The 276,186-nt window shown below is 38.0% G+C and overlaps 6 protein-coding genes across 12 annotated transcripts; 3 read left to right on the top strand and 3 right to left on the bottom strand.

Annotated features, from left to right (window-relative positions):
- Nucleotides 1-31,523: 31,523 nt before the first annotated feature.
- On the top strand, nt 31,524-34,541 carry RGS2 (regulator of G protein signaling 2; the record flags this gene model as incomplete). The annotated part of the gene is made up of 5 exons (XM_080349212.1): nt 31,524-32,253; nt 32,601-32,702; nt 32,801-32,862; nt 33,738-33,904; nt 34,347-34,541. The coding sequence occupies exons 1-5, from the start codon at nt 32,141-32,143 to the stop codon at nt 34,539-34,541; spliced, it is 639 nt and encodes a 212-aa protein (XP_080205338.1). The 5' UTR covers nt 31,524-32,140.
- A 47,451-nt stretch (nt 34,542-81,992) lies between these two features.
- On the bottom strand, nt 81,993-101,475 carry UCHL5 (ubiquitin C-terminal hydrolase L5). 3 transcript variants are annotated; one of them, XM_080348623.1, is made up of 11 exons: nt 101,316-101,475; nt 99,497-99,560; nt 97,639-97,744; nt 89,923-90,048; nt 89,775-89,836; nt 89,564-89,694; nt 87,960-88,023; nt 86,749-86,851; nt 86,215-86,328; nt 84,392-84,490; nt 81,993-82,586 (listed from the first exon to the last, which is right to left on the bottom strand). In XM_080348623.1, the coding sequence occupies exons 1-11, from the start codon at nt 101,395-101,397 to the stop codon at nt 82,542-82,544; spliced, it is 996 nt and encodes a 331-aa protein (XP_080204749.1). In that variant the 5' UTR covers nt 101,398-101,475; the 3' UTR covers nt 81,993-82,541. The 3 variants fall into 3 exon arrangements, 2 of the variants coding, with proteins under 2 accessions (XP_080204749.1, XP_080204750.1); XR_013922429.1 differs by lacking the exon at nt 81,993-82,586 and adding an exon at nt 85,849-85,947 and having other exon boundaries at nt 84,391-84,490; XM_080348624.1 differs by lacking the exon at nt 89,923-90,048.
- Nucleotides 101,476-101,925: 450 nt separating this feature from the next.
- RO60 (Ro60, Y RNA binding protein) lies at nt 101,926-114,648 on the top strand. Of its 2 annotated transcripts, none has more exons than XR_013922428.1 (9): nt 101,926-102,012; nt 106,807-107,406; nt 107,888-108,108; nt 108,362-108,508; nt 109,585-109,722; nt 110,048-110,164; nt 110,849-110,955; nt 111,380-111,526; nt 112,790-112,898. XR_013922428.1 is itself a non-coding variant. In XM_080348622.1 (9 exons), the coding sequence occupies exons 2-9, from the start codon at nt 106,827-106,829 to the stop codon at nt 112,940-112,942; spliced, it is 1,617 nt and encodes a 538-aa protein (XP_080204748.1). In that variant the 5' UTR covers nt 101,926-102,012; nt 106,807-106,826; the 3' UTR covers nt 112,943-114,648. The 2 variants fall into 2 exon arrangements, 1 of the variants encoding a protein (XP_080204748.1); XM_080348622.1 differs by having other exon boundaries at nt 110,849-110,962; nt 112,790-114,648.
- A 225-nt stretch (nt 114,649-114,873) lies between these two features.
- Nucleotides 114,874-122,896, bottom strand: GLRX2 (glutaredoxin 2; the record flags this gene model as incomplete). The annotated part of the gene is made up of 4 exons (XM_080349070.1): nt 114,874-120,630; nt 120,970-121,146; nt 121,820-121,886; nt 122,247-122,896. Coding segments are annotated over 4 exons (1,026 nt in total), but the record flags the coding sequence as incomplete, so codon positions are not given.
- Nucleotides 122,571-229,929, top strand: CDC73 (cell division cycle 73). Of its 4 annotated transcripts, none has more exons than XM_080349280.1 (20): nt 122,571-122,712; nt 122,931-123,081; nt 123,682-123,731; nt 125,395-126,504; nt 132,067-132,172; nt 133,133-133,202; nt 134,224-134,286; nt 134,369-134,421; nt 136,165-136,253; nt 138,459-138,675; nt 149,808-149,906; nt 151,181-151,259; nt 157,812-157,876; nt 210,450-210,507; nt 212,768-212,803; nt 213,190-213,277; nt 220,484-220,645; nt 222,544-222,644; nt 225,737-225,878; nt 227,107-229,929. In XM_080349280.1, exons 4-20 carry the CDS (start codon nt 126,374-126,376, stop codon nt 227,141-227,143), a joined length of 1,596 nt encoding a protein of 531 aa, XP_080205406.1. In that variant the 5' UTR covers nt 122,571-122,712; nt 122,931-123,081; nt 123,682-123,731; nt 125,395-126,373; the 3' UTR covers nt 227,144-229,929. The 4 variants fall into 4 exon arrangements, with proteins under 4 accessions (XP_080205406.1, XP_080205409.1, XP_080205408.1 ...); XM_080349283.1 differs by having other exon boundaries at nt 122,615-122,741; XM_080349282.1 differs by having other exon boundaries at nt 122,631-122,770.
- On the bottom strand, nt 182,134-183,402 carry B3GALT2 (beta-1,3-galactosyltransferase 2; the record flags this gene model as incomplete). The annotated part of the gene is made up of 1 exon (XM_080349211.1): nt 182,134-183,402. One exon carries the CDS (start codon nt 183,400-183,402, stop codon nt 182,134-182,136), a length of 1,269 nt encoding a protein of 422 aa, XP_080205337.1.
- Nucleotides 229,930-276,186: the final 46,257 nt, after the last annotated feature.

Below are 276,186 nucleotides of genomic sequence, written 5' to 3'. Positions count from 1 at the left end.
GCAGCTCCTCTTCTGCAGCCTCATACCCCGTAAGTGATTTTTAGAGGACCCCACAGATCCATAGCCTGTACCTCTCAGAGGGAAACAAATCAGTCAGTAAGCAAAAAGTTAAAAAAAATTTTAAAAAAAAAAATCACAGCAAAGGATCTATATAAGCTTTGCCTTTCTGGCCAGCTGCAAAGAGCAGAAGCTTTGTGATGGTGGTAAGAATGACCTCTGCTACACTGTGAAAACACAGCTGAAAGATTGCATTTTGTAAGCATCAGAAGCACCAATAATCAGAAGTGAAAAATCGTCACTGTATTTGCCAAGTCCCAAAGGAACATGGCATTCATCTGGTAACAGATTTGTTGCCTCTGCTGTGTGTCCTGGCCTGCCTATGTCACCAGTCTCAGATTGAGAAGTCAAGTTTCTCAGAATACCCATCACTAGGGCTGTTGCTATATACAGCACCATCCAAGGCAAATAGTTTTTCCTCCCACACTCCTTGTCTGCAAACAGTGATTACAGTAATCACCTCAGTAACAACAGGTGAGTAAATAAGAATAAGATTCTCTTCCACGCCCGAAAAAATGGTTACATACACAATTATTTCATGGAGTTATTTCCTTTCTACCATATGCCATGATCTGCTTTGCCTTTGCTTAGAGAAAAAAAGTACAGGACTGTAACTTTATTTGCACAAATACACAGGGAAATAACTTTCCAGTCAAAGCTCTATAATCAGTTTTTAGACATTTGCAATTATAAAGATTTACCATTCCCAGCACATGAGCCGGTCAGTTATTAGTGAGTCATTCGGTACCATGGCAGACAACATGACTTCCCAACAGTGGGAAACATCAATATTTTGTATTAATTACTCCCTAAGAACAAATATATTGTTAGTTTTTAGTCTTATAATTCAAGAAGTCCACAATTAAAAATTCAAAAGGAAGAAATATCTAGAAACTTCTAGCCTATGAATCATTGCCTGTGTTGTTACTTTGCTCAGAAGTTCATCTGCTGCTGAAGTCTTCTCATGATAATGAAAGAGGACTTTATAACTAATATTTATGTTCTTATTTCAGTTCAGGTATCAACAGAAAAATGACTTGCTTATTGTCCTCTTCACACACTCACTACTTTTCATTTTAGCTGTATTTTTGCAATGGTTTCTGTCCATGTCCATCCTAGTCTTGTTTTCTAGAAGATGCATTTATTTGCATATTTATCTCAGTAGCTCTCAAATTCCTTTGCTATCTACCCTCCATTTCTCTTTACATCCAATACTGATTTTTTTTTAAAGCATATTGAATAATCTTATATTTTAGGATATTTTATTTGTTTTAAATAACTCAAGACTTAGATCCTGGAAACTGTATTGGTTCTAGATTAACACCTATCAAATTACAGCCCTTTTGGACAATTTCACACTTTAAGGACCTCTCTCTACTCTATACATACATACTGAGCCTTAGAGCATGGTATCCAGCACCACCATGGTCTATCTTCATGGTCAGACCAGAGAACATGCCCCAAAGCACCAATGTCAGCAAATGCCACAGCCTTCCCAGAAATGCTGTTCACAGACAGAGTTCCTACAAGTGCCATTCAAAAACCACGGCAAGGTAAAACTTCGTTTGCTTATGGCAGCTCTCTTTGCTTCTCTCAAGGGGTGCCATCCATCTAGCACACATGTTGAGTGGGCCTGTTGATTGAATGAAAGGTCTAGTTCACATGGATTAATTAGAAGACTGAGATGATGAATACCACATTATCAAATGCAATTCCAGAATACAAACACAGCAACAGTTTCACAAAACAAATTACAGTAGGGTGACTCTAGTTAAGCTTTTATTGCTGCTGCATCAGCACAGCAGTTACTACCTAGCAACATGATTAGTGCTAAAACAGTAAAATTGCTCAGAGGATGATAAACCCACATTGTCTTTGCAACTGTAGTACAGCGGATGAACAGTTCACTGACATTTAGAACCAGATAGTTTTACATTGCTAAGTATTGAAGAGTGGACAAAATCGACGAATACAAGTTACTGTAAAAATCAGGACAGTTGCCAAGATAATTATTTTCTGTCTACTTCTGCTTCTCTAATAAATTTTTTAAGGTATAGTACTACAAAAACTTCAGGGAGCTTTTTTCACCATTATCAGAAATGAGATCAAACAGTAAAGATGAATTCTAGCAAACAAATTACCTGTTCTAACAGGTCAAAGATTAAAAGAACATGATAATTTTGCCTCTAGCATCTTAGTCTGGATTTACTAATTATTGTATAGTGGTACATGAAGCTAATAGTTAAATAATCCAGCTAGGTATTTTTCTACAGCTTTTGAAACAATTATTCTGATTTATGTATCTGCATGGTGTCTGCCAGCCATTTGGGCTATTAAAAAGCCCAGCTTTTCTACCCAGTTTCTAACAGTTTGCAAGTGAAGTCAGCTAACTGGAATACACCTATAGCATTTGTAGAAAGGCGTTAATGTACTTTGCCTGCACTCCACATCAGCAGAAGAAAGATCAGTTCCATGGCCAAGAACTATCTGACCCCACTAGCACAAGTTTATAACCATTGCTGAGAAACTGGTTTGACAAAAGCACATCTCATGACTCTGAGGCAGTTAGGTTTTAGCAATGATGTAATTTGGAAGGATTTCTGGACAGAGAGGACTAGACTGTCATGTATTTACATTACGTTAATGCTGGTAGTCCTCATGGAAAGCCTCAGGGCATGAGCGCATGCTGCTTCAGAAATCTCATGCAGGAGCAACAGAGACCTGAAAAGCCAGCAGGTAACAAACTTAGTGAAACAAAGGGGCACACCGGGTTTTCTGGAGAAATATTGCCCACAATAAAGCAAGCACAGGCCTTGCTTCACAAGGCACATGGATTTTCATGACTCTGGGAATGGAAAACCACAACACTCTGGAGCATCTTTTTCACCCTCTATAACAGCCAGCTATATGTTCCCCTGTATAAAAAGCAACCTAACAACAACGTTGTGCTTCATGTAATCAGTTACAGGAATGCTCTAGGTACTATTGCCATGCTCTTAATGGTTAAGTGTTCAAAAGAATAGGGTTAAAATTAAGAGAATATAAATACAACTCAGCTATTTATTACAATAAATTCTTCTAAAATTTCAAACCAAAACAAGAATATCCATATTACCACATCAAGCCATCTTAAATTACACCTTCTATTTCAGTAAGAGTGTATAATTATTTTTTTATATAAGAAAAATATTTTTAATATGTACAGTTTAGAAAACCCACAAAATCAGTCTAAACCACTTCGGGATACAGATGCATTTAGAGAAGAAGACCGCTTTAAATATCTAAACATAAATCAGAAAATTAAAGTTTCCAACAGACTTCCCTCATTCCATTTTATTTGATTTTTTTTTTTTCATTTAAAAACACAATTAACATGTGAAACATGCTTCAGACAGCAGAATGTTTTAATTAGGACACCACTCCTGCAATACCAGAAATAATAAGAACTAAGAAAGAAGAGAAACAAAACTATAAAAAGACTTTGTCTTCCCATTTAGTCTAAGAGAAAACTTTCTAAAACTCTCACAAACAATTTAAAGTCTACCACATGTGGAGAAGATTGGAAGCTTTCTTCTCCCTCTCAACATGTGCACAGACCATTCCTGCAAATGCACCAGCATACACTGGAATAGCAAGATCTAAGACTGACCATATTTAGTCCAGATGTGTAATAATATTACTGAAACAATGAAAGAAGTATTTATAACCAGTTTTGCAAAGGGGCAATTTGGATCTCATGGGAAATACCAGTATAGAAACTCAACATTCCTTTGGTTCTCAGTAAATTAAAAGGCTTTTGGTCCATTTTTCCCTGTTGCTGTTTTTCTTTTGTTTGGATCTCCACTCTTCTCTTTTTATCTTGGACAAACACCTCTTTTGATATATGTGCAAAGCAGACTTGCCTGGACAGGCATAGCAGAGCCTTGTCTTATGTGATAAAGAAAATATGCCCCTCAGAAGCATTCAGGAAGGTAAAATTTTTACTGCTTCTTGTCTACAGAGCTTTATCATGAAACAACCGCATTGTTAAGTTTTCCATTTAAATTCAGCTGCTTACCATTAACCTTAGCTTTAATGTCAAGAAAAATATTTTAAAAGATTTTACATCAACAAATGATGAAAGTCTGTGACAATTAATGAGTGATAAAGCTCACTGGAGCTAAAAGCACAAAACGTACTCTGCTTTTCTGCAACATGACAAATGAAATGTCAGATGCAACCACACTATCCAATGTAGAATTAATCCCAGAGCAGATTCTCAGATAAGTGAAGAAACAAGAAGTACGGTGTCACAGGAGAGGATGTGCCTATACTTACAGCAATCAAAAAAAAAAAGAGAAACAAACAAAACCCACTAATTTAAAAGAAAAAGCACAAGGTGAACAACTTTCATATAAAGTAAAGTACATTGTATTTTATACCTGTCACAGTCCTGCACTGGTCCTGGCCCATACTGATCAGGAAAGGGGATGAACAAGCTGCACCTGGACATGTATGAGGATAGTAAAAGAAGAATTTATTTGTGGTACAGAAGTGAAATTTTAAAAACAACATCACAAACAGAACGATGTTTAGGGAAATAAGCATTTTATGCCCTTTTACACATTCACTTTCCAGCATCCTCCAAACCGCATTGATTTCAACATGCAAAAAGACCAGTTATATCACTCAGTCACTCTAATATTAAAGTTCAGTTGTAACCATGCCTTCCAGTTCGCATTGCTGCTCAGCCAAAACTGCCCAGAGAGGAGAGAGAGACAGCAATTGGACACAGCCCTTGATTTCTGTCATGTAGCCATAGGTCTCATGCTTCCCTCTCTTTCCTAGTTCATGCTTTTAAAAGCAACATGACTGACAAGCATCAGTTTGAAAGCCCCCAAAGACATCTGAAAGACCTCATCAACTCCCAGCAAAAAAATGAATTTCCCAACTCTGCTGAAAGCAGTTCTACATTTGTCACAACAGCTTCCAGGGAACACATGGATAATCTCACATGTGCTAAAAACCCAACTGGGCTCCTTAAATGAGAAAGCTCACCAATAGCATTTAACAAAAATCCTAGACATTTTTATGTATAAAAATATGTAGCTAGCTTAGATGAATAGTTGTTTCTTGAATTGTTGTTTGTTCTCTAGTTGTTTCTACTCAATTTTCCTGTTTCTCTTTCATTCATTGTTAGAAATCACATTTAAAAACATACAGGTCTGATTTCCTTATTTAATTACAACTCCCTAATTTAGTTCTTAGCTACGTAACTGGCATCTTCCATGGGGTAAATTTTACTTTGAGTACAATGGTAACTTTACAACTATACCACATATGCACAACCTGTTGCTGTAACCCTTTTTTTTCTATTCAAAGCAGATTATATTAGCCAGCTAGTAATACAACATACTAAAGCAACAAACCAATTCGATCTAACAATAGGTGATGTCAAAGCACTCCTAGAACTGCAGATTAAAATGTCCAGAATGTGAACGAATAATAACTATTGTCTGGAAAAAACAAACTAACAACAACAAAACCCAAACACCGTGTTCACAACCCTACAAGCCCACAGGCTTCCTTTACCTTTCAGGTTCTCACTTTATCAGCTTCTCCCCCACTAGCACATTCTCAAGGACCTAGAGGCAGGTGTTTGTTTTCTCTTTGGGCTTTTCTCCTCCCCACCATTAGAAACATCTGGCTTCATAAGAAGTCCTGAATAGCCCAGTTAATTCAAGTATACTTTATATTGTTTAATCACTTTTTTCCCCATTTAGAGACAAATTTGATATTTTATATAGTGGCTGTGCTTTAACTTCAAGAGAAATCACTTATTCCTGCCATTTGGTTTTGAAGAACAATGCAGCTTTATTTGCTATTACAAGTATGTAGTACATAAGAAGGCTTCAACATGCTAAAATGGTGCTACTTCTGATTAGATAATAGAGTATTAACTGTCAGTCTTCAAAGAGTTAATCAGAGCTGTTAGGCATTGTTAGAAAGACTGATTTATAATATGCCAAATATATATGTGCACACATACATTATATAGTGACCACAAATATTTATGTTAAGCAAAAGAAACATGGGGAATTATCTGCCTTTTGTTAGAGCTACATAATATTTTGCCCCACACACAACTCTGGCAGAATTTGAAGGTGAAGGAAATAAATATGCAGCTAAGCTGACAAGTAAGAGACAAGGCAGTCTCGTTCTACAACCCTATGGCAGAAGCAGGCCTAATTTGGCACTACCACTTATCCTTCTCACCTAAGGAGAAGATAAACCACACCCAGCCTTTTCTAGCTCTTCTAAGAAGTAACTCCAAAAAGCAGAGTTGATATTCTGATGCTAGAGAAACAAGCTCCAGGTCTTTGACAGTTTGTGCACCCCTGCACTCCGCTGTTGAGCCAGCTGCAGGGCTCAGGAGCAACAGCTGGAATTTGGAGTGATCTGACATAGGTCCATTCTGGGAGGACTGAGCTCCAACACAAAACAGCAACAAGGAGCTTCTGTCACTGTTACTCACCTTAACCATGTTCAGTGTAGAAACAGATTTTCATTTTCCTAAAGGTTACCTCAGCAGAGGCCACAAACACTGAGGCAGAACACTAAATATAGGTGTATTTGATGTCTCCACTTTTAACTGAGGTGTCAGGATTGTGCAGGGCTTAGTTAATGAACCAAGCCCAAAAGTCTGGAGATACTCTTCAAACAATCATCTAAGTCTAATTCTTAGACTTTCCTGTTTTCCATTCATAGGCTCAAAGTAAAAGACCTAAAATTTGTTAAGCCTCAAAAACCTCCTTGTGGGAATTCTTTCCTATTATTGATAAGGGACTCCTAAAAATCACTTAAAATCTGTGGGGTTTTTTTTCCTCATTCCAAGTTTTACTGAAAGACTACCAAAAGCTACACTTGTCCTTGCTGTTGTCACAGTTTAGCCCATATAAAGCAGTCTGACTGACCTGTTTACAGTTAAATTAATATTTATCTTCACTTTGTGAAGGTTGCAGTTTGCTTTACAAGGGGAAGATGATGTAGCTAACAGCTGACATTACTGAAACTGTAGTGGGTATGTGCACAGTGCAGAATGCACAGTAGCCAATCAAAAAGCTCATGTTGTTCTAGCACACTAATAAATATTCATTAAGATGTGTCACTTGTGTTCCCTTTTAGTAATTCCCTAAAAAGCTGCTGCTATCAGAAATACAGCTTATTTCTACCTTCCCACTACTGTAAACAACATGGCTATGTATAAGGTTTCTTCAGAGACTTCCAAATTATGGAAACTTGCCAGCTATTACTCATAAATTAATACTATGTAAAATGAGGGAAAAACCTTCTTAAGTTCAAACATGAACTAAAAATATTCCAAATAAGTGTTTGAGTAGTGTTGGGATTAAATAGCATACTGATGGAATTTTATACAAACACAAATTGGAATTTAAATGGTCTGCAAATTAGCCTTCAAATTTTGCTGCTTGCTGATTATATACTGCGTACAGAGGTTCAGCAACTTTTACAACTCCATTTACTGTTTAAAACTTATATACAAGTGTGTGATGCCTCAGTATTTTGGAATGTTAACTACTCACTGAGCCCTTAATGTAATATTTATAGATATTAGATCTGTACAGGCAAACAAACAAAAAAAAAAAGGAAGAAAAATCCAATTAACTATCCTTCAAAAGGTCACTTCTCTTACTCCAGTTAGAAGAGACATCACTTAAAACAGCACGCAGCCACCTCAGCATTAACAAAGCACACTCTGAAAGGATTCAGGTAACCCTGAGGCTTGAATAGGAGCCAGGAAGCACTTTTCTTTACCAATAGCAGTCTTGGGGGATTTTCAGACATCATCCTTCCCTTTCCATAGGTTATATGTCTTTTGTAAATCACAAAATTCTAGAACTAGCCAATCGCGAAACAACAGCCTTCCACCACCTCGATTATCTGGTTCTGATTCAAAGAGGGGTATTTAAACATCTCTTTCAAGGGTATATAAAACACAGGGGTTTGTTTTGGCAACACTTGTTGCCACCAAACAATTCTCACCCGAGAAATTTCTGCTCCATAACTTTCTGCACAATCAGTCACTCTCACCTTGTCCACATGAGGCAGGGACAGAATACAAAATAATATGAGCTTTGTAAAATTAAGAGCAGTTGTTATGAATCTCTCCACCCGTTGCTGGGATTTGTGCCAGTAAAGATACTGGACTTTGTTTTAAATGTTCAAAATGTAAAGTGTTTCTTCTAATGTACTAAGCCACAATCAGGTAAATTAACTTCCATTTGTATCCTTCTCGCCTCTATATGTGTGCATAAACACTGCAGTTTTAGGGGAAGAAGCTAAAACTTCGCTGAACTATCAAAGCTCTTTCCTCAGGGAGATGTCTACAGAGAGCAACTTTTCCACATAGAGCTATCCAAGGGTGCTTGACAGCATATGTCAAGAGATGTTCTGATACCACAGGTTTTGGAAATGACATGCTTGTCAAAAATTTACCAGAAACAAAAAGCAGCAAAACGTGTGCTGCCTCTGGTGTCAACTGGAATAAGTTTTAATGAGTAAGAAGAATAGATGTGCTGAGTAAGAACAGGTCAGTGTTAGTTTGCAACTTGTCAGAATAAACTGTTTTATACAGTGTTCCAGGAATATTACCAAATAACTTTATTGTATCAGGTGACTCAGTGTCCTGGTGACAGGGGATAATAAGTTAAAAGGAGGAGGGGAAAAAACAAGCACCAGAGATTTCCATGTGCTAATGCTGCTGAAAAACTCAGCCACCTAATACTTGGCAAATTAACAAAGCACTAAATGGTAATAGATCCTCACAATAAATTAAAATTGCATAGTGCTGGCTCAGCAACATAAGAAAGAAAAGGTGACTGCTACAAAGCAGATGTTTCAGTTAATTTGTTATAATACATTAGCTCCAAACCTATGCTCTATCAGGAAAAAAAATCCAAGACCCAGATCTAGCCCAACACAGATCCAGGGGTATTAGAAACAGGCAAATAAGCAAGCATTTAGCAAGCAGCGTTGGTCTCCAAACTCAGCTTTTTCATAATCATATGAAACACACATTGCTCAGGATACCGGCAGTGGCTGAGGCTCTTACTGTGCTTAATTATAGCTGCTTGGTTTCCAGGGCTCGCCCACGGGCTGATGGGAACATCCCCCATTTCACCCAGCGTGCTGACAGACATGAGCTCTGCAATCACAATGTCAGTGTCAGAAAGATTTCTCCTGTAGAGTACAAATTGTCCAGGTGATCTCACAATGTGCAATTACAAATAACCAAAAGCTTCATTAAGAAAGTGCTAATAAAGATTTAGCTAGTGTTAATCGAGGTTGAGTGCAGGCTAGGAATGATACCCATCAGGTTTGAGTGCCCATTTGTGTTTTCAGGAGCCATATCAAGTGAGATAACTAGCTACCAGTCCTTGCTCTGCCTCATTCAAAACCAGAAGTAAGTGTCCAAAATCCCAGTAAATAGGCAGCTTTAGCTTATGCTGCAGTGAGTTCACATGTCCTGCCAAAACCTGGTTGAAATAACGATTTGATCAGCACCCTCAGCTACTGCATGGAAGAAAGTGCTCCTGCTAAATTCAGCTACACAAAGTTGAGCAGAAGAGAATTTACAGCCAGCCATGGCCAGGCTGCTGCGTCAGGCAGAAAACACATGGAGGACATTGGGGTTTTGAGCCAAGTCTCCCATATCCCACTTGAATGTCCAGGGATTACGTTTTAAAGGTGTTTTTTTCTCAGCTTTGGAAAACAATTTCACTGTAGAGCTGAGAAATCATTGCCAGCAGAAAGTCAGATACCATTGATTTTTATCAAAACTGCAAAGAGTAGTGAAATTGTCATTTTCTTCTTCCACAGAAAGCTAGTCACAAGTTCTGATAAGGAAAAAAACATTAGTGCACAGTGTGCTTGTAGCCAGGGCAACAGAAGTGTTCAGCTGAGCAAAAACTTTCATTTCTGTAAAGCATGCCAGTATGTAAGACAGACATCCATGCGGATTCTGCCTTTAGTTTGTGGTTGTGTTTATGCAAGAGATTTAGAATAAGACAGGAAAGCAAACTTACTGTGCTTGTTTTTATAAGCTTATTACCAGGGTTATAGACCAAAAAGGGAAGACAAGAAAGCTGAAGTTCATCAGCTACATCTCTGACTGCCACATATCTCCAAGTGATATTTACTATATGTTCCATTATTTATCATATGGATCTGCTGAAAGATTGTAGGTGAAGCTTCAACTCCTTTATGTCATTACATCTTTTCAGAAAAATAAAGGGAAAGTGATGCCATAAACGAGGGAAAGAAATAGCACCATTACTACATAGATTTATGATGTTCATTTAGAAAGTGACCCAACAGCACAGATCAGATTAGAGTGTAATGGAAAAAACTCCATCCTGGTGCTCAAGTGCGCAAGTTTAAAGAAACAGATGGGCATGCTGAAGTACAAGAATTCTCTACCAGATACTTAGATAAGATGTAAAGATTGCTCTAGTTATTTCCTCATCATGCACAGCACAGCGCTGTTCTTTCTCCTTCATCAGATATGGGCCAAAACCCTACTCAAAAACAACTGATGGCATTGAATTTACATCAAGACCAAACTCAACATTTCCAAGCAATCCTACATGGACTACAATACTTGGAACAGAAAACCCAACAACAAAAGCGAAATATGCAACATGTACTTGCCACTATAATTGGAACCAGAGAGATTAAAATGACTACCTACTGTGCAAATAAAGGATCAAAGCAAACAGCATTGCTTCTGGTACCCAGGAGATGATTTCTTTTTTCTTTCTGTTTGTTTAAATAAAGATGGAAGAACAAATAAACAGAACATTTTCAATAGAACCATGAATGTCCACAGTCAATGAGGCATGCTTCCTCCTGGTATACTTGGAAAGAACACACCACATTTAGAGAACCACCTCTACCACAAACACTTATTCGGTGGTGTCTTCACAAGACCATCCATGTGATCTCTCTCAGGTTTTCTGTTTGGCATTTGTTTGTCTCACCTGGACTACAGGAGAAAGTGTTTGCTACCTGGTGAGATACAAAAGCGTTGCTGACAGACAACCCGCCTTCCCCTCCCCTGCCTAGGAACACCCTCAGGAAGAAGAAGTGATGCTCAAGATACAGCGTGTCTCCTAAGAGTACACGAAACCCATAGTAAAACAGAAGTAGGGCAAGGCTGATTGTTTGATAAATTGATTTGTTACATTTTAAATCTTTCTAGCTTTTTTGGGAAAAAAAAAAAGAAGTCTGTAAAAAGAGTATTTTTGAAGATATTTTAGAAAAGGAAGATTTGTTTTAAAAGGTGAACAATCCCATCTCTCAAAAAGACAGAAATTCAGAAAGATATAATTTAGAGATGGATAGGGTTTGACCCAGGACATGGTACTAACAGTCACTAGTGTTCTAAATCCTTCCGGAGTCTTTCTAGTTAAGTATATTTTGGTTTTATCTTGTAAACAAAGATGAAAGGCGATTCACAAGACAAGCTTCACACAAATTCACACATAGAAGACATGATCGGGATATCAAGCCTGATCCCCATTATAACATTAAAGCCAACAATTAGCTCCACATTAGCAAAGCTGTACTGACTTCAGACCAGAGAGATCTGGCAAGATTTAAAACACACAAACCTCCCCCCAACATATACACAAACTTTCTGCAGCTTACCAACATAGCTTTTCTGTCTTTCTATGCCAAAAGTACAAAATTTTTTAGAACAGACTGTTCGAATTTGCTTGCAGATTTATAACTGGAACATTAATTCTCTGTAGCACTTATTTTTGGCCCTCTTTTTCTTTTCAGATACCATCACCTATGACATAGTGGCAATATATCAACAACTATAATTATGCAAAACCTTAACTAATAAAGCAAGTACCTAATTACTTCAAGGAAGGTTAGCAAGAACAGGTAATTCATTAAGCCCAGGTAGGTTTCAGTGATGTGAAATGAATATATAGGATTCTTTTGTATACATTTGCAATATCAAAAACATTTATTCTACAGTGGCTTTCTATAACTGTTTTCAAGAGAATATATCAGGTGGAAGTAAGGAAACATGCTCTGACATTTGTTTTCTTCAAGAAGAGATGCACAGTGACAATTTCAGCATTTTCATTACTGACAGTCCTTATACTTCTAAATGATATATCACTTTTTTAACCCTTTAATTTGTAAAAGGATTGTGAAACCCACTCACAGCCTAATTTTATGTAAGAAAGCCTGTGGTGTATCCTGCTCTCTCTTTCTCCCCTTTCCCTCTTTATGGGTACAATATGCCAACATTAAACAAGAAAGAGCAAAGAAACTCTAGTGGTTTGCAAAGACATAACGTCACTCATAGAAATTTGCATGTAGTGCATTTTTCATATGAAAGTGACTTATTTTAGTAGAAAAAAAATCATACTTGTTCTGATGCCCAAATTTGAAGTTAATCAAGTCTGGAAAATTGAGCTGCGTTTAATGTTGTCAGTAGCAAAACCATCCCTAATTCACTCCAAATCATGTGCTATATTTTGCAGTTCGGATACCACTTCATATAGACTATGATGCAAGCAAAATACTACAGATCTTAAATGAGATGCTTTCAGGCTCCGTATTGGATTTCAAAAGAAAATTAAACCAACAAAAAAGTAAAGCACCAATATCTGCCATTTTTTTTTCCTATTATTATGACTTCTGACAGGGTCATGTACCTGTTCGAGGAAATAGCTGCAGTAATAAAAGGTATTTCATAAATAAGCAGCCAGTGCAGCTCCTTAAATGCCAAGGAGCAAAGGAAAAGCTTATGGGAGCTACCAGAGCAGGTCTGGCTGGGCTCAGTAGTAGCACTGCTCTCTGTTGAATATCCCTGGATACGGGGCACACAGCAGAAGGCAACAAATATAGGACTTGGCTAAAAACTCTTTTCCCAGAAAAAGCACAAAGATGAGCTTAAAGCAAAGAGGAACAGAGGAGTACACACACACATCTCTGTGTACTGCTGGGAAATGCTGCTAGTCAGACTCCAAGCACCAGCTCTGTGAGCCCTGCTAACATCAATAAGTTATTGAGCAGTGACATTCTGTCTACCTGATAGCAGTTCAAATCTATATCCCTGCTCCTCAGGCCTATTTCTCAGCAGTTATGGGAAGTATTACAGTCAAATTTTAAAAATAGAATATACAAAGAGGAAACAGAACTGATAAGAGACACACTGTCTTTTGCATACTCTGGCCAGACATACCTTAGCCTTGTATTGAATCTACAGGTTATCCTTCAAGTACTTTGCAAGCAGAATCAAGCTTGACCAGCTCATTACCAAACCAGACAAACTCTTGCCCGTGCAACAAGGTGCTTAGAAGTTATACAGCAAACACCTCCAAGAAAGACCCCTGGCCTTGTAGGCAGGTCTACGCACCACTGAGCCCAAGGCAGCTACAGTAATGACCCTTCCCAGCAGCTCAACATATAGGCAGATCAAGGTGATTTCTGTCTGCAAGCAACAGTACAAGCTTCTGAGAAGCAGTCCTTCTAGGCACTATAATATCCTAGAACAACATCAGCATAGCATGCAGTAAGACTTTGCTGCTCTGAACCATGTCCCTTTAACTGGCTGAAGAGAGTTCACAATCTTTGTTTTAAAATGCTGCTACGATCAGTGGAAAAGGAGTTGACATTCACCCAGGATGTAGGAAACTCAGCTTCTGGTCTTTCCTCTCCCTGAAGTGGTTCAAGCCCACATTGCAGGGAACCTCTGTTAAAATACAAGTGATTATTCAATGGATTAAATATATTTACTTAAAATTGCAGTACTAGTGTCCCACTGAACTCACCTGCGGGTTATATACACAGCCATCTGTACTGGAGGAGCTTGGTACCAGAATGTTCTAACCTCAGCTGCTCAGATGATTTGGATGAAGTATCCTTTTAGTGAATTGGAAAGATAATTCAGCATAGCTTTCACTTCTTAAAACACTCAGCTATATGTTTTACATAAATACCTTAAACAAACCCATTACATTAAAATTTACAAAACACCTCCATTCATTTTTTCCTTTCCCTTCAAACATACGATCAACCTTCACTCAAAACCTCCTAAAACTTTAGCATCTCTATATAGCAGCTGATAATTGCTCCATTAGCAGTAACCACATTACCTGTTCAGCATTTAGGACAACCCCAAACCAACAGGAATTCAATATTTTAATCAGCAGCAGCTGCTAAATGAGCTGTTAAGCCCTGTCTACAGTGGGGAAGAAACCACTACCTGTTTCAAGTTAGGCTGCCCTTACTGAGATTACCTATATGGCTAATTTTAGATATGAATATCTCCCTCCAAATGTATAGTATATTTTTCCTGGAATTTCTTTTCTCTAGTGTTCTCTAAAACATCATTATGTCTAGTTTGAAGCACTGTGTTTTATTTCCAAGTACATATGCAAATCCCCTTGACATAACATCATGATTAGAGAAGCAGAGAAACTTGAAACAGCAATTCCATTAAGGAACATTAACAAAAAGAGAACTTTCTGCTTGCAGTCCATATCCTCAGGAGGACAACTATCTGTTATTTTTAAGCAACTGAGTAGTTGTCAGCTCTAAGTCGCTATTGCACTGGTTTGTAATCACTATTGGCAAAAGTAAAAAAGCATTACAGAGTCTGCCAATTAATTCAGAACAAATTTCCAGTAAAGATGGACCAATGGAGTGGCCTGGCCAAATTCCTTCTGAGTTCTGAGGAAATACAGAAGAGGAGATTAAAATGTGATGATACAAGTCTGTCCTTGTTTTCTTAAGATTAATAAAAGGTATATCATAAAAACAGCTATCACAGTTACTCTCTGGAGAAGCTGTCAAGTAGCAATGGCTTATCTGCTACGCTCAGGAAATCTGCACCAAACTTCCCCAAAAATCAGGTGCCAGAAGTTAGGTTATTGTCTGTGTTTATGCACATAGTTGTATGACCTGCATTTGATTAGCTCCATGAACTTTGGTTTAGAAGCCTGAATCACAACTACGCAAGGTTTTAATTAGATATTCGGTCATTCTGCCCTTTCTTAAATTCCTGCCATTTACTTGCATGCTTATATACAAAGCTGGAAGCTTAGGTCTGGAAAGTGAAAAACATAAACCTTCTCAAGCTAGTAACAGTTAAATAACCTCACAAGGTAGCATAGGAAATCATTTCACCAGGAGCAGCCTATTGCTGTAAGACTGGATTTAAGCAGTTAACTAACCACAATGCTATATTAGTACTGACTGGTGACTTTAAAGAGCTACTGTGACTTTCTCATTAAATGTGACTGCTACAGTATGTCTCACCAAAAACCAGAGTTGTTTTGCCCAAAAATGGTGTATTAACTTTCAGTAATAGTGGTACACCCTCAGTATCAGTTTAAGAAAGAGGATGGAACAAAAAGCACATCTGACACCTATGCAAACATTTTATTTCCAAATCCTATTAGTTCTTAAAAACAAACAAACAAACCTCTGTTGACTTAATTCTGGCATCAGGCTCAGAAACAGTCTGAACCTACAGCAGAACATGAGATAAGACTATTTTTCATAAATTTTGTGGTTCAGTACATTCAGTTCATACTGCAGCTTTTTCAGATTCATTGCAATTTCAGCTCAATGTATTGTACACAAAGGATCTCACATTCAGTGTGAGTTGTCCAAGCCATAAAAGATGGGCAAGCAGAAGTGTGTACAGCTTTTCCTACTTATCTTTTATATAAGTCAATATTAATTCAATCTTTGGTAGTATTTGGTGCAACTCACAAATACTGTACCTATTCCTTAAGTTTCCTTTTCACTACCAACAAGAAGGAAAAATGTTCTTGTCAAGAGAAAAAAAGAAATCACTTTGCAAGAGTGCACACTAATCCCTACAGCCCTCCTTTTATGATGTACATTTCAGGACTATGTAGCAAATCCCAGCAACAAGCGTAGGGACTATAGAACTAACCAGTTCATCCTCAAAGGAACTACTTGCCAAACCTAACAGCCTAAAACTTGCCTCCTGTTTCCTGTTCCTCTCTAAACGTACACAGACTTGAAAAGAAGAAGTCATGGCACCCTGCAAGCTGTGCAATACTCAGTGTCTTTTCTGACCTCCTCAATGTCACTTTTCCTTTTTCGCCTTCCCACATTTCTCTATTACTATTCTTATGTTTTGCAGTTATGTCCTCAAATTGAATGATCTCAAATTTTTATCTTTCCCATACTGGAGGAAGGGACAGTTTGTATCCGGTTATCTAACCTATTCTTTGAGATTTCCTTTCCTAGTGCAGGAATGATTCAGCTGATAATGAAACAACTGCTGAAACTCACAGCATAAAACAGCAAACTGAGTTTATCTGGATATGATACACTGCAAATCTTGACAAGGGCTCAGGTGCTGACAGCTGAGCTCTGCTCCCTGCAGCAGGAACTGCTGCAGCCACCCAGAGAATCAAGTTCCTGTTCCCCAGCAAGATTTCATGGACTCTCACAGAACTGCAGTAGTTCGTTCCATGGTTTTGTCATGAGTTTGGTAGTAAAGCTAGTCATAACTTAACACACATGGCAGAGGAAGTCACAAGTCACTCAAACCCTGCATCTTTCTATGAAAGGCTTTCAGTGTCATTACTATGAATTGAGGATTAAATAAATATTTTGGTCAATATTGTTTCCCTGGAAATATGTCAAATGTTTACACTGTGATTGGTAAGGTAAAGCCAGGAAACTACGAAGGGGAAAAAAAATGTTATATTGTATAGGTTAAACAAGCCCTCTGACTCAGCCTGGAAGTTAAGAGTAAGCACATTTCCAGCTAAATAATATAACTGCAATTAGACAAGCAGATGGTTGGTTTTTTTTAAAATGTGTTTTCCTTGGTGGCCAGTTCCTTGAATCTGGCTTATTGCTGGGTTTTTTTTGAATGCATCTCAGGGATGTCTCCTCCTTCCTTTGCCCACATGATGCTTCTGAATTTCTAAGCTTACACATAAAATCAAATATTTTTTTTCCCCCCCCCTCTCAAAACAGCCACCATCATGCACTTCATGTCCAAAAAGCCTTTCCTGGGTTTTGGGTAAGAAGACCTCTATGGCACTGAGCCTAGAGTTGCATGAAGAAAATAAACCAGAGCCTCCTAGTAATTCTTCATTTGCTTCCCCGTTTACAGTTAAAATATACAGATGTTAAGTGGGATAATCTAATTATTCTGGTGAACATGATTTTGCACAAAAGTGTATTAACTTATCATCTTAAATAATTATAAAAAAAATAAACTAAACTAAACAATGCATTTAGTCTTCAAAATTGTTCCAGTATTAGAGAGCTGTTATTTAAAAAATTTCCCACTGAAAGAGACTTTTATAAAGCCTCTTCCATCTAGTTATGAGAAGAGATGAGGTTCAGGACACGGAAAGTCTCCTAGAAGTGCTACGCAATGATGAGGGAAATGGAAGACAAGCATTTTGGAAATGAGACAATATATATCCTTTTTTGAGAATGAGGAGCCATTGCACCCTACAGACACAATTTTTTTCAGGTGATTCTTCGAATATATTTGGGGAAAAGGAAGGTAGGTCAACATTCCTGTTATGATACCTTGCCTCTTTCCCAGCAAACTTGCAAGAACCTTTACTGGTAAATGAGCTCTGGCAGCTTTTTAAAATTTGTCTCTAGTCCCAAGAAGGCTGATTATTTTGATATTGTCCTACAAGAGGCAGGATCATTTAATACAAGCGAGGCTTTAAATAGCATACTGGGAAGTTAATTTTCCACTTTTTCACTATGAGATCAGATTATTTTAACATCTTCCTATAGTAAAACTGCTTTTAATTTTCAACGCATGGAACCAAAATCATGTGAACACATTCTCCAAAGTACCTTCTAAAAGTGTAAGATGTCCTTGCCTCCTGGAGCTCATGCCTCTCCTGTCCCTTCCCAGGGATTAAAGTAATGTGACAACTTCAGAACTGGAATCTTCACCACATATGTGGATTGCTTATATTTTTAACAAAGAACCCCAAAACAAACTGGCTGTGTCCTGTGTATAACACCACATAACAGTACTAAAACTAACCTATTGTCACTGAAACTTGATCACAGCAGCCTCATTGCAACCACAAACCCTGCGCCAGTGACAAGATGTGATGGCAAAGCACCTCTTTGAAACCTACTCCAAACCTTCTTGTAGCATTCAGCCCATTGAGACAGCCAATATAATATGTTGTCGTGGTTTAGCCCAAGCTAGCAATATAACCACAATAGCTGCTCTCTCACTCTTCCACACCCCCAAATAGAGGAGAGAATCAAAAGGGAAGGGGGGAAACTTTGATTGGGACAAACAGTTTAATAAAATAACAAAATACTAATACACTACTAGTAAACATATATATAATAGAAATAGAATAATAATAATAACTTGCTTCTCCACTGTCCCTTAGTTCAGGGTTAAAAGGCAATGTTTCACAGGAGGAAACAAAAAAACCCAAACAAAAACCAACCAACCAAACAAAGAGGATTTTATAAAATGTCTTCATCTAGCTATGTGCTGGAGTTGGTTTTGGTTTTGGAAGGGGGGCAGTGTTTGGTTGGATGTTGGTTTGTTTGATAACTACAGAGTCCCACAGAAAACAAAGGGAAAAGGCATGATTCCAGATGCAGATTAGACATTTTGCCATGAGGCCATCTCCAATCTTTCAACCCAACCCTGTTTTTTTCTTATTGTTATAATACACACTTCTAAAAACTGGCTTTATTCTTATTTAACGAATTATCACTAAACAGGGGAAGTAATTTGGGTATTTTGTGGATCCAAAACCTATTTTTTTCTTCCTGAACTTCTGTCCCTCAGAGGATTCTTTTGTAGGTGTGCCAAACCCCAGGCATGGGATTTGCTCCTGAACAAAGGAGTAATCTACATGTTCCTTAGGGTACAATGCTATGCAGCCAAGCCAGTGTAACACATAGAGAAGCACCAGCAGGAGCTTTACCCTGCACTGTTCCCATTATTTCTCTCATATCAGATATAGCAACTGGGCAAGTGAAAAAACAAAAACAAAAAAAAATCCAAAAAACAAAAAACACACCAACAAAAACAAACCCCACCAAAAACCACAATCACCAACATTATTTCTGCACCAAACAGCCAGCTTAATTGTACCCAGAGATCATCTGAGGGCTAGACCAGCACATGGAGAAACAGCCAGAGCACTCCATGCAGCAGCACATCACCATTTGGTCTGTTCAGCTGTGAGGTGGAACCCCATGCCTCCATCTCTCTTTTAAGGATGCACAAGTGGTGGGGCTGAGGGACAGCCAGCCCCTGCCAGCAGAAACATCTGGGAGTTATGGGAACTGAAATGGCTCATGTTTAAAGTCACTAATGGTTGTTCCATCCCATTACATAAACATTGTTCTGTAAACATACTTTTTCTCTTTTGCAAAAATTAATTGTCTAGCAATTGCCCAATTTTTCTTCTTCCTTCTTTCCTTATTAGTACGGTAGATTTGGTACAGAAAAGACAAAGATGGATACATACTTCCTACCATCAGGGTTAGTCCTTGTGCTGTGAGAAACAAACGTAACTGACTTTCTCCTTGAGATAATATTTTATCTTCCTTTCCAGGAAGGACAAGTTCATGGCTGAGATTTCTTACAGGACATGGCTTGCTGAGCTCAACATTTTTATTGCCTTGTATGGCGCAAAGTCTTGACATCCATGACACAAAGATATAAACTACCAAGCACAAAATAAATCTCTCTGATGGAGAACCTGTACACCTCAGAGCCAAAAAAAGATACAAATATAGTAACTGAAATGTTTGCTGATGCAGAGGAACACACAGTTGTTTGTTTTTGCTCTGTCGTTCCAGCTATACTCATGGTTGCAAAAACAGTAAAATAATTAAAGTTACACTTTTGATTGAGGAACTATAAACCATTACAAAATCATCCAAACTCATGAAGGGCCTTCACACAGGCACAATCCTGTGAATTTTAAATGAGTGCTTGATAACAAATGAGGTATTAAAAGAGATGAACAGACCCTGCAACTACTTGGAGAGAGAAAATGTCTCAACCTGTTGCAGGGTACCTCACCCTTTGTAATGCTGGGGGCCCCCATTTGCAATGCTGTGGCCTACTTCTCATTGCAGCTCTGAAACCTCTCACCTCGGATGCTGCGGCAGAGCTTTTTCCTCTTCTCAGACAGCTACTGAGACCTTTTCTTTTCTCTTTTCTGCTTCTGTCTCCCCAAAAGTAACATGCATCATTAGATTTGATGTATGCCATCAGGTATGAAACCCACTAATAAATGTTTGTGCAAATGAACCTGTCTCAGCATCCTTTATGCCACTAGTCCCATTTCATAAACAAATTAAGGATGAAGCTTAGCATATGCCATTAGATATTATCCGCTGCTAAGAGAAGGAATAGCCCATGTCAGCTGGAAATAATTCAGAAAAACACTGCAGATTCCTCCTAAAAATCAACAATCAGGAAACCCAGTGAAGTTTTTCCTGAAGAAGGGAAAATACAACAGATGCATTTTTTTTTCTAAGGGCTCCTCTTGTCTCCAGGGTCTTTCTGTATTAATGGAGCTGCCTGGAAGAATTTCTATCCAATGTGTAAATATTTCAAACAAAATAAAAAATATCATCTGGAATGGTAGACTTTGGCAGCCAACACAGTCAGCTGGGGGGCTGTGGGAACAGATCTGGTCACTGGCTGCACAGCCGCAGGGTGAAGAGTTCAGCCAGCCCAGCCCAGCCAGGGCACCCTGCACACCCAGTGGAGGAAGAACCAAAGAGCTTCACCTCTACATCATCTGCCTGGCAGACCACCAAAGAGCCTGGCAAAGTGGGACAACAATCTGGGTGGAGCACAAATGACAGTCTCATTGAGACTACATATTCTAACAAAATGTTTTTATTTGTAAGAATCAGCGTTTTCTACCAGAAAACCAGTCAGCTGGAACATATCCAAACAGCTCCAGTACTCAGTTCCTCACTCATGTTTTCCTATCCATCTTCCAGCTAATTAGGTACAGCTAAGACAACACACAGATTTGCTACCTCTGCAGGTAGCATCCCTTTGTGAAGTGTGCACAAACCACAAAACCAGGATGTCTGTCACCAGCCACTGTGGACTGTTTGTAATCATGTCTTGTTGCTTATTAAACACAGGCTCCTAATCCAGCCATTAGATATGGTTTCGTTTCCCATAAGACATTAACTTATTTTTCTCACCTCTTATTTTTAACTGATAAACATTTTACAAGTGACAGAATACTAAATAATTTTGCTTATCTGATTTTATCTATACCTCATCTACTAAACATACTTTGAGCCAGGGTAAAATTAGAAAGAGATGTTCTAAGCCCTTGGCACTTAAAATCTCTACTTTGGCTCAGCTGACAGCATGAACTGGATGTGATTATTTATGTAGCTGAGTAAATGTTCATGGCACTATTTAACCAAATAAAGTATAGGGCCTGAGTCTAGCAAAATCTTGTGCACATACAAGGTACTTACTTGCAGGCTCTTCAGGGGTAAATGCTTTAAATCTTGGTTGTCTGGTGGCCTGGGCAATGAATTAAACATATAAGGACATAAGAAATGCCACAGTAGCCTGTCTCCAGTGGTGACAGAAGTAGCTAAATAGGGGAAGCACAAGAAACAAACTGCTTTCTTGTTCTGTTACCCTCACAGTTGCTGAGCATTCACACCTGTTACGTTAGGAATGTTGGAGGATTCTCACCCATTTCAGCTTCTATTTGTGGATCTGTTGTCCATGAATTTAATGCCTTTCTGAATCCAATGACTACCTCATCTCCTCAGCTTCCTGTGGAAGCAAGTTCTAGATATACCTGCTGGCTGAAGACATAGCAACTTCTATTCTAACGGGTCTCTCACTAATTTTTATCAGGTGTTTCCCTAGTTATAGTTTCATCCCTTAGATCACTGTAATTTCCTCTCTTTGCACTGTGCCTTTGCTCCTGCTAGACAAGCCCAAAGCAGCTGCACTTTGGTATCCATTTACAGAACCATTGCCCATGAACATCCCAGGCTGCTCCCAGCAAGAACTAACATCTTGTGCCATAGGGTCCCATGCATCAAGAAACAACATACCATGGAAGCCTTATCTCTGCTACATTTTTCAAATGGCTCTGAACATGGTATTCCAAAAAGGGCAACAATGAAGCACCAAACAGTAATTGCTTAGTAAAGTTTCCCTGCTTATTGCAGGGGTGTTGGACTAGATGACCTTTGAAGGTTTCTTCCAAGTCAAACTATTCTATGATTTTATGAAAATTCTTGTCTTACATCCTGAGTACTTGAAACATCTCTTGAGGGCCTCCATATTTAACAATTGGTCAAAATCTAGTTAGAAAAAAATGGATAAAAACAGGAGAAAAAGTAATGTTTCAGTATTTCACAAAATGTGTGCCTAGAAAATGGAGAATGTATTGTGAGGCCATGATAGATGGTATTGTACTAATTAAGGAACTAGCAGAAAAGAAGCTCAATTTGTGGAGGAGATAATGAAAAACTAACCTGGTAACGACTGAGCAAAGGTTGACTGTGGCAAAGTAAGCAACACAAACGGATGTCTCTATCCAGGGATGATCTCGCCTCTAGATGGTTTCAGAAAAAGAATTGTTGGAGCTCTCAGTGTCTCCCTCTAAAATTATCCTAAATTCCAAAGAGCACAAAACACTTTTATCACACTCTGAGAACATTCCAGTCCAAATTGAGCTCTGCTGTATATGAGGATAATTTCATACTCATTTGAGTCCGCTTCAGGAAAAGTTTGTTTAAAAAAAATGTAACTATTTAAAACCAGCAACTGGATTAAGCAGGAAGCTTAAGGTATTATGTCCATGATTGAAAATATTCAAAGGTTACATGTATCTTAAGGAAAAGAAGTCCCTGAGCACATAAACTCTCTCTAATTAAAGACAAAGAGGCGTGAGACAAACCACAGAGAGTAAACACTACTCCACTAAAAGATGATAGCCTGTTTGTGCAAAAGACAACACAGCTGCATGATTTGATGCCCAGCTGCTTACGATTTAAAAATCTTGTGTTACTAGCTAAAGTGATCTAAAAATCTCGTCATATCCTGCTCACAATTTTTGGCAGGAAACCACCTTCTTGATTCAGTGGCATCTCAATAGGTTTTGGGGACTATTTGGTCACATCTGAGTTCATTCAAAAGCATTTAAGGACCAGCAAGACATGCAAGGTTACATTACATATCCTGCAAGAGATATAAGCTTAAAAAACAAAACCAGGATAAGAACTACAATCATTACAAGAAATTTAACAGCTTGCAATCTGTCAACAGTCTGGATTGTTACAGTCCTGCCACTTAAACATGATAAAACATCTTTCCATAAATGAATAAACACATCTCCCAACAATAGAAATTATACTGACCACAAAATGGGAGAACTGATGAGTAAAACCTGAGTAGTTAAAAACAGAAGAAAGAGAGGTTAAAGCCAGGAGCAACAGCAGAACTTGGGCAAACTGCAACAATTTTTTTTCTGATGATTGGTCATAGATAGTTACTTAGATATTCAGTAGATGAGAATTGATCTCTGCACTTCTGAGCCTGTCATCAGCTTCTGCAAGGTGCTGTAGGATATAATGAATGCAAAGGAAAATAGATGTCTGCCTTCAGACTGCTAGATGGGTTTTTGGTGTTTGTTTTTCTTTCCATTCCAAGAATAGCACTGTGTTCTCAAGGGACAAAAAAGTGGGGTTTCATAAAGTTTTAGTTTCATAAAAAGCTGTTGGTTTCTCAGCTGTAATTATAACTGAAAACAAAGTCCCTCAGAAGAGAAAATGAGCTGGCCAGGAATGCCATTATAAATGTAAACACAAACTGGCAAAGAAAACAAAAGTAGTTTGCTTGTAACAAAGTAACTTTTTGTTTCTGTTCCCCAGTTGCTAGGTTTAACGAATGCAAATTAAATAATATGAGGCAGACAGAAGATTTAGTAAAAAATATTCAAGTCAACTAGGCGAAGTCATAGTAGTGACAAACCATGTTCTTACCACTTATCAGCAACACCAAAAGTATGGTACTAAGAAACTGGTGCTAAACACTATGTAAACATCAGTCATTAATGATAGTAACATAGAAAAGCTACTTGTTAAACACAATTATAAGTTCCATTTACACAATATTTTCTGCAGATCTACATTTTTTTCCCCCCATATTTTGAAAAACACACTTAAAAATAGTCGAGAGGCTACAGCTCTCATTACAAATATGTCTTAGTTCAACCCCAAGAGCTGGCACTTAAACAACAGCACTTTATGAACCAGAGAGATTAAGCATGTTCCTCTTTGTTCCACTTGCTATTTTCCCATACAATCTCTGAATTTCTCAGTAAATATATTGCATTTTCCCTACACATATCAAGACATCACCCTCATATTCACTGCACATGTTCCCCCTTGAGCTGACACTCACAAGGTGCGTGAATTCTCTAAACACATCACTAATTTGCTGATCTGCAGCAGAAGAGGATAAGACAGGTGCTGAGAAAAAAATTCCTTTGTGCACTACAATATGCACATTTTATCCTTGACAGGAGCTCTCTCCTGTTAAAGCAGCTTCTGCAAAACCAGGTAACACACAGTCACCCACAGCACCGGGCTCTCTGCTGCCGCATCCCACCAGCGCTCCAGTTTTGGAACAGTTACAAAAGTTCTGGCATTTCAAGTTCTGGCATCTCTTGTAATTTTTTCATTGCCTAAACTTCTTTCCCATCAGAGTAAACACAGTGCCTTGAATAAACCTGGGGTTATTTCTGAATTACTTATGGAAAGAATGCAAAAATAATGGTCATTTGATCTGTCTTCAAATAGATGCTTAATTGAATAATGCAGGCAAATCCACCTCAGTCTGATTTAGACACTGAGATCCTGGAAGGTTTTACTGGCTATTCTTTCTTTCATGACTTAACAAGTTTGTACAATTGTTCTAATTTGGCTTTTAGGCATATATGATTTTTAAACTAAATCTCCCGTTAGAACTAACAGCTCCTGTTATTCTTACAGTGCACTGTATTCTTCTGAGGCTTGTCCACAGGTGTGAAATTAACATCTCAACTGCTTGCTGCACATGGATTGGATTATTTGCCTAAAATCCAGTATACAAGGGAGGAATAATTGCATAATTTATGGAAGAAATTGTTCTCTCTTCTCCTGTAGCCCAAGCAAGCAAATAATAATCAATACAGTGGCATTAGTTATCCAGCGGATATTGGTACAGGACACAGCAGAGAGTCATTTCATCAGGATAATTTTTGCTCTTTTTTCCATTTGTCCTTGTAATTTACCCATGCCTTCTATGATTCCTGCTGTATTCAAGTATATCCCAGAGAACTGATCTAAGCCGTTTGTCCCCTGATTTCTTTCTAAGTTCCAGACTTGCCAGGAATGTTGCCTCAATCTTGAAATAAGAGTTTTTGTTGTAAAGATACCAAAATCCAAAACTTATTTAAAACAAAGAGATTAATTAAACAACTTGATAAAAAAAAATCCACATTAACTAAACACTATTTTTATGTCAGGTGTAAAATAAATCCACCATTCTAGACCTTGAACTGTAGCTCACACATCACAGCTCAGAGCAACACATATCACAGAAAGTACTGAATGGGTTTCTGTTTCAAGGTGTGATTAGAAACTGCCACAGAGTTTCATTTTTAAAAGAGTTTGGTGTTAAGAAAAGCTTACTGAAAGGACCAGGTGAAATCACAGCCAACATCACAGAGCATATACCTGCTGTGCAATTGCTGTTCAACTCTGAAATGGAGCCACCAGCCTGGAGAGAAACACTGATCAGCAAGGTGGCATCTGGGCAAAGCCCACGAAGCATCCACAGGTGGAGTCTGGCAACATCTGGTCACTCATTCTGGTTCTGCCTCCCTTTTCCTCTAGATGCGTGCTGAAGATCACTCTTTTCCCAGAATTGTGTCCTCTGACTTTACTAAGTGGATTTGCTAAGACAATGCTTTCGCTCCTCTCCATTACCACACATCCTTTATCACATCTGAAAGACATTGATTACCCTTCCAGTTTTCACAGAAAAGGCTATACTGCAACACTGAAAATGATAAAATAAAACACCCTAAAATAGGTCTAAAAATTAAAACATTTCCACCTACAAATTTGATATTTTGCTAGTGTTTTTATTTTCCACTAAGAAAGTCTAATTAAACCTTTGCCAGTTCCACCCAGCATGGAGATCCGGTTGTTCCAAGAAATGGTTTTGTTTAAACTTTGAAATGAAATGACTGACATTTTATTTCAATTTCAAAGGAAATGCTTATTTTCAAATATTTGAACTTTTTAAGTGGTGCAAACTATTTTATACTCCTCTGTAATATTCAGTTTTCTCTCTGCTATCCTCCTGATAATATTCACCTGTAGGAGTTGTAAAACTGATTGATTTTGTAAGCCAGGAAGACTTTCTATATCAATATCTGACTAATACCATTTAGGCATTTACAGAGAGTTTCATTAACATGGATTAAACAATCATCAAAAGGGCTGTGTTGATTGTGTTACACACAGATAATATTGATAAGGATGGTGCCCATGTCCAGATTTAACAAACATTTTGATTGTTTAACATCCCTCAGCACACCCGGTTTAACAAATATGGCCTTCAGTGGGGGAAAAAACAAAACAGAATGCAATTTGAACAGAACAGGGAGCCAGTGTTCTGCATCACCTAGTTAACCTCAAACAAGATTAATCAGATCTCTTTACCTGAGACTGTGTAACCCAGCTAGTATCTGCTAAGAAAATTTCATTGTTCAAAGTACACTGCTTCTTGCTAAGCTGTTTGCTTTCTATATTGACAAAAGACATAAGGAATATGAGAATGTCTTGTCCTTTAAAATGCAGACTAAATCCAGGTCTCTTTTCAGCTTGTCTTTGCAGAAGGGATAAAGCAGATCCCACATGGGCAGACAAGCCACCCCATGGCCCTCAGAGAACCCACTGCTTGGATTCTCACCCACCAATACGGAGTATTTCCCCTTTAAATACTAACATTTCTGTAAGTCCGCAAGTAGAGGTGGAATCACAATCAGCTGCTTAAATTCACCTTCTTTTTACAATGTCACTATAACAGAGACATATGCATCTACGTAACAGCAACACTGCAAGTAGACATATAGTCCCAGTTTATCCACTTTTTGATACATTTCAGCTCTATTTTTAGAACTTTTATAAACTAATTTGGATGTTTATGTAAAACAAGGTGGCTGAGGTCTGGGAATGATGAGTTCTCGGAGAGCTCCATCTAGTTTATACATTACTCAGAGGATTTTGCTGTTAAGTGAAATGAGATTTATTTGTAACAAGAGATATTCTTTTTTTCTATTTAGGAAAGACTGAACATTTAATTAGTCGAGTCTTCGTGTTAATTCACAATAGTGCTAAATTTAGATCTAGAAATAATGTCTTATGATTTATATGTTTTGAGCTTTATGACTGGAAGAAGTATGGGGGAAGGACAACAGCTAGTCAGGCACTCTGCAGGGACAAAGAGAATGCAACAACTTGACCTCAGCAAGCTTTCAAACAATTAAAAACAACAAAACAAAACAAACCACCAACCCAAAACCCCAAAAAGCACACCCCCTCCACACTACATGCCATTGAAATTCTAAAAGGGACTAAAAAGCCAGAATGTGATGAAGATAATTAGAATCATACTAAGGCTTTGAGTAAACATCTTCACTTCTACAACAATATCAGAAAGAGTGACAATTATAATATTCATCTATAAAATAGTGCCCTACCATATGTACCATGCATGGCTGCTATTATTTAACAATGCACAGCACAGAAGCGCATCACCTCTCCCAGCAGTGGGGCGCTGCTGTGACCTTTTGTATGAATACCTATTGGTTCCCTATTCCCCAGAGGAGACACAGCCTAAAAGAGGTCAGAACAGAGGCTCGGTTTACACTATTAAAAGCAGCACAGTGGCGTTCTTCACTGATCTTCTATTCTGATGCTTACGTGAACTATCTCACAGACACAGCACCAGGACTCTACTGCTGTAAATTTTAAAATAACACTGTAAAAATACAGGAAAGTACACCTGTGTAATTTGCAATATGTGTTACAGAACAAAAAGTTATAGCTCAAGATCTTATTCCTTCTTTGGAATATGATTTTTCAGCTAGCCAAAGACAACAAGGGTTCAACAAGACACCCCTCAAATAACTCTAATGCATGGTTTGAAGTACCATGCAAAAGCACATTCTCCCCACTCAGCTTTACGAAACTCAGCTATAAAGTCTCTGGACCATTTTTTTACTATGTTCTTTCCTACCATCTAAGTCTCTTCTCTATAAAAGAAGAAACAAGGACTGGCATTTCAGAAAATACAGGCACAGAATTAAGTATTATAAAGTGAGAACGACTGCCCACTGGGGACTTGGAAAAGATCAGCACAGCTATTGCAACATATAATGTAACTGAGATGGAAAAAACTTCATCTTTCATCCTGGATGTTTATTGCATATGTTACAGTTCTCTGTACATCCAGCCATCAGTGATGCTCATAGGAATCATATAAGCAGAAAAAGAACAGAACATTCTCAAGAAAGCCTCTGCAAAGATAAGTGTGATCTCCAGGGTGAGAGCTTGTGTCATTAAATGTCTGACATCAGATTTCATTGCAGGCAATATCAAAATTCTCACTGACTTAAACAGCAAAGTTTGGGCTATAGGCTCCCCCCCATCAATCTCCATTGGCCTTGCTCCTTGAAAATAGGCTCAGTGTTACAGAAACAGACCAAGGCCTCAAGAAGCACATACAGGAGAAGATTTGGCACTGTGTTTGCGTGTCTCTTCAGCTACCAAGAGCTTCAATGTTTTGAAGGCACTGAGGTCAGTGTACACCCAGAACAATTTGGAGCGTTGCTCTGGAGGCTGGTTGGAGCTGTGCAGACAGGGTCACACACCCCACAGCCTCATTCCTGATGAGGGCATCATGAAATAGAATCACTTATTTTTCAGCATCATTATGCCCTGTGCCATGCCAGCACACCTGAACCTGTGCTGCAGCTGCAATCTAGGCTTTTTCAGAAAGCAGTAATACGTAATTCTCCTGAAATTTTCAAAATAACATCAGCAAGAGATGGTGAAGAACACAGTTGAGATGCCAAATCTCATTTTGCCAAGTCAGCATATGGCACCATCGGTGCAAAACAAGAACCACCTTCTGAAAAGCCGGCTAATGAACTGAGCCATCACTACTTTGAAAAACTAGAAATTCATAATACTTCAGTTTGGTGTATCTAAAACCACTTGGTGAGCGCTAAAGCTCTTCTAGGCAGTACCCAGTGATGCAGTCAGCCAGGGCTGCACTTGTACAGCTCCTGGGGAGCAGGCAGCCCCCCCCACCAGAAGTATCCCCCTGTCCCAGGCCTGACTGCGTCATTTTGCAGTACACCGATGCCATTATCTGATATCAGATACTTTTTTGATGTTTTTTTAAACATAAACAGAAAATATCTTTTATCATGCAGATGTCTCATTGACCTCCTGGCAAAGGTTAGCATCATAGCCAGAAAACACACTTTCTTGCTTCGTCATGCTGTGCAATATTTTGTAAAGTTTCTCTTTTACTGCAAAACCAGTGATTTCCAGGCTTTAAAAGCATAATAAGAATGTAAACTAAAAATATACCTCAATGCAGCCTATAAAATTCAACTTTAATCTAAATAGTTTTTAAACCAAATGTTACAGTAAGTATGTTTTATAAGGTCATCTAACCACACAATTCCATAAGCAGCTTTGTTTTTTTTACTTGGAACACTATTTCTTTTTTCCAGTATTTAAAGACATTAGAAATATTATAACTGCCTTCCTTAACTGGCACTGCCATTTTATGGGTATCTGAAAGAAGCAATTTAAAAGTTTAAAATAAAAAGTATCAGACAAATACATGATTCATGCTGCAATTTTCCATATGCTGACTACTGCCAGCTTTACAACTTGGCAGATGCTGGGAATATTCCAGCTCTACCCTTGCAAGTCTCCTCCAAGAGCATCAAGAAAACATTTCATCAAGCTTTAAATATCAACAGGATCTCTGGTGTGCTATGGGTAAGCCCCCCAAATAGATTTGCTTAACCAAACCTTACTGTAAATTACTAGACTTTGAAGTTTTCCCATTCCCACTATTCTTTGACACATTTCCCCCCCAATCAACTTTGAGAGTCAGGTGAAAGAAACATGAAACTAGCATCAAAAACGGGGAAATCTCCTACAAGCCAGGTGGAAGGTGAGGATGTACTGTTCTCCTTGCAGAGTATTTGATCCTTTACAGAGGCTCAGCTCTGGGTAAGGCCCAGGGCTGAGTTCTGACTTGTTGTTCTAAGCAAGGCAGCCTGCCCCCCCCAGCCCAGCGGCTGCGGGTTTCACACGTGCAGTGTGTGTTCCCATCCTTGGGTGCGTTACAGGCTGTTCAGCAGCTCCTGCCCAGATCTCTCACAGCTGCACAGCCCGGCTGACCCTGGCACTCAAAGCGAGTGACGGTGGAAGGACCTAGAAGCGAGTCAGCACAGCTTCATCCATCACACCAGCACTGTCTGCCTGTAAAGTTTCTGGAACTGATGCTTTAACAGCACTTAGAGCCTTACCTCTGTTAGTGTTTCCACATTTCCTCCCTCCCATGGCAACACCCTCGTAATAATTTCTCTATAAAACTGTATGTACTATATCCAAGACTAAGAGCTACCTGTAGCAAAAAAAAAAAAAAGTGAAACCAATTTGGTAGAATTTAGAAGATGGAACTGTATTTTCCTACTAGTCCATCATTATATACTGCAAAGGACTTAAAACAGGCAGCACTGAAAAGCGTCCTTATTTAAATGCTTTCACAAATAAAATGGAATTCATTTTCCCTGTGCATCTCATTTAAAGCAAAATGCCTTTGCACAGCTTCGTGCATATGCAACAAGCAGAGGTTGTAGGACTATGGTGATTACCCAAAAGGATCAGACATTTGATGTTGCATGATTGCACCAAAGTCAACCAGTGTTTGGGGAATCAAACGGTCTTTCAGAACACTGCTTTTTATAGCAGAAAAATACATGCTGTAGAGTACTGTGGAAAGAAAGACATATTCAGAGAAAGGAGGAAAAAAAAGCAATGTAGATTAAAGAGAAACTCACATGATTCCTAAATTCACATTCTTTGGACATGATACCCTTCAGCTGGACACTGCTGAGAAAGACCACATGGCCTTTTCAACAAACTGGCGGCTGGAGTAAATAATTGCAATTTCAGCTTCGTGTACTGGGAGCAATTTACACAATTCACTGATAGGTGGCAACACTATACAGAGATAGAACACATGTGCAGACAGCTTATTCAAGTGATAAACAGCTTGGGCTAGCAGAGAGGTAGACATCGAAAGTACAATATGCTCAAATTTATGGTTACTTAATTTTTTGAAGAAAGGTGGCTAAGTCCTTCCTTATCCTTTTTTTTTGTGCCCTGGCCACATTTAAAAGTCTGTATTTCCTTTAAAAAAAATCTACAGGTAAAATGCAAGGTACATTCTGATTGACAGAAAAGACAGCCATCCCTCTGCCAGGGGCAGATAAAAGCTTTCCAGGGAGGCACTAGCAAAGGTGAGTTGAGGGAAGGTGGGGGGGAGGAAGGGAAGGGAATGGAAAGAAAAAAAAACCACCAACAAAAAAGTAAAGAAGGAAAAAAGAAAAGGAAAAAGCGGGGGGGGAAAGGAGGGAAAAAAACGGGAAAAAAGGAAAAGAATATAATAAAGAAAAAACGGGGGGGGGGAGAAGGAAAAGAAAGGCAAAACAAAATGGATGGGAAAAGAGATGTAAACTTAGAGGAAAGGTAAAACTTTCCGTACTGGCTTACTAGCACAAACCGAAAGCTCTCCCGAGCGCAGCGCCGCCCACACGCCCAGCGCGGCGGCACCGCCCGGGGGCCGGGCCGGGGCTATAAGAGCGGGCGGCTGCGGCGGGGCGCAGCTCGGGGCGCGATGCAGAGCGCACTGTTCTTGGCGCTGGAGCATAACAGCGGGCGCATGGAGCGGGGCGGCCGGCGCCGCAGCGAGGCGGAGGAGGCGGAGAAGGGCAGGATGAAGAGGACGATGTGAGTGTCGCCCCCAAAACGAGTGTAGAGCGGGGGGGTCCGAGGCTGCAGCCCGCCGGGTTGCTCCAGGCTTACGGCGGCAGAGGGCTGGGCTGTCAGGGGGAGCAGGGCTCCTGCAACTGTGCCTTGGCTAACAGTAGCCACTGGCTAGCAGGCAGATCTCTTGATTTAAGCGGGCAGAAAATAGTTTTCTTCCTCTCAGACAGATGCTCTGGGTGACTCTCTAGGCACAGAATTGGCAAAGCAATGTTAAGAAAGCTTTTGCAGCTTTTGCCAGGAAAGGGGCTGGTGTCTGAAGCTCTTGAAACTGTCATTTTAAACATGCTGCTGCTTCTTTGTTCCTCCAGCATTAAAGATTGGAAGACAAGACTGAGCTACTTTCTGCAGAACTCTTCCAATTCTACTAAACTGAAATCTAAGAAAGTGGGAAAACACCGCACCTACTTTAGGTAAGTTATGAGAGAGAGATTTTGTTTAAATAACTCAAGTGTTCTACAAAAACAAAGCTTGAGCAATGGAGTCTAATGTTCTCCACCTCTTTATGCAGACCTTCCCCTGAAGAAGCCCAGCTGTGGTCAGAAGCCTTTGATGAACTTCTTGCTAATAAATGTAAGTTTGTCTTCAAAAAGTAACATTCAATAGCAAAGGGATGGTGAAGCTTATATGTCTGTAAGATTGGTTCCTTGCATGTCAGCATTTTACCTTTCCAATGTAAATAACTCTGATTCTGGTCTTGAAAGCTGAGTGCTTTGAACTGTTTAAAGCCAAAATTCAGAGACGTATTCTTAAAAAAAAAAAAAAGTAAATTAAAACATCAAGAATAGTTCATTTTAGTGGATTTTTTTTTTTATAAACCTTGTGGCTAAAATCATACCTATTAGCTTGGCTTTGCTAATGTAAAAAGAGCATTTGTTCACTGAGCTCACTGATTAACCAAAACAAATGCATTCAAATAACTTGGGAAGGGTTCTGCAACACAGTAGTTCAAAGATCTCAGGGTTTTACTGTAGCTCTACAAGAAAAAGCACTCAACAGCAGAGCAAAAAGACCAAGACATAATATTACCATTTGCTCTTTGAACTTGAGTCATCCTTTCCATTGCAAAAAAATATTCCAGAAGTTTGCAGCACAGTCATAAATATTTACTCTAGTGTAAAGGTTAACACAGGAGATCCCATCTAGAGAGAAGGTTGGGTGGTTTTTTTTTTCCAATATATATTCAGGCCTCACAAAATAAAAAATGAAAGCCATTTCTAGTTGGTATGTTTCTTGTTTGCCTAAAAATGAAGAACATCAAGCTGTTAGAGTTAATTTGTTTGCATACATAAATATGGAAAATTTTTTAATTGCTATGATATCCCTGAAAGAACCGGACCAGAGCTACAGTAAAACATTTTGGTAGAAACAAATGCGACAAGTGGGTAAATTCAAAATTCCCCAAATAGTTAATTCATGTGTATTTTTTTTTTCTTCTCTCTCCCTAGATGGTCTTGCTGCTTTCCGAGCTTTTCTCAAGTCTGAGTTCTGCGAAGAGAACATCGAGTTCTGGTTGGCCTGTGAGGACTTCAAGAAAACCAAGTCACCCCAGAAGCTGACATCAAAAGCAAAAAAAATCTACAATGACTTCATTGAAAAAGAGGCTCCCAAAGAGGTAAAGGAAACTTATTGAAACATAAGTGCCCTGTTCTATGAGTTCTTACAGTGTTTATTTATTTCTCTGAATTCACTTTAAGGTACAGATGCCAAACTGCATTGTAGAGATCTCGCTATCTGTGTCTGAACCTCTCCCTTATGGACTCTTCACCAAACTGGAAACCAGCTCAAGCAGCATTTCAGAGTTTCCATCTTAACTGGTGAAAGTCAACACCTGCATTTAACACTTGTAACATGAGTTTGTCACAGAAAGGTCATATCTGAATTACTTCAGGTTTTGTATAGAAGAATTTTCTGAAAGGAAAGTTCATTAATTTGACCCTATAGTAATAAGGTCTTATCTTTTTTTACCTCTTCAGAAATTTTAAGGTGTGTTATACTTGCTTGAATTCAGTTCTCAGAAGTAATTAAATGCCCTTTTTTTTTTTTTTGTATTTCAGATAAACATAGACTTCCAAACCAAGAACATGATCGCACAGAACATTCAAGAAGCCACACATACGTGCTTCAGTGCAGCCCAGAAGAGAGTTTACAGCTTAATGGAGAATAACTCATACCCACGGTTTTTGGAATCTGAGTTCTATCAGGAGCTGTGCAAGAAGACACCCATCACCAGAGCAGCCCAGGGGACATGAGCAATGGAGAAGAGCAAGGAGAAGCCTCTCAGCTAGTGAGAAAGCAAGCCATGGCAGCATCCTGACCTGAAGGACTGAGATACCAAGTGCTTGGTCTGTTTGCCACAGTGCAAGGACAAAAACTGACTCTGGTGCAAAGCTGATGGCAAGAGCGGTGCTGCTGGAGGGCACTCAGAGGGGTCAGCAGTGTTCTGCCAGCCAGCCGCTGGCAACACACTTCCCTGGAGTGCTGCAGTGAAAGGTGACTCCATGCTTTAGACCAAACCATATGGTATAGGCATCCTTCTGTTGTGGCTGAGGTGGGATGCAGCAGGTCAGAACAGAGCTGCCTTGCCCACAGAAGCTGCTCTGTGCAGTTGTGCAGTGCCGACAACTTGAGTGGCTGGTTGCGTATTTATTTTTCCTAAACATCAGGGTTGCCCTTGTCAGTCACTTGGTGCATTCACACTGGTTTCTGGCTGCAAAGAGATGTGTTGGTTTTCAGTGCAACTTGCAGACAGTAACAGCACTATGCAGCACAAAGGGAGGAAGAGGCAGAACTCAGTTCCCAGAGGAACAGGTTCTGCAACTGAAGTGTGCAGGGCTGGGTTGTGTCAGCAGGGCTGCGCAAGGCCAGACCGAGGGCGAAACTTGGCCAAGGCAAACAGGAGTTGTATAGTATTATATTTATATAAGGATTATGATTGTGTTGAATGCTGCAATAATGTCATAATTCTGTCTTGAGGACAGCAAGCTTCAGTGAAGTCTCTCATTGTTTTTAATAAACTATTTTGATACAAAGCTGCCGTTGTTTAACTGGATTTGCACACACAGACATATACCATCTGGCATTGAACTCCAGAGTTCCGGGATTGCATGTCCTGGGTGTGATCTTAACAGGGCTAATTTTAAAGCAGGTACATCTTAATCTACCAGACAAGTGCTTTTTTTATTTAAAAAAATCAAACAACAACAGAATAAAAGTCCTCAGAACTTGAAAACTTAACAGACAAGACATATTCCATCACATCCTCTGTCATAACCATGTCCCCATGAAACCACACGTGTAAGTGCAAGGCGCATATATGGCTACACATGGTGACAGCTCAACTAGAAAAGCAGCAGCACTGCTGCAGGAGGTCATACAGGCACCAGCAGTGGCATGGTTTCTACTGCTCAAGATTTCTGTTTCAAATAGGGCTCAGGAGGTCTTTAGTATGACATCAGGCTGTAAAACCTGTGCGGAGACAGTAGAGGTAATACTACAAAGAGAATATTTGACTCCCTGTTAGGTGAGTGCTTCTTGGAGGGGAAGTCACTGGCCATCATTACCACGTCTTTTTTTTTTTAACTGACAACATCCAAACCCAGAACTTCCAAAAACAAACCCTAATTTGTTAGTTTTGTGACTTGTCTGAATTCTAGTTCTTTTCAGGTGCTGGCTCCACCTATTTTAGCTCCATTCCTCAGGTCAGCTTTAATTGTTTAGTTCACATATAGCCACAGCAGTCAATTCTGTAATGGTTCACTCCTCCAAGCATAAAGAAAATTCCAACTATAGTCTTTGCCACTTCAATTACTAATCCAAAACTGTTCAAAAGCAACTACTTAGTGCATTATATACCTATTGCAGGATACACAGCAGTGTGTATGTACAAACAGATATGTATATCTATTATAATGCCTCTATATATGGAAAGAAAGAAATTTGGTACAGTCCCTGCTTTGATATAGCCCCACTTCTGGGGCTGTGAGAGCTCACACTCATACAGCTAAATTTGCTGATCAGTTAAGTCCATATTAAAACAAGTGCAAAAGACACCTCAGTCCAACAGTTTACTACCACAGAAAAAGCTTGGTTTTGTTTGTTTTCTGTGTGTGTGTTTTTTTTTTTTCTAACCAGGAAAACTCTATTTGGGTCAATAATTGCTTTTATAATCTAAATAAACAAAATAATTTGAAGAGCATAAAAACAGCCAGAACTATACCTACTAATGACTTGGAGCCAAGGCAGGAATGATTCCATGAAGCTTCACTAGCTTCAGTTAAGATGCATCAATCTGTGCCAATTCAGGATGTGGTAATTAATGACTGCTGGTGTCTCGTTTCAGGGAAAGAAACATTTCTACTTTCAGCAGGTGCCAGAACTACTTACAGCACAGTGTGTAGTTCAGAGGGGAAATTAGGTGGGGCTGTTAGGCAGAGCATCACTGCTTGAGGGCTGTTCTTGTATACTTTTAAGGTTTGAATCATGAACATTGGTCTTGAGGAAGGCTGTGGAGGCAGCTCCATAGCTTCCACGGAGCATGCCAAGGTGGTAACAAACAACCCAAGCCATGCTGAATCTCCAGCATGGTCTGTTTGCAGAATCTGAGAGCCCCAGGTTCAAGGCTAAGCTTTGCAGCAAAACAGCTCAGTGTATCAACAGCAAAAAAAAAGACCTTTAGTAAAATGCAACACATCTGTGTACACAACATTCCTTCCAATTACTTTTCCAGTTTTTGATAAGAACCCTGTTTGCTGAACTCCAGGGATGTCACCACAAAAAAAGGGGCACTACAGGCACATCAGGAGTGCTGCAAACCCTGAAAGATTGCTGTGAACATTTCCTGAAGGAACAGAAACCCACCAATTGCTTTAAGAGATAATGGTTTGATACTCTGGGCAGCCTTGCTTCTGCAGATAAAATTGGTACTCTGGTGTCAGTATCCAGTGGCAACAAATAACAAACAGTTTATTCCTCCACAGCCCAGCTGAAGAGCTCAAGTCATGGAGAAAAACCTGGAGTATCCCTAGTATTTTCCCAAACCAGAACTTAATGGAAAGACTATGCAGTCATTTAAAAAAATAAGATATCTGACTTTTTAAGTCACACTCACAATTTTGAGATACGAAGTCATGAGTTTCAACTGTGTTGATCCTGCCACAGCTTTTTTTATTTTTTAATGGCTTGCACTGACACTGCAGCATAGGGCAATCCAAAGGAGAGTCCTCCATGCTATCAAGAAGGCAACATCTAAACCAATCCCCTAAAATACAATACAAAAGCAGCTGACTCTTGACAAGTGCCCTCTGGCCCAAAGGCTAGAGAGGATCTCTGAGAACAGGGTGAGCTCAACAGCAATGCTGACTCACCACTCCAGTCCAATGGGAAAGCAACTCCACTCAGTAAACAAATGGCAATACAGTGCTCTTGCTCCATGTATTAACGTATTGCAACTGAAAAATGTACCAAGACTATAAATAAAAATCTACATTTCCACTTGAAATCCCAGACCTCTGTTAGGAGAAGGGGACGCTAATTAAGGGCTTTATAGGCACACATATATGTGTGTAGAAGGGCTACTTGGATGAGACTATGACTTGGCAACTTGCATGGAGCAGAAAAGTGACCTTTAGAAGAGGTTTTGGGATCTTAATGTATTCTCTTTTTTTTATTACCAAATTTGGCTTAGTGTGATTCAAGACAGAAAAATCGTTCGGAACCTGGGACAGCATCCTAAATTCATCTTCCTTCAGATGGCAAAACATTAACCATGACTTCTCTTCATCCCACCAGCACAGCAATACCTCACATCCCTCCTGGTTCACACACACTGGAAACAAGCCTCCAGGCAAGGCCACTACATCAACCCAAAGTCCATTCCAGAGACAAGCCAGAAACAGGGCTGGTGACAAACATACCTGCTACGTAGACACCTGATCCATCCAGGAAAGAGAACTAGATGTGAGGCTGCACCTACAGCTCTGGAAAAATAGATAGCTATCAAGGCTGAGCTTAAATAGAGCCCTGGGTGATGGGCAGCATGTGTGAGTGGGGACTCAGGTGGGGCTGGTCAGGGCAATTAAAACATGAAGGAGCCCTTTTCTGAGGATCACTGTGTTAACCATATGAGCGTGTCAGCTCATGACCCCAAAGCAGCTTGAATTTTTGAAGAGGATCTGCTGTTGGGTTTGAAGTGAACACGCTCAGCAATTAGCCTTGGACAGTTCTGTAGATGTGCTAATTGGCATTTCCCTATGCACTATCACTGGGAAGTGATGGCTGGCCTGCACAGAAATCCAGGGAAAATAGTCTCATGTTTATCCTACTGTGGTGTTTAAAGTGAGTCCTTTGGCAATCTTTCATAAAAATAATGATTTAGATCACAGTTTCCGACAGCTACAATGTACCCATAACCAGCAATTAAATTATGTTCTATTAAAATATTAAATATTCCATTCAAGATAATCTAATTGACAGAAATTAGTGTTTTTGTTCCCCAGACAGTTTTCCCACTTGGGATCTCATGGAATAAGTTGTGTTTCTGCATTACAGCTTTAGACCAGGGAGCAGCTCCATGGCTTCTTGGATGGGAGCCTAACTTCGGGTTTTCAGGTGATGTGGTACTAATCTAGTAGTATTTATAGGGCTCAGAAAGTCAGCTGTTGGATATGGAAAAGGCATTCAGGAGCTGTTTATTGAGGTGGTGTGTTCCTTTGTCTTCATGGATGTCCAAGGGAAACTGAAACACCAGGAGCAGTGCAGGGTACATGCACTGCAGAGGGGCAGCGAGGAGCTGCACTAGCACCCTGCTGTTCCAGCTATTGCTTTTAAAGGCTGACAGAATTAACCCTTTCACTGGGACAAGCTGGAGCTGACGGGGCTGAGCTCGGTGGAGCGTGGGTCCGCTGTCCCGTGGCCATCGCAGCTGTAGCGTGTGCAGATGTCGGAGGCTTCCCCTGCTCTCAGCAGGCTCCGTACTGTGTCAGAGACATGATCTGTCGTGTGTGGCTGCCCTCCCTGGCGTCCGCCCAGCCTGAATACGTGTTTGCAAAGCTGAGCTGTCTCCTGACTTGGCTGAGGTTGGTTCCTGCTGTTTACTTTGCCTGATACCCACTGTGGGCTGGGACCAGGCATCCGAGCAAAGGGAGGTAGGAGGGCCAGGTGGGCTAGGACTCTTCCAGCTGCCTTCAGTGCTGTCAGCATATTGAAAACTCACTTTTGCCTTTTGTCCTGCCTGCAGGCTGCTGGGTTTTGGAGCAGAGTCCTTCTGTTTTCAAAAGAAGAGGTCAGCTCACTTGTCAGCAGCAGCAGCCGCCCTTCCAGATGAAAATGCCAGATAAATATGCAGTGTAAATGGATCCAAGTTGAAAGCTGAGGAAAAGATCACCCATGACCTTAGCATCATATAGTCACAGGTCTTTATGGAGGGCAGGATGGAGTGACATAGTTGCATGATAACACTGGCTGCATTTTTATGACGCTATGGAAATCATACTTTTTTCAAGAGGCTAATGCCTGTATGAACACATAGGTAGCTATTGAAAATGTACAGAATTTTCCCAATAAAGCCTCTTGGTGTCATCTTTTTAGAGGAAAAAAGAAGGTGCTCTACAGAGCTGACTGTGGGAAGATGTTGGGTTATCCTGACACAAAGGAACAAAATTCATTTTCAGCTGAAATTCTGACAACTAGGGCCAAATCTGTCATTTTGAGGAACTCAATAAGCTGAGTGTCAGCTCAGCATCCATACAGCTCTTTCCATAATCCAGTGAGGAAGGAACAGTGGATGTATCTTTTGCAAGCACTAATGTTACAATATACCACCTTGCCCTCTCCATTTACCTGCAACTAAGATTTGCTACCTGTTCATTTGGCTCAGCTATCATACTGCTTTATCAATGCCAAGAAGCTCAAATCCTTGGCAGTTACTTGCCATAGTCTGGAAAATGAAGTGTTCCCAACACGTGGAAGAGTCCATATGGCAGAGCTTTTTTTCAGAGCAATTTCCCAAAGATTCAGAGGCCTCTGCGGGTCTCTTGCTAGGTTAAGCATGCTCCATGCCTTGGAGCTGCCTGGAGGGGGTCTGTTGATGCTGTAAACCAACATCATGGCTTGTGATAATTAAGCTCTGGAGCAACACAGTCTGTCAACGGGCAGATTTGGAAAGAGGTAGATACAAGTGTGAGAACAGTGCTTGGCACTGGCCTTCATATCTCCTTTGAAAATTGGATGGTAGGACAGTCCCCTGCTAAACTGAGCTTCCCTCAGCCACAGAGACCCTCCTGTGACTGGCGGGGATCACTGAGCACAGGTGTTCACACTGTGCCTTAGGAAGTTCACATCCAGACCAGAGCAGTGGACTTTGGATATTGAATACTTAGGAGACAAACAGTCTCCTAAGAACCAGCTCAGTGAGACGTTGGTACCACACAGGTAACCACCAGACCTGCAGCCGGGGGTACTTGCAGACCTTCTCTAATGTCTTCCAAGCAAGGGGCTTTACATTCATCAGCAGGTTAATCACCACCGTCTCGCTCTGTGATAGAGAAGGGGAAACCAAATTGCTGGTTAGTTTAGTGACATATTAAGAAACAGAATGGTATATTAGGAAATATTAAATAGAGATCTCCATCTTTGTGCAAAGCAATTATACCAATTAGAGATTACAGAAGATCTCAGCTAATGTGGTATAACAGAAACAGCAAAGCAGGGAGTGTGCCTATAATTGGGTTGTAATAGCCAGCTCCCAAAAGTAACACCTAGAAACTTAGAAACCTCAGAGTAAGGTGAGTCTCTCTGAAACACCAGTATGCTTTCAGAACAGCAGTATGACTCCAGCCCAGCAGTCTGGCATGATTAAAGGGGCACTGGGATTGAAGAGTAGTGCCCTTGGCATTGGAAGTGGCTTTCCTAGAGAAGACAGGGCATTTATGTCAAGGCAGACATGTGGCAGGCAGTACGGTCGAAGCAGGATGTTGTACAGGGACTGGATGGCCACTGGAGAAGGGAACAAACCTGTCAAGCATTTGCTTCAGCCCCACGAATCACCACTGAGTGAAGGTTTCAGCGGCAGCCTCAGAATGGGACAGTCATCCCCTGTTTGGACACGAGCAGGTTCAATCAGTACGAACTTGGAGGGGACTCCCTATTGAACATATTTTCCATGAGGAAGTAGTAGGTGATGACGTTAGTAAGACCCATGATGATGGCAGTCACTAACACAGTGACAAATTAGGAAATAACATACAAACACAGCAGCAGCTCCTCTGGGTTAGCACAGGCTGGTGGAGCAGCTGCCCCTGAGGTTTGGCTGGGCTCGGGCAGGTGCTGCTAGTGACAATGGGAGGACTGGGAACCAATGCCACCAGAAACAAACAAATATGAGGGAAACAAAGTACTATTTACATGCAAAGAATGTGTCATCTGCAGGGTTTGCATGAGGTTGTAGTGCCACAAACAATACAGGAGCATGGATGAAATGTCACTAAGGAAGAGTGGGTGTAGTTGGTAGCAGATTGCCAACAGATAGGAAATATTGCCCCCCTGCCCTGACCAAGAGGAGCTGGCAGAAGCATCACTGCTTGCACTCCTTAAGGACATAAAAAATGCAGCTGCTTTGCTGATTTACTGATAGCAGAACACAGCTTGTGCCTGTGGGAGTTAATACAGCCCAAATTACTTTTTCCTGGAACAAGCCATTTGTAGAACTGATATAACCACAAATGAATACACAGGGTTATTTTAATAGCAGTTCACCAAATCCAGCCACATTTGGCTAGCTTTTTAAAAATCTCAACATGCTGTTAACATGCCTATTGAAGGACCTGGAGTAATATTGCCAGCTGGGTGACAGATGTTTGGTCACATCCTTCCAAACCCTGCCACATTTGGTGACTGACAGGACACAGGATATGCCTTCGCTGGGAGAGGATCAGCATTCCTCCATGAGCTTTCCACCGGCTCTTGCTAGCAGCACAGATTCAGGGAATTTTGCTCAGACAAACGAAGGATATGGTTTCCGTGTTACGCTTTGGTATGACGTACTGGTGGCAGCTGCTTTACTGGGAAGCAGGACAGTCATGCTCCCCGGCTCCCTCCCCTTCCCTGGTCCCTGCACGTCCCTCACTGCCCTTGCATCTGATTTAGCAGCTGTGCAGCTGTTGTGGAAATGGATGAGCAAGCTGATTGGGCAGGAAATTTTTCTTTTTTTGGTGGATTTATTTTCCATTACATCAGATCCCTGATCCAACTTACTCTGCAGCCACCCAGATGATAGATAAGGGTGATGGGGAAGAGAGGAGCATAGTGGGGGGAGCCCATGGCCTGAGATGCCAGGGAGGTGGGACTGAGGTTCAAGTATCTCATCGTTGTTTTGTCATACTTTCCCCTTTGCACTCCTGTACCACTTTCCTCTTGTGCATCACCAGCCTCTTTGCAAGGAATGCCATTCTTCTGTGAATAGCACTGCTGATTTTCTGCCCCTCCTTCCTTGATAACCCAGCCAGACCAGTTGGGCACACAGCAGCACATCAGGAGACATTCAGAAACCATGGGAACAATGTTCACAGTGATGCCCAAATAGGGAAGGGGCACCTTGGGTTGGTCATCAGGAAGGAGAAGGGCTCGTTGGCTGGTTTAACATCCAATAAATGGTTTCACATTACAGATCACCTGGATACCTACTGACGCTAATCAGCCTTGTTGGGAGGTTCAAGGTTCAATTATGACCTGAAAATAATTCTAGTACATTGGCAATGTGACCTGATCTGAGTCATTGGCATAATGCAAATGGGCAAAAGTGTAAATGGATAAAACTGCTCAGCACCGGCATTTTTCAAAAGCAGCTTAGCTGATTGCCAAACAGAACTAGAAAAGCAGTCATGCAAATTCATACCTTCCAGCAGTACATCTTCATGGATTTAGTGGCTTTCCAGTGATGAGTGCAGTTTCCAGGGTAAGTAAAACAAATGCTGTTATGGAATATCAAACACTGTCTATGGTGAATGGGTTTTTATAAGGCAGATAGCAGATTGAATAACTCCTTGTTACAAATCCACTGCCAGGAGTCAACTTTACCAATGACTAAGGTAGCCATCTGAATTTGCTGCTTTCTGCAGTATTTCAGTTCTATTAAGTGATATCTTCCCAAACTAGTTAGGATCAGACTGGCTTAGCCAAGAATCCAGTATATTTGAGATGAGGGTTAGTTTTAACCTAGTTTGTTGCTGCATCTTTCTTACTGTGTAGTTCATCTCATGCACTACCCTTATGAGATAAAATGATATACTGGAAACAGACACAGCTCAGCAGCAGCAGCTGAAGCTGTTATTATTGAGTGCATGGCCTCTTCTGCTGTTACCAGACTTACATTTGACTAAGGGCAAACAAACTAATTCTGAATAAAGCAAGGACTTCAACACTTCTTGCTTGAACAGCTTCAGGTTTCACCTAAAATTTGCTAAAGTTTAATTGAAAATTTATTTAGAGTACATATGCATTTCTAAATAGCCCATACCTCCTAATTTAATCTCCCCAAAGATGCAGGGGACGTGTTACTCACTATTAGAGACCAAGTGAGGAAGCGCTGTGATTGACCTCTGCTGCAGTGTCAGAAATGCCAACAGACTTGGATAAGTTGACATAGCAGGTTATTTCCTTTTCCCAGACACTGCTATCTGATGATAATTATTTCTATTCTTGCTGTCTTCTCTGATTCCCAGACTACCATTGCAAAACTCAGGGAATCCTTTTCACCCACATTTCCTTCTTGGCAGGAGTAAGTCAGCTACGTCAGATGTCTTTTTTTCTCCGTCATCTTTTTACAAAGAAAGAAACAGATACGCCCTCGTACACTGAAAGCTGGATCCGAGGGACAGAAAATAACGGTGAGGTGACCTTAGAGCCAGGTTTCTGGGTTGAAATGCCTCTGAAACATAGCTTTTCAATGTCACTGAATGATCACCAGTTAATGACATGCACATCTTGAGCTGCACACTGCCAGCACAACTTGCCTTCCATTAACCTCCACAGCAGCCGCTCTGCTCCCCAGGGGAGCATCTTCTGGTGTGTGTTTTCCAAAAAGGCTCCTCACACAGACAGCATTTACATTTCCAATTAGCTTTCAAATGAAGCTGGGTTTGTCTGAAACCAAGCCGGTGTTGGAAGCCCAGGCAACATTGGTTCTGTCAAGTCATACCAGCAGTGACACCGTCTCACTTGCTTTCAGGGTGAGGATCAAGCCCTCCAAGACCTTCAGCTCTGCTTAAAGATCTCAGCTTCAAAAACTGCTCTTGTTTTTGCTGGTGCAAAAAGCTAAATGGCACATTTAAAGGAACTAGAAAATACACCCTGGTTTAGACATGCCATCTGTCATACAACAAGGCTGGCATACTTTTGTTACAAAAAGGGAAATTATTGCTAGATCTTTCTTGCTTCTCAAACTGGAAACAAGCCTGTATCTCCAAAGACTATTCCGATCTAAACAGAATACAAGTTATTGCAAAAAAAAAAAGAGAAAGTATAAAGACTGGCACTTAGAAATACCAGCACAACAGAAATTTTGACTTTCTGTTCCAGAATATCCTTCCCAGTTCTTTAGTCTGGGAAAATAAGAAGTGATTCAATGAGGTGACAGGGATGCTTTGGTTTACTAGGGAAAAAAAAAAAAAGGTTTTAGTTTTTTCCACAATTCCATTAAACATTTTCTACACAGGAGAATTTGCTGGCGTAGTTAGTGTGGAATAAAATATTCCACAGTACCCAGTCCAGGATAGAAATATTCAGATGATGGTACCCAGTTGTCTTTATCTTACTTAGTTTAGCTCATTTGGGTAATTACATTAAACTAAAATGAACTTCCATTTGGAAAGAGGTTCCAGGAACAAACATTCAGGAATCACTTTAAACCAACCTGAGGTAACTCCAGAGCAGCTTCCTAACAGTAGGTCTTATTTTATTGCAGCACATTACTGGGAAGAGACGGAAAATAGACATACAAAATCCCTAGACAACATCAGGGCAGCCTTCAGAAGCAATTTTGGCTCCCTGGGCTCCTGCTGCCTTCAGTAGTGAGTGCCTAAGAGAAATCCCATGACTGCATTGGATGACTTTCCCTTTCAGAGGTTTGCTTCCCACAGAAAAGCCCATGGGAACAAGCTGGTAAACAGAAAGTGAAATCGGATCCATGCTCATGTCCCTGCTGGGCTGGGAGCTGAGGAGGGTCAGTCCTTGGGAAGGAGTTCACACCTTGTTCCTCCACAGCCAGTTTTGAAGGAGTTTAATACTTTAACCTGAGAAAAAAAGGTGGCAGAGGGGCCTGTTTATATTTCTGAAAATAGTGCAGAGACGTTAAAAAAAAGCCTTGAACAAACTCTACTTGCTTCACACAATACGGGGAGCGTCTGGCACCCAACTGCAACTGCTAGGAGGCAGATCTAAAACAAACAAGTGGGAGCACGTCCTCGTACACTCTGTAATTACACTCTGTATCATCTGGAGGCTGAAAGTATCAACAGCCTTAATGTATGCCTGGCTAGATTTGAAAAAAATCCCCCAAACAAACAACCAAAACCCACAAACAAACAAACAAACAAACAACAACAAAATTGGGCTGAGTGATTATTAGAAGTGATGGTCTGCTCACAAGACATCTCCAAATGGTGATTTGCAGCCAGGGTGCCAAAAGAAAGGGATTGCCTTGTATTTGCCCCCTTCAACATGCTGAGTAAGGCAATGAGCAGTGACCCATGCTGCTGTGCAGAGCACCCTTAAAATTTAGGAGGTTTAGCCAATGTAAAGACCTAGGAATTGAATGAGTTAAAGCACAGCTGGAAATCTTCTCAAGGCTTTTGCTGAGGTTGTAATTAGGATTTAGGATCTGCATATTTTACCTGTCCTTCCTGTACACCCTTATACACATACACTGTCAGTGCTGCAAGTTGCTGAATTGTGCAGCTAAGAAAGAGACAAAAATGCACCAATTCACAAATGGTGAAAATCCGTGGGATTACAAGTTCTCTTCCTGTACACCCACTCCAAAAGTCGCAAACCAGGACAAACTTATTTAACAGCACGAACAAGCCCATACACCCCAACATGAAAGTACCTGCCTAGCCTTCTGTCAGGGATGTGTTTCTACATGATGCCAAAGTTGCTAGCACGCATAGGACTTGAACAGCATAGCACAAGACACTTGAGAATGAGGTAAGACCAGCATTATGCTGCAAAAATGTGGTATGAAAATCGTGCTGTTGTCAGAGTCTGGAATGCAGTCCCACAGCAGTGTAGCTGGGGACTTCTCGTCTATATTTAGGGTGTTGCAATCCTGCCCTCTCACCCACACATCCTCACTCTCAGCAGGATGCCAGCTCTGACATTTCGGGAGCAGAAAGCAAGCCAGCTCCCTACACCCCCTTCCATGGCAGTGTCGCAAGTATCAGCTCTCGGGTTGGGATGGGATCATGTGGCAAGGCAGGGTTTGATGGCAGAACTGGTCATCACTTCCAGCTACTTAGGTGGTTGAGCGAAAGGTTAAGAACTGACTCAGTGCTCTCAAATACTTGGTAGCACATGGCATTAGCCTACATGCACAGGTCTCATCGGAAAGTGCACTGCACCCAGAGTCTGACCCGCAGAGTGGGCTTTGATAACTTTTCATGCTGTGAGCCACGGCAGGGTAATTAACAATCCTGCTGCCGATTACGTTTTACATGCATGTCCCAGCGTGCGCGAAGGTGGTATTTGCACTGCAGTGTCTGTGTGCATTCCCACGCTTGCAGCCAACAGCACTGGGGACTCACATGGATTCCCCATCATCCCACCCCTAGTGTAGAAGGGGACACCCTTCTGCTCACACATCGTTCTGCACCAAACTGAACAAGATATTCAGTTTAAGAATAGAAACCTGATGTTCCCTGCTTGTTTGATTTACTGTTCATATAAGACAGCCCCGAAAGCTCAGGTGCAGTCTTTTTGTTCTTGCTTTGTAGATTTAAGACTTACTCAAACAATTGTCAGGCGGCGTGAGGCTTATTTTAGTGGAGTTCCATGTACACCCAGCACTCCCACCTGCACTACTCATTATGCTGCTGCTTAATATTTTCCATATCAGTCACTGCAGCACATCAGGATACACACATTGAAATTGGCCCTTCCCCCTTGATTCATGCGGAGGTGTCACCAGGCACAGCTACGGATGTCAGCGCAGTGGCACTTACACATCCTTGTGACACAGCTTCCTGAGGGAGCAGTAAAAGTGGGGCAGTGAGGAAATAGCTCCTTGCTGCTACCAGAGCAGCAGTAGAAAACAATCATGGTGTGTTAATTAAATGGGTATTTAGTAACACACTGTAGTGAGATTATTTGACAAGGTTTGGGCAAGGGAAAATGGAAAGCGAAAGTTTAGACTTAGAACCAGATGTAGATTAAAAGCATGTTGTACTTAGGCAGCATTTCTAGCTTTTGGGATGTTTTTATGAGAGTCCTCAGTTCTTGGAATTGTGGTTTAATGTGACATATTCGATTTTCTTTTTAAAACAAGTTTATAGCATTTGCGGTTGCAGAGCAAAGGCTGAAATACAACTTCCAAAAGCACAAACAGCTACAAGACTAATAAGCACCCACGCTCCCTTAACCCAAATCCCCTTTTTCTTATTTAAAAGTCTTTACTTTAAAATTCGTATTGTTTTGAGTGTTTAGGACTAACATAAAATGGTGCAATGTCATTGCCTTTGCTTGGAGCCCCTGTTGCTGCATTGCAGGGGTCTGCTGGAAGGTGACAGACTGTCACCGTGGTGAACATTTAAAAATTATTATTTAGACCCAGTTGTGGAGGGTCAGAGCCACGCTTGCAGCAGCAGCTTCTTAAAATAGCAGCTGTTTTGCTCAGTTTATAAATCTAAATACCATTTATGGACACAACCCCACAGAGGGGGGTGGGTTCCCCTTTTGATGTATGAACCTCATGTTTCAGACTGAGAGAATAAAACGTAACTGCCAAAATAAAGGCACATCATGGAAAAAGCTGCAAACAGCCAGCAGCGGTGATATATGTGCATGGAGCTGCGTGCAAATCCAGAAACAGGCAGTGTATCGTTCTTCATTTAACACCTACCAGCATGTGAGCACAAGGGGTGAAACAGCCCCTGGTCTTTGCTATTGTCCCTGGGGGACAGGCACATCCAGCCTCTGCCATCAGCAGCAGGGACAGCAGATCCCAGGGCAGCCTGCGGTCACAGCAAGGCCACGCGCAAAGTGCAAGAGGATTAGCGCTGATGCCTGCAAGAGTGGGTAAGAATTGCCTCGATGAGGACAAAGAAGTGATTGCACAACTAGTGCGGAAAGAAAATGAGCTGCTGCCTTCGTCACATCTCCAGGGACTGTCATAACGCCCATGCATCCCATGCTGAGCAGCAGCCTCTCTTACTTCTCAGTGCACCACCTTGTATTTAATGCAAGGTCTGATGAACAAGGGCACTTTTTTTTTTTTTTTTTTTTTTTTGGCATAAATTTAGTGTCATTAGTGGTGCTATGAAAGGGCCTGATAATGGAAGGGCTTTTTAGTTTGTGTTGTTGTCTGGTTTTTTTTGTTTGGTTTGGGCTTTTTTTGTTACTGCAATCTGGATACAAATAGCATTAATCACATGTAGCAGCACATTATTTTGGCTTCCAGGGACAACCTGTGGAGTCAGGCAAGGAGCCGTTCCAGATGCCAAGTCAATCCCAGGGTAAAGGCAGATTTTTCCTGAAGTGTACAGTCCAGACCTCACACCTGCATCTATGTGGATTTAGGAACTGAGCACATGGATGCAACTGGCCTATATCTGTTGGGTTTTCATCACTTTTTAACCACACAAAAGCTCTCCTTATGGATGACATTGAGAAGAAAAATTTAGAGAAAGAAAAAATCCAGTGCAATCAGAGCCCCGAACTCAAACATTCTGCGCAAGAGTCTCTGAAACTGCATATTTTTAAACAAGCACTGTAGTTTAACTCTAAACTTTGTTGCATCTTTGTAAACGCAAAAGGCCGAAAATAAGTAAGCATAAGGAGATATATTTGTATTTTCTATCTAAACATTTCAAGAGCCAGAAAGAAGATGGGATACAACTGGGTGAACAAGATATTAGCGTAAGACCACGTTATTTATAAATAAATCCTCTGAGGAATGATACAAACAACTTTTCTAATACAAGACTTAAATTTTTGCCATATTTTCCTTAAACACTTTGAGGACTTTTGATTACTCTTTCAGAGAAACTGCTTGTGTCACCTACAAATCTCTGAGACAGTTTATCAAAGCTCTATGAAGTGAGGTCCCCAGTGCCAGTTTGTTCTTTGCTGCTGCCAGTGGGCTCTGCAGAGGAACTGGCTCATGGATAAATTTCAAAGTGAGACAAGAGTTTGAGTTTGTGCCTGTGAGCCCCACGGATAGAGAGCAGCGCTGCAAGGCACTGTATGGGGGGGGAAGGTAGGAAGGTGTTTCCATCACCAGCCATCTTCTACTGCAGGGTTCTGCAGCCATCTTCTACCCAGGTTCTGTTTTGCATACTCTGGCTCTGACACCTCCCTGCAGCCACGGAACATTTCTGCATGTGTTAGGTGAATAACTGAGTCCCCTTGTTCTGTGCAAAGTTTTGCATATTTGCCTTCAAATATAAGGTGAAGCCCCGTACCTCCTCCTGCCAGCAAGCTCGGATCACTGACAGAGGTTGCGACTCCTTTTCTGCATCAGTGGAGATAGATTGCTTGTACATTGGAGATTACTGCAAAGTCCAGATCAGACCATGCTTGTTTAGGGAGAAAATTAGAAAGTACAAAAGGTGACTGTGGGTTATGTTTATAGACATACTGTGCAATGGCAAAGTAGTACAGAAACTAGAGAATGCAGAAGGGCACAAAAAAATACCAGTTCCATGCAGATTTCGTATGTCATCTACCCGTGAACGATCTGCACAGAGATGAGGGTACGAGCTGGCTGCAGCTGTGTCAAACTAGGACAACTGCATGCATTTAAAGTGTCTTTGGAAATCAAAGCAGTTATTGTATTCTAAATTTAACGACTATATCTTGATGCATATACCCAGGGAGGACTAAGAAAAATTTTACAAGCAACTATAATTCAAGCATTTCTTTTGCATGCCCAATTTCACACCCATGATCATGTTCTTTTGACACAGACATACACATACAATTTATACACTGATGCAATATCTACTTGTGTGACACACACTGTTCTGTGACATTCACCAGCAATTTGGGGGAAGGAAATCCTGACTGCTTGGTACTGCTTTCACGCAGCCTCCCCTTCCTTCCTCCTCTTGTACTGTGCAGACAGTACAGAGAATGTCGTCTACCATCAGCTGTATATCTAGCAGCACAGATCCCTTCATATTTACTTCTTCATGGTTCATTTACACTATTCACAAATAGATACACCGTGTTGTCAGATGCAATTTCATGGTGTAAAATAGAAGTTACCTTATCTCTCTCGTTGCTCTCTCCTGGTGTGCTGTACACCCTTCTTTTTCTGCTTAGTACACAAGCAATAAATATGTGCATTTAATGTGGTGTTTGTCTTGGTTTTGAGATAGCCCGCTCCTTCTAGCTAAGTAGCTCTGAATGTTTGTGCTGCTCTCTTGAAATAGCTCATCTTGCAGTAGGGTCAATAGGCTCTCACTATTGACTTCAAAAGAGTTTAAGCCTAGCCAATAATTTTGAACCAAATACTTCTTATTTTTCCGATAGAAATAGTGTATCCTAATGTTCTTGCTAATGCTTTTTTCACCCATTGTGACACTTGATACAGTCTGTGATTAGGAGTACAAAGGCTTGGAAAATGCAGAGGAAGGAACAAGAAAACCCTAGAGCTCCTGGTTTGGGATCTATCTGCAATGCACTGATGGATGCTGACAGCATGTAGGCACTCGGTTACAATGAACACCCACTGCCACCGAGATGTCTGTAAGTAAAAGAGTAATGAACTTTGCTCTTCCACATCCAGCTCATTTCAAAGGCGCAAATTAGTCTCATATTTTATACTGGGGTTTCTACACTGAGTGTTACTCTCAAGTAGTTTTTATGATGAAAAGACAATTTTTTCTGTAGATGGAAATGCCAATAACTTTGAAAGCAAGTTTCATTATCTACCTATAATCATTTTTTCATGTATTACACATATTTGTCTGGGAAATTTGTTCACCTTTGCCAGCGTAAGCTAAGAGAGCCATTTGTAATCAATAACATCCAACTCTGAGCTGTAACACATATGTCGCGCAGCATTTGCTGTCCACTCACTTCTCCTGTGTTTTGTAAATGGCTACTGGCCTCTGCAGCTGTTCTTGGTAGCTGGAAGATAACCTCATCAATACATATTCTGCATCAATTTACACCTTTCCACATCTCTCCTGTTTTTTCCAACTTGTGCCGCACATCTCCCAAGTACTGGTGCAACTTGCTTCTTACCAAAGGCAAGCATTTCTGACAAAATATATAGAATCTCTTCCTGACTAGAGGTCACATTGTTGCACAGCAAGAGCCTTGCTAATGCCAGGAGTGATTTATTGTTGGCTGGAGATTTTGATCTGATAACGTTATTTGTGTTGGTAGATTGCTCACGTGTCAGGATTAGTGCAAGACACCAACCAAGGAACACAGTGTTCTGCTCCTATTTATGTTTCTTACTGTAGCTCCCTCAAAGACTAACATTATTAACTTCCCCTGTCAGACAAACAACACTCATTTTCAGGTCATTTATACCTGCCTTTTACACCTGCACCATGTGTAACACATGTATTTATGTCAAATTAGACATTTGTGGGTGGCTCCTGTCACAATTTAGGACCCCAAGCTATCAGTAAAACACTAAGAGAAACTATATTGACTTTAGTGGCATTATGGGCCTCAGTGCTTCCTTTCTGGGAAGTTTTGGAGTGACATTCAACAAAGACAAACCTGATCCTTCTCTATCAGACCCTGGCAAAAGGACAGCTACATTTCACAGGGCAGGGTGGCCTCTGCCACACTTCTCAGCTCTGTACTGCAGAGCCCCAGCTTTCTGCAGGTGCCTCCAACAGGGACACTGCTGGGATTGGTGGCACTGCACACACAGGGACACTGCTGGCACCGGTGGCATTGCAAACACCTGGAAGAATGAAGCACGAGGAGATCTGCAGAGAAAAGCCTGCAAAGAAAATGCCTATCCGTGCCTAAATTTCTGGGTTGTGTTTGTGCCATCTCCATCTAGGTGTTCTTTGAACTGAGGAACTGCAGCCTTCCCCTCACTGCAGAGCAACTCACTTGTGGCCAGGGCTGGGACAGCATGAAGTGCTAAGGAACTAAAACACCAACACCTATACAGTGACTGCAGTGATCGTAGCAACCCACATGCGGGACATGAAACAGGGAAGAAGCTGAAGCTGATCACACACGTAGGACATGGACCTATTTAGTAAGAAGCTGACATTTGTACATCGCTGCTTTCCAGCGCACAAGCATGTTCCAAACACAGAATAGTTTCCACTGTTTCCCTTTTCACACATGCTCAGAGTTTTCCAAACCATTCACCTTTGGCAAAAAGCTTCACGCCTGGCCCCTATGAGAAGGTCAGATTGTTTTGAAACACGAGCAAAACTCTTTCAGTTGTTAAAGATGCGGAGCAGCAAACTAATTCACTTTCAGATCTGATAGTTTCGTTTTTTACTTCATCCTTGTCACAAAATTTGTGCACCCTGACCTTCCTTAAAATTCATAGTTCATTTTTTGAATGTGACTTTAGCAGACTGGTAAATAGAATTATCCCTTAATAACTGAAATATGTAACAGGGAAATGAGGTCTCCCATTGCTACATAGAATGATCCTTTTTTTTTTATTTTTTAGCAAGACCTATTTTAGTCCTGTACTTTTTGTGCCATTGTCAGATTTTTTTTTTGTGCGCACACTGACATTTGCATAATTTCCATGAGGGAAGGCTAAAATGGTTCAGGGAAAAACAATACAAAGTCCAGGAAGAGAAAACTTTTCATACAAGGAGAAAGGAAATGACAGTGCCAAGGTTAACCAGGCAAGTATTTCCCATTGTGCCACGTTGGGCTTGCGCCACAGTTCTGGCTGCATTGCATTTCTTCTGACATGTACTCTCTAAACCCGACATTTTTGCCAGACTGGTGTGTTTAGGCCAAGTGTACAGACCTACAGCTCCTCTATAGCCTGTCAGCAGAACAAGTACAAACAGATGTGATGCCGTAAGACTTGACTCTTGTGGCATTCCGGAAAAATCCCTCCTGCACAGACTGTGATTTTCCAGCCATCCCCTGCTTTCAGCCAGCTTGCCCAGGATCTGCTCGGGCACTTGTCAGGCCCTTCTCTTTTACCTTATTGAACTGGCAGAAAATGATTCAGGAAAAAAAAAGTGTAATATGGTTTATCTTATGTCAGAAAGATAAATTAGCCCAGGTATGGTTCAAATCTGGTTCAGAGAGGGGGCAGGATTGCATAGCAAAAAGCAAGCAAAGGGCGAAGGAAGGAAGAGGTAGGGCAGGGAAGAAGAAAAATCAGCAAAACAAGCTGCTGCATTGGCCAGGCTGCCATGGTAAACAACGCCGAATACCTCAAAAATTTCATCCTGGCCATCAAGATATATCTTGGCTGGAGCATGAAGAATAACAAGGGAATATAAGAAGTAATGAGACTTGGTGGAATAACAACAGTAACCTTAAAAACCTGCAAATGTCTAATGATGTGATATATAAGTTAGCACATTAACAGATAGGAAAAAAAATCTTCTAAGAGACAGTACTGGTTTTAAATGGCACAGGAGCTATCTTCTACTTTCAACTTTCTTCTGTTTCTGTGACGATACTTTGCTAACTCTGATAATTTATTGCACAGCCTCTACAAATGTTATGTATGTTAGATAATTTTGTCATTCAGCTTCCATTTCCCACAGAGACCTCATTTGCTATTTCTTACCAAATCTCCTTTTCTAGGAGAAGACCATTTGAATAATGACTGCAATGTCAATGACATTTCATTGAGAGGCACCACCACAGTTCACACCATTATGGTATTCCCAGTTGTCCCAGTTACACACAAATTCAAAGACAGGAGAGAAGAAAATAAGAAGGTTGGACATTCTAAATACAGTATCTTCATGTGTGCAACTTGCACCTCAGATAACCTCCACACAACTAAAGACAAACTTTCTTTACTCACATTATCAAGTTACCCACCATATCCAATAGCTCAGAAATCTGGAGTTGGAGAAAGATCAGAGGCAGGGAAGTTGCCAGGGAAGATGCTTAGGATGACACTTGCTCTTGTATTACCAGTACAGGTGATAACCTGCAGTTTGTTTTACAGTTATCTTGCAGTTAAAAGACACATGGAAATGTAGTACACAACAGTCTTTTCAGTCTCAGGACTGAAAAGAAAAAAAAGCATTTCTTGAAATAAATAATTCTGACAATATAACAATATATGTAAGAGAAAGAATTATATTCATTACACACTGGAGAAAAACAACTAAGAAAATATATGCTAATGACGCAAGAAGACAAGGTCAGAGTTAAGAGCTGAATCTTTAACTACTGGTGCATACCTCCTTATCGCTGCTGTCCTTTCTCCACACTTATAGTGCAGAACACCAGAATTATTCAATATTAATGTTTTGACCACTCCTTCCTTACAGCTGTTCACCACAACTCAGTGTTTCTATGTCTTTTTGTTTCCTCATTACTGATTTTTTTTTAACCTTTCTAGCCTGTTTTCTTAATTTCAGTTATAACCTCTCTATGGCAGGTGGGAGCCCAAATCAATATCAGATGCAACAAAGCATTCAGTTTCACTGCATTACAATAGAAGTCCTTATGAGCATATTCACTTCACATCTATTACACCACTCTACAGTCTTCATTTATTTTTCAGAGTTATTAAAGCTTTCTTGCACATCCTGCAGATGAAAACCTCATTTATTTTATGTTTTAGAATGAATTGTGCTTTTTCACTATGAATTCCCCATATGTAAATCCATCCTTTCATATTTTGGCACAGGCCAAAGACTCTTTTAATCTTCTTAGGAACCTGGACTTATTAAAAATAAAAAACAATAGTGAAAAAAGAGAGAACAAAAAACCGTACAAAACCACAGCTGGTCTAAAACTTTTATATTCACAAGAGAATATTGACTGCACTTACACCACCAACTAAAATTAATGGGTATTGCACATTTCAGCCACCAAGCTCAGACACCGGCAAGACACAGTTTTACTTTTCCAGAAAAACTAACCCTAAGCAAAATGCTGAAATGTTTGTCTTGTTGCTTACAACAATGTTATTTCCTTTAAAAGAACATCCCTCACACTGTAAACAAGGAACTCAAGCGTTTATAAAAATAGAATTTAAATAGAACATGAATAGTTTAAAATTGGGTTAAAAAAGTCTGGTTTGTAGCGCTTAATGGAAGATGGAAAATAATGCAGTCAACAGAGACACATTATACTTCACAAGGGAAATGTTCTAATCTATTCTTAACTCACTTTTATCAATAATTCCCATAGCTGGCTTCTGGCCACTCCAGATGAATAATTTAGAGCCAGGAAAAAAGCAATTTGGACAGACATTACCTACATCTGTAATTCATCGTCTTGCTATATTAAGTCATACACCTGTTAAAAACTAATTTACTAGTATATAGATGAATACGCTTAAAGGTTACACAGCTAAAAATAACGCTGCCTCCAGGATTTTCTATACTGTGAAATACATAAGTTATCCTTGTCAGTATGGTGCTATAAAAAGGTTTTGGCTTATATTTCTAGAAACAGACATTTCAAAGTTCAGTCAGGGGTTACATTTTGTAAATACAGTTTAAATAGCTTTGCAGCACACATAAAGATGTGCATTTGCTTTTAAAGATACTTTATTATTGCCATTATTCAGCGAAAAAGCTATCAGGTTCACCATATGTGAATAGTAACACATGCCTAAAACTAAAAAAAATTATTACTCCTTTTTCCTGATTTTTAATTTTTCTTGGTAAATGCTCTATGCCTGATCTGACTTAAACCTGCAAATTTTCTTTTTAGAAAAGCCATTGCACAAACATGCTTCTTTTTCAAGAAGGGTGACTGAGCAGCTGCAACTCTTTCTTCCCTCCCACTGCCCTGGGCCCCACAGCCAGAGCCTGCACCCCCACCCTCCGTAACCCCTTGCTCCTGACCAGGCTCCCCATCGCTTGTAACACCAGGGGCCATTGTGATGGTCAGCCCTGTCTGTCCCTCACTGAGTTTCCACTCCAGACTCTCTTGAGCTAAAGGGAATGTGGCTTTATTCCATTTTGAGCATCGTTAATAAAACAATTTGCAAAGCTGCACACGTGCATCACAGCCTCTGTGTTGCTGTTGCTACAGCCCTGATAGGGCCTAATAAAATATTTATTGCTTTTCATTATATAGAAGATGGAAAAAATGCTTTTTGACTCTTGGGAGCATTAAATGGCTTTCACTGACCTGAAAAAGACAAAAGAAAGTTTTCATCTCTAATGTGGATCTGGAAATCACCAAGAGGTAGTTAACTCTACAGTTGATGTTTCCAGTGCCAAGGTTATCACCCTTCAGTGCCACTCAGCACGGCCATACTAGAAAGGAGTGAAGTTGTCTGCATGCAGCCACTGTCTCATAGTTTCCTTCTGCTAATGAAAAGGCAGCAGAAAAGCCAACGTGGCAGAATGCCAGTTACATTAAATAGAAGATGTGCAGCTAGTAACCTTTTGTCCATAAAAGAAGTTATCTGAGGGTCAAAACAACAATGGAAAATTGTAGTTCTCACGTCAACACTATGCCAAGTATTGTCAGAAATTGAGAGGGTTTCTGCTCCAACTAAGCAGATGGAAATTATTCTATTGCATCAAGATAAAGCAGGGCTCCCAACCGGGAGCTGACTGCACAGGCTGAGCCTTTCAACCACCCCCCATGCAAAGCAGCTTTCAGGAAGAAGGTTTGGTACCGCAGCTATTTTTACTATTACTCCCTATTTCTTCTGTCCAGAGGGGCAAACACAAAGGTGACTCTTTCCATGAAAAAAAAATGAGACTTCCCCTGATAAACAGGATGTTGGGTATTCTTCAGAGTCACACTCACACCTGTTCTCTTTATGGCTGCGTAAACATCCTTAACTCCCTTGCAGATCCTTTTACATACTGAACACATAACGCATCTTCCTCTTGCTATATTCATCACTGGGCTCCGGTGGGAGCAGTTGGTGTGTCACTCAGAGTGCTCTTGTTGTTCGCAGGGTACATTAATCACTCATTATCTCACTTATGGCCCTGCAGCAGAAAAGCACAAAGACAAATACATGAATCCACTCACAAACATTACAAAGAAATACACAAGTTTTCCTTTTAGCAGAACAAATATTGAGAAGCGACCTGTCAAATCACAAGATCAGCTGACATCCTGGTCTGCAATATTACTTACATTTACTTTCTCTCATCTTATCTAACTTGATTAACTTGCATTCAGGATATAGGCATACACTCATGTTTATCTTTCCAAATATAGTACCATGACTGGAATAAACCTCTGCTGAAGTGAAATTCCACTCAAGTCAATGGTATCCAGCCATGTTCCAACACATGGGCTGGGTTATCTTTTGTTTTCACTCTTTAGATCCGTCCTCAGTCAGTGCCATAGCTGCACTGAAGCCCAGCACTGCCCATGCTGCCTGTAGGACACAGGGTCCTGGTGCTCCAGCCCTTGCCCGCAGCAGGATGCTCAGGGATTCCGCCCTCCCGATCCCTCTGAGAAAACGAGCAGGGAGCAGCATCTCTCTCCATTTCCACCTTTCCCCATGTCTCTGTGGGTCTGTGCCCTTCATCCAGTTTGCTTTTTCACAGCTCCTTTTCTCTGTCTCCTCAGAGAAAACATCCACTTTTAAATCAAAGCATTTAACAGTTTACCAGATCAAAGAAACCTGCGCTGGCTTTGAGTTCTAGGTAGGAAAAGAAAACTTAGGTTTCCTATGTTTATGGCTTTTAAACTCAAAGAAGCAGCAGCTCATGAGCTGCAGCCGACTTTTTTTTTTCTGTAGGTCACTTCATTCTGAAGTTTGAATGGTTAAGAAATAGCATATTTATGGGCCTGAAAATTTTAGGCTTTCCATCTATCCAGTTTATAAGCCAGAGAAAATTAAAGAAGATGAATATATTTATTTCTTTAGTTACAGCATCTTTTTAGAAGCAGTTTGTCTGACAGACACTTAGTGGCACTTAGAGATGTAAATGCAAACTGTCATATCACTGTTCCTGGAAAACAAACAGTCCTTCCTTACCAGCAACCTGGAAATGAAGTAATGAAACAAAGAACACAGAAGTGTTTGACGGCTCTGCTAGAGTTATTACACTTGTGATTCAGCTCTTAAACTTGGGGTAGCAATTTTATTACAAGATCAAAGGGAGATCCAATATATGTAACAAATGATAGACTTTATATTAAAACATTTATCATCTTAATAAACAAAAGACAGGGAGAGAGAGGAAATCAACACATTCTCTTTCAAAATAACATCAAGAACAATGATCTAAGGAAGAATAATAAGAGGAAACACAGAAGATAAAGCAGACTAGAGTAATTTTAGACAGAAAGAAGGCAATATCATTCTTTTAAACTAGCAGGGGAGCTACAGTGAGGGCAACCTGGGTAGCTAGAGGTTATAAATAGTATGGAGCAATAGAGAACAAGAAATACCAGAACTTTATAAGCTGAGGGAAAGGAAAGAAATGAAACTTTACAGTCCCCAAAAGTTTTTTGTGCAGTAACTAATGCTCATGTAAGCAAGACATTTTTCCCTCATCAGTGTTTATGAGGGTCCCGCTCACTGCATGTCAGAGGCCATAAGACCAGGGCTGAAGAAGAACTTTACTTAATATTGTCACAAAACCACAGGGTAAGATCAGAACTTGTAACTGAGCATTTCTAGTGAGACTGACAAGATGCTGAAGAACTTAGTTAAGACAGTTTTCAAAATGTTTGTACAATAGAGGGATATCTGAAATACAACAATATTTGAAGAGAAAAAAAAAAACAAAAAGGAAAAAAGAGTTTAACTTCAATCCCAAGCAAAAAAAAAAAAAAGAAGAAAAATCTATAGCAGTTACTTTCCACAACTCTGTTTGCCTTGATGTTGTCAGAAATGACTGATGAGCTCCATGACTAGCTTGTCTTTGAGAAGAACAAGTCCAGAGTCTAATAAGCTGTTGACCATTTATGAACAGAGATATTTCCATAGGGATTACTTTTATTTTCTTGGGAATATTTTACCAGATTAAAAAAGCATGATTGCACAGATTTCTCCCCCTCCACCCCTACCATTCTCATTTACTTTATCAAGCATCAAGTTACAATAGTTTCAGAATTGTCTATTACCCTGCAATGCACAAGGAAAAGTTATAAACAAGGTAACCTGAGAAAGAAGAGAGATTCAAGAGGGGCAATGGTAACTAAAATAAGGACCACACCATACTGCTTGTTGTGACTTAAGAATTCTTAATTATTCCACTAGATCAAACTCCAGCAACCCCACCTCCCTCCCAACACAGTTAATGACTTGCCCAAATCAACACCTGGATATTTCACCAAAATCCCCTATTTAACTTATGGAAATCTATTTCTAGTAGTTCCTGTAATCATCTAGTTTTCAGACCTTTCATGGATGTTTCATTACATATTTGTTTTCCAAAATGAGTAATTCTTGCTTCAGAGTCATTTTTGAAGATGACAATACAATATGTAGAAATAATGCAATATTTTCCTCCCTCCAGAATTTTTATCAATTTTCTTGTTCCATTTCAGAGTGCATTATAAACAGGTATAATGACATTTCTACTGTTCTTGGATCATCAGCTGCTTCAGATTAGCATAGTTCCAGTTCAGTTACCAGTTCCAGTTGTAATGAGCTCTTTCTCACTGAAATTAGTAGAATGATACAGATACACATTCAATTAAGATTTGGATCAATTACATAAATAAGCTAATACTTGTAGCAAGAAATTATTTATTTTTAGACAGTTGGAGAAACAACAGTTCATTTAATTTTAAAAAGAAGTTTAAGGAGAGTATAAATAAGAAGACCACTGAAATATGTGAATATAGTAATTTAAAGGGGTAGGCAGAATTCTTTCGGATCAACTAGCAACTTCTTACAATGCTTGTGAATCACTAGGTAGTTTTCTTCCCCAAATCCCTCTTTTCCCACAGAGCAGTGGAAGACAGGACACATACCTTTTAGACCTGCATGCTCTAAATTAGTGTGGTAAATATCAGAGTGAAATATTTTACTAAAACAAGGTGGATATATTGTGGTATTCCCCCTTATATTAGACATGAGGGGAGAGAGGAGGTACAGGGAGCAAGGTGTAGGTTTGCACTCTGGCCGCCTGCCCCCACTGAGTGTGGGACCCACAAGAAGCACTTGGGGTGGGAGAATTTGATTTACCCACTGCTACAGCAGCTCCTCCAGCAAGTCCCCAGAGGACATAAGGGCCTGTTTTGGATCTGAAGTAAGTGCTGCAAAATTAACATCCCTACCTGGGCCCTGATGAATAGAATAAGTAGAAAAGAGGCTCTGTTACAGTCTCTCTTGTATGGGAGTAGGTTTTTACCAAACTTCACATACCTAAACAACAACAACAACAAAAATCTACATTTGGACTCACTGCCTAGCTTTCTTTTAAAATTAGCAAAGGGAAACAGACATTTCAAAGTTGTTTACTCTGCTTTAAATAGAAAGATGTTTAAAATACAGCAGGCAAATTATAGACCAGATGAAGGTATTTCTCTGCACTGTTAGTGTAGTGCTAGGTAAGTGGCTCACTAAGAGCATCTGAAGAGCTAAAAGTGGGCGAAATAAATCCCATTTCTTTTTTCTTCCACTGGAGGTAGTTGTCCGAAGGCAAACGCCATGGCCCAACTCTAAGTTTTGTCACTACCACAACTGGCATTCATCTATATGCCACGAAGAAAGGCGGCCCCCAGCTGTCCGGGAGACATCCAGGAGAACTCATAAATCTGTCCCCGCTGGGACCACCCAGGGAGCACAGACCCGCAGGATGCTCAACACAGTCCCTGCCAGGTCGTTGTTCGCAAGTCTTCATTAAAGAGAGCTCATAGCTATTTTTAAGTCCTGGAAAACAGGCCTAACAAGGAAAGACAATTAAACTATTCTATATTTGGAAACATAGTTGCTGACAATGGACTTGACTTCCCTCGCCTTTGCTTTTTTCTGACCTCAATGATTCAATATTTTATCCTGATCTTCAAGCTAAAAGTCCAGGACCAGATGCATTTGATAAATGTGTGATTTGTAGGACTGATCTATTTAAATATACCAACAAATTCTTGTCTTAGTTGTCCTTTGCTTCTCCTTCTCTCTCTGCTCTCTTCCAGGCAAGAAATAAAAACACCTCAACCAACTGAAAGGTCTATTTGATCTCATCATACAAAGTCCTTGTCACAAGCAAGGTTTTGTCTGAGTAGAGATTTTTGTAATACAATCTTCCGGCTGTTCTACGGGATTAACTTTCGCTCTAATTTAATGTAAATAAGATCTGAAGAGAAGATGACACTTCAAAATGACAATTTCTTGGATTTTTGGTCAGCTCCTGAGGCACCCACTTCTTGAGATTTTTTCACCTTTCCAATTCGTTTCAACTGCCAAATGACCATAGAATGGTTGACACTGAGTCCTTTGGTGACTTCTCGTTTAGTTGTAAGAGGATCAGCTTTGATGATTACTTTTAATTGGTTGTTGTCAACTTCTGATGGCCGACCACTATGCTCCTCATCTTCAAGGCTCTCATCTCCTTTGCGAAACTTCTGGTACCACCACTGCACTGTATGTTTGTTAGCAGTTCCTGGGCCAAATGCATTGTTGATATTGCGAGTTGTCTCCGACAACACTATGACTCATTTCGAACTTGAATAAGAAAATATCTTGTATTTGCTTTTTGTCTAACATAATTTCCATAGTCTAAAATAAATACAAAATTAACAGTAGCAAAAAAAAAAAATCCAGAAAAGAGCATTAAAATGATGTATAACATAATCACATTTAAGAATGTATTCCAATATCAAACAAAAAATTTCATCAATGCAAAAAATGCAATGCCTTCTGCACCAACCTGATAGTACTTTCACCCCATCCTGTAAAAATCTGATTAAAAAAGGAATTTGAAAAAAAAATGCTCTATATAGGATCTCTCTCTCTAGCCTTCAAATTGAAAGCAATATCACATTAGCAAAGCAGAACATGGAAGTATAGTGGGGAGAAGAGACTTCTGCTTCAAAGTAGGGGCAAAATCAACAAATGCAAGCTTCTCAAGAGAACCTCATTCTTGAAAGGATGAATAACAGTTAAACTGAGTTTCATTTTAGTCTTCTGTGTTTAGGCAAAATGTTTGAGGCAATCTGAATGCAATCTTTACAGACGCAAAGTTCATAGACGTGACTGTCTGCAGAAATGTGTAACAAGGTCAGTTACATTTGCTTTTGCACACAGATGGAAATTATTCCCATATGTACTTACTGGGCTCCTTGACAATGTTATGGAACAGATTTGGTCAGTCAGAAGATCATTCAGTGTGGTTCGTTGTATCATATGCTTTCCTCATATCCATTGCAAAATAGATTGATGTTTCTGGATTAAATATTTGAAGACAGTGAATTCCTTCAAAGAACCTTGCTCAATCACTTCCAGCAGTCCTCAGTGATCGTGTTCTCACTGCAGCTCTCATTACTTCTATTTTCTGTCAGATAGGAATGGAAGATAAAACTGTATCAAATGATGGAATGTGGTTTATTATTTCAGCTGTCGTTCAGACAAAATGAACAATGCTGACATTGACCTTCAAGCTAAGCAAGACTTGGTTAAACATCTAGACGCATCCGCTGAACTTCACATCTTTTGATAGAGGACAGCAAAACACCTGAAGCACTGGAGTTTCTGCACTCAGTAATTATCATAGAAGAGAAATATTAAAATATTTGACCAAAATGGTATAGAGATAGTTTACCTTGCAATTTGGCTGAAAACTTTACATTCTAATAATGAGGGTCAAATCTTTCTGTGTGTTGCCATGGACTTACAGGATTTAGAGGTGTAACAGAACAGGATTTGTGCCACTTGCAATAAATTATGACTAAGAGTCACTTCTAAAGCAGGCTTCATTTTAAGCAGAAAATTTTAAAATAAATAGACAAAACCACCACCAAAACCAATCTTGGCAGCTACACACTAAAGCATTCACTAAACACTTTACCTCCAACACACTGACTGGTGACACCAAGCAAACCCAAGAAATTTCTGGACAAAGATTTTTTCTTCACGTGACCAGTAATGAGGTACATAGCTCCTCTTCTCTGCTTGGATCTGATAGCAACTTAGTTCGCAAGGTGTTTCTTGAAGTGGGTTCAGCTATTCACATCAAAGTATTTTAAGTATCTGTCTTTGATTTATTGTTGCAAGAAGCAAGACTGCCAAACCTTAAGGCTTTTGCACATTGTGGGAACACATCAGGCCCTGAAAGCTTTGTCCACAGACCCCACAATAACTATGATTCATGAAATGCTATTCTTTTCTCAGTATGCAATAAAAAAGTATTATTTATAGCATCATACAAACTATTAAGAAACTTTTTTCTTTGAAGGGAATAATAATTTGGACAAATCATAGTATTTACAGTTTGAATTGGGGCCACACCTCATGTCTTGGCAAAATACATGGTTATGATGAAGGATCCCAAGTCCCCAGAATAATTCTGACAGTCATAAGTTTGCTGAGGTCTAATATCTGATTGGTTTTGGATCAGAAGTGACTTGAGCACCAAAGTAATTTTAAGAACATGAACAGTGGAACAGTTTCCTTGCCTTAGGGCTCTCACTCCTGTGCCTCATGCTGGGTCTTTACATATATCCTCAAAAACGTCTTAGAGCTCTCAAAAAATGCTTTGGGTAGGATTTGTCAAAAGTTCTCAGCAGAGGCTCATCTGTTCCCGCTCAATTTTGTGGCAAGAGCCCAGTAAAACCCTCTGCAGCAGAGAGTTACAACAAGTTGTACATTACATGGCCATTACTGCTGTTATCAGTTGTGCTCCGAGAATGTCAGTCACAGAAGAAATAGCTCATCAGTGTTCATTTTGGCCCAGACTGAAGATATAAAAAAAATCTTCCCAAAGATGACATTTGAGGCACAATCAGTTGTAACAAAATGTTCTAGAATGGCACTAGGTTTATGATAGAGTTTTTCTCTGTACAAAATACTCTTTTTCTGAAGTTGATTACAAAGAGGACCAGGAAGCATCGCCTTACTGAAAATCAGAGGGAAACAGTTGGTTTGCATGTAGCAATCAGAGAAGATATGTATGCACAGTTCCAAATACTGTGGCACCTTGTAAATTAGGCTATAATATGCAGCCAAAAATTCACGAATGTTTAAAGCCAGGCTCAAATACTTTCATTTCAAACTCTATTTAGGTTAAAATCTGTTTCTTATGCCTTCAGCCCTGTACCAGTTTCAAGTCTAGTAATAGTTATGTGAGACTCAAATAAGAAAAAATCCTCAGTACATGCAAAAAAACCCACTCCATGTGAACTGGAATATGGTGAAGATCTATTCAGAAGCAGACACCAGAAAATGGATGAGACACATGACAGAACACACGTGAAGAATCTTGCACACACTCTTCAGCACCTTTATTCATCTCCCATGATCTTGTAGTCTGCATAAGAGAGGAGCCCTCAACAATAGCCCTGCTATGGAAATAACACTAGTTTTATTCATGGTGCAAAAGGTATTCTCCTGCAGCTTTTCATTCTGCAACACAACTTTAAAAAATGAAAAAGGAGTAAAAGTGTTTAGATAAAAGATTTAAAAATATGAGTAATTTCACTTTTGTTTTCCCTCCTTCCTGGGACAGTGTGAATTCATACGACATTCATAGACCCTGGCAACAGGTTGCTTTTCCCTTTATAAACAGAATATTGCTATAACATTTTGTATTTCTTGTGTTTTCATTCAAAGCGATGATACAGGAATCAAGTGCAATAAAAAGCTGTTGCTAAATCATACACTGAAACACAACCCGGGCTGAAGGAACAACTGTCACACTTTGCGCACAATTCAGAAGGGCATCTGAGTTCCTGCTGTCACCAGAAGTTGTATTTTAATCGCTACAGAACATGATATGCCAGAGATAAGTATGCAAAAGCTGCAAAACAGCCAGTATTTTTCCTCAGGTCATGTCAGGGAAAAAGTACTATAGTTTCTTTTCTGTCTATCTGATTTTACGCCAACGTACTCAGAAAGCTGTCGTCTGGCCTTTCTGTGCCTGTGATATATTGCATCAATCTCCCAGTTCTCACAAGTTCATTTTTAAAGAGCTTCTGTTCATTTATGTCTGCCTCGTAAAGGATCTCTTGTGTTGTTTTTCTCCCCACCCCCTTCAAGATTAATAAACACTCTGCTAAGAAAAGGCTTTAGCATCAATCAGATTTCATAACTGATTAGACGTGAGATACTCTGGCTGCATTTGCAATGGGCCTCTTTCAACTGTTTTTGCTTCTAAAATTAGCTTAGCTATTTCCTGAGAGAAGTCTCAGGATAGAAGTAGACACCCACAACGCAGTACATCTGAGCTGTGTCAGACAGCACACTGAAAAGCTCATCAGACTGCCCAAGAAAACCGAGAAACTCCTCACCTCCCCCCCCATCAGGAGGGGCCATGGAAGCCCCAGGCTGCAGAACCCAACCTGGAGGTCTGTATTTGGGAGACTGAATGCCTGATGCAACAAGGGAAAGCCAGAAATAGATGCTGAGGACGAAACACTGCTCGTTAACTTATAAAATCAGAGGTCCCATTATTGTTGACATCAGGACTTGTTCTCACTTTGCTGCTGAGCAGCCAACACACCACATCTGCCACCAGCAAGATCTACATTTCTCCAAATGCCCTGGGTGCATTGCTGCAGCCACCTCAAAAGCGAAGGCAGTAGTTCATCGAAATGTTTCCTGCCTCATGCATAAAAAGACGTCCTACTCAGTTTTTCAGGAGTTGTTGAGTTCAGCCAATTTACTGAGTTCCGTGAAATTCAGTAGAGTAAATTTTAGAGCAAAGGACAAAAGTCCTGATAACCGCATTGTAAGTAACGTATACATGTCAGAATCTGTGCAGGCCCTATTTATACAAGTTTACACCCTTCTGACAGTAGGAAAAAGATTGGACCCTGACAAAAATAGGTTACAGTTACTTTTGCAAGGCACATATCTTCTCCTTAGCTCAAGTTTGCTTTGTCCAACTGGCCAGCCCATATTATGAAATAAGAGACAAGCATTTGCTTGAGGTCATGGTGCAGTGAGTCTCAAGCAAGAGATTTAACATGAGACCTTTTTTTTTTAAATGAAGAACTGACAAAACCATGTCCTGTTAAGAGCAGCTCTGAAATGGCAGGCTGAGGATGGATATTTTTTAGTTAGATGCAGTTTCTAACAATGACTTATTAGAAGAACAAGAATCAGACACTGACTGCTTTTAAAGTTCTGCTCTACCAGTACTTAAAAAAAATAAAGTTGTAACAGATTGGAGGTATGTCTAATATGAGCATGTGGTTTCTTATCTAACATGGACTGTATAAATAGAAAAGATCCACAGTAACTGAATGAAACCAGCATTAAAAAAGCACCAGACACAGCCCAAGTTTCTAGGGAACTAATACTATAAATCCTGAGCATCCCCTTCAAGTAAGATAACTTGGCAAGAATGTGAGTAGTAGCTACAGGTTTTTAGACAAGGTTTGGTATGAAAGGAAGAGGCACAATGAGATCTCATGTTCTTTTGTTTGTTTCTTCTCCCTGACATCTTTATACCATAATCAAAAGACTGAGTTTCAGCTTCCAGGATTTTTTTTTTTTTGAGTTCAAAACTAAGAAGAGTAAAGAAGAGAGCATTTATTTGTAGTTGTCATTGTCTCTATGCACCTGAGGTTCAATTTATGCAAAACTAATATTGACATGCAAGCACATGTAACAGCCAAAACTGGTTAAAAAACCCCAACCAACCAACCAACCAACCACCTACCCCAAAACAAAAGAAAACAAAAAACCCAAACCAACCAAACAAACGAAAAAAACCAAACCAAAATGAAAAAAAACCACTCACACCTACATATCCATGTAGGAATATGCAATACTAGTTTCTGATCTGCCTGCATTTGTTAGCCCAAAATGGCAGAGGAGGAAACAAAACGAAGCAGCAAATGCAAAAACATTTTGCCTTCAGGAGCTTTGTTAGATTACATAAATATGTGATAAACAGTGCTGCTGCAAACTTATTTTGTGTCACTGATAGCAGAAGTGATAAGCCAGCTAATGCCATTTGAGACTCTTGCACTCTATTGTTAACTTTTCTTTTATCCTGTATCTTTTTCACCATACCTATTATGGCATAACTGGAGCCTTTCAGAGGCTCCACTGAACAATCACCTACATTGGAAGGATTCCTTTTAGATGCACTTATTCAAATTTAACTTTAGAAAGTAGTTTCTTCTAGAATCTTCTTTTCAGAAAGGGGCTAAGTATTAATAATACTTCCAATTCAAAATGTTGTATATGTTCATAACTCAGATCAAATTTTCCTGCTGAAACAAAACACAACAGTCAGTTCCCACAACAAGTTTTTGACAGATGCACTAAGGATAACGTGAACAAGAACCTCCATTTCAGCAACAACGTGTACTTCAGGCCCTCATGGCTGAACTTTGTTCCCCACCAGTCAGCAGCTCTAAGGTTCATGTTAGTGTGAAGTCCATGAATGGCGTTTGAAACCTTTGCAGCTCTCCATCTCCACAGCCAAACTTCACAAAAGGAATGTTATTTTGCACAAAAACTACAACAAAATGCCCTGTGTGCTGTGTATACCAATCCAAATAGGATATTGCAGTTGAAATTGCACCAAAAGACATTATTCTCTTCAAAAGAACTATGAAATAATGAAGTTTCCTCACATTTGTGGGGCATACAAGTGGTCAAAACCAGGATGGATGTGGAGAAACCTAGTACAGTGACTGACCAGCTAGAATGTTTTTCAGGGGAGATCTTACCTTGCTAGGAGACTATACACTTTTTTTTTTTAATGGACAGAAGAACCTTTGATAAGTGATAACATTAAAATCATATTATTCACATAGGATTTTGAACTCAAATAAAAAGTTGTTAAACCCAATTTCATCAAAATGCTTACTGAGATACTGATATTGAAAATTTTACGCCAGCTTTCTCCTTTTCATGCGAAGACACTAATATGATGACTTAAGAACATAAAATGCAACCTGCCTGCTCATGAGGGTCATATACAATCCTGCCCCCCCCCCCCCAAAAAAAAAAAAAAAGCCCAAACACAAAAGACATACAGAGAAAATAGCATTAAATGACCCAAATAAAACCAAAAAGTCATTAGTTGCCAGCCTTGAGGCAAAATGGGGTGCTGCTGCAGTTTTTTTTAGTCCTGCTAACAATTTAGACAGTGTTTTAACTACACACATGACCGCTCACTTTAATAATTAGTAACTGCCAAGGATTTGAAGATGCAAACAAAATGGGTCATAAGAGAACTGACACAACTGAACATAAGCTCGAACTTCCTTATTTAATGGATTTCCAAAATATACTATAATGTTGATTTCAGTCTAATTGAGTTATCATTAACTTCTAGGAGTTTGTGATTAATTTAATGTACACTCTTAGTCAGTCAAGATAAGACGAAAGGCTTCTCTACATGAGGACTGTTGCCAGCAACTCTCTTATTATGATTTGCTTGAACTGTATTAAAAAGCTAATTTTTCTCTGCATACTTAAGTCCAAATCATATTAGACTCTGCTAATTATAATCCCATTATAAACACTGTTCAGCCTCATCTAGCCTACTCAGACATCCTGCTAAAGGAGTTGGCACAGAATAGACAAATCCAGCATGCTACAGGAGTGCTTTAGCGCGACTGTGTATAAAAATACCAAGCCAAGAAGCCAGCAGAGACTGGGCAGTAACTGAGCATAGTCCCTGCATTACGCACATGCAGTTGTTGACATGCTGTGCACATTGATTCTCCTCACTGCTGTTTGTACAGAGATACAGTTCCAAAAGTAGCGTATCACGTAAAATATACATTGCCAAAGAAGATATGCTAAATGGCTAAGAGCAAGGATTTTCACAACTCTTCGGATCCAACTCCATTAAAGAACTTGAAGATTTAACTCTGTATCTTTTAGTCAGATAGTCTCTGAAGTCCAGTGAAGTGCTGTTCACTGCCACAACACATAGAGGGAACTCGGGTCAGGACAGCCAGGATGATGGAGACTCCCACAAGTGGCCTGTAGCAAACACCCAACACCACGTCCTTGTAAATTACTCCACTCCCTCCTCTGCCATCACAGGACACTAACCTTGGAGAACGTGAGGGTGACATTGTGTGCAGAGAGTCCAGCACACACCTGATGAACATAATGTTCCTTTCCAAGGATTCACACTTTTAAAGATGCATGGAGGAAAAGAGCAGCGATAGTGCTTACCTGCTCCACAACACCCTCATGGCTAAGGAAGAAAGGAGAAATCCTCTCAGATGTACATCAATCTAGATAAAGTCAGAAAATAAGGATGCAATAAACTCCCAGAACTCCGGCTGCTAGCAAAGGGCTTTCTACATCAATCTCTGCTGGCTGCATTTTCCACATTTTCACTCCAATTAACCATAATAAATTACAGTCATACTGTAACAAATTTATGCTATGTAGATACAGCCTGAAAACATCAGCTAGAAAGGATCTCATGCAATCAGTTCTGCTTTTCCAGAGTTTAGGACAAAATACCCATTGAGGGCAGGGTATTCTGAAGGTACTTGTGCACCAGAAGTGGCTCCGCTGCAGGAAGATATCCAGACCTGGTGCTCCCCCTGTCTGTCTCATACAGAAAGAGGAGCCTCGTCTCTGCAGTAAGCTCATCTCCCAAGTTTCTGACATGCGTTATCTTTGGGAAATAACACATCCCAACTCATTAAGCCTCTGATGTGGTCTAAAAGATAAAAAGAATCAGTAAAACTAGCTGGTATCTATCAACACTAATTGTAGCTCCAAAAGAAAGGCATGTCCAATCTTGACTTCGTCTTACACATTGTACCACTAGAGATAAGAGAAGAGCTGGACTATTTGGTAAATCCTGAAGTAGTTCTAACAGCAAAGCAAATACAAACTTAATTAGTTCTTATGCTTTATTAGCTCTGTATGTACTAACCATGTATGTGGTACATTACACACTTAAAAGTAAAAATATGTCTTAATCATTCCAACATTTCCCAAGCCATTGAGGCAGCTGAACAAAGAGATCAAACTATCACTGAAAAAACAAGCCTAGTCTTTCACTTCCACATAGTAGTCGAAGAAACGGGGCTTTCAATTTTAAAAATCAATTACTGTATGTTTATTCTCAGAGATACAAATACAAAAGCATACATTAGGACTGGATGATTGATTAATTAATTAGTACTTAATGCAAAGCAGACTAGTTTAATATTTTGTAATTCTGAAGTAGCCTTTGCATCTGTAAATTTTACTTAACCTTCTGTTTTTCTTCAACTTCCTTCTATCATGAACCTGTGAAAGTGATATATTTTGCTTGACCATGTTGCAAAAGAAAAAAAAAAAGGTCAGGGAAAGAATTACAAGAATAACAAAGAAAAATAAGTTCAGGTAAAAATGAAGAGCAGGAACAGTATGTAAATCTTTTTCTTTGATTGTTCAATACATGGTTTAGCAGAGAAATGGTGACCTCAAACACTAAGAGATTACCAAGTCTGTAAATACACAAGAGAACAGTAAAGTGTAACATTTCTTACAAATAATGGACTAAGAACAATGTGGACTAAAGCCCAGTTTAAATTAAACATTTTATTTTTAATTCATCACTCACAGCTGTTCTGAACTTAGTTTTACTTACAGAGCGAAAGAAAACACTGGAGGTATTTCTTATCTGCTGCGGTTAGACACTAGGATCTCATAACTGAAAACTGTTTAAAAATACAGCAAGTAGTTACTCAAAAACAGCGAGCTAATCAAGTGCATAAATTATATACACAGGCATGAGCCTTCCTGCATGTCTACATGAATTATTTATGTGAGAAAACTGACTTTAGTAGGACTCTTCATATGCATATAAATATTTGCAGAACTGGAAATCAGTCAAATGCTGGGAAAAAAGTCCTCTTACACTAGAAAAAAATAAGTTTCAAATACATTGTGACAACATCTAAAAAAGTGATGAAGCTTTTAAGTTCCATTGTTGATCGTGACATCATCACAAGAAAGAAGTACAATGAAAAAGTTCCTTACACGTGTATGAGACCTAAGTCCTAAACCAATTGAAACATGCAAATCACAACCAATTCACGTGTCTCATCTTTAACAAACCATTAGTCCACTTCAGTTTTTCTCACCAGTGGAATGGCTGATGCATCTGACATACTGTTTGATTTTTCTAGTAAGCATCTTCTTGGGGGCAAGGCAGGATGAAGTATCTGAATGCAGGGTTTCAAATTAAGGATTTTATAGAGACAAAGCAAGCATGTGTACCAGGACAAGGATCTGGACTTTGACTCCATCGCAGTGAAGATTACTATTTTTAGACCTAGCCTTTTCTCATATAGTAAGGGATTATATTTACCAAGATACAAGGACTGTAAATTCAGGCTATCTAGAAAAGAACCCAAAGCATGCAATGTACCCATGGTGTCTGCTGTGAGCACAGCCATTAAGATTTTACAGCAGTTGAGAACCATAAACCTTATTTCCTGTACATTGTGTTTGTGTACGCAATAAACCATAGATAGAAGTCACTGAATTTAGCTCTGCAGTGAAAGAGACACTGTCATCAACAGAAAGGATGCACGAATGGTTTTGCATCCCTGTGTATATCTTCAGTGGCCACCTATGGTAATGTATGAATACAGATAGGAGAGAAAAATTGATAACTCTGTGCTGAACAGAAAAGCAACCACCCAAATCTGCTCAATGAAAAATAATAATTTCTGGGACAGTAATGTTAATGAAAGTTGGTGTGAGAGTTGTAAGAATAATGAACAATTCTTATTTCCTTACAAGACAAAGAAATGAGGTTCTTCACTTCTCTTGCTCTCCCATCACACAACCAAAGCATATTTTTGAGTGTTTCTTTCACCTTCATTACAGACTTTCCCAGGTTTCTGAGAACAAAAGTCCCAAGCCATTTTCTTTGATGGTACTATCTAACTTGCTTCTCTCTTGTATATCTTGTATTCATTTATTTTGGAAGGAACTATAGCAGAACATATGATGCAATTATCCTGATGCAAAGACTGGATGAATATTGCTACAATACAGCTCCATCTAACGCAAAAAACAAGTAGCTCTAGCATTAGATAAATTCTTGTCTTTCTCATTAATTCTTTTTAAGTCCCTTCCACTTCTGCAGAAGCTGCCAAACAGTTGTCTGTGTGATACAAAACCCACTTTTCTTGTTTTTCCACTCTGAGTACTCCCTGTTGGTGTTGAGCTCCATTTTTCAGCTCTTTGTTTTCAGTTTTCCATAAACTCTCCAAGTAGTTTCAATCCCAGCGTCATCTTGTATACAAGCATCGCTAAATTTTCCTCAAGACAAGAAAGTGTCCGATTTCTGCAGTGCACTAAACCCTTCGGTTACACCTGGCTTCCTCGTGGGCGGTCACAACTTCCATCATTTTTGGTATCCTGAATCTATGTCTAGGCACACTTAGTCAGACTTCCTTTAAGTAACCCAGACAATACCGTTAATGGGGTTTTGGTGGCTTCAAACTGTTAGCAGATGGCGCAGCATGCAGCTTGGAGTGATTCATGAAATACACAAAGGATAACAATCTACTGGAAGTGTTTCATCCCACTTCACAGTATTGAACCAAAATTCCAGCTGCACAGCATTTGGATCCTGTTGCATCATTTACAAGGAAAACAACCTTTCCCTCTCTCCCCCCCTCTCCTTTCCCCCACACAAACACTGTTAGGGGCCAGGCCTTCAAAACCAACCATAGATGATAGTGTCCTATATTGAATAAATCAAAAAGTATTTCTGAAACTGTCAAACATTCTCTTCTGGCTTTGACTTTTGTATTTCTATCTTACTGTAAAATTACATGTTTACAAAATATTTTATAAACATAACACAAATCATCATTGGCAGTTCACATCCCATTTGGTAACTGGCAAAGAAAAACGTGGAATTAGACCTTCCCACATATTGAAGGGCTTTGAGCATGTAAAGGAGATACAAAAAGATCAGACATCTATGTAACATACTACTAGCACTAAATTATTAGAAATTTGACTTGAATGTTCTGTTGTTGGGACTTCCTTTATAAAACTGACTGAGGATTGCTTTCACATTAAGGATATGCTACTACATCTTGGGATTGCTAGCTAAGAAGAAGGCAGAAGCCAGAAAAAGCAACATCTGCAGTTCAGCATGAGCACTGAGCAGTCCCTCTAGAGTCACTGAATTTGACTGAGTTGAAACAAGACAGGTACAGCACCAAGTGAAGAACAGAAAAATTGAAATCCAGAAACACATTAAGCTCCAGAGAGCCAGAATGACTGTGACTGATACAAAAAACAGCAAACCAGCAACACAGAACTAGGAATCAAATATTCTGTGAGTTAGGCTGACAGGCACAGCAGCAGGGCAGTGCCCTCCACAGCAGCAGCATGGTCCCACCATACCTGGCAAAGGGGAGCAGAGCAGGTCCAGGGACAGGGGCCAGACTCGGGCACAGTCCAGGTCTCCAGGCAGTGTACGAGGAGGGTCCGAGGTCAAGCCAAGAAGCTGAACCATCAGGTCATGATCAGATCTGCAGGTGGTAACCATGGTGGTCACCAGGGAAGTCCACAGCAATACAGCAGGTCTGAAGTCAAGCCAGAAGGTCGAGTCTGTGGGTCAGAGCCAGAATCTGGATTAATGGGGTAGTGAGCCAGGGATGGGCTTGGCTGCAATGCAGGGGCCTTATAGGTAGCAATGGAAGGGGGGAGGAAGAGGGAGGATGCACTTAGGGATTGCTGCAAGGTGTTTTTTCAAGCCTAAACAGCCAGAAGCTTTATTCTGGATAATGCATTAAGTGCAAGAGTTCAGAAATCTTCAAAACTTCAAGCCTACCCTTAAAGCAGAAATTGAGGGACAGCACGGAAGGAATGGGGGCATATTTCCTTTGGGCATGGAACACAGACACAGCATTTTCCCTCTTTTCTCATATTATTTTCCACATTTGATGTGCAACAAAGGCAAGTCAAATGTGTTACTTTGAAGGTATGTACTGAAATGATTTCAAAGTGAAAATATATCCTTAAGTTAAAGCACAAAGCAATGTCTAAAATTCTACACTCAAACTTAGTTCCTTTGACTTGTAAGATTAAATTTTTAAATAACTGTGGTTATAAAATTTGCGTGCCCATAAGCCATTTCTTAACCAGAATACTTCCTATAATCATAACAATTTTGAGAGAGAAAAGCAAAAATTTGTCACACCGCAAGTAAATTGAAATTCAGTTGCACTCATTACATCTGTCTTTTAAACTGGTCTCAAATATTTGTTTCAGTACTTCTCCTTGCTTTGATTGAACAAACTTGTGGATGACATTTCTGGTATCTCAAGTATTTAACATACATTCTGACCAGGAATCTATAATTAAATTCTTATGGGAACTTTCAGGAAGGACTGAAATACTTTCAGTTAAGCAACTACTGAACAGATTCCCCCGGCAGAACCCAATCTCCTTGTTATTTTTATTGGACAACACTATGTTTTTTGCAATGCGAGGAAGATCATTTTATGTTTAATCAATTATTTATTATGAGTCACAAGACGTGAATCAGGTTTAGTGTAACATGAATCACATACCACGGCATTATCTTTTCCTACCTCCTCAGACTAAATTTCTCGCTGCTTATGAATTCACTGGTTTTATTGTCATGTCTGAGTCTCACATGTTTCAAACATACTAAGAGGTTTAGGTTCTTCATTACGTAACATCATGAACTTAACAGAAACAATTACAGCAAATACCAACAGAATTAACTTCCTCAAACAAACCGGAAGTCATTCACGTAACAGCACACTTCAGATAGGGAACTGTTTGACGTAAAATTAAAGAATGATTTTTTAAGCGTCAAAGCTAAAGGCCAGGTTCAACATTGTCTAAACTTGAACCTACGTTATAAGATTGCAGAAAAATGCAAAATAAAGTACTAAGAAGTAGCTGTATATATTGAAGAGCTACTAATAGAAAAAGCATAGTGAAATATTAATAGGTCTATCTACGTCCAAAAGACACACTCAGGATTCCTGTACTCTATAAGAAAAATGACTGAGTATCACAGGGAATAGCATTTTAAAATATTATTACAAATCAGTCCAATTTTTTTTGCATAGATCTTTATTTACTACAAACAAAATGATTGTCTAAGCCAAATATTTGCCTCAAAAGTATTTCAGGAAATTCAGGCACAAGTTCTCATATAAATGTATACACACACATGTGAAAAGCTTACATAGTTATTTCAAAGTGCCACGTATTGAACTGAAGGTTTACCCTAGCCACTTCATGCTTAGATTGTCACATATTTATTAATCATCTCCTGGTCACCAAAGGAAGTACATTTCATCCAACTTTCCCCGCTTCTTTCAGGGAAACAAAACAGAACAAACGACAAATGATTTCTGTATCTGTTCTTTCTTCAGCTTTCCTATTATTATTCCCAGTTTGGTTTTACCACTTTATTCCAAATAACTCTCGCTCTCCTTTGCCAGAGCCAAGAATGCTGTACAACTTTTTGATGCTTCTTCCTTTTTTTCCAAGGCAAACTCTGAGGCAAAAAGAATGAGACGATTCTCAAGATTCTTTGGCCAAGATACCAAGTTAGGAAGCTGGAGATGATGAGCTCTAGCAGGACTGCTCCACAGCCAAAGTACGTGCTGAAGTCTGCCATATCGGCATTTGGTGTTCCAGCCCTTTCCACAAAGGGGAGATAATTTCAGTAAGGATAACTCAGCTTCCCAGAAACTGGAATTTCTCTGTTTTCATATGGGGGCATCTAAGTTCCCATACTTATCACTGCATGCACATGCATCCTCATTTATTTTTTCTTAGAACTAGTAAGAAGCTTCGTGCTTCAAGATATGACTGTTGAAGTTCAAAAAGCCTTAATCACTGGACAGAATGCAATTTGTCTTAAAGAGGACAAAGGCAGTCCTGTAGCTATTTCACAAATATGTTCTTCACAAGTATGTTCTTACAAAGTATGGCTTATAAGTGCATAGACAGATTCAAGGTCTCAGTAATAAATACTTGATGCTTCAAGGTGTGCAGGTAGTGGGAGAGAAAAGTAATGAAATTTTTCAAGTGTCTCACAAAACCCCTAGGTAACCATTACCTGCCATCAGAAAAATAGTGCTACAGAGGACTAACCCTGGTCAGTACGGCCACATCTTTCTTCTGATGTGTGCATACACAGAGAAGTACCTGGACAAGTTAAGTCAATGCATTCATTTGCTGGATTTGTTTGCTTTTACAGGCTTACTAAACTGGATGGCACATCAGGGAAGAAGATCCACAGACCTCCTTTCCCCCAGTGTTTTTTCCATGGCACATGTAATACTATACAGAGACATAAAGATGAGTTCTGGATAATGAGTCTCAGATATCTGGGACAGCATAATCCTACTGTACTTATCTCTCCATTTCTCAGCATAGTGTGAAACCTTCCCTAAGACAAGCTCTCTCTTTATCACCTGTCAGGCAAGAACAACTTTTCTCAGTAGTACGTAGACAATATTAAGTAATAGTCTCTACTATTCCAGTCAAGTGGGACAGCAACATCTGTCTCATTTCTATGTATCAACATTCAATTCTGATTAATTTTTTCCTTCGTGTAACCAAGCAGGTAAGGCAGCGAGACAGATACAGAAAACTCAGTACACCCCTCACTCTCCTTCTGCTTTTTACCAGACAGTTGGAAATGAATTTGTATGAGGGGAAAAAAAAAGTACAATGGAACAGTGATACATCATCTTATGCTGGTAACTTTTGACAGTATAAATATTCTCTGAACTGAGAGAACAATGGTTTGGAGGAAGACAGGAGTCACTGTGAAGATACTACTTCCCACAACACAGCTTCAAGTTAAGAGATATATGAGCATAAATACTTTTGTCATCCCCAGAGCTATCCTAACAACCTGCATTACTTTTTGCCTCTCCATCACCAGAGCATTTCCAGGATTATAATCACAGTCTCTTTAGCTAGTTATGCCTTTCTGATAAAATCTGCTATAATAAATACCACTCACACACATATACAGCTCCTAAAAACACATACCTGATGATGCTTCATCACTTTAGACAGCAAACCCCTGTTCTCATATTATGTGGGTGGAGATACAGGGCTGGATGTCAGAGTGCCTTTTAAAAGATGAAACGGGAAAAAACAAATGAAAGCAGCTGAAGAAGCTTAACTTCAAAATATATCTTTTTTCCCCCCCTTAAAACAAAACTGCATTTTCAAAAGTAATCTAGGAATCTGGAGTCATGTTTAGATCACCTAAACGTGCTACCACATTTAGACTTCAAAGTAAATATTGAGCACAAAACTTCCTGAAATGCTCTGCAGATTTCTAAGTGATTGGGAAATGACTACAGTATTACTGGAAAAATAAAAAGTGGAATGAGAAAGATGTGGTTAAAGAAAAAGCTCATAATATTATCTTCTGCTCTTGGAAAACAAATTTTCTATTAAGAAACAAAACTGGTAAGGCATGATGCTGTTTTATTTTTTGAAGCGTACCACATGGTAACCATGATGAGTCAAATCAAATGTGTCCAAACTGTGCAGAAGGTTGCTTTAAACACTATCAGCAGAATTATGCATGTGTTTTATTTCCTCAAGACTTACTCCTTGCTTTTCCATCAACTGCAAAAGCAAAAATAGCTTAACAATATCTTAGTAGACTTGATAGGGAACAGTAAACCACAAACCATTTGGTCTTATGTGGTACAATATTGTCCATTAAGGAGAAGGAAATCTGACTTGTTACTATAAAAACATTTTTTCACTACTTGCTGTGAAGAAATTGTAATTCACGCACACACTTGTGCACACATTTCTGGAAAGTGTTTCAAATAAGAGGTCCTACTGGATATTCAAGTCAGAAATTATTTTTATGAGAAATATCCTACAGTTACATCATGTTTTCTTGTTTATATTGGGATACAGCAATTATGTTGGTACCAGACTGCCATCAATAACATTAGCAGAAATTAATAAAAATATTTGCTTAAAAGCGCATTTTATTTTTCATTCACTGAACTGTAAATATTGGATACTGATAAAGCCGCAGATGATTGCTTAGTTATTGTCAGAGATGTAGCCCTAGCAATTAGCAATGTGTACAGTTTAAAAAAAGAAGTCAAATATTAACATAATCTCCAATTGATGTAACTAAAGCATCAACAAACTGAACGAAATATGGAAAATACTTGCTTGTCATGGCAAAACATTTAACTAGACTTGCAAAGTGCCTTCAATATAACAAACTCGTTAGATCTTATTAACAGAAGGAAGTGAGATTATCCAGATCAGACAAAAAGGCTCCATGGCTAAACTGTTTTTAGCAAGATTTGCAGCCATTACACATAGAAAAACCTAGCACAATCTCAACCTTGCAGTTGTAACTCTGTTGGAACAACTCTGCATTATCACTACTTCTGCTAAAATAAAGACTTCTTGAAGATGAAAGATTGAAAATGCTAGCACAACTTACTATGAGTTATGTTGCTATTTTTGATTTCAAGGAATAAAAATACATTAAATTAAAAAAAAAAAACCCACTACATACAGATGACTGATTTAAATATCCCTATCAGGTGTTCACAAAAAAAATTAACATCTAAACATAACTATTTCCTCTATAGGTGTTTCCCTAAGGATGCGCTTCTGTTTATATTTTATTTCACAAGAATGCTCAGGGACCTCAGAGGAAAATTTGTAGTTTATAATCCTGCATAGCTCCCATCTCAGAAACGCATAAACTTTAAAAGAAGGAAGTTTCACTAGGAAGGCACAAAATGATCAAGTCAGAAGCCAGAATGATCCATATAGCTGCCTTACAAATCAAATATTGTTGGATGCTACCACTGACATACAAAAACATGCTTTAATTTACAAAGACGTTGACCAGTCACTTACTTACCAAGAGAAATATACAAGATGACTGAGTTTAAGATGAAACATGAGGGATTTAGTACCTACCTGGTTAGGCAGGTACCACACAAGGCTTTGGAAAGGCCTAGCGTGTAGAATTGTTTCCCTTCAAATCCTGCAGTAAGCCAACTTTTAAGAAAGCTGCAGCATAATCAAATGATTTTCAGCCATCAGGAGTCTGAGGGATGTGTACAAATTCTTTCATTTCCTTACATTCACCAGGTCTAATCACAGAAACCACTTAAGAGTTAACACAAAACTTTAATCTACTGATACACTGTTGGGATAATGGACTGAAAGAGCTCAGCCCACAATGTAAGATCACATCTGAAGGCTGATAAGCATGACATGCACAATAACACATGCTCCATCTTGGACAGGTAAATATTGTTATTCATCACACCAGTAAGTCCTGTATCACTGCCTAAAAAGAAAGGATTTTTTTTTTTTTTTTTTTTTTTCCCCTGGCAAGTGAATATAACCTGAAAGCAACAGCTGATTTGGTATTTTGAAGGTTTTGTGCTAATTCTGTTACTTGGTCAAGGAACAAGAGAGAATATCTCAAAGTTCACAACCAGCGCTGCCAGGAGAACCGCTGCTTCTCAGCCAGTCATCTAGAAATAAATAGATGTCTGCAGTTTCTCTAGATGCGTTACACAAACCGCTGTTAATGCTCTTACAGCTCAGGTTCACGGTCTAACTATTACGAATAATGTGTATTTTCCTTAGCTTGTACCAAATGCAAGGTAACACACTTTTACAATTTTCCTTTACAATGACAAATGCAACTATGCTTACAGACTTCATTACTGGCTGCATGTAAAACACTGACTTCAATTTATCGTTATGTTGTCAGTCGTACAAAACTTCTTACAAGATAAGAATGTTTCAAACAGCTCCTTCACTTGCTGATAATCACCCATTTCATGTACTGCTATGACAAGACCGCCAAATCCAACAGAAAATGTTAAGCCAAAAATACTTTTACAAATCTTAGGAATAAAAATTAAATAATCTAGCTTAGTCACACATGGTTGAAATAAATGCACACTACCTTGTCACCGTTTCCTTAGTATTTTTCTACTTTTAGTCTCACTTATGTAGCATCCATAACCTCACTGCCCAAAGGTCAGATCCTTGGAATATACACACCACTATTGCAACTAAAATAAATTTAAAATGTCTTATTTTATCTGTTGCTCATTCACTCTTAGCTAAATCTGCAGTGTTGGTATACTCCTAAGTCACCAGGACAAAAAGTCTTGCAAAGATAAGGATGTCTAGCACTTTTATCTTGGAAACTCAAGAATAACTCATTGTTAACTAAACAACGGCCTTCAATATTACCCTGTAAGGTATTAAGGTAACACACAGCATAAGTAGTGGGAGGGAAAGAATAGCTTCTTACAGGAACAGTTGTGGGAAGCACAGAAAGGATTTATGAACATTATCTTAACGCGTAGCTTAAAAATAAGACTTTGGCTGTGAAACTGACAAATTTCGCATTTCAAATACCATTAAAGATTTGTTGAAATTTTCATAATTAGTGCAAATTTCAGAAAACACTCCAGAAAACACATTCAAAAGGAGAATTCTGTACAAATAAGTGAATACAATAAGACATTTTCAATCTCTGAGGTTGTGGTCTTCTGGTGGTGTTTTTGTGTGTGTGTGTGTGTGTGTGTTTTTCCCCCTCCTTTTGCACTGTTCTCTTTTTGTGTGTCCTGAGGACAATTCAGTGAAGTATGCCTACAGGCAAAGTAAGCAAAACAAACATCTTTTACTAGTTTTAAATGTCTTTCAAACAATTAAAGTTCCTTTCCTTCTTTTTTTCCTCTTTCTAGTCTGAGTCTTTTAAGAAGAAACTGGAATTTTTCTAAACAAATTTATACACACTAATAGTGTTTCAGTAATTCAAATATTATGTATTGTTACAATGGCCCACTACTATCCTTACCTAAACAATTTGCCAATTCATACTTCATGTAGGAGGACACCTAAGGCAGCAGGACACCACGTCAGCTCCATTCCCCAGACATTCTCCTTGATCCACAGAAGGCAAGTCAAGCATCTTCCATTACAATATTTTTATCAACAAGAATCTTTCATGCATGTTTTTTTCTTACCTCTCAAGTCTTTAGGACAATGCTGTTTAATTGACCTTAAATTTAACATACTCTAGAACAGTACTACCTTATATCCAGAAATATTAACGCCCTGAAACAGTATGCCTTCTTTCTAACCCAAATTTATAGCATATATACTTAAAGTCACAAGGGTGATGATATCCAATACATATCATAATCATCTTATCCAATAATAAAATACCACAGAAGAAAGTTTGCCAAAATAAAAATGGGAATATTTATTATATTTTCTACTAAAGCAATGCAGATCTTTTGAGATTATACATCCGTCTTTGCAAATGTTTCTACAGCTAAATTCATACTTTTCGATTTTGTAAAAAAATTAGACACATACTTCATAAAAACAAAGACACAGGGTATGTCATTGAACAATTGAATAATAATATAATTGTTAGTAAAGACGAGCAAAGAAAGCTCATGCTTATACTTAAACTCTGGCATCTGTATCATTATCATATATTCAAGTGGGACAAAATGGGTACATTTCCCTTGTACATTTTTAGGTCCACTTCCAAAACTTTCAGAAATCAGACAGACTGTTAAATACTGAATGTGACCAGGAGAACCTAAACATTATTTAGCAGTACTACATGCACAAGATGCAGGGGAAGGAAGAAAATTAGACCCGTGCATACAGTACAAGACAAACTGTTACAATTGTCAAACGTGCGCTGGACAAAATTTAAAGTTTATGAAAAGTTTTATTTGTTGTCATGAAAATAGTTTCAGAAGCACATAATTGTATGTATTTTTCAAACTCATCTTCACTTGGCCTCCTGAACTTTCTTGGCATTCTGTTTTTCTTTTGCCTAAAAAACAAAAGGGAGACGATGTTAAGCTCTGATAAGACAAAGGTCTTCTTTTTGGAGCTCTGAATGCCTACTTACTATGACTTTGAACATTCAATAAAAAATATTGTAGAATGAGACCAAAAAAAAAAAGTAGACCCTTCAGAAGTATCTACTACTATTTTACTAGGTTCCTATATAAAGCCTTTCAAGAATACCAATAGGTTTAAATATATAATACAAAAAACCCAATAAGATTAGGTAACTTCCATAGGGAAAAGGAGAGGGGAAAAAAACCACTATTTTTAAAACACAGTTTAACCTTGACTTTTCATACCTCCATAATAATTTCATTTAATATAGAAATAACTCTTCCTAGTGAAAACATTTCATGACACAAGAAAACATGGCGTTCAGATATACTGATTATCACAAATTAAAAACTCTGAAGCAATCAAGATCTTAGTTTTTTTTATATCTTTCAAAAGAGCAGAGTGGAAAAAACTCACAAGAGTTCCCACCAAGATATTTACGAACAGATCCTCATATAACTTACAGCAATTTCTAGATAGCCTGAATTGGCAGAAAATAGCATTTTCTTCCTTACGAATGCAGTAAAAAAAGGTTAGGCAAGAAGAGGGGACAATTCAGATGCAGTACTAGCCATATTTCTGCCAAAACATTTGCTCATACTGAATCAGATTGCTGTTTGTTACCATTTATTATTGGACAGGACGGGATCTAATTCAGTGGTTTAGAATTAAGATCTGTTACCACCAGCTGCTCAGGTCCACTGGGAATTTACTTGTAAAAGAAGCTTGACGGTGTTATAAATAACTCCTACTAACACGAAGCTGAATTAAAACTCCACAAGTTACCCAAAGAAGGAAAAGATTAAAAACTGAATGCAAAAGTTACAGTCTTATAAACTCCTGGCCTGCAAACATACTTTCATAAATAAATTCAGCTAAAGAATATGCTCATTAAATAATATTTAGCTCTTTTTTCATTATAATAATATAGAGATTCTTTTTTCCGTGTGAGTTCAAAATCAGGGATACTGTCTATGGCAACCTGAGCAGATCTGTAAGTGAGCACTGATCTGATTACAATTCAAGTACTTGACTAGCCATACAGTTTAATAACCTTGCCAAAGTGACAGATCCACAATAATAAACAATCCTTAATACAAACTTTAATATTAAATCAACGTTAATAGCTAGACAACTTAAAAAGGGGAGCACAATTAGCCAGTAAATCAGTACAAGAACAGAGAAATTGAAGAGAACAAATTTCAAGCTACCTAAATTATCGGAACCTCTGTACAAAGGTTGCCATCTAGTGTCGACAACTAGATAAGTCAAAACGCTGACTAATCAAGAGTCCAGGTTGGCAAAAGGGATCAATCTTGTACATATTTATCTGTGTATGTAAATGATTAATTTAAATGATCTTCAGTTCAAAAAGGGATATTAACATAGCATAGAGAACACTACCACAAAGCAACTGGAGCTAGACATCACAATTTTAATAGGACTTTTAATTTCCCATGTAGCATTTTATGCCCTGTAATGTGATTGTTTAGCTGATACCGAATTGCTTCTTCCAATATCACCATTAGAACTTTTTTTAGGTTATTTGCACAACAATGCAAAGTTAGTTGGTCCCAAAATCTCCAGTCCAGCAATACACCTGAATGTAGCAGTTTAAATAAATCCATGCCATTTATACTTCCAAGACATTTGACTGCATTTTGAAATTCAACTAGAGGTATGAAGAATCATAGTAATACACTGTTTCCTAAAAATCACCTTGGAAATACTCACTTTTTCTACTAATGGTATTAACTGTTGGTGCTCTGCTAGAGTCTTTAATAATTCCATGATGAAAGGCAGGTAGTTATGTTTTCTTCTAATGTTTTCAATCTAAAAATAAATTAAATGCATTAAAAGAATTATTATATGTCTAAAGGGGTTTTTTTCCCCTCCCTGTCATGGTTGTCCCCCCACTAAGAGCTGTAGTTATTTTTTACAATTCAGGGAGCTAAAAATAAAGTTGAAGCAACAGAATTCTGAGCACACTGTGAGAAAGTGCATATCATATGAATTTACTGCTTAAGGTACAAATTCTCTTAACGGTGTTTTGTCATACTAGCCAAAAAAACCCTCAATGCTTTAACACTGACAAAGAATACTATCGAAACTACCCACTTTTTTTTTTTCCCCTCAAATTAAATTACAGTTCAACCTACATATTTTTACAGTCCCTTGTGTAGTTGTGGCCTCAGCCAATACTGAAGACTTAAACCTTTCTGTAATGCAACAGAATAACTACTTTTGTTGTACTAAACACTTTGCAGCTTCTACAATGGTTCAGTCCTTCAGAAAGGGAGGTCATTGGTTTTTCAACTGAGAGGAATGACCTCCACAGACCCCAAGCAGATACCCCAACATAAATAAAAGTGTGGACTTTTAACTGGTTTCCACAAATTTGCCCACGTACAATGAGGAACTTTAAGGTTTTTTGCCCCACATTTCATTTGTTTGCTCACTCTCACGCTTGGTAAAGCACATGTTTGTTGTTTTTTTTTTTTTTTTTAATAGTTTCTTAAACTGCATCCTGATGCGGTGAAGCTTTAGAGACAGTAACACTTCACAACTTAAAACATTTACTGTAGAGATATATCTGAAATTATCATTATAATTATTGAAGTCTTGGTCTGTACCTTCTAGAAACTAGTGAAAACATTTATTTTACTTTTTTCCTTTGGTATGTACATTTATTTCAAAATTTATTTTTAATTTAACCACCTTCTGTACCCAAAGAAAAACAGGTTAAGGGATGATAAAAAAAAAGTTACCCAGCTTTTTTTCCTCCCTCAAAATATCCCTTTAAAAATATTAGGCAATTATAAAAAAAAGTTGCAAGTGATGACCTCAGAGAAACTTTCCCATCTCTCATTTTCACTAACAGTACGAGCAGGTAAACTATAACAGAAGAATAATTCAAATACCCTATGAGAGCTCCTGCACTAAAAGCTATGTAAGTAGCTGTATGTCAGATTAGGAGATAAATGTGCAGAATGGATCTATACACAAAGTTCACAGAATCTGCCAGTTAGCCTTCATTATCAACTAATGCATCAGCATTCTTCACTACTAACAACCAAAGCTGGGAGAGCTTATGTGAATATTCTGTAGAGAAAAAGAATTATGACTAACACATCTAAATCCTTCTAGTAAAAACAAACAAAAAATCCTACTTAGTAACAGACCACTTTTACATGTAGTAGTGTAATGAGCAACTCCGGCAAGAAAAGGCTGATCAGTCTTCCGGGGCACATGGAGCGAGTTCTTTGTTCAAATTCTAGAACTCACTGTGCCTAAAGAAAATATTTTATGAGAAACAAAGAAGTAGTAAAACAAAGGGAACTACAGAGACAAACTGACTTGTAAGTCTTATCCTAAAAGGAAGCAACCTGATAACTAACCTGCACATTCAGGAATGCAACATATATTTACATAACATTGTCTTCCAAGTACCCATCCAATTCCTTCAGATGAATTGCAACAGCCTCCCATAGATATAAAAGCTGGCTTTTTCTTACAACTTTTCCAACAGTTTCATTAAAAAAGCAAAGGCTACGTACCTTATATCTTTTTAATTTTTGGTTCTCTTCTTCAATTAACATCTGGTACTTTGCAACTTCTGATTGTATAGAACTTAACATATTACTACTTTGATCTGTATCCATAGGCTCCTCCTTCCACACAAAAGAAAAAGTTAAATGGATGACATTACTGCATTTTTATTTTTATTTTCTTTAATTGAAGTAAGCCTTGTCTTAAGAGTATTTCTATCACAGAAAGATTCAGTTTTACTTATAGTTACAGGAACATTCAAGAAATTTGTGCAGTTAATCATAAGCAGATTAGCTCAGGTAGCAAGAAAAGTTCCGCTACTGCAGCAAATGAGTCAAGACAGAGCCATGATGACATGGTCATGCTGTACCAAGCGCTCAAACTAGCTCACTCAGAACTAACCAGACAGATACATCGTAATCCTTCCCTGCTTTTTGTTTAGTGATGCTCCATTTAGAGCAAGGAAAGAAGGTGAATAATAAAGCAAAGAAACAGAACTATTATCAGAGAAATACCCCAGCAATTTAAATACCGTGGCCTACCTCTGCAAGTTGCTGCTGTAATTCCGCAATCCTCTGCTCATATATCATCTTTCTGTCAGATACAATAGCCATCAAGTTAAACCTTATCTCACCTTCACTGTATCTAAATGAGAAACAAAAAAAATCACTTTCAAAATTAATCATTGACATGACAACTCAAAAAACCTCCTCCACAATTTCAACGCAAGGGAAGTAATTTTGTGGAAAAAGCCCCACCTACACGGATCTATTAATTTAAAGTTGTGCTCCAGATTCAGTCTTGCCGCAAAATAAAAACCAGACCTCAGATGAGCACTACCCAATATATAACTCGTAATAAGTTTCTATCCCAAAATATTACTATTCCTGTCTATGGTCACAATAAATAAACAAAAAATAAATATTGAAACTGTCTAAAAACCAAACCAAAACATAATATAGTTGACAAGAAAACTTGCACAAGACCGCTGCACACAATAGCTTTTACTTTCTCATTACTGTTGCTTTTTAGAAAAAGTTGGAGACTTCATACAATGTGAAAAGTACATTCACCAATTAGACTAGCAGGCATTTCAGAGTTTAAATTCTCCAAATGCAATTTGGTAGCAATTTTTTGCTTACCAAAAGAAAAAAAAAAGGTCTTAAAGTAAAGGACTTTGAAAATTATTTTCTAGAAATGGCATAAAATCAACTTGTAGCACATTTGGGGCTGCAGTTTGGGGTCAGAGCTACAAAGTAGGAAAACTTTTATAGCATGTTTTTCTAGCTTAAATTTCTAAACTAAGCCACATACCTAAGAAAAACCTGCTGTCTCTAAATACCAGCTGTATAAATATAGTTATTGTCTGGTATTTGTAATTATACGCATATACCCAAACTTTATCCATGCTAACAGCACTCTTAGTTTTCACTCGCAAAGATCCACAGTTGTCTACCAGAATTCATCATCTCGCTCTACCTTTTTCAGAGCATTAGTAGGATCTCTCTTCACTACACAAATACCTACTTTGATTAATCATACGGGAACACAGCACATTTGAGACTTATCTATCATCACGTTTGGCTCATCTTGGGCAATGGGTTCTTAAGCCACTCAGTGTTGTGCACATAAAAAATGATGTGTAAGAGTAATTTCTTAGAAATTCAGTTGAAAGCCTTTAATTGAAGGAACTTAAGGAATTTTAAAACATATATATGTGCTATGTTTTAAAAGCATCATCATGACCATTTACTTTTGTATACGTTTCTCTATGACAGGCCGTACTGCACTTATCCAATCATCTTGATTGCATGCACCTAGAAAATAAACACAAAGAAAAAAAATATTTTTTGCAAAATTTATTGCAAATTCAAGACTTGTATAATTCAGGCTTACGCACCAACTTCAGAGTATGTAACAAGTTTTTCCTTGGCAACTTCAGTCTCAAATTACTCAGGTGATTTTATTAAAAAAAGTGTCTTGCACTTAAAAACAATATTCTGATAATGTACTGGGCCAAAGCAATGGAGGAAAACTCATTTTTAAGGGCATAAGCATCTAATTTTTTTATAGCAAGGAACAAGAGGAGTGAAAAGCATGCTATGTAAGACTTCTATGACAAAAGAAACTAGGTGGTATGACAACATAAAAGTAGACAGCAAAAGAAAAACTTGGGATAATTACAGCCGTTCCTTAAAAAATATGAAAGGATACATGATAGAAAACTTTAAGATAAATGACAGAATAACTAGAGGTGATTTCACAAGTTGGTAATGTCATCTTAACAATTTCAAGACCTTAAAGCAAATGGAGAGACTCATGATCTTGTGACCATAAAAGTAATGTTACTGGTAGGTCTGCTGACTGTACAGTCTCTCTAACCAGACTAAAGGTGCGATTTAGCAGCAAGTCATTACTCAGCCTAAAAATAAATACGACTGTCAAGAAAACTGGGAAAACACTCTGGAAATAGAGTTTGGAGCATATTGAGATGATACCAGACTCCAAAGAGAGCGCAGACACATGAAAGGCACTGTAGAGCTTTTCCAGACATAAGATGGCACACATACCGCCAGTTAAGTAATATTACAAGACACAAATCAGGAACAAGAGAAGAAAACTATGCTGAAAGTAGATATCTTTTAAGCCATTAGAAGAATATTTGCTATCTAAGAAGAAAGAGGCTAGTGTGTAAACACCAGACACATAATGTATGAAAAGTGTATGAAGTCAGCTGTATACATGCTCCCACAGAAGAAAGAAATGATAAAATAAATTGATAGTTTGTAATCAACCTGGGAAACAAAATAGCTTTGAAAACATGACACAGGAATTGTCTTGGGTGAAAATACCACATAAAGGAAGACATGGGGACAAATATTATCAAAAGGAATTGCACACAAAGAAGTGTAAGGAAAGCCTAAAAGATTACATAGTTTTACCAGGTTTTACCAGTTTTTACCAGGTTTTGTTAGAGACAGCTCAGAACAACAACATATTTCCTCAGGTAAGGAGAGCACATATCCACAAGAAGTGGGTTATGTGAACTTCTCTTGCAACAAAACTATTAAGGTATTAGAAGCCCACTGGACTGCACAACCTGTTCATTTGATTACTGAATGGAGAAATAATCAGAAACACAGAGAAGCAGGAAGAAAACTTCCTTTTCAGACCAACAAAACTAAAATAATATAAATAACTGCAAAGAAGCACGAGCTTGCGTAGCACAGAAAGAGAATGTTAAAGATATGCTTTATTTTCATAAATGACTTGGTTTGATCATATAGTATACAACTGATTTGTTGTAACAAGCTACTGTTAAAATGAAGGATGTTCAGAAAAAATATAAAATATTACCTAAATCAATTGGCCCTTCCCTTAAGCCATCTAGTTCATATAGTCGTCCATTAACAGGAACATAGCTTACAAAGTGAAATGCATCTTCTTCTTTTGCTGAAGACTTTGCATCAAATTCAAACATCTGTTGTCTGCAATTAAAAAAAAAAAAAAAAATCTGAGATGAAAAAGAATTTGCTCAAATTTTGCCCAGATTTAAAGCACGCGTTACCTGGCAAAACTGTTGTGAACTTGCCGAATCACTTCTGAATTGCTTAGTGCCAAACCTTTCATCTGAAAGCAATTAACAAAATCAAATTGTAAGCCAACATAGATATAATACTATGGTACTTAAAATACAGAAAATAGTAGGCACTTACCGCAGCATCAAAACTTTGTGAAAATTCTTTAAATTCTGACAAAGTCTCTCCCAGATGGATATCTTGATGAGAGCAATTTAATAGCACACTTACTATGGCTTGAGTAGCACAAGCATTATTAATTACCTAGAAAAAAGTTTTGAGAATTTGTTCAGTACTGGTGATAAGAATTCAATTTAAGCTGGACAACATTTTTCATTACAAGCACATGCTTTCTGTGCCAATTCACATTGGAGCTTCACCCTAAACCAGGCAGCAACTCTAGTCTGAGTAGCCACAAAAAAGCCTTTGCTGTAGGAGACTTAATAAAATGAGCTCTGCATGGTTGTCATATACAATTCATTGATAAAACTGTTATTTCACAATTCTACTTCGAAACTGTCACTCTGTCTAAAATTATTAATAAAGGACATAGAAGAAATACAGCAACCCTCTGATCTCAGTGAAAAAACAAATAAAGCACTACTCAAAGCAAGCTGCCAAATTACATTATTAAATCTATGATCTTAGGGGAAAAAAAAAAAAAAAAAAAAAAAAAGTCAACTCCCCCAAAGAGAATGTCCTTTAAATAATCAGAATTCAATAAAGTACATTATGGAACCTGAAATTTTTATAGAAAGGTTGCATTGGACAAAAAAAATTAAGATACCCTAGGGATAAACTAATAAAATTTAGAAGTGTTCCAAGGCAAAGATTTTTTAAAAGATGGTTTGCTGAATAATAAGCCATATAAAACTTTAGATTTTTCAATTTTTTCTTAATTTACAATCTACCTATCCTTTCCAACCTAACATTGAATTTACTACTCTGCATTACACCGCTCCTAAGTGTTAAATATGCCATTTTTAGAACATATAAACAAATCCCTTCATATTACATCCATGTCTCTAATGTTGCTTAGTAATACCTAAACTAAATTTCAGTATTTAAAGAAAGAGAGACACTACAAGGATTATTAAATATAATCTGAGATTTAATTAAAAGCACAGCAATCAAACGGTGTAAGACTAAAACACAAGGAAGACTTTGCCTCGGCAGTTTTTTCTCAGTGAGCTATAGAGAAGGAAAAATAATGTATTTTCAGTCTATGAGACTATTTTTCAACTGAAAACGCTACTTAAACCTTAGGACTGGGAGAGAGGGTGTTGATTTTGTATTAAAAATGAAAATTAGCTCAGGGCTCTGAATGCAAAACCACTTCCAACAAGAAAGGAGAAAATAATTTAAAAAAAAAAAAAGAAAAAGAACAACCAATTACAATTACAATTAAAGCTAGTCCTTAACAAAGGAAAGCCTACTATGTTAGTACTATAAACTACAGCATATATTAATTTTCTATACTTCAGGGTATTCTCAGTTCAGATTATGTCTGTATATTGCAGATGATAAAAACTAATAAAGCACATATTAATTTAAGAAAAATACAATCTAGTTGACTTAAATGGTAATCAATGGTAGTCAACTACACATGCAGAACATATTAGCAACTGAAACTCAAATTAAACAAACTGCAGGTACACAAGGCTAGAGTTTACACAACTACAAAATAAAGGACATAGAAGGGAAATCCATCAAAAAAACCCACAAACCACAGACTACTAGAATGACATAATTTGAGAGAATTAATACTATAATATAGGAAAGGAAGAAGAACTAAAGATTCTTTGAGCTATGACAAAAGAATGGTATCAGAGACAGTCATGACAGCAGTGCTAGGATGAAAGCAGAAGATCCCAAGTGGGTCAGAGTGGGCTAACATGAAGCAATTGTTACAAATATCGTAATTAAGCTGACAGACAAAGTACATGGTGAGATCTGTGGTGACAAACTATTAGAACTGTGCTATTACAGTGAATGGAAGGTCACTACAGCAAACTGCTCTTGTTAAATGATAACTAATACAGGACATTAGAGAGAGAGACAGCACCAACTGGTAACTACTTTTACTGAAAAATCAAGATGGAACAATCAGTTCTGCAGACCACTAACCCAATAATGGCTTTAAAAAAGGAGAGGGAAATTAAGAGACATTTTGTGCCTAAAGGCAAGATCAACACAGAAACAGTGTTGGACCAGCCAGATACAGGAGCTTTAAACAACAGCAAAAATAGCAGGAAAAATTAAACTTGGCAGGGAATTTGTGGTCTCAAATATAATATTTGCCTTTCTGCATAAACATATTTTTGTATTCTAACTACAGTGTGAGTCTGTTTAAATATATAAGAACCAAGCTAAACAATCTTGTCTTATTGCTAGAACACAATACAGAGCAGATGCAGGTCTTACACCAGTCGTGCCCAGCTGTTGAAATAAAAATACATTACAGAATGACAAATACTCTTCAGAAAGTGAGAGGCAGGAGGTGAGGAAAAGGCAGCAGGAACAGTCCTGTAGCAGGGGAATAGAAGCAAGTGCAGGTGATATGTGTAAGAATACAGTGTTCCTGGACCTAGATGACAGAACTCCCAAATGGATGAAGGTCCCCAGCTAGTGGTAGTTCATGGGGAAGAGCGAAGAGTGAGGAGTGGGTAACAGCAGTATCAAATGCAGATGACTGCAAGGTTCATTTGTCACACAGCCACAGCACCCTATCAATGCACCCAGCCAGTCCAGCACTGCTATACACACAGGGCAGTGAGTCCTTCAAGAGAGAAATCGGTCAGGATACACTGGAAATGAAGGTAGATGGGTATCTCTTACTTAAGATGCCTCAATGTTGGCAGAAAACATTTTCTGCATTTAGACAGTATGACATTATATGCAGGTTGTCTCAAAAAGATTTTTTTTATTTTGACTTGAGTAAACCTAAGAGGATTTTCTGTATTTGTCCAGAAATCCCAACATTTGTCTGTATATTTTTGTCCAGGAAGTCCTGATGAGATATTTGATTGATCAGTATTCAGGACTCAACTTAAAGCAGATACCATATTTGAAAGATTTTGCTAGCAAAGCTACAAGGTGTATTTTGAAATAAAACAATTATATATAGATATATATACACAGATATATATGCACATTATTGAGATGACCTCAAAAAACCTGAGAATATTGCCATAACATCAAGTGAAGCTTAGCTTAAAACAACGGACCCACGTGAACAGGCTGCTCTGGCATGTTCTTCAGTTAAGATGTGTAACTTCAAAACCATGCACCTTTCCCTAAGGACTCAGTGAGTCTGGGTCAACTTAAGGCTGAAGCACTTGCAGTTCTTGATTTGCGTCCTCCATCTCGTAGATTATGTATTTTGTTTGTCAAAAAGCCATGGATAACCCTGTGCTGTAATTGGTAGTATAACCGGCAAATTTCTGAAGTTCACTTACCAAGCATCCCAATGTTACAGAACAGTTGCCTTTAAAAGTTCAATGTGGAAAAATCAGCATTAGGATAAAGTTCTGAAACTTATTCTTGTTTGAAAACCCTATCTAATTTTATTTCTTTGGAATAAAGATACCATCTTCCTACAGGTATTTTCAATTCCCAAAAACTGCTTTCTGACTTTGATTAAATGTGTTGCAAGTTCCTTTCTTACAAGTTATGTGATCTCTCAAGTTTAGCTTTAACACTGATATCTGGTCTATCTTAACATTACCAAAACTGAAAACATCAAAAATTTTGAGTTTGAAATCAACTGAAATATTGGAAATGTTAAAAGGATACATATAATATACTTCCATTAGTGGCACAAAGATAACTAAAGACCAATGTTTTGTTATTAACAGTATTATTTAGATCCTCTTTCTGAAGGTATATGTGTTTTATTTCCAATTAATGAAATTAATGTTATATCACCACAATGCAGCATAAAATAAATACATGGCACAAAACAAAGTCATGATACCAGTACTTCAGTAATAAAACCTGAAGAGATTATTAAAATAATTTAATACATAAGTCTGCAACAATGGCATTCTTTTTTGTCAAGAGACACTTCTGCAGTGATCAGCACAGAATATAGATGTTCCAAACAGTGCTGAAGATAGCTGAATACATTGAGTGGTACAATCCTGTAGCCATTGTGTGTGAAAATAACAGCAAGGGCCTACTTAAGCAACACACAAATCAGGAAATTCAGAGTTAAGGCTGAAATTGTATCCTTAACTCACCTCATTGTGCCTAGGTATCCTAGCTCAAAGGGTATGTAAGATCATCCAGAGTTCTGTGGCCTCAAATAGAGGACCAAATCATACCTAGGCATAACAGGGAGGCCAAATTTAACATAAGTGCACACAGAAGTGACCATTAAAAAAAGAATTCTTTAATATACACGCGTATTAGACAGACTTTAAAATTCAACCCCCCAACATACTCATGATTTAACTTTGAACAAGATCTAGTTGTCATTTGGAATTCAACTACAACATTGCTATGAAAGTGGACACGAGTGAAATGTGAGCTTGTACAAGCTTCTCATCAAAACTGTGCCTCCAAATGCAATATTGAAGATGCTTTGATAGATACAGCTTGAGAGCTACAGCCTTTTATGGCTAACTAAAGCTTCTTATGAAATAATTTTTAAGATGAAACATCTAACTAAAATTGAACAGAAATGAAGCCATGCTGTAACAGCATTATTTACTTTCCATATTAAATTGTTGTTACATACTAACAGTTAATTAGTCTTGCTCACACAAGATTCAGAACAACACTTGAAAACTTATCTGCAGTAAACTGGATTTTACCATATATCTTTAGACAGTAACATTTAAAAGCAGACATTGTATGGGAAAGGACAGAGTCAAAGACTTCTTGAGATTTGTAGGGCTTCAGTGTCATGCTGGTTTTGAAGATACAGATCAAGAGATTGGTAATCTTAAATGTCATTAAAATTTTGCTAACCCAGAAAAGAAACCTATTTGTTCTGGGATTCCAGCCCACAAATGAACATATGGTTATTTGACTCATTACTTTCATAACTAAGATTAACAAAAAAAAAAAGTCTCAACATCTGAAAAAGAGTCCTGAAAGGTAAGGAAACTTCATCCTGAAAGCCACCATAAAATTGGACTTAAAACAAGCATAGAGAAAATAAACAAAAAAGGCATAGTAGCCTAGTTGCGTGATAGCTGGGAGGAACTGCTCTTTTACAATAGCAATGTTTAACATTAATGCTTGTGTTCCCTTGTGCTCCTTGGTGACCCAGAAGTATCCACAGACTACAGTTTCAAGAAATGCAATAACCTCACCACTACGATAAAGAAACTCCTGTTCTCTATCACCTTTTACCAGCTTTGACCTGTACAGACTCACTAAACATACATCTCATAATGGGGCAGGAGACCAGCCAAGAAAACATGCACAGAGAATTTATAGAGAACTGCTGGCTGATGAGCTGCAGTGGCTCATGGAAGTTCAATACATAGCTGAGCCATTGCAAGAAAGGAACAGAACCGAGAAGCCAAAAGGGTTCAGGTCAGGATGACCAAGACATCCTGTTCTCACCATCAGATCAGCCATTTGCTTGAAAAAAAACTACCAGTCCTCAAAACAGAGCTTGTCAAGTTGGATCTCTAGCTAAGGCTACCTTCCTCCAATGTGAAAGTCACAAGAGCTAAACTGGTATTATAAAATCCCCCCAAAATATCAAAACCAGTTTCTCTCATTTATCTGTTGACTTTTTATTTTAATTTCTTTGTGACTATTTATTTCATTAGTTGTCCTGTCACAATACCTCAGTCCAAGCAAAACTGAACCAACATGAAACGCAAGCATATACATGTCTCTAACAAATGCTTTGATTATGCTAAGCCACTGCACTAACAGACAATACTGAAACATGAAAAAAATATTCTAAACTCTTTGCAAACATATATTCCATGCCATCAAGTGGCATAACTAGGTACTACTACTTCAGAATAGTGAACACTTCTAGAAACAGCCTTCCACGCCAAAATTAATGAATTATAAAGAGTCACTCCAGCACACCCTCCTTAAAGGCAGCAGCTGAAGGAGGGGGAAGACTAGAAAGTTCTATACCTCCACAAAGAGGTTTCAGGCTTAAGAAAACACTACAATATGAATGCTTCAAAGAAAGCTATAAAGACTTTGCATTGTCAGCCTTTAATTTTCTGGTGTTATTAGCAAGTCTAACATTATCCAAATATTCTGATGTACATTCTGCAACCCCAACTTAAAGCTCAAAGCTCCTCTGAGTTACTTGCTTTTAAACAGAGTCATGCTTCAAAAAGAGAGAGGTGGGGAGGGGGTGGGGAAAGGCAAAAAAAGTGGAGCAAGCAGACAAATGCTATGAAACTTTTCAGCATCCAGAAGAGCAATTCTGGAAGAACCTCTTCTACTCACAGGAAAGAAACAAGAAATATGTAAATCTGCCTTCATCTTAACAAACAAAGCCTCTCTAGATTCATATAGGAGTAATTTTCTCCTGTCAACTAACTACCCTTTAAGAGTTATGTCAAGGGTTTTTCCTGAGGTTCTTTGCATCAAGGCTGTTCTGTAGCCACAGCCTACTGATCACTAACAGTGTGTTGGATTGATTAGAAATCACAACCTAAATCAGTGCTTATCAGACCTGTAAAGATATCTGGCAATCTACTGCTGATCATGGTATCATAAGAATAGTGGACACTGCTTGGCAGGACTCAAGCGCTGCAGCAAGGGAAGAATGAAGATACCAGTATTAAAAAAAAAAAATCAAATAATAAAATAATCCACAATAGTATGAAAGAGTGATTACAACAGATTAAAGACTATTATCTGCACAACAGAAGCCCATGTACAGAGTAGCCATGAGAGCTATAGACACACCTAATGTTTTCATTGTTTTCAATATTTCTACACTTTCAACTACAAGTGTGTGGAGACTTGTTTATATCTTGAAATTTACATACAAAACACCTGTGTGTTTGTGGGGAAAAAACAAAAACAACATAAAAATAACCAAACCCAACAATCATTCTATGTGTTAGCCTTCATAGAAAACCTAAAAATTTCCCCTTTGATATGAATGCTTTGGAATTAACACACGTAGGGTTACATTTCTTGTTCGGACTGTTACATTTACCACTGTTTGAGAAGCAGGTCCTCAAAAAGAGCTAGAAACCTTAATTAAATACTCCTACTTTCATTCTGGTTACTTTCTCTTGCTTTTCTGGCTTCCAAACAACATATAGAGCAGCCTGTCAAAGCTAACACAAAATTTCAGTACTACTTGCTAGTTAATAAAACACAGTGGATTACATTAACAAAAACAATTTTCCTGTCATGTCTCATTTAAACTCAACTTTCTGATTTAAACACTTAAAACTTCCATGCTAAATGGTCTGCAAACTCTTCAAGGGAAATATTATCCCAGAGTTATACTGCCCTAGCTGCAGAGTACTTGAGAAATGTAAGAAATAAAAACTAGATCAAGATAAACATTTATTCCTAGAATTTGTTGAAAGTGGTTTCAAAAAAAATAATTTTCTCATCGTGCTAAAAACATTTATCAAGTAATTCTTTATTGCACAGAAGAGTTACAAGAGCTTAACAAGAATAAAATATCTGATGATATTTTTGTCTGATTTGACAGATGAATCTGATTTGCTTTGTTAATAATCTTTTAATACCCAGTTCTTAGTCTCACAGAATTCATTAAAGTTATTGCACCTTGTAAAATGTTAACTTTTGAGTACATATTAACAAAAAGCTAGTTTATCTTTTGGTATTAAAAGCTATGTTTCATGACATAACTAAGAAAAAATACTGAACTTGGCTTACCTGTTTAGCAAAAAATATTGTATCCAGTCTGGAATCCTGAACAACAGAACCTGCTGGTTCCTCTCCAGGCTGCCATTTGAAGAGGAAAATCAGCCCATGTACTGGCCTAAAAAATAAAATTGATAGGGGGGAAAAAACAACAACAACAAAAATCACCTGTATTGATTAAAAACATCAAAGTCAGAAACCTTTGCTATAATTTACCTGTATGCTGGTACTGTAATTCTATTAATTATTTCTTTCTAACCATAGGGAACTTCCACTGAAATTCTGAGATGTGGTCTTTTAATTAGACAGAACACAATTCAGGCTTCTTTCCATATATGCTAGACAATCCCAATCTGAATTAGCACTTAGTCACTAATTTTTGTCAGTCAGGACCAGTTCTCCTGGTTACTGTAACTATTACAGCTGCATGACATTCATTTCAATTCGTTAGCAATAAATAGCTATGAAAACATTTGTCAGTCACGTGTAAGGGCTGGAACTAAAGTTTTGGTAGTCCTTTTAGGCATAAAAGAAATATTCAAAAAGGAGCTTTTGTCCAACTTCACGCTTTGAGTTCTCTCTTTGAGAAGTAGGAGAAATCCAGTTCTCTCTTCTCCTAAAATTGCGTCTTGCTTTTCAGACTGCATGTCTTGCATAGTAAACAGCTTTTACTGCATATTGCACTGTATTTAGGATTTCCATGAAACAAAAATTTATTAGTAAAGGAAACAATTCTTACAAAACCTACAGGTACAATTAAGCAAAAACTTATTCATCATATCAGCTTGAATTTAAGGTCATCACCACAAAGATGCATGAAAGGTAAACGAGCTACCGTACTGCATGAGAAACGTCTCCTAAGTTCCGATCAGAAGTCTGAGATGTCTTTTTAAACAGTGGGTCCACTGAAGGAATTTGAAAAATGCTACGTGTTATTACGTTCTCTAACTCTCAGTGTTTAAGTTAAAATATTGTACATGTGTGTGGAAAGGAAGCTGGCCATCACTCCAGCCTAGAGAGTTCTGACAGCACAAGGAAGCAAAGCTGTTACTTCGTGAACAAAACACCTAACCTGATAAAGTGTCGCATGACTACACAGTGCAGGCAGCAAATAAACCAAGTTCTCAAGTAACATTTCTACCATTCAGATCTCTCGTGAAATATCTCCAGTCAGACAAAAAATTCTAAAACTACATCTTCTGTACTAATTGCTGCATCTTCTGAAAGATTAATGATACAAGCATAGGATATCTGCACAGGAACAGCATATGATCTGGTTAGGTGACATCTCTCTTTAAAATTTTGTACGTGAACACTGACAACAACACATCACGGACAAAATTATAAAAGAATTAGTATTGCCTAATGAGGGCAGAATTGTTCCATATGATAACAGCCATTGCAAGTTCTAATGAGTGTTTGACTTGACACACATATGGAAATGGTTCTGCATGAAAAACAAGTTACAAAAATACCCAAGTACAGCATATTAATTTAAGGCAACAGATGTAATATCATGTTACATGAGGAAAAAGGAAGATAAAACAAGGAACACAAGTTTGTCAAATAATTTGCCAAAGGATGTAATACAAGCCAATGACAAAATATTTAAAAATCTATTTTCACATTCTAGCTGCTATTAGCATCTCCTTCAAAAAACAGCAAAGCTAGATTAAGTACCTAGGCATTAATAAAAAGTAATTTAATTGCCAGACATTCAATTAATTCAAGATCCTAATGAACTTTTGTGGAAACTGAAGGAAAAATACAAACAAAAACAAAGCCACAAAAAGCCACCTGAGTCTAGTACCCATTCTTTCAGAGACTTCAAAGGCAAATAAAATCCATGCAGATTAGAAAAGGGCCTTACTTCAATTTTTCAAAGTTATCCGGTTCCAAACTCCATATTTCTTCAACTTGTGCTCCTCTACAACCTGAAATAAGAAAAGATACAGGTCTCTTCAGCTACCCCATTTACATGGGATGCAGCCAGGAAGGACAAACGCACAGAAGAAGTGTGGTTAGCATCTGCAACTTGTATGTTCACATTATGGAAAAGTACACTGACAGGCTTTAATGCATCTTTAAAAAAAACCAAACCAACCAAACCAGACAGTTCAAGAGAAATAATTTCAGGAATTTCTCCTGTGTATGGTGATGTTGTCTTTACAACAAAGCTGCATTTTAAAAAGAAGTGGAGGACATTATGATATCTTGAGTCACCTCATGTGCTTTGCTCAACTGATAATAATACTGTTTTTAAAGACACAGTCAGCTAGTCCAAAGCAGAACTTAAAATAGGTATCTCCAGAGAAAGACCCATAGTAGTAGACTGAAAATGCTTTAAACAATACACTCAAGCAAGACATGTGCATAAGACAGATCTCCAAAAGTTCAAATACTTAGTATATGGAGGATTCATCTCATTAAATACAAATGCAAAAAGAGAAGCATGTCTGGACTTCACTTGTGAAAAAAAGCTGTGATGGAAATTATAAATCAATGTAACCTTGCTTCATATTCCTTCTTTGGGCAAAATCCTGTGTAGGCTTATCTGCTGTTAGACCCTACAAGATATTAAATGCAATTCAACACAAAATTTAATACAAGGCGTTTCAAAAAGATGGACACAATTTCAAAGCACAATATTTCACAATGGCAACATGTTACAATTACATAAAAATTCATGACCAGTTTAATGAGTTATCAAGTTTTAGCAACCTTTTAATAAGTGCTTTTTGTTCCCTCCACCTGCAGTACAGACAACATCGACGTGACAGTTGAATGTCTGAGAACACAGCAATTTCAAATTGCGTCCATTTTTCTGAAACACCCAGTGTCCTAAAACCCAAAGCAGTCCTTTGCAGGCTGCCCACCCTCCTGCCGAGCACCACAGCTCAGATCAGTCACAGCCAGTTCCTTCTCTTCCTCTCCTGGAGTCTCTGTAATTGACTCAGCTGGCACACGATCCAAGCGCGTTCCCAGCCCGCTGCAAATGTGGATGTTCTCCCCTGCCCCGTACGTGCTTATCCCGCTCTCTGGCAGAGGCCGACATGTGTCCTGGGCCACAGGAGGGGTCCCGCTGCACAGCCCGCCGGGCACTCTCGGCGCTGGGAGCGGCAGGCCCGCGCCGCGGCGGGCAGCCCGCGGGGGGCTCGGGCCGTCTCGCTCTCCCCGGCCGGGAGGCGGCCACTGCCGGAGCGGGCTGCGGGGCTGCCCGGCGCTGCACAGCGCGGAGCACCGGGAGCTGAGAGCACGGCCCGAAGCCGGGACAGCCGCACAGAGGTCACGGGAGACACGGTCACTCCCACCCGCGCCCCCAACGGCCGCGCTGCCGCTTCCACGGGAGCTCATTCCGCGCCGCTCCCGCCCGCTGTGGGAGCGCTCCCTTCACCGGCGCGGGCTGGCGGGGCTCGCCGGGCCCCGGCCCAGGTCTCCCATCAGTCGCGCCCCGCTTCCCTTGCTCGGCCGGGCCGCAGCCACGCCGCAGTCACGCTCAACCCTCCGGGGCTCCGCACCGTTCGGCTAGGCTCCGGGCAGCGCCCCACTGGACGCGATGGGAGGGTCGGCCTGGCACCCGCATGGGAGCAACCGCAGTCCCGCCGCAGCCCCCAGCGGGGCCGCGGCCTCAGAGCCACCCCGCCAGCCCAGCGGCGTGACCGCAGCGCCTGCTCCCACGTCCCCCTCACCGAAGCCCTTGATGAGCTCCGTGAAGACGCCCGGGTCGCTCTCCATGAGGCACCACTCGCCGGCGCTGCTCCCCCCCGACATGGCGACGGCCCGCGCGCTCCCTCAGGCTGGGACCGCCGCCGGCCGGCTGAGCTACGAGGCCCACGCACGCCGCTCCCTTCCCGGCAGGCCCCGCGGCCCACGCCGCGCCTGTCATCTCTATGGTGAGGCGGGGCGGGAGCAGGAAGCGGCGGCAGGGACTGGATCCGGGGCAGCCGTTGCTGCCGCCGGCGGCGCCGCCCCGGCCGCGGAGGGGCCGTGCCTTCGCCCCGCGGCTCCGCTCGTGGGGCGGCTGAGGGGCGGCGGGCGGAGGAAACCTCCTGTCCCGCGGCAGGAAGCTGCCTCGGCCCGGCGGCGCCGCTCCATCCGGGCACTTGCGGTGCGGGGGCGGTGGGCGCGGCCCCATCCGGGTCCCGGGGATGCTGTCAGGGCGCCGGCGGGGCGGAGCTGCGGGAGACGCGGAGCCTTCGGCGGCCAGAGGGGCACCTGCCGTGCCTGCCTCCCGCGCCCGGAGCCGGCTCCACCACCGCCCACCGTCCCGGCTGCCCTCCCCTTCCCACCGCAGCTCCCCGGGGCTGCACCACTGCTCGGCGTTGGAGGCCGCGCTGGCCTGGGCAGGCCCTGCCCCGCGGCCCCTCCCAGGCCGCTGCCTCGCAGGCAAGTCGCGCCTCCCGAGGGAGCGCTGAGGGCGGGGGGCGCGAGCTGGTCCCGGGCGGGCAGCCCGCGGTGCGGCGGGTGTGCGGGCTCACCCTCCGGGTCAGCCCCGACCGGGGCGGGCGGCCTCTGCGGCGGGGTTGGTACGGCTGGGGAGGGAATCCCGAGGGGCCGTGTCTGTCCGTGGGTATCTCCTACTGGCACCTGCGCCTGGGAAACCCCGTGAGGGGATTAGCGGGCCTGTCCTTTGGGGTTGCTTCTTAGCTTACCCATCACTTGTATTTATCTTCTTTATCGAGACTCACAGCTACACTCATAGGTTATCAAGTATCAACTTTAGATGCTGTTTTCTCCAGTCAATATATTTTTACTAAGCAAATTCTGCGGTAGAATTTTTTGACCAAGTATGTGGTTCTCATAGTGTTGTACTTCCTGTGCTGTCATCACACTGGTCATCGTGGCATTTGTGAGCTGGGAAATGTTCTGCTACCATTCCTGTTTGGATAGAGATGCTTATTTTCTGAAGCATGAAGACTTACGTTGTTGTGAGAGCTCTGCTTAGTGCAGATATATTGTTACAAGCATATTTCAGTGTGATGGTTATTGTCTCTGTTCAATAAACTAGGAGACGTTATTTATCATCTTCAGTTTGATACATAAAGAAAATCTTGAGAGCAGAATGGGAGAATGCAGGTCCTTATAGAATAAAGCGCATATAGTTTTGAAGTAGTTGAAGACAATTTGAAGTGTTTTTAAGATGTCAGTACACTTTTATCATAAAAGATCTGACTTGCTCAAAGGTTATTTCCATATGTTTTCGCTACAAAGTTTGCTTCATCTTAGTTAAAATAGTAGTTAAATTTAAGAACCTAACTTAAAACTGTGGTTCTATTAAAGCTTTGTGCTTTTTGTATTTTTTTATGTGAATCTGAAACTTGTACTGTCAGACATTTCTTAGGAAAACTAGGAGTGAATTGTAAAAGTCATAGAAAATAACAGAGGTTAACTTGTAAAACTCAGTCATGTTGTGGTACAGCAATATAAAGATATTGACTTACCAATCAAGATGTGAGTGCTGTATAGACTGTTTCAATCCAGTCAAAGCCGTATTTTACTTAAAGATAATTTAACAGGTGCTTGGAATATAAATTCCCATAATGTTTTTTCTCTTTCATTAATAATGATGAGCAACTATGAATTGTAGCTCAGCAATTTTTGTTATGAAGCATCTAGTCTGTGACTATCAAGGCTTTTTCTGTTGTTGTTTGCATTCAGGTAGCTCAGAAACTGAAAATGCTTATGGAGTCAAAATACAATTCATAAATTCTCTATGAGTATTTGAAGTTCAAGTTCACCCCTGCAGTTTAGTAGGTGAAGAGTAGAGTTATGGTAGAGTGTACATTAGGTGCATGTTTGCCTTTATCCATTTGTGAGGGTGAAGGTTTATGTGTTTTACAGATGATAAAGGTGAAAATAATCTTGAAGTCTGGGCAGAGAAGAGGGACTTCTTAGAGGGAGGGAACAGCTTTGCAAATTTGTAAGGTTGAAATGTGAAACAGGAGTTAGAAATGGCTAACATGATTTAAATAGCTCAACACTGACTAAGTGCTTTTCCAATAGATCTTGGTGAAGTTTAAATTTCATACTTCTAGTGTGGCTGTTTTGTGGTGAAATCACTGGTTTGCATCAGCTATTGCAGATTTCAAGGGTAATTTTAAAAATATAAATTTATTTGAATTTACTGTTTGTATTAGAATCCAAAAGATTATATTAGTTTGAAGCTTCTTTTAAGTTTGAGGCAGCAATAAGTACTTTGAGATAAGTCTGTTTTGTATCCTAGATTGCTTATCAGAAGGTATTAATGGCTTTGTTAAATATTTCAGAACACTTGTAGGTATTTTTAATGGGATAAGTACTGCAGATAATTCATTCCATTGTGAAGTGCTGTGTTCCATCTGAGAAGACTTTGAGGGCTGAGTGAAAATGAAGCTTTATAAAAGGTGGAAATTGTACCAGCATGTGTTTTTGTAGCTCATAGTACAGGGTGTTTCAAAAAGATGGACCCAGTTTCAAAAAAACAGTGATTTCAAATTGGGTCCATCTCTTTGAAACACCCTGTATGTTTCTAAAAAGGCAAATTACAGAGCTAAGCTTCAAAAAACCTAGAAGTAGCTTCAGAAAAGCTAGATGTGTACATTTACAACTATCTTTTAAATATGGATGTTTGTGTCAGATGCTTGTGGATGCACATACCCCTTTTCAATGCTAAGAGTCTGTACAAAAGTCTACTCCATGAAAAACAAAACAAAAATTATCCATTAAGTAAATTAGGCTTGTTATATGGTGTAATAGAGAAGTACAGCAGGATAATTTTTTTCTCTGATGATTAGCTCTAAACTTCTTTAATACAATACAGTTAACATGATACTGCATATTCACATGTAACAATGAAGTAGAAGCCATTTGCCTTTGAGGATGTTACCTTTGATGGAAATACTGATCTTGTGTTACAGTATTTTATAAACAAATCTAGCTTTCAGATCAGATAAATGTTATTTATAATTTTGGAAATGTTATAATTACTTCATTTCGGATTTGTTCCCATACTTGGCATAGATAACTTTTATTAGTGACTAAAAAACTAAGCATGTGAGGACAAGTTGCACTCTTCAAGTGAGAATTAAAAACGAAATGGACATATTAGATGAAACCCGTGCAAATGGAAAAATGTAGGAAAAAACTCTAAAATACTGAAAGCAGTGCTGGTATTTCTTAATATAACCAGCAGAGTGTGGTCATAAATACTTTGTTTAATGAAAGGCATGGTCCTTCCAGGTCAGTTTAAGTCTTAAGGTGACTAAAAGGAGTTTTCCCATTAGCCTTATTTTAATGTAGTAATATTTATTTTAGCAAAGTATGAAAGATGCAACAAGAAATTATTCTCAAGATTTCATATATATATGGACATCTGGTTACTCACACATGATCCTTCATGCTTCCCATTCTTATTTATGATTCAAGATAGTGGTGTTTTTCAGTATTTTCCACGTACATTTTTTTTCTAATAAATAAACTAAAGGATAGTGACAGTGATTTCAGGATTTTTTTGTTTAGGCTTTTTATGTTTATTATGAAAAATTACCTACAATTTAGTAAAACCAGCTGATTGTAATAAAATGCATTTAGACATTAAAACATACTTGTATGCTATTAGTGCATTGCAAATGCCACCATTGTTATTTTCAGTGTCTTTGCATGCTTCAGATGACAGTGAAAAAGTCAGCTCAAGCAGGATGTGTATGTAAATTGGTTTGGCAGGAAACATGATTAGAATATTTAAGCACTAAGAAAAATAGCTGAGCACTGGTGCTCTGCATAATACGGGGAAAGAAATTTCTTAGCTATTTTTTGACTGAAACCTGCATTTTTAAACCAGGCATCAGCATATGGCTTCTATTTTTACAATTTTAGCAGTATATAGAATATAATGGGAGCAGTCGTGACTGTTAATTCTGGATGCAGACAGCACAGTTGTTTGTAAATCAGTATGTTACTTAGCTGAACTGGGGAAGAAAAATCTCTGTCTGCATTAGTGACATGTATTTGTTCTAGCTTATCCTGAGAAATGAAGCAAAATGACTTTTATCTTCTGTAACCAAAGAAGCACATCAAACGTGTATATCTGCAATACCTAATAATTGTCAAGTGGATTTCTTGGAAATGTCACTCGTGTGTGCTCAGGCTTTGGTGTGTGCATATTTTAAGATCTGTATACAGTTTCATGGATTAGATTATTGGTGGTGTTTTTGTTTGCTTAAATAGGACCTCTTGGCGCTATTTGATGTCTTTTTATTGTTTCGTGAGAACTGAGAAAACTGAATTTATTGTTGGCATATTAATGTTTTGGAGATAGTGGTGATCATGATGAATTTTCTTTCTCTTACCCTGCTGATTTCTTTTCAACTGCATTTACTTCAGTTTAAATGTTATGGCTTGAATGTTACCATGCTAAATGCTTTACAAGTGCAGTGTTGTTGCCTACAAATATTACTGCTGAACTCTCTTGCAACTTGAGAGTATATAAAGACCTGAAAGCCCGTGCATTTTAGTGTTGTTGGGTTTTTTTTGTTTTTGTTTTTTTTTTTATTTATTTTTATTTTTAACCCCAAATATAAAACAGTACAGAATTTGTTGTTATGTCTGTGTTATTTCTCGGTGTCTCTTAAAGCAGCAGCCTGTTTGAGTCTGCAGTTAAGATAATTTTTTTTCTTGAGCTATTGTCAGTTGTTGTAAAGCTGTTGTCTAAGCCTCACTGAAGCCCCCCATATTTAACCTCTCACACAGTCTTCAGACTTGACAGTTTTTCAGTATTTTAATTGTTTATTTTAACATTGTGTTTCTTCATTTGGTCAGTATTACCAATTCTTCAGCAAAATACAGTAGGGCAAGATCTCAGTTTTGAACAATTTAGTATGCAACCCAAAAACCTACCTAAGAAAGTGGTGTCATGTATTAGTGGCAAATGGGCATAGCATGTTTTGTGTGTGCCACTTACTGAGGTTAAGTAGTTTTTAAGTTGGCTTTAAGGAAATAAATTTGTCACCACTGTAACTCAGAGATTTTCTTGTTTTCTTGTTTCTTTTCCCCTGATATGTGTTGTTGCACACTTATTAAATCTATGAAGTAAAAATTACAACTGTATAGTCAAGATACATTTACTTTGTGAAGAATGATAGAAGAGTACAGTCATCAGGTTTTCACAATAGTTCTTAATAAACTTCATTATTCTTTCAACAGGCCTCTTGGACGTGTAAACAATGGAAGATGAGGAAAATCAAGTGCCAGCCCTGAATGAAAAGCAGGTGCCGAACTCTGAAAGTGCTTATGTGTGGCATGTCACCGACATGAATCGACTGCAACGTTTCTTGTGTTTTGGTTCAGAAGGTGGTACTTATTACATCAAGGAACAGAAGCTGGGCTTTGGAAATGCAGAAGCTTTAATAAGACTGATTGAAGAGGGTAGAGGTTGTGAAGTTGTTCAAGAAATAAAGACATTTAGTCAAGAAGGCAGAGCAGCAAAACAGGAGCCCCTGCTTTTTGCTCTTGCAATTTGCTCACAGTGTTCTGATGCAAAAACCAAACAAGCGGCGTTTAAAGCTGTTCCTGAGGTGTGTTGTGTACCAACCCATCTCTTTACTTTCGTCCAGTTTAAAAAAGATCTGAAGGAGGGCATGAAATGTGGCATGTGGGGCCGTGCACTGAGGAAAGCTGTTGCAGATTGGTACAATGGAAAGAATGGCATGGCTCTTGCTTTAGCAGTTACAAAATATAAACAAAGGAGTGGTTGGTCTCATAAAGATCTTCTGAGGTTGTCCCACCTAAAACCTGCCAGTGAAGGTAATAAGTTTTTATTTACCTGAAAAGACTGTGTTTTAAACCTTTTATATTTACTGTGGAACTATTTTGGAAACGCAGGTACCATTTTAGACCGATGACTTCTTAGTGATAATATGCTGTATTTTATACCTTAAAAATCCCAAGTGCTTGTATCAGAAATTGACCTGTTTATCTTCCAGGTACAGAGTTTGTTCCTTCTTTTTCTTCACTTACGTCAAGAGAAAATAATACAGTTCCCTCAGTTTGTTTCTGTTTCATTATTTGGGAAGGTCTGTTGGTTTCAAATATGTTAAGGTCCTTCCTTCTAAGGAGAATAATATAGTAACTAAAACTACTGCTCTAAATTGTGTATGGCTGACCTTTTTTGTAGCTGGTTCACAGATCTAAGAATGAAACCTGCTACCTCATTTACTTGCTAGAGTGATAAATGCCAGTGTAAACATGGTAATCCTGCTTGGAAAATATTTTTTATTTTCAATAGGAATTGCTGTAGTCACTAAATATATTACCAAAGGGTGGAAAGATGTCCAAGAGGCTTACAAAGACAAAGCAGTTTCTGCTGAGACTGAAAAACTCTTGAAGTATCTGGAGGCTGTGGAGAAGGTGAAACACACAAAAGATGAGTTGGAAGTTACTCATTTAATAGAGGAATATGGTCTAGTTAGAGAGCATCTCCTGACAAACCATCTAAAATCTAAAGAGGTAGGTAAACTTCGTTAGCTTTGTATTCTGTTTAGAGTAACACTTTCCAGAGCCTTAAGTTCAGATTTCCATAAAAAATAGCCCTTATGCTGTTTTCAAAGTTATTTACCCGAGTAGCTAGTTTAAAATAACGAAGTTCTTCATATGACTTGTATATTTATTTTAAAATACACTTAATTAATATACAGATGTCAATTCTTGTAGTTTGGAAATCTCTTTTTTTTTTTTTTTTTTTTTCTTTCTTTGATCATAGGTTTGGAAGGCATTGCTGAAGGAGATGTCCATTTCTGTATTGTTGAGAAATTTAGGAAAGCTGACAGCAAATTCAGTGCTTGAACCACAAGGTTCAGAAGTGGCGATAGTGTGTGAAAGACTGAGAAATGAGAAACTGCTAAAAAAGGCAAGAACCTTTTCATAATCAGTGCCAGCCTTTGTGGTTTTTAGTCTCTCCTAAACTGTATTTCTTCAGGCAACCTCTTTAGAAAATAAAAGGGAAGTTCTTTGGAGGAAACGTGTACTTAATATTTTAAAAACCTGTAGTGCAGAATACTTGCTCCTTTATTTTAAAACTTGTATTATCAGTTCTCATTTGATTCCCCCGCCCTGCCATTTCTGACAGTTTTATACAAATTAGGTATATTGACAGCTAGGATCTTTTCTTAAATTAGGGCTGTGGCAAGCTTTGCCTCTTGGGTTCATCCATCGCTTCCAAGTCTTGTAGTTTAGAATCAGTAATAACAGCTTAATAATTGAGTGGAAGTCACTTGTCTAGGGTCCTAGGAAATGAATGAAGAAACTAGCACAGCAGCTGAGAGGGAAAAGAAGACAGAATAAGGAGACATTCTCCTTTCAGATTGCTTTACTATCCATCTAAGTAGTAAGAAAATAAGATGGGGGAAAAAAAGGTTCCCCAAAGGCAGAACAAAAATCTCAGGAATTTAATGTGAGAAAGAGAAGACAAGTGGCTTTTTCTAGTAGTTTTGTGAGTTGAGGAGATTAAAATCAGGACACTTAACTTCAAGACCATACTTGAGTTGAGAACAACAAAAAATAAATACAAAACTAATTTAAAGTTTGTTCTTATCCTAACTCAACTCCATTCCTCTCATCCAGACAGGGACTTTGTTTCACTGTAAGCCCATGATAGGAAATAGCACCGGACAATCATAGATAGAGATGTGAAATTTCTCCAAAATTCTGGTGATGGCCTGAGATAACATTTGGAATTCATTAGAAGATGCTGGAAAGGGAGCAAAGTCCATTACCAGTAACTGACAAGTATCAGTTCATGCCATCACTGTGTGAAGACTGCATGAACTCTTCAAATTTGATAAACTTAAAGGAACAATATATTAAACCAGGGATTTTTGTAGTAGGATCTTAGATTTAGTTTCCTACTTTTTTTTTTTTCTTTTTTTTTTTTTTGTGAGGAGTTCAGATTTTCAATAACTTACTGTTGATTTCTTTTGCCTGTAGGGTAGAATACATCCATTCCATATTTTGGTTGCATTAGAAACCTACAAAGCTGGACATGGAAGCAGAGGGAAGCTTTGGTGGCGTCCCGATGAAGACATTTTAGAAGCTTTAGATGCCTCGTTTTACAAAACTTTCAAGGTAATATAGTTCTTCAATTTTTTAAGCTTTGTAAGAATTCTTTGTTTTCTGAAAGCTTGTAAAATGATATGGAGAAGTTTGTTGAGTGGATACCAATTTTGAAACTTTATGACAAAAATCTTAGGAATTAGGATTTTATTAAGCAAAGAATCAAAACTCCATGATATTTTCAGCTTTCAGCAACATTATTGTCCTAATGTTACCCCAGAAAGAATTAAAAAAAAAACAAAAACATTTCTGGTGTGGAAAGCAGAAGGAGGAAGAAGAAATTAATATATTGATTACGTGTACTTATTTTCTTTTTTGTTTTCCTTTTTCCTTCTAGACAGTTGAACCAACAGGGAAACGCTTTGTACTTGCAGTTGATGTCAGTGCATCGATGACGCAGAAAGTTTTGGGCAGCGTGCTCAAGGCTAGCACGGTTGCAGCAGTGATGTGTATGGTGAGGCATTCGATTTCTTTTACTTATGACTGTTTGCAGCTTGAGCTGCCCTTTTGATAAGAAAAGCTCTGAAGCTGGTTAGAAGATGTGACTTGTGCCTCACTGATGGACCAGATGTTTAAAGCTACTGGCAACCAAATTCAGAAAGATCAATTTGAAGATGTTGGTTTTCAGTATAAATTGAAGTGGTCAAGGCTGCTTTTTCACTTCTCTTAGCTGAAAATATATTTGAATTTTTTTCAAAAGCATGCGTAGAATAATACAGGTTGGATTGAGAAATTTTGGAATAATTATTGTGTACATTTGAGTTATCAATACAGCCTTTGTATCACAGTTGCTGTTCCCTCAATTTGATATTTTAAAGCTTCTTTTGTATTTATATTATAGAGAAGTCAAACTTTTGTGTGTAAAAATGCTTAGTGTTTATGTCAGAGGGGAGAGCAGAAATATGGAAGTATCTTTACTTAGAGTAATGAGGGCATTTCTTTAGCTCTGATTTTTGTAATGTTTATTCGTAGTAATATTACAGAGTATTTAAAAGTGTAGAGTGAAGCGTTAGTGCATAGGAGGAGCCATGTTGACTTAAATACAAAAGGATATGTCGTCACGGTATGGGTATGCCTTGATTCAGACAATAAAAATTCTGAATACTACAACTAAATTATTTTTTTCTTCCTTTCTCAGGTTGTAGCACGCACTGAGAAGGATTCCCATATTGTTGCCTTTTCACATGAAATGATCCCTTGCCCAGTGACGGCTGATATGACGTTACCTCAAGTATTAGTGAAAATGTATGAAGTATGTAAAAAAAAAAAAAAAGAAAAAAAAAAAGTTGTTGCTAACATCAGGGTTTTGAAGTCTCAGCAGTTGCATTGTCTTTTCTTTGTAAGCAATTCTACTGCTGTCTTTAGTTTGTATCTGTATAGTAAAACACTGGATTTTTTTTCTCCCTTTTATTTAAAGAAAGTCAAACAAATGTCATTATTTCAACTGCTGGATATTGAACAATGCAGTTTAGATTGGCAGTGTTGGGTCACAATGACTTAAGTTTGAAAAGAGTATTTAACAAACAAACAAAACCCTGAACAAAACTGAAATGAAATGAGTAAGTGACCTGTTGTTTAACAAAGAAGCCTCTGTCTGTGATAAGACACAAAGCTTATGTAAAAAGTCATTTTTTCACGGTTCCATGTATATATATTTTTTTCTTCTAAGATTCCAATGGGTACCACCGATTGTTCCCTTCCGATGATATGGGCTCAAAAAACTCAGACAGCTGCTGATGTCTTCATCGTATTTACTGATAATGAGACCTTTGCTGGAAATACTCATCCTGCAACAGCTCTTAGAGAATACAGAGAGGTAAATACTCTTCTGACTGTTTATAATCGATGAATACAGTACAAAAAAATTGCCAGTTCTAAAAATGGTTTAGAGACTGAACTAGTTGTGGCTTTTTTCACTAAACAATTATATATTGTTAAAAACTGATATTCTACAATTAGGCAGAATTAAGGCACATATTGCACTAATTGCGCATATTTAAAACCACTGAATTGCTAAAGGGATTTGTAATTATCCTACGCTGCTTGATGTACTGCAACACCAGTAAAAATTTGTTTGGCATTCAGGGAATATATGAATTTCTGCATTCTGTGTATAATTGATTGAATAAGCTTTTTGTAGGAAGTTCTTACGGACTGAAATTCGGCTCATAGAATTAAACTTAACTTTAATATCTGCAGTAGATACCACAAAATTTAAATGAAGTAATGAACATAAGTCTTTAGGGAAGCTGTCAACAGGATGAGGTGATGAGGTGAGATTATCTTGTGAAGAAAGCTCATTGTGCTTTAAAGGGGCTACTCCAAGCTTTGTAATCTTGAAATGGAATTAGGAAAAATACCTTATCCAAGCACATTGCTATTAGGAACTCCTATTTCATCAGCAACCAATCCTTTATGCTTTGAACTCCAAAAAACGCTTTTTTGCAAGCTTGTATGTGTAGACATTAAACTTCATGCCCACCAAGCTGAAATTAATACCAAAAGTGTTTAACTTGCCCACTGTGTTTTTGTTTTCTTAGTTGAGTTTAGCTCTCATTTCTAAATTTGTGCTTTAAACAAAGAGTTCTGTACTCTGGCCTTCATGCCGCTTGCTTTGCTTTACCTTACAGGTTACTAACCTGCAAATTCAGCTCATTTAGCAGAATTGTTCAGGCCACAGCTGTTGTATTTATTTGGAAGTCCTTGCCTTAGACAAAAACACACTCTTTAACTCCTGTTAGATGATTTGATAATTATTATTATTGAAAGTTTTTTTCTCAGAATGAACTGCAGAATAGCAAATGCGATGTTTACATTTGAAATAATCTCTGAATCTTAGTCTTGCAGGAGAGCTATACTAATATACTTCATTGTAATTATTTCTATTTATTTAAATATATCAACTGCAGTTTAAGTAAAACATTAACAGGTAGTCTGCACTTCTGCTTAAGGCCTGTATATTTTCTATCAGTATGCCTATGCAGCTAGTGGTTTATGCAAGCAAGATAGCAATATCTCTGTCATGTTAAAGTTACTGTATGTGTGCTCTGATTTTTGTTTTTGTTCTTCTTTCCCCTAGAAAATGGGTATTCCTGCTAAATTGATTGTTTGTGGAATGACCTCAAATGGTTTTACGATCGCAGATCCAGATGACAGAGGCATGTTGGATATATGTGGCTTTGATACAGGAGCTTTGGATGTTATTCGAAACTTCACTTTGGATTTGATTTAATTTTCCAGGCATCTTGCTCCTCCCAGTGGGTCCATTGCTGGCAACAGACTTCACCCTGGGAAGTCGCAGCCAAATGTACTGTATTAGAATATGGCACATTATACACATATCAGAATGTTACCTTTTTGTGAAGGGAAAACAAGAAAAGCAGATAAGGAATCTCTTTTCTCTTTTTTCCTGTTGCACACAACTTAAAATAACAGCGGGAAGTTTGCTAAAAGTAGCTACAGGGTTGGCTTTCATTTATAATAGATAATAAATACTGAGAGATTTTTAATTTTTCCCCCCACCATTGCTGTGGAATGCTTGTTTGCAAGAATAAATTGATGAGTTACTCTTAGGATAGGGCAGGGAAAAAAAGTGGGTTTAGTATTTTTAATAATGTTGATTTAACAGCAACTTTGTTGAGAGGAAATTTTCTTTGGACTTCTTGAAGTCTTTGTATTTTTAATTACTAGGGTTCAACGGTTTCCATTGTTACACTTCGGATATACAAAAGTATTTTCTGGCACACGTGAGACCATGTGACTGTGATACAGTATAAAAGTTGGTGAAATTTTATACTGATAAAACTGAAAGTGGAAGAGCTCATGCTGATCTTTTTCTGTCTAGATTATGGTCTAGGTTTTCAGGAGTAAAGTGTAATTAGTGCTCTTTAGATAAATTGAGAGGCAGTTTCAATGCAGTTTCAGAAGCACTATTTTAGAACTAATATGCTTTACTGGCAGTTGTAAAAACTGGTTTTAGTAGAAAAAGATCTTGGAAATGCCTAGGAAGCTGCACTGAGTCCACGTTATAACTTCAGGAAGTGTCAGCACACTTTCAGTGAGAAAAATCAACAAGTGCATGTGTCTTGGCTGGCTCTTGACAGCTGAACGGTAACAACCAGAAACGAATAGCTACATTTTTTTCAAAACAATGTATTCAGTAATACAGAAACAATCTTCCTAACAGGAAAGTATTTCATTTTTTAGAACCTTTTTGTAGATTAACGCTACTTCTGATTTCTTAAATTAATTCAAGCTAACATTTTTTCAAAACTACCTCCGGTTTATAGTGACCAATTCTTAAAAACTTCTATTAAATGTACAGTTGCCTCCTTCATGTTCTCAAAATCTTGTTTAGGAAGTGATTGAAACTGGATTGTTTTTTCAGTCTAATAATAGGAGTATGAATAAATAAGGATAAAGCTAGTGAATATCTTATCACTTTGGAACAGGAATTGATAGCAATTCATGTGTATATGTATTTAATTCTGTGTGTGTGTTTTTTATATATGTGTGTATGGGGGGAAGTTAAAAGATCTCTTTAGTAGATCACAATCTTAGAAGATGAGAAAGGGTTTTTAGTGATGCTTTTACAACTTCCCCTAAGACAAATGTATGTCAGCCTCTTTTATGCTAATTCTGGCTGATGAATTTGATGGCAATGAATTTGATGTTAATTTGAAAATAATCATAATTTATAAAAATAACCCAGTTGTGGTAAATGACGTGTAAGACCATATTTTTCTGCCTAAAACCCAAGCTTTTAAATGTGAAATTCAAGTTCATGTTATACTTTTGATACTTGTAACACTTTTCATTACGCCTCTAACGTATCGATTATCATTTCAAAGCTTGCATTCTGTAGGTTGGATATCTCCTTTGGTGCTAAAACTTGAGGTTACATGTTACTGACAGTATTCTGCTACATACTTTAATGAATACATGAAGACAGTGAGGGAAGCTTTTTCTGACATTGAAATCATGGCTCTAAGAACTGATGGTAGGACTGTTACCTTTCAGTGGACACAAATGTAGTTACTCCTGAGTTATCACTGCTCCTATGATACAGCTCTGATAGGATCCTTGGAGAATATGGGATTGCCACCAGCTTGCTGGGTGACATCTAGAAAAAACAAGTGTTCCTACAACAGCTGAGACATAGCACTTTGAGTTGGAAAAAGAGAATTACCCATTTTATGAAAAAATTCTTACCACTTTTAGTCTCCTTTCTAAACAAACCCCATGAATATGGGGAGTAACCTCATTTACTCAATATATTTCAAGTAAATGCACTGATGTTTTGGGGTTGGTTTTGGTAGTTATGTGTTTTTAATTGCACAGTAGTCAAAACATCTGATTAGGTGTTTCTTCTAAGCTAGCAGTGTTGAAAATGACTGATAGATAAGTATCTTTTACAAGTACTTTTTCTTATTTGGAGTAGTATTTGTGAAGTAATAGGAAATATTTTGGACTAAATATAAAATAAAAACTTAAACAAGTATTTCAAGTAACTTTATGCAGCTAATTGCATAAATTTACTGCAAGTAAAAGATTAGACTAGTTACTAACAGATTGAATGAATGGTTTTAGTAGTGTTGCATCTTTGAAAGCAGGCCAGTTTAAAATCCAGTCCCTCGAATTAGGGTGTAAGTGAAAGGGAACTTTTCAGTAGAACTTAGGGAAAATGTAGCTCCCTGTATCTATTGACACTGGGTGGCTGTGCACCATGTTAAAGGTAGTCATCCGTTCTGGAGGATGTAATATGCTCCTAAATATTTGCCATATCTCTGTGCTAAAAAGATCTTGTTAGAAATAGAATATTCTAAGTGTTTGGTTATCTGCTGTAAAACTTGCACCAGTGAAATCAGCTTCACATCTGCTCCTTTAAGATTTTCACAGAGAGGGGAAACTGAAGTTAATGCAGAGAGCTGAAACTTTGTAGTGTGTTGACCTTTGTTTCTCCTGTTTTCTGTTTGGTTTTGTTATTATCTCACAGTAAGGGCCTTAGAAGAATGATGCTGCATATTCCTTTTCCCTACGCTGGATCTTTTATCTGCCCAGATAGTGGATTTTAGGGGACAGCATAACTAATTTGCCATAGCACAAATTTGTCCTGATTTTAGTCTTTAGTTACTAAGCTGATAATTTCCAATTTGATAACTGGACATACAAAGTGGCAATAATTACTGTAATGTTAAAAAAAAGAAACAGTAAGTGAGCTAAGGCGGAGTTGCTAAGCTTAAGCATTAGTTCAATGTACAATGAATAACCTCCCCTTTCACCAAAGAGGAGACACTAACTTTTTCAAATTAATAGTGTTGTTTGCATTGGAGGAACACTGACTAACAAAATAAAAATGGGGCTATAATTGTGCACTGCAGTGTACCAGTAAAAATGGAACAGGGACAAGTTAGTTAAGTTTATTCACAACATTAATTAAAAGAAAAGTCTAAATGCAGAGTGCAGCTGCAGACTGGGTTAATGCAGGTTTCCTGATGTCTGATAGAATTAACAGGCTTTCAGTTGGGCTGCCATTTCACTGTGACCCCATCGCAATTCTTAAGTAGTAGACTATTAGGCCTAAGACTACAATGTTCAGGCACTTTAGCATCAGAAAGAACAAAAGGACGTAATGGTTGGAAGCACAGCGGAGGTAAAACATTCTTGTGTAATGAAGTACTATAAGGAATGAACATTAAGGTCAACTTTCTTCATGGAAGGGATACAATCAAGAATGTGAAGAGGGCAGAAGGCACTCAAGATTTCTTAAAAATCACGCAATACATACATCAGCACTGTGTAATAAATTGGATAGACAGTAATAATTTTGCTGAGAAATAGAGTTTTATGTCAGGAGTTTAAGACCTGTAGCAAAGAGGAGGAGAATATGGGCTGCTTGTAGAATTAGGTGACAGACAAAATACGGGGGCTTACCTACTTTCCTTTGTGTTTAAAAAAGTGAAGTCTTAAAGTAGGTGTGAATCTGAAGTCCGCAGGGCCGGTCTAAGTGCCCACTATGTGGAGGCCACTAAAAGCTGGCGCTAAAATATCTTGCTGCTTAAAATCCCTCTTAAAACTGTTTGTTAAACATTAGGGGGGTTGTGTTGTTCTTTTTTGTTGTTGTTTAATTGGGGCCCATAAATGGGCATGGCTTTAAAAGGCTGTTCAATGAACAATATATTCTTGGCTTAAAAAGTACACCAGCAGTTTTGGAAATGTGTTTTAATAATGCCTCTGTCTGTAAAAACACTAAGGAAATCTCTGTTGCAAAATGTTCTGCACTCAACCACATACCTAACTGAAAGCCACCGTACCAGAAGTATTAGAATTGCTTCCTTTTATTTTGTTTCTTGTCTTACCGGTTTGCTTTGCCCTTCCCTTTCTCTGTTAATATTAGCTTTTTTTCTCCTTGCTCATCTCCTTGTCACCTTAAACCTGTACTTGAATCTCTTTTCACATATAAACTCTTGTCCATTCCTTTTTTTTTTTCCTCCCTCTGTTCTTCATTGAGCATGCTGGCTTAGCTAAATAACTGATACATGAACTGATATCATAGTATTTATCTTAATTTAAAAAAAAATATGGATAAATTGTTACATTTCTTTGATTATATAAATCTCTCACAAAACATTTAGTTTGCTGTATCTATCAGATCTTCGGTAAAACTTTGTGTAAAGATGAGTGACAGAAGTATACTTTGCTTCTCTAAAAAAATCCAACATCTGCTTGAGAGTGGCTTTATTTTTATAAAATAACCACTTAAAATAGGCTTTTCAAATTTAAAGCTTCTTTCTAGAGTTAGTTCAGGGGGTTGGAGCTTTCCATACTATTGAATATTATCTGACTACTGTAATATGCAGAATTAGGGAAACGTTTAAATTAATATTCTGGATAAACGAGCAGTTTCTTTGAAGTATTGTTTAGAGAAAATGTTCAAAGAATAGGATGTAGAAGTAAGCCAAAGCAAAGAATCATTTGTCTTGCTTGCGCTTTTAATCTTTTTTGTAAGCATTTAATTGGTTTTGAGGTTTATTTTGCTATTTACAATGTTTCATAGTGGACAAATATGCTGTAAGTAAGCTGTTTGTAATGACTATTGCTGCAGTGGTAGAAACTTCATCTTGCCATGATACAGTGTTGTGTACAACATTGCTGAGTAAGCGTTATGGGAAAGGGTAAAACACTAGGACAGTGGATTATGTATGTGTTGCTTTGAGAGCTAAAATTTAAGCTTAGCTAATGTCAGCAGAAGGTATGGTATCTTTCAATATGTGTGCTTATATTTGGATTTATAATTTTGATACTGTAAATTGTGGTTTCTTTAGGTATTTCTGCATTCTGAATTTAAGTTTAAATATATAGATTTGCATATATATGTGGTATGTTGAGAACTTTTATAAATGCTTCATTAACAAATAATGAACATAGAAAGCTGTTTTCCTAATGTTACCAGCTTCTTAGAGTTAAGCACAACTAGTTAAAAATGTCTTTTCTATTACATTCGCCTATAAAAGTGCAGTTCTACTCTTTAAACATAATTCTGTATAAAGCAGCAGCAGATGGGTGTGTTCAGAGCTCTGTCTGCTTAGTTAAATAACTTGATCTCTTATTTCCAGCTTCACCCACTCCTTAGGAGCGTGGTGGTTAAGCTGGATAAGCAGGTACGTCTTAAGTGTAAGTACAGAATCTTTTAGTGGATAATTTTTAACATTCACATCCCAGGGCAAGCATTATTTTAAGATAAACAGCTTTGTCCTGGAGACAACACTAAGTAAAATGTATGGAAAATTTTACTGAATATTTTTGAGTCCCCCTTTATTTTATTTTCCTAGAGTAGAACCACACTTTAACCACCATATCATGTTTAAATAACTTAAACATGACATGGCTTTGTGCCATCCAGTAATGAAGGCACTGTCTTGCTGCTACTTTCTATGAAATGATACGAAACTAATGAGAAACTATTTGGATGGGGAGCCTTAATATGATTAAAAATAAACAATTAACCCTTTGAGTGCCTTAAGACATAACTTCTTTTATAATCGGGCACTCACTTGGACCTGCAGGCATACATCATCTTTTCTCAACTATTGGAATAGAATATTGCCTTAAGTGACAGTGCCCTGGGATTTCTGAAACTTAGAACTCAAAGGGTTATTTTACACTACTGTTTTGGGACTTTTTTTTTTAACAGGGAACAAAATTTAAAAGGTCTTTGAAAAATTTCTTTGCATACTATTATTATTTTTACATGATGGATTTACCAGCTTTCAGGTGTAAGACTATTGTTAATCTGAGAAAACATAACTGGCCTAAGAATTCTACACAGAGAAAAAAATACCTGGTTACCACTGTATCTGCAAAATAAATTGTTTTATTAAGTATAAATTTAGTGAGAGATGCACATTTGTGTGTGTTTACCTTGACGAGCGTGTCCTTGTAAATGAAATTTTAATAAGGCAGTGATGAAACTAGCATAATACAGTAAACCGCAATAATAAAAATATAACAAGGTCAGTGTGTTGAACTCATTACACATGCTAAAGATGCACAGTGCAGGAAACTATACTAAAGACTTTCTACAAATGATGTGGTTTAAACTTATTTCAAACCCACATCACAAAAAAGCAGCTGTCAAATGTAAATGATACTCTTACAGCCCTAGTTATCTGGAATTGAATGGGATGCTTTTTTCCTCAAGGGGAAAAAAGTTGAGGTGCATGCCGTGCTGAAAGCAATGGCAATAACAAAAGTCTTATTCACAAGAAGAGAGTAAAAATTCATTTACTAATGTTTCTGTTCTAAACTGTGCACCTTTAGTAGTGTAATGGTCCCTTTTACTGAAGAATGTGATATAATTTTCTACCTGCATATGAACTTTCATGAAATAACCAAGAGTCTTGGCATTGCCTGTTCTGGCTTTGGGTGTACATTGTACTGAAACTATTGAATTTTAGACATTTCTTTTAGACATTTAACTGCAAGTTAAAATTACTAGTAAACTGCATTCTGACTGTAGGATTTAAGTACTAAATAAACTCTATGCATATTAGACCCATTTTACTTGGTTTTAAGTTTCAAAACAGTGTTGATCATAACGTAGTTTGTAGCTGCACAGTTCAGTGCCAGCGACCTGTCCAGCTTCCCTAGAAGGATATTCCTGAGTGACACAGTACAGACTGACACTTTGTAGTGCAGAGTAAAGACAAAAGCAATCGCCTGCCCCTCTCAAGCGGTGAAAATCTTCATTGCCTTTTCCGTAGCAAACAGACATACAATTTGGTAGCTATGTGATCACAGTGAAATGGAAGAGAGGCAGACAGACATACATACAGCAGTATCACCACAAACTTGTTTTGCTTCATACTTTCTTCAAGATTACTATTTGAGATTCAGATAAAAACTACACTTAAAGGCACCATTTAATTGAACTAACAATTTATTGTAACATTGGAACAAAGCTAGAAAGCAAACTGATTTGCAACAAAAAAAACTTAAGAGGATTTTACTTGTACAGTCAGTACTTCTCCAAAGCATAAGCAACAGGATGTAACAGCAATAAAATGACTTTACTGTCTCATGCTTAGAACCCCCAGAATTACAAGTTTTTTGTGGTAAAGCTGAGGCAAGGACACAAAGTAATTTCCTTAATCCCTGCAGTCTGTGTCCATACATCATCTACAATTCAGAAATCCATGGCTTGAAGTTGTTGAGTCCAACTGACATGGTAAATCTTTGATCTTTTAGCTTGTCTGAAATTCTGTTCATACAAAGGAAGACCAGGCTGAGCTAGATGGCTGTTTGGGACTTTCCTTTCACTTGACATTGATGAACTAAGGGAAGCAGTTTGCCTTCCTCATGGAGCCTTTTAGTATCTGTAGCACCTCCAACAAAAGTCCCATTGACAAAAACTCTTGGGACCTATGAAGATAATGAAGACTGCATTAGTTACTTCTGGGGAAGAAAAAAATGTAAGCAAGCACATATGGACTCTAGTATCCACACAATAGTTATGTTCTTATATATGCATATATGTTCTTATATATGCACACTTTACTTAATAGTACTGTACAACTCCTAAGCCTCCACAATATTTACAAAGATGGGAAACTATCTTTAATTTAGGCACTTGTGTCCCAAGTTTGCTTCATCTCAAAAAAAAAAAAAAAAAATTAAGACCTTGATATGGTCGCAATCCATGAGGAACATGTGTAATGTAAGTTCTTACTTTGCTTGTCACATGTAAGAAAATATACTTACTGTTCTGCCACCAGTCATCTGTTCAAGAATATCTTGGAACTGACTTCCATTTGTATTAATGTCCAGTTCTACAGCTGTATAATTTACATTCATGTCCTCAAAAAGTTTTTTTGCCATGTTGCAGTAGAGGCATGTTGTTTTAGAGAAAATCACCACACAGTTGTCTGAAATAATTTCCTGTATGTTCAAAAGAACACTCAAGTCAGTGAGCCTTGTTTTTAAGTCTGTATTTTAGCAGTATCAAACAGTCACAGAAACAGACACAGAAGTTAAAAATCTGATATTATGGTAACAAATACAGGAAAATCACTCTCTGTAAAAGGCTTTCTGGGGTATTTTTAACAGGGACAACTGAAGGGTTCCCAGCCATGCTACAGCAACAGCTGGTTACTTCTGAAGAATCTTCCAAAACACTGTGCTTTATTCTCAGTTTTTTAAGGTAAAGTGAAGAGCTGGTTTGGCCTCTAAATTCTCCCAACTTCTAATCTAGAGCCACAAGAATCTTAAGGTGAGGGATGAGCTGCCTTTCTTTAAGACAAGGAGAACAGTGACTTCCATCAAGGTATCTGTCAAAAAGATATCATGACCTGTAGGGGGGGTGCCAAACACAGCCACCTCACATTTGCTCTGAAGACCTTTATGGTGGCCCAGCAGCTCTTTCAGGGATGTGTCCCGTACTTTCACAGCAGAATAAACATTGCTTCCCACCTGCCTACCCAGAAAGTCAGGCTCTCGACTGCGACACGCAGAGCTATTTACAGAATTTCTTTTTATAAATCATAGGGGCTTTTAAGTACCTCTGGCTTCTAGAAATAATGAAAATAAGTAAGAATTGCATAAATAATGTTACCTTTATTTGATTTGCAGCAGTGTCATTAGACAATCCTACAGTGGACACACTATCCTCCATTCTAAAACTAAAAAGAAATTAAGGTCAGATATTCTGGTTTTCAAACAAATGACACATTTTATAGTTCACAAATTAAATGTTGGCTTCGTACTGTTTTGTTTACACATTAAATGCAGCACCGCAGGTGCAGCACCTACAGCCGGTTAAAATACCGACTGTAACCAGAAAGGCTGCCTTTGTAAGAGCAATACTTCACTTTTCCCAAGGACAACGCAGTTGCCAGCGCGTACCAGCCTCAGCCCCGGCTCTCGCAGCCGGGACCACGCGCGCTCCCACGACAGCAGCAGCTCCCGCTGCCCCGAGCCCTGCGCCGCCGCCTGCCAGCCGGGCCCCCCCCCCCCCAGCCCCGAGCGGCCCCGGCACCTGCCGTTCCGCTCCCTGTAGGACCGCTGCTCCCAAGAGGTGCGTCCGAAGGGCCCGCAGGCCGCCCGCAAGCCCCAGGCCCTCGGCCACACGTCCCGCCGGAGCGCTCCCAGCCAGCGCCGCAGCCCCACCGCCCCGCGCAGCGCCCCCTGCAGGGCCATGGCCGCCAAGAGGAAGGGGCGGGGCTTCTCCGCAGTCCTCACGGCGGTCCGGCCGCGCTAGCAGGTCCTCCCGTAGCCCCTCCCAAGGGGAGCGCGGGGCTGCCCGCCGCGCTGCCGGTGTCCTGAGGCAGCCCCGCCCCGCCCGGGGAGGTGGGTCCCGCCGGCGGTGGAGTTGCTGGAGGCGGCCGCGGCACGAAGCGGCGGAGAGAGTGGGGCAGCGGCAGCTACGCGGTGCGGCGGTACGGGGCGAGCGGCTCCCGCTCTGCGGAGCAGGCCCTCGAGTTACCTGCAGCCTTGGCTCCGCTACTTGTGAGGACACCGGCGGTGACGGGCTTGTTGTGAGGAAAAGCCGTTCTGGAATCGCCACGTAGGGACAGTGAAGGCGCTCCCAAGCGCCCCTGTCAGCGGGTTGGCGGTCAGGAGAAGGGGCAGAGACGGGGCGGCTTTCCTGGAGGCTCCAGAGCTGCTGCGGGGTGGGAGGTGGCGTTGCGGTTATTCAAACAGTCATAAGCTTCCCTGTGAAACAGGAGCGTTCCCAGACAACAAGCGATGCCCTGGGACCCGGGAAGTTCCGCTCGCGGTGCCACTAATCCTGTAAATGTGGACTGTTGCTAGTGACTCCTGGAAAATTCATTCACTCTTCCTGAAGACTTAACAGATTTGGAGGCTGTACTTCAGGTGGGATGTTGTTTTGTTTCCCAGACTGTCTATTAAGGGCTGTTTGGCAATGTTCTCTTGCTTTGCCTCCACATAACTTGCTATGGAGCCTGGATTGCTGTTCAAATGTGTATGGCCTTGGCACAGCAAACCTACAGAACATCCCCTGAGCCTCTCCACTGGTATCTAGGCAGTATTTCAGTGCTGTAAAAACTTCTCTGCCTTTCTCTTTGTTGAGAGGATGAGTTTTGTGAGGTTCTGCTCTGGATTGCTCTTCAGCAGTCAGTCCCGTGTTTTAAAAAACAGTGCAAGGATATCAACTAACAAGTACCGGTTTTGTTTTGTTCACTTATATGTAAAAATGAATGTTATGTATTCAGATATGGCGTATCTTGCTCCTCATATATTATAAGACTTGAATGATCTTTCTTGATGTTCTTAGTCTTAACGAACTTACCTGTGGTGTAAAATTGCCAAACTTTGTTTTGCAACTTTATTTTCATTTTATGTATAATATCAGCATAACTTGTAAGACTACAGCTCTGTTAAATGCAGCTGAAACATTGTATCTATGTGATATACTTTCATCTTACTAAATAGTAACATGCTTTGTCGTTTCAGGTGATGATTTTCTAGCTTCATCACTTGTGATAAAACTGATAAACGCTCAGGTATCTAATGCTGTGTGAAAGTAGTTTGTCTAATGTCTCTTATAAAATCCTGATTTAGTGATAACCGTTAATAATCTCACTATGATTCCCAAAGCAAATTGTGAGAACCAGTTTGTAAACTGCGATTTAAAACTTTGAATGGAGGCATCCTTAAATGAAAGAGTAAAACAGAACTACATTTTCTTGAAACACGAAAATTAATTTGTAGCTGATTATGTCATGCATCATTCATGATTGCTGAACAACAGACCACAGCATAGCTAAAACAAATGTTTTTTTTAATGTCACTGACTCACTGTAACATAATGATTTTGTCTCTTGCTGAAGTAAGTATTATTTGCAGCCCAGCAGGTGTACGGGATGTATTTCTTAAGAGGCAACTGATTTGGTGGTGCAGGGGGGTCTTTGAATGAGACGTAGAAATGGGACTTGGCCCACTGAAAGGCTTTCAAGTTCCATTCCATTTTTTCATTAGCTGTAGCTCCAGTAATTACTCCAAATCCAGTCTGAGAAATGATATTCTGTTTATTCATTATGGTTTTGCCTCCTAAGTACATGTAATGGACGCACCCCAAAGTTAGTTTTAGGCGGACAACAACAACAAGGACAAAACAAACTTCTATTTTGATCAAAAAAGGTGCAGCAAATTAACCAATAAGAGGCGGGGTTTATAAAATCAGTTAGCACTCCGGTAACATAAATACAGGTTCGAATATCAGTTGAGGAAATTATTGGAGTGCAGCAAATAGGAATATTGGAGATCCACAGTGTGCATACACGTGGCTCAGGAAAAACAATGCCAGAGCTGTCCATGACCCCAGGAAAATACACTTGCCTCTTCGGCAAGGAATCTTTTAATACACTCGCTTATCTGGCGAGGAATTATTATGTTATCACTCACCCACACGCGGAGATGAGGCAGTCCCATTTTTCGGGAGGTTACCTAAGCGTCCTGGTCCAAGGGGATGGTCACTCTTGGATGCATTTTGGCCTGGTGCTCCTAGAGGACACAAAAAGGGCAGCCTCGATGGGATCCCTGTTTTTATAGTCTTGTCAGATCTGGCTGTGGGCATTCCAGAAGCTTCTTGGCTTCTCTGCACCCCCACTCTGGCTGTGGGCACCCTGAAACTTCTCAGCAACCCCCCCACACTCTGGCTGTGGGTGCCCAGAAAGTTCCAGACCCTTTGGCACCTCTTCCCCTCTCCTAGCTAACTTACAGAGGGTTAAACAAAAAGGAACTATTAGCTGCTCCATTGCAGGAGAGGGGGGGGGAGTGTTGGGGAAGAGGGGGAGGTGTACATTCACCTTGCATATCGAAGGAGAGGGGGGAGGGAAAAAGGGGGGTGTGCAACTGCCACAGTACATAAACATTACTCTATACCACTTGAAAAATAAATATTGAAAGTAATTTGTGTAATTTAGCATGTTACTAGGTGTTGCAGTATATTTGTGTACTAGACCAATTCGATACCATATGTGAAATGTTATAATTGTGATATTCAGCATGTTGTCCAGATGTGTCATCACTTCCAACCTAAACTATTCTATGATTCCGTGATCCTGGAACAGGAAATTATATACGCTGTTGACTTTTAGTCTGTTTTGTCAGTTTCGGATCATAGTACTAACAGGAAGAAAAATGATGCAGTTTTGTCTTTTGCAGATTTAAAATGGGATAATGTTCCCTGCCAGTGTTGGAAAGTGTTAAGAAAATTCTGCGCAGCATCACAGATCAGAGAAGTCATCACGAGAGCTTGCTTTCGGGCCCAGAATGCTCCTCAGGGGCCGCAGCCCGGGTTCTGCTGTGAAGGGCCACATGGCCAGTGTTTGTGTGCTGGAGCAGCAGCAATTAACCCGGCGCAGAGGGGCCGCCTGTGCCTGCTGCCGCTGCCGGGCTGCTCCGCTGCGCACGGCTGTTCAGGAGCTCTGCAAGGTAGAGCCGTCCCTCCCCAGTCGTGTTAATTACTTCTGTATTTTTCAGATGCAGAAGCAATAAATATTTTTGTAATTACTTTTTTGGTGATTGAGAAAGCACAGATTTTTTTGTTTCCTCTTTTTTTGTTTTTCTTTTTGCCTTCCATAAGATTTTCTTTCTGCTCCGCGGGGCGCAGAGCTTCTGTGCCGCTGTCTTGAGGCGTTTCTGTGGCGAGCTGTGCGGGGCCGGGAGGGGCGGGGCCATGAGGGGTGTGGCCTCTCCACTTCGCGGCTGTTGCCGTCCCGCCGCCCGCGGAAGTGCCTGTGCCCGGCGGAAACCCCACACCGGCGCGGAACGGTTCGCAGCGGCTTCGGGAGCGTGTCGCTGGCGGGGCTCGTGCCCCCTCCCCACCGCCCGGAGCCATGGCCGTGGCAGCCGGCACTATCCTTGCCTGTCCCTACACGCCGGGGGAGGAGCCTCCGGAACGGCGGGGGCGGGGCTCGCCCCGCCCAGCCGGGTGCCACCCTGAGGGCGGGGCTGCGTCGCTCCATGGCAACGGGTTCTGCGTCGCCCTCTGGAGGCGGTGGCGGCGGCAGCAGCAGCGGCTCTGCTCAGGCGTTCGTGGCGGGCAGCCCGCGGCCTCGCGACTGGCGGAGGGGTCCTCGCGCGGCTGTTAGAGGGGCCGGGCCGGAGCGGAGCGGCGGAGGCCGGCGGCTCCGGAGCGAAGATGGCGGACGTGCTGAGCGTGCTGCGGCAGTACAACACACAGAAGAAGGAGATCGTGGTGAAGGGCGACGAGGTGATCTTCGGGGAGTTCTCCTGGCCCAAGAACGTCAAGACCAACTATGTCATCTGGGGGTGAGCGGCGGGGCCGGGGCGGGCGGCGGGCGGCCGCTCTCCCGGGGAAGGGACGGGCGGGGGGCGGAGGGAGAAGTTGCCCCGAAGTTGCGGGGCAGCGCCCGGGGAGCGGGAAGTGGGGTCCCGCCGCCCTTCGCATCCCGCTGCGCTGTAGGGAGCGAGGCGGGTGGGGGCGGGCGGCCTGGCTGCCGCCTCCCGGCGGGCCCCCATGGGAGCGCCCCGGGGCCGGGCGCCTCCGCTCCGCCCGGGCGCGGGGTCTCGGTGTAGGAGCCGTCCCAGCGGCCCGCGGCCGGTTGGGCGATGCCTGCCCCCCGTGCTTCTGGCAGTCCGGTCAGGTCGGGAGGTCTCGCCAGTCCCTTCGGGAAGGTTTCTAGGACCCCACCCGGCCACCGGTTGGAGCCCCTGCCCTGGACCGGCAGAGCAGCGGGGCCGGGGCGACGCTTTTCCTCGGCCTGTCCGTGTGACTGGCGGGGCTGGAGAGTCGCAGCGGGGCCGGGTCCTGCAGGCTTCTGGGATGAAATGGCAGGAGGCAGCTTCTCAAGCGTTCTGAGGCTTGTGCGAAGAACAGGTGTTAGGTACTGTCTCCGTTTACCTGGGCTGCTTCTCTCTTGCTGGGCTTTGTCCTGGTGCAGGGAGGTCAGAGAGGGCCGCCCGCCAGTCAGCCCTGTGGAGCTGTGCTGATGCTTTGCTGCTCCTCAGCCTGCTCTGGGCTGAGGCCTCTTCCTGGGCTGGACCTAATGCAGGCTGATTCTTAGTTGTTCTTATCGTGAGAGAGGCAGAGATAGTGCTTCTGTGGCTTAAATGGTTATATTGGGTAAAATGCTTATTTTTAGGAAACTTCTAGGAAATGAGGTTTCGTACCTGTTGAATTTTCTAGTATGGTAGGTATTGCTTGCAATGCAAGGCAGTTCTTAATTCTCCTTTCATCTGAATATAGTAGCTGCATGCTTTTCATGTCCTAACTAGAAGGACTTCAGTGAATCTCTTTTAAACCCATGAGAAAATAATGCATATTGTTAAATACCAGATAGTGAATGTTTCAGGTACTGATCAGAAAGCATATAGTATCCTGGGAGGCTTTGTGGAAAAACAGAAGAACCTGCAGATTTCTCGAAAAGCCTTTGTAGTTCAGTGTATGACCAGGGACATTTTTGCTTTAGTTTTCATGATTATGATATTCATATTGATATTGATCCAATATCCTGACTAATAATTTGAGAGAGAAAGGAAATAAATCTATTGGTTTATGTGAACTTCTAGATAGATTTTTTTTTTTTTCAACCCATTTGACTTTGCACTTTTGTGTAAAACTGGAAGTGCTATTTCATTGCCCATTTCAAGCTTTCAGAAACTCATCTGGGATTTAGATACGCTTCCTGGCTGAGTAGGGGATACTGGTAGCTAGACTGAAGGGGAAGAAAAATATTTGCATAAGCAGTTAAGTTTTAAAGTTCTTGAAAAGTCTTGGTTCTGTTTTTGTTTAGCAACTGTGTAGACAATTGTGGTGGTTTCCTTGCTGCAGATTGCTTTTCACAAGCAGTAACAAGTTAACAGGCAAGGTTCATTGCTCTTCTGTAGGCAACAGAGAAACCAATATGACCACCTGCCTCTACTGCTGCTTAGGAGAGCTTGAGGTAGGCCTGGAAATTGTCAAAAAAAGACAAAAAGCTGGAGAGAAAAACTTTATTCTGTATATTCAGGCAGCTTTATCTTCCTGGTCAAGAAGGAACTGTGTGTGCAGAGGATACTTTGAACAGAACAGCAGCAGTAACCTCATCATAGCTGTTTGTGTCCTTACCTCTTGTGATTGATGTATTTTGGGGTTTCTTGTTTTCGTTTTGAAGTTGAAGTAAGTTAATAAATCTTGGTTTAGACCAGTGGCTTCTGAACTTTTGGTAGGATCAGACTGCTATCAGTTCACAACAATTCTGGTGAACCACCATGAAACTATGTATGTTTAATCTTTAAACTGAAGACACTGTAAAAATAAGACCAGTTCTGCAAGCCGTGCTCAGTAGCTTTGACACCACAGTTTAGGAGCTGTTAATTTATGTCATTGCCAGACTTATGCAGGGACTTATGAAGAATGGTCTCAAAAACTTTTACGGTTCAAAACTTTTTAAATGTTTAGGTCACTTGTCAGGATCCAAACTATGCTTGCAGTGAGCAGTTGCTTGTGGCTTAGTTTTTCATGAAGCAAATCTTGATTTCTGTTTTAGGAGTCCACAGCACGGTTGCTGTAATTGCGTCTCTACTGCCAGTCTGGAGAGAGTAATGCAAGTCAGAACGGCAGCGGTGGCATTTTGTCCCTGCTAGAATTAGAATTAGTCTTGCTAGATATTTAACACTGTGGCTCCTTGAGTAGCTCAGCTGGCAGAAGTCGGTGGTGCTGCCTGCACCGCCTTCGTTCTGTGCTGGCACAAGTGTCAGCCCAACGGTGAATTGTGCTGAGGAACTGAGCCAGGTTAATAGTAATTTGGAGCAGAAGAAAAAAAAGGCAGAACAGAAATTAATTTTAATCCAGGTAACTTTCCAGATAATAATTTTATGAATACCCCTGCTGGCACATGAAGAGGCCTAGATGGTCTAAGATTTGGTATTGTGTTTTGAGCTAATGGCTCATCTATGGCCCCAGAAGAGTGATTATAGAATCTGTTTCAAAACTGAAGGAATCAATCAGAGAAGCTGATTTGCTTTGTTTACCCAGCAGAAGGTCTTGTATGCACAGCTGAGAAGTTTGTAAACAGTGAGCAGCTGGTCATGAGTATTGCAATTCTTGTGATACTCCGCATGCCTAGTCTTGTGCTTTTAAAGATTATTGCTTTCTTTTCCTGATGAGACACAAGCCTTTAGAACCTCTATAAAAATTCATGTTTTGAAGCATGAAAGAGGAAATAAAGTACTTAAAGATGAATAAACTCCTGGCACCCACAGGTTGAGGGTGAGTAGATGAGCTAGAAGTAAATTTCTGGTGTTAAAAACAAGCAGGTGAAACTTTGTCTTACATTATGTAAAGATTTTCTACAGTTTTTAAGCTGGAGTTTTATCTTATGAAGAGATACAACTCTTAATAACCATTAAAACAAAAATATAAGGACTGGGATTTTTGAGGTCTGAATCTTAACTTTTTTTTTTTTTTTCCCTTAAGTAATTGATGCCATTACTAAATGTAGAAAATAATTAACTTCTTTTGCTATGTTGGATGTTTGTGAATTGCGTGAACTAAGCTACCTTCGGATCACCTTGCTTTGAGTTTGTTTATTGAGAAGGTTCCTTCTGTCTGGAAAATTTGAAAGGAACACAGTCTGATGATGCTGAAATGTTAGTTTAGACTTACATTTTCTCCTTATGTACAACTGCTTGTTCATCTGATGCTTTTCCTTTAATGTGCAATATCTTGTCCTCCTAATAAAACATATGCTTACAGCTGTGATGAGCAGGGGGATTTCTTGTGTGTATAGTTTAAGTGATGAAGTGCCAGCTGTGCTCTGCTGAGCTTTGGCAGTGCCTGTGGTTCTGTAATACTGTATTTTTCAAGTTAATAGATAACTGTTCAGTTCTTGTTTTCTAAATTATGCCATTAGTTGCTAAATAGTTTAAATAAAAACTTGAATAAATGACCAGCCGGACTTGTAGCGTAATGTTCAGTGGATATGCTTCAAAAAGAGTTATTCTGAAGTGAGATAATCCAAACTGTTCATTTTTAAATGAAGTGACAGCTGTATCAGTTGACATAGACTTCAGAGCCAAGTCTATGTGGAGGAAGCTTTTGTTTCTGCCAGTGCTCTGAGTAAGTTTAGATACCACGTTATCAAAGATAGCAGTGAAACAGTGACATAAGCAAACAATTCCTTGCTGAGGAATTAAGTTCTGCTGGCTGTAATTGTGAAGCCAACTTTTGGCTTCTTGGCAGTTGAAGGATACCGCAGATCTTCCCTTTCCTCTTCAGCAATGAAATGTCCACCCCCCCCCGGCCCCATGCAGACAAGTGTTTGGAAGGAAAGGACAGTGATAGAAAGATCCCTTATTCTACGCTTCTCCCAGTATTTTGAATCACTTTTCTCTGCGTGAGTAAAGGTATATTGGTTTTCTTGGGCATCATTATGAAAGCAGTGGTTTCAACCTTACTGCTAGTAATGAGTTCTGAACAGGGTCATGTGCACTCTTGATCTAGATAATTTCAGAGAAGTAATTGCAAGGAAAGCAGTAGTGGTATTATATCCACAGTATGAAGAAAACACACTTCTGTTGCTTTTAGTAGATGATTATGTAGCTCTTTCAGGTTAAAGAAAGTTGTGGTTGAGTATTTTTTTTTCCTCTTCCTTCCCGCGGTGAGGCCGGCAGTTCCACAGTGGACATGCTGATGGTGAACCATGAGTAAAGCCACTGTACTTGGAGGGAAAACTCCTTATGTCTTTAATGAAGTTATTTCTTCCTGAAATCTCTGCTTTGAGGAAAATTCTATGCCATTCTTAAATTTTACAGTTTTGGCCTTGTTTTCTGGTGGGTCATCTTCCTTAGGCTGTGAGGTGAGCTGGCTGATTGGGGATGGGGACTGGGCAGTGTTGGAAGCCTCATCCTGCTGGAGCTGGAGTCTGGTGGGTCCCAGCTCTGGGCACTGGAGTCCCTGGGCCTGCTGGGAGCTCTGGAGCTGCAGGAAAGGTCTGTTTCTCAGAGCAGCTGAAGTATTTAGGGGGTAGGTTTTGCTTTGGAACTGGGGCAGGCACTACAAAATGTAGTGACAGCATGAAGGGGTGACGGTGTGTATGAGGAGGGAATTATGTTTGGTGCACGTGGAGCCAAGCTGAAGCTGTGGTTTTTGTTGTTTTTGTTTTGTTGCCCTATTTTGAGGGATTGTTATTTTTTCAAATTGTTACACAGAACAGATTCATCTTCAGACTTAAGACATCTCTTTCAAACAAGCTGTTTTAAAGCAGAGATTGAACTTGGTGCTGTCATGTTGCTGTATGGGAATTCATTGTGATTTTGTAGTCTGTTTTGGTTTCGCTAGTTTCACGTGCAATTAGTTTCTAATCATTCCTTACTTTGACCTTTTGGCAGCATTTTGAACCTTTTGCTCTGTAGGCTTCATGGAATTTGTGTATTCAGGGTTTTCTACTGTGCTTTCTCAAGTGGTGAAAATTCTGTCTCATTACGCATATATACTATCTTTTTAATTTGTGGTTCAGATATGTTCCTCTGACTGTCCCAGATAAGAGAGACAGTTCCTTTGATAATCAGAATAAATATATTTGAGATGTGGGAGAACGCATTCTTATGGTTTCCCAAGTCTTGCTTATTTTATATTTTATAACCCATCCAGCTCTTATTTTGGATTATTTTGGGCATTCCGTGAAGAGTCTGCAAGAATATATATCCCTCACTTGTGTTTGTTAACGCAATTGATAGTGCACTAGTTCAGCAATAACCTGATAACAATATTACTGCTTGCTTTTTTTGAACTGCCTTCTGGAAAGAAAAGAGAGCTTTGCACAAAAAGTGTGTGCATGAGACAGAGGTGGAGAAGTTATTTGTTAAAATCTTTGTTTCCTGACTTTACAGGACAGGGAAAGAGGGCCAACCCAGGGAATACTACACTTTGGATTCTATCTTGTTCCTGCTCAATAATGTGCACCTTTCACATCCTGTTTATGTCCGCCGTGCTGCAGTAAGTAGACCATATACGATTTTATTTTGTCTTGTTTGTGATACGTAATATGTGCACAGTTATTTTCAGGGAATGGTAGTAGCATTTAAGTGTATGAATTTGGCTAGTGTAAGGGAAGAAGACATGCAACAAAGTGCGTGTGTTTAAAAAAGAACACCTCTATACAAGGATCAAATGACAATCCCTGTCAAGGTGAAATATTTTTCCTCACAATTCACTTCCTAAGAGATTATCCCTTCAAGCCACCAGCTTGCATGTACCACAAGAGCCTGTCACACAAATATTACCAGTAATGGCAGGATTTCTCTTGACATTCTATGGTCACAGTTGTTTCCAGCACTAACTATTTCAAAAGTACTTTTGTCCATCTGTTCTCTGTTGTGTGATCCCAATCTAGATGATCATTTAGTGCATGAGACTGCAAGAATCTATGAAACAGCAAAGTATGGTGGAATTGCTTTGGAGTGTACACAGAAGTATACAATCGAATTCAAGAAATTGTTGGATAAGCTTTGCAAATAAAGATGGGGAACTCTGAATGAGAAAGTACTTTTGATTTCCATTTGACTGTGTTCTGTGAGCCCACATGTCATCTTCCCCTGCGCTACAAGCTTATCTGATACAGCAGTATTGTGTGTTGTGCATGCTTGGAACAAGAAAATTGAAATACTCTATTTCTGCATACCAATATTCACTCCTGGCAGAGAATTGTGCTAGTTCTTGCTGTTATTTGCATGTTTGAAGTGAAGGAGGAAAAAGGCTGTCTCCACTCTTTCAGTTTTATAGCAGACATGTTTCATTTTGTGTAGTTGAACTGAACATCCTCTAGGAAATAATTTTATTTTTTTAGCTTGATAGTTATGCTTTCTTGGGAGGCAGGACATGTGTTCCTGTCTTTGTGTGAATGAGGAGGCCTTCTGAAGGGATAACAGTTTCACGTCAAGTCTGCTGTCTTTTCAGACTGAGAACATTCCTGTGGTAAGAAGACCCGATAGGAAAGACTTGCTCGCATACCTAAATGGGGAAACATGTGAGTGATGCTTACTTTGAACTTGGACATATAGTGCGCTTTACTGCTGCATGTTTGTGAGACAAGTGAGGAGTAGGAGGGGAAGGATGGCTAATGATGGTCACTTTGCAGAGTAACTGAACATGTTCAAACTTCTCAAAGAAGTTTAGCATTTAAAAAAAAAATTTGTTCAGAACTTAACTATTTTTGTGGCACTTAGATAGGAGCTGCATTCCTACATGCTTGTTTAGAAGTGAGCTACTTTATTATTATCAACATCCTTCAGTTAACAGTTATATGCTGGCATGCCTAACATTAATATTTTTTTCCTTCTTTAGACCGTGGGAAAGTTTCAATAGTGTATTGATCTTGATGCAACAAGTGTGTGGGATAAAATCTTCAGTATAGTAAACTATATCAAATCACTCACTGCTTTGTCAGTCTGGCAGATTTGCCTGGCATTCCATCATCTTAAATTTTTGTTAGCAATAATCAGAGAAAAGGGGTTTCTCTGAGAGAAAGATAAATGTGGCTTACTTTTCTAAGTTGCTCTGTTTTGTAGGTGGTCTTAGAATTTTAAATATGCTGGAATATGAGTTTATTTCTCTAATGTGAGCAGTAAATAATTTTTTAAATTTATATTTCGAAGGGACCAGCAGCTTGTCTTTACTCCAGAAACTAGATAAACTAGTAGATCTTGATTCCGGGTTATAAAGTAATTATCTTTGTGACTATTTTCTTTTATGTGGTATATACAGATCATGGAATCACTGACTAATTTACGTTGGAAGGGACTGCAGGATGTCGTCTGGTTCAATCTCCTTTTCGAATAAGGGCCAAATGACCCTGAGTAACCTGATCTGTAATAACTTCATATTCAGTCAGGTTCTGAATATCTCCAGTTCCAGCGTTTGACCACCTTTGCTACCTAATGTCTAGTTAGAATTTCTGTTGTTGCAGTTTGTGTTGTTCTTCTTCCTTTTATACTGAAATACATTTGCAAATCTTTTGTATTTAAATGAAATGTTGTGTTTGATTACAGCAACCTCATCAAGTATAGACAGAAGTGCTCCACTTGAAATTGGTCTTCAGCGATCCACTCAAGGTACAGTTAAAAATAACTTTGAGGTTTATTGTATGAAAATCTACTACGATCTTGCATTTTTAATGTCCTCTTTTTCTTGTAGTTAAAAGAGCAGCAGATGAAATATTAGCAGAAGCAAAGAAACCAAGAATAGAGGTAATGACAGCAACTGTCATCAGTACCAATTGGGGGTGGTGGTGGTAAATTACAGTATTTATCTGTTTTTGTAGCAATTCAGTTGTGCTACCTATCCTCTGGCTACTCATACTACTTCTATTAGTGTGGACATGAGCTTGGAAGGAGTTGGAATTTAAGCCTCTGATTTAAACTTGGGATTTTAGTTGCTAGATGTATGTTGTATTATGAAAGGGGAAAGCTTCACCACATAAGTGCCTGTTGCGTTATAGCCTGTCTGCTATGAGCTATGGGGTTGTAATAAAAGTGCTGTTGAATGACTGGTCATGTTTATTTGCCATCCATCAGTTGGCATTATAACTTCACTGACAGAGACAAGACTGGCATTTGATACTTGTCTGTTTTGCCTGCTGTTTTAGTCTCTTCATAGCAGTACATGAAACTGTCCCTGTGATTAATTACCTAAAACACAGCATCAGAAAATAGTAATTTAACAGTGTAATTTCCCAAGTACCTCTTGAATAAAAGCAATGTGTCTAGTTATTATGCACATTGTATTGTTTAACTCTGCCTGGTTTTAAAAACTGACTTAGTATTTTTCTTGATTTTTTTTTTTTTTTTTTTAACTGTGTTCATCCAGTTGTTGTCTTCTCTGTGAGTTATAAATCTGGCTGTATACATTTTTGTGGTACTGAGGCTTTAGATTTCCTCTCAGAAGAAGCTGTCTAATTACATGAATTGAACATTGTGCTTAGCTGTAACTGCATAAGAATAATTAAAACTTTATGAATTCTTAACGGTACATAATTGCTGTCAGATGACCTGTTGGTGATCTATAGATTTTTGTTCTACATTACCCGATGTGGTTGTGATGCCACTATATTTTGAAACTGTAGATCTTCACCATCATAATTTGGAGAATCGAGATTACTGTGTGTGAGCCTAATGAGCTTATGGCCATCTTTGTTTCCTTGCTGCTCTGGCAGCTCTGAGTCTATAAAGTCTATTCAAAGTTATTTAGAGATCATCTCAGTGTAGAGATTCCAGGTCTCTCCTGATATATGGGCTTGATTGGTTTTGCTGTGTTTCAGCCATTCCAAACAGCCTTTAGTAATACGACAGGCTTGAGGCTGAGTGAAGTTTTAGGGGAAATAAGACAGATGGAACACAAGTGTAAGAAGCTGAAAAGATGGCATTAAATTACATCTCTCTACTGCTTCCTCAAATTACATGTCTGTCTCATACCTGGCTTGAGCAACTAGAGGCTTCCTTACTCTTGGCTTGTTTTTTGTATTTACTAGGAATACCATTTATAACAGTTCTGTGTCAGGATATAGCAGTTCTGAGCATTTCTTTAAAAATGTCACTGATTACGTTGAATGTCTGAAATTTATCTTAGATATGTGTGTATATGTCTTAATCTACCTGAATGTGTGCATTGTTTGCCAGCTTTAACTTATCTGATTTTTCTATTGTTGTCAATGGTTGTCTGAGTAAGGGTTCTTAAGAGGGAATGGTAGTTTCTTTTCATTATTGTAATTATACTTTGTGACTCTTGAAAGGAAATTTCCAATAGCTATACAGTTAATGCTAGTGTGCAGATCAAAAATACTTGGAAGTGAAGGTTGTCCTTGCAAATGTAAAAAAAAAAAAAAAAAAAAAAAAAAATTCTGAATAGCTTTAGTTCTAGTTGCTTTTTAAATTTCTTTTAAAGAGAATGCACAAAAATGAAACCTTACAATTAAACGTTACTGTTACTGCTAGGATGAAGAGTGTGTGCGCCTTGACAAGGAGCGGTTGGCAGCTCGACTGGAAGGACATAAAGAAGGTATCGTGCAAACGGAGCAGATCAGGTAGGAATACTTATGGATAACAATTAGCAGGCTGATAATGATTCTTGTACTATTGAAGGCAGTTAGTTTTACTTCTGTCCAACAGCTCCCAGTGGAAGTCTCCTTCTCTTAGGTGCTATCATCAGTAATGCCTGAGGAGGCAGAACTTTGTGCCTGGTCAGACTCCTGTTCTTGAGTGGAAGTTCAGATGTCATGGCATGAGATTTGCTTTGTCTTCAGAAGTGAGCAAACAGTTGTTTCTGCACCCCACCAGCTCTGCCACTTCTGCTTTTTTCTGCTATGATGTTTATCTATGCAGTCATATGCAATGAGCAGAACTGCGGGGGGAAACTGATTATCTCTATTTTAGAGAAAAATATCCTGTACTGAGGAGTGTCTTACATGCAGAAGGAGGAAAATATTGTGAGAGCAGATCAGAGGGTAATACAACCTCTGACTCCCTACAGAGCTGAGCTGCTTGGCTCTGAAGAGGCAGTAGGCTACCAGGGGATAGTGCGCTGTCATTGCCATAAGTAGTAATCAGTATTCAAGTGCTAAAACATTTGCCCATCACCTTTCCTCTTCTGTTGTATCCATCCAGAATTTTGTGAAGACTGACAGCTGGTTTTGAGTCTTACAGCGTAGCTGCCCAAAGCCAATCAGAGAGGAAAGGAAGTTCTTGCAAGATCTTGTCGATGCTAAGGATTTATCTTGGGCTTAATAGTAGTTCATTGTCAAATATTTGAGTTCAGAAGTTTTAAAGTAAAGGCAGCTGCTTGATTTCTTTGGTATGTCAGCTCTCGTAATGTAAAATAGACTTATGCTTCCTACAGTTAAGGTGTATGAGTATGAATTAAGGTACTGCTTTGTCTGTGTTGGCTTTTGCAGATAAATAGTTTTACATCATAGGCTGACTGCATTCCTGAGAAATTTATCTCTTGGGCATAAAAAAATACTGTGAATGCTTGTCTGTCTTTTAATGGGAGTAAATTTAAGTTGCAACAATTAATATAGCAGAGTTGAGACATTTATATAATCTGTAATTATACCTATTTTGAATATCATCTTCCTCTCTGTCTCTTGTGTTAGTGTACTTAAAGTGAAAATATAGAGAAAAAGAAAATCTGATTGTCATATCTGACTTGAAATCAGAAAGTTGAAAGACCAAAAAATTAAAAAAGTGCACACTGTTTTGTATAAACTAATAATTCAGATACTAGCTTGAGTGTATCACAACTTTGTTTTGGAGTCGAGAGAGAATGCTGCAGTGAGGATTACTGAGTACTATTCATAATTACTTTGTATTCTGTATTTATAGATTTATTTTTATGCTGAATGTGAAAGACTGCCCTTTTAAACAAAGTGCAAATATAACAACATTTACAGGCAGTGAGTTTGAACGCTATGCTTGTTACTTTAAAAGCAACATTGAAAAGTTCCCTTTCCAATAGTTTAGTTGTAAAAGGAGAATACTTCACAAACGGTACATTGCGAACTTAATACAAGTAATCTCAAAAAAGTCACATACGATTGAATTCCATATATGCAGTTAGGATTGTGCAATTCAGTCGTCTTTTTTTTCTTCAGCTCTTCTGCAAAACAATACAGCTCACTGTTTGGCAATCAAGTTCTATGTTTGCAATTAAAAGCAAACAGATAAAGATGTTGCATTCTTGGACTGAACTGAGCTTCCTCAAACACAGATTAATGTGGACAAAGTTTCTACCATCTGTTGTTTGTGTGGCCTACATGCTCTGAAAAGGTAACACATCTTCCAAGTGGCCAAGTTCATGAAACAGCACCTCAGCCGAAATTTAGATTAATGCTTTGAAAGTCTTGGAGCAGCCAGGGACTGACTGACCAGACACAGAGTTGTAATCCACTAAAAATAATGAGGGTCTGAAATTAAAATGATGATGTAAATGGAGGTATTAGTCCTGATGCTTTACATTTGCAATCTATACTTCGGTTTGTTGGCATTTTTTGATGTTTTCTGTGCTAACGCTGGATTGGAGTTTTTGTTAGAAGTTTGATTCTTGTGCCCAAAACAGCAATGCCAAGCTCTTGTAATCTTCAAGTGTATGCAAGGTGACTGTTTTGATTTATAGCATTGCCATAAACTTTAGGAAGGATGAAGTTACTAATTCACAATTTATTTATTTTTTTTTTTTTCAGAAGAGTTGTTTGTGCAATTATTCAGTCTCTTCTGTTATTTTGCTTATTCAGGTCCTTGTCAGAAGCCATGTCAGTGGAAAAAATTGCTGCCATCAAAGCAAAAATCATGGCAAAGAAAAGATCCACTATCAAAACTGATCTGGATGATGACATAACTGCTCTTAAACAGAGAAGTTTTGTTGATGCTGAAGTGGATGTAACCAGAGATATTGTCAGTCGGGAAAGAGTATGGAGGACAAGAACTACGATCTTACAAAGCACAGGCAAGGTAATGCTCTGGATACCAAGCTATTTTTATGATCCAAATGATAAATAGTATTTTCTTCTGTTCTCTGTATCTCTAGCTTGTTGGCTCTAGGTGACTGAGCGGATTATACTTAGTGTTCTAGCCAAGGATAGGATTGGAGGGCTGTTGGCATAGTGAAAGAAGCGTTGTTCTTACCTCATTACAGTAAGCCTAAAATGTATCTCAAAATACTTGCTTCAGCCATTTAAAAGATACTGAGTAATCACTTAATTCCTCTTAAACAAAGCTGACTTGAGCCCTACAGTTGGGAGGGCTCTATCAAAGTACCTGCAGGTTTGAAATGGAGAAAAGTGAGGAGTAACTGGTAGAAGTAGCAACCTGTGTACATTGAAAGTCCAAAGGCTGCTAAGCTGTGGAAAACACCGAAGTAGTAAGGAGAGAAAAATGCTAAAATGAACACAACAAGGAAGTGTTACCATGAAGAGGCTTTTCTGTATATTTTTGTCCCTTTATGCTCCTTTAATCCACGTCTTTAACTGGATTTGGTTATGTGCCATCCTGAACATGGTTGCAAGCACAGCTGACAGATTGCCCTCTGTGGACAGTTTTGTGTTGTTTATTGTCATGATACCTGCTGCTAAATTTCTTGAGAATGCAGTAAGTCAATTTCTAAAAGACTGCAATTGTCTGTTTTCCTGAGCTTACCATCAAATTGTATCCTTTGCCTTCACTTCTTCAAGTACTGTCACAGGAAGACAACGTTCAGAAAGTCTGTTTTCCTTTGTCTTAACAGTATTTTACGTAGTGCTTGTTTTCACAACCTGTTCTCATGGTGCTAGTGGTAGAATAATTTAATTCATGAATTATGGGGCAATTACTAGACATGTGGCACATACCTGCATGCTGCGCGCAGAGTGAGTGTTGCTGCCTTGAGTCTGTGAGATTTGTAGCAATCTCAGTGCTGAGCAGTTGATAAATTGGTAAAAGCCTTTATTGTTTTAGTCATCAGAAATGTTTATACTGAAGGGATCTGAATAGTTTTTCCCTCTTTAGTGAATCATTCATGGCATTGTTATCTTTGCATGTTTTTCAAGGGAAACTTGCAAAGATACTAGGGAAAGAGTTGAATGTTATATTGTAGCATCCTTGTGATCACAGGGAGATGAGGCAGTAATTTTAAGCAAAACCTACCACCAGCTTTGTTCTTGGACTCCAGCATGCAGTTACTTGGACTAGCCTGATGAATATAACAGTTGTCATAGCAAATCTTTGTTTCTGTGTGTGCAGAATTGCAGGAGCATTCTTGATAGACAGAATTGATGGACATTATTGATGGACAGAAATCATTGAATGTTAATAATTCTATTTTTGTATGAATAACAATGAGACTAGGTAGATGGGGAAATATCACTTGTTACCCAGGACTGTGGTTGATCCCAGAACAACTGAGGGTTTTTTGTTTGAAGGTTGACTGGGAGGATTTCTGGTTTATTTTATTTTAGTTTATTTTTTTAAGAGCTTTTTGAACTTTTGAAAGGTTGTTAGGAAGCTCAGATAAGTTCTCCCAGGCAGATTGTTCCTTGTGTACTTGCCTGTTTGTAGAATTTTGATCAGGGAAGCACCATACTCATCTGCAAATGATGTTTGGACTTTTCTGTATGATACTTTGTAATTGCTAATGTGCCTGATAATTCTTTTTATTGTAAATGTTCACTGTCTGCTTTGTATAGATGTATCTGTGGTCTCTTGAATCCTCCTAGAATGCTTTAAACCCAAAATTTATTTCAACACTAGTTTACATACCATGACTTTTAAAATATCTGAATTCCTTTAGAACTGCTGGGTGAATGATAAGAGAAAACCCCAAAATGTCAACTTCATGGTTTCTTTCCAAACATTGCTTCAGTTGGAGGCAGCTCATCAAATCTCTTGTCCATGGAGAAAAACTCTTGTGTGTGAACTTTCCCAGTGTTCTCTGTGGTAAACAAAGATGCAGAGATAGCCTAAGATGCAAAAGGAAAACACTAGGAAAATCAGGCCACAGCAAAAAGAAAATAATCTGTTGTACTTAACAGCTTTCTGACAGATTTCTCTGGTTTTGATGTGTTTGAAAAAAAAGTACTGATTCCTGCAGCAAGATGCTCCTCAAAATTTTATGTAGATGGCAACAATCTGAACTATATTTATGGAGTATTTACTGTTTCTCCTTTTGGATGCATTTTCTGATGTTTGCTTTTTACTTCAAATAGCCCTTTTTGCTTCATGGAACTGTTCCAAGATTTTTTTTGAAGTCTCTAGTGATGTAGCCACCTTTTTATCATCTTAAGCAGATTTCTGCCCTTTTAGATGCTGCTTTTAATCATCTTTTGATAGCAACTTCATTGTTGCGTAGCTCCCCTACCTGAAACTAAATAGTGGCGGGTTTTTTCCTTGCCGTAGGGGTTGTTTTTACTTACCAGAATGTTGAATTAGAGTGCATTGATACTCCTGTTGTAGAATATTCTTCAGCAACTACCTCTCTAACATAGATACTATGGCCTGAATCAAGAGATGTTTTTCTGTTCGTGGCTGCTTTGGCCAGTTGCTCCGAAAAGCAGTTGCTTATGATAGCTAAAGAATTAATTGCTGCGTCATGTCCCTTCTTGACACTTAGCCAAACTCTAATACAAAGTAACTGCAGTCTCTCCTAATTATTGTTTTCTTCTCGGGAAGTCTCTGTACTATCCCATTCATACTGGGTTATCATTCATTTCCTATGTTGTTCATTGGTTGTCATTCATAGTTTGACTTTGAGCTTTCTGTAATGCCAGATACAATCCTTTATCTGCACAACTCCCCCTGTTACCCTCTTCTGATCAGATGTTGCATTGATCCCTGCCTCTCTTTTTACTTTTTTGTGGGGTTGCTATAGTTTCGAAAAATCAGACATTTCAGTTCACCTGTATGCTTTTTGGTTTTAAGATTTCTAGAATTTACATTTATTTGCTTGCTTACTATTATGTTTTGCTTAGAAATTTTGTTGAGGTCTTTTTCAGTTTTTTGCTTGATTGTTATGCAGTTCTACCTTCTTTTGAAAATACAGTGCTTGATTTAATCGCTAGTGGATGAGTCATGCTGCACTGTCTGTTTTAAACATCTGTTGGCCTTCCCCAAGGCTGTAGTGTAGGCTTCTAGATTTTATGAATAATGTGACATTTTTATGTAATCACTTTTTAGAGCCAAATTGCATCTGTTTAGTCTAAGTTGTTGTTATTTTTTTTTCTCCTCTCATAGTAGCTTAATTTTAGAACTATTTGATAATATATATATATATATTTATATATATATATATATTTAAAGCAATTTAATTTCAGGTTTGATGAAAAGCATGCAACATAAACACTGCTGTTTTGATTACTCAACTGACAGTCTAACCAACTGAAAATTTAGTCACGTTTCAAAAGCAATAAAAGTACTTGATGCTGGAGCTGCTTCTGAATTCACTTAATTCACTTACTGTTTTTAAAACAATCCACAGTTGTTGGGGGCTTTAAGAAATTGATCTCTTCTGTTTATGCTCACTCTTCACGTGGTCCAATTCTCGTTTTTAATCTTCACAAACACACAAAAATCAGGGTAAGGGAGTTGCTACTGTCAGATCCGATACAGCTGGATATGCTGGGGTGGGGTGAGAAGCAGTGCAGGGGTAGGGGGAGAAGTTTACAAAAGAAAAAGGGGAAATATTTAATCTGTAGATTGATATTTGGATGAGATGTCTTGCTGTTGTGCCTCACTGGTGTGTGTGTGTGTGTGTGTTTTGTTTTGTTTTGTTTTTGTTTTGTGTGTGTGTGTGAGTTTGTGGGGTTTTTGTTTGGTTTGGTTTTGGTGGCCCTTTTTGTATAAAGCAGACCTAGTAATCTCAGATGCTTACTGACATGTTAGAAGGGTATGAATGAGTTCTTGATAATGTAGTCATACAATTGACTGTGGGACCTGTTTCTGTAGAACAGGGTAGATTTGTCAGGTTTACATGTATGTTAAATCAATTTGAACTGAAATATTGATCAGAGGTAGGCTCTTTATGCAGGTATCTGTTAATAGTGGAAAAACCATTTAGAGTGTTACAACTTGGTATGGAAACTCTGGCTCTCTATCATACTTGTAACCTTTGAATAATTAAATTTTTTTTTTTTTTTAATATAAGATTGTTTCTTTATGTTCACATGACTTGCTAGTCAAGGTTGCAATATTGAAGCAAAGGTCTAATTTATTACTTTGTGTTGCTTCCCTTCTGCAGACTGACCAATATGATTCTCCCAGTCTGGGTAGTTAGTCTTCCCATGCTTAATATTTACTGTATAAAAAAATTAACGGAACTTATTCTCAATTATGACTTTTTTATATATAATATATATATATGTTCCTGTTTCCTTTCTAACAAACTGGGAAGTAAGCCTGAATCAAATAAAATGTTGTTTTTTCTGCCTTAATCCTGATACTTGTTATTTGAAAACCTTAGATTAGACTGTTCAGCAGATAGTTCTCTTAAGCTTTATATTAAATGCACAGGAATCTTATTTTGCATAACAAGTAATTTGTTTAAATAAGCAACTTTTTTTTTTTTAACCATTATCAGTTTTCTCATGTTTTATCTTTAGTTATAGCAGTCCTATTGTAATATTCTAGTTATCTGTACTTTTCTTTGGAAAATAGGGTTGATGATTGTGTATTATGTATCCATAAAAAGGACACCAATACTGAAGGGACTGAACTCAGCTCAAACTTCATTTAATAGAACATGACTGTGAGTTGTATGTATTAAATTCCATAATCTTGATTTTATTTCCCCACTGCCCCACCCCCAGCTCCTGGGTGTGTTTGTGTGCCTGGTTATGGGAAGTCCAGAACTGAGTAAGATGATGGGGGTTTATAGCTGACCTGGCTACAGGGATTAGTGCTTTCCTGGTATGTGGTGTTTACTGTTGATGTAACCCACAATTGCAAATTTAATACAGTATCTTGCTCTGAATATTTCAGAATATTATTCATCTGCTTTTCTGTATTTCTGTACAAAAGTATTAAATAGCATAACTTTTCACTTTCCCCAAATGAATGTCATCTTTATAGCGGTCGGTATTTTTAATTTTGTGTTATTGCCTGGAAAATACTACCAATATGGTTTGTATTTAGATACTTTATTTTTTTTAATGTATGTCTTTTATTTGTAGGATTGAGCCTTTTAACAGTAACATTTGAATTAAATTTTTCAGTTACTTTCAGTTCATGTTTTTGTTCCGATATCATTTGAGCATTCTTGCCAGTGAAGTCTCCTGTGAGAGGATTACAACTACAGTTCTAATAGTAATTTCAGTAAAATCTTTTAATGGGATCTTGTAACTGGAAAATATTTCAGTCAAAATCATTTTATAGCAACAGTAATATAGTATTTTAATCACTTTTGACAGCTACAAGGTCCGAGAATAAAATTTTGGAAATTTAAGAGAAATTATTTGATTGTAAAAGCAATTTTTTGTGTGGGCTCTAGGTGGCAGGATTGTTCCGTGTTCCAGAAATTGTCAATAGTGGTGAATTTAGTAGAAAAATTGAAAGGATGAAGGTGTGTCAGGTTAATAACTACTAGTATCCTCATTAGTGCTTTCAAATGGAACAAGTGTATGGTTTTTGAGTGGCTGTGCGAGAGTGTAATGGGCACGATACAGCTTCAGTTCCCAAACTCAAATTTAGCCTTTATTAGCTTACCCAGTAAAACTGGGAAGACTGTTATATTGCTACTAGATATTTTGAATACTGCATTTGAAAGATGGGGTAGATAATAAAAATTGTATTTATGTTGAGCACTAGTGAATCTTGTTTTGCAAATAGGTACTTCAGATTTGTCAGAAAACTGTAAAATAAAGGATTATGTTTCCTGAAAGAAAATTTGGGTCAGCTGTGAAGTAACTTCACCATTTTTGAGCATGACAACTATTAAACAAACAAACAAACACAACCAAAACCCAAACCACAAACATTTTCATATGCTGCATTCATAAGAGAAACAAACTCAGATTATGTTTGAAGGGGATTTTTGAGCGGGTTTTGTGCTGTGCTGTGTCTCCGGGATGTTACAGTGTTGCTGCTCTTCCATACTTTGAATCAGCCTTTGTGCTATTTTGAATTAAATGTTTCAGTTGTCTTTCATGTAATACTCATGCTAGAAAAATATAGTGAAGATAGTCCAGAACAAGAGGAGTGGAACTTTTTACCAAAAACACAGTCCGCAAATATACAGGGCTAATAGCTATGTTTTCCATTCAGTGTAGTAAACTATAGTAACACCTAAATGAACTTTTTGACTGATTCCAAGATTAACTTTTTGTGAAAGGAAGTGTCAGATTTTTTTGTTAGTTTGTTTCCCCAGTAGTTAGTATCAAGTTCAGTTTTTTATAGATTCCCTTAAAAATATATATATGTATAAAGTACTCTGCTTCAGTTGGTTAGCTATGTAAATTGCAGTGCTTTATTGTGAATTTCTTAAACAACTATTTTCCTGAGAGCACAGCTAAGATGACCGATTTATTTAGGTGGTTCTTTTAAAAACTGTTTGTGTGGTAGTATGCTTATTGCATGACTTACTGTAGTATGGTCTGTACAGAGAATAGTATGAGAGGTACTGTGAGCTCTCTGCAAACAGTTGAGCATCTTGTGCATTTCATGTGTTATCCAAATGAAAGCAGGTTAGGAAAGTGGGAGAGGTACATGTGTATGTAATTCAAAAAGGAGGATTTACTTAATTACAGCTTTATAATTCAAGATTGTGTTTCTACCTGTGGCCTTTTTCTGAAAGGTCCTTGTGTAAGGAGAGAAAAGATGCTGAGTCAGAAATGATGGAAATTTTTATGGTCTGGATAAGCACAGTGCAGAAAATACCAATAGTTCACATAGCTGTTCTACCAATATGTTTGCATGCTTGCGGTTGCTCGTAACTGTCCCTGAATATTAGTCTTGCATATGTCCAGCCTTTGATTCTGAGGGCAACCTAGTACACAATATAAAATGCAGTACTTTAGGACTATCTTTAAATTAGAAGAGCAAGGAGAAGACAACTTCAATGTTGCTGAACAGTTTACAAGTTGAAAATACAGATTCTTAGGCCTAGGAGAGTGATGCCTTAAATGAACGACTCCAGATTTAAATATTTGTGTTAAATGTAAAGGTGCAAAATATTTTTCTCCTAAATGTCCAGTTCATCAGTTTGTGTTCTGTATGAGCAATTTTGACATTTCTGCTGTACTCTCTACAAGACCATCTGAATACTGTGAATACTATGTCTTGCAGTACATAGGAGCTGCTGAAAATATCTGATGGAAGTATTGCATTTCTGGTACTGCATCATGCCTTTCAGTCTGCCAGTGCCTGCAAAGGACTTAGCAGTGTGTTTGGGCATGTCAAGCAAATGTGTGAAGAAGTGTGGTAAAGGACTTTTCCTTCTCCAGCCCTGCTCTAAGTTTGGCCAATGTTTATAGTGTTCTGCAGCTCTTGATCATCCTGGGATACATGTCCAATAAGAAATCCCTACTGTCAACTCAAATGAGAGTTCAAGTTTAGAGGGTTGTTCCTAGGCTCTTCTCTCTTTGTAATGAAATGCCAGAATGTAAACTCTGATTAAAAATTGGTTACAGTTCAGCTATAGGAAAGTTTTAAAGCCCTGTAAGCCATACTGTATAGCAGTGTGTATCCTTTTCGTATTGTATTTTTGATGTAACTTTTTTTTGTTAGATGATTAAGATGATGTGTGTTTTCTTTATTTTTTTTCCTCAAGAATTGTTTTCTATAATGTTGAAATAGTTTTCTCCTTGATGATCATTATTAGAAAAAAAACACTTATTTTTTTGCTAGCCTGATAAAGATACTGTTCTGACTGGAAGTCTTTGTTAATAAGTGTTAGGGTTATGGCTAGTTACAGAAAATAAATATAGGTTGCAGAATAAAGATTGCAGTTTTTCAGAATAAATTGTGATATATTTACCATTTAGCATATTTATTACAAAAGGATTTTTGATGGTGATGGAACTTGATTGTTTTCCCCAGAAGAGGAGGTTGATCTTACTTGCTCTGGTATTTCTCATCAAACAGCCTGGTGTGAAGTTAGCACCGGTGATAGTAACTTGGCTTTGTGTATGTTAGTCACTGTGTTGGCAAGGGATAGAGCATCTGTGTCAGTAAATTTTGAGAATTTACATACTGTTGCAGGCTTTCCTACAGAACACGTATGGCATGTTCTGTAAGATGACTAAGTTTAGCTGACTGGAGCTGCTGTTCCTGATCATCTGTTGGCTACCATTGTTTTCCCTTCTGATTTACATCTAGTGCAGGAGGCATCTTTTTAGAGGCATGCTTGAGGATGGGCAGAAAATTCTATTATGATAGGGTTTTATTTAAGAAAATATTGAAATCCCAGATCAAGATAATTAAACAGTATTCCCTGAAAATAGATGCTGAAACACTTTGCCTCTCTTTCCATCTCCTTCAATATGGTGAATTATTATTAGGTGTAGACATGGTTGGAATCAACGAAGAGAGTTTTCATGGGAACAGCAGCACTCTAGGGAGCTGACAACAAGAGCTGATTTGAATTGTCCTTTTACATGCCGGGGATTTTCTTAAGCATCAATTTTGAAGCATGTTCAATTTTTTAATTCTTTTTTTGAGACCTAGTGCAGAGAAACAGATTTTTTTTTTTTTCTGCTCTGTTGCCCCCATCAGAAGGTTTTGGTAATAAAAATGCTGCTTGGTCTTAACTAAATCTAGAGCAGAAGCTAGGTGATATTCATATTCTGATCTCTGAAGGGATGAACAATGAAAACTTAGCAGGCTTGCAACTCTGCAGGGCTTTGCAAATCAGTTGGTACCTACAGTGGAGTTCCTGCTCCATCATTTTTCTGTTACAGTAATGTAATCCCACATCCCCAGCCATGCCAATGAACAGCAAGATGATGATGGTAGTTCGAGTACTTGTCAAAATGCTGCTGTTTTTTCCCTTTCCAAACAGATACTGGCTGTGGCCTTGGGGGATCTGCATTGTCATGCTGTGGGAAAAAGACATCAGCAAGAACACTTTGTAATTCCGTGCTTATTAGCTACTATTTTTCAGCAGATGGGAGAAAATCCTGTGGTGGTGTGGTGGTTGTTTTTTTTCATACTTGAAAGGATTTAAAATTTGATCCAGGACACGCAATTTCAGGCTATTAAAGTCTTGAGAGTCTGAAGTGCTAAAATGCTTTTGAAAAATTCGTAGTTTGAAGTTTACACTCACTTCAAGAGTATGTTAACTGTACATTTTATGAATGAAATGTGGATGTGAAAGCTGGTTGTAGCTTCCTTGTGACTGAAAGAAGACTTGGCTTCTACATGGACAGTCAGTCTTAAATGATTCTTCCTCTTGTTATTTAATTAGTTCTTCCTGAATTTCAGAAGACTGAATAGCTTGTCGTTTCCATGAGCCCGTATGAGATAAAGCACAGCAAGGACAGGAATTATGATTGATATGCTGCCCAGTCCACAGTTTGAGAGAAATCTCAATTTCCAGTAAAAGTGTGGAGTTTAGATGTATTTTCTGAAGAACAGAGCTGATTTTGAGTATCCTGGTATAATTGGTGTGCGCACGGCTCACAGCTCTTTAAAGGTTTCTTTTTCCAGGATTTTTCTGACTGAAAAGAACTTCAAAACCAGTTTTGTATGAGTTCATTCAGTCTTTGTGAAAAGAACTAGGTTTGCTCCAGAAATGGCTTTGCCTTTGCAAGTGGTTCCTGGTGGTCTTCCAGTTCCTGCCACTCTGGCTCGGAGCAGATTGACAACATGCTGACTGAGGTCAAGTGAACAAGCTCATAGAAACTTTGTGTTACTGCTCTGTCTACGTGATTTCTACAAAATTCACCCCAGAACTCTTTGTTTTGTAATTCATGCATTTGTTTTGTAATGCCAGTGGTGTTAATTAGCACCACTTCAGTGTTGGTATACAATACTCTGGAAGAGTCTTAAGCATTTTGTGAATACTTTATGCTATTCTGAAACAGTAAAAAAGCAATTTTCCTTAATTGATTAAAGGTTTCTTTTACTGATGAACCATTACCAAAAATTGACAGTAATGACAGACATTGTGTACACATCTCTCTATAGCTTAAAATGCCTATTGAGTGGTAATGTAATAAGCATATGCCTTTCAGAAGCTTAATTAGCGTTTACGTTTTTGTTCAGAATAAAGCAGTCCTGCTAATATTACCAGGAGGAATGTGTTTTAAAAACCTTGATCGATATAATTTGTTGTGCCTTAATGACTTGGTTATCTGACAAAACACTGCATGGAAATTATTAGAATTATCCTGAATCACTCTTGAATCAAGGATTTGTGAATGTGATTTCTGTACTTGCTTTTTCCAATTTAAGACGGAAGGCTCTACTGCTCAAATTAGTTGGTGCCAAATGGAGTGGAGCTGGAATTCATGGCAGATGTTAATAGATCTGCAGCGGAGTGTGAGGGGGCTGTGCCTGTGACCCATTCCCCGCCAGCTGAAGCGTGTTCTGCTCTGCTTGGGCCCCTCGCTGGGCGGGAGGCACCTGCCCAGCTTCTGCTGCTCTGTGGTGTGTTGGGGAAAACCTCCCCAGGCTTTGTGAGGGCTCTTCCCTGAGAGGAGCTGAGCGTCCCGAGTGGAGGAAAGCTGCTTGTAGTGCCAGGGCCTGAGACATCCCCCCAGGAGGCTGAGAGAAAGCAGCCAGGCTCTCCTTAGCACATACATACCTGGGCTTCAGAGATGAGACTTGCCCTGGAAATCTTAACAGTTTTTCATTCTTGCTACAGTATGAAGTTTCAAAGGGCGTGTAAGGGATAAAGAGATTTTAAGCACCTTGTGAAGAGTTTGGGTTACTTTGTGGTATAATGAAGCCAGTTAGATTTCACAAGTTTGGCCTTAATGATGGCTGCAATGATACCTTAAAACTCTGTTTAAGTTTGGATCCTGTCACAGAAGAGTAACCACAAAACATCTATTTAGAAAATTGGTGTAGTAATTTTGTTTTGCTGTGAAGCACAAGTTATCCAAATAGTGTCTTCTACATGTGGTGTTATGCAAAATGCAAAGAGTCAGCAAAATTCATGGGTATCTGGTGTTTTTCAGAACTTTGCCAAGAATATCTTTGCAATTCTTCAGTCAGTAAAAGCTAGAGAAGAAGGCCGAGCACCTGAGCAAAGACCTGCACCAAATACAGCACCAACGGTAAGAGCAGCACTTTGATGAATACACAAAGGCTGTGACATTAAATGTGAGAGTAGTGTCTTGTCATTAAATACAGAATTTCTTTTGGTGTAGTTCCAATGAATGCACAACTTTCAAGTATAACTTCACAGATATTCTTTGACTTGAATTGCAGTTATTGGTATTTAAAGAGTTGAATATATTAGTTTAATTTGTTCAATGTGTTCTTGTTACTTAGAGATTAAGCTGCTAGTGCCAGCTCCTGTGTCTATCAAACACTAACATCCTGCATCTCTTTGCAAAAAATGTATTAGATGAGACTGCTGCCATTTCAAACAAAATGTTTTGCTGTTTTTCTGACAGATAGGGTAGCAAATGTTTAAGAATCTGGAACATGACTCATGAGTGGGAACAGCTTGAACCAGTTTTTTTTTGCCTGTAATAAATCAGGAGGACAGTCTTAGGGCTTTATTGTTTAAGTCTATCTAGGTATTAGACAGGATTTGTTTTGTATTATGGTGTTTACTGTTGCATTCTATTAAACATAATGTATTCTTGAACTTGGTGGGAGTCTGCTATAAAAGCTATTTAATCATACTTGGTTTTGTTTTTGCTGCTACTGCATTTAACAAAACTAAATTTAAATAGCAAGATGAATTCCAACAGTTAAATATTTGCTTTGTGTTGGATTTCATAAATTGTGCATGGGACTATTCAAATGTCTCATTCAGAATAGTTGCGAATACATAACTAAGCCATCCACAAAAAGACTGAATTGGTATTTAGTGTGTCTCTGGATCGGTGCTTTTTCGAACTTTTTTTTCCCGGAATACCTTTTTTCCTCTAAATCTGTTTTTATTCTGTAGATTTAGCAGAATCTGAACTTAATCAGTCTAGCAAGGAACATTTTGTGTGTGTGGCTGAAGGTTTAATCATGAGTTGCCAGTTGACAGTGTTGTTTCCGCACCCCCCCCGCACTAATTCTTGAGATATTACAAAAACTCAGTGATTTCATTAAACTTGCAGATTTTTAGCTAATATAGTTTATTACTGCTAGTTTAGCTTTGTCTCATGTTGTGGTCACTGCTCTCAACATGTACTTCTAAATGTTATTTCTCTAAGATTGTAAGTGGATGTTGAAGGGAAGTGTATCAGAAGTTTTCAAATGCATTGAAACTCCTACGCAAGTGAACTAATTTTATGCTCTTGAGAAGTTCCATGTAATACTTTATGAAGTTCCAAAAAATCAAATATCTTTCAGTATGTTTTACAAATCTTATTTAACCTGTTTTTAGGATCCTACTTTACGAAATAAGCAACCTATTCCAGCTGCCTACAACAGATACGATCAGGAAAGATTCAAAGGCAAAGAGGGTAAGTTGATCGTAATACTTCTTTTAGAAGAAGAAAAAAAAAAAAAAAGAAGCTGTGAAATGATGGTGAGATACAAAGTTCTGGTTAGGGGATTCTCTACTTTCCAAACCCAAGAAAGGACCAAAAAAAGAGAAGTAACTATGCCTAAAGAGAGCTTTTCCTGGTAATAAAGTCTACAAATATTATTTATTAGAAATTATTTCTACCTATTAGGAGGCAAACTGAAAGCTTAAAACCAGAACTTCTTGAGAAAAGAATGAATTATTTGATTGGGGAAGCTCATATGTAATTAATGGAAAAGCAGAACTGCAAATGTCACTGTCAGGTGTGTAAAGTGAAATTGCCTGTCCTCAAACAATCACAATTACTTCGCAAGTTACTTCCAGTAATTATAAGTAAATATTATTAGCTTGTTATGTCTCTTTAAATTACAAAACAAAATTGCAAAATGTTAGCTCCCTTCTGTAGAGGAGATGGAAATAATCTACAATATCTAAGAATTTTCACTTGTTTTAGATCAGAGTAGAAGGTTGAACTTGTGTGATGACTCAAATTTTTTCTCAAAGGTATTGTAACTATAGGAAGGATTCACAGCAGTCTTCGTATAGTCGCATCATGATTGCAGCTTATTGTCTATCTCGGTTTCGTATACTACTACAGTATTCATGAAGATTTAAAGTTTAGGCAGCAAAGAGGTGAACTGTTTTTTCTTGGAATATACATGTGCTTTAATACAGAATTTTTCTTTTAACAGTCTTGTTCTTAGCATAAACAATTCAAAGCTTGTAGAGCTAAAATAGTAAATTTGGGATTTTTAATGTGAGATGCTGCTGAGTTGCAGCCAAATTGCTCCTTGTGATGGATCATTATTTCTGATGCTGTGTGTCAGGATGTCTCTCTGGTTGGCCTACTGAAAATCTTTATGCCAAGTGGGACAGGCTTTGCTGCAAGAATGGCTTAGATTGCTTTAATAGCGAATGTGAGGCAGGTGGCAATGGTAAGGTAGTACTCTTGAACAGCAAAGCATCAGTTACATCTGCAGTCATTGGTCCTGCTTATGCAGCCCAGCGTCAGTACTTGGTGGCTCTCAAATTGGGTGTCTTGTTACTGCAGCTTTGGTTGGGCAGGAGAGTAAAGTCTTTCCTTTGACATCCTGAAAGTTCTGTGTATTAGAAATGTATTAGAAAGTCTCTGCAATTGGACTTGTATGTCCTCGATGTTTCCCCAGTGGAAGAATGTGTTACTTGGCAGTGCACCCATCATGGTGAAGTGTGCAAATGGGTTTGAGGTGAGGAGGTGAACACCCTGTGGTCTCTTTCCCTGACTGCTGATTCTTTCTTGTTGGTTTTGTTTTTGTCAGTCAGTGATGCTGTCCTCTCTTCAACAATGTGGAGCTCCATTTGGATTTTCAAACATAGCTGCTGATTTTCAGAAGTATATCTAGTTTTCAACCAGTCATAAGTACTAAGCCTGGGGCTATAGAGTTTTTAAACTTGAGGTGACTCTAGACCATACATTTTTTTTCTCCCTCCTATACATTGTTAAGAAAGTTTCTTTATGAAGTATTTCTCATAGTAACTATTTTCTTCTAAATTGTGTGATTTCTGTTTACACAAGGGGGGAAAAGAGAACGCTGGTAGCAGGAGATCCAGAGTTCTGAAACTTGATTGCCTTGTTAGACTTTCATTTTAAGGTTATAGGATTCTGCTGCTACTTTTTTTTTTTCCTAGCAGAGTGTATGTGCAAGAGATTCACATTTGAAAAAAGTTGCAGTTTGTCTCTATTTTCTGGCTTAGTGTGACCAAATAATATGATAACTTTCAGTACTGTACATTCACTTCAGTGCTGGGAAAGTTACACAGATTCATACTGTAATTTTTCTTTTATTAGTACTGTGAGAAACTTTTAAGAACTTGGGGTTAATTACTTTAAGATTATTACTGAACTGTTATGTATGAACTTTGCAGAGAATTTTGTAAACTAATTAGTGTAGCTTGGAAATTCAGGCATAAAACTTTTCAATTTTATTTGTTAGGGTATAGTACTGAAAAGGAGTGTTCTGTAAACTCTTATGTAGAATGAAATTTAGTGTCAGTGGTTTAATTACCATGGATGTGAAATGGGGTAGTGAATCGTTTCCAGACAGTCTGCAGAGCTGTTGCTCTCTGGGGTTTGAAGAGTTTACAGCTGAAAAAATAAGTGGTTATTCAATCTTATTCATCCACAATTCAAACAAAGTCTTTGAGTTCTTCAGTATTTCAGAGACATGCTCCTTTCTCTTTGCCTAGACTTCCTTCCAGAAATTCAGGTTAATTTGAGTCTTTCAAAGCTGTTATTCTTTTGGTAGTGTATCAGTGCTCAAGTTTTCACCCGGATTGGATGGCTAAAGCTGCAGCAGGTGCAGAATCAAAATGCAGAGTGACCTAAATTGACATAGAGCAGTAGGCTTTCAACAAATGGAAGGCACTTTGAACGTTAATACATGTATGCAAGGAAGTGGAACAGATGCCCAAATGGTGATTGAGAATATAATCAGTCAAATAAGCTGATGTATTAGAATGCATATTTTCGTTTCCATGTTTAATTCTTTTGAATGAGAGAAGTCACTCAGATTCATGCATGGTGACACTAGAAAAGTGGTGAACCACAGTGGAAAAGTGTATGGTTCTTGTGATGGTCTTTGAGTCACTGAACTGTGAGATTGTGATTATAATATGCAATAACTGGAGAAAAAAAGATAGTCTTAATGTTAACTGATGATAGTTCATGTTTTTGAAGCATTAGAATTGATTTTTCTGTATTAGTTATTGTGTTTAGACTCTCAAGATGTAGGCTTTAAGGCATATGTTGATGCCAGTGTTTTTAACAATACTTTTATGTTTATGAAACTGATTATATTTGGCAAACAGAAAAAGTTGTAATACAGTTTGTCACAATACATTAATGTTGGGCTTTGCTTGCATTCTTAACTCCTTAGTGTTAGACCTGCGTTTAAAGTATTTATTATCGAATACTTTTTGCCTGAACAAAATGTGTATGATAACTTTGTATTGAAGACTCTCAAGTAGGGGTGTGTGGTGTAGTTTGGTTTTTTTTTCTTGTTAAACTTTTTTTGCATCTAACCCCAAGTTTAAAAAAAAAAGGTTCAAATCCTGCCATCCTGATACTTAGAGGACTCTTTTCTTAGATACCCTTTTCTTAGTAGATGACCTAATTTTGACTGCCTTCTCTATTAGCATCGAAGAAACTGTGATTTTGAAGCTGGAGTTGCAGACTAATTCTTGGCTAGGCATTAATATTTCATCTCTGTGCTGGTGCATGACTCAGCAGTGCAGGTTTGAGCTGGTTTGGGAGGGAGGGGAGAAACATTGCTTTAGTGTTCTTAGAGGGGTCTGGCAATTTCTGCTCTGTACGCTGGGGCCTGTCTCCTGGTGCTCCAGCTTGCTCTGTGTTCTGCTCCTCTTTGCCGTGGCCTGTGGCTCCTCCTGTATCCCAGGCCTGCTTTTGAGCAGCTGTGTCAGGGTCAACTGCTGCCTTTGGAGGATGCTCTGGAAGAAGTGTCTCTCTGCTTTGTAGCTTGGCCCCTGATTGTCTTTTACAGGCAGCTGTGTTAACCTCGCAAACACCCTGAGCAGCCTTTGAAGCAGGAATGCAGCTCTGATGGCAGAGCCCCTGGCTGGGAAGCGTTTGTTTTCTGCTTTGCATAGGCTGTGGGCAGTGAGCAGAGCTAGAGGTACCACTGTATGTGACCAAGTTTACAGGCTGTTGAGACCTTATAAAAAGGCACAAAAGTGCATGTGCCAGTGCTGCCACTTGTAGCAGTGTTTGTTTCTGTAAGAAAAGTGAGTGTTTGACTGGTAGAATATCACATAGTGAATGTGAGAGGATCAAGTCAGTAAAACTGTATTGTGAGGAAAGATTGTCCGTGCTGTTACCAGTTACAGGAGGGTTGCATTGCTGTGGGTATCTGAAGCTGACAATGCTGAACTCATTCACCAGTTGCTTGAGAGCTTGAGACAGGAAATTTGAGAGCTGGTGGGCAGCCTGGGAGGTGATTTCTCCTGCTCATGCCACCCTACCTACAGGTAGCAGACCCTGGGATTGCACTGGACCTAGTAGTGGCTGCTGTAGCTGTTTGCTGGAATGTACCTACATTCTACTTTGAGCTCTAGTTAGTGACTCTGCTGGCTTATTAAATGAACCAGGACACATTTCATGAGAGACCTGGGGAGATTTTTGCAAAAGTTGAAACCATTGACTGGGAGGAAACTGTAACAAGCCAGGCACAACAAGGGATGCTGCTTTGCTGGTCTAGTTAAGGAAGCCTGTTGTGTTCTTAGGAACTTGGGAAGAACATATGGTTGAAATAGTTGGAAATTCTCTATGTCACAGGCAAGAGCAACCCATAATAGGTCTGTCTGGAAAAGGGAAAGGTTTCTCTGTTGGTGACCTTTCAAAGTTCACAAACAACTGTCAGCCTGGACTATATGCCTCAGATTTATGTCACTCCAGGTCAGCAAAAGCATCTCTTCAACTTAGAGGAGCTCTATCAAGTATTCTGCCAGGCTCCAGGCACGAACTGAAATATTAATATGCTCCTTGCCCAGAGACGGTGACCTATATAGTCACAGAAAAAACTGCTATCCGTGGAAGTGTTGGTCAGATGCAACTTCACTATCTTTAGCATAAGTTTAGCTGTATGAGTGCTGAGCTAAGACTTAATGCATAATTACATTTTGGGGTTTGGGGGAAAGGCGGTAAAGCAATATCAGTTTATAATGGAAGATGGGCTGCCTTTTTTTTTTTTTTTTTTCCCTGTAGAGAAGACGACATTCATGTCTGTCTGTACCTGCAGAATCAACTCTGTGTCGTTCAGAAATGTTAAATCTGGCAGAAGGGGAGGGGTGGCCTTGAGGTGCCAAGATGAAGAAGAGCTGGAACGAGGGTGACTTTGTGTAAAAACCAAAAAACAACAACACACACACAAAAAAACCAACACCAACAAAAACAACCAACCAACAACAACAACAACAAAACCAAAAACCAACCAAACAACAACAACAAAAAAAACAAACAAAAATCACCACCCTGTGGCCGGTAGCATTAAGCCTTTCCATGTGATAGAATAGGTCTGGTACTGTAATAGAGCAAAGGAGGGGAAGGAAAAAACAAAAACAATGTTCAGAAAACATATACCTATCTCCATGGTGAGAAGAGTATGTTCCGTTTTCAACCCTTGGCTATCTTGTCCTAGGCACTGGAGAGTTATTAAATCTGGGGAACTTTTCGGCCTCATTTCCTGCAAGTGTCTGATAATCTTCCTCATCTAAGGAAGAAAGGATGAGCAACCATAGATGCTTCCCACAGCATCTGCATTGTTTCCAAGGTTGTCTGAGTTTCAATTTAAGTTCATTTACTCATAAGAGCAAGGAGCTTTAACAGTCTTGAAAATCTCATATTTTTCTTGGACTTTCTGTAGGTTCAGATGTGAACATCACTTTGATTCTATGTTAGTTTTGGTCTATTATGTTTTTGTGCTGATGCATTTTATAAAGGTGGTGTAATAAATGGCAGAAATGTTTCAATTCCTTATAGCTATTTCTGTATAGTATCAGTTACCTTTACCCAAGTCCAGTTGAAATAGCCTCAAACTTTCTTAGATATAGACAAATTCTTGCTTCTCACGGTTTGATTGGTGATTATCATGCCATTTTGAGTACAAATTAATTGGGTGTTTGGTTGATGTAGATGCATGGTTGACAGTAGATGCATGAGGCTAGGGAATTTACAAAAGGAAAAAGGTTTTCTTGCAAGTCCTGGTCACAGTATTTAGGAGTTGACAGAGAAGGAGGACTCAAAGGCAAACAGGCCAACGGCAGCAGGTTTAGTCACTGAGCACTTGCAAGATCCTGGCACTTACTCAGCATAAATTCAATCTTATTAAAACAACAACAACAAAAAACCAAAACCAACCCCTTTTATCACCTTTAGTGTGGTAGTGTGAATTTATGCAGATTTTGTCTTCTGTATAATATGACAATGATGTTGTTGCTCTTCTGTGCTCCAAAAGTAAATTTATCATGTTAAGTGGCCATGGTTTTATAGTCAATGTGTAAACTGATTTCTTATGAAGTATATTTTTCCATTAATACAACTCTAAGTTGAATATGTTGCATTATAGTGCATTCTGAGAATGAGTTGCTTCTCCATTTTTGTAGTGAAGAGAAGTTCTTAGATGAAGTGCATATTGTAACGCATTCTCACAAGGATTTAAGTTTTTATCTGTTCTCTGTAGTGGTTTGAATGATTCCATGCAGCAGGAAAGGCTTACTGTGCAGAAAGCAGAGATACCAAATGGACCTCTGTTTAAAGAAAACACAGATTTCCTGATTACTGACCAGGTTTTGTATTGTGAACAGAACCTAAACCACCACCAAGAGCAAGATGTGTTCTTTGCAAAAATAAATTCAAAGATATTTTCAGTGTTGTCTGCGTGGACAGGATGTCCCTCTGTTCATAATGATTTACAAGAGACGTTTTTTTCCTTTGCAGAAACGGAAGGCTTTAAAATTGATACCATGGGCACCTATCACGGAATGACTCTGAAGTCTGTAACGGTAAGCTAAAAGTATTTTCTTAATTTCTTAAGTATATTTTGTGGAAATGATAGCATACCTGTATGTATGTCTTGTCAATCTGGCCTAAGCTCTGTAGTTCACTTTGGCTGACTAACAGGACTAATGAATGTTCTCTGTGAAAAGACAAAACATGTTTTCATTTGGTCTGCACATTTGTGAGATCTTTACTCAAGGGATTTGTCCTCAGCAAAAGGTGTGCTGCGAAGGCTTTGCTCGTGGGTTCTTCTTGTGGAGGTGCAGTGTTTTTGTGCTTAATACTCAGATTTTTTTTGCTGGTCTTACGTGTGTCTATGAAAGGCATCATTCATAATCGTAAGCGGTAGAATTACACTCAGAAAACTTAAGTAATAAAGCTGGGATTTGGAGTATTGTTCTGTTTCTTTCTCTGCATTTAATAACATTAATTTGTTTAGTGGTGGGAGAATTTGACCTCTGCATTACTGTTGGAGCTTTCAAGCTTAGTGAGCTGGACTTCTTTTGTATGACTTTACAATGCTGTCAGTGGGAATTGCTACATATACAGATGAAAGAGACCCTCAAACAGATTTTTTTTTTTTTTTAATTATTTTTTTTGGCCAATATTTGTCTGCTTTTGTGGAAGCGAGTTGAATGCTCTCAAACAAATGCTGTTTTGATCTGCTGGTAAGAAGGACAGATGCTACAAAACCAATGTAGAGCCCTCATTAAGGTTCTTGCCATCTGCATACCTATATAAAACTGATGAATAGACAGCACTAAATACTTTCCTAAATCCATGCACTACTTCTAGATAACACTCCTAATTTGAACATAAAAACGGTACCTTGAATGTAAATTTCTTAAAATAATTTAGAGCTTTTTCTTGTTTGATAAAAGCTCTTGCCCAAGTTTTTTGTTCCCAACCTCCTGGACTTAAAATATCTTAAAAATTGGAAGGAATCTACTTAGCTGTGAACAGTGTCATTTCTAGATGAACACAGAAATCGATTGGATGAAGGAGGGGAATAACCCACTATGTCTGAAGATTTGTTCTCAGATCTTGAACTGATTCTGAGCTGCTTTATGAGGGATCAAGCAGTGTTAATATACCAAACCCAGATTTCTATGGTATTATGTATCTATTTGAAGTGGTAGTCACTTGAAATGACTTAGTAAATCAGTTCTGTTTAAATTGCCCTGCGGGGAGGAAAAAGAAATCAATTTTTTAATAAAGGAGAAGTTTATAGTGAAGTAGAAATGTTTAAATGTTTTAAGCTTGTCATTATAACAACTATAAAAGTGAGGGGATGCACATAGCTCTAAAAATGATACTTCTTAAAGTTCATTAAAAAATAATTAAGGTTTTATATTCTAGGAATCCTAGCTCACATATTCAACATACTACCTAGAGTTTTGAGATGGAGTTACTAAATTGTCCTTGTTGGTTTCTTTCATTAAGAAAGAAAACTGATATTAAATTACTATTAAATCTTTTTTGCAACACAAACTAATTTTTGAAATGACTATTTAAGAGGTGTTACATGACTGCACATGAAAGCATCATCCGGTGTCATGAGAAATATTAAAACTCCATCTGTCATTTAGCATTTTTCTAAGAAAGAACTTGTAAGGCATTTTTGGAGCTTTATTTTCCAGACTCTTAAAAAGGTGTCCTAAATGTTCAGCTCATTCATAAATTACAGTGACATACTGACTTTGTGCTTCAGATGGGAGAGAAATAAATATGTGTATTATGTGGCACAGAAATATTCATCTGTTTTTGTCTAAACTTGGTCACGGTGATGGACCACATAGTTATAACCCATAATCTTCAGATCATTGTTTTATATGGAATGCTTAATCTCTTAGTAGTTAGCAAATTCCACATTATACTTTTACTTGTTTTTGGGTGGCTTGTTCCTATTTCTTATGCTAGGCAAAACTAGGGAGGAAATGGGAAAGTAATTTTTTTTCCCCTAGAGATTTAATGGAAAAGAACATTGTACTCATTGGCTAAATCACAGGAATATGGAGGATGGTGCTGGAATTGCATCCTACCTACATGATGTCATCTGCTCTCCTCATAGCATGGGTATAATCTCGTGTGAACTTGCCAAACATTTAAAGGGAATTGAAGCATTCTGCAGCTCTTTGTTAGAGGCAGTCTTCAAGCTTCAGACCTCTGATTTCCAAATGAGTGGTGAAATTTGAAAGGTTCATTTCTATACCATTTTTCTTCTTGACTTTGGTTGCTCCTCTGTTTTTTTCCATTAGTGTATTTATAGAGAGCAGTCATTTTCTTACAACTTTTTTTTTTGTTTGGCTAAACAAATCTTCTTGTGAAATAAGCTTTCAATTCACATGTGAGTTTTCTTTTGCTAGCTATTTCAGTTAGAATTAACTTTTTTCCAAGTACAGAGAAGTATTTATGTAATCCACGTGCGATCTCACCAATGGCTTGTAGTAGGGTATTTAGAATTTCCTACTGCTTCTGAAAATATAAATATTGCCTTGAGACAGATCAATTACCTATTTTACTTTATATTTGTTCTTTATCACTTTTTTTGTATCTTATTTTTGGTCTGGTTTCCACATTGGTTATGAGTTGCATGTTGGAAGAGGTGGTTTAACCTAGTGTGGTGGTTCATTTGAGTGTTTAATGTGATTTTTGATACCATTTACTCGGACTTTTGTTCTTGCTGTGTTACATTGTCCTTTATTTTCTCTGTCTGAACAAATAACTTTGTTTTGATGGTTAGTGTTCCCTTTAAAAGGTCAATGGAACCATTAGCTTCCAATAGTTTTGATCTTGTTTGCAATTGGAAAAACCTTTGTAGACATGCTTGTGACTTGGAGTGGAAACTGTGCCCCACTGTCTGGAGTTGCGCACCCACTTCTCATGTCAAATTTTAAGAAGCTTTTCTTTTTCTTTTTTTCTGTTTTATTCCCTGCGTATCTTCCACTTGCACTCTGCCTTACCTTAATTATCTGTAGTGATTTTTATTAAATGTGCAAAACTTCTCTTTTATTTTTGTTCCTGCTGCAATGTGAGCTGTCATAGATGCTTGTTCTTTTTAACAGCAAAACAAAAACTTCTGCATCTTGACTGCTTGCTTTTCATCAGTGATGTTGGAAACTTTCTTAGCATTCAAAACTTGTGCCAGAACAGATGGTGAATGGTGGGCTTTTTCTGAAGTAATGTCAGCTAAAATAACTTGTGCTGCTGGCAGTTCTTCCCTATAACAGAGTTTTTGCTTAATTGGCACACTTACTTTCTCTTAGGAAGAACTGACTTATTTAATGACTTTTTTTTTTTTTTCTCCAATTGTGAAGGCATGATTTCATTATTCTGGACCTGGAATTGTTTATAATGGACCATCTTCCTCAGAAAGCCTTTTTTAATACCTGTGGTACCGTCTATTTGCCTGGGCTGGTGATGTTTTGGGAAGCTAATGGTGATACCTCTTGCTATCCAGTTACCCAGCAGTTCATGTTGCAAATTGTGTAGCGTGACTTTCAGAAATGTCCAGGTCTATCTGCAGGTTTCACTTAAAGCATAATCCCTTGGATAGCAGGATAACTTCTGTGCTTTAGGTAGGAAAGGTTACTGTTTGAGATGGATCTAATAAGAGCTATGGAAGATAAATATGTTAGTATTTTTGTACCATGCAGGGTGCGAGGGAATGCTGGGAGAGAATTTTAAGCTGATAGTCTCAACGTGTTCTTTCTTACTTGTGTAAATTTTACATGTTCAGCGCATTAGCCTTCTGCTTTTCTAAAGTGAAATGTGAATTTGGGAGACTAAGCCAGTGTCATCTAGTGGAAGCCTAGAAAGTGGTCTGACCTTTCTTTTATACAGAAACAAAACTCAGTTTTGGACTAATGGTTTCTGTAACTAGAATATGTGAATTATTTAACTGTTACTACAGCTTGAGATGTGAAGATCAGAACAAACTAACTATCTGTACTTAGGTCAGGATACAGGAGAAGCTGCTTGTTCTGTGAGTATCTGATAAAGCTGGCTTTTGTAGATCGGTCCTAAAGTGGAGTCCTCTTCCAAGCTGAGGATGTGCTTTGTATTGACTGTGTGCACGTGCAAGTGACATTTGTTTCTCCATGACAATAGTAGTCACAGTGATGCTGGTTTTACTCATCTTGGTGCTTTTTCTTTCTTAGGTTTTAATGACTTTAATATGAAAGGAAGGAATAGACTGATCTGATCTACCATCCTCATTAGTCTTGAGATGTCATTCAATGTGGTTATAAACTGGGGTGCAAGCAAGATATGCATAGTACTGCAGTAGGCCCTGGTAGAAATTACTTTTTCTTTCCTAACTGCTAGAAATCTCTCCTGTTTTTAATTTCTGTTTTCTTTTAGTATTCATAGCTGCTGAAGCTCAGAGGATTCCTTTGTCTTTTGTTTTTGCTGCTCGTAATGGAATCTGTTGATCATCCACGCCCATAAGCAGCCAGAACTACTGCTGGCATTTCTTTCTCTTACTGTTCAGTAAACAGGTGGATGCAACAGCTCTTTTAGCTATTGAGATGATCTACATATCAGATAGTTGGGCGCCATGCTTGGAAAGTCAGCGTATAGTTATTCAGGGTTTCAGTTGAGGCACTTTGCTTGTAGCAAACTCCAATGCAAATTTCTGCAGAGCATTCAAACATCTTAATTTTTATCTCTAATAAGAAATTCTATGTAGGTTTTCAGTGCTTCTGACTTTAGTGATATTTTTCCTATGAATTAACAAAAGTAACTTCAGTCTTTCTGGTGTAAACTGCCAGGCTTTACAATTATTTGTCAGTTGTAAAATTACTTTGAGTAAACATATGTGACTATTGGTAATTAAAGAAAATACATTACATTTCAGTTGAAACAAATACTTTACATAGTCCAACAGAAAACTACTATTAAAAAAAGAGGGTCTCTATGTAAGCCACACTACAAACAGGCTTAATTTCAGAAGAATTGGAAGACTGGTTCAGCACCACCAAGGTCAGCAGCATTTTTCATCATTTTTTGTCAGTCTCAGATTTTGAAGCTTAACTAATCAAAAGATGTTGCTGTTATTGCCTCCCAAATCTTTCAAGTATGGTGTAGTCCCAGTGATTTTATTATTTTAACTGAGAGCTTATTTAACTGCTGGTATATTTTTTCAAAGTATTAGCATGTAGTAGAATGAAGGGAAATGCCAAAACTTAAAGATTGGGCCGTTGGAAATGAAGCATGTTGGGGTAGGACCAGTCAGCACGGTGTATGCACATATTTTAAATAAGACTTCAATTAATTGATATGCGTCTGTGTAAGTAGGTAAATTCACAAGATTTTTCATTTTTAATTTGTCATGAAGGATTAAGACTGTGATTTAGTGCCAAAACTTGAAATGACTTTTCGAAAGCATGTAGTGGAACTGGACATAGTGTCTCAATATACAGATAAATAGCACTTACCTTTAAAAAATTAACTGAAAATGTAATACATCTTGCATAGGAGAGATATAACTACTTATCCACATGTCACCCGTTTTCTGTGTTATGTTCTAACCTCATTAAAATATTTGAGGGCAGTGGTATTGAGGAGGGAGCCAACAAAACAACAGACTCTTTGAAAGCATTTTAAATGGCTCTGAAGCGGAGCATGATTTTCATGCAGTCTGTGCATAAGCTGGTCATTATTCTCGATGTGAACATAACGCCAGCCTGCCTGCACCCCCGCTCGCCTCCGTGGGCCAAGCAGTGTTCCGTCAGCTCTTTGTGTGCACACTGTTCAGATTTTAACCATCAAAAGGATGTTTGAAATAATTGCCTATTAAAAATGAGTGTTCCGTAGATGCTGCTGCATGTAAAGAGTTTTGTTTTCATTGGATTTGTAATTTTTTTTTTTACATGTTAAATATATTTATCTGCAACTGCAATTCAGGCAACCATGAGGTTCTTGGTCCATGGGGATTAAGGGCTAGGACATGACCAGTAACTCAGAAAATCCTTGACCTGGAGAAATGGATGTTTCCCTGGAACAGTCTGCCATCAACCTTACACTGCTCTGCAGCAACAGCCCCAAGGGCCTTGGGTGTCTCTGTTACTCTATCGAGAGTGGGTGAAATGCAACCAAGTTTTCTAAGAACTATTACTGTATTTTATGTTTAAGGTCTTCACAGCAATTTCAGTGGTTGGCATTTCATTGCCTCAGTCGTGTTTCAAACATTAAATTACTTTCCCCTAAAGAGTTTTAGTGTAAATAGTCACGTGTATGGAGACCAAGAAAAATCACATACAAATGCAGCTTTCAAGAAAATGTGTTAAGTTGAACAGTGCTGCACTTGTTTTTTCAGCAATTGTAAGTAATGCATATCTGTGCCAAGATTTCTTGCTGTTCTGCTGCATTAAACCATAGAACTACCTGTTTCGTTCCTCGTAGTAGGTTTTATTTTATTTTGAGAGTAAGAACTGTAAATTCAAGAAAGTGGATGTTGTGTAAGCAGTCACATCTGGAAGTTAGGCATTACTATGGTGCCCTCTGTGCTACTGAACAAAAGAGGGAGCAAGACCTGGGGCCATGTAGCTTTGTTACTGAATGAGGGTGTCTCAAGTCTCTCTTCTGTGTGAAACTCGACTGTGTCACCATGCTAAGTGTGCTGGTGGCAAGCCTGTCAAGTCCCTGAGTGATTTCAATGGAGGAGTGCCAAGTATGAGAATCCAGAGTGTTTCTGAGTATACATTGAAGTGGAGCGTTAGACATCCAGGGAGCTTTACTTACAGAAGCTTAAGAGTCTTAAAAATTCTTACTGTGAGTTTTATGATGCTTCCTAGACCGGCCTTGACTTAAAGCTGAATGATGTGAGTTTACTTGATAGCCCTATGGGTGTTCCTCGAGACACTCATCTGCCACATACACTCTGCCAGGACTAAGATCCTTTACGAATGGTTCAGGAGTCACTCTCGTTTGGAAACATGACCCCAAACAAAAACGTCTAGGAGACTTCAGTGGTGTTCTTTGAATTAGGTGTTTGCTATCTGCTGTGATCTTATTTAGGTGTTTTGATTCATTGGTGTTTCTCAGGTCTTAAGATTTATGTGTAATATCCATTAATTCAAGTTTTATAGGGCATTGCTCAATGGTAGTAGCTAAACTTGAGCTACAGATTTTTATCCTTTGTCCTAATTTTTTTGAACAAACATACATCATGCATTTCACACAGCTTTATGTTAGTGTTGTTTACATATTTCCCTCTATAAATTATCTCCAAACATTTACTGAATATGTAATAGTTGCATCTTCAACTAACAGTTGATCATCAAATTTCTTCTAATGGGGAGAGAACAATGTAACTATTATGTAGTGCAGTAATTTATTCACAACTATTGAAGGCGGTACAAAGGTCTTACGAACCCAGTAGAAATGAGCATGTGACAGATGGGGAACCAGAAGTTATTTCACTTTAACATCCCTTCTTTCTGCAAGTTTATCCATATTTACCAAAATAATCACATGGGTAGCCATCCCATTGTCTTCCAATGAGTTTGAACAGAGTTTTGAAGGTTTCTAACACTGAAATTTATGATACAGTAACTAAATCAATGTTATAATTGAAGTATTTGAGTCATAGATGTAACTAATCTGAGATAAGAGTCAAGATTTCCCTCTCTATTCAGTTGTTGAGATTGTATCATTGTCATTAGGCCATGTGACACTTTACTACTTGGTTATTTGCTCCTAATGGAGTAAGATACAATTTCTTATTTGGGGAAATAAGCAAGTACTCCAAGCAGAAGACTTATGTAGCTTAGTATCATAGTCATACCTTGTTTTGTTTTGTTTTTTGGAGCCTGGAAAGCGGGATAGTTAGATTGTTACTCCAGCAGCATCCACAGGAACATGCCTCAAAACCCAGCCTCATGTACATCTCAGTGCTACTTAGTATTATTTAGTCATGGCAGAGCAAATTCTCCGTTATGAGTTTTTATTTTTAGAAGTTCTGTACTTTGTCCTAATTGTCAAGGCCCTCTTTGAACATTCTTAAGGACTGTTTTTTTTTTTTTCAATTTGTGGGCACTGTTCTGGAGTTGCTGTTTTAAAGGTCTTCCTCCTTAATTTTTGTTGTTGTGGGTTGGTTGGTTTGTTTGTTTGTTTTTTTCCCCCTTATATGGCACTCTCTTTGAGTATGTGGCTGTTGGTGTTTGAATCCAACCAGAAGGTATTGCTCTGTGGCTGGCTTTTTCACAGGTTTACAGTTATTAATATTACAAGAGTGTATTATAGGCAATTGTTCTTTAGTTCTTGCATCAGAATATGTAAGGGAAAGATAGTATTTCCGAAGCACGTCAAACCTATAGAGCTCAGACTTGAGACAGATCTTTGGAGGCAAATGTTAATGAAATACTAAGGTAAGAACTGTGGTTCAGTCTTTTGGGGGGGTGGAATAGAGGTGATGTCATTCAGCACTGTTTCAACATAGTGCAACATCACTAATGAGAAGATGCAGTTAGAACAGCAAAATACGCAATGTTTTAAAGCCTTTAAGGCAATTCCTTCTTGTACCATTTAAAAGGGTAATTGATTAAGTCTGACTATGTTTTGGTCTTTATGTGATTTTATTGTTCCATCTAAACCAGGTGTTAATCTGCCTGTGTTTTTTATGCAGCCACATGCTGTTGCTGTTGAATCTGCATCCTCGCTTTCAGGATGTTTAAATGTGTTTTATTTATTTTTGCTACGACAAGAACCTATAGGCAAAATCCTGGTTTACTCAGGTTTGCTACTGATGGCCCTGGATATGGTCTGTTTCAGCACAGGCTTTCTCATTAGGCAAATGACTGTAAAGACTGTATAATGAACTCTGCATTAGTTGTGGCTCACTCAACCTGCATTTAGGCAATACTGATCATACCTTCCGGAATATACCTGTGATTGCGATCTGCAGACCTGCCATCTGGAGCTGTATTTATGTTTTCACTGAGCAATATGCTATTGCAGAAACTACTTGCATCAATGCTGCTGGAAGGGTGGTTCTTCACTATTTATTCATTTAAAACTCTCTTAAAGACACTGCTCAGCTTAGCTAAGTGAGTTAAAGGGAGCCTTGAGTATGTTTGAAAGTGCATGTAGGTAAGCATTGAAAGATGTATTGTCTGGTTTAATTTCATTCACTGCTTTCTGTTTTGCCACTCCCAATTCCCAAAAGGATTGCGACTTTTTTTGGAGGCTTTTGGTTTGGGGTTTTTGCAAGTCACAAGAATCTCATATATCTGGGACTCTAGATTTAACACCGAAGGTACTGATGGGGTAAAAAACCCCATCTGGTTTCTGGTCTTTGTGAGCTGATAAATGCCTAGTGTGAATGTGAATTTCTTCAAGATGAATTATTTGGATTTTCTTTTGAAGTGTAAAAGCAATTCTCAGAGTTTTGTTTGCTACCATATGAACATATTAATCTTCAGTGCTTACTATTGCAAATAATGAAGGTTTGTCCAATGTACTTAAAATGTTAAATTTATCTAAAGCAGTTGGTAAATGGAAAGAAATTGATTAATAACTTTGAGAACAACTGTTCTTTTACAAATACATATTTTGATTAGCCAGGGTATAAAACTTTTGTTTAGGCTTCATACAAGATGAACATTAACAAAACATGGTATTATTTCACCTTATATTACCACTATGTTTGGCAGGATAAGTTTTAGGGAGTTGAACTGTTCAATTTTGTTTGCTGCTTTAGGAGACTTTGGATGTATTATTGGATTGAAAACGTCTCTTTTTTCATCTCTTTGAGGCTAAAAGCAGGCAACACTTTTCCTTCCTAAAGGTCTATGACTAGGTTTTGTGCACAAGTAGCAGATATGCTTTAAAAATTCAGTTGAAGTGTGAAGCCAAATTTTTTGTGACTAAGCAAAGCGATGTAGTGATAAGATTGCTTGTAGCTAACTGTTAGGCTAGTTGCTTTAAATTCATAGTAATTTTAATTTATTTGTTTAAAAATTCTGGCTTTCTTTGAAGGGAGTAAAAGCAATGGGTTTCTTCTCTATAATCATCTAAGTCTCTCTTCCAGCTCAGTGGAGCAGGTATCTCCTCACACCCTCCCTTGGCCTGGAAGGAGCTGCAGCTGATGAGTTCCAGATGTTTGCTTTCGGGTGGCTTGGTGCTGCCATTTTCAGGAAATAGAGCACTGCCTTTCCCTCCCTGGGAGCGCTAATTTTAGGGTTTCATTTCCCCAGCCAGCAACTTTCATAAAAGTTGACAAAGGCAATAACTTTCCTACAGGTTTTATTGAAATTGGAAAGTAGGTTCACAACATACTGTGTAAGAAGGGAGGGAATGTCACCGCAGTAGGCTGCTAACAAATCTGTTTGCTGAAGGGGGAAAAAACCTTTTCCTTTGGAACAAGGAGCCGTGCGGGTGCGTCATGCACCAGGATTCATCAGTCCTACTTGCTCGTTATCTTTGGAGCAGTTGATGTAGATCAGGCAAACAGATTGCAATTCTACTGAAATGAAAATGGAACCCAGTCGGCATTAAAAAAGATAACCTGCCTGATTAGTTGTATTTTCCTGTGGCTACTAAGTGAAACAGAAGACTTCCAGATGGAGAGGGCTTTATAAGGCCTGAAGCCAAATATTTTGCATCTAATAATATATACAATAAAATATACACAATACATCAGGTACCTCATATTGGTCTATAAAATCTGTTCCATTTTAGCGCGACATCATATGCTGTAACAAACCACAACTTTTATAGTAGGTTTCATATGTATAGTTAGTTCTTGAAAATAATGTAATGAAAAAGCTTCCAAAAATATCTGGACATGAACAGCAGGTGAAATGCAAATTAAAGTAGTAAAATACATGTTAAAATACTAAATAGATCATAATGCTATCTTAGAAATTAAAATCTAAAGGGACTCTGGACTGCCTAGTGTAATGTTACATCTGGTTTTCAAGCCTAGTTTTATAGTTGGTTTGAACAACTTCCTTGTTCATACAATATCTTGAGAATGGTATTTGCCTGTTACAGTTGTCATTCAGACTAATGAAGGAATAGACTAATCAGACAGTTTGCTCACCTTTATTTGGATCTACTAAATATTTAATAAGGCTAACTTATGTATTCATGTTATTGTGCTGTATGACAAAACCACATATTGAATATGTTTCTTATATTCCTTCCCCTGGCAGTTCTCAGCAACACTCTTAATGCCCTCTAATGTTCTCCTCTGAAAAGCTGCCTATAATTGGCTTAGGTTATCAAACAGTGTGAATTGTCATTCTTTCAAATATGAATGTAGGTATTAGATCCTTTTAAACAATGAGTATCATAACAATAATCCATATGCCGGGAACATTCTGTAGATGGAAATTCACAATGCACAGAAAATGTTTTCAAGCATTATTTTATCACTCATTTATATGAAGCCGAGAGGAAGAGAATATAAAAAGTAATAAGTACTCAATATCCTCAAGGTTAAGATCAAGAATGTATTAAATTAGAACAGTAGTTACTAGTATACTAATATTTGTGAAAGTTCTCAGTTATGAATAAGAATCATACCTTTAAGGAAATAATGTAACTTTTTCTGGTGCCTCACATAAGTGGAATGAACATGATTGATAAACGTGACATTTAATATTGGACAAACTTCAAGGAGTTTCTGCCTTATGCTCAGTAAAGTGATTTTTCTTTAGTGAAGCCGTATTTAAACTATAATAAAATGCACACAGATATATTGATACTTCATAAACGTGGCAAAACTGAAGAATGTTCACAGCTTTGAAAAATGCTGTTTGTTTTTTTTTTTTTTAAACAAAAGATTCACTTTGGCTCAAGTAGGCTTGGCCAGTTTTCTCTCCTGCCATATTCCCCAGAAGGAAGCTAAATTAATTCTGTCCATAAGAAGATTAAAAGCTGATGGGGCAGGCAGATATTTTCATTTCTCAAGGGTGAAGGAAGTAGAATAACATTCTCTGGCAAGTCTGAAGATGATTGGGTAAAAATATTTTGCTGCTAGTTGCAGAAAAGTATTCATGCCTTTTTGTAGTAAATTTGGGGTTGTTTTTTTGTTGGAAAGGGAGGGCTCTCAGGCATATTTAAACTTCTTGTGCTTTGTGACATTGTCTTGGTGGGGGAAAAAATAAGAGGTATTCTGGTTTTATTTATGAATGGTTCATTCACTCTGACACTGATCTGTAGTGGATTTGTTATACTTCAGTGTAAATTTAGGTATTACTGTGAGATTGTATTTTGCTTTTTTATTCTTTGTTTTTCACTGTAGGATATTTAAAACTTAGACCTTCTCTACATATAAAGGTATATACACTTAGGTAAATCTAGTTTCAGTTAGTTTTCAGTAATTTTGATTAATATTTTAATTTTTTTTTTCATTGTTAAAGCCTTGGCTGAAGTCATCTTTACTCCTTTTTGCCAAACTGCTGTAGGAGAGGCTCCTGGTGGACCCTGTGTGCTTTCTTGCAGTATTCACTTTGATACAAACCAATTCTGAACCCCTGTAGCCTGTCACCCGGCCGTTGTAGCCTCCTGCTGGCCTGGGAGCTATTTAATAGTTTAAGTTCACAAGTTATCTGTCTTTTTCAGCATATTTTCCTGGATTTCCATCTTGCTTAGGAATTTTGTGACTAAGAAACAGACTCCTGGAAGTGCCTTTGCACTCACACAAATTTTAATTGAAGACCAATAGCTGTGTGTGGTTTTGGGGGGGTAACTCTTCCCTGTGTCTAAAACAAGACATTTTTATTTTCCTGGTTGCCTTTGGGTCTCAGTCCGTCAGTGCTCTTCAGGGACATGAGGATCCTCTGCAACTTCTTCTCAGCCTTCTCTTATAGCTGCTGAGCTCCCCAGTACATTATTTGTTAGAAAGGGTTAAAGTCTTAAGTTATTTTTCATTTGTAATCAAACACCTTAGGTCTTCCCAAAGTGAAGCTGTTGCCACCTGAGCATGTTTAGGAGGCATTAGGAAGTTAAGAGTCTTTGACAGTCATCTCCATTTTCCTGTTAAAGCAAGTGCTTCATAGTTCTGCCATTCAGAAATAACCTTTTCTCCTTAATACAAAGCATGATGCAATCTAATATGGCAATATGTAAGTATTCCTTAAGGCCATATCTAGATCAAGGCGCTCAAGCAAATTAAAGCAAATTGCCAAAGTATACAACATCAACATTCATCAGTTATAATGCATTAAATTGCCATTGGCTGGTGATGTCTTTAGGAATAAAATTACTTTAGTTAGCTCTAGTTTAATTTCCTTGGTTTACAGTGAGTGGAGGCAAATTTACTCCTGCATTAGAAATTCATGTGGGAATTTAATGCATTTAAATTAATATGCTTTGACTTCTCACCTTTACTTCAACCTATATAAACGTTGCTATCATTGATGAGCCCATTATGTTTGGGAGCAGCTTCCCCAGACTGTCAGATGCGTTTCCCGCTTTTCTTCTTGCTGAGGCCCTGTTTCTTAGTGCTCTGTGTGTGTTCACTACTAGTTCACATAGGATTACAGATTTGATTTGAATCAGATCCACAAATGAAATTAAACTATTGCTCTTCAGTCTGGGTAGTAATGGCTAGATTATAAAGAACTACAATAGTATTTATTAACTAGCCTGTGAAGACAGTGCATTGTCCACCATGCACAGAGCAGTATCTTCTGGATTTCATGTAAACTCACATTTCAGTAGTAATTTCAGTACATTTAAAAATTTTCATAATGCAGTTGTTCTCTGCATATATGAAACAACAAACAAACAAAAATGTTGCAGAGGTCTTTTGAACTTCTGGTTTTATTTTGGTTGGGAAACCCAAGGTTGGTTTTGCTTAGAGTTTAATGTGGCATGTTTGGGATCTTTAAGGTGAGGATGGAACAGGAAATCAAATTGCTGTGGATGTTTATTAGAGTGACTATTTTAGGGCATAGTTACTCCTTTCACACTTTAGTTGTTGCAGAATACTTTCTCGACAATTTCTTCAGTGCTTTTCCTGCCTATGTATTTCCCTGCAAGTCTGGCTTTCCTCAGTTTTGCGTCTTTTGTTTCTCTGTTTAATAGAAAGAGCGATGTACTATGTAACACTTACTGAGGTGTTTCAGTTAAAAGTTTAGGTTAATGGTCAGCAATTATGAAGTATTTCTACTGGTTTTGTTCATATTTTTAATGTAATATAGCTGGCAGCATCACGGTAAATTTGTTGTTAACTTCTGCTACCATATTGCATATATGGAGAATGGTATAGTCTCAGATTAATACATTCCTATAGTTGAATCTGTATAGGGGAATTTCTGGGTTCTGTCCTTTTTTCAGTAAATGTGGAAATTCAGGTAATGTTTCTGTGAATTGCCGGATAAATTTCATCAACTGTTTAGGGAAGGAGTATTGGTAATAACAAATCCTAATCAACATTTATTTATACTTATTGGATTTTTTTGAAACAAGTCAATTTGATCTGGTCTAATATCATCTGATGCCACTGTTATGCAAAGAGTTGGTCTGCAGTCTATGGCAAATTTTCTGATGATATGTAAAAGACTCCAGCTTGTCAGTAAGCTTTGAAAATGTTGTATAGAAAATTCAGAAACTGTAGTTTGTTATTTATCAGAATCAGAAAGGTTTGTGTTGTCTGTTCTGACTGGATCTTTAAAAAGGAATGTTTATGGAGTTAATTTTCACGTGCTTAAAATTTGTTAGAAATTTCTCCGTGAATGTTTCATCATTAGCATATTCTTGAAGGTGTTTAGGTGGGGAAGGAGATTGTTATGGGGTTTGTTTAGAAAAATATTCAGTTTTTCGCATTGCATCTTGCAGAGTTTCTCTTCTAGGCTGCTACCATGTATCTTTTTGATAACTTGAGAAAAAGTTTTAACTGTTAAGAGGTAATTGTCAGAGGGAAGTAGGACAGCAAAAAAACAAGCTTTATTGACTATTTTAAAATGCATTCAATTTTTGTGGATTTCCCAGAAGCCAGAGAAAAACTATGAACATGGATTCTTCTGTCAGTATTGGCCACTAAAACCAATTAAATGCCAAATTTGTTAGTTGGCCTTGGTGGGAGACAGTCTTATTTTTTTTCTCTGGCAATGCATCTCTTTGTGATCATTTTTTACTTCAAGTAACTGACAAAGCCAGTGTAAAATGTGTTCAGCAAATATGTAAAGCTATTTTTGTCCAAGAGTATTTGTGTCACAGAAAAAAAATGGCAATTATCCAGCACCTTGCACTATCCATGTAGAGCTTAGCAACAGTGTGCAGGCCAGCTGCTTGGCTCTGGTGGGGCTGGACCAGTCCAGCCTTTCAGAGCAGGAGCACTGTCCAGCTCAGCAATTTGTCTTAACTTCAAACTGGATCATAGTTGTATGTGCTGAAATGACTGTAGCAGTGAATTGATTTTCAGCACTTTAATCTCATGCAAAAATAGTTTGCTATATCCTGGCATGAATATGGCGTGTAGCATGCAGTGTTCCTTCAATTCAATTGTACGTGAGTGGAGAGAAAAAAACCAGGTACTTCATGCTCATGATGATAGGTTTTGTCATGAATATTCTAGGGTTCACCTGTTCTTTGAATAAGTCCAGGTGTTATGAATCCAAGTATTATATTTGTACTTCAGGTGCTAATACAAGTTCAAGAGAATACTTTGATGAGAAAAGTGGGGACTACGGGCAGAGCTGGGACACGGAATCTTTTATTACATGTAAAATCTTCTACAGTTAAAAATTTTCAATACAAGATTCATAGATGTTGTGTTCTCTTACAGAACTGGAAGAGGTGAAGTATTAATATGATTGTCATGAGGAGTCTTACTGTTCAAATTGGTGTTTCTCAAAAAGGCTCATAGATGGGATGTGTGCAGGTGTTGTCAGAAGTGTGTGTTCATGTGTGTAAAGTTTTTTAATGATTAGGAGGAGGCGTAGGGAAGGAATGTAATTGTGTACTTTATTATAGTTTTTCCATTCTACTCCGCTAGCATGAAATTTGGGCAATAAATCATTTGAACTCCTTAACTTGTACTAGTAGAAAATGAGGAAATGGTGGAAGCAGAAAAAAAATAAATATTTGAGGTACCCAGACAGTGCATTTTTTTTTTAATGAATATGGCAGCATTATATTTTACCCAAGCTTAAAGCCCCCAAGTTATTGGCAGAAGGCTCACATTCCTTTATTAACATTAGTGAAAGCTGAGTGTCTTAAGTTGTTTGCAGCATCCATTTCTCAACTGAATTTTGATTAGAAAGAAAATCATACCTTTGCTGTATGTAGCAAGCAAACTTGCCCACTTTTTGAAAGGAGGTAATTCACAGCTAGATAAGAAGTAGTAACTATATCTTTAAATCTGAATAAATTATAACTTTTATAAAATAAAAATTGTGATTATCTGTCATTGTTTGTCTAATTATTTTTGTTAGCATTTGGAGACTTCAGGAAAAAGATTAGCTTTTTTAAGTAATGTGGTTAACTTCAAAAATAGATAAACTATCTCAAATTTGGTGAAATGATAATAATCTGCTGCATTAACTTTTAAAAATATTTTCAGATTCGAAAGACAGAATTTTCTTATGACATTAGTAGAGGTATTATTGAAAATACTTTTCTGTTGAACATATATATTTGTATAGGAACAGTTTGGTTCTGTGGGTTGTTTGGGTTTTGTTGTCATTTGAGTTTGTGTTTCCTTTGGTATGCCTCAGTGTGCTTAGAGCATAAGCTTTGTAATTTGCTTTTTGAGGAACAGATGTGTTAGTTGTACCCTCAGGTATGCATATGATAGTTACTTGTATTTTAGAGTCTTAAGTAACGTTAAGTGTACATCTGAATTGTAATCTTGTTTTTTTTAAAATTATTGGGACATAAAAATGTTACCCTTTTCTACATTGAAAAACCAATCCATAAAATACAACACTTTAAATTATTCAGAGATGATACAATGGGAAATAGGTTTTCTCTTGATTCAGAGAAGGCTGGATAATTGAGTTGAATTTTTATGTCTACAAAAATCAATGCCTAGGTGGACTTTAGAGGAATGCCTATAAAAAGACTGGCATTTGCATTAAGTGGCATTACTGAATTTTTGACTGAGGCACAGATGGTGTTTTCCAATGTCTCATTTTTGTTTTATCATCTTGCATCACCCTGTATGCTGTGTCCCGACAGGCTCAAATTATGACGTAGATGTGAGGGGTGTTTTGCATGCCAAATTCACGCTTCTTTTAGAAGTGATGACAACAATATAGAAATCCTGGATGAAACTTAGAATCTCTCTCTTATTCTAAAAATATTAGCCCTCGGCTTGTTTAAATGCAGGTTAAGTTAAATATTTAGTAAAGGCATTGAGCAATGTTTTTGTTTTCCTTGGTGGTATTTTATTAACAAAGGGTTTGTTGTGGCAGTTGGTTGTTCTCGTTTTAAACTTTGAGCTACTGAGATGTGGGAATGCTGGGCCCTTCCACAAGAAAAGATGTAGTGTGGTTGTGGTTTTTCAAGAGTGGAGGGATTTAGTGTGTGTGGTTTTTTTGTGGTTTTTTTTGGGTTTTTTTATGATGGCATGGATGTTTTTAATTTTTAATTTAATACAAAACCTTAGAAGTGTTAACGGAGAAAGAACTGGGAATATTTAACTTTTTGAGGACTGCTTATGTTGAAAATATTCATCTTTTACATCCTTGCAAGCACAGCTATTTCCTATGGTCTGCTTTTTGTCGTCTTGGGAAATTTTAAACCTTTAAGGATTTCACACTGGTTTCAGTTTATTCATCTTTTTCAGCTGAATTAATTGCAAGTCAATATCAAAGCTCATATCCTTAAATGTTAGGGTGAGAAATGTGTTTCACACACTTCTCTTTCTAATGAGGTAAAGAAAAAGACAGTTCTCCATTATGCCCAGGCTGAGCATCTGGAAGATCAGAGTGCTTCACTGAATATACGTATTAAACAGTTGAAATGTCAATTAATATTAAAGATAAATGGGCTAAAAGGAAATGGATGTGCTTGTTCTTGAGGGCATACCTGTATATTCTTCAGCTGCAGTGTTTTCTTATTTTAAAAAGTGTGTATTGGTCACAAACTGATAACTATTGTAGGAGAACATGAGTTCTCCTCCTCCTTCTCTCTCAGGCAAAAGACACCTGGAAGTAGCAGCATCAATTCCATTTGCTCTTTAGGAAGCATATTCTGCTCTTGAGCCGACCAAGGCGAATGAAAGCCCTTTGTGAAAAATCTTGTCCAAGTTTTTAGCGGTCTTGACTTCACCCTGTCCAGCACCCGGGCACAACTTAACCATTCAAACAGAAACCTTTAAGAGTACATAAAGCTTTAAGCCATGAGTATTCCTTGTGCTGGAGGGACTTTTTTCTTTTTATTTTTTTTTTAAGTAGTAATTCAAGGTTACTGTCTCAGTCAGAACATTTTGACCACAAGCATAGTCTTGAGAAAAGCAAAGAGAATGGTTTGTACCCTGTGGTTTGAGTTATACAGCAGTTAGCTCATGAACCAAAGTGCATCATTGCTATCATCCAGTTAGTGTTATCAAGAAAACTGTCAGATTTAAATGCTTAAGAGAGCTCTGTAGCTGTTGCCATGGTAATATCAGAATGGCAACGTGGTAGTTTTCATCCATAGCCCATGTTCAGCTAAATTCCTTTGCAGTCATTTTGCTGTGTGAGCAAGGTACCGTATTGTACCAGCCTAGATGTTTATTGAGTTAACCGAGGACAAATGAAAAGTGGAATTAACCCCTTCTTTGAAAATGGAAATGTAAATCCTAGATACAAGTGATTTAGTTTTCTTTACTGTTGATTTGACTGCGGGCTGATGGTCCTATATGTAAAATACTCTCTGTGGAGTTCCTGACAGGCTGTTCATGCCATTGCACCATGTCTTGTAATTACTTGGGTTCAGGCAGCAATAAAAATCATGCACTGCAATCACAAACTAAAGATTTTATTAGAAGAATGGATTTACCTCATAGATTCTTATTTTCTCTGGAAGTGAAGCAAGTGCAAATACTTATCACTTAGACATTCAGATCCTGCTTTGTAGTTTGGCCTCGCTTTTAGTGCTCTGCCTTATCACTGAGCTTGTACTGCGTTTCTGAATCTGTGTGGTGTTGATGAACCGCTGCGTTTTTAGCTTCATTCTTGTTTTCTGACATTCAAGAGGTTTTCTAAGTGACCTGCTGTAAAGAAATTGTTCTGCACAGCCCTCCCCCAACCTCCTGCCCTGGACAGCCTTTGGCTTCTCTCTTGCCATGGGTACAAAAGCAAGACAATGTTCTCTGCTTTGTGACCTACATTTTGGCAGCGCAGCGTTGCATTGCTGATGGCCGCTTCCCCACCTCCCTCCTGCCCCTTGGCTGGGACTTGTGGAGCAGAGCTGGAGGAAGGAGGTGGGTCTAGGTGGGCGGGAGGTGTAATCTGTAGTGATACAGCAAATGCCAGGTCTGTTAGGTGGGATCTGCAGTCTGAATTTATTGTGGCCAGCAAGGGTGAGACTGCAGGGCAGCCAAATTGCATGCTGTTTTGGAACAAAAGCTGACACAAAAAGGAAGATAGTGCTCTTACACTTGATAGGTGCAGTTATCATAGAACAGTTAAGTAATTGTCCAATATTTATTTGTGTTATTTTACAGCACAAGATAAGGATTGAGAAATGAGTTTTTAAAATGGAAAGATATTTGGACAACTACTGATGCTTTTGCAAATTGGTTACGAGCCTGTTCTTGCTAATATCAGAAATGTAGTATCACAGTATGTTCTGGATTGGAAGGGACCTCAAAAGATCATCTAGTCCAATCCTCCTGCTGGAGCAGGAACGCCTAAGTGAGGTTGCACAGGAACATGTCCAGGTGGGTCTTGAATGTCTCCAGAGAAGGAGACTCCACAACCCCCCTGGGCAGCCTGTTCCAGTGCTCTGTCACCCTTACTGAGAAGAAGTTTCTTCTCAAATTTAAGTGGAACCTCTTGTGTTCCAGCTTGATCCCATTGCCCCTTGTCCTATCATTGTTTGCCACCGAGAAGAGCCTGGCTCCATCCTCATGGCACTCACCTTTTATATATTTATAAACATTAATAAGGTCACCCCTCAGTCTCCTCTTCTCCAAACTAAAGAGACCCAGCTTCCTCAGCCTTTCCTCATAAGGGAGTAGTAGCTTCTGTATTAGCATCCATCTTCCTTACATCTTCTGCTAGGAAGTTTTCACATGTTGAAATGAGTATTCATTCAAGAGATTAAAATTTTCTTGCATTATGTGATTATGTAGGTATTTTAGTTTGAAGTATGACTGAGGATTGTGTTAACATATCAGGAAAATTAGTAGGGATGGCGGGGGGCAGGGGAGGACCAGTCTAAAAGAATGGCTTCTAGGTACTTCCCTCCCCTCCAGTGCCTGATTTAGCATGGATTTTGAGACAGGTAACCAAGTCTTAACGTGCATATTCTGAAGACATTTTGTAAATATGGGCTGACACATTTTATAAAACTGCATTGCAAAGAAAAGCGAATTTTAATCTTACTACAACAGTAGTTTAACCTGAAAGACGGCCTGTCCCATCTCTTCTACATCACTGCCATCCTATAATTTTAAATTTATAGGACATAAAAATAATTTATAACATTTAAGTGAAGATCTTCATGGACACAGAATTTTCCCTCAGACCAACTGCGGAGTCTTGGAAGTACCTTTACATGTAATTTTTTTCAGACTAGAACAGATTGTGAACTTTACCCATGAGAAATCTGTCCATGTCTGGGATAGAACCAGTTGTATTACACCAAAACCTGTAGTTGTGTGTTTTCCATGCTCAAATCTATTCATGTGTGATCTGCAAATAAGCCACATCACTGATTTTAATTGGAGATGTGAAAGCAAAAGTTCTGTTGGTGAATTACAATTTTTTGTGGGACTTCACTTTGGTCATCTAGTATCAATGTGCATATTTCATTTAGTTGAAAGTTAAATAGGGAAAAAGTATGGGGTTCTAATGTCTGATTTTTGTTACCATGCTTCACTTTCATAAGATTTTTTTTCTTTGCCATAATGGTGGTACTGATGACGTTGCAATTTTTTTGTTTATAATACACTGAGACATTGACTTTTTGAATTTTTTTCAACCTGAAGCAGACACACAGACAATTAAAAACATTTAAAGCAAATATTATACAAACTTCTATACCTCAATGAGTTAACTATTTATATCCTTTATTTTTTTTACTGCATTGCAGACATGTTAGACTTCTAGATATAAGCTTGTATCCTACTGGTAATGAAAATGCCTTTATTTTTTTGTCTTGCTCTATGGGGAAAGGAATTGAGAGAACTTGTCAAATATTTTAATGATATAAATAATTATTGCACTATTTTTAACAGCAGCTGTTTTTATATTCTAGCAGAGTGAGCAAATAGCTTAAACACAAGCTAGAAAACAGTAAAAACATTCAGAGAATGGAATGCAGATCTTTCATTCTGTAACTGCATATTTCCCCATACAAGCTGTCCCTCCTGCTTCTGAAAGCTTTATAATGAATTGTGCAAGAAAACAGTACTTGGATACAAACATTTTAAGTAGCCTTTGGCTGTTTTGGTATTGAGTCAAATATATTTATGGAATAGTTTCAACATATACCCAAGCATTAATACGAATCTTAAAGAATTATGTTGAACCCCTTCAAAGTGCATTAAAAATGGCTTTTTATTCAACATCTTACACTCCTCATTAGGATTGTAACTAGCAAGAAGTGTGATATACTGAACTTGTAGGCATTGTACCGTGATTCTGCCAAGCTTGGGCAGATCGACATCATGCATGAGCTCCAAAGTGGAGCACCCGAGAGGTTGTTTGGCTGCCAAACTTTATGATTCAAGTGCCAAACTATTTAAGGTTTAGTTATTAACCTCTTGGACTGTACCCAGAAGCCAGTAACAGCATTCTGAACTAGCCAGAGTTGGTAAAATCCAAACAGAGTACATTGCAGTGTAGCTGGAAAGGAAAGCACTGGAGGCTGGAACAGCATTGAGTCCTCTCCAGGAGGATGGACTCTGTTCTTGGCCAGCATCGCCTGGGGAGAGGCCACTTACAGGATTATATGTCTTCCAGAACCAAATACCCTTGAGTAGTAAGTGACTTTCAACACTCACTCTGGTTGTCTAAAACTTGCTCTATTATGTAAAGCTTGCGGATAGTTAACTGAAGCCAGATGGCTTTCAGTTGGGCTATTAACTGTGGCCTGCATTAGCTGGAAGGAAGCAGGCAAAGTGAGTATGAAGCAAACTACAAATGGATGTTGAAAGAACACTCCCAAAGACTTTTTCTAATGCAACTTGGATCTCTGTGTTCTGTGAATGCCAATAGTCCTCACCAAAGCTAAGTGGATGCACTTTGATTGTAGTTGGAGAACTCTCTTCTGCAGAGAGTTACCATTTTTACAGAGATTTACTTGCCCCAGAAATGGTCATTTTTGTGATTTGAGGTATCTTAGAAATGCACAAATGTATAATTATTATACCTCAAACACAGCAGATGATAAAATTTAGTGGAGGATCAGGAAAAAAATGGTGATGAGCAAATTTCCATAACCATCTTCAATAAGAACTCCTCAAATTTGTTAAGAGGGCTGGTCCAGTGCAATGCAGTCTGTTTGTGTAAGTTCCTGCTGCTGAGAGTGCTTGGTAATGTGATTTGTGTTTTCATTACAAAGAAAAAGAACCTGCTGTAATCTCTGTATTGTGTGTGGTATGAAAACTAGGCTTTAAGAACTAGGGCACACTAGAAAAGGTAGAAATTTATTTCTTTCTGAGCAGCTTTCCCATAAAAAGTGAAGTCTGAAGACCATAAATATAATCAATTTTATTAAATAATAAAAGTACATCAAATATTTTTATTTTATCCAATTAAAAAGTCCCAGTCAAACAGAAAACTAATCGCAGTTCCATCATTTGCTGCTAAGTCAGAGGTGGGTATTGCTTACCCTGGCAGAGTGACAAGCAGTAATAACCTGAATTTGATACAACTCTACTGTAACTCTGTTGGAAAATAAGCTTAAAAAGTTCTGTTTGTTAGTAAACTGGAAACCTGTAAATAGATTAAACCTACTTCTCACAATTTATTTTCAGTGGTACATGTTGTGACTTCAATTTTTAAAATTGCTTAGATTTTGTTCTCACCCTTATTGCTGTCTGGAACTCTCAATCTTATTATGACTTAGACTTCCCCACTTATAAAATAAGGTGTGTGGCTTAATTTTCTCCAGCAGACCTATTTTCACTTGACTGATCCTTTCTTTTTGGCAGGCAGGAAAGAGCAAAATCAATAAAGATTTGGTTGGTTTTCTCCCTCTTTCCACAAAATGGGAAATTTTTGAGGCTACAGCAAAAGACTGTTCCATTTTTCATTTCTGATCAGCCTTTGAGTTACCTCGAAGTTATGTAAGGAAATGAATAGTAGATTCAATGAATTTGCCTAAAGATGCCAAGGCGAATGTTACTTGACACCAGATTTTAGGACCTTGCCCTATGACTTCCAGAGAATTACCAGGCTTTTAGTCAGCTCCTTGAGAAGAATCCAGTTGAATCTAGAACACCACTTGCCTTTCTGCAGGTGATGTGCAAAGCAGCAGTCTTCTGAACTTTGATTTCATATATCCCTCTTTCCTAACCGAAGTAAGCAACTGTCCCCAAACTGGACCTACTTTGAGAGTACTTTCTTAGTGTTTTAGAATTCATTGGTACTGTCTTACTGAATTGGAAATGTGACATTGCTAAATGTGTTGTACATTAAAGAAATGTGTAATAATTCAAACATGGTATTTGAAGGTAAAACTGGTCTGCCCTTGGTGCATTTTATGTAGTTTCTTATTTTTCATTTTATAGCAATTGTAGATAACAAGAAATCATTACATTGAAGAGAACTAGAGCTATGGATGCATTTTTAAAAATAAAATTTTAGTGTGGAAAATATGCTCAATTATATTTTATTGGCACATAAATCAGCAATTGTACCACCAAGGTGTGCATGCTTATTATTGCACATTCACACAAAAATCCTGATATATCAATCTTCTTTTTTCCTCCAATTTGCTGGGAAAAACATTTTGGTTATAGTTTCATAATATTAGTGTTATCAAGAACTATACTTTTCTTTAACTTAAAAAAATAATTTTCAGACTGCACTATGTGATGGGGCTCAACTAAAGGCTGTCCCATGAAGCTCATCCATTTTCACTGTACATGCTCAGCGGTATTTACAAATTGCACATGGAGTACATGAGACCGAGGGAGCGTCGTCCTTCAGTGCAGTTTCCGATGGCGATACCTGCCTGCTTTTTCTTTCGCTGCATTGACGCAGGCGTTGTGCTTATTTTGTTGTAAGTGGTTCCAGTATTTGATCAGTTCACTAGGTTGGAACTGATGGGAGGTAATTAGGTGGCTATATTTACAGCTGGAGTAAGAAACTCGCCAGTGATTGAAGACAAACTCGTTGGGTGGAGGCATAGGGTCAATTCGCAACTTGGCAAGGCAGATCCCCACATATACATCCTCCAGATGTAAACGTCTGATGCTTAAGGAGACCTTAAAGATTTTTTCTGCTAAGTCTCCAGAAAAAACATAACCAGTGCCAGAGCAGAACACAGGATAACGTTCACTTGGATACAAATCAGGTGGCATATACCACTTACTATCTTTGTTCCTATTAGGTGCGTAACCTCTCATTAAATAACCTGTGAAATACTTGTGCCTTGGAGGAAGTTCTGGTTTCAGAAGCTTGTGTATTAAATAGTCAGTATTGACAAACATATCACTGTCAGTTTTCATAACGTATGGAACATGTGGACAGTAAGATGCAACCCAGTTCATTCCCATCAGAGTTTTAATGGTTAAGTTATAATAGGTATCTAAGTATTCTTGTTGAATGATGTCATGGTACTGTCTGCTTTCCTCTAGTATGGTACGCTGGAGGTATCCGTTTATCTTGATGCTTAACCCTAGCAAAAAAATACGAACAATTTGGATGCCAGGTGTCAGGCTTTCATTACCCCAGGTCTGTCGAATAGCTTGTCTGGCTTCCACCTGGCCCGGCTCTGCAGCTATGAGCAATATTAGAAAAGGGGTCTTCTCCTGGCACTTCTCAGGCTCGTTGATGATGTATTTGAAATGATATGATGTTGGATGCCCAGTGCCTTTCTCACTGTAAATACTTCCATTGGCACTGAGTGTATTTTCCAGACCAGTTACTCCTTGTGGTGAGAGATCTGTGTTGTTGGAGTTGGTGACTGTTGGAGGCCGGAGCGTCTGAGGTACGATGTCTTTCCACACGTTCCTTAGAGAGCTGTGGTTTGTCTCGCTTTTTGTAGATCGAAATCCTCGTATAGTGTAAGTCATGGGATTTTCTTTGAATCCAGCCCTGCCTGGCAGCCAGTCGTGATGATTAAAGAACAGAAACATAGCAAAAAGAAATACGAGAGAGATCAGGCCAATGAGATGGGTGCGAAACAGAGACCTTTTGGTATTCCAGGTCATCTTTGCAAAGCAGCAGTGTCGTCTTCTCCACTGAAGCATGTTGTAAGAATCCAATGATGGGATATGAGACGATGGCCGAGCAAAATGCTTTTCCGATTGTTTTTGAATCCACTGCTATTCTTTGGTATTCATTTTCTTTTATTCATGTTGAGTAATTGTCTGCAAATGGCTCACTCTGCAAAGATGTAAAAAAATGAGATCAGAAATCTTTAATTTTGCACACTCATAATATAAAAGGCTACAAGGAGGATCTAGATATAAGCTTAATTTTAAGTTCATTTTTTAAAATAAACCAGCCCATGTTAATATAAACAAGGTTTTATTTATGCTAAAAGCCAACCTTGTTTTATGATTAAAGTTGATTTGATTTGTTAGCTTTTAAAAACGCTTTTTTCATGCTAAATGTTTTGACAGACATCCTGGGTTCCAAAGATAAAAAGGCAAAAATATTGATCATGTTAGCAAAACAAGCATGAAGTAGATGTAAATAGCCTCAGGTGTACTGACTGTGAAATCCTTGTACAGTGTTTGAGAAGGACTGAATGAAGAGGCCTTGATACCAGATGGAGGGTTTATTGGCATTAATTAAAATTGATTTGACATGCAGAGGCTAGTACAGCTCACAGTTTAAAAACCCTTTTTGTAAAATGGTCATGTATTGGTGGTGGGACAGACGGTGCAAGGTTGATTATGGCAGAGTTGTGTTAGTCACAGTGCACAGCTTGGCGTCTTTCCACCGGCCCCGACTGCGTTCAAAAAGTCAATGAGAAGATACACCTGTCAAAATTAATTTTCAGGGTCCAGTAACCTCACCGCACAGCCCTCAGATGGTAACACGGGATAACGTTTTCAGTCACCTTTCAAGCACCTTTAACCTTCCTCTCTACAATGAAGAAAATATTGAATGGAACACTTGGCTGTTGTGCCAGGCTCATACGCAGCTGAATTAAAATTAAGCTGTTGATTTTTAGCAGGCAGAGAAATTTTTGTATTAACTGAAAGAAAAATTGCACAGCACTAACTTAGTTTCTGGCAAACTATCTGATGAATGTGATTTTTGCTTTTTTCTCTCTAAATTTGTATATAACTGCTGCAGTTCTGGTATCACACAGACATTTTAAGTATTGTTACTAGCAGCTGTAAAGGTAGGAAAAAATGCCAAACTAGTCCGTGCTTCATTTTCTCTTCAATTTTTTCATATTCAAGAGCAGAGTCAATATGGCAGCTTCATGATGCTGCATATTAAAAGCTGATCACATCATCTCATAAATGAACCTTTCACTGCACAGTAGCAATTCGTTTGTGATTTTCAATTTGCTCTAATTTATTTCTGGGCCCTAGGGTTTTGTATAGGAAAAAAGATGAGTTGAACAAGAGTCCATAATAAATGCTATTTCTAATATAAATGTATAATTTATTAATTGCTTTGCTATCTCCTAAACCCAGTATTTGGATTAATTTGTGTGTTTAAAAAACTAAGTGACATGTTATATGAGAAATTACAGGATTTTACATTGCAAGGAAGTAATTTAAGATGAGATGGCAGTTGAATAATATGTCATTAAATTGTATGTGTGTGACTTAACATTCAATCTACCTAGTTGATTAAAGTGAAAATTTGTATTTCAGAAGGCTAGGGAGAGATGTATAACTAAGCTGCTTTTTTTTTTTTTTTTTTTAATTACTGTATGTCACTTTATATGTAAACAAAATAAGGTGTATGAAGAAGATGCTTCATTCACAAGATTGGGAAGTGAGGGGGTTGTAATATCGCTCTGAGGTGGAGTTGTGTCTCTTGCAAACCTCCACTAGGAGGAGCGCGGAAGGTGGGATTTTAACGGTGCTTTGTGACCATGTGAACGTCTCTGGAAAGGCAACACTGCTCCTCAATTCTCTTTCTGAAATAGCAAAATATTTACTTAGTGATCTATTAAGCTCTTTCTTGTCTTTGTGTTCTTATGCAGCATTCATTAATTTTACTTTCAAGCTTACTGAAAGTTTGGAGTTTTTTTGGGGTGTGGTTTTTTTTTGTGTGTGTGTTTGTTTTGTTTTTGGTGTTTGGTTTTTTGTTTTGTTTTTGTTTTAACTGCTTGGGACTGATGCCACTTAGCAGAGACCAAACTATCTTTCTAACTTTTTTTTCCAGTTTACAGCTGTTAAACATGTGTGGCTAAAGTATGTAGCATGAAAATTTACCTGAAATTCTACACTATTCTTTTTGTGCTGCTTTAACTCGGACATTATCCTTATGTAAAAGAAAATAAGCCCCAAACGTAGAAGTTTTATGTTTATCTGACTGTTTGTGCCTGCTTTCGCATTCTTAGAGAACAAAAGCCTGCCCTCAAAGATAATATTATTTTAGGTTCTCTGCAGTGTGCAGTGAGTTTGAAATGAAGAGTCAGCTACTTGGGAAAAATATCTCTGCATAAGCAAACATAAATGTCACTTCAAAGGGTACCCTGGATCTCAGGGAAATTGTTTGATATCAGTTTGGAAGGCAACAGTGGGAATATTTGATTAATTATCACTCCACTCCATGCCTGTGAAGTTTAGGAAGAAAGTCAAAACCAGAATTTCCTGAATGTGGAGAAGCAAGTGGAATTCTGATTATTTTTGTCAGACTAATTGTCTCATTTCTACAACTGCAGTCATTAGGTGCAGATACTTCAGCAAATCTGTGCTGCACTGCTACTGTGTATTTAGTTTTTAATTGAGATGGTGTTTTGTTGTGCACCTACTTGCATATGGCAATGGGCGAAACTGAGAATCTTTAAGTTATGTAAATATTTGTGTAAACTGAAGACTGTTTTCAGGTGCTGTTTTTCCATGATGCACTAGTGAAGTGTCCCAGAAAAGACAGTTGTAATGGCTGAAGCATATATATTTTTTTTTAGGCTGCATGCTTACATTGTGCACATTAAAATAAGTTTTACAGTGACAGATGGAACTACAATCATAAGAAATATAAAGAGTCATTTCTCGCTTACATATTTCCTTGATTTTTCAAGGTGGGAGTTTCCTGTTTGCCCTTTAGAAAGGCATTGTGTTTATAGAGGAAGGACCCACATCTATTTCTGAGATTCATAGAACTATTGACTGAAAAAAAAACAAACCCAAATAACTTTGTATAATTTTCTTTCTAATTCAAGTGCAAAGCATTTCAAAATATACAATGGGTATTAAGTATTTGAAATAGAGCAATAGTAGTTGCACCTTTAGAAACTGCTACATGCTAGGATGCATTGTTTAAAAATAATGGAAACAACAGTCAACATATATTGAAACCATTATCAAATAGTATAATAAAAAAATATTTTTTCTCACTTTAACTATGGATAAAGCATCGCTACTTTTGCCCAAATGTTTAAAATTTCATATCACAGAAAGCTTATGAAGAGGCATCTATCATTGGCAGTATATGAGAAAACCCAAGTATAGCAAAAGGGGTCTGTGCAATCACTGTGTCCTCTGGAAGTCTGTTGTTGCATGTAACTCTGCAGCTTGAAGATATGATTTATAATAGTTCTACTTCATTTTTGGCACTTGACTGTGCAGTCACTGATGCATTATCAGATGCCAAATATATAAACTCTGAATGCCACTTGACTTTTTATTTGTGGTCTGTGCTCTGCTGGTGTTTCAATTCCTTGTACTTTGAGTTCTACTCTATAATTACGGCTTTGAAAATTGAAGCATTCGACTTCCTATTCACACGTCCTGGATTTTCATATTTTGATTAGCTGTGTGGGCAAACTCTTTAATTAGAGGGAAGAGTTCAAAAGGCAGCCTGAGTCGGTATTCTGATAAACAGCAGCAGCAGTTGCATATTGGGCCTAACATAATGTGCCTGAGTTCACTTACAGACTGCATTAATCTTTTGCACAAAACAGCACTTGGGATGAGGTTTGGTGTGCAGGTTTTTAAATGTCAGATATGAAAGTCACGCCACTGGCTGGGCAAGCTGCTCTCAGAGCATTGCCTGAGGGTGCATTTTGTTTGTTTGTTTTAAAAGTTCTGGAAAGTGACTTTACCTTCTAAATGTCTTAAAACTGATCTGAAACTGGGGACTGTTGTATACTGCATCCTTAGGTATGTCAACTCTTTCCAGTTGCAGTTGGTTTATTGCATGTTAGCTTTGCCTTGGGCAAAGAAAGCACATTTATATTGACATTAAGTGATTTATTATGGCTTATTGGTAGATTCTGCAGATAAGCACTTTCTTTCTCTGGTGTATTAAATTGCTGTAGATTTAGGTCTTATATTTATATTGCAAATGTTCTTCTGGTTTGTTTGCTGCTAGTGATGAAGCATTTAAATTCCAACAATAAATAGAAATGGATGGCAATAAGATGGAATGTCATTTTACAATCCAAGTTAAACAGTCAGTGTTTTCATATTAAACAGAAATTGTAATGATGGGGTGAGTTAAGTTACGTGCTCACCATTTTGAGCGTACAGTGTTTGAAGGTTTCCTTTTGGGATGTCAGGGGAGCCTGATGTTACTTGTAAAATGTGGTGCCTGATTGCACTGCTGATGGCTTAAATCATGGCCAATCTTTTGCATGCTCCCACTTCATGCTTGGCTGATATTAGCCTGATGACAATTTGCTTGTGTTTTGGGGGAAAAAAAGCAAGTGTGAAAGGGTCTGAAGGTACTTTTAAGATAATGCAATATGACTGTGTGGTCCGTTTTGATGGGTCAGTGCCCTCAGTGTGTCACATCATGGACATTTTACCAGTGCTTTAAGATTAATTCAGATAAGGATTAATTCTGACCTAGTTTGAGAGGATTTGTAACTGTTTTTTCTCTCTTGGAGGGGTTTGAGTTTTTAATTTCTCTGTTCAAAGCAATCATTACAGTAGCTACATTATCCCTTTAATCTCTCCTCTCTAGCCACAGCAACCCTGTGCAGACTGTGAGCAATACATTTAGTAAGTGTAAGGTAGGGACATTGTGCTGTGGGAGAGGAAAAAGCCGCTAGAATTCTTTCTCTTCAGAGACATGTTATCTCGGGGCTCTGCAAATTAGGAGTGATCATTATCTGTAATGGCTGAAAAGGTAACAGACAAGCAAATGAATATCACACACAAGGATTTGACATACCTTCCCTGGTCAGGCCATTGATGGTGCGAGGATTATACCCACAGAAAATAGTTTTGGCACGCCATCATTTCAGCAAAAAAGATGCTATCGAACATGCGCACATCCCCCAGCAGTCTGCTGCCTGCGATTGCTTTTCACAGTATCCAATCTGTCCATCTGTCTGCTCGTTGCTGTGTTACCTTCCTTGATCATAAGTGTTGTCCTTGGCTCGGGGCTTTTTGTTCATCCTTCAAACAAAAGGACAGTAGTTCTTGTTTCTGTTCCGATCAGGGCTGTCTGGCATTCGGGGCTGATGTACTGGAGCTTTTACATCTGGTGTTTCCCTTGCCGGACAATGCAGTGCTGTGTTCTTGTCCCCTCAGTATCCATATTTCTAACGGTAACGGGAGCAGGGAGTGCTAGCGCGTAGTGCTTCACTTGCCTTCGGTAATAGGATTTCCCGCTATTCCTTCCTTCATTGTTGCTAGGCAGTAATAGAAAAGGGTTTGAGCTGTTTTAACTGAGGATTCTGGTCTATAAAATCCATTCTGTAGTTCTTCAGCTGCTGCACAGGCAGGCAGCAGTTTAAATGTGGGCTTTGACAGATGCTGTCTTCTGACAGAGCAGAATTTAACGTCATTGCTTGGCTGAACCCCACGTGATTGTTTGCATTCATTTTGACTAAAACCAAAGGCAGCCAGAAAGCTTCACAGGCTCTTGCTCCTATTTGATAAATGATACATACTCAGTTCAAGCACGATGATAGGTGAATAGTATAAAAATTGTATGATTATTAAATGAATGATTGAGGGGTTTTTCAAATTGTTTTCACTTTTCCTTGACAGTGTAAGTTATGATTCTCTGAGGGATTTTTAATGTTAGGCGTTCTATTCCCGTATTCCAAAAGCTGTTCTGCAGTGCAAAGGAATTATAAGCATTTAAAAACTGAAGCTTGATTTAACCCATTTGGCTCTCTTTGAGTAAAAATCTTTTGTCCCTTCATGCCGAAGGAAAAATAAAAATCTATTTCTTTGCTCATACGTCCTTTACACATGCCTACTCTATAAAAGCTGCTTTTTGTAATCTTAGGTTAGTCAATTAAGCTGGACAACACTAATGTATCAGTGCATGCTGTTAAGCTGCCTTTCTACTGTTAATGGCTTTCTTCTTGGTAAAGGTCGAAGTCTGGTATTGCAGAACTGGGGGCACTTTATTTCAATTATTGATGGATCTAAAATGTCTTTTGCCTGTTACAGACATACCTTATATTACAGAATATGTCTTTCTGGTCCTAATGAAACTTGCACTCCTTTCATTTCTGTCCTTTCGATGACTGACCCTTCTATGCTGAGGCATCTTATTATCTTTAGTGTATGTTATATCACAATACATAGTGCAGAAAATAGAAAGGTACCAGCATATTTACCCAAGTATTTATTAGTCACTGTTTGTCCGCTCTATTTTGAAAAGTTTGACTAGCTCTTTAGACTGTTGCTTTTCTTTTTAGCCAAAGGATAAAGAAAATCTATTTGCTATATCATATGGTATCAGTGATTAGTAGGTATCATATGGTATCAGTGATTAGGATTTGGGGGTAGGTGCATCCTTTACTGGCAAATAAGGCAGTCAGTGTGTTTTATTAATCCAGATGCATGTTCTGATGATTTACTAGAAACCTAACCAGATTTTGTGTCCTCCTGTCTAAATCAGCTGTGTACACTAACTTTCTCTATTAGTCTAGTTTTGTTTTTAATGTATGCATTTCCTATCCTAATGAAAATTTCCATGAATCCTGTGATCCTATTTGAGGATGTTTAGGGAGCTTGAGCATGTTCTTGAACTATTAATTATGAGTACAACATGGATATCATTAAAGACTTGTATCTCCTCCACTCTAAAAAACCTTGTATTTGCATAATAGAGGGGGGATCAGTGGGGCGATGGAGTGAAGGAGGAGAGACCTGTGTCCAGCACCACTTACTGTTCTGGGACGTTCATGAATAATTGAGAATTAGTGCTTGGAAACGTTGTATGTGTGCTCAGTCTACTGAATTTTCCACCTAAACACAAAAGGCTTTCGTATCCTTATCCTTTATAATATACATACAGCAACAGATAATTATATACAAAAATTATTATATATAAATATGTGACAGAGTTTGCCTAGCAGTATTGTCAATTTCCTGCATTCTGGGCTACAAGTGAGATCTTAATGTAGTTGATTTCCTGTGTTGATTTACATAGAACCAAGTAATGTTTTTTTCAAATACCAGCATGTGAACATGCTTCTGATTTTTGAATTTTCGGATAAGACACACAACACTGTATTCAGAAACAAGGTGATATTTTAACAGAATGGTTAGTAAAATCCATAGTTGTTTCCACTTAATTTATTTAATACTGCTTCACTGTACCTGAAGTGTATCTCCAAAGGTTTGTGGGGTGTTTGTGGTATGTTTACATTTTATAGTGGGCAGAGCTGTTTTAATTTTCTTTAAATGCTCATTTGTAAGTATTAAGGTACAAAAATCCCAAGAGCCAATTTTTCTAAATAGTCTCTGTTTTAAAGTAGATTTAGAAGGGAACAGACATCAGCTTTGGCTGTTAGTTATATGACCGTGTCACTGTGTGTAGCTTGGAAAGTTCAGGCAGAGCTGTTGCATCTTGATGATATGTGTAAAATTTGTCATCTTGCCCTGTGAACAAATTGAATATTGAATTCTTAAATCTTAGTTAATGATTTCTTTTGTTCATTTGTTGTTTGCTTTTAAAGGATGAGCAGGTCATTTTACAGAAAAGTGAGGAAAAGCTTTGATTTTTCTATTACTTTCTATCTGGGTGTGACTGTAGCTTAAGAGAGTCAAAGTTTCAGGAAGAAATTGCTTTTCTTTTACAGCACTTTGTTCTTTACTACTTTTATATGGTGCTGCATGTTTCTGAGTATTTCAGGAGGGCAGAGCTTTCTTTGTACTGGAAATATGACCTAAAGGTTTGAGAAATCTTGCTGGGCTGGAGGTTGGAATGGGCTTTATTTCAGTTTAATCTCACCGTGAAGGGTCAGTGGACTGCTTATTCTTGATCCAAGGAGTAGTATGTTCTGTAATGTTACTATGGTTACATCTTAAATTAGAAGCTGCTATGCTAGTGTTTGAAATGCTGCCATCTATTAAGACTAAGAAGGAGTAACTGATGTTAAGATGGGCAGCATGTGTGTAAGGAACAGCACAGAGTTACCATGACCAGTGAAAGCTTGACTGCTCCCTGAGTTCTGCAAAGCTAGAAGCAGATGCAAGGAGTAAGAAAAGATGTACACTTAGAATAACCTGTGCACCTGACAACTGTGAACTATGGAAAAGGTACTTATGCATAACAAAGGTGTGTAAGTTTGGAATAGTTTCTTCAAAAAACTTACCCTCTAAAAATGGCACGTAGGAAGTTTATCATTAGAGTCTTGTCCAACTGGTTTTAAAATAAATCAGACCCTAAGGTCAAGCCATTAAATAAAGTTCTCTCTTGACAACATTATCAGAAGTTTCTCAAATCAATTTAGAATGATCGCAGTACTCAGGTGTGTGCTGCTTGGTAATTTTCTGCCTGGCAGCCATGAGCCCAATGAAAGTAAACTAAATCTGTACATCACAGCTGACCTGTCCGCTAAGCGTTCCCATGTGGACCATACTTTCTGGATACTCCATGAGTAGTTTGCAAAGGTTATTCCATTTTATCACACTAAAATGTAGTATTATTTCAGCTGTAATGTATTGAGAACCTTTCCAGTTCAAGGGTTGAAAATGATTAGTGGAAACATTTTCAAGGTTGGTTATTTTTGGTTTTAAATTTTCTTCTGGAAATGTATTAATAGAGAATGTCATAAATGCTTAGTTTTAATTTTCTCTTTAAGAATTATTATGTATATGGCATGTTTTTAACTAAATGAAAAAAATAGCAAGCTAGAAATGACCACAAGCATCAGTATTGCCTTATTTTCCTTAGCAGGTTTTCACCATTGCATTCCTAGCTGAGAAAACCAGCTTACACTTGCTACATTTTTTTTATAAATGGTCACACCCAAGCTATAAACTTAGTGATTTAATTAATCTTTGAATATCTTGAAACAGAAATATGGCAATATAGATCAATCTGAAATGGTGATAGAGCACTAGATAAAGGTTTCCAGTTATTGCGAAACGTGTATTTTTGTTTGCTAACAAGTAGTTGATAGTTGTTGTGTCATTCAATAAGGAATATAAGCACATCCCGAAGTTTGTGAAGTTGTGTGAGAGAGAGAGAAAAGACCAAGTGATTTTTCTCAAATCAGGAGGGTGCTGCTTATTCCATCTGCCTTAGGAAACATTTCCAGGGGATGTTTCTTAATTCTAAAGCTTGTGGGTTTTTATTAAGTAAACTGTCTTTTCTAGCTGTCCAACTGGAATTCAGTCCATTCCCTTATCACAGCCTTCTATGAGTAACACAGCTTTGGAGTGCTTCAAAATTCACCTGAAAAGCACAAATACAAAATGGTTTCCGTCTACTCTATTTCTGTTCTGGTTTTGTGTGTTATGCAAATTTGGCATATTGGACTACTGTCCAGACACATTTCTTTCTTTAATAATGCACTGTTTGCTTTATCACATCTTTCTTTTCTGTATTGCAATTTTTCATGTCTTCCCCCAGGCTTTGCATCCAATTATTGCTCATCTCAAGTGCTAAATGCAGATATATTTTTTTTTTCCAGGGGATAGACAACGTGATTTCATACAACGTAATTTCATTTGTATTGTGCAGTATTTTTGGTTGTAGGGTTCTCTCCTGATGAACTGACAATCCAGTGCCAGCAGTAATATTTTCTGCCTGTCACAGGTGTTGCTTTTGCATTCTGAAAAGAGCAGGGACTTTATGAAGCTTTGATTCAGCACAGCAGGGGAGGGCAGGACAGCCAACAGAAGTACCGAACCTTCACAAGCGGTTTAAAGAACAATTGTGGAAAATAGACTTCTGTGTTTTGTGGGGTTTTTTGTTCGTTTTTGGGGGTTTTTTTGGTTGTTTTTGTTTGTTTGTTTGTTTGTTTTGGGGGGGGGTGTGTGTGTTTGGTGGTTTTTTTCCTTCCCTTAGCTTATGACTTGTTTTATTCCACCTGCCTGCACTTTGTTATCAAGTTATCCCTAACACCCACCCTCACACCTCCAGCATGAGAATTGGAAATGAAAACTTAAATTCTTACAGAAAGTGAGACTTTGGGGAAAAACTGATACTACATATCAAATCTCTTAAAGCAGGAAGATGCCATCCTGTGGGAGTAGATAGATCGCCAGCTCTTCTGCCTAAGGAGAGGAATGTGTTGTTCCAGCTGTTCCCACCTGTCCAGCCCTTGTTCTCTGCCTGGTTCCTTCCCGCAACAGGCTCACAAAGACCCTTTTCCCTTAGGCTCTATTTGGGGCATCCAGCATTTCTTTCCCAATAATTTGAAGAGCCTTCATCCCTTGGGTTCATCACCAGGCTGCATACCTGCCCAGCACTCTTCTTTGGACTGCTGCATGAGCTGCATAGATATATAGATATTTTTTTGTGAGACTGGTTAAGAGATGAGTAGCTCCAACTGTTCATCTGCTCGCTAAATTTTCCCCCTGTGTATGTGGTTTATATGTGAATATGGAGGTATTTTATCAGCCTCAAATTCCTAGTTTTGAAGTTGAAATTGGTGGCACAGTTCTTCAGTTGATGTTAAATAATGTGAAGTTGAAGAACTGGGCTTTCAGAACTGTCAGAATTTAACGTGTCTTGGGGTTGAGACCTGCATTGACTCTTTCCATCTGTCACATTTCCTCGGTAGCTTTAGTGCATTAATTCCAACAGCTCCATCCTGTAGGTATCCTCATTTACGGCTAATTGCGTGGGACATGTAGGATTTACAGCAGAAATAACAAAGCTTTAGCAAGTGTCTTAAATGCCTGATGTGCTTTTTCAAGCACAGATACCTGAACTAGGAAAAAAGGAAAATCTGTGGAAGTGATCCTTTTCCAGCAATCCAAGAGGGTCTATCCCTGTAGTAAATTTAAGCAACCCTTTTTCACATCCAATGGAAATGTGTATCATAGAATGGAGAATAAGACCCCTTTTAAGAGCAGTTTCCTGCCCCACTTTCCTTGACATGTCAGGGGAACTAAAATTATTCCCAATACCCTGCACACCACCTAGTTTGATAGAACTACTTCAGCTGGTTTCATGTATCTGTGTGTTTCCTACTATTGTTCCATGTTAATGATTCCTTCAACTTGAAGCAGTTTCCAGTCAGTGTATATTAATGAAAAGCTGGTTTTATTATGGGCTGAGTTTTATAATGTAGTGTGCTTAATTTAATTGAACTGATTTCCAGTTATTTCAAAATTAATTCTGTTGTGTGGCAAAAAATCCTTTGGAGGTAAATGTTCATTTGTATTTGCTTCTGATGAAAAAGAAATCAAGATACCATACAGAGTGGCTTTGCGTACCTCCAGTTGCCAGGCTGGCCCACAGACTTTCTCTTTCCACTTCTGAAATTCATATTAAACTTAAATGATAGCATCCCTTTAGTGACTTCTGAGGAAAAGGAAACTGTGCTGTGGAAATCATGTTTTTTGTCTGAGTAACTGTGTTCATAATTCTTCCTGTAACCCCTGTAAGATTCTAGATTAATTTTGTGAGCCTAAGGATTTTTATTTCACATAAATTACTAACATGGAATCAGAATCACCAGGAAGTCTAGTCCTCAAATACATGATTTAGAGAAAACCCTTATAGCTTGTTTTATATGATGTTAATTGTGGGAGAATATTTGTTTAGAACTACAGAATTTTTATTATTTTCTGCTATCCTAAATGATATTTCCAGCTTAAAATCTAGGTTTTATTTTCTGTAATTTAGTGGCTTCTAACAAGAGAGGAAATCAGAGAAAGCTCTCTTGCATCTTGTCCAGCTTATGACATAGTATTAAGAACCATTAATGCATACTTCAGGGCAATGTGTGCTTAACAGAAAAAAACATTGATACTTAATGTAATAATGCTGAATTTGTAAAATTTAGCATAACATTAAAGATTAGAGTTTTCTGTAATATAGATATATTCTTGTAACTCTTAATCAGCATCTGTAAAGCTTTCTATCACTGATGTATTTTACTAAAGTAAATTTATAGACAGCATCTGTCATCTAAAAAAATGAAAAGATCCTAAAAAACACCAAAAAAGTCATCTTCTTAAAAAGCCCACTAATCTTATGACCTCGGATAATGTGTTGCACACTGCACATTCTTTTAAGTCTTCTTGCAAGGGTTTGCGTAATGAAGCATTCAGACTTATACACGTGCTTTTCCTGTAAGTTTTGGTTAATGCACATTTATGCTTTATTTGTGCAAGTATTACGATTTTCATTGCAGAAGAAAAGAAATAACCTTTCAGAGTCATTATCTATTTTTTTTTTTTTTCCCCTCACAACCTTTGCATCTCCATCTTTCTGTTTTCCTTGGACTTACTTATTTTGCCAGAGATAAAAAGCCCTGTAATTAATATCAGTAGGAAGCATAACAGACCAAAAAAGACCAGGGTTGTTTTCTACTTCTATTGCATTTCTTATAAGCAAGCAAAACAATAAAATGGAATAAGAATACCTTCTTAATTTAATGAGTCCTGGATACAATACAAGAAGGGAATCCCTTTTTATTGAGAATCTAGGTCACCTCATATGGAGAAGATTTCTTTGCCTTGAAAAAAAAAAAAATCTCTTTTTTTACCATTTCCTGCCCCTCACCCCCCTTTTTTTCTTCCTTTTTTTTTTTTTTTTTCCAGTTGACTCTACACAGCTCTGTCTCAACTACGCACCGGTGTCTGTACTTTTATGCTGGATTTGCCTAATGACAAGAAGAGGGCTTTTTTGTTATCTGTAATTAACTTTCCCTTACCTGAGGGGTGCTGGTGGGGGAATGGGCAAGGAGATATCTCAGTGATGTGGGAAATACTGGATGCAGCAGGGAAAGTTAGAGCAGGTCTCTTGAATGTCTCTAGCTCTCTCACTAGCAGGTTGGTTGGGACAGATGCCAGAATAAAATTGGATCTGTGCATTCACACGATAATGCACACAATCCAATAAGCCTGTGGAATGTCAACCATTGGGGAATCGCTGCCTCAGCCCGCTCTGAACCGGCTGGTGGAGTTGGTTCAAGTCCCGTGTGGTGGGAGCTAATCAGCTCTGATGACTCTGGGTAGAATTGCTTGTTCTCCAAGTAGCGCTGTGGTGGATGGGAGGTGCTCGCAAGGTTTATATATAGCAGCTCCGTGCTGTGCACGATGCTGGAGCCCGGCTGGCTGGGGACTCAACTTGCTGTGTTCCTGCAAAGCTGCCCTGAGCTCCTGGAACTGCTGAATCTGAGGCACCTCTGTCATCTGGAATGGAAAACGGGGTGACCTAGAATAGCTGATCCCAGCTCATTGAGATCTGATGGTGATAAGTTGGCAATTTTTGGAACAGCTTTCATACTAGTAGTGCCTTGTAATTATTTTTATGTAATTTTCAGATGTTTTTCTTCGAACCAGGCACCAGTCAGTGACAAAAATGTCTGTTTGAGAAGATAAGGGGTTTTACTCTTCCTTCAAAAATAGGCGTATTAATTTACCCAAGAATATGACAATGTAGAAGCTGCGAAAAAAGGAAGAAACATGTACTCTGGCATTATCTCTTAAACAGTTATTTTTTCTTACATTTCCAAAATGTCTTTTTAGAAGAACAAGTGTGAGGTTTCTGTACTTCCTACCAGCCTATTGAGGTACATGTAAAATTACTATGCTGCCCTTTCTCAAAAGGTGATGCTGCTATTTTGTTTTGGTGGTTTTCTTGTAAAAGTAGAGCATGACCAGATTAAGGAGGAAGTTATTGGGTGAGCATCTGTGAAACTGAATCTGTTTGTTACTGGTGAAGCCCTCCTAAGCACATACAGAAAGTTCCAGGGTGTCATAACAGAGGAATCTTGTTATACTTCGGGGTTTTTTTCCTCATTGAGATGGTTCTTGGCATTGGAAGCCTGACTCCCTTCCAGAACATTGTCTGCTCTTAGTGGCTTACTCATTTTTATTTCCTGCCACCAAAGCGCTCAGTTTTCAAGTGAGGGGATCTTACTTTGCAACAGATTGCTGTAGGAAAAAAAAAATCTTGTTTATTTTTTATCACCGACAGTAGACTTTTCAAAGGCGAAACAACTATTTGAAGTAAGAGGGCAGATGTGAGGGCTGAAGGAGAGCTGAAGAGGTCTTGCTACTGAAGGCAGATTTCCTTCAGATAAACTGTGCAGTCCGCAGGATGGTTATGGATGACTGATACTTGCTAACACGGGAGGAACAGAAATAATAGTTGCAGTGAACCTCACCTGTGTCTGTGCTGACTGACATCGTCTGTCATCTTAGATGTTTATTCACAGTGGGAAGTTCTTAAAGATGAATTTGTTTGTGTACAGAGACAGTCAGAGAGGCAGCCATTTGAGAACTTTTAAAACCGTTTTAAAATACGCTTTTGAGCCCGTTCATTTAGTTGGGGTTATTTTTTCTACAGTGATGGGTGAAGACTGTATAAAAGTCATAACATAATAGGAAGATCCTAACATTTGTAGAGGTTTTGTACAACCTTAGTCCTGTCCTCATATTTGAACAGAATGACCCCAGACTGTATGCATGGGACCTTAGCAGCTGACCTTCATTTCAGAGGACTGAATTTCTGTACTACCAAAAATACAGCTGTGCTATAGCTATTTCAAAGAACAGTCATATTATAAACCAGATCTTATAATGCATACATAGAAGCTTGAAGATGGTCTATCTAGTGTATGGATTGTGTATAAAATGAAAAAATGAAAGTTGAATGCTGTCATCTTAGTGCTTTGAGAAGGGCTTAATTTAATCTTCTCTACTAAAGAGAGAAGAATAATGGGGAATTTAGATATAATGCCAAAGGAAGCTGAAAGTAGAGGCAGAAGGCCAAATGGAAAAATTCCTCTTGTGTGATACAGCCAGAATCCTTCCTGTATTTTAACTTAATGCATGATTTATTGCCATTACAGTTAGTTTTTTATATAGGCATATAGCATCATCGGCTTTCATATTATGCAATAGGGTCATATGAATGTTATGTTAATTCAAAGTACAAATACCAATAGCAGTTTGCACAATCTATTTGGTATATAATATTGCAGCAATAATATACATGTTCTGTTGTGAACCTGCTAGTGCATGGTGGGAATTGTTTTAGTCTAATTTGAGTGCTCCTTCATAATTGTAAATAAAATAGTATTTTAATTAAAACAGAATTCTGGAATGAGAGTTCTGCAATGAAAAGTATGTAGAGAGGTGCTGGGGGGAGAAAGAGGAGAGCAGGACCGTAAATGGCATATAACAGTACCAAAAACATTGCATTTTGATTCTGGGTGTTTAATTATGATGGTGTGCATGACATTTTTACATAGTGCAGTCCAAGGAAAAGATCTAGGTAGTGTAGAAGACAGTTTGTCAGCATCTGTGTGACTGGTATAAGTGGGATGCTATTACTGTAAATCTTAGAAATGCTCAGACTTCAGAATGTCATACTAAGAAAGGTATGTTAATAATTTTTACTGGTGGTGGAAGCAGCCATTTGAGGACACTGAAGAGCACAAATTTTTTTTTCCATGATGTTTTACTGTGTTAAAAACATAAAGCATGGGAAGCTTGAGGCAATGTAAATCCTAAAGTTTAATATTAACATTGAATTACTATTAATACACTGCTTATGAACATTGTAGGTTTGGTTCTTGAAGTTTATATGTATATTTTGAATCCCAGATTGCCTCTATGCCATGAGTTAAAATGTGGTGAAATGTTTCTGAGGATTTGTTCACTTGGTTGAAATCTGAATGTAAACATTTTGATCCAGTAGTAGATGTGTTTTCTTTGGAGTTAAACCTACTGAAATCTTTTGTTTTACTTGATACAAGTGTATGAAATCACCAGGCAGAAAGAAACATTGCAATTGAATGTCAGCTGCAGTCATAATAGTTTTCAAAATAGTGCTTTTTTGTATGGCACCATATAGCAAGCCTGTGCATTGAAAAGGCAAGGTATTCTGTGTCCGTTCAAACGAGTTGGTTTTGTTCAGGTTTAGTATTTTTAGTGAAAGGAAAGTTTATTCCCAGGATGACCAAAAACTTTGTGTTGGGAGGCAGATTGTTACGTGTCAGATTTCCAGACTTTTTGTGCTAAAAACTGATTGTACATCAGTTCTTCTGAACAGCTCATCAACCTGTTGACAAAGACCATTATGTTGTCGCATGTTGAGAAAAGGAGACGGGGAACAGAATCTAGGGCAGTGGTAATGCGAGCGCACCTCGTCCCTCTAGCTAGAGGTGCTTTTATTCCAGAAACCTTGGCAGTTTTTGTTGTTGTTCCCATGCCTTTTCACCTTGAGGAGTGCTGTGTGTAAGTGTAGCACTTGGCAAATGTTTCACAGGGATTTTTCTGATTGTACAACCTGTAAATGTAAGGCTTAAATTAGGCATTTGAGAAAGGGGGAAATGACTGAATTAACATTATTGCTATGGAGAAGTGATACCTTTTGCTGCCATTATGACCAAGGGTACTTTGCCACAGTGTTAAAAGACAAACAAAGAAGTCTGTTCACTCATCATCCTGACACCACCATCCACTAAAAAGTTCACTTGCATCCTGACTTGATCCATGTCCCATCTTCATGGTACACAATATATTTTCTTACTTTAATTTTTTCATGAGTTAAAGCAATAACTTTTGGAGCAAGAACATGACAAAATCTGGTGATGTTTGTTTTTGTTTTGTTTTTGGTTTTTATTCTGTTTTGGTTTTGTTTGTTAATAATTCTGGGGTTGTTTTTTGTGAATATGGTGTTTCTCTTGTTAATTTTCATTCTTCAAAATATTTTTTTGTTTGTTTAATATGGCAATTGAAAACAAACTTGTGAACTTACACATCTGGGCAGGACAAATGTTTAAAGATAGTATTCTAGTTAACTTGTAAGCAGATTAAAATGTCCAGTCTTCTCCGTTTTGGGGAGTTACAGTGTCTGGATAACTGCAGCATATGCAAGTGTAGAAATCGTGGGACTTTCATGCTGGACTAAACTCAGAACTTCTGCAGTAGATTACTGTTTGGTTTCTAACTTGCTTTTCTGATGTGGTATAGATACCTCTTCTGTCTCAATATTTTGTCAGTATTTTTATCTCCAGCACCCTGGATATATGAAACTGCTCTGTCTCAATGGACAGTTTGTTGATATGAGGGCTTTAATAGATGTTATGCTGGAGGCTTACTATTGTTTGCAAAGAGCATAGATAACTTGTGTAAATACATTCTCTTTTTTCTCCTTTTTATAGTACTTCATTTCCTATATGTACAATTGTTATCACTTCACCTTGCTATAGCCAGTGCAGTAAGTGTGTGTCCAACAAGACTCTCTTGTGGCGCCTTAGTGTACAACTCACAAGGTGAAGAAATATAAAAGGAATTAAGAAGAAAATTTGAGATAGCATAAATTGCATTACAATATTATTCAACTGACTGCACAGATCTGTGTTTTAGTCTTGCTAGCAGCTTATTCCAGTTATGAGAGGCCTCAAGATCGTCACCTTTTGTGGCTTAAAAAACACCTACTCTTTTGCAACTCAACCTGCATAGTAGATTAGTTGTTATTCATAAAGAAGGAAGCCGTGAGTGTCAAAAACAATCTGCAATTAAAACATTTTTCTAGACTTTTCCCTTGCCTGTGACAGTACAAAATAGCCCTTTCCATGTCAAAGTGCTTACAGTCCGTTGTGTTCTTATAATCGTCATTGTCATCGCTCAAGCCCTCTTATCTCTTGGCTTGTTTATTACAATTTATTATAGCTGCAGCTAAAGCTTTTGATCCTGGAAAGCTCATGCTGGTTTGAACTCAGCAGTTACTTTTCTAGGCAACACAAACAACTAAGAGTTCATTGCTCCACTGTTCAGCTTTGTGCAATGGTGCCCCAAGGAGCACAGTTCCAGGGTTTTCTCCTGATATTTTGTCTTCCAAGGTGATAACTTGGAAAATGGCCATGACCACCCATGATAATTATGTTTTCTTGTGACATAATGTAATATATAACCATAGTGCTGTGATTGCTAAAGCTGGTACTGTATGGAAGAGTACTATTAAAACTCATTTTAAGTAAACAGAAAGCAGATGATCACATCAGGATGAAATACAACTGGGAAAAGTGGTGCTGGATAATTTTTTGAACAAACAATCATGAAAAAACCCCCAAGGTCTTTAATAGTTTTATATGTACTAGAAGTCTAATATTACAGCATCTCCTGTTCAGGAGTCAGTATAACCAAGGGTAGTATGGAAGACCCTCAAGGGTTTCTTATGTGTTGAGAGGCCGAACAGCATCACACAAAGTTAATCAGTTGCTTGGGTCTTGGCTCAGTTTGGGCTTTTTTGGAAAAAAAATTCACACAGAAGTTAAGGATCTATGTGTATTTGTTTAGGCAACTGCAGAGATTTTAGAAAAATTCTCCTCACACAAAGCATTTCAGAAGTTTTTCCAGACATTGCAGAGGAACCTTTTTGAGGTCTGGTGAGCCTTTTCCACCGCAAAGGTATCGCCCACTGAATGCAGGTGTAAGGGGGATCTTCCCATTGCTCTGTACTCAGCAACATTTTCTTTAATTTACATATGAGTGATCCCTTGAATACCATTTGCAAAGCGTGATCTGAATAGAAAAATAACAGTGCTTTTCTACATACGTTTAGAGTTTGCATGTCAGCAGTGCTGTTATGCTATTTAATTGTTTGAGCCCCATGTTCTGTAATGTTTCTGATGAAAAAACACTTCATATGAGTGACTAATATGTGTGGTTACAGGTAGCAACCACTTGGAAGTAGAGATTGATGCGTGAAGTCAAAAGCTGGAGGTTACAATGTTAGCAAATTGTAGTAAATTCACAATTATGCGGATTCCAATTCAATCGAATCAATGTGGCATGTTCTGGTTTTAGTATATGGAAAACCAGTAGTGTATAAACCATTGCACCTGACTTTTGTTCTCAAATTATGTTGAAAATCTCACTGACTGTCAGTACGTGTGAGGCTGATTCAGATAATTAACACAAAGGAAAGAATTCTAAGCAAAAATAATGTTTTAGTGATACCTACTTTTGTTTTTCACACATTTCAAGGGAATGAGTCATTTAAATAAACATAGGTAGGTATATTATAGGCATGTCTTTATTTCTAAAACAAACAAACAAAACCTCTGAAGTTCTTGGGATTAACAATTGTTTTTCATGACAACAGTTTATCCCCAGGAAAATGGAAGTGTGTGCATGTTTAATCTGGCTTTGTCACCAACATTTGTCTTCAGCTATTTCAATAGCAACAGTTTGAAATTACCTGACTGATGTAAATCAGTCAGTAAAAAGGACAAAGATCTTAATTTTACTGACACTTTGTACAAGGCTAAAGCTGGGAGGAGCTCTGGCATGCTTCAGTGCAGACTTGTCAGAATGGTTTGGAAGCTTAGCTTTGGGGCTAGTGCTTCCAAAAGCATACCCAATACTTTTAATTATTATTATTTTAGCTTATTTATGTGGGTTTGCCCTGAGTTGGTCACTAGTCACTACAGTATTCATTTAGATCCAGTCGTGATTTGTGTTGTATTTTCTTTGCAGAACCAGAATATTGCCTAAGCTATATACAAGCAGTCCAGTTAATTCAGTCTTATTTTTCCATGTTTAAACCAAACTTATTTTAACCTGGTTGTAATAAATAAGAAATTGCAGTGAGTATTTTTCACATATTCCGATAACACTGATCTCCAGGCATAACCAGCTACTGAAGGAAAAACAGCGGTCCTATTCTTTATTAGGTTTCAAATGGTTAACGTTTTGCAATTTGAGTGATCTTGTCAGTTTTAATTATATAATGGGTTAATAAAGGACCAGATTTGTAAACAAAAGTTTAACTTGGGTGCTGTGCAACAATAATTATTAGTATTTCTAAATTCCAGTTAGTCACTTGACATCAGCATAGTTTTATTTCTGCCATCCTCCCTTGCTTCTCATTTCTCCCTCTCCTCCTTCATCGTAATGCTGTACTCATCCAGAACACCCTCTCTACATCTGATTTCCTTACACTTGTGAAATTTGTTGTATGTACCAACTTTAACAATATTTTGAAAACCACGATGAAATTTGCCTTATCTTTTTATGAGGATGGGCATCAAGTTATCTTGCTTGCAGCTGAATTTGAGGACTGGCAATCTTCCACTGGTACTTTTATTCAAACTGTGCTTGATAAGACATGATATTCAGTATAAACAGTTTTATATTTTGAAATAAATATAATTCATATAATTTTTACTAACCCATCTTGTCACATCAGTTTTTTTAGTTGTTGAAGTAGGAAATAGTGAAGCAATAGTGTTATTTTGCTTAGGCAGTTGGTATCAGAAGTTGTTGATAAATAATGGCAAACTTTTCCCCCTTTAAAATTAGTTCTGTAAAAATATCTTTAATTCTGCTTAAACTCCCACTCTCTTTTCTAGACTATAAGGAAACTGAAACAATGTAAACAGTAGAAATGACCTTTTTATTAATATTGTAAGCAATGGAAGTTAAAATGACTGTGTGATATTAGCAGTATTTGCACAATAGTTAAAATCCTGTTATCAAATTCTATTTCTTACAGTGTAGTTTAAAATTAGAAAGGCAGTTAAAAGCTTGCAATTTATTATTTAAATATATGTCTTGGGGGACTGCATATGCAGATTGTGTGCATAGAAATATGCAAATAAGCTATACCAGCTTCATGTGTAAATAATGATGTGAAACACTTGTTAAACTTAAAATATTATTAAAATTTCCTGGATCTGAATAGAAGTCAAAGAATTACTAGGAAGACTGGACTGCAGAGGCAGAGCAACCTAGTTGGATTGTTTTGCTTGGTTCTTAGGGATTTATTTGTTTATTTTTCTCCAAGGCTTTTAAGGGCTTTAAGTTTTTGGAACAAAGCCTTGTATCCAAGCTATTTATATGAAATAGATAGACATTTCTATCAAGTTTAAAGTCGGGCATCTGGACCAGTTGTTAGTTGTATGGTTTTGAAGTCATTGCATTGTTTTGGCTGTTTGTCATACATTGATGTATACAAGATGTATTTCTAGGAAAGTAATATTCTTTTTAACTGTGCAGTGGTTTAAGATTTTTCCATAGCTCCTTAGGCTGGCTTTACTAGAATTCTCAAAGGTTCAGTACTTGCAATCACTGAGGCAATGACAGTATAGTTGCTGGTAACTGAAAGGAGTTCTCACAGTCTCTTCTGCCCTAAATTGAGTAGATAATTGCAGAGTATTCTTAAAGATAATTCTGCAAGATTACCATCCACATGTATTTATTTTCTTTCTCATTTGAGATCCGAGTGTTGTGGTTTTACTATGTTCATCTTTATGAACAGAACAGTCTTTGAATGGTCTTGCATTGTCAATGGTGAAGTTGAAAGCTGCTTTATTTTATATGTAAGCCGTTCCTACTAGTTTTTATAGAATCAGATGTTACTTTTTTACTTGTATCGCTTCTCTGCAGGAGCATGCAAGTTACATACTAATTTTTAGATTTTTGGGTTAAGATCTTGTATTAATTTAAATGTTATTAAGGAACAAGATACAAATTAAATTTCCTAAATTAAAAAAGCCACAAGATGGCATCAAATTGTTGGTTCTGTGGCTCCTAACATTTTTTTAAAGGCCAAAATATTATGGACTGGATAAAATATTACAGACTCTGTGGATCTCTACACAGAAACCAGTTGGGGTAGTGAATGTGCAATGAACCAGTTCAAGTCTGAGGCTTTTTCCTTCCATGATTTGTACCTTGTGAAGCCACAATAAGAAACTTCTAACAGCACCTTTGTTCTTCAAGATAGTAAACTAATTTGGACACATGTGAAAAGTCCCTCCAAGAAAAAATTCTACCAATATAGCATGTTTTATTGCCTAACACATGAGGGTTCATTTCCTGAAATGTTGGATGAGTTATCTTCAGGCAGTTTCTATTTGGGTTGAGAGATGAATGCAAGTAACTTAACTGGGAATGTTAATGCTCATTTAGACTTCCAAAAAGTACTAGGTATCCAAAATACAGTTGTTGTTGTTGTTTTTGTTGTTGGTGGTGTTTTTTGTTTGTTTGTTTGGGTTTTTTGGGGTTTTTTTTGTTTGTTTGGGATTTTTTTGGTGTGTGTGCTTGTTTGTGGTGGGGTTTTTTTTTTAAATATAGAAAAAATACCATTTAGGTAGTGGTGTCAGGTGAATATTCATAATGGGTGATTTTTGCAAATTAACACAAAGAATGACAGGGGATTTTTTTTTTTTTTGGTAAATTAAAAACGTCAACAAACACTGTAGAAGGTTTTAAGAGCTGTTTAAAAAAACAACAAGCCACCACCACCAAAAACACCACACAAAACTGGCCATGGTTGGGTAACTAAATACAGCTGTAGATTGACCATACTTTTTTTATTTTGTTATATAATTGTTATTGTCTGTGTAGATGAAATACATCAGATTTTCTGTTGCAAGAAATAGATTTTCTAAAAGTTGTTGAACTATTGAAGTGGGTTGGGGATGTGAAATATTGAAAGACAAGTGCGGTAAGAATCTGTCCAAAACCAAAACAATTTTCATCTTCATAATATGCAACTTCCCTGTGTAATGGAGAAACAGGAAAATGAATGTGCATGTGAAAGGAAAAGGATGAAGCTGGGTACCAAACACACAAATTTAAGGGACTTGAAGCAATTAATCTAAAGCTGCTTGTTATTGTAAATATAGTTTACTATCCCAAAACTTATCAGAGCGCATAGCAGTTTTTGAGTTGTTAAGATAAACAAGGAAATTGTAAGAAGGAATGAGGGAAGAAAAGAAGGCACTAAAAGCTTAATTACCAGGGTGTACAATAATAGTAGAAGTTAGCTGTCCTTCAGGTTGTGGGGTTATTTTCCTTGTTTGACTAAGTGGGAATCTGGATTTTTTTTTTTCTACATGTACTAACCTGTTTTCAATTCACACATTGGTTTGCAAACCCAATGTTGTTAGGTGTTTAGGTAGCACAATGCTAAATAGCAGAATGCTTATGCTAACATAAACCCAGGTCTTGAGTGGAGATTTTGTAAATGTCTAAGATGACTGGAAACATTATTACTCAAATGGAATGAGTTCCACTGAAAAGTACAGCAGTGTATCTGTAAATGATGCCCTGAAATCCAGGGAAGTATGAAGCTTTCGGTATCTGTTTTCCCGATTTCATTCTCTGTCAGGTCGTTGCTTCTGAATGGTGAAATACTGATATATTTAATGTAAATCAGAATTAAACTATATATAACTTTCTATGGTAAATTAGCACAACTATACCAAGTAATATGTTTTGATTAAAATGTGATGTTAAGTGCTCGTCTTAAAGAGGATTTGTATTTTTCAGATTACGTGGTTTTGTTCCTAAATTAGTTTCAATTTATGAATATTCATAATATACTCCTTAACAGTCTCAAATGGCTTGTGCAGAAGAATTAGGTATGTCATCTTCCAGCAAAACTGTAAAGTGTTCAGAAACTTTGAGGAAATGACTCTTTAAATAGCTAAACAGTGATTTCTGCTGCTTTGGATGCTTAGGGTACAGCTGCACAAACAAAAGCTCCCCTGACTGGAGCTGGAATTTGCAGTGGACTAGTTACTTAAGAGTAACTTTTACATTAAAAACTTCACGTTGGAGGATCTAAAATATTTCACCGTGTGTGCACTGAGAAATCAGCTGCTGTCTTTATAGGGATTAGAGCATGTAAGTGAGATGTTGCCTTCGAGCAGCCGATGGGCTGTGAATGACCAGCAGCACTTACCTGGTATGGTTGAATGACCCAACAGTGGAGTCCAATGTCGCCTGAATTGTCTTTTCCTCTGGGAGAAATCCTGTTATAGCATATGGTTCTCTGGGGTTACACCTGTCTTGGAAACAGAGCTTGTATCATAAATCAGTGCGGTGTCATAGGAAAAACCTCTGCCTGTATTGGAATGCTTTTCAAAAGTGTTAATGTTGTATCTGAACTCAGCATCTTTTGTTTTTAGGACAGTGTGAAATATTGGCAAAATTGTCCTGCTAATGACTTCTGTAATGAAAACAGGTTTTCTTCTCCACTTCAAATATTGTCGGCCATCGCTGCTCTGTACTTATATTTTTTTTTCCTCATCTTAATGGTATACCCTTCTTCATACAAACCATTTAAGAAACATGAGGTTGAAATATTGATCAGGGCTTCTTTTACTACATTTTCTGCAGTTTTTACCTAATAGAAGGTGACGATTAGGTCACTGATAATTGTAACAAGAGAAGAGACGCAGTTCAGTTACAAAGGACAGATGTTGTGCCCTCAGTAGGTGACAATTGAACTTCTGTGCTAAGATGCCAGAATATCAGGAGTTGTGAGCTGAGGTTCATCCGTGAAATTATTCACAGCCTAAGGCAGTGATTTACAGAACTAAAAGCTATGACCTCCATCACTTATTCATTTGCAGAAATTGTTCTTACAAATAGAAAGGTCATAGGCATGGAAGTGGTAACTGTCTTCTGTATCTGTTAATTTAAAAGAATTTATTTCCTACCATTAATCAGATATTATGTGTGGATTTGGTGTTTTTATTAATGTGCTGCTGTTGTTGTTTTGAGGTTGGTTTTTAGTTTGTTTCAGTTGCAGTGTTCTCAAAGCCCTGGCTCTTTGTGCTCAGCTTCTGTGCTAAGTTTCCTGTTAGTCACTGTAGAGCAGACAATTCAGATGAAAGTATGAAAAACTCCCAAACAGATTTTGTTGGCCTTAATTCTATGTATATTCTGGTGCTTTATGGACATTTTGGTGAAGAGAGAAATCACAAGCACAAGTCAAATGGAAACCAAAGCAAGACTTCAGTTATGATTTGGTTATGTTTATTTCCAAGAATTTCCAAAAACCCAGAATCTCTGAAGCAGCTCCTGGTTCCCTCCCTTGGTTGGAGATGCCATAGGAACTGCAGGGTCTGTTGGACTTGTTGTAGGTGCTGACTGAGTGAAACAGGAGGCAGAGAAGTTACATTTTGGATTCTGCAGGGAGGAAAGAGAAATGGATGTGAGGTACTGCGGACTGGAGTAGTTACACATCCAAGCAAACTGAGTTGGATTTAGAAGCTCAGCATCGGAGGAAGCGACGGTTCTTTAGCTTGATGAGTTTTTTCGCGTTTCATAAAGTGCTGTGAATTTAAGGAAAAGTTCTGGGAGTATTCATGGTATTTCTTAAAAATGTGTAATTAGTGCACCACAGGAGAATAGTCTTTTCACACAGAAAATAATGTTTTTCTGTAGAAACAGATGCAAAATACTTTCTTTCCACTTTCTTGGCTAAAAGAAAAGTGAAATTTCAGATAACTGCTGTTTCTCAGTTGCAAGGCTTCTCTCAAAGGTAGTCAGCCTTTCCTGCTACTCTTCCTTTGGAGTGTGGTATTTTGATTTTTATAGTTTTCATAGTAATTATTGTGAGAAGACATTGGCAAAAATACCTTTTCTCAGATACTGAAGAGGAAGTCCTAAAATAGCAGTTACTGACTCAAGTGCCCTACATAGATATTGGTATTTTAATAAGCAAAAAATAATAACAGCAAAATTCAAGTTTAATCCATTTCTTACAATAGGAAGTTAAATCCTTATACTGAGTATTAATGGGAGGTTGCTGACTATAATAGTCACAAAAGCTGCGTGCTGGTACCAAATGTCAGCTCCAGCCTATTGTAACTAATCATGGGTGGCTTTGACTAAAGTTCAGACAAGAGAGATTGAGTAAATTTGTGTTCTCTGAGGGCTTGTCAAGTGATCTTCTGTTCGTACTTCACAGTTCTTGAGATAAAAACAGACTTTTAACTTTCATGGTGGAAACTTAAAAGCTGTTTCCTTAAGTGTTATTTAAGTCATGGAGCTTGAGGCTCCTTGCATGTAGTCCCCTGCTCATTAGCTTTTTTATTTGAATTACAGAACATGTTGTTATTATGTGTGCACACACATTGTGATAATGCCATATCCAACAGGTTTTTCCCAGGGTGGGTTCTCCGACCTTTCTGAGTGTCTCACAGTTGAAGGATACACTTCACATAGTGTTTAAGTAATTTTCAGATATAATTCATGGTTTCATGTTAGAAGGTTTTCTGTCAGCCTTGCAAATTGAAGTGGCTGGAATACATAGAATTTTTTTTTTTTTTATGGTGTTAGTAATATTGTTAGTAATATATGTTTTGTTCAGTGAGGTTTCACAGAAGTAACTGAGAAGAAAATTTGTTCTTGCAGAAATGTAATGTTGCTTTAGAACCAGACGTGTGACCTCACTGTTCTCTTACATGGTGTGTTGATGCTGCAGAGTTAACAAGAACAAATAGTAGTGCAGGTCTTTAGTTTGTTACATTAAGGTAATTGGATAAGGCATGAGCAGAACTAATTATCATGAGAGTGCTATTTCTTGGCACTACAACTCAAGGCAGGAATGCATTGCACTTTCTCGGTCCTGGTTTTCCATTCAGAGCATAAGCAGATCTTGTTTTGAAATTTCTATAGCTGCTTGCTACATTCATGTTACTAACCCTTGGTGAAAGTGATCCTAGGTAAAATGAAACAATGCTATAAGTAGAAGTTTTCTTTTAACATAAGAAAAAAGCTTGATATTTGGTGGTTAAAATGTAAACCTGTGAAAGCTTATGGGGTTGTCTGTTCTCCCCAAGTCTAAAGCAGAATCTGTAAAGACTTTTGAATGTGTTTTCACTATTTTCTTTCTTCTCTTTAATAGAAACATATTGCCCGCATTTTCATGGTACTCTCTGTAGTTCTTGTGTTCTTTTAAAAAATCCCTGTACCTGACTAGAAGGCCAGCTGCTAATGTTACCTCTTCTCTCTTTTATAAGGAAGGTGCTTCTGCTCGGAAAACACAAGCTCCAGCAGCACAGCCCGTACCACGACCAGGTAAGGCACCTCCTAGCACTTGTGTTTCTGTTCCAAATAAGTAAGAGTTTCAAAGAACTACTACTTAAAACTTCAGTTAGCCAAGGAGTGAAGTGGGGATCATTTACATTTGGCCTCTAAACGCATATATAGTGTTTAATATTCTCAGCATATCTAAATGCTGTTGTGTACAGATTCTTCTGTTTGGTTCTTTTGGTACCAGAAAGGTCATGCTGCCTGTCGTACTCATCTCACTAGCCCTGTTTAGCATGGTAATGCAAATGGAGCTGACAGACAGCACTATGAAAAGGGTAGAAGTGGCAAGAACAGAAATCTGACAGAATTGTCACAGGTCTCTGCTGCTTACTGTGACTTCACGGGCATTGACTGGCAGAAGTGTATTTTTTGTACATTATACAGGTTATACTGATATTGCCCTCCTCTAAGGCCAATCTAATCCATTATCTTGCCTCTATATTGTAAGTTGAAGAGAGAACAAGGAAAGGAAGTGTAGTCTGAAGAAAATATATACTGCTTCATTAAAAAAATATAAAAATCTTTCTGCCTGTTCTAGGATATTTAGGAGTTTGGAACTTTTAAAAAATCAGTTGTTCTGTTCTTAGCAAAGTAATGAAAATGTGCAGTTTCCAGGAGGATGCTGTTTTGCACATAGCATTAGTTGAATTGAACAAAACAGTTGTACAATACTGATTTGAAATACAATAAGATGTGCTTTTAATTTAATATATTCTTTGCACCTTCTGCATGACCTATTTTTTCTACTAACCTGTCTTGGTACAGCTATCAAATTTCTTCTAGATGCCTCCTTTTTCCTGCGCCCTACCCCCTGCCCTTTTATTGGGGGGGAAGGCAGCTGGTGTTGCCCTTATATTTAAGGATTTTTTTACATTAAGGAGATATGTAGATTTAAAAAAAAAAAAAAAAATATTGAATAGGTAAAGTTCATGTAGTTCAATATAGTGTCGCCAATTATACCTGTGCATTTGACAGTGTCAGAAAAGATAATTAAGGACATGGTCTCAATGTTTCAACAATGGCAACTATGTGTTGTGAATATTTATACTGTTCTAGGCAGTTTCTGAAACAGTTGGTCATAAATAAACATGAGCAGGTTGTTGCTATGAAATTGCAAGTCAATTAATGAAATTTGTCATGCATAGTAGCAGTTGAGACTTGAGTTAGTCTGCATCGCTCTTGCTACTGCTCACCATTTTCTGTTTTTGTGAATTACGATAAACACTTATGATGATAGTTATCAAGCACAACAGTTCTTTCTTTAAGTTAGGACTTAAGGAAAATAGTTCAGAAAACTGAATTATAAAACGTTTATTTGGAGGAAGCTGGATTATTCAGTAATAGCACCAAAGTGAAGAAACAGACACTTCTCCTGCTTGGGACTGAAGTACCTCCCAGACAGGAGAGGTCACAACTTGGAAGACTGAAGGGGAAACATTTTATTGAGGGAATGGGGGTGAAATTCTTTGGTTTCTCTCCAGCCAGTATTGTATATTTGTGTAGGGTTTGTTTGGTGATTTGAGGTTTGTTGTGGTTTTTTATTGGTTTTGTTAGGGTTTGTTTGCTTTGATTTTGTGTGGGTGGGGGTTTTTTGTTTGGTTGGGGGTGCTGTTTTGCTTGTTTTTTTGTTTTTTTTGAGTTATGCCATATCTCTCAGGTTTCACTGTTTCTGGCACCCAAGGAGCTCATGTAACTCAAAGTGCAATCCAAATTTAGCTTGAGTAAGCCTGAAATTCAGATTTGGATTGTTGAAAGGTCTATATGTGTGAAGGATAGCTGAATCCTGGAGATATCATGTGCAATAATAACTAGTAACGAAAAGGTGAGGGTCTGTAAAGATTAGCTTGTTGTGGAACAATCTTAGCATTGGTTCAGCACTATTGAACTTAAGATCTACAAGCAGCTTTTTTTCAAGATTGGTTGTAATTTTTGTCAATGCTGTAGTGCCCTGACATTTTGAGGAGGATGGAGAGGGATGACTAGTTCTAGTGTAATTAGGACGGATTGACTCAACTGTCCTAACATCTGCTTCAGACAATTAAAAGCTGTTTGTCTTCTGCACATTGAGACCTAAATTATAAACCTCTTCTTCGATTTTGTGTATTGCATCTGTGAAAATGTTCTAATGACTATAGCATGACTCTTCTCTGTTCAATCCTGCAAATGAAAACATGGAAATATTGCCTTACAATGACTTTTGTATTTATATATTAGTCATTCTGCCATATTTTCTGTTTTCTCTTAGTTTCTCAAGCAAGACCACCTCCAAACCAGAAAAAAGGTAAGTAAATTTTAGTTACACAACCCGTTTCTTTTTTGTGTGAATTGTACCCACTCTAGCTAGAACCACAAGCAGCAATATAAACAAGCAGTGGAATGCAGACAGCATTCTGTTTTGCTAAATATGGGCTCTGCCCATATTTAGACACTCCTGATACAGCGGCATATGTTTTCTTGGGGAATTAAAACCTTCAGTTTAGAAAAGACATACTACTATTTTCTTTGAATATTTTTTCCCTTATTTTGATCTGTTAAGCAAGAATTTTGTTTTTCTGTACAGTTCCTTCAGTGAAAAAAGGGGGGGAAAAATCCCAACAACCCAAACCAGAACAACAACAATAAAAAACCTCCCACAACTAGTCAAATGTAACTTTATTATCTCTACAGGATCTCGAACTCCCATAATCATTATTCCAGCAGCCACGACCTCTTTAATAACAATGCTTAACGCAAAGGACCTTCTGCAAGATCTGAAGTAAGTAGCTGATTAGAACATACTGTATAAAAAACTGTTTTCACATACAAAAGTATACTAGTACCAAATTTGTAATTAAGCAAGAGAAAATATCTACTGTCTTATGACAAGTTGTTTTACAAACCAGAGTATAAAAGAAATTAGCAATTATAGAATTGTAGGTAAAAAACAAAACCTTATTTTCAGAGATTTTGCACAGTTGTGACCTGTTGGCTAAATGGGCAGATTGAGAAGTCTTAAAGTACCATTTGTCATGTTCCTGGTGGTTTTTTTTATATAACATGTGCAACTCATCAACAAATCTTTACAATGGAAGGCGACTTAGAGGATGAGCAAGGGCAATGTGTTCAAGAAGCTTGGAAAATATTTTGGGAAATGACCACAGTTATCCTAAAGAAGGGGACCAGAGGGTGGCCTCTGTTTTAGGTGAATGGGCTGTCTTGGCTGAGCAGGTCAGCTGGTTGTGTAAATAGAGCAGCTTTTTAGAGTTCATATACAATAAAAATAAGAATAAAGAATTGTCTTTAAGTATTGACACAAATTTCTTCAGGGAAATATGAGTTGCTAAAATTTGTTTGTTGCACTCACATCTGATTCTAAGGTATAATTTGTTATGGCTGAACGCAACCAACACTGCAACACTTCCATTATGGTAAGATAAAATTCACTATCATGGTAAAACAAAACCAAACCAACCAACCAAAAAACCCACAAACAAAACCCAGCCACCACACAACAGTAACAAACAAAAAACCCAACCGTCTTTCTGCTTGTCCAATGGATCATGGTATGTAGAGCTGCCCATCAGTTAATACCAGTTATTTTTTCTGAAGCAGGCGGTCATTTTCATAGGGAAATACACTGCTATGGATTGTCTGCAATGGTATGTTCAAAAAATGGAGCACTCTTTTTTTATTCCACCTTCAGCACTTTGCTTTTACTTTTTGAGACGATACACTGCTTTTCTTCAAAAATAGGCTGTCCTTATTGTGGTGCTACAGCTTTCACTGGAGTCACCCTAGAATTTTTTTAAAACTGTGCTGTGAGATACCAGGTGCCTTGTGATCTCCAGCTGTTTCTAGTTCCTAGATTACTGCTACATATCAAAGAACCAGTAAGAGTTCTGGGCTCTTGGTGCCTCTTCTGAAATATTTAGTGGGAGAGAGCGCTGGATTTTAATGTTATAGTTTAATGTGCAGGCAATTACTGAACTAATACAATTGTGTTGACAGAAGATGTTTGTTTGTGTGGGTTTTTATGTTTAAGAAAAAAATTCACACCTGCAAGCCCTGGATTTTACAGCTATGTAATTTGTGACTTTCTGGTACGGGGATACCTATAACAGAATAAAGCCCCTGTATGTCTTGTCTAAGAATATCTGTTCTAGGAGGCTTGTGCTGTTTTTAGCTGTGTTGGGGCAGAACTACAGTTAACTTCTCAGACCTGCCCAAAGAGGAGGTGGATCATTAGAGTGCAAAGAACACGATCCAGAAAAAAAAGGAAGTGCAGTTCAAGGGTTCAAAGGAGGACACCAATGTAGTTAACAAGCATGAAAGACAAAGGCAAGAAGCAAGGTATGTTAATGAATCAGAAGTTCAGTAGCACAATTCAGGAGAGCAAAATATTAATTTAGCCATGACAGTTCTATCACTCTTCTATAAAATATGCAAGCTAGCCTGTGTCTTTTTTGCATTCAAATTTATTGAAGTAGTTTGTTTAGGAATGTCTGCACGATTTGTTTTTACTGTTCAGATATGTGATGTAGAACTAGCCTTGATGTAGAGTGTGATTGATAGAGATATGATGGTTTCTCCAAGGAAAGAACACTTCTCCAATTTCTGCCTCTTAAGTCACCACCACCTTTAACTCATTCCCCACTTTCAGCTAAATTTGACAGAAGAGTAGAGATTTGGAAGACATGTCATTGCCACAAGTTTTGGAATAAAGAAATATTGTCCAGATAGAAAAGATACCCCCAAATTAATACTCAATCCCTTACCCCAGCTGAAGAAAATTCAGGTAGATTTGAATTTCTTATATTTTTAGAGGTAATCAGCCTGCTTGTTTTAGCCATCAGAGGAGATCAGTGATACAGCATAAGGAGGAAGGGTTTTTGGAGCTGAAAGAGCAAGAGATGTTGCAGGGGAGGCAGCTGAGAAATGTAGTGGAACCCCGGGAGAATGAGACCCCAAGGACTGTCGGGGTTCGGCAGCTGTGACACCCGTGTCACGTGGGCTGGTCACAGGGCAGCATTTTCTTCATTGCCAGATACCTGAGGCAGCAGAGTTCTCTAAAATGTGTGATAAAGAAGAATGAGTATTTGGATTTCACAAAGAAAACCAAATTTTGTGATGCCCTCTATTTAAATACTTCTTAGAGTAAGGAACAAAGTTAGCTGAATATAATTATACCTAATCTCATAATTATATATCAAACCACTTAAAATCAAAACTTACAGTCATAGCTGGGAACTCCTGTCTTTTAATATAGTTTTTGTCTAGGATGATGGATTTTTTTTTTTTAATAAGTAACTGGACTGCAACTCATTGTCACTTTGGGTATGGGAAAAGTACTTGTGATATGGTAGGCAGATATTTTGAATTGTTTATTGTAAAATTAACAGGACAGTCTTCATCCAGTACAATGGTAGGTATTGGATTCCATTGTCAAGGAATGAAACTAATTAATTATATCAACATTTTTAGGAAGCCGGTTCATAGCTCTGTAGTATGTTGGGGTTTTTTCCCTGCCAAATTTGGCTGACACCTGTATGCTGCTTAGCATCTTTAATTCATCACTAACTTTACTCTCTTTTGAGGCAGTGAATATGGAAAGCATGAAAACTGTTATGAGTAGAATGAAAATCAGAACTGCAATACTTTATGGTATATTGTCAAGCTTCTTAAAAATATTTCATATAATACACTTTATTCTTATTCACTATCTGAATGCAACACTGGTGATCATGATTATTGTATAAAATCTGGCTTTTCAGACTAAGTATTTGAGAGTATCTGAAGTTAGGCTTTTCAGAGGCAATACTGATTTACATGGAACAAAAGTAAGGCAGGGATTATCTCAGGCAGATGTAAATGATTGGGTGATGATTATATATTTTGATGGTGATGATGCTTTTAGTCATGATGTTGCACCATATGTGGCCAGACAACTCACTGATATTTATCCAGCTTTGATATTGAGCAAACTCTGACAGATTCCAGGGTGACGTATTTTAAAAAAAAAAAACTTTGTTCTCCTGCAAAAATAGGTGTATGAAGCTTTTGATACTGTAATCTAACAAAAATATTGAGAGGCTTGTAAAAATAAGTCTCCAGTTCTAAACATAATCAAATGTATATCACGGTGATTGCGGTTGCTATTGAGCATTGGAGTTGCCTCATTCTCCGTTCATGCATTTTTCAGTGTGCCTGAGTTGGGGCCGCAAAGCGCTGACCTGAGCTCGGTGGAAGTGTTTTGGAGTTAATGGTGGCAATTGATGGGAATTTAGAACTCAGGCATGAGCAGCTCTGGCAGTTCAATATCTTCCCAGTTACCTCCCATAAATTGATCTAGTTCCATCACTTGCCTGTTATCTTAAGAAGGGACTTGCTGTCTTTGTAAAATGAGAGAGTGTTCCCGTTTTTATGGAAATAATGATTTTGGCAATTAACAGTGAGAGAACTGAGTACTAATAATTTCCTAGTAGAGGTATAAAAATGGATTCTAAGGTGATACGGGATTATGTTTTGTTTTTACTAGAGAATAGTAATCTAGAGAAGCAACAGAAAATGTAAGCTCCCTCACAGTCAGGTTTCAGAACAGTCAGGTTTCTAGTGTACTGGATGATTAAAAAGGTGGCAAGTACAAATGTGTAGTTAAGCCACCAGCTATAGTATTGTGGGAAACAATTCCCAAGAGAAGATTTGGGGGGGTGGATGGGATGGGTTGCTGTTTTCTTTAATAATCAGTTTTCCTAGGCTTGTCTTTTATGTCTAGGTAGTGATGGAGTAAGCCATGATTATATTTATAATCATACAGTAATTTCTTTTGATTCTTAATTCTTGAGCACATGGCTTTTATTATATTTACTGAGTCAATGGTTCCCAGAAATGCAAACATATATTTCATAAACTTTCTGTAAGCTGTATTTATTCCTGTGCTCTGTGTGTGTACAGATACGTGAGCACTTCCTTCAATGCTTGCTTTATGGCAACCATCTTCTCTACTGTTCCTTGTGAATTTGCTCATTGTTACTTTTGTGCTTCAGAAAGTTCAGATAACAAGATATTTGATGTTCTGTTGTGGATAAATGTGTTCAAAAACATTGTTTTCTACCGTAAATAAAACTGAAGCTATTGTAGTCCAAAAGATACAGAACTGAGGCACAACCAAATGATGCCTGAATGACAGTAACACAGTTTCTAGCCGATTGTGAAATGGAGAGAAATTGTCAATGAAGTAGTGTTGAAATGAATTCTTAAACACAGAAACACTTAAAGCCAGAAGTAGAATCGAGAATTCCTGATGAGCCAGATTCCAAGGATCTTAGATATAGTGGTGAAATTGCCGGACTCTTTGTAGAACAGCAATATTGCCTCTGAGTGTTGACATTGGTCTCATTTGACGGAGGTGTCCAGGTTTCCTGTTCCCATGTAAAATGTGTTTGCTGCCTCATATTTACAAATTAAATTAAAACTCTGACCTTTTAGATTCTGTTCATATGAATATCTGATTATCACTGTAATGTATCTATGGCAGTTTGGTTTTTATTTACATATTCTGTGAGAGTTCATTCTCATTCAGTGCATGGGACATAATAAAAATGAAATTTTTTCTCCGTTGTTTTAGGTGATCATGGCTTTTCACATAGACCTTGCCACTTAGGCAAAAGGTGTTTGAGGGTGGGGTTTGGGTAACTTTTAAAATTATTAAAAACCAAACAATTCTTTCCATTATTCCAACCCAGATCCCTTAGTTATGATGGGTGAAGAGAAACTCATGGATCGTTTTCTTAAAAGCTCAAGACTACCAAGAAAATACTCATTTTAAGTTAAAAAACACTGTTTCCTATCAGTTAGTATTGGTAAAATGAAGTCTGCAACATACGGCCAGGACAGGCCATTAGGCGTGCTCATGATTAAAGTTGTACCTCGTGTCTGGGTTTTTAAATTACCACCTGACTAGAAATACTCAATTCTGATGTCACGTTTGGTGGCTTTTTCCAAAGTAAAACTGTGTTGAACGCAATTGCGTATTTCAGTCAGTTGTGGTAGTTAAGTAAATAGAAATCAGTTAATATTTACGTTTATTTTATTAGTGAATGACTATCTTAATGGGTTTTTTATTATATTCTCACTTTTCCCCAGTGTATCCTGTATAGCTTTTTTGTTTGTATTTTCTTTAGAATAGTGTTGTTTTGCATGTACTAGACAGATAAGCCTAATTTAATTTATACCTTACAATTTAACATCTGTAATGCTTTTTCTGTATTTGCAATACTACTCAACTTTAATTCCTACTCATCTGCAGAGGTTTTTTTTATTTTTTCAATGTGGTTGTATGCATTCGGACACTTCAGAAATTGGTTGTGACTGCTTTTGAAACACTGTTAAATCATAAACAGTATAAATGGGCTTCATCTGTTTACTTACATTAGGAAAGTAAAATAGTTTTGCTTGAACACTTATTGACTATTTCAGTGTGCTGCCTTAAAATGTGTGTTTGTGGGTTTCCCCCCCTGCCCCCCAGTGCCAATTTCTCATTGGATACAAGATGTTTGCAAAAACTAGTATTTTCAGGTTGACCGAATAATGAACTTTTGTTCATATTTCATTTTACATTCCTGTTTTCTACTTTTCCAGCAATAATAAGTGCAGTCCGCCTGTTTAAGCACATTCAAATCAGTTTTAAGTATTCAAAGAGAAGTAGGTTGAAGAGAACAAATAGAAATAGTGGAAACAACTTACCCTGAAAATGTAGTAAGCCTTTTAAAAGCACCATCTGTACTATAATGAAGAGAAGTCTTACCAATTATGTGGAGTTCTGTGCTTTTAAAATGTAGCACCAATATTCCTGATAACTTCTGCAGTTAAGTGAAACGTGGTGTTTGTTTTTATTGGAAGTTTAGGGAATTAAATGTCAGCAGCAAACAGTCATGTAGCTGGGTGGTTCTGAATAGAATATTAGGAGAATGTGGGTCTGAGTTCTGTTCTTTCCTTGGTCTGGTAGGTGATACTGGTCACACCAGCTGACTTTTTTGTGACATAGTTTTAGTTCTATCAAATGCATGATTTTGTTATCTCTCCTTCTGATAAAATCCACTGAGATTCATCAGTAAAAATGCTTACACTACTCTTACATTTATGATGCCAATTTTGAGAACTGTTCTGTGTATTTTATTATCACCATAAAGAGAAGACTCTTGAAATGGAATTGGGTTTGTTTTTGTTTTTTTTTCCTTTAAGGGGGTATGGGGCTGAAAATACAAGATCTGTAATTCATTTGTGGGGGGCAGCAGGGGGGTTACTTCTTAAGCATTTATTTTTGTCATACAGAGATTACATAAGACATGAGGCTCACGTTATCCTTGTTTTCCGAGCACTTAGTCTGTGAGAGAACCTACTCAGAAAACAAAAAATCCAGAATTGTAGTATCCATACATCATAGTAACCAGATGAATCATTGATAGTGTATCATCACCAAACAAATAAAACCTTACTCCAAAACCTTTTTAATCCCAGCTATCTTGAAAAGACATAATTCTGATGGCTCCAAGAGCAAGAGTTCTAAAACTTACTCCAGTAAGCAATTGTTTCCTAGCGCCTGAGCTGCCCCACGTTACCCTCCATCACTAAAGAGAATGAGTTCTGGCTGCTCAGCAGGTTGGGATCTGGCTTCTTGTTCGTGCATGTGTTGGGTAAGGTTGGCAAGGAATGCCTTCAATGTGTAAGACCATGTCTGGCTGTAGTTTTGAGGGGCAGAGGACCTTTTAGTATGGCTGTTTTTATCATAAAGGGCTTATGAGGTATTATTCTGACGTCTTTTGCTGTTCTGGATGAGTAGGTGATGGAGGCTTGGCATAATGAAAAGGAGATGGCTTCTGTGGCTGTTGCCAATAATGCGAAGTTCTGATAAAGTTGTTACTTTTCCTGCTGATTACATCAAATAAATTGCTTTTGTCTACTGAGTGTGTCTTTATTCCCCAAGGTTTGTACCATCAGATGAAAAGAAAAAACAAGGCTGTCAACGAGAAAATGAAACGCTAATACAGAGAAGGAAGGACCAGATACAGCCGGGGGGAACTACAGTCAGCGTCACTGTACCTTATCGAGTAGTAGACCAACCTCTGAAACTTATGCCACAAGACTGGTAAAATAAATTTCCCTTTCATAGAATTTCTAAATCAGGAGAAAGCAGAATTTGGGGGGGACCAATAAAACACTACTACATTGCATAAAAAGTTAAGATATGGATAAAAGAATGGATTTGATTGTTAAGTGTATAGGAGTCTTTTATTAATGTGAAAATATTATTACACTAAACTCCTTAAAATAATTTATTAAGAAATCCAGCACTCTACTTTTTAACAGTATGAGCAGCGCAACTTAATATAAAGTTTGCCTGAAAAGTTTCAGAAATTCAAATAGGAATATTCAGATGAGTTTTCCTATTCATGATGCTGTAGTGGACGAGTCATTGAAATGTGCTCTGAGAGAAAAATGCTCTCTCATCTGCTTTCTGAATGAGATCTATTAGAAAGATAGGTTGGCAGGCCTTCAGCATCTGGCATTCTAACTTTTTTCAATAGTTGAAGAAAGAAAGAAGGAAAACACAACAGAAAGTAGAGACTAAACTGTGGTTTCAGTACTGAATCAGATTCATTGAATGCTGGCAGCTGACTTGTGAAGGGAGAGCCCCAGTCCGGGAAAGGAGATCACAGAAGGCTTTTCCTTTGAAGAGAATGCAGGAAACCCATTCCTCAATGCTACGAAAACACATTTTTCTTTGAGCAGTAAAATTCTGGAGAAATATCTTTTTGTTATTTGATGTAATGAATTAGGCAACATTTTTACTTATTCCTCACAAGTGTGAATATTTTAGACATGCAGGGTGACATTTTTTGTAACTTACAAAGTAGATATTAATGGAGAGGAGTACTTTGAAAAGGTCTTGTTCCTAAATTAATTGTACTGTGTTTTAAGGACTTGAACTAATCAGATCTCTGTGGTTTTGAAGCTCTAAATATCACTTTAAATGTTTAATGATCAAACCTAAATGATTCCTAAAGTGCTTCTGACCAAAGAGATGAAGCGGTGTGGGTTTTCAGCTTGTTTTTATCCGAGGGAGAATCAGATAATAGTACCTAGACATTAACATGTTGCTGCTGTTTTTTTCTGTTAGCTGTTACAAAACCTGCAACATCATTTTAAATGGCAGAGCTTTAGTCTGTCTTACAAAAATAAACAAACAAGCAAACTCTGCCCGCCCCCCTGCCCCCCCCCCCCAACAAAAGCCCAACAAAAACACAAACAAACAAACAAAACAAACCTCCACCCCACCTTTATTATTCTTTTCCATTTGGGTTTGGTAGACTATATGATGAACTAAATTTGGGGAATAGATTAGAGAGGTGATTATTTGTTGCAGTAGGTAGGAACCATGGGCAGATGATAAATATTCAAGAAAAAGATAGACCTGATGTGGGAGGACATTTGTTCTCAAAGTGGTTTTCTTTTAATTTTGTTAATATAAAAGCTTCAACTTAATCACAAATTTGTTTTCTTGGACCGCAGATAGTGGTTACTTACCTTTACAATAAAAGATGCACTTTGCAACCAGAGTATGAAATTTAGCAGCTGTCTCTTCTAATAAATATTGAGAACTGAGGTTGACAGTGTTCAGAATAAAGGCTTTTAAATTCATACATCTCAGATCACAGTGTTAATCATAAAAGATCATCTCCAAAGTGTTCTGGCACTTTTTAAAAGCAAAATACTAATGACCAGCAAGAAAAATTGACTTCTTACAAATGTAACATACAAAACAGAGCTTCATTCTGCAAAGGGACGGAGCTACAAGTCCAAAAATGTCATGTGAAATTTTTCTTGCTTAGCAGAGAAAAAGTAGTTGTGCTGGAGGTGTGGTTGCTGAATATGCTATAATGCTGTTACTAGAGTAAGGAACTATGCTGAAGTATCTTGCCTGTTTAAGAAGACCTGTAATTTAAATGTTCAGGGCCATCAGCATGTCCATGTCTCTGTTTGCAGGGATCGTGTGGTGGCAGTGTTTGTACAGGGTCCTGCTTGGCAGTTCAAAGGCTGGCCTTGGCTCTTGCCGGATGGATCACCTGTGGATATCTTTGCAAAAAGTAAGGGAGTGGTTTTGGTTTTGTTTTTTTTAGTGTTTGTGGGTTTGTTTTTCTGTTTGGATTTTGTGGTGTGTTTATGCATATGGCAAAGTACTGGAAAAGTGCTGTTGGGTTCAGGTCATTGAGAAGAGGCACTTACATCTTTGCATAGATAGCAAGTATTGATGTCCCCTCTACAACAGAATTCTTCTCAGAGCTGTCATTTTTACAAGAAGTTCAGAAGTAGCTAGTGTATAAATTTACTTTCCAAGCTTCTAAAAAAAAAAAAAAGGTGAAAGACAATGTAATTATAACACTTCATAGATAACAGGTTTACAGTCTGTCTTCAGATTTCATTCCTGCTTTGAACAGTAGTATTTTGCTGAGAAAGCTTTGCAAATATGATCTGGGGTCTGACAAAAACTTGAAAGTTTGGTAAGATACAAATACTTTTAAGTTGTGAGCTAGATGTTACCACTGGTTAGATCTGAAAAGGTTTTTTCAGTTATGAGAGTTATGTCCAGTTGCTTTGACATGTGCTGCACTTTTCTTGCACTCTTCCGACTGTAAGGTGTGTGATAATATCTAAAGAAACTGTCAGCTTCTCTGTTGCCTTGTTGTGGATCTGTCTTAGATAATAAGCCTTTTTATAGTGTCCAGTGGTTTCTGAGCTACAAATTAAAAAAAACCTCCAAACCTACACATACACACAAATGCCAAAAAACCCCAGCAAAAACCCAAAGCCACTCTAGTTCAGTCTGTCATCTTCCAATCATCGTGATGAGGAAACAAGTTTGATCAGGTTTTGTGTGTGTGCATGTTTGGGATGTGAAGTAGAAGCTGGAAGGAGAATGCTAGTTTGGTAAGGGGCAAGGAAAATAAAACAGTTGGACACAAGGCTGAGGGTGTGTGTCTGTGAATGAGAAAATAGAATGAGTTGCTTAAGGGAGAATTGAGAGTGAACGAGCCTGAAGGCCAGTGTAAAAGAAAAAATACACCACAGGAGAGAGCTCAACAAAAGAGACTAATGAAAGAATAAAATAACACTTCAAAATAAAACCAAGTAAAATGCTGTTAAATAGTTAGGGTCGAGCTAGTGGTTACGTGCAAGTTCCTATTTTAAAATTACATATATATAAATGTATGGAGGGCCACAGGAATTGTTATGACATGCTTTGACATTTTTTAAGTCTTCACTGTGCCAAAAGATCAAAATGATAACCTGTGTAGTTCAGTCTGAAGGTGTACAAATTCTTATGTTTTTCAAGTGAAAGGGGGACATCTGTTCTGACTTGACTCATAAAGATATATTGAAATGGACTTTTTTTCTTTTTTGGAAATACATTCTGTTGTTTCAAAGTGAGGTATTTTTAAAATCTTTTCCTGATAAGAGTATCTCTAGGGCTTTTCCTAATGACAGTGTAAATGGAGAGAGCAGAAGCAACATCAGTCTGGTTGTCTGTGTTTACCTTTTCCTGAAGCTATTGCTTTGCCCATATTTATAGTCTTCATAAATGTGGTTTCTGGGATCTATAGCAGTTCATTGTTTCATCTGCAGTTTGCATTTCTTCATGTAAGTCACTGGCTCTATAGTGATTAATAAATATTCAAAGCTTATCACTGTTGTTTTGGAAAACAGGCAGGTAGCTTACCACAAAGAATTCCTTAATAAAATTTGTATTGGACCAGAACCTGCCAAATGATTTTATTTATTCAATTGCTTTTTCACATAGTGTTTTGCTACCTGAGTCTCTACAATTGTTCTTGGTTTTCTTTCCACGTAGTGTGAGTGTTTAATGTTCGCATAGCAAACAAGCTTATTTTTGTATCTGCAAGTGAATGTTTCCGATTACATTTTGAATGATGTCACTTTAATGAACAAATATTTAATTTTTGAATATCATTTTAAAGGTCTTGCTGCTAGAGCACATTATTGTGCTTTAATATGCATTTGTTTCAGATTCAGAATTGGATTTTCTTCTGCTGAATATCATTTAACCTTAATGCAGAGGCTCTGTCAGGTGTTGATTAATTTTTCTGTAAATGCATAGCCCCAGTATATCTTTATGTGCTTTGTTTGGAGTTACTTTGAAATATACAACATTGTATAGCAAAGATAACTTTTATGTATTCTCAGTTTTCATTCACAAAGCTAGGAAATGTATCTGACAATGGTACAAGCCAGATGATCACTTCTTTAGATTGTTAATTGGAAAAAAAAAAGCTAATTTCAGATAGGAGCTTTCTAGAAAGCTCCAAGGTACATCATTTTATAAATTGACCTGGAAAAGGGGACTGTTTTTGTTTTGTTTTGTTTTAATTATTTTAAAATTTGAGCCATTTGGCCAAAATTCTAGGTGGGTTTTGTGGAAGAAATAAATGAAGAGTGTGGTACTGGAAAAGATATGACTGTGGCATTAGAAATAACTAGTTTCCACAATGCATTAAAATGGTTACCAGATAGGAGTCGTACAAGACTTAAATACGTTGCACTGGTTTATGTCAAAACTATGATTTGGCTAAGTAAATCAAGAATCACAAGATGATGTTAATACTTAGGCTTTACGTAATTCACATGACAGTACTTCCCAAGAGTTAACATTTTACCATTTTTAACTGAGCACTTGTTCAGGGAAACTGATAGTTACTAAATTTCTCGGAATGCTTCATGCGGCATTTCATGGTTACACTGGCATTCTCTCAGTCCTCTACACACTGAGCAAATAGCCAGGTTTCCTTCTCAATGGTCTCAGAGATTTGTGGGGTTTTGTAAAATTCTTGAATAGTTTACAGAAACATCTTTGTTTCCCTAAGAAAATATGCTTGAGTTGGCAATGGTGTTCTGCTATTCTTATGGAATCTCTGCATCTGGAAATAGGGGCTGCCCTTTCACTTAAACCTGTAGTAGCATGAGAGCTTGAGTGTGGCCACTGACCACTATATTTAGCTCAGTGCCCTTCATTAACGAGTTGACTTTTTGAAGAGATGGCTCATTAATTTTGTTCTCAGACTCTGTTCTGAAAAAGAGGGGTGTGGTGGGAATTCTCTTTGACTAATAATTAAACACTAAAGTCATCATGTTTGTACACTAAATGTTTTCCTGTTTGCTGTAGTTAAAGCTTTTCATCTCAAATATGATGAAGTACGTCTGGATCCAAATGTGCAGAAATGGGATGTAACAGTGTTAGAACTAAGCTACCACAAAAGACACTTGGACAGACCAGTATTTCTACGCTTCTGGGAAACTTTGGACAGGTATGTTTCTTGCTGAAAATCCTTTATGATCACAATTTTATGATGTTTGGTGGGAATTAAAAATTACAGCAAGAAGAGAATTGTATACAACTTAGACTTCTGAATGATGTTCTAGCTTGAAAATACTGCTTGTTTAGATTTCTGCCTGATTATACAGTTAAATATATACCACTATATTTTATTATAAACTATAAATAATCTCCACAGTGTAATATGCATAGATTTAAAGGAAGGCTAGTTATGATTAATGGATTAGTACCATGACTCCCCACCTCCCTTTAGGCAAAAGGAAAGGAATGGAGAACAAGGTAGATGGTGTTTAGTTTTCCTTTGTTCCCCCAGTCCCTTGGGCTGCAGGTCTGAGCTTGTGAGCTCTTCTTTCTCTCTCCACCTCACTAGATGACAGTCTAGAAGAGGCGAGAAACTACCTTAAGAGACATGAAGTATTATTCTGATGCCCTTGGGTCCACAGCACTGGATAGATGAGGAAAGAAGTCAAAACCGATATGGCACATAATGAATTTTGGACACATGGTTGTTCTGTATCTTAAAGGCTTTCCAAGGACTTAGCCCAGCCTTGCAGGAGAAGTGAGGGTTGGAGCAGCACCAGCAGCAATGTGAAGAGAACGTTGCTTCTCGCTCTGCTTCTTTGTGGTTCAGAACCCGCTCTGAGCAGGAAGTTCATTGCAATAGCCTTTTCTTGTAGAGAAGAAATTTTCTTTTTGTGAAGCAGTTGAAGCAATATTGAGGGAAGGAAGAAACCCATGCATTTTGTGAATATTTGATCTTTTCATGTTGATGGCACAGCAAACTGCTTGAATGGTTGAGTGAACTTACAAAGAGAAAAATCCTATGGGAATTGCCAAAATAATTTTAAGCATCAAACTTTCTATGGCTTGTTATTTAAAAGTCTCAGCTAAACTATGTATCTGAATTCCCAGAATGAACTAGAGTTATCTTTAAAAGAGTCTTCCAATGTTGGAAGTCGTGTGATGCTGTGGAAAACATGACTTTTCTTCAAAGCAAAGGCTTTAGCTGACTGTCTTTTAGTGAGACAAATACTGTGCGTAATACAAAGCTATATGGCCTATAAGGCATAGCATCTCTTTGGCAACTTACTAATTCTCTAGCAATTTTGTTTAAGAAAGTCCATGCATATTATTCCTGAGAGTAAAATTTCTATAAATACCAAAGAGTAGTAATGTTGTCTTCTGTTATTTTTTTTCAGGTATATGGTAAAGCACAAATCTCACTTGAGATTCTGAATCCTTCAGCTGCCATTTCTTTCCTGAAGTTTGGATTGAGAAAAGTGAAAGAGGCTCCAGTTTGGAGACCAGAGCTCGCACTATATGATGTGTCAAGAACTTCAAAATGAAGAAGGGTTACAGTTTAAACTTTTTATAAAATCTTGTTTGGATGCTTCATGCTATGGCAGGTTGATACCTGTTGTTATTCAAAAGCAAAGGGGTTTTGCTTAAAACTATTTTTTTAATGTTGTTAGCCTTCTAGTCTGCAATCCAAATTGTATATTTTGATAGCAGCAGTTTCTTCTCTGTTTTGTTAAATTAGCCACATTTTTAAATAATGTGTTTTGTTCCTTATTAGAAAATAGATTGATCTTCACTGCAGGTTACAAATGTGTGTGTGCGTGTGCGCATGTGCGCACGTGTGTGTGTATATGTGTGTGTGTGTCTATATATATAATGTATAAAAAATTAGACACACTTATGCACACATAGATGTTACCAGGCTTTCTAAACCACTTAGCTTCTGAGCTTAGTTTGGTTTTCTTTGCTTTTCGTTTCACTTACTGAAAATATTTTGTTGTGAATGATATTACATTTTAGTCAATAGGACTTGCAAACTGAGCGAAGTGAAAATTGTTTTGGATAAATCAAAATGTCAACCTGTATATGTATATTCTGTCAGTCTTGAAAAAGGGAAGAAGAAAAATCTAGAAACACTTTTTTGGATTTGTAATGTCCCAGTTTACTAAATCTTTAAACTTTATTATAGGAATACCTTCAAGTCATGTTACCTTTAAATTGCCATTCTCCACACAAAGTCTCTTTATTTAAACTGAAAGTGTGCATGTGTACATTCCCATCTATCAAAATACCTTTGCATATGAGTATAAATGTTACTTAGATTAAACAATGAATAGAGAAGGAGAGAGTTTGGATATTTTATTTTTTTTTTCCTGAAACAGCCACCACAAGGAATAAATATCTTTAACTTCTTGGCATTTATACCTCTGATACCGCCTCTAATATTGTTTTCTTGTGACAAAAGTAGCCCAGGCTATGTTTACAGGAGTTATAATTTTCTGAGATGAGTGGCTAATGTGGCCTAACAGTCCTGCATGGGAAAGGAAAACGAGCCTGCTCCACTTACCAAAGAACAGATGTGCTTGGTCTACAGTATAACCAAGGCCAGAAGACCCTGGTATTTGTATGAATCTATGGTATCTCTGTGTCTATTTAATAACATTAAGTTGCTGTCGCATACCAGTGGATGTAGAGAATGATCAAATACTGTAACACCTGCATGGATTTTTTTCTGGGATAGAATTATGTGTTTATATTCCTGTTCTTGAAATTCCAAACCATGTTTTTTTAATATACTTTACATTTAAGGTTTGACAAAAGTAAAATGTTCTATGTATTCTTCTTTAGTTTTGCTTTTTATTTGATGTTACCTTCATTTTTAATAAAATCAGAAGGCACAACTCCTTAAGACGTTTTTAAAACTGTCTTAAAGTTCTGAGGGCTGTGAGGTCTGACTTTTCATTAAATCTTTCCATCTCTGGTGTATTGAGACTATTTTTAAGTAGTCCTAATGGAAATGACAAAAAAGGCACAGTGACTCCAAGATTAGAATTTGGCTCTGAATTTTTGAATGGGTTCTGTGAAGTAACTAAGAAGAGGAGACAATACAGAACTACTGGAAGTTCTATTTGTATGGGCAGTTGGTCAGTACCAAATGACTGTTTTCCCATAAGACTTAAAGTTATTGTAAATGTATCTGTGTCATAGATGAGTGAGCTAAAGCATTCAATACTTTGTTTTAACCTGTACTATAACTGGAACAGCAGTAATGGCTATCAACACAGCAATCGCTACCGTGAGGAACTGGTTCAATTTAGGGTTCATTACTGCCTCAAATACTGGGGTGTCATCTATGATTTTTTTAATTCTGAAACATTTCCAATTAGAAGTGTAGTTTTTATTCAAACTCTGTCAGTACTTCATGGCCCATTCGGTTTTAAAGACACATAATGGGCAGCAAACTTAAAAAGCAAATTCTGAAGAAATGTGTGCTTAATGTGCACTATGATATACAGACTACACAGTGATCTTAAAATAAGCAAGCTCCAATTATTTTTAATCTGTCCTGTATTTCACTTGTGTTTTAAATGTATGTGTAATCCCAAGTTGAGTATGATATACAGGAGATGGCTTGATTTAGATGTAAAATTATATATATTGGGAGTAACTCCTCTGAAGCTAGTGAAGTTACATGCATGTGAAATTGGCAGAAGAGCAAAATTCATTAAGTCTTTGTATGAACTGTGCCACTTTTTAGGGATTGAGCACAGGCTTTTAACATCTTAAAGTTTTGTACTTGGAAGCAATTTACAGCACAAGTTGTAAAATATGTATTTGTGAAGGAGCTGGCACCTGATTGTGCATATTTTTGTCAGTCATAAAAGTAGTGATGTTTATAAAATGAGCCATTTTGCAATCAGATTCCTGCTGACATTATTGGAAGTTTAATTAGGCTGTCAGAATAGCATTCCTGCTGCCTTCATAAATAGCTGCACATAGATTATGAAACTACTTGGACTTAAAAATTTAGCCTTACAGCAGCATTTTGCAACACAGCTGGAATTTTAGACACTTATGCTTAATTTATCTACAAGTTAATGTAGAATGATAAGGAAAACTGATACTAAGAACCAGGAAGGCTGGAGGATCAGACATCTGTTTTAGTGAGCTGCATTCTTATTGTTGAACAAATCTGATGCACTACTTAGAGGTGTATAAAGTGTGTAAATTGTACTCAATTAAAATGTGTAACGAAAACTGAGCTACTTCACTGACTGTAGTTTATTGAACAGTAGAATCATACTAGCATGGGGATTAGATATCAAATTGGCTGTTTCTGTTTTCATCTTAAGTGTCATAACTCTACACTGTTTCATAAGTACAAGATGAATGTGATGAAACAAGATAAAACAAGGTGATAACTGCTTTGAAGTCTGCTATTGTGCTCCCATCCTGTCAGCAGGTGATTGTTTCTTTTAGTAGCAAGGTTATAGGGGCCAGTAGATATATCTGAAGTAATGATTTTATATTAAAAACTAAAATACCTATCATTTATACTGTTTGAGCTTTCTGAGTGCTACCCTGAACAAAGCAGACCAAGGGTGAATTTTTGTAAGGTAAAGTAGGGCAACCACAGAGACTTGCATACCTGCAGAAATTGCAGATCAGCATCCTCAATTGAGTAGGCTCAGCTACTTAGTTATTACCTGGAATATTTTCTTGCAAGTTAGTTTCACAAATAGGTACTTAAGTCATTGCTTGAGCTAGACAATTTATAGAACTGTTCTGCAATGCTGTAAACCTTTTTATTTCTGAATACGGAAGAAAATGTAGATAACAGATTGTGTGTTAAGTTGCCCTTGGTCATAAGTTGAACTATTATGTGGTATTTGACAGATAAGCCTTTATCAGAACAGCAAATTTGTTTTTGGCTGTCATTTGACATGCAGTCGGTGTATAAAATATTGCTGTGCTCTGCAGGGACCTGCAACTGTAAGTTTTATTAGTACAGCTTTCATTCTTTTGTTGATGAAATATGCACTTAGTTGCTAATTCTTACAAACACTATGTAAAAATTAAAAAAAAAAAGCTGGTCAAAATTAATGACTTAGTGATTTTAAAATTTAATGTCACAAATGCATTTTAATTCAAAAGCCATAACTAATGCTAAGTACTTTATTAGAGCAATGTGTTCATGAAAAATTAAAATCCCTGCCTAAAGAAACTGTTGGCCAAGTAGGTTACAGTTCAGATAATCTGTGGAAAAATGTGCCAAAAACTGGAATCTCTGAATGTCGTATTCTGAGTTGCTCATTTGTTACTTAACTTATTTTTCTGAAGAGAGATGGAAGATCTGCTTTCATTTTCAGAACAGTTCAGTAGTGATTGCGTAGTTCACCTCTTTGAGTTTGGTTTTACCGTAAGACTGTTAACACAATACAACAATTCTGAGGCCGTGATTGAAAATGCATCACTTCGAGTATGAAGTTGTTTAAGTGGAGCTTATATGCTTGACAAAGATAAAGATGGTTTCTTAATAGAGCTATGATCCAGTAACATCATGTCCATTGTTTGGCTGTTACTGACTTGTCTGTAGATCATTCATGTCAGTGGTGATGCTGTCATAGATGGCAAGTTTGAAAATAATGAGATTTAATCAAGCAAACTTTGTTGGTAGGTAGTTGACAGTGACAGGCTGTGCATCTGAACTGATTTACTATGTTAATTTTTCTTTAAACAAAAAATTCATAGTTTTTTAAATGCAAATGCAAAGAACCATCTCAAATGCTTGAAACTTTACTGCAGACTAGTTCAGGTGTAAACCCAGAAGATATGGGGTGGTACATAAAATCTGTAAGAAAAATATCTTGGGTTATGTTTTTTATTTGCATCTGTAAATTCTCTTTCTATAGTCTGTTTTATTTCAAATTCAGAAAAACTGGTTACTTGCTTCACAAGGTTCCTGCGTGTATCACTGGAAACTGTCAGAAGTAAGTCTTTAGCAGCAGTTCCTTGGAGGTTTGGTTAAATGAGTTCATAAAATATAAATTTTGGCCGGATTGTGTCAGTGGGCCCAAATTTTAACAGTGGTTTTGAAGGTTCAAGTTAAAATGAAATCTTCTAAGAACACAACGGGGACAGCCACTGCTGACTGAAAGGAGAAGACAAACTTCTCATAAAGTTAAGCCTTTAAACTCTCACCTAACTCTCATAAACTTGGGCTTAATGACTATTTTGATAAATCTTAAATTTTTTTTTTAGATGTCTTGCCGCTTGACCTGTTATTTAAGATCTGGACAGTATTATTGACATTTTAATGGAGTTCATTATTAAGTCTTAAGTCCAACTTTTGAAAATTCTTAGCAAAAATGCCTTGAGGAGGTGGGATGCCCTTCTAAATGCAATAGTCAACTTAGCCATGGAAGAAGAAACAAAAGAAAGCATGTTTCTCTTGTTCCTGTCAATCAAGACCAACCTGTAGTTCCATAATAGTGGATTTTTATCAGTGAAATAGGATGTATAAAATACTTTAAAGAAATTGCTTCTAATTGCTTCACTTGTTCCTGCCTTATTGAAGTCCTGTCCAGGAGACACATCTAGCCCGTTATGTTCTTTCATCTCCCAAATTGAGACTATTCCCAAACCTGCAAGCTGAGGACCTCAGCACACATCCATGAATTATTTCTCTTCCCCATCTTCCTCAGTGCACAGTAGGGCAGTAGAAGCACAAGAAACACAAGCTTCTGCCTATTACATATCAAAGAGTGTTTAGAAACTAAAAAAAAAAAACCAACCCACCAACAAACAAACAAAACCAAAACAGACCCCAACAACAAAACCCAAACACAAAAACATGCATGCAGGTATGAACTGCTGAATACTTCATTGTGCATCTTTTCTAGTTAGTTTTGACCTGTAGTAATGAAGCTTTGAGGTTTTGAACATATAAGTATTGAAGGCTTACTAATGATTCCAGTAATCTATGTATCTAGTTATTCTCCAAGGATCTTAAACTGTAGATTTCTCCCTGATACTGCAGATAAGTATTAGGAGCAGAATGGTGAATGATTACCCTGAGCCCCACCAAGTTGAGTCAGTCTTAACCTGAGACTGAATGAAAACTAAACAATTACCTGTTCGGCAACTGGCAAATGATTCGAGGAGCACCACACTAGTTTTCTTTGTTATTGATTTTGTGAGAGACAGATCTAGTGTAACAAAATTATGAGCAGTGAAGAAAACAAAAAATTGATACTTGTTTTTCAGATACTATTCAACAGTTCTGATAGAGGTATAACAATTTCATAACAACTGTGGGGTGACCACAGGAATTAATACTAATCCCAAGGGCAGAAAGTGTGGATTTGATTGTTTTCTAGCGCCATGAGTTATGGGTAAGTTTTGCAGCATGCCCTTAAAGAGTGCAGATGGTCATAGAAAAATATAATGTAACTGAATGGTACCTCATCAACTGCCTTTTTGTATGTAGTGAAACATCTCAGCTGACTGCTCCCTCCAATCCAGCGTTCCTGCTTGTCATCACCGCAGTGAGATGGTCTTTTACATATTCAACTTCCCTATTGTGGAGGTTGTCTTAGTTGTCTGCCAGGTGTTCTTCATTCTGGTATTCTTGGGAACGGCTGTCAAGGTTTTCTTGATGCTAACATGTTACTGAAGGTATGTGTGTAGGTTTTAAAAAGATACAATCCAAATGAAAGGAATAAAATTATTTAGCAGTGCTCCACTTGTTTGTATGACAAATATCACTGCTGAAGATGCTGCGAATAGCACAGGCATTAGAACAGAAGATGAATTTATTTACTTCAGAATGTCATGTATAGCCGCTCTGGTAGGTAATTTCAGCCATTGACCCAAACATTTAAATTCAAATATTGCGTCTTGTGTGAAACTTGGGTTGCAGGAGAGAGGAACTTTTTGCTCTGTAATAAAACTTGTATGAAAGAGCCTCTGTTTTATGCATGGTGGAAGCAATTAGTCTGGTTGCTGAAAAGTTGCTAAAAAGGGAATAATGGGATTAAAGATTTAACCAACAGGAACAAAACCCCTCAAACATAGAAAGTCTTCCTAAACTGAGATTACTGAATTGAAATACAACAATTCACTGTGAAGTCTGTGTAGAAGAAACTTATTTCTGTGTTCAATGGATTAATGCTCCAAATTAGCTTCCCAGTAATCTTGTTTTAGCTTTATCAAATTGAATGATCTGTAAATTTGCTCAGTGATATAAAATCTCTCTCAAATTTGATTAATTTTCACTTTTAGTCAATCTTGATTTTTCTGACTTTGGTCAGTACCTGTTCTGGTTATTTAGCCTGTTCTTTCCCCCAAGGATCACAGCAGCTGGTTGATCTTGTAAGTATAAAATTAAGTGCAAAATTACAGTTAATTTTGTGTTAATAATCATGTATTTACATTCATGTTATTATTCCCCTGAGAAGAAATATGCATCCCTCATGATTCATGTTGTAATTTTTTACAGCATTACTTTTGTAATGTGTGGAAATTAAAGTGCAGTGCTCTCCATATGTTGAATATTTTTTTCAGAACAAATTTCACATTTGGACATGCAACAGGAGACAATCAATATGGTAACTAAGCTACATAAGAAATTACGGGAAAGGAAAACTCTGTATTGAATAATTTACCTCTCGAGAGACTTATTTTTACACTGATGCATCCTGAAGAGTGCTGTGTTCTCTAGGCATTTTCAAAATCAAGAAATAGCCTTTGAGAACTTTAGCAGAAGAAAATCTGACAGAAATCTGCTAAATGCATTGAATATGTCAGAGATTGATCCATTTAAGAGAAGATGGTCCTGAAGTGTCACACAGGTATCTTCAGAACATGCTCATCTCTCACACAGTCTATAAGTCCAAATGGTAATAAAATCACCACTGCTAATTCAAGAATTCTCTGTGCATCATATTGTGCAACATATTTTTTAATGTGTTTCTTATATTCTGGAATCGTGATTTATACTGTTATTTCTGGGATTAATGCCTTCAGATGTGTTACCAGTCACATCAGGGAAGGGGGAGAGTTTTTCTAACTTCTTTTCTGTTGCGACAAGAAAACATTCATTGCAGGTGGCAGTGCATATGGGAAGAGATGCCTAATAGAAAATGGAAAAAATAAGTGGATCATGCTCAGTGTTTAATAATTGTGTTTTTAGAGCACGATAATACAAATGCATATTAAGTCATCATTCCTACATTATCCTAACCTGTAGCAAAGCTCTTATATCCTGTCACAGCATTTACCTCCAGTTGTTTTCTCAGTCTCCTGAGTCTTTCTTCTGTATTGCAGTACCTGCTCACTTTTTGTTTCTGTAAAAATAATTCAGCTAACCACAATAATGCTAGCCTTGCAAACAGTCATTGACCATATCATATCCATGACAAATATTTTTAACAGTAATAAAACATCAGATAAAGTGTATATATGAAATACACAGATAAATGTCTGGTTTTCTTTAATGCAGCTCTTAATGTTCCATACCACACTTGGCAGTGCCGTGTATGCCATTGTTTGCAGACTGAGAGGCTCCTCAAAAACCAGCAATAACCTTAGTTTTTAGCAACAAGGCAGAGAAATGGGGGTTCTGTTGTATCTTAAAATGATAGAACAGTTCAGGTTGGAAGGGACCTCAGGAGGTCATCTAGTCCAACGTCCTACTCAGGGCCAAAAGCAAATTCAGTCAACTTGGAAACACATATCGTCATCTTAACACAAATCACAGAGCTAAGGAACGGTTAAGTGCACAAATGTGTAAAGTACTTTTTACAAGTCTGAATGGTGTCATAATATGTGCTTAATTTCTTCTTTTTTTTTTTAACTAGAAAACCATCACAGATCACTTTCAAGATCATAACTTCTACAAAATGTAAGAAGTCTGTTAAGCCAATTATAGATTAAAATTATGCATTTCTAATTCAAAATCTATGCTCAGCTTCATAAGCTGTTTCAAACAATTCTGATCATTTTCAGCTGTTCCAGTCCATTGTACATTCAAATTGTATATTTCTTTCTCTACTGGAATTTACAAGCTCAAACAATTTCCTCATTAGGTTTCCTGAGATGTAAAGGATATTGGGAAAATCTGCATACATAGAAACAGAACAGAAGCAACGACATGCATATTGGGGTGTTTTTCCCTTCACCTCCAAGAGCTATTTCTGCTTTGCTGCTCTGGCTCCTTCACGTTGTGCAGCATGTAAAGCCTCCTGTTCTTAACTTCTCCTCCTGTAAGGCTAACTCTGAAGTTTCACATGAACAACTCTGCTTTTCAGCAATGGAGTCGTAACAGCTGGCTCTCAAGCCAGTGATTTATTTCTCCCTCAGTTAGGGGTCTGTGGCTTCTTCCTGGGCTTTCCCCCTTATCACTTTGCAGTAGGTTCTAGACTCTGTGGTGTTTCCCTGTTGCGGGGAGAGGGGCGGGCGGAGGGCAGGGCAGCGCTGGGACAGAGGGCCTCAGGGGGCTGGTGGTAGGTCAGGGGGGTCAGGAGCACCGAAGAAGTCACATTTCTGTAGTGGCTGTGAGCAATCATCATTTAGCTTAGCTTAACTTTCTGCTTTAACTGAGCCTGACTTCTTGTTTTGCCATGGTTTTTGGCTCTGGAGGTGAGAAAGGGTGACAGGTAGTTTCTCTATTACCTGAGATGTCAGAAAAAGTCTATATGGGAACTTTCAGATTAAGATTTACAGGCAAAAAATGATACAACTTTTTCATCGTGTCATTTTGTTTCTGTTGCACATGCTAATCATCTTAATGAAGTGGTTGTGTTACTGAGGTGACTATTGGGGCTTTCTCCTTGGGCTGACCCTGAAAAACCCTCATCGAGGTCATGAGGTGGACTGACACAGCTTTTAGTTTAGCTGAGTATATAAATAATAACTGCTGAAGACAGCAGGTTTTCTACTATTGGAAACTGATCACAATGTAAAATAAATAAATAAATAGTATTTTAAAGTTAGGAAAAAGCTGTAAATTCACAGCTGTGACTGAGAAAAGAGCTGCTTGCATTGGGCCAGATTTGCTTTGCATCTGCAATGCCATAACATCATTGGTATAAATGATATTATAAAGTATCTATTTTTAGATGGACTACTTTGCATCTTTAAATTTTCTAGAAATTCACTACTTTTAGCCAATGTCACCAGTGTTTAATATCTTCTTTGCCTTCCTATGAAGGTAGCCAATCCAAGCATCGTATCTTATGCTTGAAAGGCAAAAATTCATCTTCCTGTCTGCTGGAGAATGTGAACGAGTGCTGCCGAAATGGGATGCCTTGTGCACTTTGCAAACAAATTCCGTGCTATTAACTTCCACCTTCCTGTTACGCCTCTTTTAACTCCAATTATTTGAAGTAGTGTGTGCATCTTTCAACAGAAAGATAAGCCTTATTTACTAACATTTCAGGTTAAAATGCAAACCCTAATATTAATAGTCGCATGCAGAGCTAATATGATTTTCCTCTATTTTTCCACAGATGTCTTTTTAAGTACTATGCTTGCAAAAAGAGCATAAAGAAAGAAATTCCATGATCCTAGATCAAGTATTTCTAGTTTTAAAGTAAATTTATCTAACTAAACTAGATGTGGAAAGTCTGCATAATATGCAACAACAGAGAGTGCAAGCAAACTAAGCAGGGAACATTCAAGTTATAAGTGGGAACATGTTCCACATCAAAACCACAGCATCAGTGTAGGTTCACCTTTGCAGCTGTCATGGGGGCACCCCGAGGTTAGTTTAAGGGACAACAGGGTCCAAAACAACTTTTATTAAACCGGTGAGAAACAAGGTTTTAGCACTCCAAAAGTGATTTAAATATAGGTTTGGATATCAGTTGAGGAAAATTATTAAGGGGCAGCTAATACAACAGACGGTCCACGGAGTGCATGCACGTGGCTTCACCCAAAACAATGCTGGAGCCGTCCCTGAGTCCCGGAGAAGTACACACTTGCCTGAACACGGTGCGGGATTATTTTAGAGAGATACATGTACTCGTAGTGAGTATGGAGTGTACGCTCGCGATTGTGTGAGGGTAAGTTTATAATACACTCGCAATCCTGCGAGGGTTAATTTACTTACACGTGCAAATGTGCACAGAATATTACACGTGCTTATGTGGAAGCACGGGAGGAAAATACACTTGCGATTGTGCGAGGAGATAATTTATACACGTGCTCGTATTGAGCATGGAAAGTTACGCGTGCAAATGTGCATGGAAAGTACATGTGCTTGTATTAAGCATGGAAAGTACGCGTGCAAATGTACACAGAAAGTACATGTGCAAATGTGCATGGAATATACATATATACATATATATATACTCGCAATCCTGTGAGAAGTTTTACTCACAGCCGTGGTGGCAAGGGAAGCGGAGTCTCCATCCTGGTGAGGGGGCCTCACGGCGGCAGCACCTTGCTCCTGCTCCAAGAGACCCGCGACAATGGGCGGAGTCTCGACGAGAATCCCGTTTTTATATTGGCTGATCAGATCTGACTGTAGACATTCTAGAAGCTTCTCTGCACCCCCACACTGGCTGTGGGTGCCCCTGAAGCCTCCAAACATCCCCCACACTGGCAGCAGGTGCCCAGCGGCTCACTGGGCCTCGGCACTCCCTTCTCCTAACGGCCCTGGCCAGGGTGCTCTGGGGCCAAACAAAAGAAGCTGTCAGCCTCAAGTAGCAGAGAGAGAGGGAGATGTGCCCACTCCTTTCATACTGAAGGAGGGAGGGGGAGAGAGGGGGGTTTGCGTTCTGCCACAGCAGCTCACTGTAGGTTCTGCATAAAATGGTCAAGAATGACCAATATACATTTAATGCAAAAAAATCCATGAAACTTAACACTCCTGCTACTGTTAATTTAGTTGCTGTGGAAGGATCTTCTAAGTTTCAGAGTAAGTGGTACGTTCGTAGTCTTAGCCTAAAACTTGTATTCATCTAGTAGCCTTTGTCTTGAGTTTGATCCTGCAGTGGTGTGAGTTGCTTTGTGGCCAGTGTAAGCCCTGCTATCTAGTCCGTTTGAGGACTTCTCTGTAACAGAAAACATTATTATTTTTCGGATGGTCCAATGTAAACAGATTACTTTGGTTTCACTTTTCAGTGGTACAGATATGTTTGGTCAGCACTAGGGTTTTTTCTAAGGAGGATGCGTTTTGTTTGTGTTTTGTTTGGTTGGTTTTTTTTTTGTTTGTGAGTATGTTTCTCCTGTGTTGGCCAAACACTCCATCTGACTTTGGAGTTGTTTATTTAATCACTGGAAGAGAAATGAACATGGCTTTTTTTGAAGGCTTGAGAAAGATATTCTGTGTTTTCCAGTACCTAAAAGGTATCCATGGAGGAGACAGCAATTCTTTCTTCACAAGGGTGCACAGTGACAGGCCAAGAGGGAACAGAGACGCGCTGCTTCAGGGGAAACTCTGGACAAAACAGAAATAAAAATTCATTAGAGCAATTCAACATGGGAATCGGATGCTCACAAAGTGGTGGAAACTTGTTTCCTTGCTGTAAGTACTCAAGACTTGGCTTAATTGGACTCTGGATAACCCAGTCAGTGGTCCTGCTTTTAAGAGGAGGTTGGGCCTGGGGATCTCAAACACCTGGACTTTCCATGAGCCCACAAATCCCCGGAGTTGTCTCTTCACTGTCTCATGGTGTTTCAAGGCCACTGAACATTCTCATATCTGGTTAGAGATGTGCAATGTATCCTTCAATGTGCAATGTGTCATCCCCCCTCAAAGACCACTGACCCTGCTGCTGGGGCCTCCCCAGCAGTTTTAACAAAACCAAAGTTATTTCCCCTCTCTGTTGTGCTGGGATGTGGAGGAAAGTGGTAAATTTTGGCCTTTGCGCCTGTTATGGCATTTGAAGTTGTCTCCTCAGTTTAATCAGTCGATTTATAATTAGCAGAAAATGGTGGTATTTAAATGTTGTTCTGAGTAATCTTCTAGTAATGGCCAGGATGATTTTCTTATGTAAATATTAACAATCAAGTTTATTTGCTGATTGTTTCTCCTACCAATTAGTAGCATTGCTTAATTCACACCTATCTCAGCAGAAGCAGAAAAGCACTTAGAAGACTTGCTTCGTATTTTTTTCAGATCCAGACTGAGAAAATTACTTCTTGTAATGTACTTTAAATACAAACCCGTACTCATAATATTTTTTTTTTGGTGGAAATGTGTACTGGTGCCTTTCTGCAAGTGTTAGCTGTGATTTTTTGCCCTTCGTTATTGAGATAACCACAGTTTTCTTCAGTTGCTATCCAATATTTTAAGAATAATCACCCTAGAGTTTCTAGTCTTGTCTAAATTGATGTTTCTGTAAACCTTCCCTCAAACCAGTGTGGTACATTTTTATATGTGGAAATCAAAACAGTACCATGCAAACTCATTTTTTAACAAACTTTTTATAGAAATTTCATGTATTTTCAGAGTTGCCAAGATGATTTAGAGAGGTGACTTCCAATATAATTAACCCTAATTTATTTTCATAACCCTTACATCTGAAACATTTCATAAGCATCTTACTAATAGACTAAAACGATAATTTCTCACAGAAATGTTAGAACTGAACCAGGTATTATTGCAAATTGGTGTGCTACTGGCAGAACTTGTGGGAGGTGTCCTTAACAAACCTTAATGTATTTATATTCACAGGGAAAATAATTCTTTCTGCATGACCAATAGACTGTTTGGGCACAAAAGTGAAGTAAATTCATGTTTTTAACTTGAAATCCAGCTTTTTAATGAATAATATACTCAGGGAAAAAAGTGGCACATGGTGGGAGGACAAACTTAGCTGTGAATCAAGGTTGAATGTGGAGGACTGAGGTGAAAAGAAAGGTTGGGAGGGGTAAACAGATAGATGAAACAAAGAGGTAACAGATTTTGTCTTCTAATCTCTCCCTCCCAGTCCACATATATCAACTCAGTATGAATTTTTGTTTGTTTCAAAATAGACCTACAAACTTCAGAGACCTTTTGAAGTGGTAACCTTCATACATATGCATGTGTTGTGAACCTGAGTGCTCAGCAGAATATTGAATGCTCCGCTGAGATGGCCAGGAGGCCACACTGCCGGAGTCTAAGGCTCCTCACCAAGCTCCTGGCTGTTCCAGGGGCTCACTCTAGTGGGAATGGGGTAACTCTCTTTCTGTAGCTGCCTGGCATGTTGTTGTACAATTTTGATATTCATTGAAACGGTGATCCATCTTAAGTGCCTTGTTCCGTACTAACTACTGTTCAGAGTGTGAGATGCTTCTTGTCACAGGGGTGGGACACATCCTCATCCAGATCTCTTTCCATGCCTACATCTGTCCTAGGATCAAAAATGTATTCAGAGAAACCTCATTGCAGAGATCAACTGTGTGTAGGCGCTTTCAGACTTCAGGGCTTTCAGATCAAATCCAAACAAATTGGCCTGAAATTTTTCCCTCTGCCAGAAAGCAGCTGAGGTCTGAGACTCATGTACAAAGAATTAGACCCATCTGCCTATCAGTTTACCTCCTTGATTCTCTAACCACTGGTGAGCGGAGTCAATCTGATTTTTCTTCATAAATGGGAGATTCTACTATCCTGAGGAGTTCTGTTTGTTTGTTTTCCCCATGTTCTGGGTTATTCTGAGCAACTTCTGTGTATCTCTGATAGGATAACAAGGTAATCAGATTTTTTTTTTTTTTTTTTCAAATCCAAAGCCTGGTACCCAGTGGTGTCTGCCCGTTATCTTCCTAGTTTAGTTTAGGTTATGTGCCTTCTTCCCCTCCAGCTGAAGATATTGACTGACGCAAGGCAGAAGGTGGCTTTGATGGTCAGGGTGAGACACAAGGCAAAAATCTGTTGTCTAGGTAGTGTTACACATCTATGAACTTTCGAAGATCTTGTATTTTCTGCTCCCAAATCTCACAGAGCTCTTGAAGTTTCACTGATCTGGCCTCACTGTGGTTTGTCTCACAGAATCAATCTAAGTGTTATTTCTCCTCATGAAAAAGGTGCTTTTCACTATCCATAAAAAGATCTCTGAGGTGCACGTACTTCACAAAGTGAACCAGGTTTTCAGCATTTCTCATTAGTGGAACTGAGTACTGAATGTTTTGGATTAATTAAGTTTAGAGATCTCAAATTCCTCCCTTGTGTGCCAAGTGAAATTTAATAGAGCTCATTTACCTATCAGCCTGCCAATTTTAGGAAGCATCTGTTTCTTCACCCTATTGTTTTACAGTTCCTGAGAAGGTTAACAGTAAAGATACCTCTACCAAGGCTGTCTTATGAGGGAGCTTAATGTGATTATACTTGTTGTGCCTTCATTTTAACTCTACCTTGCTATTGCACTTTTCTATGATACGTTTCCCCATACCTATCACCTCTAACAAGGTACTGAAAGCAATTTAATCCCTTCTGATGAAATATCTTCATACAGAACATGTGGGGTCTTGTGTTTTGGTGTCCCTCTGCTTTTCCTGATTACTCAGTAAATTAATTTGCCTTCTTTTCCACTAAGCATGTCTTTGATACTCAGTTCTTCATACAGAGGAGGTCAGGAAGCCATTCTCTTACAGAAACAGATGTTTCAGACTAGTCTCCATGTTGCTAGCTGATAAATCCAAAATTATGGCCATGTCACAAGCCTGTTTCAAATGCCTGGCAGATTTTGCCAGCCTGCAAAAAGGCTGCCGAATGGAACCTCCTCTTGTCTTCGTGGTCTTTTCTGTCTGAACTCAGGCATGGTCATAAACCTCCTGAGAAGCAGCTCTATTCCTAACATAAAAGGAACTATTCAGAATAAACTCAAGGCTTTCATCAGACTTTCTGCTCTTGTTGAGACACCAAGGACTGATTCAATGCTTGGTAGAGGTGTCCTTCAACTCTTGTTTGTATGAAGTACACAAAGATGCCCTGTCTGAGAAATATGAGGTTGCAGGATTGTTGCTTGCAATGACCCATAGTATAAATGCAATATGTAAGCTATTACTCAAAGTCAAAAGAATAACTCCAGATGGTTGTTTGTTACAGACTGAAATTCTCCAAGATGCATGGGGAATAATGAGTTTGAGTTAGATGTAGTAATTACAGGATGAAATTCTTTGATATTTTTTTTTTTTCTGTGGGAACCTGGGTGATCATCATAATCTCTTTTAGCCTTAAAATGAAGTGATTTTTAGAGTGTTTTGCTTTACTGTGCCAGAAAATACAATCTGCTTCAACTGTTGCAAGAACATCATTTGCTCCAAAAGTAGCTCAAAATAAAGAAAAGGCAGAACAAAAGAAACATTTACATAATCAGACAGGTTTATTTGGACAACGCTAGAAGGAATTTTAGTAGAACAGGTTCATACATGTTAAAAATAACAATTGCTGAAACTGTCTTGCCCCTGAAAGGTGTTGAGCTCTAGTTCCAGAGTTCACTCATTTGATGAAGACAATCTGTTCTCTTTACAGGGAAATGCGATGGATCAAAACGAAGCAGTGAATTCCTGTGTGGGAAGGTGGCATAAGGTATGTAGCCATTGCAAATGAAGGGACATTATTTGGTTTTCCAGGGCACATTCTCAGCTGAAGAGCGGTTCATCTTGGGACATCAGTTTTGATTCTGGGCATTATCTTTTGGGTTAGAGCTGGTACCTTAATAGGATTTGCTTAGTTATCACACACAGTGATAGTTCTTAAAGAGAAGTGTTAGAGGTGAAAAGAAAGTGTGCTGTTTTTCCAAACAGTGTTTACAGATGTCATCAGCATATTTGCATTAATTAACAGTCTGATGTCTTTGTATATAATATTTAAAAATTTCCTCCCTGAGCTTTGCAGAAATACTTTGTTACATTTTTTTAATTGTTCAAAAGCAGCAGTCAAACAAGTTTTAGTGCTCTGGAATTCTGTAGTTATCATAATGTAAATAAACAACCAGGTTGGAATAATAAAAATACACAGATTAGTGGACATGATCATACTTAGAAAACTGCCAGTTATCTCTGACCAGAGTGAAGACTGAATATTATTGAATACTGTTGAATATTGTTGATGATTTATTTTGAACTTCAGGGTTCTTTACAGATGTATACATTACTTTGTAATCGCTCCATTATTTTTACCTCCAAATTATTAAAGGACTTGCCCACACAATCTACTCTATTTTATTGATGCAGTAGCATCATGTGTAAAAAGATTTCTATTAATAAGAACAGAGCGGAAGACCTCAATGGGTTTTTCCCTCTGTACAAACAATGTCCTTTCGCAAATATTCTGTTAGAATGGAGACTTTAGAAAAGGAGTGCAAGTCAAATTCTTCAGAACATTTGATAAATTCATGTGCTAAAATCTCCCAGCACCAACCATTCTTCTTTTGTTAGGTCCTGAAGTCTGCTTATGGTTATTCAGTGCAACCCTATGTTGCACATGATCACTGAGCAAGTCAAAGGAGGCAGGACAGACATTGAAATATGTGACGGAGATATGTAACATCAGGAAGGGCTGTTTTAAAGCTAAGAATAACACAGGAGTTTTTAATAATATGTAATTGCAAGAATAAAATACTTGTGCACTGACTTTTCTGGGGGAGATGTTGTTGTTGCTGTTTTGTAACCAGGAAGATGTATTCTAGCTGTGTCTCCCCCTCCCCAGGGTGGTTTCTTTCTTATTACACAGATCAGGGAGGTTTGTATCTGAATAGAGATGAAAGAGCTTCATTGGAAGCTAAGGCCAAAGATGGGCTGCAGCTGATTCATGAGGTAAATGGGCTTTTGTGCTGGAAAGTAGTTCATGCTTTTATAGTAACAGGATCTAGCAGTCATCGGTTGAGATAGCAGCAGTTGGTGCTATTGTACTTCATTTAGGAGACTGAAAGCAGTTTTTCCTTCAGAAGTAAAAGGCAGCTTTCGGAACCAAATCTTTAGCATATGCATATAGCAATATTGGTAGTTCTTTATGCAATGTGGACTACTTCAGATTCATCTCTTCCTGAAATAAAGCCAGCACTTTATGGTAGCAACATATGTTTTAAATATAAGTTCTGCCAGAGACTAGGGATTTGATGTGACTCAGTTTTCTCAGGAAGTGTCAGACTCTGTATGGTATCCTATCATGAGAGCCCCAAATCAGCTTTATAAATATTTTGCTATCCTGAAGGCTGGGAACAGCTCAACTGAAATCTCAGGCTCATCTCAAATCCCAGAAGGGGAGTGGAGAGGGGGCTGTGCCTTGCTGTACCTGCACAGGTTTTTCCCTGTTTGGGATGACTTCAATCTCCTGATCCCTAGGGCTGTCAATCCAGGACTGTAGTGCTTTTCCTCTGGCACTGTATTCTCAGAGGAAGGCTAAAGAAGGGACATACAGACAGCAGAAAACACCTTTTAAAATGACAGCTGTTTATCTCATGTGCACTCCTCTGTGGAATTAAAGGCTGACAAAGCTTTGCTGTCCCTGCAGCATGAATACATTTAGACAAAACAAAACAAAAAAAAAATCACCCAAACCACGACCAAAACAGGAAAAAACCCCACCAAGCCCGTAACTTTGAAGTTCAGTCTGTGTTCCAGCTACACCTCAGCTTCAGAAGCCTTTGCATAACTTGCAAATACTCAGAAGTTCTATCTTTACTTGTGAGATATTTCTGTACTGTAAGGATAGTTTCCCTCATTTCTAGCTTCACTAGCCTTTAAATATCAAGTCTTCACCTTCATTTGACCACTGTCTTTCCTCAAAGTAGACACTGTGTGCTTTGCATTAATACAGTCTTTTACATAGAAGAATTGATGTTGAGATGCTTGTTATCTTCTGAAAGATTCAGCTCACAGGCAGGATCATAGAAAAATTCTGTTTAAAAGAAAGAAGAATGAATAGTTTTATAAGGCATTTTTAATTTGGTTATTTCTCTCTGCATCCCCAAAAGAATTAGAACAAATGATTTTCAAACTCATTAGCTTCTACTTCACATAGGTACGATAGCAAATAAAAGTCACCCTTTGAACATTGTTTTTCAATGTCTGAAAAAAATGTGTAGGAGTATTCCTAACAGGTGACTTGAAAGGACATTAATTTTTGGTGTAAAATTATAGAGTACAAGCAAAACATCAGGAATTAAGGAAAGGGGAAAGAGGAGAAATCCGGGCAAGAAAAAGGGAGAAGCAAGGGAAAATACAGAAATAATTTCACAAGGTTCTTGGCACACAATCATTATCAATAATCTAGTATAAGCAATGCTACTTTTTGTATTTGTTGACCAATCTAATAAGAGGTAATTCTTAAGTTTTAAATAAGACAAACTGATTAACTTCACTTAATATATCAATTAGGACTAAATAGATCAGAACTTGCTGCTTCCTAAAAAGGACAGGAGACATTGCAGATGTGGGGCTTTTGGAAATAGAATCATGAGACTGAAGAAGCAACACAAATTTGCAGACTAGGTTGCCACTTTCATAGCGATTGTCATAATCAAATTCAATCAGATACTGTTGCCTACTGCCTGCCCAAAAGGAGTGGTCTGATGCAATACAGGGATGGGATGGAGCCAGCTCAACACACTCTATTGATCCATATATAAGCTGAAATTAAGATCTAAATAATACAACCCATCCAATGTTTAGAGAAAATGCTTTTAAGCTCTTTGCAGTGACAGGCACACCTGCTGCTGGCAAAAGTCAGGAAAGAGAGCATAGGGTTAGGCACTGTATAAATTTCTCTCTCCTCAGCCTTGCTTAGCAGAGTCTGCAGTGGGATAAGTGCAGCTGGCACCATTAAGGACTGCAGGGTTAAGAACAGCTCTGTCAGGCAAAAGGGGGTTTTGTTACTCTGTCTTTGTAAGCTGAGGTCACTTTATACTCAGCATAATATGGTCATCTTTGTTACACCTCTACTTAATGCCACTGATTTCTGTGGAAGTTTAGCAATTCCTTCTTGCTTATCGAAGAAGCATGACTGTTTCAGAATAGGGGAAAAGAGCTTATTTGAACAGTTTATTTTTAGAAGCTTAAGTTCTCAGTTGGTCTCTGGAGAGAAATTAAAAACAAAACAAAAAAAAGGCTCTTCTCTCATCCAGTTTCTATTCAGCCATCATAACCAAAATTTTGTGTTCCATTCTTTTCCCTCTTACCGTGTATATTGGAGCTGTGGCTTTTTCCATGCCCGTTTCTTATGGAGTAAAAGCTGAGTGCACTGTTTTTCAGTTGTTTGTAAATATGTTTTGTCTTGTAATTATGAACCTGAAACACTAGAATGTGTCAAACTTTTGATCTGCGTAGAAATTAACATATGCAAACAATAGGAGAAATGAAGGACATAGGTAGTTTGAAAATAAATTTCACCTTGAGATTTAGGTAGAGAAAAATACATGTATTTTTAATAGGTTTATTTGTACTCCTTCAAGGCATAATAAAACTCCCAGTATTCAGACAAGAGTAAACAGACAAATGTTCTCTAAAATGTAAGGAAACCTGAAGAAAGATACAGTACCTTAAAAAAACTGAAAGGAAATGAGGCAAAACTGTCACCTTAATAAAATCGGGCATAAGCACTTAAAATCAGGCATAGGCACTAAGCTTACTGGAGTTGGAGAGATTTTTCTATTTATTTGTCGGGGTTGTGTATAAAACCTTTACCATTACAATGTATATGCCAGGTACTTCTGTGCTAGACCTTCTAATGAGTTGACATTTCCATTTTCCATCAGTAAGGAGTAAAAATGCAAAAACACACAAGATTTTAAATATGCAGTAAGTTTAGCAGGGAAGTTTCTTTATTTGCCTTCTCCTTTGAGGTTTTTAAATGGAATTCTGAAATACACTTCAATGTAAGCAGAAATTCATTTTTAGGCTCAAATACTTGAAGCTATGGGAATAGCAGGAAAATGGATTAATATAACAAAATTCAGAAGTGTGGACTGAAATGTTAATCTGAAATGGTATCTTGAGCCAACACTAGTATTGATATTCAAAGTGTCTGCAGTTTTTGGAAAGAATGCCTTTCTGTTGGAAAACACTGCATCCTTGAAATTGTAATGCTCCTTATGAGTGCTTTGGTTGTGTCTGAGCTGAGCACAATCCAGGCAGGGAACTTGGGTAACTTTGAGAAACCAGCTTTTTGAGGTCTTAGATAGAAGGCCTTTGATTTGAAAGAAATATTGTTTAGAGAAAAAAAGACAAAACCAAAAACAAAACAAAAAACCAAACCAACCAACCAAACAAAAAGAAACAAGTTTAGGGATTTTGTTTGGTTGGTTTTCAATTATTTTTTGTTGTTGTTTGTTTGTTTGTCTCACCCCTTCCTGTGCTCCCAGACCCACTCCAACAAAACTGAAGAATTCTTATGACGGAACCTTATGATTCCTATCTCTGCCTTCATCTCTTAAAACAAAATTGTCCTTTATCAATTAGCAAAGCATAGAATTGTATAACCTTCAGCTCAGCTTCCTGGTTACGCTAATGGAAACCAATTAAATGGTATTTCTTCCAAACTTCTCTTACTTGCAACACAGACTCTTCACTCCGAGATCTAGAAAGTCACTACAGAAACTTTCCTGTAAGCATTTTTTATAAGGAAAACACTCAAGTATTTCCCGTAAGAGGTTTTTGGGGGGGGTAGAAAAAAGCAATGATTTTACTGCTCTACTGAAAAATTGCAGGGGAATCTCCGAGTTAAAACATTAAAGAAGGAAATAACAAAACAGCTGCTTCAGGTATTATTTAGCTGGGTTTCTGGGAATGTAGTTTGTATCCTAATGGGTTTATAAGAAGAAAGGAAAGATGGATATTAAGTCAAAAAAGATGAAACCAAACCAGATATAGAGATGCTTTTTAGAGAAAACCTGGTACTTTGGGCAGAATTAACAGCTGAAATCTTACCTTAACTCCTAATATTAAACTGTAAAGCAATAGGAAATTGAAGATAGGAAGTTTACTGTTATAAGCCAACTTCTGTTATCACTGAATGAAACCATATCGATAACAATGTGATGTTACAGATCTGCACAGCTACCCAGGAAAATAGAACCGTGTATATCTTTTTACTATGATGGATGTATTTGTATAGTGTATGGCATAGTCTTGTAGCCCAGTAAATGAGTTGCTGTTGCCTGTAACTGGCCACAGCGTTGTGTTGAACTAACAGTGCTGACTTCAGCACCTGTCAGGCTTTGTCTGGGCTTGTCTTAGCCAGCCTGGAGATTTGTTTTTCTTTTAGCTTGTTTAGCTTTAACAGCAAATATTTAATTGCTGCTATGTTATTTTCTAGTGACCAGGGAAATATTATCTACCTCTTTTGAGCTTTTGCTTAGTTTTGTACACTTGTGTGGTGTAACACTTCACATTATGAATATTTTTTAAACTAATGTGAAGTAACTACAACTATTTGTTCTGTGGAGAGTGAGCTATGACCCTAGACCAGAGCAGAGGACCACAGACAAGGGCAGAAGCCTTGAAAGTGCAGGTACATGAAGATACCAAAGGTCCTGTGCCTAAAAACCAACTAGCCCATGATCTGATACTCATCAGCAAAAGAATGCAGGCCTGGGAGCTGTGTAAAACAAGTTGTAGGAGTAATAAAGAGAGCAGAAATTATTTGATGTATGTAAACCACAACATATATAGGAAATTCGGTCGTAATGCAGACTTGCAGACCAATGTAAGCAGAGCAAGGTGTAGAGCATTTTAGCCAATATACAAAATCTTGCTTGTGACAAATCTGTAGCAGTAGGGCATCTTGAAAAGGAACAGAAAAGCCAATCTCGAGGCAGCTTTTAAAGTAAGTAATTAGTGATCTAGGCATACTTTACACAACATTAAATGACATCTAGTTATATGTTTTTTCTTTTTCAAATACTGTATTACTAAATCATCAAAAGATCCTACTAGCCTTTAAGATATTGAAAGAATATGAAAGTTGGACACCCTTATAAAACTAAGGCTTGAACTGAGCACTCTGGAAGAGTTCGGTTGAGATAAATTTAGTTTCGGAGTGTACGGTGTTAAGTACTGACTTGAAAATCAGATTTCTCTCAGCTCGGGTAAAGATTCTCACTATGAGGTTAGATAATTGCTCATTTATATATATTCTTTCATCAAGTGAGTGGATTGGACTATGTGGAAGCAGGAAAAACAGGAGCCTTGGGACTTTCAGTATCTTTCCTAGACGTCCTCTGTTCTGTGACAACTGATCATGTCATCCAATCCTTTCTTTCTCCCAGTTTCCCAGTCTACGATTTCTTTTCCTATCGGTTTTGCTCCACATTCACCCTTCTTACTTTCTCTCTTGTTGCTTTTAGTATAGATGTCCTCTTTTTCTTCACTTCTCTTTGTTTAGCTTATCCCTAGCTTACTAATCTATTCTTTCATCCAAAGAAATAAGGATAAATCATTGATCAGTCAGCTCTGTGTTTATATTCTTTTCTCCACATTCTATCTGTTTTCTCAGGCTACATGCTCTTTGCTGTTATGTTCTAATCTTTTACAGTGTTCACAATAGCAAGTCCTCATTCTCAACTGGTCTGTAAGTATTAGTTTTATGGTTACACTTAAAATAATTAGAGAGGAGTTGCGTAAGGATGTATGTAAATGCTAAGTGCTTAACTGTCAGTTTTGATTTTGAATAAATCATTTATTCAAACAAATGTTTCTTAGAGTTTGAGTTGACATAGTGAACAGATTGCTAATATTCTGTGCCTTAAAAATGAATGCTGTGATTTTGAAAAAGTGACTTTAGAAGCAGGAGCCCTGGTTATCAGAAGTCAGATATTCCATACCCTCTGGAAAGCAGCTTTTGAGGGCCTCATTGTGCCCCAAATCCAATGCTCTCCAATTAGATTTCTCGGTAAAGTATTGGCCTACAAAACTGAATCCCCTTGAACTCCTATGAACTTAAGTATAACAGTGACAACAGGCTGTGATTTATACACCCCTTTCCCCGAAATCCTTCTTTAGGAATTCAAAGTTCCTTTTTGCTCCACCGATTTAATCTCTACCTTTTCTGTAGGTGTTGAGTTATTGGTTTTCTAGTTGCAGAGCTGAGTCCGTGACAAAGAATTTGAAAGAATTTGCTCTGTGGGCCTTGTTTATCTAGATACTTACTGCATGGATATCAGGAATCATTCTTGATGCTAGGCTGCATTGGGCCACAACATACCAAAGAGAGGAGACAGTGATACGTGCTCAGAACAAGGTCAGGCACAGCAGCACAGTGCTGAAGGGCTCTTACAAAAATGCTCATTTTAATGGCAAAACACTGGTGATCTTGCTAGAGCTCTGTTGTATACCTCTGCCTACTGTAAGAGCAATTGCAAATTCATCTTTTCTCTGGAAGGTGTTTCTGCAGTGTAAATGGATCACAATTGTGCTTTGGTGTTGCAGGAGAATGGAAAGGTGAGAAACAGGACTGACTGAACTGGTGTGTGATCTGAGGAGATTAGAGCAACAGGTGATATAGGCAACAGGGTTTTATTTCGACAACTCATTCTGGTTCAGTGCTGTATGACTGCATTAGCCATGTGCAAATATCATAAAACATCAAAGCATAGTTAATTAGGAGTCTTCAAAAGTTTGGATAAAAAATTATGCTTTATTCACTCTTTTCTGTGTGATTTAATCCATTGGGGGAATCTTGCCATGACCCCAAAAAACAGAATCCTGTGTGCCTTTCTGCTCTCTCAGTGAGAGATAAAGTGATTAATGGCAACAAAGAAACGAATCCTGAGTACATGAGTTAAACTAATGGGAGCTCAGCTGTTACACCACTAGTAAATGGGAAGGGAAACTTTTTATGTTCCTGATGCTGAAGAGACCTGCTTCATCATCCCCTTTTCTCTGCTTGTTTTCATTGCAAAATTCTCATAACAAGAAGTAGGAGCTGACATCTACTGGAGAGAGTTCTTATGGTTGACTGTTTTCCTAACAGAAGCAAAAGCCTGATGCAGGATAAGGGAGGGAGACTATTTTAAGACGCTGTTTTTCTTGGACTTGAAGTGGGGAAAAACAACAGTACAAATGAAAAGACTTTTTATCCTTTGGTGGAGGATAAATATATGTAAGATTTCTGATGGCTTCATCCCTATCCAAGGAAAAGTCAGATATGCCTGAATTTCATGAATCATCTGTTTTTTCTCTGAGTATCCATGTTCAGGGATGAAGAGAGATCAGAAGGGCGATGACTGGGATAAGCCATTGGAAGGATAGGAAGGTTTAGAGGAAGGGAAAACCAAAGGCATGGAGAGGTATGAAGAGGGGCGACAGTGCAAAAACGAGTGGAGGGAAGGGGTGTGCCAGAGTGAAGAATGGTTGTGTTCATCACAGATGACCGAGGGGGAATTATGTGAGAAATATTCAAACTTCACAGATAATTGTAGGGTGGAACCTCTTGGGAAGGGGAATCATGCAAACCCAACAGTCCCTAGATAACCATATCAGTAATACCATATAAGATGGAGATAGATTCAGTAATAGCATCAGAAATACCAACTTTGGGTGCAGCCAGTGCTATGGTGTAACTGGATTTTACAGGTGATTAATGGGGAGTTAGGCGAGAGGCAGCAAATCTCACAGATACTGGGCAGTGCTGGCAAACTTTGGACTGAAACCTTGCAATACCAACAGAATGTAGGTAGCCCTCTCTGTATACAGTAGAAAGCTTAAATGACTTAGATAATGGGATCAGAAACATCAAACATGGGCATGGATGTAACAAAATCGGGACCAATGGGAAAAAGGTATGTAGGAGTGGATTGTTCATCTCAGGGGAGATAAGGGCAGATCAAGATGAACGGGAAAAGAATGAGCATGAAAAAACAGAGAGGAGAGAGGATAAAAAGGGCTGGTTAAGTGCCAGCATCTTCTTACTAAGCTTTATTCCTGACTGTATTCTGTACCAGCATGCTCTCTTCTGTGTGTGCATGTAGGCACACTACCAAACTTCATGCTGAACTAACAGGCAAGTAGGATGAAAGGTCTGGGCACAGGCAACTAGAGAAGAGGTTGGCAGTCATAGGGGCTGATAGATCTGGGGGCCAGTATCCCAGAGTGATGGAGCTCTGGTGACCAGTGGCAAACCTGTGCTCTGATCCTTCTTGGACAGGAGGAATGGGATTGAGCATCTCATGTTTATGTGGGTGCTTTTAAAGGCACTGCTCTCTGACTTTGCTGATCTGCATCATTGACTGTATTAGTGTCTTGTGGGTGTGTATCTGTGCCTGTGGTGTACATGCTCAGCTCTGCCACTGTCCAGACACACCCACTGGAACTGCATCAGCCACCTGTGTCTGACTGGGAAGGGAGGAGTCCTGGGTCAGAGCCCACCAAGCCAGGGAGGAGAACTCCTCTGCATCCCCAGGCCCTCCAGTTTCAGCTTCACTTCACAGCAGGGAAAATGTAACACATTTGTAGAAGAAGGTAGGATTAAATGTGAATAACCATCCCCTAGAAAATTTCCTGTCTCCTTGGACAGTGTGCTGCATGCATCATTGGTGATTGCCATGGCATGTTACAGAAATAGCTCCCCTCCCTCCCTTCCAGGAGCTTACATTCTTGCAGCTGGGTGCACAGGTGTGACAAACCAGCCTTGGCTCAGCTCCTCAGGGCAGACAGCCACAAGCAGACTCATTTCTTGCTATCATAGTCTGTGCCACTAGTCAGAAGGGGCTTGAAAGAGCTCCTGTTAAAGCCAGATTGCCTCAGGACCTCTTCTCTTGACAGTGAACATCTTGGTGTGCTGGACATGATAGAAGCATGTGAAAGAATTAGGAGTCACCATAAGTGAGGTGGGGAGGCAGGTAGGCATGTTATGGTGAGTACTGCATAGGCAGCGACAGGGGGTCTCCTCAACAGGAGAGAGAAATGGAGGCTGGAAAAGTGCAGGAGTTTGGGAAAGGGCATCATGCAACAACAGCAGAAACAGGATATGGAGATTTAGAAGGCAGGTGGGTTAGAGTGGTGAGAGCTTGCCAGTGCCAAATATTTTACCACCTAATTCTACATATCAAATATCTCCACCTTCTGCATAGTTAGGATTTTTATCTGAACTTTTTTCTTTATAAAGGTCTGAAGCTTGTTCAAAATGCACGTGCAAAACACCCTAAACCTCAGATCCAATGCATCCATTGCATTTCCTCCTTTTTTTTTCTTTTTCTTTTTTTTTTTTTTTTCTGAATTCACCTGGAAACATTACATGTTTGTTACTCAAATATCATGAAGAACTGGGGACTTGTTAAAAGTGTCCCACTATCCTAGTTGGAGGAATGAAAGAGTATTATTTTCAGGCTACTTTCTAGGGATTCAATAGATAAAAGATCTATTCTTGACTTTGTCAAAGGCTTTTTTTGAGACTTAAAGAAAACATTTGGATAGGTTAATGGCTAAAGCCTTTAATCTGTTAAATAGAAGGTGATGAGAAAGAAGACCAATGCTTACTAATTGTGTTTGGAGTATTGGGTAAATATAAACCATAAAGTTATTATTATATCTAATGAGAAGTGCATTTATTTTTCTGTAGTAGTTCACTACTGAAGTAATATACTTCTTTAAGTCCTGAGCAGCAATATTTGATGGTGTTATAATCTCTTCATGTTAATTTCTGTTACCAGTATCTTTCTTGGAAGAGTGGCTTGTCCCTCTGTTACCATGACTCCATCTGTCCTAAAATGCATGTTAAATGCACGAAGGATGTGGTGGTATGCAGGTTTCCTAATAATGATGTCAGTAACATAAGAAGAGGTCCTTTTTGACACTGTAAATACAAATGACAGTCCACTTAGATTCTTTGCATGGTTTGTCAGTTCCAATTCTCATCCATGTTTCTAAGTATTCTCAAAGATGTTGGGATCACAACATGCTTTGAATAACTTAATAAGTATGATGTAAAATCTAACAAAATCTAATAGAGGTCTGCATTTGAGCCTTACTGCATCTTGTGCTTTAAGTATCAGCTATGCAGAAAAACTCCTGACCAGCCATGAACCTGTATTATTGTCATTGATTCATACACATACAACATTGATATAAAACTATTTCAAAACTATTAGAAGAGTGCAAAACTCAACTCAGTCTCAGTTGTAAATCTCCAGATGAAAACTTGCCTGTTTCAGAAAGGAAAACGGGGAATGGGAGAGTATCATCTGCATTTTAATTGAAAGGGATTGAGTGCTACCTATATTGGCTGATGATGTTCCAGTCTGCTTATCCACCTGAAAAGGTTACCAGGTAACACTAATCTCCAGGATAATTTACTTTAAACATTCATCTTTCTTCAGTTGTAGTTTGTCTTTTGAAAACCAGAAGCCATGCAATGAAACTAAACAGGAACAAACCACTGCACAGGAGGAGTCTCCCAGAGCTGGATAGCAGATCAGGTTGGAGGAGCAAGGCAGCTGAGTTAATGAGGCCAGCATGCCAAGCTGGCAACTCCATGCATATGAGTGTCTTAGAAATTAACTGCCTGGATAGAATGAAATGATGGTATCCAAGCAATAACATTGTATCAGCTAGCTATTTTGGCAAATGATTAATTAGATCAACTATTAATATATTTATGTGTCAATGAATGGCCTAGTTCTGATTGTGTTTGGCCATTGTTGGGCATCAAAAGTTCTTCAAATGAATGAATAAAAAAGAAAAAATATTAGGAGATGAACAGTGAGATGATGGGTTAAAATCTCCTAGGTAATGGGGAGACTTTATTTTTAGTCAGTGGGATTTTTTTAAATTAATGAACTTCTGTATAGCTCTTTCTAATTTTGAATAAGTACTCTGTTTTAACTTCTAAAGACAGAACATACTGAGGTTTACTGTAATTGCAACACTGAAATGTAATTTAGAAAGCTAATTCAACTAAAATTATCTTTATGACATAAATGAAGCACTCAGGATGGCAAAAATGGTCTCTCTACAATGTGTGATGTTTGGTCACCTAATGACTTCAGGGGGAAACTGACAACTGTGTGCTCTAAAATATAATTATATTATTAATATTTAGAAATATTTGTTTTCAGTCCTAAATGTAAAAAAAAAAAATAAAGTATGTGACAATCAAAATCTTCTTAATTTAGACACAATTTTGAACAGGCCTCTGTAATCCTCTCACTCTGTAACTTCAGCTGTAAGCTTGAGGTCTGCCTCCTTGGGGATTTGCTGCCTTTGGACACAGGTATAGACACTAAAGTTTATTGCTATATATTTTTTATTTTAAAACTGGTTTAACTGTAGAGAAGCAAGAAATACAGCAATAATTTCTTGCAAAGGAAATTGATGTTTTGTAATATTCTGTCTCAATTTGATTCAAACAAATTGAAGATCAAGACTTTTAAATGTGCTAGTGAAACATGGGGCAGCTGAGAAGTATCATCCAGTTAGAAACTCAATACAATGTGAATAGTAATTCCAGTGAAATATGATTTTTAAAAACTCAACATTACACGGTTGATCGTAGCTTTTAAATGCAACTGTGTTCTTGGGATTTACAAATAAGATATTATACGTGTCCTAAATTATGTTTTAAAATGGATACTGTACTTAATATTGGAAATTACGGTTCAAAACTTGAACATGGTGAGCATAAGTTGCTTTTCTTGTTCAAGAATATTCCATGACACCAGTATGCTCAAACATTGTAAGATTAAATATTTCAAATTTAATTTAGGTTCTAAACATACTAATTTTAAACTAGCTGTCTCTTCATGTCTGCATGTCATTGACTTGTGTGTGGCACAGAAGTCTGAACCATACTTACTGAGTTCTTGAAAAAGGAGGACTGCTCCAAAGATTACTATATATAATCTTTTTTCATAATTCATTTAGGTGAGAAAGTGAAATATACTTACATGTGCATATATCCTCTTTTGTTTCCAGCATTTCTGTCCTGTACGGGCTAGAAATCTGCTGTGGCTTATCAGAAGGTTAATGTAGGTGTCAGAGGCAAAGTATAATGCCAAGCGCATGAAAGTCACTTAACCTTTCTACCGTTCATCTAGGCAATGTGTCCCTACACTAATGCAAGAAGACAATAATATTCCAAGATGTCTATATAGCTTGTTTAATTATCTCAATTTAAGAACTTCTACAAGTAAAGAGTGTATTCTGTTGTCTCAAAGAAAAAACTCTGATGGAATGGCTGCTAGGTGGCTAGCTTTCCAGAAGCAGATCATTCTGAGCAACGACTATTTTTAATATAGATACTTTTATGATCATAAAAAGATACATTTTATATGTCCATATTAGTTTAATTTTTTGTTCTCACTTTCTTCTATCAAAGTGTTATTTTATCTCTTTGACTAAGCTGAAGACCAAAAAAAGTGATAGAAAAGAACTGATATATGTGTTGCATGTATAGTCACATATAGACATTCAAAGAACTACAGAAATTTCTATCAGATATTTATCACCATCCATGTTCACAAGTTTCACAGAGGTATCTTGCAGTAATCGCGTCCCTAGCCGTAAAATCTAGGCTGCGAAAATGTATACTTACGCTGTTATTATCTTCTCTTGCTATAAAGGGAGTTCTTAAGTGGACAGTTGTGACTGTTTTCCACTGGTTGTAGTCCCTTCTGGTTGTAGTCAATATGATTTTAATATATTCAAGCTTACCCCCCACGTTTGTGAGCCTTTGTTTCGGTTCAGACAGGCATTTCTATGTGATCACTACTGCTGCATTTTTCAAGCTGCTTTCTCAACAGCTAATCCAAAGATAAATAAGAAATTCTTCAAGAAAAATGTGGAAATACTTCTCATTCTATAGGTTTTTACAGAAATGGTTTTCAGCTATTTGACTTTTTTTTCCTCACAAGATTATATGATAGAGCATCAACTTCCACAATAAATATCTACTGTGTGCATCTGCTCATTTGTAATTCCTGCCATTTTTCCTGTTCTGTTATTCCGCAAGAAGATAGAGAGTGATAGAGAAATGAAGAGGAGAGATTCTGGAAAAAAACATTTGTTTTCAAAGAAAGATTGCCTTCTAACAGGCCCTACTTGTCAGTAATGTGAATTAAGTATGTTTTCTTAGAAGTAAATGGAAGGTTTTCATCCATTTGGATGAAAATAGGAGCATTTTGATTCCTGTTGGGAGCCAGGTTTCTTCGGTTTAGGTAGTATGTTGGGCTGATGCTGCTAAACCAATTCTAAGACTTGAGCTTGGCATCAATTTGGAACATTATTCATGGCATCTTGCCATATAGACTTCAGAATTATTGTCTTTGAGTTCTATCTGCTTCCAGAAATGCTTTGTAGCCATAACCGGTACGAACTGCAGTGACTAGTAGTTAGAGTGAAATTGGCAACCGTTGCCGTACTGGTCATGCTTGGATGTCTGATCCTGAGTATTATACTAGCTGATAGCTTGTCAGAGATGTCATTGCTGCAGTTTTTCAAGTGGAGTCATTGGAAATAAACGTAGGGTATCGTAGGAAAAATAATCCTGCAGGTGAGGGCCGAGCAATGAGCTGTGTGTTAACTAAGCAGCATCTACATGTTCTCCTGCATGTTTTCTTGCTTTTTTCGTGGTGTCTTTGCTTAACAGCTGCCATTCGGCTTTTCATCTAAGGACTTCTTATCTTTTACATCTTTACTGTCAAGGTCAGTAGTTTTCTGACTTGAAAAACAGCCTGATTGTTGTTTTCTTACAGGAGAATTAACTATCTGTGAGAGAATTAATTTAATCTCTTCTTCCAGCCTTTTAAGAGAACAATAATCCCATATCCCTATACAGAAGATAATTTTTTATTCAACATTAAGGCCCTGAAGGTTTTTTTTTCCTGAAGGTGGGAAGTAATGCTGCACGTAGGTGTATGCACTAGCCAGTGGTTTTCATTCTTAGGTAATCCCCAGGGAAAACCTTGCAAGTAAAAATACAAATATGAGGGTTTGATTTTCTCTCTGACAGGTTCCTCAAGATGTTACAGACAAGTGTCTCTAACAGGATGTCAGCTGTTTGTGTCTTAGACCTCCCGCTTTGTCTCCTCCGGAGTGGATTACTGCTGATGCTGCCGGTGGGTACACCAGATAGCCATTTAGAAATTGCGCTGACTGCAGAGTGAGGCAGCCGTCTGCTTGGTGTGTTCTCTTCAGAAAATACCACTTAAGCCTGCGTTTCCAGGAATCATGCCAGCTTCTTCTTGATTTTGTAGGTGAAGTTCATGGCATTAGCTGGTTGCCATTCCTTGTGTCAATTGTGAGCATATGGTTCTGGAAAGAAGGCTGAGTCAGAGCATGGTTCTGTACTCTGGCATATAATGTCTGCACAGCCCACTGTCTTCTTGGGCATATTTTCTGAATGAGTGAAGAAGTGGTTTTATATTCTTTTGTTTCCAATCTGAGATATAGCAAAGAGTAAAAATTCTTGAGTGTTTGTCCTAAATTGTACATATCTTTATTCTTTCTGCAATATCAATGCATTAATCAGCACATATGAAATAAGTAGTTACATACTACAAATATCTGTGATCTATGCAAGTTATGTGAACCATGCAAAGCTTTGGTGATAATGCCAAAGTTACTTGTTACTTTCTTAACTTATGTCATGGCATCTTCAGATCTCAGAAATGGCAGGCATATCAACCATGAAAAGTATCTAGTCAGGGAAGACCGGGGTGTGATAAAATTTTACCAGTCAGTCAGTGTTTTTCTTTTTGACACCATTAAAAACAAAACAGGAATCATAACACCTCTTCAGTGTCAGAAGTGCCTGTGCTCCCAAAGACACCATTTTGATATATCTTCCAAAATTCTGAGGCTTTGAATAGATTAGATCAGCCAATATCTGGTTGCACCTTAGAGGAGTCAGTTATGAGCCCACTTCGTTTATTCATGCTACTTTCTCTGTTTCAGCTGAACATAGTGTTTTTAATTTCCTGACCTGAACTGGCCATTGGTAATGCTGAGTGCTACTAACTCTCAAACCAGTCCTCCACTTTTATAATTTAATATATGACTTTTAATACCATAATTATCCTGAGTATATGTGAGTGACTCATTTACAGAGACAATTTTTTTCTTTTTTGAATGAAATAATTCAGGTCTTTCAGCATATTGGGATCTTTAGGATGTGATACAAGGATAGTAATGTATTCTGCCAGCAGTGGCGTTTGATTAGAAAATTGGAGGATGTATTTATTAAAAATAATTCTTTTCTGATGCAACTCGAGTATTTGGCTAATAGAGCCAACAATGTAAATACCATGTTAGAAATTAAGTAACAGAGAAGAAAATAGAAAACAGTTATTTTATTTTATAAATCTGTGAATATCTGCTTAATCGACCAGGTCAAAATATTGATATTATTGACAATATGTGGTAGAGAAACATATAGTGCAGAGAGAAGGACAACAAAGTGAGCTGTGTGGAATAGCTTCTCTGCTAGAAGAGATTAAACTTTTACAGAATTTCTAGCTTGAGGTGAGGGGGAAAAATTACCAGAAGGCAAATAATGCAATGTTATGAGTAGCCCAGAAAGAGTGAATAGAGAAAAATTATATACTATTTCTCACCATATAAGATCTAAGGAAGATTAAATAAATTGATACAGCAGAGTGATGAAAACTGGCAAAATACAACAGTGAAACACGTTCCTTAAGCACCTGCTTCTGATACAGTCACAGTCAGGATTCAGGGCTTCAGGATTCAGTCAGGATTCAGGGTATGACTGTTCTAATATTATGCTCCCAGTGTGAGGTAGAGAAATGATACAATATTCAATTTATATAAACCCTTAGGAACTGAATGCCTGAGATCCTGATGGGAATTTGAGACAGTGCAGTATTTTTAATCTAGGTCTTTCTAAATCCTATGTTAGAGCTTTAGTTATTGTATTATTTTTTCTTTGAGTTTTGAAGAAACAAAAAAGCCCCAAAAACCTTTGAAAAAAGTCTTTGTTATTAAAATTAAAAAAAATAGTTTGGGTGGCCTTTCAGCCATGTGGTTTTAAGTCATCAGTTCAAGGGTGTTCGTACACTGTGCTTATTGCAGGAGGCAGAAACTCACCCTTATTCATACTGTTTATGCTTTGGCACAAACATCTGTGAACATGTGGCATGTATTGTTCTGGTCTCATCTCTGCTAGCAATTTGTTTGCCCTAGGTTGTTGGGCAGCTCTGGCTATTATTGTCTGAGTATTATGAAAATTAGGGGCTTAATAACTATCTTCAATTACAGAAAGACATGAATGATATAGAATCTAGTTCTGAAAACTGTAATACTCCATGTTCCAGGTGATACGACGTACATGACTGAATGTCTGAAATCAGGCTAGGCGTCTAAAATTTGATTTTAAATATATGAGGGGAAAGATAGGTCAATGCAGTTTTAAAATAGATGAAAACCATTTTTTTTCCCCAGCTATTTAAATGAAGGAATGTATTTATACATGTATTTATTTGTCCTACTTGTGTCCTACAGGAAATGAATTCAGTTTGCAGTCTCATTTTTTTGTTTTGGTGTTACCAGGCACCTTTGCTAGGAGTACTTTTTGTCAGTATACCTACTCAGATTATTGCAGACTTGCCTGGTACATTTTGGAGCAGGTTTGTATTTGTTTTATTTTTACATGACAACATCTGTTATCTTAAAGAAGGTATGAGAAAAACTACAGCTTGTTGTTTGCTGATGTAAACTCAGTCTCACCTGAATTCATCTTGAGGGATCTTTGTGCAGAATGTCTGCCCAGGCATTCTAGAGTAAGAATCTCTAAGGGTAAAGAAGAATCTGACTTCCCCTAGTGAAAATGTGTATAAACCCTTATAGCTTCAAAAGTCAGGAAATCATCAAGAAAGGCTAATTTTGCTGACAGAGCCCAGGGCAAGTAATATTTTAAGCATGATCAACATAATGCATTAACTTTTGATGTTTGATTGTCCATAGGGATCTCATTTCTTTGTACAAGAATGTGAGAGAGAATGATTATACAATGATACTAACAACATTCTGAAATATCTTTTCTTAAAAACAAAAAACACCAAACCAAACCAAAACAAAGTAGAAATTTGAAGGAGGACACTGATCTCTGGATGTGTAAGAAGAAACCAATTCCCATTTTAATGTAAACATTCACTGTGCAGTATAAGTAAAAAACCTGAATTAGGAAATGAAACTATTCCTGCATGAATATAGCAGGAAAAGTATCAAAAAGAGCATGGAAAAGAGAGAATAATATACATTTATGATAATACTCTCTATTATACTGGGTATTATCACTCTGATAAAACTGGTAGTTAACATAGATATATGTACTGATACTTATTAATATACTGATGTATAATTATCAGTAATATACTTATAATTAATATACTGATAATTATTGACATATACTAATAATTATTATCAATGTAGTAGTTAAACACATTTAAACTTTGATCTTGTCTTCATCATTGACAGCAAAGACTGAATTGCCTGAAAGCGTAAGCTTTTTGTTGTTTGAGCTAAGAAATGTAATTCTGTTAAATAAGAAAAAATACGTAAAATATGCAATTTTTAAAAATATAAAGGTAGAGGATATGACTTGAAGTGGATATGGATCTGCTATATTCTGTTGATGGTGCTTCCCAACCTGTGAGCAACATATTGCCTATAAGATCATATGACACTATTTGCATCCGCACAAACCATAATTCAAAATGGAACATCCTATTGCTTGTTCAGAAAAATCTAAGCTTGATGTTATTCAAACACAATAATCTCAGTCTGTGGACCAAGAACTGTTAGAAACTATTGTAGTAGATCTTGTTATAGTCAAGTTCTAATTTACAAATAAATTCCCTGACCCAGCAAAGGACTGAAGTATATGCTTTACGTATGTGAGTAGTTTCTTCCTGAAATTGAAATTTAGCAAAGACATTAGACACATTATTTAGAGTTATGATCATAGTGATTTTGTTCCTTGCTCTATCTCTTATATTTGTATTGTTGTTTCATTTGCACTGTAAAATAGTCTCTTGATCAAAATTTGATGTTAAATCTTCCTCCTGCTTTCTAGTTTTTCTGCCTCAAATCACTGTGTTGACTACAAGATAAGTAGGGAAGATTGAAACAAAGTAGCATCAAATATTTCAAGGTTACTTTGACATCCTAAAGCCCTCCGCAGTGTTTGGAATGTTGAAATTTGCACTAGAATTTCATCTGAACAATTATGGAAGTTTTATTCAAGAGATTATTGTAATGAGAAGAAAGAAAAAAGAGGGAAAGGGAAATGAAAGACAATCTCTTGGCTATAACAACACTCTCTCCTTAATCCTGTATTTCACTTGCTATCTCTGACCCTTGTAGAGAAATCTTCCTCTGAAGTTTCTGGTCATGTTGCCTTCATTTTCACATTAAAGCAATCCTATAAGTCACCATAGTAATATCAGCATCCATGAAGAATATTACTATACAGAGAGAAAAAATAATTACTGCATCCTTTGAGATGGGAAATAAAAATGTTGTTGCATTTTGCTTTCTCCCCCAGGAATTCAGATCTGGAACACCATAAACCTGAAAAGGTTATCTCTGCTAATCATAGATTTTTTTTTTTAATTTAATTTTATTTTTTTTTTCTGAAGAGAATGGTCTGAAGTTCATGTGGTACAGACTTTGCTTTGTGTTTTAATACGTGTTGCCTCATTTGAGGAAGAGTTTATAAAACAGATTGATGGACAGTTATAGAAGAAGGAAAGAAAGAATAACATAATATTTGAAAATGAGAAACTTTTTATACAGCCCACATAAATGGCTTGCATCAAGCGTTTGTAATCTTATACTTTAAGTGGAATTTGCTAGGATAACCTTTTTATAAACATAATTGTACATGGATCAAAGATTGAGTCTCAGTCCCATAATGGGAACAAATGGTGGAAGGACTTTGTATTTTCTTCTGAAAACATGAAATATCTGATATGACATAACAAAAGTAAATGTGTTGAAGAGGAGGGAAAATCGCTATACTTCAGAATTAATTTTAGTTGCTGGAAATAACTGGCCTTTGAAGCATGAAAACTGGTTTATTTAAAACCAGCAAAAAGATACTTCGATTTCCCCTCATCCTATTGTGGAAATTGGCACACAATCCCTTGCAGTATCATTATCCTCAATGGAGTTTGTAGCATGTAGACTCCTTTTTTCAAAACATTTTTTTATGAAGTTTATATGTCCGTCACTTCAGTGAAAAGCGTAGATGGATGTTGAAAAACAACATGCAGTGATATATAGCTTTCATATTTGTGTTAAAAAAAAAAGTGTGATCTACTTCTGAATATGTAATTTCACCCATGTCTTTATTGCCATGCTACTTTTTGACCCTGCACTTCTGAATAGAATTATTAATCATATCATAATAAAACCTTCATTCGGGTAAGTCCACCACAAGTTCGGAGAAAGTTGACTTGACAGATTAATTTTTTCCCATCTGTGCTTCTGTGTGTGGGCTGTAGATACTGTAATTGTCATAAGGATTTGCATTAAAAAAAAAAAAAGTTAAACTGCTCTTTCATTTAGGTTTGCTTTATAGTCCATTAAAACACATGATTGCTACTTACTACTGAAGACTGCCACTGCAGGCTTTGTTTACTCGGCTGAACTGTAGCTTGTTTATAGATACTGTATTTTGTGGGACTGTATTGTTACACATATTAATTGAGGCTAGGATTTTTAAAGGATGTGAAGGTAGCTAATTCCAGATAGTGTTGTCTTTATTATTCATTATCTAAGGGTTTCAGTCTTTGCAGAGCTATATAGTGAGTTTTCAAATTTCAGGACTACTCTTCAAGAACTATTTTTAGTTTTGCTTGTGTGGGGTTATTTTGTTTTTGTGAGGGTTTTTTGTGGGCTTTGTTTGTTTGTTTTTCCCCTTTTTTCAAGCTAGATGAGTGAAGTTTTCCTGTGTGCATAAAAGTCTAAAGGAAAAGTGATCATATGAACTTGGTTCCTGGGCAATACTTGTTTGTTAGAAGCATTTTAGTTAGTCTGCACCCCACACTGTGCCATTTTTCTTTTTTGGGGAATTCCATTATAGATCATATTAATTCACCTAAGAGTGGCCTGTACAGACATTGCAATCAGGTCTTGAAAAATGTCTCACATAATGATGCAATCTTCTGCAGAGGTGACTCAAATTCAAGCCTTTCTAGCAGTCTGTTTATAGTAAGGTCCTGTAGTGTAAATCAGCTACAGCTCAGCAAAGGCAAGTAAGTGTTAGTGAAAAATTGTTGCATGTCAGAGTTCTTTGTAAAACAGATGTGCAGATGGTCCTTTTAAAGTGGATATATACTTAATGCTAAAGTTGGACATGACTGAATTTACTTTTACTGTGCCTCAGATACAGCAATATTGCTTATTTAAAATATTCCATAGGTTTAAAGTCATCAGAAGTTACTAGATGTTGGAGTAAAATGATTTGCGTTATGAAATGATCAGTGAAACTTGTCAGAAAGGAAACAATAAAGGTTGTATTTTGCTCAAATGTTTTGTATGAACTCGCCGCTGGCTGCATCATTGCAAGTACCATAACATATTACATTTTTATATGTTTATTATCTATGACAGTAACTGTTTCTTGCGTGGCTTTCTAACGGGTATGTTTTGTGATGATTCATGCTGGGTTACAACAGTTTTACTGGGTTACCTCATCCAATGAGATCTGAACTGACACAACCTGTTATAAGAGAAGCTGGAAATATTAGGATAAAACAATTTTATATATAGGCCTAGTGATCTGAAGAAAAAAAAAGGTTTTCCATTTCCTCCAGGAACTTCTGAGCTTTCTGTGTCTGAAAGATAAATTTGGAGATTGCTTTATTATTCAAGTATGTCTAAAGTGTAGGAGGCAAAAACCAGACTTGATATCTGTTTATGTTAATTACATGCATTTCTGATTGACAGCATGTCTGAATGAAAATAAGACAAATATGTATCAGGAATTAGAGAGAAGTATAGCAAGTTCTGTGTAGAAATGCTAGAAAAAAAGGGGAAATCAAACTTTCTCTTCACTCATAGCTTGCCTTCCTGCTAATTTTTGCTCTTTGATCCTAAGTTTGATTGCAAATTGCATGTGAGCAGTTGCTTTGTAAAGCAACCATTGCAAGTTTAGCTTGACTTACAATTGCAGTGGACTTATGGATGCAAAGCCTTTCTAACCACATGAGATGGAAAGGAATATGAAAGAAGTCCTGTTCAGTGATTAGAGTAATTAGTTTTGTCTTTCTCTCAGGTGTTAATTCTGCTGTTAAATGTTTATGCTTCTAGACTTACTGTTTCTGTTTCTTGAAGATAGCCTATTCTGTACTCAAAAGTGAATGCAGAAAAACCCAGGTCTTACTAGTAGTGATGACAACACAACACAATCTTCCCTGGCCACTTTCCTGGCTATTGCTTTTTGCAGCTTTTGTTACACAGAAAAAGCCAGAGGTGAATGAGAATTAATCTTGGGGTTTAGGGACAGGGTAAAAAAGGCAATTGGTACTAAAAATATTCTAAACTCCATGTCCTGCTCTGCTAGGAAATTTCAGACTATCCCCTGCGAGTAAATGTGACCTGTAAAAGAAATTTAGATTGGATGCTCATATTGTATTTTCTTTCAGAAACTGGAGGTATTTAAACTTTGAAAATATTGGAGTAAAATAAATCAAAAAACTCTAAGTTTACAACACTCTCCTGAATATATGCAATTCTACACCTTTATTTTATTCCTTCTAGGGTTATATATTATAAATAAAAATATCCCTTGTTCTTTTTTAAAAACATTTTTTGATAGATAAGGAAAGGAAGAGGCTTCTCTTTCATTATTGACAGCCATGCAGAAAGTGAGTTACTGCTGCTTTAGAAACACCAAGAGGTATGAAAGACTCTTATGAATATTCTCTACTTCTTGGAGAGATAGTAAACCTCTATCCATATTTCTTCCCCTCCCTTCTTATATTCAGGATGACAGCCTCATCATAATGTGGATGGGAAATTTGTCATAATCAGAGAAACTCATCTCATGGCTCAAACCCTTTCATGAATATTTATTTACTTTCCAGTGGAAATTTCTGTTTCTTGTCAAAAAGAGAGTTAACAATCTTAAATATCCTTTTCTGACATCTTGATATCTTTGTTCCCTTCTTATTGTAAACTGTATTTTGTTAGCATACTAATGTTATCCCTAGCTGACCTCTTAAGGCCGGTATATTGAAATTTTATTATGCTACCTGGGGCTTAATTTGTTAGTCTAAGACTGACCTTCATGCAAAGCTGCAGAAAAAAAAATAGCCTCTAGCCAATGCTAGCTTATTTTAGTAAAATTAATTCCTAAGGTCAGTCTTTGTTCCTATGAAAGATTCTGTTAGGAACAGTTTTCTGTATTGGTCATGTTGATTTAGTGCTTCACTTCAGTTTTACATTTAAAAAAACCCCAAACCTTTCACTTACATCTTAATTTCTATTTTGAACAAGTGAAATTCAGGTTTTAATCTTGTCGCTATTCCTTTTTTTCTCTGACAATCAAACTTCACAATGATTTGTCAGAAGTCCAAAATAATGTGGAATGTATGTTGGTAACCTAAAAGGATGAGCAGGCTAACATCATTGACTATCCTTTAATAATTGCTTAGCAGAAGTTATAGCAAGAGGATGACTTGACTTAATTCTACCACCAGTCTCCTAGTTGAGATATTTGTGGTCCTGATCCATGTCTATCTAAACTGGGAAAACCTACCTGTTACTTTACAAGGCATATAGCAGCATAAGAAAAACTTAATTATTTTCAGTAGAAATTAGAAGGGTAGATGTGCTAATTTATGTCACTGAAACAGGTTGCTCAAAATTTCTGCTACAGAAGTGCTCAATGGATTGCAGTTCCCTTGAGATTCCTAGCACTGAGCTGAAATCCTGACTTATGGAGTTCAGTGACAAAATCCAGGCCTATTTCTACAAATAATTTCAGAAAAAAAGTGGAATATGCACTTAATGGGGCATTGCAAGATTCTAAAAATAATCCTTTTTTTTGGTTCAGAGCAAAACCTGAAAATTCTGTAATTTGTTTTGGAGTACAAATATCAAAGGGAAGAAACTAAAAGTGTAAAAATGTTGCATTTTCAATAGCAACATATGCTATGGTAAAACCTGTCTCTAAAGAAAGCTTTTTTTTTTCCTTTTGTTAAAGTGAATCAGTTTCGTGGGGAAAGATAAATTAAAAGATAAAATTATTTCCTTTGACGTGGTCATATTTAAAAACTATTAGCAGATTTTGAATATTTCCATAAATTAAATTTTTATAGCCTGAGATATTCCTTTTCAACAGGTTGTCTGGTTATTGTCCAGGAACAACAATGTAGAAAGTAGTGTCTATAGATTGATCTATTTCTGAAATTGCTAGATAAAGCGAAGTGATAATTCTGTTTTCCTAATATTTTCGTTGTACTTTTTGCACTTTGTCTTATGTCAATATTCAGCCTTTCATACAGAACATTTTGTCTACCCTGTTTTATTCTTACTGTTCATAGAGTCCCTGCACTTATGTGATGCATAATATTCAACCTGTTAGTTTTCAGAGTGTAAGAGACATTTAAAATAGGAGCAATTCACGTTATCATGTTTTACTCATGCTGACTTTTAATAAAAAAATAGATTGAAGTTGTATTGAAATAATTTCATTATCACTATTTGAATTTACACTTGTCTTACACTTACTAAGCCCTACTTGTATCTTTTATGCCTTCTTTCCTTACTAAGTTAGTTTATATAAAAAATTATATGCGGCTATCATAAAGGCGATTCACATGCTAAATGTAACCTTATTGAACATAAAAGTGTTATAGACTGCCCATGAAAGAACATTATGAGAAGCAAATTTCATCATGATCATTAGAGGTCAATGGAGCTTTGTGAAGTGAACCTACTAACATTTTACTTAGAACTTGCCAGAGATATGACAGAACTCAAGAAAGACTTGTAAATTAATATTTATTAATGTCAAACTTTCATATTTTATTCATGTTTTATTCTACAAATGCACAAATATGATTGGTATTCTGCAAGGAAATTTGAATCAGCCTACAACATAGCAAAAGCTCTCATAAAGTTTGCCAAATATGACTTTTGATGTTAGAACAATTTCCATATAACCTTTTCAAAACTATCAGTACTGTTACGTTAGTAATTTATATAAAATCTATTCCTGTGACAACTGAAAGGAAAAAAAGAAATAAAAAACAAGCTTGGAAATGAACTTTTTTTATAAGGTATTTTATTTCCTCAAAATATCAGGAAAGAAGCAGAACTAACATTCTTCCCTGTGTAGTCAGTTCTATTCTTCCCAAGTTTATTGATCACTTGGAAAATGATCCAAATGAGCTGACTTTGAGGAGGCAAATTCTTGCTGATATAAATTGCTGTTTAGAAAAACTTTCTTTTTCAAGAAGGGCATAAACATTATTCACAAAGATAAGTAAATTTGCCTAATGACAAGGTAAGCACCCCCCCCGCCCCCAAGCAAAAAACAACCCAAAATCAACCGACCAACCAAAAAAGCACCCCAAAACTGAACAAAACAAACTAACAAACAAAAACCCTAAACAAATAAAAAAACCCCTTGATCTTTTCCTAAGGTTTGCATATTCCAATATACATTTATAATGTGCCATTACACTTTATATAGAATTTTATTTATATAAATGCATAATACTAGGTGAATTGCTATTACAAGGCTTTCAGCTGAAACAAACATAAGATAAAAATAAGAAGAAAAATAAAAATTGTAATGATGCTAAGTTAAAAAAAAAAAAAATCTCTTCTGCTTTAACTTGCCCATTTGCACTTTACAAATGAACTGCACGTTATGTACCAGCTCATTCATGTGCACATAGGAGACCAAATAGATCTGTAAGGAAGCCTTTGAAATGACACAGGGTTTCCTGTTAGAATAGGGCAAATATCATACATCTCCATAGTATACTCTCATGGTTTCTTAACAAGTTATTTACCTGTAAAGATCAGCTCTCATAATTTGTGTGAGCTTCTTTTAAAGTCTTTCAGAAACCCAGGCTAAGTCTATCATCTTGATTTGCCTTTTATATCTACAGACTCATTCAAGTAACTCCAATGTATTTGTGAGACAAGATTTTGTCAATAACTTATGCCTTTCAGTGTATCACCTTTGTCCATATATCCATGGGATTTATTTTTGGGGAATCAGGACATATAATTCTGTCACATAGAACCTAGAACTAGGCAATAAAGCTAATCAATTGTGGTTTAATTATTATGCATTTTCATGTGTTTTTGATAACAGTATACAAAATTTTCCCAAGTATTATTTTCCACTCTGAGGAAGTGGATTTTTTGTTGTTGTTGTTTTTGGGTTTTTTTTGTGTTTCCACTTTTTTTTATTATTATTATTAATAGATTTTGTATTCTGACTTGAACTGCATTCATGTTTATATTTAAGGTCAGGTTTTGAGGTAGGCAGAATTATCTGAGAGAGAATTAGGCTGTCTTTGTACTATCATTCCTTCCTGATGAATGGGTCGATATTTGGGTCACCTATACAAACTAGTGAGTCTAAATGCATAATTTCCCATTTGTAGATCTGCATTCAACAATTCCAAACCTGTAATAGTCAGATTCTAGCAGCAGTAGTTTGAGTGCATTCCTGGATGATTAATACTTTTTATGTATTTATTGTTATTTTCTCATGGAAACCTTCCTAGAGGAAGCTTAAAAGTCAAACTTCTTTTTCAAACAGTAGGAAAGAAATGTTCCTTCCCCCCCCTGCCCCGAGGCCACAGGTAAACAAACAAACAAAACCCCTGAACAACAACAACAAAAACAATTCCACCCCCAAAACCATACCAACCAACCAAAAAAACCCAACAAAAGCGCCACAACTCGGCCTGCTTAAACCCACTTCCCTTTTTAGCATGTTGGACATTGTCACAAGACATAGAAGGAGATGTATTTTTAATGCCTAGATGGTCAGTCACTCTCTAGAAACACTGAACAAAACACACTGGCTGGTTTTCTGGCTTTGTTAAAATCTTTGTGTTACTCTTTTGGAGGCCGATCAGTCGAGATAATTACACAATCTTGAATTTAGGCTGCCTCCTTACTTTGAAGGGCATCTTCCCATGGTTGTTATCATAGGGATAATTGGACCCTCTTTGCTTATCTATCATTACAAGTGAAAGTTTGCTTGGAGGAGTGCAGAATTAGAGAGGTGAATGGTACAGTTATTGCTATTAGAGGCAGCTTAGTAAGAAGCTGTGATAGACAAACAGCTAGATGATAGACAGATAGAAAAGGATGATGTACTAAACCAACATTCTTAGGTGCCATAATTATTTTGAATTGAGCAAAGGAGTATAATGATGATGGGACATTTATGTCTAGAAGATAGTGAAATTTCACCCTGTGTAATCAGCCATTCACCCTCCTTGTAAAAAGCAATTGCTAGGTACTAGTAGGACTTCAGAGTTCAACAGTAATGTCAGATTTACTGTCTCTATAGAAATACTATTTCAGTTGTACTGCATGAAGTATTTTCCAGCTAATTGCTGTCATGTGTTCCCCATAAATTACTCCACAGTATGAAACAAAAATCCCATAGGCAACTGGCCACGACTTTTTGAATATATATTGGGTTTGAGAGGTAAAACTTGTTGATGCAGTAAGATCAAATCTTTTTGCAGAAATGGGTTATTTTGGTGGAGGTTTTACTGGAGCCATTGCTTAAATTTAGCAAAGAAGGAATGATATTGCAAAAGCCGACTAATACACTGTGAAAGGGATCAGTAGAATGAAGAACACCTTCCCGAGGTATAAATCCTGCTTCTGTTTAATTTAGAATAGAGACTTCAGTCAGAATCTCTGCACACTGCATTTTCCTCAGGGCATTATAGTAAAGGTGAAGTTTCAAGAGATGGCTGATAGTCCATAACTGAGGATACATCTGGACTTCTTTTCTCTTCTGCTTCTGTGAACCTAATCTGTTATGTGAGCTGTGGTGCTCATCTGACTCCTTGGAGAGCCTGCTGGACTTCCTAAGGTAGAAGAAAAAGATATAAAAAAAATATTATTTAGCCTAATGCAACCACTAAGAAGCCAGACAAGTACCAGAGATGCTGGAAGGGAAAAGGAGGCAGTTCAGTCCTGGGAGGATTGGGAAGATGGTTTTCCCCTTTGGCAGCAGCAAATCATTGGACTCAAAGTGAGATGATACAAGAAAATCTGCTGATCTGCTCTTTCATGCTGTATTTTTTTATTAGAGTGGCACTATTTTATATAAGTAAAGAATTATTTAGCTAGAGAGATTGTCTAGATCTAAAAAAGGTGTGGTTAAGGCATTAACCAGACATGCAAGAGAACTTAATTGATAGAACTTGTTTTTATAATGTTTTTAAATGATCGTGGTTCTGTTCCAGTAAAAGGAACAATTATGTGTATTTCAGATGTAGTTTTCCTTAATTGTACCAGAGATGGGGTCAGTCTAGTGTAGGAAAATAACGTTTTCTGAGCTAATTGATGATTTTGGCTTATAAATCCTTTCTGAATCTCTGCGAAATACCATAAGACTGGTACATAAAATGGCATCAATTTCTCTCATTCCTTACCTGTAGATTTCCAACTCTGCACTTGTCTGGAGTTTCAAGTTTTTGTGTCTTAAGGCAAAACTACATTTTTTTTCTGTCACCTTTCCGGTTTCCAGTATATCTTATCCAGAAGTGTTTTTGCATCTGCACTTTTGTCTTGTTTGTTCCAATGTAATTTAAGATTAATTTATGGTAACATCTAGAATGGCACTTGTTTACTTGAGACTGCTTGGTGACATTGCTTTTTCTGACTCTTCTTAAATGTTGCATACAAAACATGATTTTTCTTTTCCTTTCCTTTCCACCATTCTTTTCAATGCTCTCACAGGTGAATTTTGGTGGGGTGGCCACACAAGCAGAACCACACCACTGAAGGACTAGAACAACAGAGGGCTTTAAACAATGTTACTTGTGGAGGAATAAGCTGTTGAAATAAAATGGCTTTCCTGTTAGTCTCACTGCATCTGCTGGAGCCTTCTGTCATCCAGCCTGTTTGGATGGTGATAGTGTGAATGATTCATAGCCCCAGCCCAATGTTGCAGATAGTCTGTCAAGACTTTTAAACGTGGGTGTGATGCTGATGCCAGCTGCCGGCAGTGGATGCTGAGTGAGATCAAGTCTAACTCTATATTGTGGAGGGACTGTTTTTTCACCTGTTGCTCTCCATAGGGATTTGCACTGATCCCTGCTGTGCTGTCTAATGTTAATTAGATACTGCAAAGATCATATTTTACTAATTTGTTTTTGTTTTAATATTTGTGAACCATGTTCTGCTCTGAAATGCATGACCACTTCTTTCACTGAACAATATACAGATATAGAAAATGTTTTGGGACAAGAGTGATCTAAAGTATTTCAGCTCAGAAGCACAGAACTTGCCATCTCAGATGGGATTCTTTTACATCACTGTTTCATTTTCTGATTTGCTGATGTTGTTATGTGCAGGTCACAGTGGTATGAGTGACCTGAGAAATGTAAGTATGGAGTATTTGGCTCCAGGACATTTGTTGTAACAAGGACTGAATGATTTAGGCTATTTCTTTCTTTTTTGGGAAAACAAATATCTAGATCTATATCTGTATCTATATCTGTATGTATATCATCTATATCTATATCATCTATATGTGCCATTTTTGCATACTGTATGTGTGTGGTTACCTTAAAACATAATGGAAAACATGCATGAGAAATGGTGAACCAGTATAGTGTTTGGATTGATAGGAAATCAATAGTCAACTGATAAAGAGAGACCGATTTCTCAGCAGTCACAGAACCAACATACTTAAAAGCACATTACGGCTGTTGTAAACTGGTTAACACAGGTTATAAAAGAGCTAATTCCCTTGAAATGTAATGTTACTACATATAACAATTTTTTTTAATGTGGACTGCCTTCTGGTCAAGTAATTAAAATAAATATTAAACCAGTCATTAATTGTCCATAGTGGCCATTAGTGCAGGGATTTCTACTTTAATTATCAATAACATAGTCTTTGCTTGTCATCCTGAATATTTTTTCCTTCATTACACCTGGCGTTTTTGATAGAGAACACAGGTTTTTATTAGTCTCTTACTTCATTTGACATTGTTTCCATACTATAGTGCTGTTGCTTGTCCACCTCTTCCAGTGGAAAAATTGCTCTTGCTGTCTTTTCTTTGTATTCACTGATAGTTGTCGTAACTTTTTCTGGTAGGTAATTACCACTGATATTTCACTGGATCTCACTTCTCCTTTTCCAGCACTGTGTTTTTTAAAGAGTTCTGCATAATAAAATCTTTATTTGTAGACTTCACTGGGTCCTATAATAGATGTCCAGCACTGTGATTCAGAGCCTGTGTGCTGGAAATTTCCACTGGGCTGTTCTTAACCTTCTCTACAAAGCCAGAGGATTGAGGTAAGGGAATAAAAATTAAAACAAAATGAAAAGGTTCTTTTTACTAACTTAATCCAGAAGTGTTAAGTGCTGTGGAATTGATTGCACTTGACAGGGTGAAGGAAGACCAAAAACTTCCCTCCTTACTTTTGTATTTTCATAAATTATAGATAAAACCCCAACACATTGATTCTTTATTTTCTTGTTTTGACTTTCCACTGACTTCCAATGTCTATGCACACTATTAGGCCATGTGTATGCTGACTGTAGAAGACAAAATCTTGTATAACCTTTGTGCTGGGAACAGGTGGGTCTTGGAGGGTGTTCTGTTTGTTTTGGTTCATTTCTTGAGGTTTTCTTTGCTGTATGTTGCTGATTGTTCACATTCTTGGAAACTAGTAGAGATTAGAGGATTAAGGAGAATGTTTCTTATGCTTCCTTGATGCCCTGTTGTGAAGAAAGTGAAGAGGCTCTCTGACATGGGTTACCCAACGGCCCTCTAGTGGTCTGGACCATCAAGACTGTAAAGGGGTCCTTCATGTGAACCATTTCTCATGGTTGTGTCATTTAATGAGCGTATCTTTCTGTAGGAGTGTTAGTTGAAGCAGTATTTATATCTGCATGCATGCTTCAGCCTTCTGATCTGCACTAATAGAGTTGTTTCTGCAGCTGTATTTGAAAACAGATATGGGAAAGATTTGGGGTTAATAAAAAACAAACTAGAGAAAAAGGTTATCCCAGATCTATATGGGAAAGATGTGGGGTTAATAAAAAACAAACTAGAGAAAAAGGTTATCCCAGATCTATTATATATCTATTTTCATTGTACAACTTTAGAAATTGTTGTTCAAGAAATAAGAAAGAATATACTTTGTGGGACAGGGATTGAAGTAATTTTCACAGATGCTGCAGATAAAACAAAAGCTGTTAAAACTGCAATTTTCAGGCATTAAGATGCAGTGTATGCTCTGATAATTGTACATGCCCTTTGGATACCTTTGGTGGAGTGGTGTCCCACTGTCCACAACTGATATGTGTGAGTAGCTTTGAATAGTCTTTGTGATAAAAGCCACAGATAAAAGTCTGTTATTTCTTAGTTTTGCATATTCAATTATTTCTACCTGTGTTCTTGGTGCTACAGATTGTTCATACTTCAGCACATTTGTGCCAGCACCCTTCGTTTACACTAGACTAAACAACTCCAAACATTTATCAGTTATTTGTGTTACTGGTTAACCTACAAAACAGAAGAGAGAGGGGGAAAAAGAAAGCTTTGACCTATAAGATTTTTTACTACTAAACACAAAGGCTTGTGTCATCCTTTTATTTAATAAAACCCCCAATTTTTCGCAAATGACTATTGTAATTAGACTTCGCTTCTCTGATATGAAACCTGATCTTCTGAAAGGAGACATAGCTGTGTTATCAATTGACAGGTTCGAACATGAAAAATAAGATAATAAACGTTGCAAAAAGTAAATGAAGCATAGATAATGCACCCAAGATTATGTATAATTTTGTTAAATTAATACACCATGTCTTAAAGGTAGCAGAAATACTGTGAAATGTCTTGATGAAATGGAAAAAGAAAATGTTTCATATTAATGCCATTCTAATGGAAAAGCACTTAGAGAAAATAACTGTAATTTGCATTCTGATCCCTGTTCTGTGAAGTGGCTTATCAAAAAGAAATACTCCATTGCTTCTCTATAAAAGTTCTAATTTTGAATTAAAAATACTTTTCAGGTGGATCATTAGAACAAATTCCATCCTTTAAAAGCCTGTCTCCCTTATCAGAGTGCAACTTGCAAAAATACAGTTTAAACAATTTCATTCTGTACATGACAGGCTAATTTTTGTGTTCAGAGGTAATTATTTAAACTTGTAAGACTCTTGTCCATTTTTTCCTTTTTGCACATACAGACACTAAGTTACTGTTCAGAGAAGATTTTTTAAAAAAATCTGACCACAAAAGTATATTCTTCAAAAACATGTGCAGAAACATACTAGTGGAGTCAATAATGCAGCTGATAAGAATTTAATAAATAGCTATTCTTCATTTATGAGCACACTAGAAATTTGTGCAGTC

This window comes from Nesoenas mayeri (genome assembly GCF_963082525.1).
Source record: "Nesoenas mayeri genome assembly, chromosome: 8".
NCBI lineage: Eukaryota > Metazoa > Chordata > Aves > Columbiformes > Columbidae > Nesoenas > Nesoenas mayeri.
This window is presented reverse-complemented; position numbering and strand designations above follow the sequence as displayed.

Bases quoted from the DNA above. Each gene is read 5' to 3' on its own strand.
- RO60 (XM_080348622.1), top strand. From the start codon at position 106,827: ATGGAAGATGAGGAAAATCAAGTGCCAGCCCTGAATGAAAAGCAGGTG. The intron at 107,407-107,887 runs GTAATAAGTTTT...TATTTTCAATAG, and splicing joins CCTAAAACCTGCCAGTGAAG to GAATTGCTGTAGTCACTAAA. The intron at 109,723-110,047 runs GTAATATAGTTC...TTTTCCTTCTAG, and splicing joins CGTTTTACAAAACTTTCAAG to ACAGTTGAACCAACAGGGAA.
- CDC73 (XM_080349280.1), top strand. From the start codon at position 126,374: ATGGCGGACGTGCTGAGCGTGCTGCGGCAGTACAACACACAGAAGAAG. The intron at 149,907-151,180 runs GTAAGAGCAGCA...ACCTGTTTTTAG, and splicing joins CACCAAATACAGCACCAACG to GATCCTACTTTACGAAATAA. The intron at 212,804-213,189 runs GTAAGTAAATTT...TTATCTCTACAG, and splicing joins ACCTCCAAACCAGAAAAAAG to GATCTCGAACTCCCATAATC.
- UCHL5 (XM_080348623.1), bottom strand. From the start codon at position 101,397: ATGTCGGGGGGGAGCAGCGCCGGCGAGTGGTGCCTCATGGAGAGCGAC. The intron at 89,695-89,774 runs GTAACGCGTGCT...TTTTAATTGCAG, and splicing joins GTTCACAACAGTTTTGCCAG to ACAACAGATGTTTGAATTTG. The intron at 86,852-87,959 runs GTAAATGGTCAT...TTTCTCATTTAG, and splicing joins ATAGAGAAACGTATACAAAA to ATACAGTGAAGGTGAGATAA.